Source organism: Calonectris borealis, chromosome 12, assembly GCF_964195595.1.
Source record: "Calonectris borealis chromosome 12, bCalBor7.hap1.2, whole genome shotgun sequence".
NCBI lineage: Eukaryota > Metazoa > Chordata > Aves > Procellariiformes > Procellariidae > Calonectris > Calonectris borealis.
Genome location: NC_134323.1, coordinates 12433258 through 12656755, shown reverse-complemented (window position 1 = coordinate 12656755; position 223498 = coordinate 12433258). Strand labels below are relative to the sequence as shown.

Genomic DNA, 223498 nt, shown 5'->3' with positions numbered 1-223498 from the left:
CGGGCTCCCCCTCCCCGGGCTCCCCCTCCCCGGGCTCCCCCTCCCCGGGCTCCCCCTCCCCGGGCTCCCGCCCAGCGCGCCGGGAGTTTGCGCTCGCGGCTTGGAAACCCCATCCCGGCCGTAGCCTGTGAACACCGGGGAATGTGAAAGCAGGTTTGGTGATTTGGGGTTTTCGGGTTTTTTGAGAGAGGCCCAAGCCACCTATTATTGAATGCTAAATTCTTGTGATCCTTAATAAGCAATTTCGAATCCAGTCATGCGGAGAGCTGCAAAAGTTTAGATGATGGTAACTGTTTAGTTTGTATTTCAACGGGGATTCCGTTTTACTCGGTTGGTAGAGTGTTGAGATAGTCGGATCTTGCCAAGCAACACTAAGCAATGCAACTGTTGATGAAATCTTGACTAAAGTGTGGAATTAATCCTGAAAAAGTACCCTTCTAGTACAAGTGAACACACACACAAAAAAAGATTTTGAGATTGCACTTGATTTGTACACATTAAGTAAAAATAACAAATGAGGCTTCCTGTTGGAGGCTTTGCCTGTTAAAACATGGTGCTGCCTCAGGCCCCCCTTTTTATATTTGCAGCCTAGAAAATTACATGCAACAAAAACTAACTTCTGGAAAGGGTACTTTAAAGCTTTTGTTGCAGCAATTGGACACTAATATGTTGCAAAGATTCAGCAAGTATTTTGTTCAGAATAGGGCTTTGAAACACAATAGCAAGCCAGATTTTTCTGGAAGGGCCTGCATGTTTCTAAATAGGAGCCCTACTAGAGTTCTGGAAACTTCGTGCCCAAGTTTAACTGACTGTAAAGTCATGGAGGACTCGAGTGCTCAGGGAGCTTTACTGTGATGTGCTTCTAGCATGTCCTGGACTAGTTGAAAGATTTTGGAACAAAGTTCTGCAGTTAATGACTGGATATTCATGGCCATATCAAGTCCATGGGAGACCACTGTTGAAAATCAGCACTGGTAACTCAGCTCAAAGTAAAGCTACTGTTAAAAATAACAAAAGATACCTATGTTCTGTTACAAGGAAGGAGAGAGAGAGTCTTCCTGACTGCTAGAGGTTGGTCTGTGGCTGCTTCTCAACCAGGGCAAAATAACATCTGTTGGAGGGGGTGGAGAGCCTAGTAACAATCTAGAAGATCAGCTGCAGTCTGTATTACATGGTTTTCCTGCTCCTGCCTCCCTACAGAAGGAGGTGCATCAGCTTCAGATATGGATGGGGCTTGGAAGAGGGAAAAAAGCTTTGGTGGAGATTGCAGGGAAGATCGGGACCCTGGCTGATGAAGAGAGAGGGGAAGGAAGAAAGGGTGTATCAGGGAGGCCTGCGATACTGACATAAGAGCACAGGGAAGGGGAAGAGGAATACCTGGAAATACAACCACCTGCCCCAAAAAGCCATGTGACTTTGCTTCTGGCCAACATCCTACTAAGTTCTCCCTCATCTGCCTCTCTCAAAACTATAGTTGAAGACTCCCATTTATAGATTTAGGGTTCCAAGGTTGTGTGGTGCAACAGGAAATAGAAATGGACGTTTCTTTGAGCTTGGGACACAGTAGATGAGCATTTCAGGAGAGAATTCAAGTGGAAAACTGTCGGAGTTTACTTTTAAGTTTCTGAAAGAGAGAAGTTGGCCAGAATGAATAAAAGAAAAGAAAAAAAAAGCTGAGAATAGAAAAGTATCCCCTTGAAAAACTTTTTAAGGGTTAAATTGGAATCTTCTTGATGTCAGATTTTCCGAAGCCTCTCCATCAAGTCCTGTCTAGGTGAGCACAGACAAATATTTACAATTACAATTAACTTCAAAACAAAAGCTCCTAAATTTCTATAAGCTACATATAAAAAAGAAATTCCATTGCAACTGAAATACATGAAACTAAATTTAGACATATTTCTAGAACAGCTGTTGGTTACTCTAGCCATCTTTGTGCTCTCCAATTCGTGGAATTTATCACTTCTAATTCATCCTTAAAATCAGCAGTTGAAAGAATATTTTTATAGCGTAAAGTGAATTTCAATTATATATGTAAAAATTTCTGTAAATTCATTTAAGAAGTTATCTCAAAATCTTATCTAAACCTGGTAGGTACCATTCTAATGTTAATTTTAAATTTACGGTAGTTAAATTGTATATTTGAATGCACTGAAAGTGTGTATTTGAAAGAAACCCATGTCATACTAGAAAAATAGTGCTCCTTTCTAAGTGCTTTCACTTTTTTAGATGACAAAAAGATACTTGGCTATGTGAACTGTTATTACTCCCTGCAGCTTAACGTGGCAGTGGTACTTCTATTATGTAGTGAGTTACTAATGAAAAATTTAGGCTGGAAACAGGGCACAGGGTTTAACAGTGTTGATAACTGAACAGCACCTTAACAAGTTTTGTGGTGGATTTTCTTTCACAGGTAATTTTAAAACCACGGTTGGAAGTTAACTTTCCTAATAGACATTCTCTATTTCAAACAAAAAATAATTCAAGAAAGATAGTATTTTAAGAGATCAGATGAGATGATCACAGTGGTCTCTCTGATTTTTTTATTCTATACATATTTAACTCCTAAAAATGAAAGAGCAACAAATATGTTCAGAAATATGTTTTCTGTGATGAAAAGCATGTACATATTTCAAAAAGATTTTTATAATAACAGAATTAATACAATAATTAACAAGAGATTCTGTACGTTACTAGAAGTCTCATTCCCTACGTAAAAGCGCAAGCCCAAAGCCAGTTTCATCAACAAGTTTATATACATTATTATGTACATCATCACTTCTTGACTTGAAACGAGTCCAATGTGAATCAGTATACATCATGTTTTATTAAATAAAATATTCTATTATACTTCCTTATTCTGTGTGTTTATACATATAAAATAGCTCAATTAAGAAGAGGTGAGTGGGAAGAAATATGAATTCAAGTTTTACAGATTACCCACCCACAAATGTACTTTAAAACTGTAATTAAAAGTAGGTAATTTTTTAAGTTTTAAAACCTGTCTTATAAATCATGACTTGCCATTTTCTCCTTCCGGTGGGAAGATCACTTTTTATCTTCTGAAGTTACAAAGCAATGAATTTTTCATCCCGGGTGGCTTTTATGGAGACACCCAGTTGAATGCTGTAGCGTTAGAAAAATGTATACTAAAACTTTTTGCATAGTCAGGAGTAGTTGCAGAATCATATGTTAACTTTCTATTCTCTTACAAAAACTGTGGAGATAGTGGTATGCAAATGAAGTCCAGGATCAGGGCAAATAAGTGAAGGCAGCATAGCATCTTCTCTAGTAAAATGAATAAAATGTGGGACTCTTAATGAAGTAATATTGGATAGATTCTGACATTTTTCCAACCCAAATGAATATTCTTTATTTTTGTGCAATAGCAAATTGAGTAATAGTCTACCGTGCTGTAATTAAACTTAAAGGTAGAAACATTTGTTAAAAGTCCAAATTTAATTCAGCTGTAGCATTCCATAAAAGCAATACTCATTTGCTAAGCAAATTTTTGATGTATAGATCTCCTGCGTACACTTAATACTGTTTTTCATAAGCACTACCGTGCTTTCACATTCACTTACTGCAGAGCCTCCCGTTTACACATCCTGACCACGCCTCTGGTCCTTCAGTACTTTTACTGGCCACTTTATTTAAGAAATATGCACTGGTTTAATTTCAAGAGACATTTAAACTTATCCTAATTAAACTGGTGCAACCTATTTTTAATGCATTTTAAAAGTGGTTTATTTTGATTCATCATAAATCTGCTCCTAAAGGTATAAACAATCAGGAAAAACTACCCTGAATAAAAATGTAACCTACATTGAGAGGAAACAGATGGTAAGAAACCAGTTATTAGCAGTTTAGTCTTGTGACTCAAGCAAGTCATACAATGTATGACTTAACAGATTGAGTCTGGGAATGGAGAAGAGTTGTGTGCACTGTGAGCCCTTCACTCGTTTCCATCAGTGCATTGTGCAATTGAAGGTGGGTTATTCACTGACGCACCTTTTTCAGTTTTGTGGAAAATCCTGAAAATCACAAAATGAAGAATGAGTCACCATTTCAGGCCACAGAGCAGCAGCTCAAATACATCCAAGTTTGCAGACATCCATGCTATTGCAGGCCAGCAGAGACAGATGGTGGAATCCAAGCTGCTTTCTGCTGGCAGCTTCACAAATCCACGGTGGTTATCACTTGCGTGCAAGAACAGATGCAATAAACTGTGGGCGATGGTTATTCACGGGAAAAATTATTTGTTTTGAAGGTCCCATCAAAGAAACTGCCCTGTCATTAGTCAAAGAAATGACGGGTTAGAACCACCCTCTTTCTCTTAAATGGTATTTCTGAATGCATGAGGCAAGCATTGATGGGAAAAGGGTGTACAGGAGGGCAATGGCAAAAGTGTTAGTAACAAAACAAACTACCTCAAATTTCCTGTGGGGATGCTGAGGGAATACAGTATGCCAGCGCAGCTGCTGTGATGATGCTAAGAATCTTATTTTTGATTTACAAGTCTCCTGTTAGCAGTGTCCACATTAGGAAATCGTATTGCTGCAACTATTCTTGTCTAGGTAAAGCAGTAACTTTAGACATAGATGTCTAAAACTCTAAAGCAGCCACAGGAGTGCAAATGTGAGTGCAGGTGCTCTGCATGCATCTTAGGATTTCGCACAGCTTCAACAGCACTTGAAGTTCCCTCCTTTGAAGGAACTGGTGTGCAAGGCGGATGAGCCACTACAGCCGACTGCACGCGTGCTTTCAGTTCTCCCCAAGCGTGGAGAAAGTTGCACTGGCTGCAACCATCCTCACAGGGTTCGAAGTGAAGGCGAAGAGCACAATTACAGCAACTTCGCCACCAAAGGATAACATGGTTGCGTGACTCCTCAATTCCCAACGTGCAAGCTCGCAGCCCTCTGTACCAGGGCCGCAGGCCTTCTCCGTGCCTCAAACCTCCCTGCCAGCAGTCCCTACAGACACAATTAACGGCAGGCTCTTACGCCCCCCCGCATCGCTAAGGCGCCTGCCTGGACACACCGTCGCCCCTCGGCTTCCCGGGGAGCAGCCTACCGCCCTCTTCCTAACGCCCCCGGCCCTCTCCCTCACGTAGCCGTCCCTCGCCCAGACCGGTCAGGCTGCCGGGCCACTCCCGGACCTCTGCCGGCCAGAGTCCGCGGGAGCGCTGCGGAGCTCACCGGGCCGCGGAGGAGACGGGCGCAGCCCCGCGGCCAGCCAGGACGCCGCGACACCCGCCGGCAGCGCGCTCTGCCGCTGCCCCCGCCCCCGCGGCGGGGGAGGAGGAAGCCGGCCCCTCCCAGAATGCCTCGCGCGCGGCAGAGGCCGGCGCGCCTGCGCGCTGCGCGGCCGGCTCCCAGCTCAGCGCAAGATGGCGGCCGGCGCCTCGGACCCCCTGGAAGAGATGCTGCTCTTCTCCGAGGAGGTGGACGAGAAGGCGGTCAGCGACCTGGTGGGCTCCTTGGAATCGCAGCTGGCCGGGGGCCGGGGCTCCGCCGAGGCGCCCCAGCCCAGGACCTCCGCCCCGTGCCAGCAGCAGCAGCCGCAGCAGCAGCACCAGGGGAGCCTAGCGGGGGGCAGCAGCCCCGTCCGGCAGCAGCAAGGGCATCCCGCGCCTCTTCCCGCTCCCGGGGCAGAGGAGCCGGCGGGGTGCCCCGGAGCCGCGGAGAGCCGAGCTCCTGCCCAGGGGCCGCTCCCGTCCCCGTCCCCCCCGGCGGCGGCAGCGGCGGCGGCGGCGGCAGCGGCGGCGGCAGGGAGGGGAGCGAGTGTAAACAGTAGTAGTGTGCAGCAATCACATGGAGCGGCTCTCCTCAGCAGCGGCGGCAGCAGCCCCGGCGCGCCCGCCGCCCCTGCCCCGCCGGAGCCCGCCGCCCCCCCGCCCGCCGGCGCCCCTGCCCAGCCTGTCAACAACCATGTGGTTGCCGGCGCCGCTGCCCGGGACGCGGGGAGCCCCAGCCCCGGCGGCAGCCCGCCCGCCGCCGACAGCGCGCCGCCGCAGCGCGCCGAGGCCGCGGCCGCCGCGGGGGGGAGCGGGACCCCGGCGGGGGGCGGCGGGCCGGCGGGAGCGGCGGAGGGCGCCGCCGCCGCCGCGACCGCGCCGCTCCCCGGCGAGGCGGCGCCCAACGGGGAGGGCGCCGGGGGCCGGCCGGCGGCAGTCCCACCAGTCAGCAGCCACGGCAGAGCCGACGCCGCCACAGCACAGACCAAGCCCGCGCACGGCCCGCTCCCCGCAGTAAACGCACTCAGTAACTCCGCCAGCCCCGCGCCCGCCGCTGCCGGCGCGGCCGCCCCGCCGGGACAGGGCTCGGTCGCCAACTGCGCCCCGCCGGCTGCCGCGGCCCCCGGCGCCGCGCCCAAGCCGGCGGTCAGCGCCGCGGGCGTCGCCAAGGCGGGAGCTGCGCTGCCCGTCGCCCCCGCGGCCCCCCAGGCCCTCTCGCCCAGGCCGGCGCTGGGCGCTGCCCCCAGGATCGTGGCCCCCCAGCTGATCGTGAGGCCGCCTCAGCAGACCACCATCCAGCTGCCCCCCGGCTTCACTATCCCGCCTGGTAAGTGGAAACGCAGCAGTCGCGGGCTCGCCGCTCTTGCTAACGCTTTTTTCTTGGCTGAGTTTTGTTTTCCGAAGTTGTCGTCTTGCCGCTGCTCGACGTGCTGGAAACAAAAGAAGAGTCACCTGTCTGAGGGCGACGTCTGACAAAGACCTGCCGTTAATGAGGATGTAATTGGTACGGGACGGGCGGTTGCTAATGCAAAGTAATTATGACTGTTGGTTGATGAGTTGTTTTGTCTTAGGAGGAGAGCGGCAGTCACGGTGAGTTATTTTGTAATGGTGTAGTGAGCAGTTGTGCACGAGATAAAAAGCTGGGCTGTTAGGATAGTTTTATGTATGTTTTGAAGGGCTCTATTTTCTGCTTTATTCTTGGTAGTCTTGAAAAGTTTTCCTTCTTCAAAGAGTGTCTTCTGCCATGAATCAGGTGGCAAGATACAGGCTAATTTGTGTAATTTAATCTTAAATGTTTCATTTCCACGAGTGTGACGGTGTCATTCTGCGCTGCATCTGGGCAGTGGATTTTATTTCTAACTGAAGTAACCGTTGCATCCTGTATGTTCTCCTTTTAGTTTCTTGACTTTCATTGCTAAAAATGTAAGTTCAGCAAGGTGGCTAACTAACCAAAACAGCATCCCTTCATCCTCGTAATTCCTACTCTAACTGTATATTGTTTCAGCTGAAATTTTGAAGGGTTCTGTGGTCCCCTACTTAGTTTTCATGTTGCGAAAAGTTGGTAACTTTGTGCCTTCTTGATTTACGAGATGATTTAACATTTGAACTAATTTCTTATTTTTTTGCTGTTAATATCAATAGCGTGGTAATATGTGGAGCTATTGATGTAGTCTGAAATAACTTACTTCTTCCACCACGTTTCTTAAAATATTTGATATTTATTAGCTAAGCGGAGCAAAAATGTGATGGTGTAGAAGCTTGCTTTTAAGTGGACTTTTGGTAGTTGTGTCTTTGGCCATAGTTTATGAAACTCCTGCTCCAAATTCTAATGCTCCAACCAGATAAAGCTCAGTGGTTTCATGAAGACCTAACTAACTTAAAACAGATAAGAGGCTGCTATTCAGACGGTATTAGTGCCTTTAGCCTTTGATTTCCTGTTGTTAATCTGTTTGATAACTAATATACACACATGATAACGTGTATTATAACTTTGCATACAGTTTCTGAAGTTTGTTGTATCAATACTTTGTTCTGCTGCTTAATTTTCAAACAGAAGAGGAAAACAGAGCCCTTAAAAGCAATCTGGTCCAAGGTTTAGAAAATGTTACGGAAATAATACTGTGGAAAGTTACAGGTTTACTTTATTACAAGATAGTTTGAAATCCATTAAATTTGCATAAGCATGAGGATAATATGTTCTAAGATGAAGGTATTTAGAAAATACAATGTTATTTTTGAGTTTTTACTCTTTAAATTACTGGATCATTTATAATTAATTTTGAAACTCCATATTGTAAACGTCTGTCTAAAGCAGAAATTTAGAATCAGTTTTTAAGAATAGGTTATTTTAGCATATAATACTTGTAAGTTGCGTATTTCATCTTTACGTGGCTGATGGTAAGGAAAAATTAATCTCATAATTTAACCAGATTCTAATTTGTACATATTGTTCAGTAAAAAATTTAAAGTGCTTCGAACTGAAGTAAAACATAACATTAATACGTGAACATTTATGCATCTATAGTGTAATTATGTCTGTAACTTTTATTGAAACTGTGTGGCATTTGTCCATTCCATTCAACTTTTTTTAATTCAGAATGAGTTTTAGAAAATTGGAAGATAAATTAACAAAACACCTATGAATCAGTGTAATGCAAATAGAGCGTGTATTTTTTAATGCATGGTAGGCATTATCCTATGAGGATTTTTATATAAGGTTCACAACACAATCAGAGAAGTGATACCTGTTTGGCTAGTTGGCAATGTACTTATTTTTGTGTGTCCAGATGGTTTAGGAAAGGCATATATCAAATACATCATATGCTTACAGAATTTTCTGCAAATATAAACCCTGAGGTTTGGTGCTTGAACGGCTAGTGAACCTAAAATGCTATCTTTTTAAAGAATTTTTATGTTTTTTTTTTGTTTTGTTTTGCTTTTTCTCCAACTCTTCTTTTAAAAATTACTCTCTGGGCTTGGAAAGAGAGTTAGGATCATGTCTTTTAGATGTGGTCCTTGCTGTAGCTCGCTATGCCTTTTACCTTGAAGCTTGATTTCCACAAGTCTTTAGTTTGTAGTGGCAGAAATTTGCCTTCTCTTTGTGCTTTTAGCAGTGACGGTTGGCTGGGAGCACCTAAGACTACGTGAGTGAGGGCTTTTATTGGTGCTGCAGTTCACTCACGTATTCATCCCAAGATTGGGATTTGTATTTCTATGTCAGACACTGAAAGAAAGACTTTCTTGGTATAAGGTACTTTTTGAAATTTATTGCTTGTTTGATAGAATATTGTTCGAATTTCTTTATCCTCATGATATGTTGCAAACCGTGTCCATTTACTGAGATGGGTTTTTTCCTGGGAGGCTAATAATTAGAAGTGGATGTAAGTTTTTACCTTCTTTATTTTCCCTTGAAAAGTTAATATATATGAAGCAATTTGCATATAGAGGTAAGTTGCAGAAATGACGTCTACTGACTTTACGAACAGAATAAAAATTGACTTCCTAGATCCTTATTTTTTGGTTCTCCAGTAGTTATAAGCAAGATGTTTTTCTGTTTATAGACCCATTGTATCCTATGTTGTATCCTATCGAGGTTAAATTATTAAAATGTATTCTGGAACTAACTTGAAAATTCCTGTAAAATAATCTGACTGCTTCTTACTTCTGCGAGAACTAGAGGAAGCACATCACATGCTTTGCAGTGATCAAATGTGAAGCTCCAGATGACCCAGGGACCAACTTAACTGTTGTCTCCCCTTTTCTATCCTGCTGATTGTGGAAAATTTAGGCCAGTTATGCTTAGGGCAAAACTTGATGCCACTGGCTGTGTTGTTTAGAAGGCCTCTATTTGTGAAATGTGTTACTAGAAAATAATCTGAAAGTATTATCATTTACTTCCAGAAAGTCTTAGAAAACACTCGCTAAGTACGCTGTTAATTTGAAAACAATTCCTTTGGTGTTTTCCTAAAATATCTGCACTTGTGTCATTTTGTGCTGAGGAGTAGTTGTGTTGGTTCTCTGGACATGATGATATTTTTTCTTGATGTCTAAACCACAGGTAGTGCCTCCCAAAATGGTGGTGGTTGGTGCCAAATAAATCCATGTGTTAATGCTTAACAATTACCTAAATCTCAAATACTGTGTACTCAGAAATGTGTCTGGCCTAATGTTTGCATGTACACATCGCCTAAAGCTGTTGTTCTAGTAAAGCTCTCGTGTCATTGTCCCTGGTACGTTCATACCGAATTCTGTTCTCAGTTACTAGATTGTTGTTATAGTTTACTTTTAATGAATATTTCTTTCTAATCTTATTCTGCTGACTCTGGCTACACTGCTGAAAGTTGCTGTACGCCTATACACTCAAGTGACCATTTTTTTCATCACTGTTATCCATAAACTGCAGTTACTTGAATTCCAAACTGAATTGGGTATTAGTTTTTGTCTGCTAGTAGGGGCTCCTTTTCATCTTCGAAATAAAATCTCATGTTAACACCAGAATAAAAAAAGAAGATACAGTATAAAGAAAAATGTACAGTGCTATACATTAATTTTATTCTGTATTCTGTAGTTAGATAGTTCTTTATATATTATTCTTTATATTATTCTTTATTCCATAGTTACTGTTACTTTGTTCTCATTAGGTATGGTCTTGGTGCGCACAGACGCTGGACAGCTTGTAATGGTGCCTCAGCAGGCTCTAGCACAGGCTCAAATGCAGGCTCAAGTACAAACGCAGGGACAAGGTCCTACCAGCATTTCACCTAGACTTTCAGTGCCCACAACTGGCCCTGTTTTTCGCCTATCAACAACTCAGGTGTGTCTGGCTTGATTTCACTTTACTTTTGTGCATTATGTTTTCCTCTGTCTTACACATTATTAGCTCGTATGTTTTTGCAAATGTGCTTTCCTCCCCTTTTTTGTTGTGAAAACAGGAAATACTTATTCAAATGCAGTTGATTTTCTGAGGCCTAGGCATTTTTTTTGTATTTCAGAAAAAATCTACTTTATAGAGTCCCTCAAGACCTTGATCAGACTGTGAGATCATTGCAGGCTAGAAGGCTCAGTCTTAACCAGAGCTTAGTTTGGACTCTATACCACTGGTTCAGTAAGCGCCCCTTGTTCCTCTGGATCAGAAGCATTGTGGTATCCCAGCATGCTGAATGAATGGATGCACAGGATAGCTAGATTTCACTAGAAATGAGAAAAGAAAAAGCCAAGCACATTCAATACAAGGATTTGCAATAGTTAGCTTTTCTAATATATTTTATTCAAAAGGAAGGTTTGATTCCTTTGATTTATCTCAGGGTGTGATCTGTCTATGCTTAAAGTTTTGTCTGTGTTATGACTACATTTCCTTTTTTATATGGATTGACAGGATAGTGTGCTTTCCTACCCCAAACTCTTCAGTGGAGTGTGTTTATTTCAACTCAGAAGGGATTTATTTTCAAGGGCGAAGGTGTATTGTTTTTTAAATTACTTGGTAGGCTACATTGGTTTAAAATTTTGTAGAGAGGCTGTTTAGCTTCGGGCCATTTGGGGCTAGAGCTGAACTATCTTACTAAAATGTAGAGGCAAACAGCTTTGGATGTTAATACAGGGCAGCTGTGCCATAATAATAATAACAGGCAGAGTTTAAAGTAATTTTGCCTAAGGTCTTTGTTTGCAGAAGTGAAAAATAATTCTGAGTGGAAAGAGGTGAAGGGGCTGTCTTTATAATTTTTTAATTGATTGTTGTATAGGTTGCTTGAAATAACTTAAACATGTATTTCCCTATGTTTAACATTTGATTACTGTCCCATTATATGCTTTGTGCATTACACCATATTTATAGTCTAAAAGATTATTAAGTTTAATTCAAAACTGTAAACGATAAACTTTTCAGAAGAGAAGGAAGCTGGAATAAAATGGGAGACTTGAAAATCAATTACTAACATGAGGCAATCTAAAACACAGAGTAGCCAACTAGAATGTAAGTTTTAGAAATGAGTGTCACTAGGAAGATAGTAGCTCAATGGAATGTATCTCAGGAAAGACATAAATAAAAGCCTGGAAACACTTGAAGAACGTCATGCTCTCAGAAGAGAGATAAGTGCAGTATTGGATGGAATTTGTAAAAGAACTCTTTGCAGAAAAGGCAGCTGTTTAATGTTTAAATTTGTGATATCTGGAAGGATAAGACGACTTGTAGAAGCCTTCAAAGATAAATGTATTTCAGGAAAAATAAACACAGATAAACCTGTGTTAATTTCGAGATTTTTTGACTAGTTTGACGACAACAAAAATCCAGACAAGTTCTTCTTTTCAGTTTGTACCTCTGTCTTTGGTTGTTTGGGGCTTTCTTTGTAAATAAGTACAATTAGTTCTTTAGTAGTGACTACAAGGGACTGTACAGCACACATTCTAGCAATGGATCCTGAGACAAGTGCATAGCATAAATGCAAAACAGAAATTGTGGAGTGGGACTGTACCAAGAATATGATCTCAGTCTGTTAGAATGGGTTTGTTTTAGCTGTTTCTGTTTCATGCTGTTAGTTTTCATGTAACTTTAACTGCTGTGACCAGCACACAGAATTAAAATTTAGTGTGGAAATATTAATAGCAAATTAAATATTAACAAATTGTCTGTAGTTTGAAAATATTTGAGGAATACACCTTTATTGTACATAGAATCTTAGGAAGCATACAACAATGTAGACCGACTGCTTGGCTGTGTGTGTTCAGTCTTTATTAGAAGACTAGAGTTTGGATCCCAAAGTCAACCTTAGGATGTGTGCACAGCAAATGTTGGGAGTTGATCATGTTGGCCTCAGGCAGCTGTTCTAGTTATAAGAAGCAGTTAAAGTTGCAGAAGGAGTATAATCTGACTTGCTGGGTTTATATAAAAATAAACCTGTGAGGATACTGCATGTTCATGTGTTTGTAGAGATACCTAAAATCTGAAGGAGTTCAGGTATTAGAAAGATGTAATTGTTTTTGTGCAGAGTGCTGCCTAGATAAATACTCCACTGCATCATAGATATTCCTTTACACTTGTTAGTGCTAATAAGCTGGTTGAGAATAGAGGAAATCAGCAAGGCCTTATGAGTGATAAATGTCTTGCAGGATGCAAAAGTTTGATTATTTTAGTGTGGCGGGATTAGAATCACGGTATTGTAGCTTGTCAGGATTCATCTCCTTTGACAGATCTTTGTGGTAGCTGCCCAAACTGTACTGCATCGTTTCTTTATTTGTTGTAATTAACAAGGATAAGAAATAATTAATATTGTCCTTGGGAAATGTACATTGCACTTACATGACTCTGCATGTGGTCTGCAGACTCTTCTTTCATTTTTACAGTGCTTATGTTTTATATATGAACCTTAGAGTGTTCTTTAAAAATGATGGTTGACAGCCTTTTAAAACCAAATTATAAAGGTTTAAATCCTAAAGGTTTATCATACCAGCACTAGACACTAGATTTCTATTTCATTACGTGGATGGTTTATAACCAGAGACTATTCGTTGGTTTTCTGGGGGAAATGTCCAATGACAAATATTATGCTAAGGTTTTAGAAGTGTCAGTTATTTGTTTGAGTAGTCATTATGGTTAATCAAGAAAAAGGATCAAGTTCTAAAATACAGGAAGTTGTGTTTACTGACAAAAAATGTTTTCAGTGAGTTTATAGTTAAACTTTTTTCTTTCAGAACTGAATTCTGATGTGTCAAAAAGCTAAATTCTGTCAATTAAATTTTTCGATAGAAATTTAAAATGTATGGAAAATAATGTCTTATATTTTTATGTCTATAAAGTATAATATTCAAGAGTCCTAGTCTCCACTGTGACTGAAACACAGAAAAATTGCGTGTGCCATTAGCTCAAGACAGACAGAATATAAACATTAATTGCTTGAGTCCTGTGAAATATTTTGCAAGATTGATGAACATTGCAGGCTATGCGGTTTTAACCTCTAGAACATCAAATACCTATCTCTCCAACATGTTAGTGGAATGATTGTTATTTTACTGTGCAGAACTCATTAAATTTACTATTACGTTTTTATTGAATTATTTTAAGATCACTTTATTTGGATGAAAATGCAAGGTGCTTTAAATATGTAGAATTTAGTGATGTACTTCAGTCACTGAGTTTGTGTTTTACTCTACTTTTACCTATGTAGAAAGTCTATGCAGGTGGAAATTTGCAGTCTACCATAAGCATTCTAGGAAATAGTATCCTACTACAAAGAACGTATGATCTGCCTCAGAAAAGCCATAGCTTTCACGGTTCGTAGGTATTATGGTTGCTTTTCTTCAGATTGTCCTAATTTTTAGCCAGTGTTGTGGTCACAAGTTACTCAGCTAAGTGGTTGTTTTCAGTGTTATAGTTAATTTGTATAATATACACTTTAAATAATTATTGTGTTAAGAAAGTGTGTTATGAGCTATGCACTTAGGTGTAAAACAGAGGTTATTAAATAACATGCCAAAGATAACGCAAAAGCTGGCAGTTACTTTTGACAACTCATTAAGAAGTGTTGAGAGTGATAACTGGAGAATATAAAATGAATTATGAATTACCTTTTTAAAAATTACAAGAAAGATCATCTGAAAAATAACTAAAGTGTTCATCTAAATTTGAAAGCTCTTTGAATTTCTCCCCTCGACAACTAAGTAATTTCTCGTTCACTCTCAGAAAAGGAGGAGGGGAAAATAAGGAAATGTTTTAGATGTTCTTAAATGAGATTGACTTGATCGATACATACAGAGCTGTCCAGATTCTAAACTGCTTCTGCAGCCCGGTAGTATAACAAGATTTTCTTCCCATATCCCAGGGCCATCATCTGATACATCTTCTCCCAGTTATTTGGGAGGAAAACGAATCAGGTTTCCCATGAAAATTCCTCTAACTTCAGTAGATGGGCTTAGATCCAGGACAGTGTGTGAGGAAGGAGCCACTTTTCTTTGGGAACAATGGAAGTTGCTGAAATAGAGAAAGCGTAGTCGGTTTTCCCATAGGTTTTAGTATATGGGCTTAAGATAATGCTTTCCTTGAAGACAGTGGCTTTATCCTTACATGTTGCTTTGCTGAAGGTTCAGAAGTCAAATATCTGTATGGAGTAGTATTTACCTTTGTAGGGAACTGATACAGCCATTCCTCTTCCCTTCCAAGTTAAAAAAAAAAAAAATTTTGCTTGCAGTGCCAAACACAAAAGTTCAGAAAGGTTAAGATACATAACTTGCCGTTCATCCTACATTAATCTCTTCTGTACATGTGCAGTGTATTACAGTCTTTGCATGATAAATACACAAAGATAAAAGCTTCAGCTAGGCAATCAAGGCAGACAATTGATGTTGCAAAGCAAACAAATCTGATGTTTCTTACATTTTGAGTGCTTGGCTTTGCTATTGAAGTTATTGTTTGACTTCTATTATTTGTAATACCTTTGTCTCATTTTTTGCAGCTTTTAGGAGTAGAGGATGTAAGCAAATGTAGTACAGCTTTGGGGACAATTTTGTGTTAGTTTCTTGGAAGAAGATAGGCAAATTCATTGTGAAAGGAAGACTTGGGTTCTTTTCTCGACTCTTAGGTGGGATAATCTTTGATTAAACATTTACTTATGCTCCTCTCAATTGCTGCTGTGTAAAATATGAATAAAATCTGCTTGTTTTCAATTCCTAGTGGAATTCTGGAAAACTGGCTAATCAGGATGAGCAAGTACCTTGTAGGAAGGGTCTCAATTCTGATCAGTTTAGTGCCAAGCTCAAAGACTCTGGAGCATGGGAATGTGTCCCAAAAGGATGTACAGCGTCTGAAGCACAGAGTCAGTAGTAGTGAAATGGATTCAGTCAGAAGAATCAGAATATGAAAGTAATAGAATAGTACAGAGAAAGCAATAATTGAGAGAAGTACCTGTAATAGGAAGATGTACTTGATATTTTAATGATCTTTTGCATTTAAAGTCTTTCTGGTTTCTGTAAGTAACATATTCAAGAAAAGCATGGATAGGTACAGTTGTACCATAAAATAGTTTTAGTTTAGGTCCAATTATAAGATTGTAGAGGACTGTAATGGGGGAATATTAACTACAGCTAACTACAGGTTTTTTAGGGAAAAAATATTGCAAATTATTCAGGTATATAAAACCAAAACATTTCTCAGATTGTGAGTATAAATTCATCTTCTTGGTGCAGCTACCAGAGGCTTGACTTTTTAAAATTGGTATCCTATGTTTTGCGTGGAAGTACTCAGTCTTATGGAAGATTTTAATAATCTTTTGATGCATTAAGAAGTGCAATTGTTGTACTCTGAATACATTTTCAGTGATAACATGCTTGTTTGAAAAAACATATTTAATGAAATACAAAAGATTTGGATGTTTAAAGCAAACGTTGAATTGAGCTAACTGTACATAATTTTCATTGAACAATTTTCTTTCTTCCTGGTTTTAGTTTCCTTTTAGTTTTTGATTGAGATTAATTTTAGCTGAATATTAAAAAGTGATTAATGTTGCCAAAATTTTATCTGCTATAGGAACTTAGTTAAGGTATAGGATTTTTAGGAAACAAGCTATAATTTGATGGAACTTCGGTTGATCTTAGAAAAATTTTGTTCTGGATTCTTGTATTACAAGCAGGTCAAATAAGCGTGGGTTTGCTTGCGTTACTGTATTCTTCAGAGTTAATAAGTGAATTCAGAAGTCTTTTTAAACTGATTATTTAGATTATATTCAATTTTTGCCTCCATATCTTGTTTTGAAGCTTATACTTGTGAATTTATGAAAAATAGGTAGGTGCTGCCATCTAGTTTTTCTTTGGTGAGTTTCTTTTGTTTATCTGCATTTTTCATTTGTACAGTTTATGGCTTTTCATGCTTTTGATGCAGATTTTGTTTGCTGGTTTCAGTATCTTAATACCCAGTTGGGTTTACATTCATAACCAAAAAGCAAAAAATAAGTTACTTATTTAAGTTATTTTTAATTAAAATTTTTTTATGTTACAAAATTCAAGTGCTGCTGTACACTAGGAGTGTAAAGTGAGTATCATACAGGAAAGACCAATGTTAGCCTGGCCCATAATATTTTATTACAGAGTATCTGTTATCGGAACTTACAAATCAGGTGAAATAGTATATATTGGAATTTTCATGAGACTGCTGCTGAAAATGGATTTGGTCTTAGAGTTTACTAATGTTTTTGTTTCAAGTTTGATTCAAAATGTGTTTTCCAATATTAAGTTGCTTTGAATATTTTTAGCGATCGGAAAAGGTAGTGTAAAGTTAGGTGTAAAGTTTGATGGTTTAGTCCAAATATTTAGGCACATAAGTGGGCTACTTAACAATTCTTCTGCTACCAATATGGTTACCAATCACTTGAGTTTTCTTTTCATTGCATAAGTAGTCCAATCAATGTATGTGGATGTGTTTTTAAGAAAATTACAATTCTTTTCTAGCTTTGTTTTTTTCTTGCTTTAGGCGTTTTTCTAACTTCTACTCTTCAGAATTTCAAGTTCATGATATAAACTTTACGGATTTGTTTTCTGTATTTTGACATTCACTTTCTATTAAGTTTCATTTTACCATCCTTTTTTAAAATGAAAAAAAAAAAGTATTTTGAAATTGTGAATAGTGCTGAATCAGCTGCTCTGGAAGTGGCTATATTTTTGCTATGAAATATGTTTGATGCAGACAACAGCAGCTTAGTCTTTGCCATCACCTGTGATGTTAAGAGCGGTTCTAAGCTTGGCTGACGTTTCACAAGCTGTTCTTGCTAAAGTGGAGCCTTTCAAATCTGAGATAGTTCTGATAATATGCTATGCCTGTGTTTTCAGCACTGTTTGTATTTTTACGTCATCTTTTGAGTTTTGGTAATTTTTTTCTTGTTTATTGAGCTCTTTTTTTTTTTTCTTTTTTTTTACTGTTTTTCCACACCCTTTCTGCTTTTCTGACAAATGCTTATTTTGCTTTTTGCAGAAATTTTAAGCAAATTGATAAATCTTTGTTGTTGCCTGAGGTGCATTAGCACTGTTATCAAATAAGCGATTCTGTACTAATTCTTTTGTATAGACAGTTTTGGGGCTTCTTGTGCAATATTCTGGAGAAGACATTTGTGTTAGCAGGGCAGGTGGGTTGAAGGGCCGGAGAAAGTAAAAAATGTGTGGTCTCGGCTATGCTTTAACCACAAAACCATTTTCCTTCCTTTCCTTCATGGTGAGTGAATCTTTTCTGTATAAGCAGATAGTAAGTTCTTACTACTTACAAATTCTACTGTTTACAGTTTCATAGCATTAACTTGAAAACTTCTTAGAAAATTAATAAAAAATTTCTGTAAAATTAAACATGCAAAGATCAGGAAATTCTATAAAGAAGGTTCCTGCTAATAGTGGCTCCCATGTGCATATGCATTATGCTGTGTGACTACATACTACTGTTATTTTTAATTTCTACAGTGTGTAGGCTGGACAGTCTTAATTAATGAAGAATTATGTAATAATTTTTTTCTCCACTGTTTAGTGGGTTGCTTCAGGCTGCTGCATATTATCTAAGCCCCCCTCTGAAGTGGGAATTAATAACCAAGCAGGTTTTTTTGTGAAGCTTATCCCTATAACAACTTTCTCAACAATGCATTAAGGGGATTATTAGCCTCTTTTTATAAGTAGAAAACGGAGCCTAATTGTCTCTATTTTAAATATTAAATTAAAAAATACTGGTTAATTTTTTGTGTTCAGTTTGACTTTATTGTCTTCAGTTGCAGCCGTGACCACTCCTGGTCACAAACCCCACATTTCAAGTTGTCCACTCATAAATATATGGTGTAAAAGTCTTGATTACAATAAATTATCTATATTTGCATGCAGCACAAGCACTCAGCAATTGAGGCAGGGGTAGAGTCTAATTGTAGGGCCAAAATTCAGCTGCTTTTTATCCACCAGATTCTTTGGGTGAATTATAGATGGACCAGCCACTTCACCAGAGAATGAGGAAGTACTCTGATAGTGGATTATATAGGTATTTGCTTACACCAACAAGATGCTGAGACTTCAGAGGTAGGGGTTTTGGACTTAGAACCCCTGGTTTCTGAAGGTTTTGTTTGGTGGCCCCAAGCTCCTCTTCCTGTCTTGTCTAATTGCTCCCAGTCCTGTGTCTTCCTCCCCTGTTGTTCTGTGAACCCAAAAGGGACGTCACGGATATGAGGAACACAGCAGCATCTCCCTGCTTTGGGTTCTCATGCTTGACTGCAGCGATGCTGTGGTGTCCCAGAACTGTGGTGGCAATGAAAGTTCTGCCTCTGTTGGCTGACTTGTTAGAGATTCTGCCTCCAGTCATTTTCTGCAATTGTGTGCAAACATCAATTTTTTGAAGGGTTAGTACTTTGACTCAATTTGGCTATATCTTTACCAGAGTGAAAAAATCAAATCCCTGAATACAAATTGCTCTGCAACTGACCTTTAAGTTGCATGTTGCAGATGAACCATAACCAAAGAATTGAGAGGCAGTCAATAAGCATATGAAGTTTCCTCATGAACTCTTCAGAAATCTGACAGAATTTTAAGTATCGGAAAACAGAGTTTGGCAGTGGGGAGTGTTATGATACCTTAATAGTAGGTTGTATAGATTCGTTAGTTACTCTAAAATGAGATACCAGATTTGACCTTTAGCCTATGCTTCTGCCAGTGTCTGCAATCCCACCTTAGTTTTCTCTTTTTTGAACACTGTCTTTTATTGTTTGAGGCATCAGGGCATCTTAGCATGGCCTAGTTTGTTTGTAAGAAGTCTTCTGGATTAATGATTAGAAATAAAATTGAGTTTTATTTCAGATTTTGCAAATTTAAATCTAAACTTAAAGGTCATATTCTGCTAAAATTGAGTTTTGCATAGTACCTAGCGAAGCCATGTGTTGGAAGACACAGAAAGAGGTGCCACGATGTGTATCATGATAAACTTGCCCCTGCTTTTGTGTTAACGTTTGTTCAAATGCTATTGGCATATTTTCTTTCTTCCTTTTGTGATTGATAGTGGCCAAGTTTATTGACAGGACTGATTATGAAATGATATATGCAACATGCTTATCAAAAGTAAGCTCTCTTACTTTGTAGCACAGAGACTGCGTTGCTGGTACCCTGAGTGTTCATCAGTAGGTGGTACTATAGTACAAAATACAAGTATACCACAAACCTGTTTCCAAGGATTTACATACATCAATGTACTAACTTGTGGCAGTTTAAGTTGTCTTGATTTTACAGAGCTGTGAATACACAATGCAATCCCTAAAATTGGTGTAGTACTGCCTTGGCAGTGGCAAATAATCCCTTGATATTTTGGCATATTTTCTCCATATTCAAGTGGCCTGTTTTTTCAAATGCAGCCTTTTATATTCTTTCGAATATGGAGGCAACTTGTTTGTGCACAGCAGGTACAATGCGATTCACTCCTGTTTACGCCTTGAGCTTTGCCTGTCTATTCATGTGTCCAGAGCTCGGGGGAGAAGGTCTACATAGGAAAGTTAAGATGCAGTTATTTAGGGAGTAGATTAACAGGACACAGAGTAATTCCACACTGACTTCTTCCGTGAACAATTATAATGTGGACTGACTGCCTTTGTGCAAGTGACTTATTGCACCCTGAAACTGGAGTCACTTGCATTATCTGCATGACATGTGCAGGTGTAATGAACCTTGGGACATCCCCCCTCCAAGCTGGCCAGGTGTGAGCCAGATCCGTTTTGAAATCATTATTGCCACAGTAGCACTGTGCTGTGCTCCACTTACAATTTCTAACCTCTGTGTGGGATGGGGGAGAGAATCGGAAAAGTGAGAAAACTCGTGGGTTGAGATAAAGGCAGTTTAATAGGTAAAGCAAAAGCCACACAAGGAATTCATTCACTCCTTCCCATCGGCAGGCAGGTGTTCAGCCATCTCCAGGAAAGCAGGGCTCCATCACGCCTAACGGTTACTTGGGAACACAAACACCATCACTCTGAATGTCCCTCCCCTTCCTCCTTTTTTCCCCAGCTTTATATGCTGAGCATGATGTCATATGGTATGGAATATCCCTTTGGTCAGTTGGGGTCAGCTGTCCCGGCTGTGTCCCCTCCCAGCTTCTTGTGCACCCCCAGCCTCCTCGCTGGTGGGGTGGGGTGAGGAGCAGAAAGCACTGTGTGTAAGCACTGCTCAGCAGTAACGAAAACATCCCTGTGTTATCAACACTGGTTTCAGCACAAATCCAAAGCATAGCCCCATACCAGCTACTGTGAAGGAAATTAACTCGATGCCAGCCAAAACCAGCACATATGTCTAATCAAAAATAATACAGTTGCATTTGAAAATGTATTCCTTTCTAAGTTTCTCTTGGTAATTTTGGAATTTAATAGCATCATAGACCAAACCTTAGCAGATTTTCTTTAAAGAACATCATAAGTTCTCTTAGATTGTTCCAGTAGGAGCTTGACACATCGGGTTATGATGTTTTTATATAATGTTGATCATTTTTGTTTTCTTTTTGCTGGATTTCTTATGAGATCTGTTTACAGCTTTCCTTTCATAGAAAACACAGCTATTTGTTTCTAAATAGTTTTTACCAGTTCTTCTTGAAGTATTTGGGTTGAGAGTCCTTATAGTGTCTTCTGGCAACTTGTAGCTGTCATTTGAAGATCATTTCCATGATACTTAAGCATTTCTCTAGGCCAGTTCCTTGTTATGTTTCTCCTCCAGTCATTTCATATTTTACTTTTTAACATTTGTGAGTTTTGGAACGATGTTAGTAACCTGTTGCGTTACTTTGTTTGCCGTTCTTTAGTAGTAAGGCTTTTTGTTCATACCCAACACATTAATAGATTTTACTGCCATTTTGTATCCAAGACTTCTGTAACTATTGATTTTTAAAACTGTGGGTGAATTTAGCCTTCATGTTGCATAGTTTGGTCCTGTGGTCTGGCACGGTAGAATGCTATGTGTGGAATGCATTGCATACTTAGTTGGATAATATGCTGTTATGATACTGAAATTTTATATTTTAATTATATGCAGTTTTGTTTTCAAGTACGTTCCTGTGATGAGTCGTGGGCATTTATTAGCTGAGAAAAATTCTTTACCTAGCAGTTTGAGCTATGTATTGGCAGATTTCTGGCTGCAGACCTTTCTTGGAACTGAGTAGCTGCCAGAAGTTTGCCTGGTTATCCACTCGCTTTGTAAATCCTCACCTCTGGAAGCACTTACTGACAAGAAGGGGGCAGGTAACACAGGCATGTTGTATTTTTAGGTTGGAAACACTGATTATAAGCAAATGAACAAGATACACAGTATTTATGTTTTTAAATGCAAACATTCATCAGGTAAACATAGTTTCATTCAACCAGTATTTTAAGGAAATCGAAGCAAGTGATCTTCTTTACAATGAAGAAGAGAGGTATGGTATTTAAAAACAGAAGAAGCTTATATGATCCTTCTTCCAAAAAACTAGACAATTCTACCTATTCATGATTATGCTGTTTATTGCCTCTAGGCTGTCTCAGTATGGAAGACATCCCTAGTCGAGATTTTAAAAATCTTGAAAGCTATCCAAACAAAAAAAAAGGTTTTGTTCAGATGTCAGGTAGATTTTTTTTTTCTTCCTTCCCTTTTTTTTCCCCAAGTACAGAAGATTGATATCCAGTAGATGATGTTGCTGGACTGATTGGTAAGGAATGCTTGGGGCTTTGAATGCCTGCCTGGGCCTCTGTTCCTTTTGGAGATCTCTTAAGTATACTGGATGTTCTTTGAAGAAGTATTTTATGTAGGTTTAATAGGCAATGTAAGAATCTAAAATAAACTGTTCTTTATAAAAATATTAATTATAAGACATATAACTTAAAATGTAAATCCAGGAAAATCAGTTTTATCTTCTGAGAAACAATATTGTCCATGATTTATTACTCCAGCCACTTAGAAAATTTGTCTTTTCTAAGTGTGTGTTTGAATGCAACTCTTAATAAATGCAAGTTATAAGAGACCAGTGGGGCCTCCATTTCTAATAACGAGTGGTTCTCTTGTTGTCATAATTGCTATATTGTGTGATCTATTTCTTCCATAATGGTATTTACATTCCTGTAGAATTAAATAACAACTTTCCTAGAGACATTTTTTTATTCCTAAATCTTGTCCTTTTATATGATGGTAAGAGATTTCAATCTCTCTCCATCAATTGAAGTAAATTACAAAAAACAATTAATAGGTTTGCTGCATGAGGCAACTTACTGAGTTGTAGAGTATGCTACTGAGTGAAAGGCTGTAAGCCAGTCATTTTCCTTTGTCTGCACTTAATATGCCAGTTGCTGTCTGGTTACGGAGTGTGCGTTCTATGACAAAGATTCTCAAAATGCTTAGACTTCATTTCTGTGGAAGCTAGTTTCTGTATAATTTAATCTGAAATTACTTTGAGAATATTTTTCTGTTCTCTGAATTTTCTCTCCATATTTATTTTCTTCAAGAAAAAGCACTAGAAAAGGCCAGTAAATACCAAAATGACCAATATCTGTTACTGGCAGTTATAAACACAAGTATTGATGAATACTGACATGTAAATATTACAGCTGAACTAATACATCAATGTAACATCAATCTTTTGCGGGTCACATCCTATTTTTTCTAATCTTTTCCACATATCTGTATGAGAAATAGCTTTTAGGAGAAATATTACAAACATATCGTTGAACATAAGAAAGCTCATTTTTGCATTATTTGTGAATATATATTTAAGAACATATTACTGGTTTTTTTTCCAACGTTAATAATCATTATTCATGTAATCACTATTATTAAAAAGTCTTGGAGATCAAGTTACTAAGGAGGAAAAAAAAATGCTTATTTTTGCTTTATTAGCAACCAACTTCTGTAGCCACATCTACTGTCCGCCTCGGACTTCCAGTGCAGGCCAAAGTTGTTCAGTCAACTGCTACACCTGTCAGTGCTACGTCTGCTGCGACTCTGCCAGGAGGCTCTATTCTTTCACATACCACAGTAAGTAGTAAGAATATAAAAAGTATAAGATGGGTGAAGAAAAGGATGTTTGTAATTACATGTTTTTTTGAAAGTGAATTTTAATGTTCATACGTTTGCTTTTATCACAAACATAATCCCAGAAATTAATAATGAGTGTGTAGTCAGACTGTGTTATGCAGGTGCTGAGTGATAGCCTAGATCTTATTTTCTGCTGTTTCCTAGATGATAAAAAATTTGGGGGTAGTATAGATTGAGTTTTAAGCTTTTTTTTTAAAGAAAAAACTTAAATCAGCTGGACTCATAAATACCGTGTCAGTGGCGGACACGCTGCACTACGTTTGTCCCCTGTCAAGAGCTGTGGTGTCTGCTGTGTGGTCACCAGTGCCGCAGGATCCACGGCATCACCTGTGGCATCGCAGTGCAGGTGCCTGGGTCAGCTTGTTCTGCATCTGTGCCCACAACAGAGCAAAGCTCTGCAGTCAAACTGGATTGGGAGGCCCTGGTAGCTTCTGCTCAGCGTGTTATGCTGCCTGGCTGAGCTCTCTAGCTTCTGCAGTCCCGTTTGCTGTGTCTGTCTGAGACTTTTTGGCCCTTGGAAGGGTGGCATATTAGGTCAGATAAAGTATGAGAGCTGAACTGGCTGGTGGGTAGGTGTGTACGTGGTGCTCTGTGCAGCCTTCTGATAAGCTTTCCAGCCTTCTAAGGTTGAGGAGTGGGTTGCGCGGTCTTTGTGTGTGGCCCAGCTAGGTCCAGGACAGTTGTGTTTGCTAGGGCTTTGCACTGGTGCAAAAGCGTATATGCTGCCGCTGGGTTCAAATTAGGTTGGGAAGCTGTGTTAGTGCATTTGTGTCATCTGTATCTGAGCTGTCACTGTAACTGTGGTATAGATGATTTTAAACCTGATGATATGATCACAGATCATTGGGAATTGACTTGTTTATATTAAGGGCCAAATTTACAGAAAGTTGAGTTACAGAAGTCACATCATCGTGGTGATCTTGAAGGGCTGGATAATAGCACTCATTTTTTAGCGATACATTTATTTTTGTAATAAAAAGAACTTTAAATGAGGACTTTCACTGTTCAGTAAAGGGTGACAAAATTAGGGTTATAATAAGTAAGTAAAGTCAATGGTTTTATTTTGTCAGTAAGGGTGTATTTGAAAAGAAACAAGTTTTTCTTGTCAGGCTTTCAAGAACTTTATGGTTGAGTAAAAGAATTAAAAGAAGATAATTACCTGTTTTTTTCAATATAAAATATTGATAGGTATCAGTAGCTACAACAAGTGCTCAAAATTTATTCAAGACAACAGTAGCAACTGGAACATCAGCTTCTCAACAACCTGCAGTAATTACTGGTGGACAAACTCAAGCTTCAGCACAAAACCAGGGTCAGCCTCGGCTGCCACTTCCACCTCATACAACAGCACAAGTACCAGCACAGCCCCAGGTCATACCAAGCTCTCCTGTACCTGGAACTACAGTTGTATCACAGGTGAGTTTTAAAATACTAGATACTTGGTTTTCTTAGTACTTTATGAACTTCTAAGGTCTATTCAGAAGCAGAAAGAACTTTTTCTTCATGCAAGCACACTTCCTGTGATGGAACAAATACTTTGCAAACAAGAAATCCTTCCCCTCATTTCAACTAAATGGGAATCAAATTCTGAGAGAGAGGAAGAACACTTGTGGTCAGCTTTCCCCATCTTCCCATGTATGTGTCAGTAATGAAAGAACTATTCTGTTTCTGTAGACAGAACAATCATGCCTTCAGTCTATGGACTTCATTATTATCATGTTCCCGGGCCTCAAAACTGTGGTTACACTGAAGTGTAACATTTCTGTTTCTCGGAGTAACTACACCATATAAAAATAATGTCTTGAAAAAATTAAAGCATCTGTTTTCCTACTGATGAAGAAAAGATTGATGTGATGATGTTTGAAGACTATTTCTGATTTGACTTTACTGCGGTAGCTGCTTTGTACAAAAAGATACTGAATCAATAATTTAACAAATTAAGGTAGCTTGGGGAACATTGTACATTGTGTATTGGGCATCTCAAAGGAGAATGCATCTCCAACAAATTGTTGTGTTATTTCTTATATTTAAGGTTATTTTTATCAAAACAGACTGTAAAGTATTAAATATATTTCTTTCATTGATTTTTTTTTGTTGTTGTTGTTAGTATTCGTGAGGTATGATGTTCAGTTACATAAAGAAGTGAAGAAAATGTCAGGTAACTTGCAGCAATAGTAAAATAGCTGCAGATGTATTTCAAATATGTCCTGTCTGAATTAGAACAATTTCATCATTTTCCCTATTTATAGTGATCAGAGCATGCATTGATCCTGATTGGAAAACAGCATGGATCTGATATTTTTCTTTGGCTTTTGCAGGAAATGCAAGAGAATGTGAAAAAATGCAAAAACTTTTTAGCTACCCTTATAAAACTTGCTTCTCACAATTCACCATCTCCAGAAACGTCCCGTAATGTGAAAGCTCTGGTTCAGGATTTGTTGGTAAATATTTAGTTATCTTTCATTTTTACAGTTATCTATTAAATTTGTTATTTACATATGCTGAAAACTATTGCTTTGATCTTAACTTTTTTTTTTTCCTGTAATGAAAGTGAAAGGATTTGGGGTGCATCAAAATACAAATATTCTGTACGTTACATATCTTCAAAAATCTGTTAAAGGTAGGCTTTCTCTTCGTTTCTGAAAGGGGAAACGCAACAAAGTATTTAATATGCATTCGTCAAAAACACTCTTGTTTTGATGGATAGTATTTTGGTAATTTATTTAGAAAAATAGAGTGAAATACAGGATTTTTCCTTGACTACTCATTAAGTTTCTTTTCCTCCAAACCATGGTCTTTTCTAAAACAGTAAGAAGCTCTTGAATGTTTTAACCACAGAATGAATACAGATATATGCCTCCACAACATGGTTTAGAGTTTCTAGGATTGAAGGAAAAGTATTTTGCTAAGCTGCTGAGTCCAAGCAGTTCTGCAGACAGATGCCCCTTCATGGAGCTTAACTGCAAGCGGATTTCAAGAGGCAAAGTTGTGTTTCAGCTAGACAGAGTCCTTGGGCCCGGAAGAAGTCTGATTTGCTGTAGTCTCCAGTGCAACAGACGTTTCAGTGAATTGTATAAATGCATTGCAGACAGACGTTACTGTGGAGCTGGACAAATGGTCAAGCTTCTTAAAAGAAATTAAATATAGTTTATGAAGAACTTGGATTTAAAAGTAGTTGATATATATGTCTTTGAAGTCATTGACAGAGAAACCTGTGTATTTTAGACAAGCCTAAGACTTTTTTCAAGTATGAGCCATTCAACAATAATATTCAGTGGTTCCAGTAAAAACTCGTTTTAACTTTTGAAAACTAAGAAAGATTAACTAAGTAAAGGTAACTACTTATAATATTTTAAACAAAGTAATGAGGCACATATATAATAAATATATTTATTGAAGGTTGTTTTGGTTTGTTTGTTTTTCTTCTTGTTCTGTATCAGTCAAGGAAAGCTAATGAATGTTTTTATTACAACCTGAGATTGTAACTAATGATACTTTAGAAGTGTTATGAAATACCCCTGGGTTATAGAGTTCTCCTGTATTAACTACTAAATAAACTACTGAATATATATTTCACATATTTCATATATATTTGTAAGTGTATGTTTTGTGAATATATACATATATATGCATACATATACATTTATATAGGTAAAAAATTTGTATATATACTTATATGTATACTTTTTATATATGCATATGCTTTACATATATAGTTTTACATACACGCATACACATATTCTAAGTTAAATTGAACCTTCAAAATTGGTTTTGGAATTAAGTAAAGATATTTTCTTATTACAAGAGGTGACAAATTTCATAATAGTTTGGAAGGTTACTTCAATAACCTATTTTTTTATTAATATTTTTAAAAAGAAATCACTATGTAAATGTTAGCAAGAGAATGGAATCCCAAAAAAGACTTGAGTGTGTGTTGGATCTCGTTGTGTCTTAAGTTGTGTATCCGCAGGGGAACTCTCAGAATACTGAGTGGCATGTTACGTATATAAACTAGCTCTTGACAGAAGGATTTTATAGATACAGAGGAGTTGAGGGACTTCAGCTTTGAAAGTTCTTTTTGATATGGTAGCCTATTTAGCTAGAGAGAGAGAGAGATTATCTGGAAAAAAAAAAACAACCAAACAACTGAACTGAGTTGTTGATGCTTTTTTTCTTCCCCCTGAAGGATGCAAAGATCGATCCAGAAGAATTTACAGGCCGCCTTCAATCGGAACTCAAATCATCTCCTCAGCCATATCTTGTACCTTTCCTTAAGGTAATGGAATATTGTTTAGATAAATTTATTTCGATGCAAATGTCAATATATTAAGTTTTAAAATATACTTTTTAAATGGAATTGGCTTCGCCTGTCTAGAGCAGGACTACTCAATTTTTACTTCGCGCTGCCAATTTGTGCGGCGATCTTCTTGGCTGGAAGTCATGTGCAGGCTCCATCTCTGTCAGGCCAGGCTGGTGCTGCTTACTGCTTTCGTGGTTGGGAGCTGTGGCTATGTGCTGCAGCTGACTGCTCCCTGACAGGTTGAGAGAATGGTAGGAAATAGGGTTTTCCTACAGGAGGGAGACCTCATGTGTTTGGGGCCTTGGTTTAGGTTTAAGAAAAATTTATTTGTTGTCCAGAGCTGATCTGGAGTTTACTGCTTGAGTAGCCCTGATCTAGAACATTGTAGTAATTATATTTATATAAAAAAAGCAGTTACTCCATAGTTTGGAAATCATCCGTTGTCTATTCTGTAGTGATCCTTTACTGTTATAGTGCATATACTTTCCCGTGGTAGTAGGTAATTTTTTGTGAAGAAGTAGAGCATTCGCATTTGGAAGAGTCACAAGTTATTTCCATAGAATGCTTAAAGTAATTTAATAAGCTTTTTCCATATTGTTTTTGTAATCTACATTTGAGTCATTGATAACTTTCAATGCATGTGTAACGGTGATTATGAAAAACTAAATCTGGGTAATGCTGTTGAAATAATTGATTAGCTGATCCTACTTGTAATCTGGAACTAATCTATAATAGAAGTTCTAATGTGATACCAAATGGATTTATTGTTGGGTCCTAAGTTAGTATACATGGGGGCAAATTTAACTTTTAATTGGTTCTTGTACATTAGCTACAATAGCTTCCATATGCAAGATTGTATACAAACATACAAAGCGTGTTTAATTATGCCCCAACAAAACCACAACTATAATTTTAAATGCATTTTTCTTCTAGTCCAAAACTTCAGTTTAGTGCAAATTTCCTCTCTTTCCTCTCTCTCTTCAACTTTTCAGAACTCTCTCCCTCTGCTTCTGTTTTTTTCAAATTATCATTAACCCTTGTTTGTGCCTTTTTCTGCTCTTTACTGCAGTCACTTCTAGCATCATGATAAGTTTTAACTTGTTTCCTTTCTTTGAAGTCCTTTCTTGGCAACAGGCATGAAGTTTTTAAATAAATATTAGGAGTTTAGAAAGAACTGTAGCTTGGGCTAAACACTGTTGCATTCTATAGCTGCCTGGGGGGAGCACTTCAAAAGAACACTACTACCACTTAAAAAGTAAAAAGTTTGTTCGTGAAGGTACACTATAGCCTTTTAGAACTGTATTTTTTGGTTGAACTGGTCTGAACATGAAGCATACAATAGTACACTTTTCTAATCCAGTCAGAATACATTAGATCAGTAATAATACAGTAAACAGCTATTGCTGTAGGGCATCAACAGTTAAATCATCTTGTTCTAGGTACTGGAGGCATGTCAGGAGAAGTAAATTGGTGCAGCTTACTTCTTCCAGCATGCAATGGGAATAGAGTTGTTCCTACGGTTCTGCCTTTTCTATTTCCATTTTTTGCCCTTCCAAAGACCTAAGCTTACAAGTTCTAGATAGTCTTCAGGAGGGGAGTGTTATATTTTACTGCTAACGGTGGAATTAGGGCACATCAAAATCTACAGGGTTGCTAAATCCAAATTGAAAGCTTATTAAAAATGTAAACTCAACTTTCCCTGTTACAAAATATGTTCAGTCTTACTTATTATTGATGAATAGGCAGAAAGTAAAATTGGGAAGAAAGCTGGATTCTGTTAATTATGTTTACAGCAAATTTCAAAATATTTTTTGTCAACCTGCTAAATTTGATATTTCATAAACTTTCTTCTGTTTTTAGAAAAGTCTACCTGCACTGAGACAATCTTTACTGAATAGTCAACATTCAGTTTTGCAAGGACAGCCGTCTCAGCAGTCACTTCAACAAACCAAGCTATCACAAGTTATACCTCAGTCTGCCTCTGGAAGCATTTCCTCTGTTGTCACAACGCAGGCAATAGGAATAAGGCAACCAAACAACATTTGCACAGTCTCTGTATCAAATACAGTGCAGCCTCCTCAGGTTAAGGTGGTACAGTCAAATCAGAGTTCTCAACTGGTAGGTACTGTAGTATAAAAGAGAATTTCTTAACAAACTGAATAGCAGTTTTCAATGTTATCTTTATTGCAGCTTGTTTGGGAAAATACTTTTTTGTTTGTTTGTATCATATTCTGTGATATATAATAATACCTCATTTTATGGCCGTTCACATGTATGTTCAACCATTAGTTTAGATAACATTATTAACATACCTTAAATTTAAGAAAGTAACGCTCTTGGCCTTTTTGTCTGGAATAGAGTGATTGTTATATGAGCACAGTGGAATTTGAGTTAATTACAAATGTAGAACAGAAAGCTTTTCAAGACTTAAAGGAAAGAGTATAATTTTTAGTATGTCATTAGGTATGCTGCTTTGCTTAGATTAGTCTGCATTAAAATTAACTCTATCTCATTTTAAACTCTTCTACACATAGTTATAAAATCTTGTAGAAGACTAGCTGTACTGTACCAGCATGTTTTGTTTAGAAGTAGTGCCATATTTTATTATTTACTGAAATATATCGTTGTGCATATTGGAGTATTATGTGCTTAGACTCATTAATTTCAAAGGCACTATCAATAGGGCAACTATACAGACAGTTACTCACTGAGAGTGTGGTGAATTTATCCCGCTGTTATATAGGATCTTGCATGTGTGTTTACAGTTTTAATTAAAATATGTTTAGGATTTTGCCAAGGCCTTGAATTTATACAGGCATTATCATCCTTCAGTCAAAGGTGTAAGAGTTTTTGTCTGTGGTTTCTGTGTATGTATGAGTGAAGTACTTGACTTAGGTTTCAAAATCAAATTTTCATGTTCCATAAGGTGTATCAAGTTGGTAAAAATTTATATTATCAAGATTCAGAAATGCACATACAATAATGTAAAACCTTACAGTGATCTATCCTTGCATTTATAGACTCTATAAAGGATATAAATAATTTGTAAGGTATGTGGAGAGAGAATATTTCTTTTGCTTTAATTTAAAGGTAGCAGTGCACAGTCTGAAAATGTCTGAACCATCTGAGCCGTGTCTTTTGAACCTTACAAATACTTTCTAGCAGTTAAATTACTAACTTTAAAATGAAATTAATATAATTTTGCCATCTTTTAGTGAGCATAGTTTTAATGTGTAAGAACATCTTAGATGCTAAGACTTCTGACTCTGGCTGTTGTAATACACACAAGACATTTGGATATTTTGCTCCTTAACTCAGCTGCTTTCTGTTCAGCCACTTGTATTTCTTTTTCTAAGATAGGTTTTCCCCACCCCTTCTGGACTGTTGTATTAATTAGAAAAGTGTTCCTCAAGACTTTTTGTGACTTCTTTTTGATTTGTCCATGTTTCGTAAGACTGAATTGACAGTAGCTTTGGTTCTTCAAGGTAGGGGAGCAGGAACTGGTTATAATTACAGGCAGTAGATGTAAAAATTACTTCCTGTCCTGGGGAGGGCAAATTTCTGACAGCAGCTGACAGGTACCTTACAAGTATAAACGTTCATGGCCAGTGAGTCTAGCCTTATCTCATGCCATAATCTTAGGACTAACCTTCTGCCAGGTAACATGGCTTTTTCCAGTGTTTTGCAACCCATTTTAAATACTCCTGTGCCGACTAGGCAGATTGCACCCTACCTTTTGAGAAACACTGATGTAGAACAAAAATGTGTCAGCAAGTCCACAGGAATTCTTACTCGTATGATTATAGTTCGTGTGGAATATTTTCTGAATGGGATAAAGCCAAATTTATGGGAGAGACACCACCTGTGTCTCTCTGTCACATGTCAATGCATACTCAAAGCAAGCAATTGTAATGTTAACCTGAGTAGAGGCTAACAATGTGAAGAGTTCCTCTGTCATCTTATTCAACATACCTACACAATATGAGGGAGCTGAAAACTGCTGAAGTCATATATTGTGGAGATTGATCTGATGGGCAAAAGAATTTGTTTTTCTGTCTGTAAGGAGGTCGTAGGTCTAGGACTGAATTTTCATCTTACTGGGTATATGAAATGACTGCTACATTTTCAAAAGGTAGCAAACTGCGCAGAGCAAAACTATGCTTAATACTTTTCCTTTTCTAGAAAATACTTGGGGAGAAGTGAATACATTAAAAATTATAATTTATTGGTTTCATTGCAAAACTGGCGTTCTGTATTTGCTTTCAATTTATCAGTAATTAGTTAATAGAACCAAACATTACATTAACCAAGCACTTCTTAATGGCCCTCAAATTAGTTCTATACAGACAAAAGCAGCATCAGACAGTAAGAGATACTGCATTAAAAAATCTTACATACCACAACAACCATCAACTCAGGGGCCAAGCAGACAACCCAGCAGCATCTCCATATCACACTAGTAATTGTTCGTAAGTATTGACTTTTTTGTGTGACAGTGATCGCACTCTTCACACTTTTTAGTGCTCCCCGAAATAAGAGCTCAGCAAAGAGCTGTTGGCCATCTTGCCTGGGACTTGTCCGGAAGAGGAAGATTACAGCTGGCTTGCCGAAGGGTGGCCAGCACTGATGGAGGAAGCTGGCTGAGCTCCAGATTTTCCAAGCCTGAAGCTCACTGGAGAGAGTTCCAGCTGGCTTTGCAAACTGTCCAGCTGCAGAAGGGCAAGCCTGTTTTGGAATATAGATACCAGCCAGTTTGCAGTAGTCTAGTTTCTTTTAAAATGTGGAGAATCTGTTAGCTGTTCCTTTCTTTTGACTTTTCTGTTTTACAAAGGCATCAGATGTGGTGATACTTCTTCCAGTTATATTGAGGTATCTTGCAACAAGGGAATTCTGTGTACGCTATTCAGCATGCAATGTAGATTGCGCAAAGGAGACTTCAGCATTAAAATATATAGTGTTAGTGGAGATGAAAGAGGAGACTATTTTATTTATCTGTTTTGTAAAGTATTGGAATCATGTTCCAAAACTATGAAAAAGCTATGGTCTAAAGAGCTAGATAGTACTGTTAGTACTGGTAACTGTTTCTAGCTAGGGAAAAGGGGAATAATCTTAAGCTAATATTTTATTGATGAGACACTAATGGGATAAGCCAGCAATCAATTTTTTTAATTGTTCTAAGTGCAATTTTCAAAGTTTGTCTAAATTGTCATTCTTAGGGGGCAGGAGCTCTATATAGCCTTATATATGCAGACATTACTTGTCTTGTTCTGGGTGTTACAGCAGATAAAATTTCTGTGAATAAGAGAGACGTTCTTTATTAAATGTGTTGAAGTTGTAAGTAGATTGATAAGTAATGGAGATCGATTAGCACTTTATATATTGTGTTGACACTGTGTCATAAAGAGAAAGTACTCCTGGAGGTTGAAGCCAATTATTAAATTTAAATGATAAAGAAACAGTAAGAAATTCAAAGTGATCCATCTTAATTAAAACAAATCTGATTATATACAAAGCAATATAAAGATTTGTGCAGGTCTAGGATTAGGAAAGATGTATAGAAATACATCTGGACCGTTGTTGCTGCAGTAAATTGTGCACAATGTCCAGAGGGGAGATTTCGCCATCTTCTAAGTAACATTAGAATAGTATTTGCTAAAACATTTACTAACACTTGTCCAGGGACTGTCATAGTGGTTGGAGGCTCCCAAAAGGTGAGATAGAGTAATGGAATTTGGAAACAAGATACAACAGAATAAGCATTATGTTATATGGGGATCTTCTGCTTTGCTTTTTAATTCTCTACTGAAGCTTTTTCTGGCATCAGTTTTCTGTTGTTGAATGATTGCAATTTGTACACATTTTAGTGACTCACAGGAAATAATTTTTTTTGTCCTGTGTGGAAGGCAGCTTAGAAATGGAAGAGTAAAAGATGGCGATTTGGGTAAAAGGAGTAGTTTCTGTCAGTGAACTAATAAAGATCTAGTTGCTGACTTGGAATTTGGTGTACAATAAAATTTAAATAGAGATGGCACTTGAGCAGTAGACTTCTGGGATCCATTAACAGGAACAAAGCCTATACTTCACAAATTGTATGCCTATTTGAAATACAGCCTAGTAGTTTTCTGAGTTGTTATCATGGACTTCATTTTCAGAATTTTGTGGGCTGCACCTTAGTAAAAGGAGGATATTGGCAATGAATGCTGTTTGGAAACCAGTAACAAAAGATGGCAGTTAAAGGACAGACTTGAAAGCAAAGACAGACTAAAAGAAAGACAGACAGACTAAAAGAAAAGCTTAAGAGAATTAAACACATGTAACTTGGATCAAACACCTACTAAAGGGGAGCATAAAAAACATTAACAAATATTTTAAGGGCTTAAGAATCAAAGTATATCGATGAATTATTTAGAGCAGTCTAAGATAGTATAAATATGAATAACAGGATATAATTAAGCAAAGTGGGATTTAAGCAGGATATAAGGCAAAATATCACTACAGTAAGACAGATTATTAGATGGTAGATCAGCCTTGAAAGGCAGTGTTGAAAAAGCCGTCATTGAAAACATTCAAAATTAGACCAGGTGAAATACTGTAGGAGGAATTGTATAATAAACTGGGGAGCAGGTGGGACAAGTGATCCAGTGGCTTTTGGTTTTATTTTTCTTCATTGCTTCTTTGAAAACATATACTCAATGGAACAATATTGTTGTCATATTAACATTAAAAATTACATGCTGAGTTTTAAAAAAGTCCTTTTTCATTTGGAAGGAAAATAATTGCTTATGCAAATTTTGAGGCACAGTTGAAAAATTGCAACTGGTACTATTACAGCATGGTAAACAATGGTAAATATGAATTCTAGGCCCATAGAAGCATGAACATTGTGACTTAATGCTGCCAGATTACATGATAGCTGAGGTTTGATATGACATTTATCTTCAGGAGTGAGTAGACTGATAAATCACAAGTGGCATAGCCACAAGTGAGTTAGCAAGTGTTTACTCATGAGTGAAGATAAATGTCATATCAGACCATAGCCATTCTGAATTTTGTACATTTACAAGTGGCTTGTTTCTTCCTTCCACAATACTTTTTTAAACTTAATTGAGAGAAAAAATGCTTGGTAAAGGCTATATTTTCCAAATTTTATTTTTATTTTCCATTCTTTGCAGAAGTGTCTCTTTCCTATGCTTTTGTTTTTATTGCTGTGTTTGATATGCTTAAGCTTTTGGATCAGATGCTTTTGTTGCAAAGTGTGATTTATGTAAATTGAGTCAGGCTGATTTTGCAGCCCTTGTTAAGTAAGGGACCCCATACATCTGCACCGGTAAAGGAGCATCTAGATTGTTGAGACTCGCAAAATCTTCGTCCTCAAAAACTTCACCAGTGAGTTCTAATCTAATTGTCCTAAAGGACTTTTCTTTTCAATGGTTTGTAGGTATTTTTGTTTAGTATCTCCTGTTTAGGTAAGAGAAAGCGAACGGAAGTTATCAGTCTTTCTACTTGTATACCTTTTATGTGCTTTGGCTGAATTCTTTCTCAGTCTGTATTTGTTAGTCATTTGTGTTGTTAATTATTGGTCTGTTCACATCTGTAATCTGTTCTTTGTCCTGCAATAACATCTACGGTAGAAGATTCACACCTATCATGGTATGATCATCACCTTTTGGCTTGAGGTTAGGACCAGAGAGCACTATTGCTTTATTCTCATATAGTTATTGAATCTAAGCTTTTTGAAGAAGGGCCTTAAGAAAAATGAGTATTTCAGCTGTCACCACTTCGTTATGCTGGTTATCAGTAGTATGACTGTTAAATATCCTTTTTTTCATCTTCGTATGTCTGCTTGTTTTGTGGAAGCACCTTTGTATAAACATCCCTTTTTACAGATGTGAAAATAAAGTGAACTTTAGAAATGGACAGAGTAGTGATCTGAAGCATTCGGGAAGTGAGAGAAGGAACTTATCTGGAGGAGCAGACAAATGGTGAATCAAAGTGAGCGTGACTAGTGGAGTGGAAAGATGACGGTTAAGAGGAGAATTGGGAAGATGAAATAAAAAGAAGAGGGAGAATACTTTATATTGTGAGAACTGTGCTTCTTATTTTGCAGAAAAATGTTATTTTATAGAAAAAAATTTAGGTAACTTTTCACATATTGCACTCGGAGAAGCAATGCCATGACTTTCCTGCTTCAGTGTGTTTCTTGAAGAGCTCCAAAGCGCAGCAGCCTAGGAGATGATTCTTCAACTTTTGACTGATAGATTGAAGAGGAATAAGCTGGTATATTGTACTTGCTTTCTTGGCACTGTCTGGATCATAATTTTGTTTGGTAATTTTGCTATTTTCCAAACTCATTATCAAATCCAGACAATGGCTAAATCATGTTAAATCTTTTCTGGTTTCTGTGCCTTTGTTGTTATTGTTCTGCTGTTGTGCTTGCTGTCTTTGGGGGTGGAAATAATGAAGATGGCTTCCCTTCTTTTTAGTGGAGATGGAATGATGAACGGTTTCTGTAAGCTTTGAAGACACTTATATTCCGTCTTGTTACCTTTTCTGACTCAGCACTTTTATAAGATCATTGATGATATGGTTATGGATGTAGTGGTTGGAAAGGACTTCTGGAGGTGTCTAGTCCAACCTCCTGCTTACAGGTTAGGATGTTGCCCGGGGCCTTGACCAGTCATGTTTTGAGTATCTTCAAGATGAGATTACACAGCCTTTCTGGGCAACGTGTTCCAGTGCTTGCCCACCCTCATGGTAAATTTTTTTTTTCCTTATATTAAATTGAAATTTCCCATATTCCAACTTGTGCCCATTGTGTCACATCCTTCTGCTCTGCACCTCTGAGAGAGTCTGGCTCTATCTTCTCTACATCTTCCCATTAGGTGGCTGCAGACAGCAATAAGATCTCCCCTTTTCTGAAGGCTGAAGTAATGTCTCTGAAAACCTCGGTATACTAAAACAACCACTTCTGTATCTTCTATATCAGTCTGGGTTAGTAAATTGGTGCTTACGAACTGATCATTTGGGATTCAGCATATGAATAGATAACATTATATGGGTTACACTCATTGTGTGTATTTTTAGGCTGTGAGAAATATGAAATAATTCGGTTAAGTTAGTCATCTCCCAGACTAGCTTGCTAGTACCTTGTTCATTGTCTACACTTTTCAGACCAAGTTAAGGACATAATAGTAATGTTTATGCTGTTAGGAAAATAGGCAAGAGGATTAGAACAGTTTGAATTATTTTAATTGATGAAGGGTGGTTTAGATTGTTTATAAATTTTAACACAGGGTCAATTACCTCTGATTCATGAGTTTTTACTATGTCCCCTGTTTGCCTGCAAAGAAGGTTACACATTCTGTTTCAGAAACAAATTGCTAATGTTCATTCCTTAATCACTTCCAGATGTGAAGATTACATCTGTGTTGCAATCTTAAAACTAAAGAAACTGGAATTTAAGTTAGTGTAAAATGTTGCTTTGAGTTCAGGTGCAGTTGTTCCTTTTAGAGCGTATGTGCTTGTTGCTGATGGGTTTCTGTATGGAATTTAAGATGATGATTTTGATCTGTGCATCTTGGAAAAGTTTATTTCTCAATCATTTTCTACACTTTCAGCACTTTTACATACGTTGAAGTCCTAGTACATTACTTGTTAAAGGACATTTTTTGAATGTATTTGGTAGTAAAGAAAACATTGCCATTATTCATGTCGTCTTAAATGGTTAAATACTGTCCTATCTTTAATGGTGTTAGTGGCTCATTTTTTAGGGCATTCACATGAAAATATTAATCAGGTGAAACAGAACTTGATTCTGAACTGTAGAAGTTGCTTGCTTCACAGAGAAAAAAAATCTAATCGCAGACGATTACTGTAATACCAGATAGTAATTCTACCCACAGGTCACACACATCTTTTTGGCCTGGCTTCTGGCCAGTTAAGGTATGGCTGCTTTTCTTCACTATTCGCTGAAAACTCATCCAATAAATTATTGTAAAAGTGGCAACATTCTTCTTCTTTTTCATACCAATGTAGTCTTTTTTTTCTGTGGGCTATTCTGTCTCTTTACTGATTAAAATACACTTGTACATGTTTCCTGTGCATCAAAATGCAGTCAAATTCAACTTTTTCCCTCATTTTCACTTATCACTTCTTTTCTCTCCTGTTTTTAAGCATGGCAGCTACTTTGTTCTTTCCCCTCTGAGTGTCACTATTTACTCACTGCCTGTCTTGACCAAATAAATTTACATCCATTTGCTCCATTTCTGTGCTTAGTAGAAATTTTCCTTCAGTGTCCATAGTTGAAGCTGAATCCTTAATCTTTTTTTCCCTTTTGTCTTTCTGCAAGGTAGCTATTGTTAACACTTTTACATCCACAGGTTTATTATGACTTTTCAACTTTTAATATTTTAGGATGTACAGAATGCAATTTCGAATCTTCAAAATGGCCCTATTTGTTTTTTCTCCAGACTACGTTACAGGTCTTGTTCCCTCATTACTCTTTTCTTGTTTGTAGTTTTCAACTCTCTCCCTTCCGATTTGGGAGCCCTGGTTCCTGCTGATGGAACAATTTCCTATTTGTTCCGTAGCCTCTTCATTCTCTACTTTTACGTCTCATTTGAAAATACTGTTTCTCCTTTCCTTTTCTTCATAGCATACTTTGAAGTCAGAGATTTCGCCATTCATTGTTCAGCTAAATAATATGGTTTTAGATACACTTTGTAAGAATAATGCTGACTGGTGCTGAATAAAGGTGCAGTGGTTCCCGTTCGCTTCATGTAGCGGTGTGTAGCATGGCGTTTTGCCTTCTAGGAGGGAATACTGCATCCTGTGGGTGTGAGACTGAGACGTGTAATTCAGAAACAGCAGACACATTATGCAATGGGAGTGACGTAGTTGTGACTGTGAGGAGCGCATGACTTCTGAAGTTGTCGTGCCTGAGTTGTGGTTGTAATCTTACTTGCAGCTATTTGCCCGTGTTTTGTTTTCAAAGTTTATTTATGGATTTTTTTTTCCAGCTCTACAGCATCCACATGTCTTTTTGAATCTTCTGTTCATTACATCTGTGCCTGCCTTGTCCCTGATCTCATGAACATACATTTTGCTGTTGTTTAGACATGATCCTTGCAGGTTTTTTCTTTTTGATTTGATTTGTTTATGGGTCAAATTCTAAGTTTCTAACCCAGTTTCAGTTTTGGGTAAGGTCTTCCGAACTTGGCTTAGTAGTAAGTGAAACCTTGAGAATATCCAATTAACATTTAAAAGATAAATAGTATATGATCACCACAAAACATTGTTTTCTTTTTTGTGTATATCTGACTTTGGAACCCATAATATTTTAGAATTGATTTTTAGTATATATTTTCTTTAAAAAGCGTAGATATACAGTGAAAGGCCTCATGGTTGTAGGTGGATACCACTAAAATTATTGCAGCATTTTCTTCTACAAAAATGCTTTTCTTCCTAGCAAAATTTCTGAAGACAAAACTCTAAACTTGAATATTTACCTTACTACTTTGAAATATATTTTTGATGAAAGTTGTGACATGACATTTGTGTCGAATATTATTTGATTTTTTTTAAAGCATAACGGCAAAATAGGTATATACACACACACACAACCACATACATTACATGAATATGACTTTTGTCACTAGCTGGTTGTGCTTTTAGAGATCCACATGCTTATATTAGTAATTACAGGTGTTAGTATATTTACGTTGTGTGTGTTTGTGTATAAAGAGTATAATATAAGTATACTTTTTTTTAATAATAGCAGATTATCCAGTCAACATCTGCTCAAACTGTGAAACGAAACCCTGCTTGCCAGACTACCCAGATTAGGATGCCAGTGGTAATAACTCAGACCATTAGACCACAAGGTATGGGTTTAAATGTTTTAGTGAGATTGTTACCTTTGTATGAATTTCATTGTGATTACAAACTAGTAGCATGGGAAAAACTTACAGTGTTGACATTGGCAGGCTTGACATTTATTTTTTACTTCATACTGGCTGAGGAATGCATGTTTTCACTATGCAGTTTCAAGGTATTTCAGACCAACACAGTGAAATGTTTTGAAACAACCTCAGGACTAAACTCTCACATGCTTAGCTCCTTACTCAGCAGTTTTTCATGGAAAGTTCTGAAAGAAGTCAGGAACTTGACTCTTACTGTCCTAAGCTCTAACTCTGAGCCAAGAAAGAAATTCTTCATTTTCTCCTGAAGCCTAGAGGATGCCTCAATTTAATCATTCTACTTTTAACTCTTACTCCTGAAGCGGAACATGATAGTCACTGTCTCTGCAGCTACAGAGGTCAAGGTAGGAGTCCCAGAGAAAATTCTCAACCCATGTGCTTTTTTTTTTTTTCTTCTCCTGCCAGTGTGTTTACTCTTTGGTGAGGTCAGAGGCTGACTGCAGCAACCTTATATGCCATGATTAGCCAAGGGAGCAAGAGGTGTGGTTTGTATATAACTTCCTCATCTGTCTGTGCACAGGTGGATTAATGTCTAGCTGATAGATCCCACTTTTAAAGAGGGTTCTTGAAGCCTTCTTACTTTCTAATAAATATCCATTTGTTTCTTTCCACCACTAGACCTGTTAGGCTCGGTTTTTATGTTTCCTGATTATGTGCGAGAGTATCTTTTTGGATGTGGGCATTTAGATGATTGAGGGTTTGTAATGGAATACAGAGCTTGTCATCTATAGGTGTTGAATCAGAAATCAAACTAGTTTAAATGCACATAAAACTAGTGCACTATTGCTGCCTATTTGACTTTATTGCTTGGTCTTTTCTGTTCTCCTTGGGAAAAGAAAGAATCAAAACCCCCAGTGATCACAGTTAATAGCAGTCGATGTTCTACTTGCTCTGTTTTCTTCAGAGAATCCAAAGGTTGAATGGACATGGAGACCAAGCTGTCACTGTAATCTTGTAGGCTGTTTTTCCAAGTTAGGAAGAAATACATTTACTTGTCATGAAAGGTGTATATTTATAGCACTGATACTCATGTCCTGAGTTTATTAACAGGGAAGGTATTTGGCATCTTACAGCATGAACTTTCACTTCTGACTAACGTGTCCGAGGGTGAAGGCTGATTTAATTTCTTTGCTTGTTCAGTCTCCAAGTGGTGAATGTCAACAGTGTGCCAAGAATTTGCATTATACTGGCATGTGTCTTTTAAACAGTGGATTCAGAATACGAATTTATTCATGATAGCCATTGATCAGCCAATGAAATGCAACTTAACTGGCAGTTTGGCTTAAGGAAGACAATGGTTCATAAAGGCCAATTCATGCAAAGCCCTGCCTTCAGGTGAGCTTATTCCTATTTACAAGCTTGTTTAAGCCCACCACTATATTGTTTTAATTACACAGACAAAGCAAACAGAAATTTAGAAAATATCCCATTGTAAAACCGCTCATCGTGCAGCCCACAGGGTTTTCCCGCTAGGGAAAAGTCTGCCTGTGTGCTTGCAGCTCAAACAAGTGCCACTATGGCATACTGTCAGATACCAGTTTATTTTGATCTTGATATATTGTTAAAACTTTCTACTATAAATACCAGTATAATGATATTTTATACTGGCCTAGGTATTCCTGTAGAAGGAGGTAAGATATTGGAATAAGGACATGGTCTATATAGAAAATTACAGTGGTGTAATTTTGTCGAGTGTGACTTTTTAAGGATAATTACACCACAACTGAGCTGACTTCAGAATGGTGCATTTTCCTTCTCAGATAGGAGTAAATCTCTTAGTGTAATGTATCTTTACATTAATATTAATGCATCCATGTAAACAGACTGTAAACAGACTACTTTTTAAAACAGTAGTATAGATAAAGTTGGCAGGCTTTAAGGACTTCTATATTAATGAGTTTACTTCCACACCAGGGGAAGTAACACTATAGTTATTGCATGAAAAATTCATGCTCCTTTATCAAAGCACTTATCAGTATAATAATCAGGTGACTTGCATCTTATGGATGGGGGAATTGAGTCAAAGAATAAAATAATTAGCCAGAGTATTCACTGCAGCTGCTTAACCTGTGCAGAAAAACAGCTAGGAATTTATAAGCTTCTAAATTGGGGCTTATTTCTCTGGATCATGCTACATAAAATTTGAAATGAGGACCCAGTGGTGAAAGACTCTGTATGTCATTACTAATCCCATGAAATACCTAAGCCCACAGGTGATTTTAATTTTCAAAATATGCCCTGCCTCATAATATAAATTGGTGTTTTAGCCTTATTTTGTGTCTGCTTAATCATGCATAGCTGTGATTTAAACCAGAAAACTTGTGTGTCATCCCAAAATTTATATTTACTTTGCCAGATCCATTTCAGTAGAATTACATATATATGGGGTGAAAGAAAGTGAGACTTAATTTTTCCGTATCCAGTGTAGACATACTGTTTTCCTGAGACGAAGAAGTTAACTACTCTGTTGCTCTACATTTCTGGGTTTTTTTTTTTTTGATCAAAAGTTATCATCTGTAGAAAACAAACCATTGATACTACTGCTAAAGGAATATAATATTAATTGTGGAGGAGTGCCACTGTTACCTTAATTTTGCCATTGCAATAATTTTCAAGTTTAACACGCTTTTAATCTCCCAGATGTTAATTGTAGAAAGTAGATACCTGCTGATTTTTATTATTGTATTATTTCTTTCCTTCCAGTTCACTTAGTAGAAAAGCTTTCCATTAGTTCATCTGAAATACATAAATGAATTGTCTGGTCCATGAACTAATGCTATCTGTGACATCTCACGGACCTTGAATATCCTGATGACAAAATATTTCTGTTCCTCAGGCTTGGAGCCTGAAGTCCTAAATCTTGTTTTGTATTTGCTAATGTTGAGAGTCCACACAACAGTTTGTTTGTACAGATTGAAGAACTGAACGAACACTGTCACATTAGTGTTTGCTTTAAGATCATAAGTAGAAGTTGATGAAGATTTCAGAATAATAAAAGTAATGCTGGACTCGTTCAAAGCTAACACTTTTGTTTTAGCAAAAAAGTATTCTTAAAAGGATTTGTTGGGATAGTTGTGTTTCATGTTTTTATAATTCATGAAAGAAAAATAATGTAACTCTACTAAGGTTCATAACATGCAATTGATATGCAATTGAGTCATAGATGTGCAGGAATAACTTTCATGTACTTCTCAAAGTCTCAAACACTACATGTATGTAACGCTCAATAAAATTAAGTGATATACAGGAAAAAGGTGAGATCTTTTATGTCAAGTAGACATACGAATTAACTATTTTCACATGCCAAAACACAGGTGGGATTAAAGGAAACACAAAATACAACCCCAGTAAACATGTGTTCAAGCCGTAAAGAAGGGCTTACTCCAAAAGTTTCATTTGTCAATGCTTTTTCACTTGCATACTGATACAATGTTTTTAATAATAATAATACAGGTCTGTTGATTTACTAATTAGCAACATAAATTTGTAATTATTTTTAGTTAGATTTTTCCAAATGTCAGAGAGGAATTAATATCTATTTTTTAATTTACTGTCACAAGAAGCTGAATGTCCACCACACTTCGGCTCATTTAGAAAGCCCAGTTTTACTTCTACATATAGACCTGTAAAGTCTAGATACAGATATGAATTACTTTTAAATCATCGTTTTCAAAATAAGAAAGTAAAAGACAACCTTTATGAGGGGGGGGTATGTAAAATTTTACAAAAGTGTTTTTTCTTTTACATACAATATAAAACATTAAAAAATATTTAAAATAATGTTTTCAACTCTGAAAATACATGTTTTTCACTGCAACAAAGAACAATGACTATATAAAAAAATGTAAAAAGCATAGTTAATACCCTGAGTGACTGTGACTTAAAGCATCTGTATTAAGAACATTTAAAATTCTGCTTCTTTATTCTGTGCAGATTATCTAGAAAAGTGGTTTACTGGCAATTGCAAACACACTTATAGCCATTATGTATATTATAACTAGTTATGGCCAATGGTTTTCAGTTTTGGAATCTTCAGTATTCTGTAAATATTGAACAAACTGTAATGTTAAATAAATTTTGTATTTTAAATTGTTCTTCTTCAGCAGTGTAATCTTTAAAAATAATAACTTCCTTTGTTTGCAATTTACAGACAGTTAAATTTAGTTCCTGGACAGAAGGTTCTTTGATGTAAATTGTCTAAGACAGCTCATAATAACATTGCTTGGTGTTTTTCAGGCACAGTAGGGAAGGCACCAACAATACAAGCCAGCAAAAGTCCTGGGGGCTTTGGTGTTCAGGTCTCTGCAAATCAGAAAAACAAGCTGAATGACCCTGGAGGTGGTTCTTTCAGGTAAAAAAATAAAAAAGAATAAAAAAAAAAATGCAGGGGGGTGGCTGGGGGGAGGAATCTTAAATATAAAATAGAATTTAGAATTGGCTTAACAGCAGAGGGCAGTGTTTTACAATAAACAATAATTCCTGCATTTTCTTACTGTGATTGGATGACAATTTTCCTACTTAGTTCTATTTTAAAAAAAGGGAGGGGGTCATATCTTGAGGATTTTTCTCTAAATGCACTTTTTAATGTTTAGTAAAGCCTTCAATTCTGTGGATTATAATAAAACTTACGGTAATGGAATTATGTGTATGAAGTTGTAAAAAAAATACATGGTTCATTTTATGTATCGGATTCTAACGTTCACATGAAATGTATCTTGCTGAAAAGATACTAATTGTGACGACAAGGCATCCTGTCAATAGGCTTCTGCAGCTAAGCTGCAGCTATCCCCTCATCAGCATAGAGAAAATACTGTATGGTTTTGGTAGTGGGTTTTGGATTTTTGTTGTGTGTGTGTGTAGGATTGTTGTTCTTGGTTTTAAAAAGAAGACATCGCTGTCTCTATTCTTAAGTAGCAGAGGTTGGGGCATTCTGTGGGTCCCTGAAGTAATCAGGTGCTGCGAAGGTTCAGCACAGTAGCATTGATGCATTGAGCTGCTATACCAGTTCTTTTGTACTTCAAACTTTTATTTTATATATATTTTGGATATTTTTACTCTTTGTAGTGAAAAGCTAATCCTATGTTTACTGCATTTTGCTTTTGCTACCATCATTTTAATTTTTTTTCCACTGATGAAACTACTTTTTTTTTGTTTGTTAAATGACAAAATATTCCTAGATTTTCATTTTCGTCCTCTGGAATTCTTATGTTGCTCTGACATCATCAAACCAGTAATTAATTTTCAGGCTTATGCTTTTGCAGGTGAAGTAAAAGAGAATTTGTAGCTCTTTGAAATATCTCTGCTTTGAGGCATGTCAGTATTGCAACTAATAGCGGTAGTACTTAGTATTAATCTAGAAGCAAATAATTCAATTTTTTATTTTCCAATGCTTTTGCCTCCCACTGAGTATTTAAATGATTTAAAATGTCTGTTGGGTTCAATTGTACTGTCTTAATAAGTATTTTTTATGTTTGTAAGCAACATGAGCATTTATTCTTCGTTAGTATAGCTTTCAATTTTACATACACCAAAAGGGACAGCATTTTTTTAACTGGATGTTGTAAACTGTGCCAGGATTGATTCTTGCATTCACTTAGTTTATACATAGAATATATTAGGTTAGCTGGAATTGTTAATTTTCCCTTGGGGAGAAGCAAATGCTTAAGGCACTGATTGATAAATCAATAAATCTTTAGTGAGTTTGGTAAATAAGCTGTCAAGGGTGTATGTCATTTTTCCTCTAGAGAACAAATTTTAGTCAGAATGAATGTGTTTGTTTCCTTGCATTGTTTTCTCCTTCAAAATAGTAAGACACAAAGCTGCATTTAAATAAGTCCATAAAATTGCAAGGATTTATTAAACAGCAGCAAAGATCAAGCTTTTTCTTGATATCTTAACAAAGAATTCAGTTGTTTGCATATTTGTATTTCAACCCCTAACCTCTCCTGAGGACAAATAGATGTCTGACTATTAAGCCTAAAGGCACAGAGCTGGAAATCTGTATTAATCCTCTGAATGCTGACTAGTTTTCCCCAACATTCCCAGCGTGTGTGAAGAATGTGTTTTTAGCCAGAAGGCAAACTGGCATCTAAAGCAAAGCAAGAATTTTGAAAAATAGTTGTGTTATGTATAAATTTATTTTGCCCTTAGTGTTTTATTATTGCATATTTGTTTCATTATTTTATATTCTGCTTTCTTTAAAATAACTTACTTGAGCTTTTCACTCTTGTGAGCAAAGTGTTGGTCACTAGAAATGGGAATGTGAACTTTGTTATTTTCAGTTTCTTCTTCTATTCTGGACTGTTGGAAATACAGGAAGGAATTACATAAAAGATGTAGCAATTAGGAATTTTGCAAATTACAGCTTAGCCTGTAATGTCAGCATTTATTAATGAACTGTAAGACTGCTTGCATGAGTTCACTGGATATTATAGTAGCTGTTCTATGACGCAGAGTTTTCAACCCAAGACTTCTGCAACGTGAAGTTGTTGTATTCATGAAATTTTATGTCACCTTTTTTGGTACTAAAATTTATTGTTGCTAAATTTTTCAGAGAGAACTATAGACAACTCCATTTAGTTGACTTTTCAACTATGTTTATACCTAAGGATGGAAATTTGAATTCCATTTTTTGTAATTTTTTGTTTGTTTGTTTTACAGTAGAGGTCCAGACTTATATTTGTACCATTTATAGTCCAGTTAGAAGTTTCTGTAGTTGGGAGAGATGAAGCAGAAGGCTCACTGAAGTCTGCTAGGGGCCTGCGTGTTTGGCTACAACTGCAGCATACGTCATCATCTAGTTTGGTAACCTCAGAGCTCTCACTAACATAATCTACCACTGATGACAGTGAAAGTAGAAGACTCTCAAAGTAATTATTACCCATAGTTCAGATTGTGGCCAGTATAAAGAACTAGTGGAAACATTTGTTCCCCCTGATATTGAGTCAGAATAATTTCAGTTGAAAGGGACCTTGGGAGGTCAACTAATCCCACTACTGACTCTAGCAAGTTTGGTTAGATCAGGGACTTGTCCAGTTCTACATATCTCCAAGGATGGAGATACATGTTTGTACTCTTGTATTATCCTACCACTTCCTAACTGTATTGGGTAAGGCTCAGTAGCATTGCATGTAAAATGAGGCAAGAAGTGGACAGAACCATTCCCTTAATGTGTGTGATAATTATATGCTTGCCATAGTGTACCAGGTAGCCAGAAGCTCCTTCCTTTTCACCTTTCTTGTTCTGAAACAGTATTTCGAAGTTGTATATAACTCTTGGAGCCTGTCTGTATCAGGTTTTATACAGCTAATGTGATGGGGTTTTTTTCAGAATCAGTTCTATGAAGTGACTGAGATCATTTGAAGCTTATCTCAGTATTCGTATTCTATGCTTCTGACTGGCAACATTTTAAAGTAGAGTCTACCTGGGAATAAAAAATTTGTTTTCAGACCTCTTTTGCCTACCCAAAAGAATCTGTTGCCTGTTATTTTATTTTTATTTTTAAAAATAAAAGTTTAATAACATAGTTCTGGCAAAATGCCTCAAAATGTATGATGTTACATCTAATAATATGCAAAGCAGCCTGTCCTTTAAGGAGAGATAGAAAGCTAATGTAGGTGTTAAATGGATAACTTCAACGTTTTCATCTCCAAATGGTATATGATGTAAAACCTTAAGCTTTAAGTTTCTTTGTTTTTCCCAATAAGTAGCTCAAGCTATAAGGTCATCGTGTATTTTTTCCATGTTTTTCAAAGTAAAGAAAAATGCTGACCACAAATGTGGTATGTTTTGTTATCCCTTTTGCTTATCAGTGAGAAGATCCAACATAGACCGTGAATGAATTATACGACAAAGCAGTATTAGGGAGAAATTTCAAATTGAAGCTTGAAAGTCAGAATAAGCATTATAATAAATGTGTGTGAATAGAATTTATGCCATTACAAAATGTAAATAGTAGTGGCTGTTACTGTAGTTTCAAGTCACCATTTATATCCAACGTATTGTTGTTGATCTCTCATCTTTTGATCCATGGAATTTGTAGGCTTGCTCAGAGTCTTGCATATGTAGGGATTTTGCCCTAACAACATGAAATTTCACTTTTGAGAGAGAGGGGAATCAATAGTATAATGTTGTCTCAGTTGCTTTATGTATTCTTATAGCTTATTTGGGAGCAGTTCAGTATTGCAGATTTGGACTTCATTGGCTCAACTCTTACAAAGTGCATGAGAAAGAAGAACAGTATGCAATTGTGAAGTTAAGATTTGTTCATAAAGAACATGCTACCAGATTTTCATAATGGCTTGTCTTAGTTTAAACAAAATCTTTGAAGCATGTTACAGACAACTGTGCAAATACTTTGTTTTTTCTTTCTTATTTTCAAATAAGTTTTTTTTTTTTGTAATTGCATGAGTGTTTTTAATGAAGAGGGGAGGGAGAGATGTTACAAGAGTTTGAATTTAGGAGGAAGAATTGAACTCTTAGACTACTTTAAGATGTAGCTTGCATTTGGAAAGAGTTTAAGAACCCATGCTGTCTTCTTAAAAATAGCATACATGTTGGAATGTTAGATTTATCCCATAAGACTCAGAATTTAATTCAGTAAAAACCAGAAATAATTACTGAAACAGTATAATTAGTATAAGCACAGTAATATATGCCAGGAAATCATGCTGGGATGAAAAGGGAAAGGTAGACAGTAATCATCAATCTAGACAACCACTGGATGGCATCTTTGTTCCATGGAATGACTTCTGAAAACTCACTCATCTGGACTTAAAAGTTGACTTTTATAGGAAATGGTTTGGCAGGAATGCCAGCCCTCTTTATATATAAACGTGTGTGTGTTTCAGTATCCAAACCCAAGCTCTTTTTCGAGATGAAGTTACTCAAAGTCAAAAAGGATATATTAATAGAGTTTTTCCCATTAGACTGAAAAAATTGTAGTCCCAACTATGATTAAAACATTTCATATCTATCTTCCATGTAACATTTAAAAAAACCAATAGATGTACTCACAGATAGTAGATTGCCAATGTAAGATGGAAGGAAATTATTCTGTCCAGGAGTTACCGTGATGGTCTTTGCTGTTGCATTGATTTTGATTATTTCATTGGTATCCTGGTTTGTGCCCAAATTAGTTGTCTATTTTTATTTCAGACAATATTTGTTTATTTATAATGTGGTCACAGATCTGTTCTCTAAATGAAAATTGAAATAGCTAAAATGCTAAGCAGAAAGAAGGTAAAAGATTGATTGTACTTTCTTCAGCTCTTAAGCAAAAGTAGAGATAAGTATAAACTTCTCTTAAAAATTGTGTTCTTGAAGTCAAGAGTGCTATCTTGATTTTTGTATGGATGATTGCTTGAGGGAGATGAAAGTACCTCAATCCTGGCAACCTGGTCTGGAAATTCGGGATTGAGACTGTATTACTTACTGCTAGCCAAATTGTGCATAACTGTGTGATAAATCCTTGCTAAAGCAAGTGGGATCATGGGGACTGTATATAGAGTATCCTGCTCAGTTAATATTTTATCAAGATCCTTTGAGTCCTTGTGCGCAGGTCCCCTTCGCAGGTGGTGGTGCCCAGGCACTGCTGGACCCCACAGGGCAGCAGCGCTGCCTTTGCACCCACAGAGATGTGAGGGTCCACTGGGAATCAATACTGGATTTTTTTTTTTTTAGCTGCACAAGCTGCTTAATGTTTTATAGTTTGGTCGGTTTTAGCTTTATTTGAAATTCTCAAGTCTGTTTTCCAGTAGCTTCCACTATCTTACATTATTTTGAGTTTTGTTATGATAACTACCTTTATATGAATTTGGTTTTGCCATGGTTTAAAAGGCCTGCTAGATTTGGGCCTTGGATTACCTTGGGTGATACTCATTCTATTTCAAGTGTTGAGGTTTTTAACCCCCAAAATCTTAGTTTTTCCCCTTTTGCAGTTTTTGTTGCTGTTTTTCACTTGTATCTTTTGAACTCGTCACTGAATATTTGAGTTGCTGTTAGTTGTTATGTGGCCAAGTACATTTATCAGCTGTGATATTTGGGGACAGTTTCACAACTGGTTGGACAAGGCCAAAGAGTAGTTCAGTCATCTATGCACTGAATGCATAGGAGCCCAGTTTCTTCATGGCAGCTCTTGTGACCCTCCTATGAGTATCACATACCTACCACGTGAAATGTAAAAATGCAAATCCTTTAGACTCAGCATGAAAACCATCAAGGCAGGAGATCAATTTTGAGACACTATCCTCAGGAATCTCATTCTAAGAGAAGAAATCAAGTGCTTAGCACTCGTGGAAAATAATAAAAGCTCATTTGTGTAGCGTTTTTCTGACGATCATTGTAAAATTTTCCATTTTCTGCCTCAAGTGTTCAGCACATTTCTCCAGGTTTATACAAGCAAAAATCCCTTCTTAACTTCTTCCCGCAAAAGAAAACAGAACCAATATCTAACAAGCCATCAAAGTCTTCCACCAAAATTGGCTGCTCTAGTGCAGATACAAGGAGAGTATGGGAGGACAGGGAGGACCTAGATTATGGATTTCTAGATTTTTCTCCTATTGTTCTCAGACCTTACTTGTAGCTTTTGTTTTTTACTGTAGGCGTTAGACTTGTTACAAGTGACAGAAAGTATTCTAGGGTGCATAGGATGACATCTATGTAATAATTTTTAAAAAAATCTTTTAAATTAAGCTTTTATTTGTTTGCTTTATGCAGTAGTAGAAGTCTGGACTTGGATGTACGTGGATCTTTTCCATATATATATTCTCAAAAGTTGTGTAATCGCTCCTAGAATATGCTGAAATACAGTGTTTGTGTCAGTAGAATCACAGAATCATAGAATCATTAAGGTTGGAAAAGACCTCTAAGATCATCGAGTCCAACTGTCAACCCAACACCACCATGCCCACTACACCATGTCCCTAAGCGCCTCATCTACACGTCTTTTAAATACTTCCAGGGATGGTGACTCAACCACTTCCCTGGGCAGCCTGTTCCAAGGCCTGACCACTCTTTCAGGAAAGAAATTTCTCCTAATGTCCAGTCTAAACCTCCCTTGGCGCAACTTGAGGCCATTTCCTCTCGTCCTGTCGCTTGTTCCTTGGGAGAAGAGACCAACACCCACCTCACTACAACCTCCCTTCAGGTAGTTGTAGAGCGCGATGAGGTCTCCCCTCAGCCTCCTCTTCTCCAGACTAAACAACCCCAGTTCCCTCAGCCGCTCCTCATCAGACTTGTGCTCCAGGCCCTTCACCAGCTTCGTTGCCCTCCTCTGGACACGCTCCAGCACCTCCATGTCCTTCTTGTAGTGAGGGGCCCAAAACTGAACACAGTATTCGAGGTGCGGCCTCACCAGTGCCGAGTACAGGGGCACGATCACCTCCTTGCTCCTGCTGGCCACACAATTTCTGATACAGGCCAGGATGCCATTGGCCTTCTTGGCCACCTGGGCACACTGCCGGCTCATGTTCAGCCGGCTGTAATAGCTCCTAAACAGAATGTGCTAAAATTAGATGGTTGTTTCCACAGTTGAGAGTCGTACTTCATAGAGATAGGAGGTAAAAGATACTTGGGAGATACAGGTGTGGAAACTCAAATTTGTTAGTCAGTACTTCCTCAAGCTGTTAGGAAGGGTATTGCAGGGCAAACAGTGGCCTGGGAAGTGCTGCCATCGTCTTCTCAAATGCAGCTCATTTTTCTAAAACTAGTTGACATGTTCAACTGATTTTTGTATGTTGCCAGAGAAAATACCAGCACATATTCAAACCACACTTGGAACCCAAACTTACCTGTGAATGCATCATGGTCAAAGAATCTTTCCTGACTATTGCTGAAAATGCTTTGGTGCCCATTTTGATAGGAACTTGTGAAACAGCGCAGGATTCCAAATTCATGGTTTTACCTTTAATATCTGTGGGGTTTTTAGTTATTTTATCATTTTACTCCTAGTTTTCAGCATAAAGAGAATAGCCAAATGCTCTGTCTTTAGTGGTGATCTTTGCCTTTAGTTTCCTGACCATCCTGGTTTCATTGGTATCACTGACTCTCAGATGAAGAAAAGATACCTCTGTCACACCTTCTGTTACAGACAAATTGTCCTGCTTCTAAAGTTTTCCTAATGTGATCAGAGAAATATTTAGTTATTTCTGAATCTCGTGGTTGTGCCTCAAGTTGGCCCAGCCACCAGGCATGTTGCACGATGATTACTTTTGAAGAAGCAGATAATATACAAAATGAATATGTCACATGCAGAATTATTTTCATTTGAGTTTTTTTTTTCATTATAGAGATGATGATGACATCAATGATGTTGCCTCTATGGCTGGCGTTAATCTTAATGAAGAAAGTGCCCGAATTATGGCTACCAACTCTGACTTGGTTGGAACCCAGATACAGTCCTGTAAAGATGAACCCTTTCTTGCTGCTATACCTCTACATAAACGCGTACTTGAAATGGGTGAGAAACATGTGCTTTCCTTTTGATAGTGTTTCATTTGGAGTTATGTGATTCTGAGTAACAGAATATGCTTAGCACTTAAGATTGTTTTTTTAAGCATATACATATGATTTATTACATAATTTTGTATTACTAAACTTTCAAGGTTTTTGTGATAAAAGTAACTTAGATATCTGAAGTTGGAAAAAAATAGTATACTGGTACTTTTATACTTCATGCTTTCCCCATGTTTTTTATATCCAAGGATCTCAAAGCTCTTTGCAAACATTAATTATTTCTCACAATCCCCTTTCATGTTTTACACATGAGAAGATTGAAACAGAGAGGTAAAGTAAGTAGTACAGGTCACAGAGGACACCTGTGAATAACATTTAACAGAATGTTGAAGTTATCTGTCAAGATTTTCTTTCCCCATACAAACCAGTTATTCAGTTCTTAACACCTGCATCTATTTAAGTTCATAGTGATTTTCTTATAGCATTTTTTCAAAAACGTGTATTTATTTATCCTGGCAAAAAGGTGTATTTATTTATTCTGCCATTTGAAAATAGAAGTTAAAAACTTTAGTAGAAAAAATAACTATTCAAAATCAGTGATGTTTTAAGGTTAGTATGCTCAGAATGTATTTTATATTACATACTTCATTAATATACTATGTATGTTCTAGTACCTAAATGTATCTTTTTCAACATAATTTTGGTAATATTTTCAGAGCCATCAGTGTCTTAATTTACTAAGCTCAAATTGTTTAGGGGCATAAATCATGTATTTCTTTTAGAGCTATGCTTACGTCACTAGTTAAATTTGTAAAATTTTTAGGGATCTAGTTCTCGTAATTGTAAAGATAAGGCCAAAATCTTGTTACAAATCAGTACAGTTAGGTTTTTAAGTCATGCGGATACTTCTGAAATGTTATTTGTGTTTATGTTCATTGAATTAATGGAAGCCTTTTTATATTGCAGTTGCAGGCAAAGTTCTTCATTGACTTATTGTCAAGCTTCACTCTTGTATTTTAATTAGTGCCCTTTTAAGTTCTCATTCAGAGAAATGAATTATTTTGCATGCTATAGTTATCATGTTGCGATGATGTGATGATGGCATTATGTGATGCAGTCTGGGAAAGCATGTGTGCAACGTTTTGTGAGATGGCTTGCCACTACCTGAGAGAGGAAGCCAGCAAGGTTTTAATGAAATTTGTTTGAGAAACTGTTGTGAGGGATGCTCACATAGTAGTTTATGCAGGTGTAAGAAAACAAAAAGGAAACAGACATAAAACTGTTAAAAAGAATGGGAAATCAGTAATGAATTTGCCGTATAAGCCTTAATGAACTGTCTGGGTGTAACAATTGCTGCACAACATGAAGCTGTAATTGGAAGTGCAGGACTTACAGGAATCTGTACATACTTTAAGAGCCACAGAACCCATCACACTATTCATCACTGCCTTTTGGGGTTTGCTCCTCTGAGGAACAAATCCCTATGGCTGTTTTTGAAGCTTTATTGGCTTTGATAATTGAAATGAAACTTTCAAAGCTTTTAAAAGCAGCTGCAGGGATTTACTTCTCAAAAGCAGTGAATCCAGAAGAGCGGCCACTCCTACTGATCTCCTGCAGCCACTTTTAGAGCTTTATTTTGGCTTTACATGAAGCCTTTTATAGTTTTGAAAGTGGCTGTGGGGTTCACTAGTGGCTACTATCTGGGATCTATGGCTCTTGAGGAGAGAATTCCTTCAGCTGATTTTGAAGTTTTAGAAGCTTGCTTTTCACTGTGTGTGGCCAGATTTGTTGTTTGCATAGGACCACACACAAATTTAGTAGTTTGTGCTACTGGGCACTTAAAATAACGACATTGTAAGTTCACGACAAAACTCAGTCTTACCATATGTTGCTGTGCCTAGACACACCAGGACTTAAGCAAAGGAGGCTGTGACCTTCTCAAGCACAGTAGGAGAAAGAAAGTATGTTATGCGAGTCCTCATTCTTCTGTTTTTGTTATGCCTGTTGACAAATGAGATAAAATAGATTGTTTCTTCTTATTTTTACCTGAACATGACTTAAACAGACCTTATTTTCTACCTTTAAATCTATTCATATTTAATGATCACTTTAGTTTTAGGGCACGTTTTTAATGTTTTAGTAAAAGAAAGATTTGTGTTATGTACAGTATTAGGAAACTGCTCTTCTCTCCTTTCTCAGAAGCTAGATCTTTCAAGTTTTCTGTAATATTAATCTCCTTCTCTCTTTTCTAAAAGAGTAAGAGCTCTGTCGAGCAACTCAGTTGTGTTCCCCAAAGGCTGTTTCAGAGATTGTGCTTCCATTCACCAGAGTCAGAATATAAACTGCTAAAGTGAGAGCAGATGCTTTTCAGTCTTCGGCAGTAACCACCAGCCAAATGCCTCAAAGTTATAGTGAAAGAGGTTTCTTAATATATTATACGTTCTTATCTCTACTGTAACTTGGCAGTGTTATCATCCAAAGTTTATTTTAAATCTGAATGACTAATATTATTATTGATCCTTTTAAATGGAAGAAGTAACTGAAAGGTAATTCATGCAAAGATATTCATCCACTTCCCACATGCTTCCTTATCCAATTTTGTATCTAGTCATCTTTGGCTGGTAATCATTGCCATTTGTTCATGTAGGAAGTCAGGGCTGTGACTGTTTCAAGTTCTTCCTTGATGCAAAATCAAGAGTGGGTATTTCTTAGCAGATAATGTATTTCTTTTGCTATTCCATTCAGGAGCATAAAACTTTAAACCCTGATCATTCTATGTGACAGCACAGCACAATGAAACATATGCAAAGAGTTGTAAGGCTTTTGTTTCTCTTTTTGGGAAGTTGAGAGGCAGAGGTTGATGTTCTTCATGCATTAAAACTTTCTCGGTCTCTTAAAACTTTCTAGGTCTTTAACTTTATTAGTAAAATGGGTAATATTTCTTAAAGGGCAAGATAAGCCAATTAGACCCTCATGAATAAATAATGCTGAAAAATCCTAGCTTTTTCATGTGGTTTTATGGGAAAGAAACAAGAAAAATAATAATTTGTAATTGTTTCACTTTTATTCATTCATAAGCTATTTCTTCGTGGGTAAGAATGCTGTATTAGGTTTTAGAAGCTAGTTTTTAACATTCTGAGCTTCCACTGTTTACCAGAAGGGGCAACACTTTAATGAATAAAACAATATGACTTAGCAGGTTGTTTTAAGCATGACAGTTTTCTCTGGTTTGTAACCATCTTGTGAAAATAGACACTCCTTGACTCAAGAATTACTTTATTACAGCATTGTTTCTGAGAGCAGATAAGAATTAGGCTGCACTTTATTTTCGATTTAATATTAGTGAAAGGTAGCAGGACATGGTGAAGGATGGGATAAAAGGTGACTCTTTTTATATTGCCTGATAACTAAATCCACGGAAAAAGGGAACAGATATGTTTTGTACTTTCCTGAGAAGTCTTCTGACTGAGAGTTGGTGGTCTCTAGAATCTCCACTAGCGGTTCCAAAAAAACTTTGCTTTATATTTTGTGATCAACAGGGCACGATATCCTCACAAGCTTAGAATCTGCAGCAGCTTACTAATTCCCACAGCTTTTGTTTTAATTCTAACTGATTTCTTCTACAACCAGATGATGCCATTTTGCTTTTACTTGGCTATCCCTAAAAAGTTACAGCTTGTGGAGAATTTTAACCGTAAATTAACTGTCTTAATGCAACAATAATGAAACATAGTTTGGCATACTTTATTCTTTGACTTAGATTGTTTCTTTCTGTCTTTCTCTTCACTTTCAGTGTTCTTCACCCAATTTTTCTACTTCAGTTTTTATTGTTACAGAGCAGTGGCTGAATAGAATAATTACAAATGTGACATTCTAAGAAATGTGGGACTGGTTTGGCCATATTGAATACATTTTAACTGTCCATTTTGTATTTTCAAATTATTTTTACTTAAATATGTATGATAAAAATGTATTGGAGAATCATCAATGATATTTTTATTTCACATTCATTCAGAATTATCTTTACATCTGCATTAAGAAATCAAGTTTTCTATAGCATGATTTTATGAAATACCGTATTTATGTCTGTTATCTAGCATTGTTATAAATTTCCTTTGGAAAAAGTCTATTACGTTGACAACATAGCATACACCTGCAATATTTCCTATCACAGAATTAGTAGTGGATTCTCTTGCGTCATCCAAATAGATTTTTAGACTAGAACACACATAGTGGTGCAGGCCAATTATGAAGCTTGAAAATGTGCTGATGAATCCAAATTCTCCTAGTCCAGTAGTTAAAAGGCCTACAGTCTTCCTTAAAACAGCTTCAGAGAAACTCGACTTGATAGAATCAAGCCACTGTCTCTGTCAGTGTAACAGTGGTAGGGTTAGGCTCAGCATAATTTATAGATTTACCTTTTTGTTATTTTACATGTAATATATTTTTAAATTCTGTCTGATGAAATACTGATCATTGTTCTGCCTTGATTGTTTCTTTTTTCAGTCACACTTGAATTGCATGTCTGCTATAAAAGTGCACGTTAAAACATAAGAAAATAGCTTATCTGTGTTTTCTGTATTCTGGAGTGTATTGAATCTACTATGTGGTATCATAGTGGCAGCCCAGTTATATGCATATGTATATATTTTAAATAAATAATTTGAATACTCTAGAGGGCATTTTATTTTGCTAAACCATCTAAAACCTGATTGGGATATCCTTCATGGAACCAGGCCAGTAGATTTCAGGGCCTCTATTTAAAGCATTTGTTACTAGTTTAATAAGGGAGTCGTTCTGTCATCCCCATTTAATCTGTTTGTTTGTCAACAGTTGTATTCATGTTTGAATGAGATGAAACTGTACTATTGATGATTGCTCTTTCATATACAGAGCAGTTCTAACATAAAAGTATACTTATTTCTCTGGTTGGTTTACTTTAGAGGGTTTTTATAGCTGCTTAGATTACAGTTGTTGTGGATTCTGAAATTCTGAGCTATCAGATTGACTGTAAACACAATTTTTTGTCTTCACTGCACTTTTTGTTGATGTGACTTAGTTGTTTTCATTGTTGACTTTTAACTTTTTATCCATGAGTTGATTTGTCTTCAGACTGAAATATTCCTTTTAATATCAGTTTTTCCACCAGCATCTTTCTGTCAGGATGACCTCCTTAAATACCTGTGGATATAACTCTTGATTGTGTTTGGAGGTAGTTCTAACATGTACTTGTTCTTACGTATAGCATTTTGAAGTCTTGCATTGTCCTAATGACATGCTTGGTCCACTTGAACTGTACCTAGAGTGGTGTTTTCTATGATTCTAGTTGCTTTTTCTCAGGAAAAAAAAAATCGTGTTAGGTATTGTATAATCCAAATTGCAAGTTATTGTGCATGCCAAATACGTTGACTTTCTCTAGTTCCTATAAACTTTGGTATATCACCTGCAGAGATGTGGTAGGTGTAGAGATGTATCTACATTCTGACATCTGGAATAGTTCTGTAACTTAGTGCAGAGTTAGGGTTTTTTTTTCGTTTGTATAAAACAAGCAATTTGCTAGAAATTTTATTTAGATTACGAGGTGTGCACTGCTCCCAGTCTTCTTATTAATGTCCATAGTTGTGATAATTTATTTTCTTATGTTGAGATTGGAGTTTATTGTACATCTTCAGTAGAGAATCTGGTTTTATATTCCAACTTAATCAATTGCTAATGTTACAATATTATAAGACAATTATGTGTTATTTACATGTATTATTTCCTTTACAAAAAAGGTGGGAATACATGCCCATCTTAGTATCAGCAGCAGTGTTGCCAAATAAACATAACCAGTAAGTATTTCAGCAGAATGTTAAACCGTATTGTTGTTCTTTCTTTAATAGGTCCATGATTAGACTTCCTGTTTCACAAGATGTCCCAACATGTGTTGGAATGGTAACTTCAGTACCACCTGAGAGCTTGGAGTCTGCCTTTCTGTGAAAGGTAGGGCAGCTTCTGTTCAATATTTTTTGTGTATTTCTAAGGTTTTCTTTTTATTAATCTTACTGGTTCTGCAGCACTACAGAATCTGAGTTATGCTTTTAGCAGTATCACCTCTAAGAGCCAGAACTGATGTTATTTCATCAAGCAGTAATTTCTCAAAATAAATGTAGATATGTTCAAACTATGCTTATTTATGAAGAAAATTAAGCTGTTTCTTCAGGCATCATTTTCGAAGGTTTTACTCCAATTGAACTGAGAGCATGACCGTACTATTTGCTCCCAGAAGTATTTGGAGAGTTCAAGTTTTGTTTTCACCATAATACCTTGCTTCTGTTTTATGAATGTAGTGGAATAGCCTTCTTTAAAAGGTCTTGCAATTTCTGGCAGGCAGTTCTGACCTTCAGGGTCTACCAAAATACATTGCCCAGCCTCAGAATAAATTTGTATCTGGGAACTGAATGGCTTAAATTTCTTGGTCTCTGCAAAGGAGAGTAAAATTGAGATCATCATTCTGTGGAGATGCATCCCCTACCAGCTTCATTTATAAAGTCCATCTCATAAAGAGATTTCTGGTAATAAATATTGGATGTAAAATAAGAACAATAAAAAGAAAACCTTAGAGAACCATTCAATATTGCAATAAAGCTGACTTACGTTATCCCTGTAGGCAAACTCCATGCTCTAGAGGTGGTACTAATGTCCCCAACTCTCAACACATGTTGGAACATCTTTGTGGAGGAGGAAGTCATTGATCAGTGAGCAGCATCTTCAAGGATCATTTAAGGGGGAAAAAGTAAAAGGTAATATTTTCTAAAATATGTTGAAATGATTGTTCATTACGTTTATTTGGCAATCCTGCTGCTCATACTAAGGTTGTAATGTTCTCATTTCTTAAAATTACTGAAAAACCTCATAAACTTCACTTTAGTCTTTGCTTCTCTCATGAGTTTGAATTGCATTTGTTAGCCTCCTTCATGTTGCTGAGTTTACTGCATACAGTCCAGATTCTGCTATAACTTATTGACAATTGGACACTTTTTTTCAGTGGTTATAATATGGAGAGTTTAGTCCGCAGTTTAACCAGTTTTCAGTGTCTAGTGTTAAATAAAATAAGTCGCAGCCAAATGTTGCAAAGTGTTGAACTGGTACAAAGACAAGTGGTAACGAAAGGGTATTTGTTTTCAAGGAAGTAGCTGCAACACTGGATGTTGTGCCAGATGAGGTACCACCATCTATTCTTGCACAATAATGTAGAAGTGCAACTTTAATATCAACTATCATAAACTACAGCTATTTTGACAAAATCAAATGACCATATGTGATCTGGATAAACTTTGTAGTGGTGATGCAAGGATTTGGTATTGATGAATGTGGCACAATGTCCTGATCTTGACAACTTTTCCGCTAATTCTGGACATACGCAGATGAAGGTGCTGACATTTTGAAATTCAGGTTATGGTCTTCGTTCTACCCTTCTGGTATCCTTTATAATTTTCTGTATTCTTTGTGCATATCCTTTCTGAGTGACATGCCCATCCCGCCTACTTAAGATGAGGCCTCATGTTGAGCTAGTCTGCCTCGTATCAGGCTTGTAGTGGACAACAGTGATACCTGTTCAGACATGTCACCAAGAAGACTTTTATACTGTCAGAGAGATGGCTTCTCCAGGAAAAAAAAAAATGCCAAAATGTCTGCATTGCTTACAGAAGTTGCTTTAAAAGAACAGAAGTGTATAGGCAAATTCTTATAGTTGGTATTCCATTTAATCCTTGTGTGGATGTGACTGAGAGTGTGTTCTGTTACTGCGAGGACTATGTAACAGGATGCTGGCATCTGTGCCTCCACATGTGTTTGTCATCTCTGACATTCTTACAATAGTTATTCTCCATCTCTGTCTCACCTGACATACTCATAATCATATACTTCTTGTATTTAAGCCTGAGGTCCTGTAATGGTTTAGTATCTTTTGATCTTGGGCTTAGCCCAAGAAGCACATTCTTCTAGCCTGCATGAAAACAGACAGGGGATAAATCCCCGACCAACAACTTCTTCATTGTTTTCTTAAGGATTCTTACTAGTGTTACTGCCATATTAGTTCTTTCTCATCTGGTCCCTTTAACAATCTCTTGATTTGATTCTGTAGTGAGTAACCAAATACAAAAGTGCATTGAACCATGTGCTATTATTCATAAAAATAGTGAACATATTTTCCAGTTCTCTACAGTCACTCTGTGTTTCTTCTTGAATGTTCCTGAATGTCTTTGGACATGCTTATTACGTTGTATTGTATTTATGTTTTGAGAAAACAAAGATGAAAAAAAAAAATCATGTAACTGTAATCTGTATATTCTCATTTGGCTTGCTGAGACCTGCACCTATTTCAGTTCTCATCCCCTCCTCTGTCTTCTACGTTTTCCTCACGCTGTTCAGTTGCTGCAGCACAGGTTACTAGGCTTATAGGGTAGGATCTGGATGTAGTTCTCAAAAACTCTCTGACCTTCAGTGCCTCCCTTTTAATAACGTCAGCATCCTCCCTTCTTTTAGGATATACACATGAAATTGCACAAAAGTAGTCTTAAAGAAGAATTATTGAAAGAGAAGGAATTAAACATCAAAATTAAGGATAATGTGTTTCCTTAGCACATTGAGATTTTTATTTCTTCTAAAAGAAATTAGGTAATATACATTTTAGTTACAGAAAAAAATAGGGAAAAGATTAATAGTAGTAGCTTCTTTTCCTTCAGAGTTTACATTCTTTCTGTCCTCTCTGATCAAGCTGTAAGGCTTCCTTGCTGTCTGAATACCAAGTATTCTCTTCTCCTAGATACATATGTTCATGTTCATGCTTCCATGATTTGTGGCAGCTCCTTCCATTTTCCAAGCCTCCACATACCTGTGCATAGTGTTTTTTGGTGACTAGCTTGGTTCTGTTAGAGACAAACCACTAAGGATAATAAAAAGACTCTTCAGGGATGATTAATAGCTACTACCTTTCAGCTGTTTAATTACCTAGCTTAGAGACAGAATTTTGGAAACTGGATTGTCTGGTTATATATATTTTAGGTCAGACCTTTTCTCAAATTAGTTCTTTCTTTTTGCCAAAAAGTATGAATTATGTGTGGGTTCCCAGACTTACCCGCCTGGTTGAGAATTCTTAGAGAACTGAAGGCTTTTTTTTGTCATTCTTACATGACTTTCATCAAAAAACACTAATCGTATAAGTAGAGTTAAGTAGGATTCTTGAGAAATTCTTTTTCTACTTGATGAATTTTTTTGTCCTGCCCCAAATCCCACCAACTTGCCTAAGAGCTTTGAATCAGCACAGAAAATAGGATCAGGCATTTTGGCCTGGGTTGCACATAGATTTTGCATGGATACAACTATTTGTCTGACTCTGTTGTGTTAAAATAATTATACCAATATGACCCCTAGAATGGAGCTATTTTTCTGGTTTTCCCTTTACAAGAATTAGGGATATCAAACGAAATTAGAAGATAAAAGTTCAAAACAAGCAAAAAGGGGTATTTTTTTTTGCCAGGTGAGTAGTTAAGTTGTGGAACTTTTTTTTTTTTTTTGGATGTTGCAGATTCAAAAAATTACTTGAAAAATTAATGGGGAAAAGCTTCCATCCTGACCTAATAGAGAGACAGATAAGATCCTCTAACTTAGGATGGTCATAGGCTGTATATTGTCGCATAGTTATCACTGCACACTTTTTTTTTTTTTTTTTTTTAAATAGTCTTCTGGCAGCATCTCCCACTACTGCTGTTAGAGAAAGGATGCCGGGCTATATTACCCAGTATAACTTTTCTTAACTTTTTATACAGTTATATAAATACATAACTATTTATTATAGTAGAGTTTGTACTGAATAAGTTAAATCCACTGTAGTACCTGAAACAAGCTTTATGAGTGGTTTTGTAGCAGTGCATTCACACTACAGAGCTTATGAGTCTTAGCTGAATCTTACTTTGCTAAAATAATTTGGTTGCCATTTACTTTGGAGGGAGCAGAAGGAGAAGAGAGTATTAAAATTTGTGTAACATTTATTCCTTTAGGTTACATTACAATTGTATGACTGGTTATCTTTTTTCTGCTGTGTCTTGCACTGAAATGGCTATGTATTTTGAGGATTTTAATCTGTAAGTTTGGGATTTATTAAATTATTTTTAAAAAGTAGCTGATGTTTCACAAAATGCTTCTTGGCGAATCATCTGAAGGTAGGTAGTTCTGAAGAAGTATAGAACAAGTACTACACCCAGCAAGCCTTGAGTTCTCAAGAAGACTGTCTGCTTTTATCCAGAAACCGGCTCATGAGATAATTTTTATCCTGTGAGAGGAGGAATGTTCTTTTACAAACAAGCTTACTGAAGTAATTAATGTAGGGTCTTCCGTTGTTTTGTAAATAACAATTACATGGTGATAAAAAGTAATTCTCTTTAACAAAGTCAGTTTATTAGATATGAAGGTGAACTGGAAGTATAGTGTGTTGAACAGTATCAGATAGTGGTTTACAAAATCTTTCCCATTCCAGCTCAGAGCTGTGGAATATATCTTGGCCATCTGCCCCTCACAGAGGAGTGCTGGTTTGTACCTGCTACAGGGAATCGTCTACCAAATCTCAAAGCACTTGGCACTGATTCTCTCTAGTTTGGCAGGAAACGCTCCCTAGCCTGTGGCTTCCCTAAACACACTCCAGGTTATAGGTTCCTCAGAGGCGCCTGCTCAAACGACTTCATTTGGATTGGCTGTTTTTGTGAAGGTAGCAACTAAAGTTTTTTGGTTTCTCCTTTCTTCATCCTGTCTTCCAGCACGAGACAGACTTAACAGTACAGCAAGTCAACGTTTATTAAATTACTGATGCATTTAGTTAGTAAGACTTAAAGTGAAGCTTTTATTTAAAGGACTGAAAACAGAAAATTGCAGCCAAAATTATCATACTGTTTCTTTTGCCTGGGATCACTAGGTTGTTTGCACTATCACTCTGTTTAACAAGCTTTTCCTTCAGTTTTTAATACTTAAAGTCTGTGTGGGGCTCTAGTAGCCCCGCCAAGACAACCCCAGGGTATTTTGTACCCAAACAACCTCCTCAATTTTTTCCTTTGTTATGTTCCATCCCCCATTCTCTAGCTTAATATTTAAGATTGGGGTTTCCCTTTGATAGCAATATGAATGCAGTATTGATGGATGACTTTGTCTGAGGACACTACTATATGGGAGGTGTACCCCATTCTTAAGTCCCACCTAATTAGATTGGGACAAGTAAGTTCAGTAATTGCCATTTATGGCTCCTCAGGATGCCAAGGGCTCTTAGTATTTCCCCTTTGTTTAGTCAGCCTGATACTTAAGTTCTGTTGCTCAGTTTAGAATTACTAATAATAGTATTAGACAAAACACCTATTGCTTTGTGTTGATTTCATGACCTGCTTTCTGTAGAGACCACACATGGTGTGTCTTAGGACATAAAAATATTGCTTGTCTAATTTTAGAAGGTGAACTGCTCCACCCTTTCCCCCCAATTTTTTCAGCTGTTAGTCTCCAGAAGTTCCTGTGAGTCTTGAACAGTGACTACGTAACTGATCATGTTGTATTTAATTACATGTAATTTTACGGAAATCAAGGCGTTTTAAATGTTTAACTGCTGACACCTACAGCAGAACTATAAAATCATTGGTTTCCCTTATGCTATTGAAATGGAGGAATGGAATTTATTAAAGAATTGCGTAGTTTGGAAGGCTGCAGAAATTCAAGTGGTAGTTTTTCCAATACCTTGCTTTTCCTGATAGGAAAGATTGCGGAGGGATGAGCCATGTAAAACTGTGGTGGTTTTGTTGGGATAAAAGAGGAAGGGGACTTGAGCCTAAAATTGTAGATGCAATCCAAGGCACAGCCTAGTACTTACTGTGCTGTGGGGATGAGGTAGGTAGGTATACATGACCAGATGCATCACTGTTGCATTATTCTAGATCTGATGCTGTTGAATGAGGTTAAATAAAAGTTTAAACAAATAATGTCCCAGATTCAAGGGGGATGGACTTTTGTGATTAGTTTCCATCTTGTAGTATGCAAGCTAGCTGTAACAGCAGAAGAGGCCTGGACCTAGGAAGTCTGGTTCCAGTGCATCTTGGGCCAATATTTCATGCACAGAATTTAAAGCTTAAGAAGTTGCTCCTCCTTTTAAGATGATAGCAGAGAGTGCTTTCTGCAGTTCTGGCTGACCTGTGATTAGGGTAAATAGAGAGTAATGATGCACTCTCCCAATGTTTCTGTTGAAGGACAAGACAAATTCAAGATCTAAATACATGCTGTTTAACTGTTTAAAACCAGTCCTTCAAGGTTTTTTCTGTTTTGAATGTAAATGTAAAGAGATTTTATACAGGCACTCAATAATTTATCACATCAATAATCAGAGAGAGACCTAATGTTTTACAAATAATTTTTTTTATCTTTGATCTCAATCCTGTCAGTCCTCTTAAAGTATAAATTATTAAAGTAACTTTTTGATTCTTTGAAAGCCTGTCTGCAAAGATAGTATTTTGCTTCTACTTCTCAAATAGGGCAGTACTCCTCTTACGATTTATTTCAGTTTGTTTGATCAATAAAATATAATTAAACTTTTAAAGTGCAGCAAAGCCAGTACCTTTCAGATAGCTAAGCAGATGATAGCACTCTTCAGAATTTTCACTTTTTGGGACCTGAAAGTTTTCAATGACAAGGTTTAGGTGCTTTTATATTTGTAAAAAAACAATCTTGTGCTAGTGACACATATGCCAATATCAGAATAATATTGCTGAACGTTTTTTCCCTCAAGGTTTTTGGAACTTATGTACAAGTTCTAACTTTATAGAAACTCTATTGCAATATCTCAAAGTTTTAAATAGAATGTAGTTTATTTGTAACAAAAATATTCTAACAGTTATACTTCCTTTGCATGCTGTCTCGTATGCTGTAGATCTTTATTAAATGCTGTTTGAACCATGGTTTGCTATTAAAGCTTCCAAACATGTAATTAAGAATTAATATGTAGGCAGGCTTTATTGTGTTGTTCTGTAAGTGCTTGGCAGATTAGAAATCTGCTTACTCTGGGGGTATTAATTTGTGATCCCTTATATTTTTCATATAGGATAGTGTGACTCAACTGACTACTGCTTTAGAGGCATTTGATGCCTCTGAGGATGTGTTGAAACTGAGTCCTGCCATGAAGAATTGAAGTGTTCATGCAATCAGTCATCAATTCTTGATGGTCTTGTACAGTTCTGATGTAGTAGAGATCTGGCAAGAATACTTGAATGAAGAACGTGACCTTAGTTATGTCTTCAAAAATATAAAAACTCGAATTCAAGTAGAGAGATTGGTTAAAACTATAGCTTGGAGGCATTGCTTTGCTCCAGCTCCATTTTTGTTGTTATCCTTGATGATGTTTTTATCATAGCTCTAGGAAAAGTTCAGAATTACATTGCTAAAGTAATTTTAAAGACTTGAAGCATATATTTGTTATCAAAAATGTCTAAATTTAACAAATGTATTATTTAAAAGCAAGCAACTTTTTTCAAATTACACATTTCTTGATGTTTTATTGTTAGGTGTGTGGCTCCTTATGGCTTTAAAGGCAGGATTTTGGTCACAAAACTACAAGTTAAGATGGCCACGTTATCAAACTTAAAGCACATTAAGAAGATCACCTAAAAGTCAGAAACAAGTTCAACTTTTTTTAACAAAAGACAGATGATAGCAGTCTGTTGATAGAAGTCAGTTAATTTTTTTGTGGAATCTTAATTTTCTCTTTGGGTTTTGTATTTCTGTACGTATGTAAGTGTATATATTGTGACTTATTATTGCAATGATCAGATGGCGCAATTAAGACCAGTATCCAGAATGCTAGGACCTAAATAAAAATTTCTGTAGATGAAGCCACTGTCCAGTGATTTGTTTACAAAGATGAATAATATATTGAGGATATTTGTGTTTTGTGATACAATTAAGTATGTATAGTATTACAAAATATATATATGTGTATATACACATTTCTTAAAACTATAAATTATACTTCTTTCCCCACATCATCATGAGCCTAGGGAATCTTGCAAAGGGAAGAGAAGCCTTTCTGTATTAAAACTGGGAAAAGTAATTATGCAGACTAGAAGAATATCTCAGGAATTTCCTATTTAAAGATCACTGTTATTTTCCTTTGATGGCAGTATGCTTTTTATAAATGAGACTGGATGAAACTCAGGAGGAGATGTTGCAGTGAAGAAAAAAAGACTAAGACTTTAGTATAGAAACATATGAAAATTAACAGTTTCCAGCCCTTTGCATAGATTCAGTTTCTACTGAATAGTAGAGTAGCAGAAAGCAAAAAAAGATGATCTCTAAACAGTGGTATTGGAAGTTTTCTTAGGTCAGCGGATCAATAAAGTGGTATGCATGACTGTTCATGAAAGTGTAACTAGGCCAGCCTTTCCAAGTGTAGATGAGATTGTTGTTTCAGGAGCACATTGGTAATTTTCCCATCCTTGCCCCAAGTACAATCCAAGTATTTAAGTAGTGTGCCAAATCTTCATGTAGTATACAGCTTTGGAATGCACCCTGCTTCTGACATCCTATGCTAACAGGATTTTGACTAATGTAATTTAGAGCAGGGAAGACGTGATGATGCTTCCACACATGATGAATGTTGTGCGTGACAAGTTGACTTTTAAAAAATTTATCTTTCTGCTTTTTTGTAGTCTGGTTTCTTGACGCTAACTCATTTTTTGGGAAATTTGTTTTGTATTCTTTCTTCCTTAGCCTGTTTTTCAAAGAAAACTAGCCTTAAGTGATTGAACAGTCTGTTTGCCTCTCTCCCTTCAGGTAACTTTTGAATCCATTGATAAATCAGCAGCTAGGTAGCCCCTCTGTGTGTCCCAGTTGAAGGGGAAATCAACCATGTTTTCCTTTTTTTTGCTCTTCTGTCTGGTTGGCTGCCAGTCAGCACTCTTACACAGACTGGCCAGGCTATCCTCAGGGTGAGCTGGCTGTGCCCAGCTAGCAAGCTGGACAAATACAGACTGGGAAACATGCCAGGGGGTGATCCTAGATGTATGAGGGAACTAAGGGTATTGTCCGATAATGAGCAATATGGGAGGAAGTTGGAGCTGTGCAGGAGGACAGGGATCACAGAATCGCTCAGGTTGAAAGAGAACTTGATTGGTCATCTAATCCAACCACTCGCTCAAAGCTGGGTCAACATTAAATTCAGACAAGGTTGCTTAGGGCGTTGTCTGGCTGAGTCTTGAAAACCTGGAAGGTGGGAGAGTCTACAACTTCTTTGTGCAAAGTGTTCCAGTACCTAATTATCTTCATAATGAAGAATTCTTCCCTATATCCAGTCAGAACCTCTGCTGTTTCAGTTTATTAATTTATTTCTCATTCTTCTTCCAGGCATCCTTAATAAAGAGTCTGGCTCCATCTTCTCAATAACCTCTCCCGTAAGCCTTCTTTTCTCCAGGATAAAGAACCCTCAGGTTCTCCTCATATAGGTCATAGGTCATATGCTCCAACCCATAACCATCTTGGTGACTTTTCTGTGGACTCAAGTTTTTCCAAGACTTTCTTGTACTGGGCGACCCAAAACTGACTGCAGTATTCTGGATGTGGGCTGAGTGCTGAGTGAAGAGGAATAATCGCTTCCCTTGATCTATTGGTTACTGTTGATCTACCATTTTGCTTGTTGATACCACCACTATGCTGTTAGTCTTCATTGTTGCCAGGATGCACTGCTGAATCCTGGTTAGCCTGCTGCCTACCCGACTCTTGTGTGCTTTCCATCAGTGCTGCTATCCTGGTAGGCAGTCCCCAGCCTGTGTCGTTGCAGATGGTTCGTCCATCCCCGGGGCAGTACTTTGCATTTGTCCTTCTGGAATTTTATGAAGTTCCTGCTGAACCGCTCATCAGGTCCTTCTGACTGGCAGCCTTTCGCTTTGCACCACTCAGTGTGGTGCCATCTGCAAACCGGATGAGGGTGCTTTGTCTCTCCCGCTCCAGGTCACTGAGAAAGATATGAAAAAGGGTAAGTCCCAGGACAGACTCCTGAGGGACTCGGTTTATAAGTGGCCTTCCAGGTAGTTTTCTGGGCTTGAGAATATTGTGTTGAGGGATTTCAGGAGTAGAAAGTTACTGGGATAGTGCAGAGGCTGACGAAGAGGATGTAAGACAAGAATCTTTAGGAACTAGACATCTCAGGGAATGGTCCTTTGATTATGGATGAATTTCTGAAGAGTTGGATAGGCAGAACAAGCCATATAATGGTTGAATTTACTTAGAACAAAAGTCTTTAAAATTAGGAAAACTTTTATTATAAAAAAACCAAGATGGTGATAGTTCTTTATTATGAAAGGATTGTGCGTGTTCAGGGAAGTGGGGTAGCTGTAGTTACACTGCTGAAATGCAAAGAATTATTATTTTAACAATTATTCATTCGTACCCTTACCTAGAATACTCGGCAGAATTTTCCATCTCAAACCTCTTTTGTGGGTACTAGTTAATTAAATTTCCCTTCTTAATTGCATTTTATCTTTCGGACTAGGGTTTTTTGATAGCCTTGCTTACGCATGTTTGCATAATAAAATGGTGCATGCTCAAATAGGTCTGGATATTGCAAGTCTGACTTGCACAAATAGCTCCTACCAATATGAATAGTCCTACTGACTTCAAGGACTTAATTTGCATGAGTAACAGTTGCAGCATTGGGATCTTAATGCGTATGTCTGCTTTCCATTATACGTTCAGCTTTCAGCAACTTCAGTGGAGTTCCATCTCTATTACAGAGGACAAATTGGGCGCCAAGAAAGATTTAATTTTTTTTAGCGGTAAAGCAAAAATCAGTTAAAAAGCATATATACATATTGCTAAAATCCTTAAGGTAACGTGTAGAATATGGAGTCAGTGATGGCTTAAGTTAGTTTAAGAGATAACGACTTCAAAGAATCATTAAAAAAATTAACATCAGAAATATATGACATAGAATTCAGCTCTGGGAAGTGTGGGAATGATGTACTGTAGTGATGTAATAAAATATACATTTAAATAGGCGCTGCGGATCAAAAAAAAAGGGGGAAGAGACGGGGCGAGGGAGAGCTGCAGGAAACGTAATCTTTTTCATACGGCTTAGCACGAAACCAGCTGCAACAGCCGTGTCCAGAGGCGGGATTCAGAGCAGCGCTCGGTGCGGGCTGTCTTCCTCCAGCGCCTCCCGACGCCCCGGTCCTTCGGCGGCGCGCGGGCGGGAGCGCGGGCTCGGCGGGCGGCGCGCGGGCCGCCGCAGTGCCCCCTGCCGGCGGTGGCGGCGGCCGGCCCGCCCGCGCCGTGATTGACCGGCCCCGGCCCGGCCCTGACAGAAGCCCAGGGTGATGCTGAACGCTGCCAGTTCGTCTCAGATCACATCATTAAAATAACAGAAGTGTACATCCATGTGAGACCACTGCTCACTTGCTCGTCTTCATTTTTTGGACGTGTGATGGTTTCTTGCTCTTGAATTTGGCCAGGAATGCCTCACAAAACACATAGTCATTCTTAAGCCTCTCAGGTTTGTATTTGCTGGGGGACCCCTCCCGCAAACGAAGATTACTTTTGTAATTAGCCATTCAGGAAACACTTTCCAAAATATTCTCAAACAAATTTCCTGTAGTGTTCTGCATACCCGTTAATTTATCACAGACAAACATACTCACAAACATTTTTAAAAGACGTGTGTTCATTCAGTGGAAAACTGATTCAGTGTAATCAGAGTATTTGCTCTTTTATGGCGGGTCAAATCCAATAATCCATACAAAATGCAACTACTGATTTTTTTTTTTATATATTAAAAATATATGTGTGTGTGTGCACACGTGGAGTTTTCTATCCAGAAAACTGTCCCACTGGGACTACTCATATATATGTCTTTATAGGACTATAGCTTAGATTAGTATGTATATCTGTATATCTACAAATCTATATTCAATACTTAGTAATTATTTTGATGAATTTAGGAATTCTTAAACATTACCCATATTCTTGTTTCTGTAGCTTAGGTGTTTTTTTAATATATCAATACATTAGGCTGTAGAGTGAGTGCTTTTTGTATAAACTCAGCACAAAGTATCAAATGTCCAGATAACTACGAATATGTCTTTTAGCAGTGTTTGGGGGACAACTGGTGTTTTTAAATAACTGTTGTTAATATGACTTTATTTCTTCATATTCAATTAATAGGTTTTTTTTCCCTAAAGAATTTTTATTATCAGTAGTATGCCAACAGTGTAGGCTAAAGTATGCAACAGTATGCTTTGGGCTGCAGCCTCATCTCATTGATACTGAAATTAATCTGCACTAATGCTTCTGAAGATAAAGGAATTGCTCTTTCTTGTGTAGAACAACTGAGAACTCAGATTGTCTCATACTCTGTTATGCTTTGTTTTAATATACTAGGATAAACTTCAGTAAAGTTCTTAAATGCTTTCTAAGTGGTAAAAAAAAAATGCTCTGATTTCTCTTTCAAACTTTACAGTGTAGTCACACCTCTTTTCAAGGGGTCATGAATGTATCACCAAAGCTACATAAATACACTGTTATGGATTTTTCTGTTCAGGAAAATGAAGTTATGGCTTTATGTTCTTTAGAGTTGTGGGGGGGTTTTTTGTGGGGGGTAAGCTAATTCTGTTTTGTTTTGTTTTTTGCTTTAGCTAAAAAACTAGGAATTACTGATGTTCCAGCTGAGGTGGTTACTTTTATTTCCCATGCAACACAAACCAGATTAAGAACAGTGATAGAAAAAGTAACAGTGATAACCCAGCACCGAATGGAATCGTACAAAGTAAGTGTGCAAAGAAAGGTATCGTATGTTACAGAACGATGCAGTGTGATGCCGTTTTTTCTTAGCACACGGTAGGTGTTTTGTGTTCATTCTGTGTGCAAAGCGTGTTTTAATCGCAGGTTTGTCTGCCTCAGCAAATAGAAAGTGGTGGGATGATAGCAGCGCTGGCCAGATCTGTCTTCCTCCTCTGTGATAGAATTTGTGTGTAGAATTATGTTTTCATCCTTCTGTGCTGAAGTGTCTGGCATGGAGCATCTGTTAAGCTATTTCTGCTCATGGATTGTGACTAAGACTGTTGATTCTTGATGTCTTCTTTTTCGACCAAGGTATCCATTGATTGGATCAAAATTGCTTCAATGTATAGGAATCTGTAGTAACTTTACATGTCCTTGGCTGTGAGAAATACTAGTATTTTACGAAAGCTACCAATTTGTCTTAAACCAGCAACTAAAGAATTCAGCTGTAAATTCTTCACTGTAATTAAACAATGATGTTCTCTTTAAAAAGATCATTTCAAGATAAAATGCTACTCTGATTCCATTGTATTCTTGAAGAAAATTGAAACAATTTAGATATCTTAAACCAGGGGGGAAATTTAAATAAGAATCTGCAAACCGGTTTGAAATTAAAATAAATCAAACATCTTTATTGATAAATATGAAGTATCTTTTTTGATAAAAGTAAGATGCTAATAGTTGTTAAACTGGTGTAAAAGCAAGATGGCAGTAACTGTAGTTGTGTGTTGTGTCTAAACTGTGTTTAGATTTCTTTAATGTATATATACATTCAGTAGCTCTGGTTTGGTTTTTTGCCTTTTTTTTGGTTGTGTTGGGTTTTTTTTTTTGTTGTTTTCCTTGAGTGAAAGCCTGATCAAACAGCTTTGGACTGTATCTTTGCCCACCTATTCCCCAAACCTGAGTCACAGTTGGACTAACTATATGTGCCATTTGCAAGAAAAATTATCTTTAGGATCTGTGACTAGAATCAACATTACTGTGGTAGAAAAATGGATTAAAAATAATAAAGGCCACTGTGCTTGTGTATTACCGACACTTACATCTTTCCTTGCAATTGATGGATATATTCTACTGTAATGGACTAAAAGTAAGATCTCCTTGTTTCTTTCCAATATTCTTCATCAGCCTCAGCAGTGTTAAATCCCGCCTTCCTTCTCCCTAGGATGGTGTCTGAGAAGAAAACGCTTTGCTTAGTCCGTGTTAAGCCAAAAATGCATTTAAAATAATATCTTAATAGATTCTTAGAAAAAAAAAAGTGTTGTCTCTTATTGAACTGTGGCATTTTCATTGTCTTCTGTATATTTCTTGGTTAATGGTTTTCTTTGATTTCATAGCATTGCAGTCAAAAAGGAAAATATTAAGCAGATAAATGAGATGGAAGTAATATGGATAACTTACTTTTCTGACTGACATTCTGAGTGTTCTGCATGCGGCTTGTATCATAAATTCGTATTGTTTGTTGGGTACTTGGAAGGCTTGCATGCTCTTAGTTGTCATAAAATTCTTCTATTTTAATTGTAATTAGAGGCTTATTTGCAACTGAATTTTTAGCTTTAATGCTTTTATAATGCTGCATCTTGATCATGTCTGTTACTAGTTCAAGATGAATACAGATACAGGAATTGCAGTTTATAACCAGGCTTATATCCTATATCTAGGATTGTTCAGTAATAAAGGGGTTTTTAATCAGTAAGTCTTTTGGTTTTATTTTTTTATCTCTTTGATGTCTCTGCTGATAAATCAATCCTTGTTTTTTTAATTTGTTTAGATATTAACTAAATAATCAGATTCTAGCTGCATTATTAACCATAGGCTGGCTTCATTCCCCTGAGCTTAAAAAAAAAAAAAGAGAGGTTTTTTTTTTCATAGTACAATGGAAAGATTTTACTGTATAACACCTATAGTCTTCTTTAAATGTATAGTCTTGATGAAAATGCATGTTTTTGTAAAACATTGTTCTTATTTTACAGGATGATGAATGGTACGAACAAGCTACAGATGTCCGATCACAGTTAAAGTTTTTTGAACAGTTGGAGCGTTTAGAAAAGCAAAGGAAAGACGAACAAGAGAGGGAAATCTTGCTAAAGGCTGCCAAGGTATCTGTTTTACTTTATTTTTTTAAACTACTTAACAATTCATAGTCTTCAAACAGTTATTTAATTTCATGAACTCTGTTTCATAAACACATTTTGTTTCTTATAACAAAAATCTACCGTTGTTGTGACATCACACCTTTAATTCATTAAGTTACGCTGTCTTATCTATGATGACTCCACACCTACCTGACTGGAATGCTCCTGTGTTTTCAAGATACAGCTCTGAATTTGATGAGTTCTTGGGGATGTAGGAAACAATGGCTAACATTTCAAAAATAACTTGGTGAAATAATTTTCACAATTGCCTTTGAAATTTAATAGATGCCAGGGTTTCTGTGCCATTTGAAAATCATAGCCTACACTTCTGGTATTTAAACACAATTGAGTAAATTGTTATGGATTTTTTTTGAGGCTTTTTACTTTATTTCTTGAGTTTTTTGAGGCTTTTTACTTCTTGAGTTTCTGGACTTTTTTTTTTTACAAAATAGTTTTGTTCATTTGTTTATTTCAATTTAAATACTATGTGTCCTAGTTGGTATTTTGGTCACCTCTCTATATAAACTGCATTATTTAATTGATTCATGCCTGTCTTCAGGTAACTGTCAGTTCTTCTGGATTTGTTCCTTTGTAACTTTAATTCCAAAGACTGAGTTTTCATACATGCAATAGAACAAACTAAGACAATATTGTTTCCAGAGCATACAGATATAGATAAATCTCCTGTTTATAACTGCAAATTTAATTATATTTTATATATACCATATCAAACTGCAAATAAGTTTATCCCTTAGTTATCTCAATTTTCATTTCATTTGCATTTTCATTGAATTATTTATTGTATATTCTGGAGAGATTATACAGAACAACTCAATGCTCAGTTGTAACATTTAGCCTCCTGATTTTGTGCCATTAATGTTCACAAATTGAGAGATTTTTTTTAACAAAAGTACCCTTGCTCATTTCAGAAATTTGTTTCTCAGTTTGGCTACTTTAATCTGTCCTGTTTTCACTCTTAATTTATAATTGTTCACATAGTTAAATATTCCACTAATTTCCACATAATGTATATACTCTTTAAATGTTTAGATGAAAACAGATTTACTGTTTTCATTCTTAATGCTTACTTTTTAAAAATAAATAAATGCCTTTTTTTTTAATCCTGTTTTCTCCATTCAGTGAATACATCTTGATGAATCATGTTTTCTTTTCTGTGTATCCTGCTGCTTGTTTGTTATGTTGTTGGTTTTTTTTTAAGGGACATTGAGGAAAATACAGTAGCTTGTAGTCCTTAGTTCAAAAACGTTTCCCTGAGTGCACAAAGCCTTACACAGGCTTATCTGAGGTTGGGTTAGATGACCTCCTGTTGTCCCTGCCAACCTGAATTTCTTCATGATTTGATGTTCTTTGGTTTTGGTGGGGTTTTTTTTGTTGTAGTCTTGAATAACATAAACTCCTGTGAAGTCAAAATTTAGGAAATAAATACACAATCAACAAGTTTGATTCCTACAGATTACAGAAAGAGCAAATTAAAGAATTCTACAACAAACAAATATAAAAAAGAGTCCTCTACTTGATTTGAAGAAATTATCTTCATGAAAATAATGAATGCATAAATCAACTTCACAACTAGAAAGTGATAGGATACAACTTGGCATAAATACATGATATACTAGAAAAATAGATGAAGGTATTAAAAAACCAAAACCAAACCACAAAGTAGCCATGGAAGAGCAATGCTGATTTATCAGTATTAATGTTTAGGAAGAGAAGTTGAAGATTCTGTGAACCTTTTGGGAGGTATTTATGCAATGTCGTGATTTAAGTGATTTAAGTGCAAATGCCGATTTGGAACTGGGCTTACATTCATAGCGTCTTTCCTTTGTGAAGCATTCAGCTGGCTCTCAACCATTCTGTTCTGATGGATTGATGACCTATTGCAAGACTTACGTAGGACATAGTTTAGCAAAATATGGTCAGATTACAACTTTTTATTCTACATAATAGATTGTTCATGATTTCCTTAACATCTAGGTTGCTGCTCAAATGCAAGACCACCGGTACATTAGCAGTGATCACTGTTGAGGTCTTTATTCTGAATTCCTACGTACTAATTCCTTACCCAGGATTTAGTTTTTTCTGGTCTTTTATGAACTTGCCTAGTTGTCTAAGGAGATCTAAGTCTTTGTGGAAAGGTTGCAGTAATTGTAATGACACAGTTATTAAATGGACACAGTTAAAATCTGCCCCAGCTGCCCTGATAACTAGTGATAAAGATCAGTAACCATTTCCTGTCTGTTTGTGGCCTGCTGATTGATATTGGTGTCTGCAAAGGGAGTAATGATTAAACTGGCTCTGGAGACTGAAATACCCACTATGCAAAGATGTTGTTTCTCCGATCATGGCATCTTTGTCATCTTGACAGTGTTGTGTCTTTAAAGAATAGAAAACTTGGGATTTTAAAATGAAATCTCTGCTTCTGCTTTTTTTCCTATAAATGCTTAAATATAAAAATCAGAAAATTTTTCTTTTATTTATAACTGCAGCTTCTTAATGTGCCCTTTAGACAAACAGAGTGATGTTTTATCTTGTACATGTTTTGTCATGTTATTTTGCAACATGCTTTTAAAGTTACTCAGCAGAATAATTTTATGAAGAGTTTCAAAGTTGCCTGCTAGTGGTACCTCATCTATTGTCTATTATGGAAGAGCGTAAACAGGTTTAACTTGCACAGTGAATATCCTATTTTAATTATTTACACTTTGGAGCCTTATTAACAGCCAAAGTCCAGGTTTTGACAAAGAATAAGATAATGAAGGAAATGTTTTGGGCATTGGAGTGGATGGTATTAAATAATCAACAACAAAATAATCAACTGAGAAGATGATGAAAAATGAAGGGAATAGATTGAAATGAAAGGGGAGTCAACATGAGTTTTTGGGAAGCCTTGAAACCAATTTGGTAATTCTGCATTAGAACTCAGTAAGGGGTAAGAAAAATATGTAAATGATGGTCAAAGAAAGTGTCGGGTTTGCAGGTTTTTGTTGTTGTTTTGGGTAGTGTGTTGGTTTCTTTAGGAGGAAATAAGAAAATATTTGACACTAGTGTTCTGATTGATCTGCAATCATAATTTCAGTTGTTACAGCAGGATGTAATTGCAGAATTTGTAAGCACCCAGATGGGGTTGGTTTTGCTTCAGGAAATGTTTTTGGGAGAATGAGAGAGAAAATCAGATGGAGAGATAGAAGAAAAAAAGTTAGGTTTCAAAAAATATTCTAAATTTTTTATTTTCTGAGAAAAGTCACTATCCAAGTTAAAAATGATTGTGAAGTTACAAGAGTATCTTTAAAGCAAAATAGAAGTATTATTTGGCTTGTTAAATAAGAGAATATTACAAAATCTTACATCCCATGCCTGGGAAATGCTTGAGAAATAGAAACTTCATACCACCAGCTTAGAAGAATAATGACTGATGTTCTCATTCCAGTGAGATATTTTGGGGGAAGACAAACTTGACAGGAAAGGAAGAATCGTAAGTTATGCTATAGTAGCAATGCGACATACAATTTCTTTTTAATTAAAAACCTAAAAATTGAGAACAAGACTATACTGTTTCAGGAGCTAGCTCAGTCTCTTGTACCTCAGGGATCTCTGCATCATGTTCCACAATGTATGCATACCAACCTAGAATATATGGCCCAAAGCATTTCTCTAGGTTACTTCCTGGTGATTCTTTTTATAATAGAAGTGTTTAAAGACATATTGGTTCCCAAAACTGTGAGATGCAGTCACCTCCTGCTGCTCGAACAGGTCCTGTTTCAAACATCCAGATAATATCATGTGTCAAATATAGAAGCTGTACAGGGAGAGACTGCAGCTGCCTTGATTGTCATTACTTTTGGTTATCTTGCTGATATGTGAATAATAAGGTAAAATAATAATGGCACAACGAGGGGCCATCTTCTATATAAACACATGTATAGAGTGCAGTCTCTTTAAAGGAAATATTTGGGAGAGTCAACTCTTTGCCCCCGTTTGTTTTCCCAGTAAGAACCCACTGGCTGTTGTTTCCACATGTGTGCAGAAGCAGAGGTCTTTTGAATCTGTCTTTGGTGACTGGTATGGGAAATCGCAAGAAGAGCTAAGGAAAGTCTTAAGACTGCAGAAAGGTCAAAAGCCAGACTAAAATCACTTGAGGAATTTACCTTTACATTTGACATGGTGTGTATTGTGTGGACTTTCTAAAACAAAACAAAGCGCAGGTCTTGCTATAGTAAAAGATGTGTTCCTTGCTGCTTTCATAGCTATTTCCAAAACCTGGAAAATGCAGCTTGTGTGTGTCAAATTGAATGAGGTTCTGGTTCTGGGCTAATAATGGAAATATTTCTGGCAGCAAGAGGAATAGGAGTTTGTAGTTGATTTTTTTGGTTGGTTTGTTTCTGAATTGTTTTTTGGAGAGAGTGGTGCTTTCTACAGTAATGGTACAGCTTGGGGTTGTCCTTGTTTTCAGAAAATCAATGAATAATACTTCTATGATATAATCTATAATAAAGTGGATCATGTTAAAATTACTGGTTTAATTCATCTGCTCAAACTGGCTAAATGCATGTTTATTATCAAATTAATTTTGAAAATTAATTTCCAATATATACATTCTATTAGTCTATTATTTTGAGTGTTCTGTATTTTTAGCACAAGTCTATCAAGGTTTGGGGTCTTAAATATGACTATCACAGGAGTAAGATCTAGTCTGTAAAAAGAATGATTACATAAGTAAATGGAAAATTATGTTTAGTGTTGTTTGCAAACTTAATTAGTATTTATGGATGATAGTGATTTTATAGTGCTATAGGCTGAAGGGCTTTTTTATTGGAGAGAGATTATTGAAATTTGGCAATGCAGATTTCCTTACACACATGTCCTGTCATTACTTGAAGGGGCTACCTCTTTGATCCAAAGATGAGTTCAGCTGTCATGCCAATTTAATCCTTTCCCTCTCTTCTAAGAGTACAGTGGATGTAATGCAGCTTTCTGTGAGATGAAGCACTATGTGAACGGAAACTTATAACTCACTTCTGATGAGGGGAGAGCAAAGAGAGAATTATTGTGTTGGATAATTTTCTGAATTTTTAGAGATTTGTTACTTCAATTTTAATGATTTTAAAATAAATCTTTTTTTAGACCTGTGCTCTTGCATTCCACCTCACTGTGGTTGTAGCTCTGAATAGAGTTTTACCCTTAGCTATGCTGCTTTTAGCTTTGTTAATAAAAAGTGAAAGTTAATGTGAAAGCAAAGTGTTTCATGTTGCCAATTTAATTTCTTTAATTAAAAGTGAAAGTTATAAGCTGGTACAGCCGTGGGTGACGTTCTAATGTCATCAATGGGGAAAAATGGGTTTAAAATTGAAACTGTTGGCACAGCAGTGGCTCTCAATAGTACAGCACCTACAGTTGTGACTCTTAACTTTATTGAATGAAAAAAGATGAATTTGAAGCATTAAAGACTCCCAGTATATGTATTGGGAAGGGGGAGTAGAATGGTAAGTGCCTTAAGTGGGATCAGATGTTTCTAAACACAGGAGATATGTATTTAGGAAGAGAAACTCTGTGAGACATTCTCTAACGCAGGTTTAACAAGCTGAGATTTCAAAATTATTACAAATTTAATAGAAAACTCTTTTTGTTAGTGGGACAAAATATAACAACAGTGCAGCTTTGACATTACAAATTACACCAAAATACTGAATAATGATCATAATTAAACAGAAGGACTGTTGGTCTGCCCATCTACATAGACACACAGAGTATTGTCTAATTTTAAAAATAATTGTTGCATATATTTAAGTATTACATGAGTTATAGATATCCTTATTATTTTAAAAATACTGTTGCTTTCTAATTTAAGACAATTCTATGAAATACAAAATCCCCTTCTTAAAACTATGCTGTTACATGTGTAATTAGATGTCTGTTTTTGTGGCATTCTTCCTTAACACAAGGGGAAAAGCTGAGGTTTGGAACATTAGGGAGTTTGGTAACATGTAAATGAAACCCCATATTTCTAATGTGTTTTGAATACACATTTAACATATGCTGCTTTTCATACTTTCAAAGTCTTAATATTTCCATAGACCTAATGTGATCTATGCAGTTTTCAGATAAATAAGATAGCAAGTTCTCTAACACAAAGCACTTTCATTCTTAACAATTAAAATATCAGGCTGTCTAGTCTAATAAAAGTAGTTTATGTTTTGGAGAAACGTTAACAGACCTGGTTTGGTGAATAAGTTCTCAGTAGGAGACAGCATTTAATGTATTTAAAAGTATGTTATCAGGTTAGGATCAGTCCTAGGTTTCTCTAAAATTACTATGGGAAGCTAGCTTGCTTCTAAAGGTGTTTATTCTTCAACATGAAAATATATTACGTAAATCCAGATTTCTTTATTTACAGATCTAGACATGAAGAATAGAGAGGGGAAGGGAAGGGAGTTGTGATAAACTCTTTGAAAAGTATTTGAGTTGGGGAGTTCTGTGATTGGCAGGTGTTTCCGAAGCTTTAGAGGAAGGAGGCATTGGTGCATTAAAAGATTTTGGAAAAACATGTTTCACAAAACAGGTGAGATGCAGCATATTAAGATTTGGATGTTAGAGGGAAAGGAGAAAGGAAGACAAAACCAAAATATGAGATGACTTTGAAGAAAAAATTTAAACTGGAATTAAAAAAACCTAGGAATGATTTGTCAGTAGCTTGACGAAAGTAAGTGTAAAATATCAAAATAATTGGTGAATAAAAATGGTGATATATAGACAAGCACTACAGGAGCTGAGCGGCCAAAATTGTTCAAACTCTTCAGAGGAAGGAAAAGATGTTCACATATGGAATGGAGTGTAAAGAGAAGCCAGTGACATTTTTAAAGCTTATCTAGGCACCTCTATTAAGCTTGACATTTTCGTTTGCTTATGTTTGCTTTAATCTGTGTTGCATTGGCATTGAAGAAGCCTTTTATAAGGGTTAACTTATAAGAGTAACTTATAATATAAGTTACATTAGATCGTAAAGTGAAGAATTAATAAAATAACCAATATTTATACTTTTCCTTTAACACATTTTAGCCTCCATATGCTGATGATTTTATTTCTGAAGCTTACTGATTTGCAAACTGACATGGTAGTCAGCAGGAAGGTATTTTAGCCTTAATATAAATCTATTTTTTAAAATAAACACTATTAAAATTTATCTGAACACAAGAAGAAAGAGAAAATGAGTTAAATTCCTTAATTTTATTAGTGTTACTTATACCAGTAATGACATATCCAATGTAAAGTTGGAATTCTGCTTGTTTGAAACAAGAGCTAGCCTGAGGTCTTTGAAAAGGCCATTTGTTGTGGGTTCAAGGAATAACCAGAAACTCATCGCGTTATTCTAAACGTAAAAGTAGTTCTACCTTCACCTTCAGTCTGGATTTAGATATCTGACATCACCTGGTATTTTAAATGTTCATTACTGAAAAAATTCCTGAATTTAATATCAGTCAGGAGTTGAGTACCTGTTTTCACCTCTGCAATAATTTTTATTATTTACTTATTGTGAATGAGCTGGAGGTTTACACAGAGTAGATCATGTGCTTTTTTGCCTGCTTTTGGGGTCTGCTTTTTCAGATTATCCTCAACTCCAGATCTACTTCTATTTGGTCAGTTTCTGAAAAGAAAGCCCCAACTTTTAAATGCTTTTTTTTTTTTTAAACTGTAGTACTTTCAGAGTTTTTCCTTCACTTATGGAGTCCAGGAAATTGCAATGTTAGTTTGCATCTATTGCTTTAATTTTTCTTATAATATCCCCAAACACAATTTAGATCTCTGGTATGTTTTCCAGGATTCTATCACTTTCTTATAGAAACTTGGTAACAATATTAGAAGTCTCAGATTGATTCTCTCAGGACACTCTGCTTTCTCCTTAAGCTGAAGTGCTTTTAACTTGTACTTTGCATTTGGCAAATGATTCCGCTTCATACAGTAGTATAACAACACTTTGTGTTTCTGTACTGCTTTCACTGCGAGACTCAGAAGGCAATAGAAGTTCATTGTACATTTATAAATTAATTATCAAAACCCCCATGAAAGGGCTAAATATGATTTTCCATACATCATACTGGAGAAACTGAGGCACACAATGTTTGAACTGTTATCACAAAATGACAGAGCAAGGATCTAATTCAGCTCAGTTCATAAATACTGACCGAAGTCCATCTTCTAGAGAAGCAACTCATTGAATGGGTTTTTTTGTTTGTTTGTTTTTAATAGGTATAAATATAATCAAGTTCCTCGTAATTGCTCTACTGAATAGACTCCCAGCTCTCTGGAAGATCCACATATTTCATTAAATGCCTTTTTGTTCTTTAAACATTAACCAGATCAGATTATCTACATTTTTCTTTTTGTCTGACCACAGCAGTTAGAAGGAATCTCAGTCTACGTTAAGTTGGAGTTTCTTTCTTGGTTGGCACAACTATAACATGGGAGTCTAATTTGGTCATTAGCTATCTACAGATTTTAATTTCTCATTACTTTACTCCAGGCACTATCCTGTCAAACTGCCTTTTATGCTAACAGGCACAAAATCACTAGTAGGTGGTGTTGGAAGATGAAGCTAATGTGCACAGTGGACGAATCAAGCACATCTTTTAAAAATCTCATTATTGTTTAATTTGGCCATGCTTTGTCGTCACTGTGTTTTATATGTGTGCTATATTAGCGGAAAAAATAATCCCGGGGCAGGGGGGGGAAAACCAAACAGGAAAAAGGATGGAGAATTCAGTGTCGTTGGTGCCCTGTCTGCCAAATCATAGTCAAGGCTCTCTCCAGGTATATCAACAATATTACATGTCCCCTTACCCTTAAAACCTATCTCCCTTTGGTTTTCTTCATGGATTTTTAACTTCTGAACAGAATATCTTATGAAAAATTCAAACAATGGGGAAAAAATCTGAGCATATGTAAGTTCGCAAGCTAATATTCTTTCAAGTTTCAGGTCTGTCTTCAGCATAGAAAGAGGCAGAGAAAGATAGGTGGGAGGGGGCATAGATATTCCTTTAGGAGTTGTCTAAATGATATCACTTTAAATCTCAAAGAAACACTGAAGTAAAAAAATTACATCTTTGAGGTATCGGGAACAACAGTTTTCCATGGATGTCGCAAGTTTTATTGCAGCTTCTTACAACTTTTTATGCAACTTTTTCTGAACACTGACCAGTCATGCAATTAGAAACGTATAATGCATATATTATCTACATCTCAAGTTTTGAACTCCATCAATTTGAGTATGCTTAATGAGCATAAATAAGAATTTAATAGTTTTAACATACGGTTGTAAAACAGTCTGTATCTGAAGAAATGTACTGTTATGGGTTGTTATTGCAATTAAACAGTTATTCTTAATGGGTTTTTAGAGCTATTGTTCCTGGTTTTGAAGGAAGATGTGAAAGTTGCCATTTGGCAATATTTCCTCCATTTTAAAAATTAAAACATTAATATTATTAGTAGTGCATGAAGGAGTTTAACTTATGTGTATTTCTATGCTGTACTCAAAGTAAGCTCATACGGATAGTAACATCTTTATTATGAAGATTTACTTTGGGAGAGTGACTTTACAACTGTTTTCTCCATATTCTCTATCAACAGCTGAATAAAAGCTTAGTTGCAAACAGTAAATTATTTTAAAATAAGTGACTGTAAGCAGTTTAAATTAAAAAGATTAGATAATGAGAAGGGTGTCACTTCCGCTCTGGGATGCTTGAATTTGTTTTTATTAAATAATTGAAATCTAAACCTGTATGGAAACTTTAGCATTGACAAAAACATGGTATTTTTTTTAAATTTGAATCTAGGGTAGATCTTATTTACAACTGAATATTTAACAGTCTTTTGGGTGAGGCCTAAGGGTTTGAAATTACACTTCTATGAATTTAAGCATCCCATCTTTGACACCTTGTATCCTGTTCCCCTTTCTTTGCTATTTTTTAACTTACTGCAACAGATGAGGGGTTCTTAAACCATCTGTTAACCTTTTTTCCCCATTTTTTTAAACATGTAGAGTCGCTCAAGGCAAGAAGACCCAGAGCAAGCTAGACTGAAACAAAAAGCAAAGGAGGTAAGCAGAGCTAGAGATCATTACACTTGACATTTCAAGGCCTGAACAGATTAATTTTTTATGCCTTGCTACTTGTATATCGTTAATAAAAATCTGACTAAAAACTTTTTAGGATGTATTTGTTGCTTTGCCTTTGATCTTAATGTTTGCAAACTAATACATTAATACATGTGAAGCCTAAGGAGATTTTATAAGAGAATATTTCCATACATTACATTTTCATTTCCATTTTAGGTAGCTGTAGCTTTTGTTGGGTTGTTGATGACAGCAGCATTAGATTTTGGTGGAAAATATATGCCTTTGTCTTTTTGTAAAATGTCACTTTCTTAGAAATGTGTTACTTAACAATTTTGTTCTGGTAACAGTCTTTCAAGTAATGTAATTGTCAGTCATTTTCTCTACAGTGTGGTTCAGTGGACTGTTTATTCATCAGTCTAAATTACAATAATCTAAAAATTATCAAATAATTTCAGATGAAGTTTTGATATGTTATTCTAAAAGTAACAATTTGTGAACTACTGAGTACCTTGATTTGCTGTAAAAGACAGTGGCTGTTCTCTGCTTAAGGCATCTCATGGCTTAGGATCGGGTTGTAACTTAAATCCATTAGAAAGACTAAAATATCTTATCAGTTGAAAGTCATTCCTATTTTAAAAAATTACCAACATCATTTGCAGCAAACTGATGCTGTTTTTTTTTTTAGCTAACTTCTTTGGATATATGCATTAGAAGGTAATAATTATACATTAGAAGGTAATATATACAGAAAAATGCATATAACAAGTTCTTTTGTATTGACCCGTTCTTCCTGTTTTGTTTCCCTGTTGGCAGTATTCTATAGTTCCGTTAGCTGTACAGATTTTATATATATAACAGTCAAAAAAATCTGCATACATGGTTGAGTTTTATTTGTCTTTTTTTTATTATGCGATTATGTAGTAAGATTTGCTGAAATGAGTTCTTGTAAACATTAGGCCATGCCTTAGTGTTTCCAGAGTTGGGTTTGTCAAGCAAGTATTCAAATGAAATAATTTGGCAGGAAAAGACACAGGATTTTAATACTACTTGAGTTTAGTATGTAGCCAGTATATGCAAAGGAAGAATCAGATTTGTGAAAATAATTGATGGCAGGCAAAACTTGCTGTTGAGCTGAGAACTAAAACTACCATGCTGCTGGAAGTGAAAGCAAGCTAGAAATAAATGCATTTCTTGCTGCCAAAATATTTGCATTCATTGTAATTCTTTTTTGGCCATTGGAAACTTGAGGACGCAAAAGCAAACAACAGGGCTAGTAAAAACACATTTTCTAGTAGTCGGAGTGAAATAGTGGTTCTCTTTATAGCTGTGATAGAAGACTTGCACTCTAGCCAGTGTTTTTGCTTTTGGTGTAGCTGCAGGAGTACTTCTCCCTTGTGTGAAAATTCGGATTGTCTGTATAAGCTGTGTTTCTTATCCACTAGAGGGAGTGACGCTGTGCTGACATGTGAATAAAAGAAAGTGTATGAAATGTATTCTGAGTAATGGTAATAGTGGCATTAGTAAAGAGGTAGCAAATATTTTGGTGGTAACCTAATTAAAAATGCTTAGATCAAACTGGTATGTGAATTTAAAGTAGTGGTGTTCCTGGATATGATAACATGTTTGAGTAAATGCAGACTGAATACTAGGTTTTCTGTTTGAGTGCTGCACCCTATTCTTTTGTACATTAGCCCTGCCTTTTTTCCCACCCTTCTAATGAAAGTGTATAATTTGCTGGCACCATGCCTCTCTCTGAAGTTGAATTTCATTCTACATATTTGAAACCATAAGAAATATAAGCATGTCTCTGTTTTTAGTAATTAGGGTTCTAAAGCTTTTTCTTCAACCAGTTTAGAGACTTTCACTTAAAATATTCAAATATATTTAATAAAAACATACTCTTTTGCATTAACTTTTGCAGAGAGGAGCAGGGAAGTGGAGCTGACAAGATTTTGGTTTAGTATTGTTCATTTTTTTTCTGCATTGGATACTGAATACATGCTGATTTTTCAAATTGTATAGGCACTGCCAAAATAAAAAAATAACCAATTTTATAGTATAAAAAGTCAGTTAGATAGAGTGTCTTTGGCATGGCTTTGTTATTGGAAATCAAAAGTTTTGAATCAACTCCTACAAAAATGTAAAAATTTCAAGACTTCACTGCTAGCTGGGCTGCTCTTAAATGTGCATATGACCTATAACTGAGAGAGAAATTGGGTTTCTTCCTGGTTTTGTGTAAGCTGATGAATATAATACTGTCAGCTTTGATAATAAGCTGGTTTTGAAGCTATGTTTCTGTGATTTCCATGTCTTGAATATTGCCTGAAGACCTTTGTTGCTCAGATATTCTTCTGGCCAGTAGTAAAGTGGCTACTAGGTAGTGTTTTAAAAAGCATGAAGAGGGCATCCAAGAAACCTGAAGCATTTTTAGCTTGTGTTACTTGTTTAATGATATGATTGTCAGATAGTTTGTTTTTTTCATATCAACAAAGCAGCTGATAATTTCATTATTATGTTCTGGAAACAGATAATGACTACGCAGCGTGCCTGCGTTTGAACAGTGATGCTACTGCATTGCTTCTGCTAACCAGGCAGTTTGGAACCGTCCTCTTCAAAACTGAGTGTGGTCAATACTATACCCTGGTTCCCTGCCAGATAGAAGTGGATGAATATCTAAAACAAATGTAACCAATATATGAAGTCTGATAAAGAGAATATAGCCCAAGATACTTAATGAAGACAAAAGTCAGACGGAGAAAATGAAATACCAAAGGAAGTAATATAAAGTCTTTAAGAAAGTCTTTTAAATCTTTAAGGAAAAACTTTTCAAAACATGGAAAGAACTCTAGAAAACATTGTCTTGGAATGCAAAATAAAGGTACCAACACAAGGATAATAGGATGAAGGGGGAGGAAAGAAGACTAGCAAAGGGTATTTGTTCCAACACATTCTCCTTTATGGATATTTTGGAGTCTTTCATTCTATAACGCTCTAGTTTTCTTCCTAATTTAAAAGAAACAAAAATTAGTTCAATTTCTTTCACAGAACTTCTACCGGTAAGAAGTCCCTTTCTTGCTTATTGGTGTCATCAAGAAAATGTACAGGGAGAACACAATGTTCTTTGAACACATTTAAAAATGAATTTGGTAAGGTGAAGATTATTTTATATTTTGTTCTGTAACTTCGTCTTACTTTATATATTAGCCAGTCTTCAAACCACTCTGCATATTGTTTAAACCAAACTGGCATGAATCAACTTCAAATTGTGTTTAAATACTTACCAAAACAAACACAAGGTCCATCTACATGTGGTCTTATTGCAGAGACTAGACGTAACAGTCAGGTTTCATTCACACACAGAATAGCACTGTTTTAGTTAAGTCAGTGCAAATCCATTCTTATTTCAGTTTGATTGACTTATTTTGCTTTAGCATTAACCTGGTTTAAATGGACTTGAGTGAAAGCAGTAGGATAATGTGCATCTGGGGGTTATATTGCTTAATACTCTCTGTTTACTTTCACACTTTTAAATTGGTGCAACTTTTTGTCAGTGGATGTTATATGATTGTTTCAATGGTAAACCTATTTAATAAACTAGTGAAAAATATTTTCCATTGAGACTATTTCAGGGAAAAACGCTGCTCTTCAGCTGTTACTTGTTACATTGTTTTGTAACATAAATTCTGAAATGTTTGACTTTCAGTACAACTTAATGTAAGAAATAGCATCATTTGTGAGCAGTGTCTACTTCATATTGCATGATTAAAGCTTTTAAAATCAAGTTTTAGAAAATACACTCTGATTTATGTAGTCTGTTGGAAGCATGGAAAGTCACAAATATAAATTAAACAAATTATGAGTTCTCTAATCTCCATTAAAAGGATTCATTAAATAGGACATAAAGCAGGCCATATAAATGATAGCAGGAATAGATCAAGATTAGGAGTAATTGAGTCAACATCTAGTAATTAATAATATAAATTATTTAAAAGAAAGACAGGGAAGGTAAGATCCTAAATGTCCTTTCTATCACAGATATTTTTCTATATATTTAGTGTCTGTTGGCTAAAAATCTTTTAATTTAAAAGCCAAGTAGCTGAGTTTGATCCTGAAAGATTAACTTGGTTAAAATCTTTGTGTCATCATAAACCAAGAATATTGCATAATAATAAAAACTTAAACCAGACACCATAAACGTCTGGGCATGTATCCAGGACCTAGATCAGTATAGATAACACTCAGTTGAATCTATTCTCAGATGTACTCATCAACCATGCAAGTGAAATCTCAGACCTGTTGATATTTATAATACAGAAGCCTTACCGATTTCAAGGGAAGACAGAAGACAGCACTTTACATATCTTTATCAGCACAGATAGCCCATCTTCCTAGGATTGGATGAAGTCCTTTAACAGCGATATGTATTTAAGCGGGTTGCTGTTGTGACTGTACACTGGCTAGGAGCTTCTGGAGTACCCAGTTCTTGCTTAAGTAGACTAGGGGCAGGTTTTTTCCATACTCCCAGAAGGAGTTGTATCCACTGCAGCATTGTGGTAACCTCTCTGCTTGGGTACGGTCACCCCCCATGTCTGCAATGTCTTCTGTAACAAGAGTCATACTCTGCTCAGTTTTAGATTTTGAACTGTACTTTTCTGAGTTATATGCACAAAATATGTTAGCAGATAGAGTTCTATAAGAAGCCATAGGATCCTTCTCTTACTTAAAAATCATAACGAAATATGTACATCATATGATGTATATCTTATGGGGCTGTAACACTGCCTTAGAAATTTTAAATCCCACATAAAAAGGTCACTTGTCTTAGTAGTATTACTGAAACTCCAGCATCATATATTTAACAATTAGCTTATTAAAACAATTTTAATCTAAATAATTTCTTGTCACCACATTAATATTTATTTATCAAGTCAGTAGGAGTGGTTTCTTTTAAAATGTTTAAATAATAGTTTACTGCAGTTATCCCCGTTTTCATAAGGCATTACTGAAAATTAAAAGCAAATGAAAAGGATTTTGTTTTGTTTGGTAAGTTCATTTACTCAGCTTTGTAGCAAAACCGAAGTCCTTAAAGATTGTGCTAATAATGCAGTATCTCTCGCGATGAGAAGTCTAAAGAAGTTTTCTATTTTATCAGGCCTGACATAAAAATATTGATTCAAAAGAAACTATCTTCTCTTAAAAAGGTTTCTTATAAAACATTCCACTGAGAAATGGAGCACTTGGACAGAAATAATTTTAAATTAAATTTCCACTTAGCTCTCTAACCCATCTGAGGGTCAGCAGGTAGAAAGAAGAAAAAGCTAGGAATATGATACCTGAAGTAATGATAGTGCAACATTTAGGCAATAGTGATTCCTCAGAACTGAGTTGTTTCATAAATAGTTTTCTGCATCAGGTTACCAGCACTATAGCTCTGATGCAGAGGGAATGCAAGCATTTTTGTCAATACATGTAGAAGGTTAGATAACAGAGTCACTTTGTTTACACTCTCCCTTTACCACAGGTCTATTGTTTGTACCCAGAAAAATGCTTCAGAAAAATGCTTAGACTATTCCAGTACTGTCTAAGCCCATGCAACACTGCCATGGATTTGGCTTTAGAGTACAAGATTTTCCTGAAGTTACAAAGTTGTGGCAGTGACTTCAGATGTTAGTATTAAACTTGCATCTCAGAGAGAAGTGGTCCTGTCTGTTATCAGTCAAAATCCTTTCATGAAAATCCTGCTGCATTATCAAGTGTACTGCTTTTATGTTAACTGTATTTTTTTCCTTTTGAGTAGATATTATTTTAGATGTACAGATACATTATGATAGCAGTCACAAATTTTGATAACTGGAGTTGGTTATGAACTCCAGGGAAGGACAGGAGAGGAATGGTATTATATTTCCATATGCAAATACTGCTGCTGAAGAAACAAGAAGATCTATAACCAGTAATAAATTAATTGCATATGAATCTCGGTGTGTTGATCTTCAAAATTTCATATTAGTTTAAAGAGAGTTGGTTTTGCCAAAAAATTTCCTGTGTTTCCAAGGGTAAGGTTAGCCTGCCATGAATTCTGCAAGTCCTGAAGAATTTCAGGCAGTAGTAGTCTTGCTGTTCAGCAGAACTTTTTGCATATCTCTCTGTAAAATTGAAGACCATGACACTTCCAACCTGTTTTTCTGTGCTTAGAGCACAAGTGATGGCAATAATTTGGCTGAAGATGAAGTGTGGTGTTACCCTGGCTGTACAGAGAGTCAAAAAAACTGGGTAACTGATGGAAAAATGCCAGGGGATCAAAGGAATGGCCATAGCATTTTCCAGCTGAGTCAAATTATTTTATTTCTGCTTAGGTAAAATGTATATTAATTAGAGTTGAGTCAAGGGATAGATTTTTTTTGTCTTTTCTCTAACCCAAGCTTGACCCAAGATTACTTCATTAGTCTAGCAGAAATCTAAATTAAATCTAATCCTGTCCAACATAATAAATTCCTTCAACAAAATCATATTGGTAGTTCCATAGTGATTCATAATTTTAGTGTCATACACTGTCTAGCTCTTGTTTAGTTAACATGAATGCTTATTTTTTGTGACTGATTGTAACTGTTGTTTTTAGCATTCTAAAAGCAAATGCTGTTTTACTGATATATGAGCTAAATACCTGGCCTTTCTTCAGTAACAAACTGTTTTTGCACTTGATATAATATAGAGTAAGAACACTCTTTTTATGTTTGTTTTATGCTTGTTATCTAGAAGACAAATTCTTAGAACTTTGTTTACGTCCTCACTACATTTACATACAAATTGAATGCATTGTGTGAGAAGGGTCATTAGTATCATATCATTGTGTAGTGCTACCTCACTAAGACACACGTCACTTTTGTGAGTCTTTGTATGTGGGGTGTTTATAGGTGCAGATAAATGAGTTTGCATACCTTGGAGAACGGGGGCTAATGCAAAAGAAAATGGGGTAGGAGAATATGACACGAAAGGAACAAGAAAGCAAGCTGTCTAGTCAAGCATTGTTCGTTGTTTAGCTGATGTCTCATGTCAGGGTAAAAGTGACTCTAGAAGAGTTATTTGAAAGATAGCAGCGCTCAAATTAACACAGCAGCAGTGTAATTTCCTTAGATTTTGTATGACAAATGTATTTGTACTGATGCAATCTGACATTTGAGACATTAGCAGCTATGTATGCCAATGAAATATAGTAATTGTCTTACCTTGCTACCAAACGGTTCCCATGTGGCTCTCTGAGAATTTGGCGACATTAAACAAGAGTTGTATACATTTGTACAAGTTGGCTTTTCTTTTCAGGATTCTTGCTTGCTTTCTCACCTTTCCCAATAAAATTTTAAGGAAGTGTGTACTCTAATTTTCAAATAAAACTAATGAGGAAGACTCAAGACTCATTTTCAAATTAGAGTTTAGCTCTGTTGTGAAATATATTTGGTTTGTGTTTGAATATTTCCAAAAGAGAGCAATTATGTTACGAATACTGCTCTGCCTAATGGATTTCATTTTTTAAAAAAGCTGAAAAAGGGGCAGGGGAGGAGGAATCCATCCCTGTTGTTTACAGTGTCTTCGGGATTGCATACACACCAATGGAGTCCTGCCTAATAAAAGATTGTTATAACAAGTAGTCTCTCAGTACAAAGCAACAGGACTACTTAAATACGAATTTCCAGAACTTGGGTTTAGAATGGTATAAGTTTTTTGTAAAGAATTTCTGAAGCTGAAAGTGACTTTGCTTTTCTGAATCTCACCAAAATACTCCAGCAGGAACTTTCTCTTGTAAAATGAATTCTCTGAAGGTGTTTTCTGACTTTTCCACCACAGGAAAGTAACATTAGAATTTTCAGCCTTTCAGATCCCCTGCAGTTTTCCTTCCATGTCTGAAGGAATAACCAGTGTTAGTGCTTTTGGATTTTGAGGCACTGCTAAACAAGTGGAGGATGGCAGCCCCCTTTTTCTAACCACTTTTGGGTGCCCAGACAACAGAGCTCAGTGAAGAGATAAGGGAACTGTTTTCTTCCACCTTTGTGGTGTGAGATTTGTGATAAGGATGGTTTGGCTTTGCCTCTCCTGAGTATTGACAATTACATCCAGAGGTTCCACAGGAGGCCGTGAGGAATGCATGCAATGGTACTTCCTTTTCTGAAAGATTTTTAAAATTCTTTTTATATATCTAAATATATACATGTATAGATATATATATATGAGATCAATTTCTGCAAGGAAGATGTTAAGACTGAATTTCCAGTTCTGCTCCTTTGTCACTCTTGCACAGCCACAGCCAGAAAAAAAAAAAAAAAGATACTTTCATTTGGAGCAAGCCGTGAATGTGGAAAAATCACATAACTGTTTTATCTGAACACTGCAACAGATTTACTTCCCTGCTGATCTGGCAAAATAATAGTGCTTTAGACTTTAGAATATGATTGCTTATTTAATAAGTAGAGGGCAGCAAATGTCAGCTGTGTCTGCTTGTCAGAAACTGAGGAGGTTGCTCGGACAACAATCTAAATTATTATTTAGATGTTTTGCTCCCTTAGTCAAGCCTGCCCTACAATATAGAAGCTTGCAAGGAGAGGTCAAGGTGTACTTAGGCTTCAGCCTGCAGGGCAAGTTTTCCCCCATCCTCTGTATGCACATTGGTTTCTTACTCCAAAATAAACCTGAATGAGGGCTTTAATTCTGCCGCTGAGCTAACATGTTTGTAAGCCCTGTTTGGCAGCCTCAGAGCGCCTGAGGCAGCACACAGCTGCCAGCTTTCATCTGCCCCCAGTTCCTCCAGGCGCTCCGCGTCACATGCTATAACCTAAGGGGATTGAGACGCACCTACTAAATCTTCTGTTCCTCTGCCCACTCAGTCTGGGTGCTGCACATTGCACCGGCAGCAGGCAGCTGGCCATCAGCAATCAGCTGCGTACCTCCTGCTGACAAATCTTCGGTCTCCTCTTTGTGCAAGACCCACATACAAAGATCTACCCGTGGTCCCCACATCTACTTCCCGGCCGTAGTCTGGAAGGGTATTTGCATGTTCTGTCATCTTACAATGGCAGGACCTCGTTTGAAATGCATACATGTCGTAGAACATGCTGCATTTCGTAAAATCTGTGATCTGTTTCTAGCCTGTTAGTGGAAGATGAACGAGTTCATGGGAGCAGAGTTAAAGCTAAAGTTGGAACCATAGTAGTAATAGTAATAGAGTAATTTAAAACTTCCTTGCCAGCACGTTTTTGAGAGAGTTGATATATGTGCGTGCAGTACTTTTGTGTATCTCCAAGTAATTTATAAGATACACAAGACATTAATTTTCACAGCTCTCTTGAAGAATATTTTATTTAGCAGATTGTAAAATCAGATAGAAAGAAATAATCTGATTCTGCAAATCTGCTTTGTAAAGGTATGCTGTAATTTTCCTGCAAGGTTCATCAGCATCTCCTGTCTGTTTGTGTTGGGATGTGACAATTTATATTTATGTACTTATGTGTGTATGTATTTATTGTGGAGTAATGTGAGCATTAGCTTTGTTGTCATTTTCAGGTAGTTTATTGTGGTAGGGTTTTAATACAGTTAACAGTCGGGTAAAAAGTGTCAGTTTTGACTTAGTAAATACTGAACATTTCTGTCTGTAGCTAGGTTATATGCATACTCTTCTCCTAACCTACAAGCCAGGTGGCTGGTCAGTGACGTGTAGAGGCCATGAAAGGTGTGTTAGCATCTATTTCCTATTTTTAGTTTAGTCTTGTCATTAAAAATACCTTTCTGTCAGCCTGTGAAAGAGTCTCCCAACAGTTACATCATCTTAGTTGAATAATGAGATACTGCTGAACATACCCCGAAAAAGTAGTTCCCCTTTAGTAATAGTAATTTTTTAAATAAATAAAATGTATTATTGCCATTCACAATGTAAACAGGATGGACGTTTTTCCCTCAAGTATGTGCTTACTAAAGGTAGATATGATTATCTCTAAAATGTAAACACTTGAAAGGTATTACTGTATTTTTAATGTTATTAGGCAGGTGAGTAATGATTTGTAAGACTTTTGTTTTCATTTAGTGTTGAAAATTGTTGCTGAATTGGTGGTTAACTTCTAGTTTTCCATGGAAATGGTCAGAAAGATGTGAATGGGATTTTCTGGAATGGGAAAGGATATTACATACTTGTGCTGATGAGTCTCTATACACTGAGGTGTTATAGCTTCCTTAAGACTGCTATCTCAGTATCTGTAGGATTGAAGCAAAGCGAATTGAAAAACAGTATGATGCAATTACAGTTCATAGGTTTATTGACTCTGCACAGCCATGTGAAAATCTAAATAAGCAATCTGAAAGTACAGAGTAGGCCTCCCTACACTTCTGTGTCCTTTCCCTTCACAACTAGTAAATCTATTTATATTCAGAACAGACATTTATATTGTTGAAACAGAAATAACACCATGTAGATTTCTCTTAATGTTCTTTTTTGACATACAATATCAGGTTTTTAAAGGGTTTTCACCCTATATGGCCAAAAGTCATATTCACATGTCAAGGTGCACGAAAATCTATTAATTTCCCAAAAAGTAAGAATAATTGGGGGGAAAAAAATTATCCTGGGAGAAGTGCTTATATCTGGCAAACATGTCAGACAAGTCAAGTAAGCTTTAGGAAGGTGTCAAATATACAAAACGGGAAATTAGACTGAACATAAAAACTGAACTCAGGCGTTAATTGTGTACAGGAAGACAGAAGAGAGGGAGAATATTCACTTTATAAGAAACATAATAGAAGTGAGATTGGTGAGAACAGAGCACATTTTTATGAGAAATAGGATAATTTTGTCTATTTATTTTCAAAATCCATGTTTAAATTCTGGAGAAGTTTGATATATGTTTTCATAAGTCTTAAGGCAGCTCAGCACTTTGTGGCTCTAATGGACATCTGCCAGCTCTGGAGAAGTGAGATAGGCTCCCCAGTATAGGGTACCTGTAGAATATATGGGAATATCTGCTATGTCTTACTATGACACGTAATAATTAAGAAGGTTACTGAATATACGTTGCTACTTCACTCTATATGCTGCTGCTTAATTAAGTAAAACACTTTCAGCTTCCTATTTTGAGGAAGAGTAAATTCAGTATTAAACAAAATTGTTCTCTATTTTAATAATGGTCTGTCATTAGCAGTTGCCAGTTTTTCCTTCTTAAGCAATATGTTCAGGGAATCCATTGTTTACTAGGGTGTGTCAGAAAACATAAATACGGGATGATTTTTTTCCCCTCTGAGAATATAAATTGTTTGCATCTTTTAGCTATTTTACTTTTTTAATGATCTAGGTGACTGTGAGATAGAATGATACAGACCTCCAGCTTGCATGGAAAACATCTAAAGAACATGCAGCTACACTAGCTAACCCTATAAACTTCTCTAATTTAGTCTCAGGTTGAAAACTTGCACCTTATTTTAGGATGCAGAAGTTGAACAGTGGTCTGGATTATACTAGAGATGTCACTTCTCAGAGGAGAAAGGTAACTTCAGGTCATGAGAGACTCTCTGGCACAGTTTTCTGAGACCAGTTGTTAATCCTAGTTTTGTCAAGGTTTAATCTCAGTAATTTACATAGAGACAAAATATACTTCATTACTGAGCTGAACTTCTGTGTGTGTTGTGTGCAGTCACGGTGCTCAGTAGGAGGTGTTGGGGTTTCAGTAATAGGTGATAGCATTCTGCTCTGTATTTTTTGATGTTTTGGATATAGAGCAATTGTAATGCATATTTAAGTATCTTGTACGTTGCTATCTAAAATGCATATGTTTCTTAAATTTGTCAATTGATGATTCTGTGAACATTACAATATATGATGTCTTCTGTGATCTGCTCAGCTGTACAAAAGAAAAAAAAAATCATAAATGTACATTTCATAAATATCCTCAGGTAATTTTAACTGAGGCATTAAAAATAATTCCTGAGCAAAAAATGCTCATCTGTCCATCTCTCTATGTGGAGAGATTATTTCTGGTTAGTACTGAAATTTGAAAAACAAACCCCCTAAATCTGATGGAAAAGGAAATGTCTGCCTTAGCAGGCATGCCAACATTCGGGAATGCTGAGAACATGTGGTAGACTATGTGGCAAATATGAGAATGATCTGACTGTTTTGTCTCAGGGATTTTTATTTTTGCCCTGTTTGCCTCTTAGTGCATTTTTGCTCCTGTCACTTTTAAAATGTGCATTCCTCATATTTAAAATACTGGAAATTGAATTCTTTTCTGTCACACCATTGTAACTCTGGAATAACTCTATTGACATCAGTAGCAGTATTCAAAACAAACAGAATTTGTCCCTCTGGTATTAGATACAATCTCGTATCAAAACATCTCCTGTGGACAATTATGATTTATTGTTATCAGCTACATTTAACATTTTTACTTAAATGCAAAATATTTTTGTAATTATATATAAAATAAGCTGCGTTTATGTATACCATTTATTTGAAAATCAACTAAAAATTTTGTGATTTTGCATTAATTTCTGATTTTGTATATTTAGCATATATTTCCCATCTCCTCGCTTTGATTTTGTTATTTAAGATGCAAAAGAAGAATTTAAAGCTTTTTAATGCACCAAATCTGTTTTCTTTTTGCAGTAGTTTCACATTTAATTACAGCTGTCTTTGATAATAAATTGTGCCAGAGTTTGTAATATATTTTATACAGCGAAGTCCTTTGGTGAGTTGGTTACTGAAACAATAAGCGTTTGTGACAGGTTGTTTGCTGAATACTTCCTCTGTGCATATGGCAGATCATAGTTCAGTTGTTAGCAGATTATCCATTGTGCCTGAATGTTAAAAGAGGATACTTTTCAGCCTGTGTTTAAAGCTCTTCTGCACTGCCCTAAGAATGGTTACGTGGAGTGGGATCTAAGAGAAGTTAGGGAAGTTCACGTATACTAAGAAGAGAAAAAAATGAACACAGAAGATAGCTTGTAGTGATTTTAGCTTTCTGCTCATGATCTCTGATAGTGTTTATTGTGAATCTTAAACTGCTTTGAAACAGTTAATCCGTTCTGTAATAGAACATTACTAAATATTCTTCAAATTTATAGCCAAAAAAGAACCTTTAAAGGCATGTAGAAACATTATTACTTCACGGCCAGTATTTTAATCCTATTTTTTTAAAACTGGATCAGAAAAGTAAGGTTTTTTTAGACATCAATATTTTGAACTCAGTTTTAGAACGTAAGGAAATTTTAGCCATTTAGAAGAGGAAAGACAGAAATACTTGTTTTCAAGATTGCGAGGAAGAGGAGCCTGTAATGAGGGGATAATCTGTAGCTTTCCTCACTTATTATAATGTGCCAAGGAATAGAGAGCAAAGAATATAGTGGAATTTTTCTGTGAAGAATTAGATTCTGCTGTTGGTGACACACAGACTTCTAATATGTTGAAGGATTGGTAAGATCTAAATCAAAGGTTCAATTTGCAATAAATTGAAAATTAATTAAACTCCCATGTGTTGTTTTGGAGATCGGGAGACTAATTTTGGGAAAAGCAGAAGGAAGAGTGAAAGATTAAAAATATTTTACTTGAAAAGGTGAATGTAAGGAGGTACATTTTAGATCATCTCATTTCCTTTTTAATGCAAATCTGATTCTTTGATTATTCACTTTTATTATTTATTTATTTATCCTTATACAAAAGTTACAAATCATTACATGGGAATGTAGGCATTTTTATAGTGCAAGTGCAACTATTGCACTCATTTCATCTATTGGTAAAAAAGGATTTCAAGAAAAAAAAATTTTGAATAGTATTAATTAAGGGATTCTTAAAGTGCTAAGCTTAATGTAACTGCAGTTCTTTAAAGCAGAAAAACAAGAAAGAAAACAAATAATGCCCCTTAAGCAGATGCTTATTCATGTAGGATAGCTACTCTTTGATTTTGGAGAGGTGGTGTGACTTGCAGTTGGAAACCTTGATTTATTGTGTTGTTATTTATATCTGCAATAAATGAGGAATAAGCATAAAACATGAAAAGGGAAATTAGATATTACGCTAGTTCTCTTACTTTTTCTATGTTATTTACATGAAATGTAATTTTTTTTTTTTTTAATGGTGTGTTGCTCTGCCTTTTGTTGACCATATCTGAACGCCAGGTCTGTCTGCTTGTTTCCATTGGCTTGTCATGTTCACTAATTAGGGAACTGCTGCATGATTCACCTTGTTAATTAGAGGGACTTGCACACAAAGGCCCTTCGGGCAGTGCGAAAGAAGAGCCTAGCACTAGTGCCCTGAGAAAGCTTCAGCCTGTGAAGTAATTCTTCTCATCTACCTTCTATTTTTTATTTGAAATGAATAAATCATTGAGATTTTCCTTGTGGAGTGAGAATGCAAGAATTCACATCTTTGTAAGATGTAAATTATATGTGATCAATAGAAGGGGATGACTACTGTATTGTACTTACAAGATTCCCTAATTTACTACTTGTCAGTGTATGAAAAATTGCTTGAAATATTTTGTCCCCACACTGTGGTATGTTGTTCCCTTGATCTGCAGGAGAAATGAGCAGTAGCGGTTTTGCTGTAGTTAAATCTAAAATAGAAAAGATGTAGATTATTTAAATTTCGAGCTTGTTTTGCATCCCCAGTGGAACTTCCATTTTGCAAGTGAACCCCCAGTACTACCCCCACAACTTTTAAGGAGGAGAAGAAGGTGGGCGTCTGGCTATTTTTGTTCCCGATACTGCTCTGCCTCAAATCTCACTTTTGAAAAGAGTAGCATACTCTTTATATTGTGCATTCTTTAGTTGAATATAGTTTCAGAATAAATTAAAATTGTTTTTGTCATGTCACTTAGACTTGATCAAACCACAATCCAGACTGCAAAAAAGGGTATTGTGTTAAAAGTGCACAACCAGTCTCTACACTACACATTTCCCATCTGTTTACAACACTTCAGAAATTAACTTCAGTGCCATTCTCTCTAACTATTTGATTAAAATGACTTATTACAGCCAAATCATTTTTAGTAGATTGCTACATTTGCCTCATTTCCTCAAATGAGGCTGGCAGTTTCAAGATGCAGATTTCCCATAAGAATGTTAGAGGACTGGTATCAAAATTGGGCATTTTCTTTTGGGATAATCTAGTTAATAAAGCCTCTTGCCAGAATTTCTGATTAACTGGTATTTTAAACACACTTAAAATTTCTACTATTCTTAAGTTTTGTGGTAGTGACATATAGGCAGAGAAATTTTACCACAAAATAGAAATATTTATTTTGAAAAAATGGGGAAAATGCTTCAGGCTGACTTGAGATTTTATGGTTTGCCATACTATTGCTCTTCACTTCCACGAAGCTGAGATCTTTCTACGTACCTCAGTCTTCAGTTGATTCTGTTGATATACTAACCAAGACCATACTTTCCCCGTGTTTTTGGTACAGTTCTGGTGTACTGGTTCTTAATTATTTCAGATTTCAAGTATGTGCCAGAGGTGGAATAGAAATAAAAATAACAAAAATAACAGAAGCCCATGCTATCAAAATTCAAGATGCACGGAGAAGAACATGCAGATAAAAATCTTGATCGGAGTCTCATAGTACTAACACAAAGTTGTAGCAGCCATGGAGAGTTTTCACTCTCCAAGTAGCTGTTGTATTACTCAGATACAATGAAATATTTTTTAAAGGGTATTTGCAAAAATGTTTATTTCAGGGATACTTCACAATCTGAAAAATAGAGCAGTTGATTCATGTTCTAGTACAACGTTTAACGCTGTTACAGTGGACGGCATAGCCTCTGGGACTGCATGCACTCCAGCTGCAAGCATGGGGAGCTGATAGAAAGCTTGGTTGTGAGGTTCATCTGACCCTCGTATTTTCCAGTGCATGGTTTTAAAAAAAGCAAAGCGTATTTCCTCACTTCTCTTAGTTGATTTAGCTCCCATTATCCCCGTGTTTCTGTCAGATCTCCCTAACTAAAGCCACAGCTCAACAAGTTTGCTGCTCTTTGTAACTCTAGACATGACTGTCGTTCATACAGGTTTTCACTGTGTTTTATATTCCCTAATGTTCATTAAAGCATCTGTTTTGGAGCCCTCGCATAGCGTCTCGCTTCAGGGGGAAAGGAGAACATCCTAGAAATCTTGGGAGGATAGTAAACCCCCACTTAAATTAACATGGGGCCTGGGAAAAGATCTTAACCAGTCTGTCTTGACAGTGCCCCAAGAGTGAGGATATTCTTCTGTTGTTTGCCCCTGAATTCAGGAGCCTATGAGTAAGCCATCAAGCTTTTTGGGTGGTATTCTTACCGGTCATATTTATATTGTATCAGTATGTCTCGTTTCCTTTAAAGAACAGTTTGAGAAGATTTGTAGTTGTCTATTGTTGGGTCGCTCCCAAATAAAATTAAGACTGATAACAAAAAATAAAATAACAGATCTTAGGGAAATTCTTTCAGAACTTTTTCTCATCTTACTACAGGTAAGTTACCAGCTCAAAAAGTTGCCAGCCCTAGTAATGCTGATCCTGCCAGTTGTCTGTGCCTCAAAAACTCTTTGCTCAAATGATCTGTCTTTGGCTCAGCAAATCTACCAAACACCATTATGGGACCTAACAAATATCAAGGCTTAAAATAGGGGTGTCTGCAGAGCCTGGAACTGGCGCAGCTGGGGCGAAGTTGTTTGAGGAACAGTATAACCAAAACCAGACAAAATGTGCTGGAGCTCCAACAACAGTTTTTGAGGGATGAAGAAATGTAATGATTAAGGTTACTGGAAGGACAAAAAACCCAATTGTTATAGAACTCTTTGAGGAATTTGAGGGATATCTTTCTAAAGTAAGTGATTATTATACATTGTATACTATAGATAGGAATATGTAGCTTAAGAGATGGTTGGAGAGTTGCAGAAATAAATGGTTTTAAGTTAAACTAAAATAGTGCATTGTCTTTGGAAAATCAAAAAGGCAACCAACCAAGAATATACAGAATTAACAAAAAGAGCATTAGTTGATTAAAGGGACTAGTGGGATAAGGAGAACTTGAAACTATTTCGGTAATAAAATAGTACTAGAGACAAAAAGTATGTTAAAAAATCACAAGACTTATTAAAATCACTCTCAAAATCCTTCATGCTTTTGTTTTTTTGTAAGCTATGAGTAATCTCTTAAGGAGACTTCCAAGAAAATTAAACCTACTACTATGAATATATATGAATCAGTTCAGACAATATGTGGTCTTAAGTAGTAAGGAGATAAAATTGTAGTTTTACTGATAATTATTTTAAAAATTGCATTTAACTAGGTAGCGTACATGACTTGAGAAAATTACAATTAAGGCTTTTCTTCAGGGAAAATTAAAAATGAAAGGCAGGATGCACCTGGCATTTTCTATATCAGAAGTTTGACATACATTGTGTTGAAAGTAATAGGGCAAATGTTAATGGAAAATTTGAGTAAACTTCTAAAACATAATGAAATTAGATGTAATAAACATAAATGTCTATTGTAAGAAAGACACTTGGTCAAAAGTACCCCAGTTAAGGTTCTAGAACTGTATTCCGATGCTCATTATTTTAAGAAACATTCAACTTGGGGGCTGAAATGTTCCCAGCTTAGTCTTTGCCCAGGGTGATTTTTTCAAACACTATGCAATAATTTTTGACTGTTGTTAAAAGTGTGTGGGAAAGAAAAAAAGGAAGGAAAAAAAAAAACACCAATGCACACACCACACACACCTTTTTCAGTAAAATAAAATCTTGATCTTGGAGCTTTTTACTGAGTTGTGGGAGAATGCTTGTGGAGAAGTAGCATCCAGCTTTGTATTGAAGAAAATTAGATATAATTTGGCAGAGCTGTGAATGTTTAAAAGTCTCACAGAATGTGTTCAGTGTATGTTTTGCTATTATACTTGGAAAACTTCTCTGGTATTGCGTTATTGCAGTGCCACTTTAAACTTTAGGTATTGTGGACCAGTTTCTTACCATCAGCGTGCTATTGCTGTAGGAGTTCTGCTGACCTTTAGAGACTTTGGTAATGCAAAAGAGAGGTGGGAGCATAGCATGGGCATTCTGAGACATTATCTGTTTTTCAAGACTCTCTCTCCGAAGTTCACTGATGTACCGATCCTTCTTGATCATTGTCCTGGACTTGTTGAGGTTACTGCTAGCATTTTTAACGAGTTTCATTTTTTAATTGCACCTTCTGTTGTGGACATCTTAGGACATGTGTAATGGTTCCACATTTCAGGCTGTTCTCAGCAAAAAAGATGTTTTTCCAGGGGGTGTAATCACTGTCTGAGACTGATAGATATATGTTGCAGAACCATCAATTAAGACAAGCTTTTCCCAGCATATGACCCTGTTATCAGGAATTAAACCATCCATCGCAAACAGAATTAGGAGGGATCTCCATTGATGCCTATTGGCTAGAAATCAATGCTTAAATCATTGTTTATATGATCTTGCTTTCATCAAACATTTCTGCCATTTAGCTCTCTCTGTTGCCAATTTCCTGTTTCGTGTTCATTCCTGGCTGTCATCGTTCTTGATTGCAGTTTACAGTCTGTCGATATTTATAGCTTCTGTTGTGCTGTAGCCTTTCTCTGTCCTCTTTTCTTCTTCTCAGGTGGTATTTCTGAACTATGTTAGGAATTGTAAGTAGCCAAAGTCTAGTTCTTCGTGGGCTGAGTCGGCTCTGTGACTACAGAAACTTACTTTTATAACTCAGCTTCTATTCCTTTATCAAATCCTATATTGACAGTATATAACGTACTTGACTACTTCCTCAAGCTCTTCCTTCTTCTTTATCTTCACAATTATCTCTGTCTCTCTGTCATCAGGTTATTTTTCTTCCAGGCCAAAACACATCCCTGATTTCCGCCTGTAGGTAAACACCTCCTTGACCTTTCTCTCTCACATGTGATGCCACTCCCTCTTCTCCCTTTTAGTTTTGAAGGTATTTATGTGTAGACTTGAATTGTTAGAGTTCCAGTCATCCTCTTAGTTTCTGATCATATTGAAGGAAACTTCTCTTAGTTGCAGTCCTTAGCAGCTACAGCTCAGGCCCTTTTTCCATCTACACCTCTGCTTTAAACAAAGCTAATTTCAGTTTGCTTTATGTTTTGCCCTCCATTTGGAGCACATTTCGTCTTCCTTTCCAGATGCTTTTTGCTCATGGGTTTGAACAACTCCTGTCTTTCTGATGAGTAGTGCAGTGCCTCATTTGCTGTTTGACATTGCCTTTTCCTGTGGATTCAGGTGAGCAAGTGAGATTCATTGGGATGTTTGGATAGCTGACGTTAACAAACCTATTTCTCATGGGAGATGCACTTTTGTGCTCACTGAGGAGGAAGAATTCTCTGTTGGTAGTACACATTACAGCCACTGCTAGGCCATTTAATGTTCTGGATTGGAGAAGGTGTTTGACTTGAGATCTGTGGGTGTTTATACCAAGTATCCAGCATTTGTTTTACAATTGTCTTTCCAGGCCAAATTCATACCTTGAACAAATCCATAGAATTTATTCCTCTAGCCATAACTTCTCACTTCTCAGTGACTGTTCTCATGATGGCTTGTAGTGCAGAAAAGGCTTAAAGAAAATGCTTGGTTTCTCTTGCAAAAATATTTACAATGCCATGAATAAGTAATTATGTCCAAAAATCAAGAACGTAAATCTAGATTTTAGGATCTCATGTTGATACTTCAGATAGACATATGGCTGTCTTCCTTGTGGCGTATGGCTTGTAGCACTTCTTTCTGAAATACCTAAACGTATCATAATAAAGAATGATCTAAGGAAAACAAACTAAAATTTTAGAACCTTTGGTGTTAGTTTTACTTTATTAAACTAATGAAGTAGTGTTCTTTCTGTGGTTTTAATGTTATGCCACCATCACAAAGAAGAAAATTTCATTCGTGAAATAATATTGGTGCTTAATTCTTATACTGTACTTTTCATCAAAGGGATTTCTTTAAGTTAAAGTTATCATTAAGTAATGAAATACCTCTCAGTAAGTAAATGGCATGCTAAAAATAAATTGGGATCAGATAAGGAGCAAGGAACAGCATCTCATTTGTAAGCATTTTTCTCATATAATATATTGGAATATTTGTCTGTGTTTTAGATAAATATTTTGACTTTCAAAAAGTTAATTGTTGTTGATTAGTGTGGTTCCAAATGAAGCATTGCTTCCTTCCCAGAGGGCAGAAATTTTAATATGCTATTGATAAATATATCCATATTAATTGTGATGAAGGCAAGTTAAAGAATGATATTGCATCAGCAGTCCAATATGAAAATGAGAGTGTGAATGAATGCAGCTATCAAACGCTTGCATCTTGTTGGTTGATGTAGTGAGTTAGATTCATTTCTGCTAAATCATGTTAATTAACAGGAAATTTATTTATTTTATCAGGATGTATAGTTATTAACAGGTGCTTCATTTGTTTGAATATTGAGAAATTACTAACTGGCTTAGAAGATAAACTATATTGTAATAACAGGCTGTTTTCTTACTTTAAAATATAATTGACATGTAAAGTAAGAAGCTTAAGTAGCTTTAGTTTCACAGGTACTTTTAAGAGTAATTTCAGAACATTGAAGATGGCTACATTTAATTCACGTTATTCTTAGTGCTGAGAATTCAGAGGGTGATGACTTTGGAACTACTGGTTGCAAAACTGGTTGCAAAGTCATTTCCACTTGATGTAGAGAATACGGTTCCAGAGTATATTGGGGCAAAGAGCCTCCACTGGTCAGGGTTGTGCATTTGGCATCTCGTGGTACAAGAGGTACAGCTTAAAAGTAATCTCTGTTGACACCAAAGCAGAGTAATTAAATCTACACTAATTACACAACTCCCACAAAACGGTTATTCCTAAACTTATTGCAAGATACCTGCAATAACCATATCAGGTTTTATGACTAGTTTTAAAATAGTTCATATCTTCATGGCATTCATTTTGAAAAGCTCCTGTTGAATCAGATGTTAGTAGCCACCTTGCATATGTAAATGTCTTTATGAAAGGTATAGTGTCCCCTTCCTTTAAACCGAAGTCAAGATACTTCTTTTTTTTTTTTAAAACAAAGTTTATGATTGGGAGTAACATGAGTAGGAGAGAGATTTGGTACAGATAATCTGATGTAGGGTATAAAAAAACAGAAGTATGTGATTTGGAGGTGGAAAGAAGAGAAAGTTGGAATGGGAGTATGAAGAAGGCAACAACGGTTGTTAGTCTGCTCTGGGATGTTAAATAACATCCAGGAAGCTTGTCAAATTTCTTCTTGCTCATAAATATCCATAAACTGCGAAGATGTTTTATTGTAAGCAAATTAATAGTTAATAGTGAGTGTGCAAAGATGTTCCCTTAAGCCAACTGGAGTACACTAAGCACTGCAAGATGAATGCCTCTGTTGGTAATCAGTATCAGGATCATAATTCTTTTGATTATTTTTAAATGTAATTTTATGATCCTCTGTCTTCAGATGAGCTTTTAAAAAAAAATCATCAGTGATAACTAATTTTTAAAAGAGTGATGAGAATTTGTGTAATATAGTATCAAGTATTTCAGCACTTCAGTCCTTATTTTATAAAACATCAGGATACTGTGATCTTACTGATGATGCATGTGTGTTTGATGTATTTGGTATGTTTTGACCAAAGTTCATTAAGGTTTACATAAGAAGGTTGTTCTTTTCTATTGTAGTATACCAAGTTGTGTACTGTAGAACCAATATCAGAAACTGTATTGTGTTTTTGTCTGGAGTTTTTGTACCTGGCAGCATATTCATTATTTGTGTTGAAGTAGTGTCTGTTAGTCCCACTGGAGCTAGCTGATAAGTAAGGCACGTAGTACAGCAGGATCCACATCAGGAGAGCTTATAGCCCAAATAGACAAGCGGGGTCAGAGGCACAGGGCAGTGAAGGGAAAGGTCTTGCCGGTATTCACCCAGTGTCAGGAGAACAGAGCCCAGCTCCTTGCTCCATGTGCTGAGCCAGGCTTCCTGTCGTGTGCTAAATTATAGGCAGTTGAAAATCTTGTGCGTTTGTTTTGGCAATCAGTGCTAGGCGAACACATTTGTCAAAAATTAGTGTGTGATGCCAGGAACTACGTTTAGCTCTTCTCACTGAATAAAAAAGAAAGGACAAAGAGGAATAAACAAGTGCAAACCCTTCTGCAGACTCTTGAATCTATTCCATGTTTGCTTGGTAAAACAGCACCAGACACTTCGCAGGTTTCGAACTGAGGGCAGGATTTGTCCCACTATGTGGAATTTAGAGAAATGATGTGTTTTGCTTTATAATTTGCATGTGCAAGATTAAAAAAATACTAAATTATAGTTCTTGGAGCAACTTTTCAGAGGCACTATATGCTTATGTTACATGTTGAAACAATCACTGTATATTGCAGTACAGGTAGTACAAAGAGCCAAGTAAGTATTAGCTTACTGTTGGTTTGAAAATGGTGACGTTGGATAAAATACTCATATAATAACGTTTGCATGATACCAGTTATCTATCAGACTATATTTCTGACCTGCATCTCCCAGGAAGCAAATACTCCAGTGCAAAATTTCCTGTTCTGTGAAGCCATCCACTTTACAACTTCGTCTGAGATTCTAAGCCAGTTGTCCCTCGCTTAAATATTCATCAGACTTCTGATAATTGTGATAACCCTTATAGGCTGGCAAGCATGGCAAATTAGCAAAAAGATGATTGATCTTTTTTTATATGCAGTTTTATCTTCAACCTTTCCTGGATATATGTTATACTATAGTAATAATTTCTTCTCTAAGGTATTTGCCAGTATCTGGATTTGCACATCTATTTACAGTTGCCTTGAAGCCTCATAATTACAATACAGCTGAAATGTCCATTTTCTTTCTCTGACTACAAATAGGGATCAATCGAATTTTAAATGACTGCTTACGGGCTAGCTTCCGATCATGACCTTTGTAAATGATTAGAGCTCACCACTGTTGCTATCTACCTTGAAAGGGTAAGCGGGCAGGTCTGTCTAACTGGCATTTAATCTGGAAGAGAGCCAAAGATATTTGAGCTAAAAACCTAATATGAGTTGGCAAAGAGAAGTATGTATAGACCTTTGCACTATTATTTAGATATTTTTCCACATTTCCTTTTTGTATTTAGGAAATTCTTTTAACCTGTAGATAAGTGGGATGTGTATTTGTAGGTAATTCTATATTGAAGTTATGATAATAACTGCAGTTGCAAAATATATAGCATAAAAATGTGAAAAAATGGGTTTTCAAACTCTAAATGTACTGAATTTTCTTTTTCTGAAGAACGTGAAAATATGGTTGCATGGCTAAATGAATAAACCTGAACAATGCACTAAATAGGATGCATGAAGCAGACCTGCTTTTTCTAGGCAGAAGTGAATGGAGAAAAGATAGCATACATTGGTACTTTTTTGTTTAAACTTCCTTTCCTTTTAACATTGACCAAGATAGTTCAGGCCCCGCTTGTATATGCAACTCCCATGTAATTAATGGCTGAGGCACTTATATCTACACTTGTCAGTTCCGTTTCATTTTAATGAAGAATTGTGCCTGTATCATACAATTTTTTTTATTACCACTACTGAATTTCTTGAGGTAGTGTTCTGTGCGTTTCTGTTGAAGTGGGAACAAATACGACATCAGTGAGATTAGAAAACAAACACCTCCTCTGAATTTATTGAAGGATTTTGCAAACCCAGAGTTTTGAAATTAAGAAGAATGATTACTAAGAGCTATGAATGCTTTTATCTAATTAAAATCATACGCTGCGTTACCTAATCAATTATTATTGTGTAGTATTGATGATCAGAATATTTATTAAAGTAGTATTATTCATGGGAATATGTCTCTTACCATTTACTCTCTAAAAGGATTATACAGTTTATAATGAATATACAACTTACCTCTTCATCATGTGGTGGCCAGAGTATTTTCTCTTATTTTCTGTAGCATGCTACACTGTTATATAATGCAGCTGGCAGGTTGTTTTCTTAGCCTCAAACTAGTTAAATGTGTTGTTACCTAAATCCTAATCCCAGAAAGCTGTTGTAAATTCAGTTTGTAGGGTTTTTGTGTTAGCAATGCCTTCTATTAACGTTTAGATAGAGGTGTTTTATGCATTTAGATATGATTTTTTTTGGAAGCAAATACCAAGTATATTTGAAATATTCAAAGTAAATCTAAGATGAAGAAAAATATCTGAGATATTTTTTGAGGATTTGAATTGGTATTTACATTCTTCATATCAATCTTAAACTGGAGATGTGTAGTTAGTGTATAGTACTTACTGGCTAAGGCAGTTTTCAAGGATAAGGATGGAGTTTTCAAAAACGATTGAGTTATTTGGAAGCAGAAATCCTGTGGAAAGTCAAGAGAACTTCTGTATCTTCTTTATTACTCTCTTGCAAGGTTGCATGCTTGAGCTGCTAAAATGGTATTTCTAGGAACAGCAAAGTACTGTTAGGGATTGCTCATGTGTGATTTTTACCTAATGCTCGCAAGTCTGAGAATAAGTTTTTGAAATGGCAACAGAATAAAAACTAAACAGAGTTTTTTCTCTCTCTAATAGATGCAGCAACAAGAACTTGCACAAATGAGGCAGAGGGATGCCAATCTAACTGCATTGGCAGCTATCGGTCCCCGGAAGAAACGGAAGCTTGATTCACCTGGACTGCTTACCATAGGAGGAGAGGTATATGTCTACACACAGAATAAGAGAATTGATTATTTCAAAACTTAGTAGGAATAACTAGAGATACTACATGCCAGTATTTTCAGTGAACTGTGTAACTTGGAAAAGGTGATAAAAATTACTAAATTAGAAGGACTTTGAGTCCGGTTTATCTTACTTTGTCACAGTTAAGATGACATCTTCTCTTAGTTTTATTTTTCAAGTGTTAACTTTAAACAGATACTTAAAGAATATTTTAAAAAGAAATTAAACCTAAAGTATAGGTCTCTTCCTGAAAATGCTCACTGCCTTTATACTGGTTTTCTCCTCTGCATAATCCAAAGGAAAACAGGAAAAAAAGTAGGGCATGAAGCAATATCCGGAAAAACGTCACTGTGGCATTGCTTAGTTTGGACCAAGAGCTTGTAGTAATACCAGTAAGTGTGTTTTTGTGACCAATATGTGTTAAAACTTTTTACAGAATAGCTGGTTGTCCCCCGCAACTGCAAAGATGAGTTTGTAATCATTCTAAATTGTATGTAAATTTAATAAGAATACTCTGCTCTGGAAGTAGAATCAGATTTGTTAGTGTGATTCTTCTGTTATCTTAAATGGAGAAGTAGCTATACTACACAATGCAGTGCAAAATCCTCAAAAGTGGGATATATATTAACTGAGGTGGAGAACTAGAGTAACATGGCTGCATTACCTTGGATAACTCTTAGAGAGTACTGTGTTGTTTAGTACAGATATAGTTGGGCTTCTTTTGTTTCTGCTAAATATGCCTACACAACAGGAGTCAAAGTAATTCTCCCTATTATATGTCTGTTCTGAGGAAAATGCAAACATTTTGTTTTGAATAACTGACTAACAGTTTTGGCTCAGACATTTGACTGTCTAAATGCCAGGCATTTCCAAAGGCCTTTTTGTTTCCCATTTTGGATAGCTTTTATCTGGCTTCTCTCTCTCTTTTCATGTGCTGAGATTAGTGCTAAGGAATGAGCTGAGCTAGGAATAGAAGTGGATCTTGTTTATATACTAAAGTTGACTTACGACTTCAGATACATAGGAGGTGCTCCCATTTTCTGGTCAAATTAGTTTCAGACTGAGTGAGTTTCCTGGGTTTTGTGTTGTCCTGTTACATTGCCTTCCTTTCGGTCTTCCTCCTTGTCTTACATTCAGTAAAGCATTCTGTTTGCGTCCGTATGCACCTGTAAGAAATCCTGCAGCAACAGGCCAAAAGAAGCTTTCATTAGAAGCTCAATTGGGTAGTGATAGCATTGGCTTTCACACAAGATTCATTTAAAAATAATTTGAACCTTCTAATAATACATGGATCACTTCAGATTTTAACAGATGTACAGTCCCCTCTTGTCTTTATTTGACCAAAGGAGTATTTTCAGGATTCTAAGTATCAGAATTTAATTTTTATTGTCTGTTTCCCCTTTTAAAAAACAATCCTTTTTTAAGCTTTTATAGTTTGATGAACCAAATTTTGGTCACCTTTGGTGAAACATTTTATTCAGAGCCGTATGCCTGAATGGATTTATGGTGAACAGCTTCTCTCTCTAGAAACTCCTCGTACACTGCTTCAAGGAAAGATAAAGGTCTGTAGCAAATTCCAAAGGTGTCGGGAGATTTTTGCCTCCTTTTGTTGCTCCCCTAGCCCAAATTTTGCTGAACTTCTGTGTTATTCAATTGACAAATTATCCGTGAAGTTTTTGCCGATACATGGATTTCCTGGAGTCATGAATTGTGTGGATCTTCTGCCAGTTCAGACTGAATTGCTCCCATCCCTCTCCTCCTAGCTTCTAACCATCCTGGTCAACTCACATCGGTGCTTGGCTGCAAACTGATTTCAAGGACTTGGATACTGTATCTGGATTATTCAATGTCTTTTCTGGGGATAGGATCTAAAGCACTGTAGAAGCTGTCATGCATGTTGGCTGCTAGAAACTCACTCGCTGTTATTCTTCTGACCTACTCATTAGGGCTGCGATGCAGAAATAAACTCAACTCCTGAAAAATGTTTCACTCTGAAAAGGTACTGGAAATTAGCATTGTTTGTCTAAGATTATCTGATTTCTCTTCTTTGGATTTCTGGAGATTATAAACAACATAGAAAACTGTCATAAAACTATGTCCTGTCTTACAGACATCCCCTTAGCCCAGTTCCACCTTCAGATGTCTGACTTCCACCATGGTCTCTGACCCTCTGATTTCTCTAAGCAATTTCTAAGCTGCTTAAGTCCCTGCTACTGATAATCTCTGTTTGCAAGGTCTGACTTGGCAAGAGCTTTCTTGGCCTGCCCTTTTGTTTTTGTCAAAACGTCCAGTTTTTGTCATTGAAGTTGCTGGTCTCCTCATTAATCTTTTTTGACATATATGTCTGCTTTTGTTGCAGCTGGGACACTGCAGTTTGCTGATCCAAAGAGATAATAATTTACAAATCATCTCATCCCTGCATGTTACCTTTTTTCCTTTTCTGAACTTACTCTTGTTTGATATTTTACTTAGTTTTATTGGCCATTTTTTTCAATGAGAATTATTGGATTTCAGTCCAACTTCTTTGTTCAACAGAAATACTAGCTCACAATTTCTTTTTGGAAATTGGATCTTTTTAATAATACCCTTTTGATCTGAGCAGGAGGTCAATTTAGGGAGTAGTGATGGTTATTTTGCTTAAGAGAAAAAGTTGATGGAAAAGCTTAGTGTTTCTGTGATCAAGTACTGTTTGTTGTATACAGAGAAACAGCCCTTACACAGCTTTTATAAATGTGAAAAAGCTTGTGCTCGTAATTGCAAGTATTTTTCCACCAGCACTTTGTTCAAGAGTGTTTTCTTTAAACTTGTTCGCTGTCTCACGTTGCCAGGGCTCATTTGGACTTCTTTGCTTCTTTTCAAGCCATAGCGAAATAGACTTTTTTTCGGATGGCAGGATTAGCTTAAGTTACCAAGACCCATCATTTGCCTCTTCTGTACTAGTATGGCTGGGGGTTTTGATTACTTGTGGAGATGGAAAATTAGCAGTTTTGGGGTGACGCTATTTTTCCATCATATACGTTCTTTGATTTGCTTCTCCATGCAGCCATATAAAAAATTCCTTTCCAAAAAATAGGAAAAAAGATTTTGTAGAGAAGTGAATGAGCAGGGGCAAGATGTCCTCAAATAACACTGTCACCAAACCTGTAACTAGTTTCAGACTGTGATTACACAGTAGCCTGAGCTAATCTGACTGTGATCTCTATCCCAATCCCGAGTAATGCATTCCTGCCCCTTCCCTTTCATTGGCTCTGGCTCTTGTCGTACCCTGTGCTAACCCGTTTCCATTTGATAATTTGGCAGAAAACTAACCTAACAACAATAAAAAGTGCATAGTTTCTGCTTAGTTGGGCCTAGAGCCCAGTGAGCCCTGGAGAAGGAACTTCCAACAAGGTAGAAGCAGCAAACTTGAGATCACCTGCTCTTCATTCGCTCTCTTTTTAGTACCTTTCTTGTCTTCTCGTATTTTAGATAATCTGCTAGAAACACAGCTTCCTCTGTAGCAGCCAGCAGCTCATCAGTAATTCAGCCTGCTTATTATTATAATGCAGTTTTGATCAAGAGTGAAAGAGAAGGGATAAAGAGAAATGAGATACCTTTGGAAGAATTCAGCTTCCCTGCCTTGCAGAGTTGGAAATATTGTATTTGCAGAATTTTATAGTTTTTAAAATTTATTTAATGATACTAGACAAGATTATTGGACAATACCTTTTAAATGTTACTGTTTTGGGGAATTTAGTGCATGGTTATCAAGTTAGGTATCTAACTCCTGAACCACATAATGCATTTAGCAGCAGTACTGCCTAATTCTTATTTGCTGTGTGGGTCTTGTTAATGCGTGTGTCGGTACACAGCAGTGGGTGGTGAAGGCAGGGCAGTGGATGACATACAGGAAAGGAAAGACAACAACCATTTAAGCTCTTTAGTTAGTATCCTTAAGCAGCTCTAATATCAGATTAAAAATAATAAATTTTGAGTTGCTTTTATTTACCTTAGGGATTTTTAATCTACTCAGTTCACATTTTCAAGCTTTTTTTCTTGAATTGTAAGGCTTTTAAGAAATAGGTATTTTCACATAATTGTAAGAATTAAAGCTTTAAGAAAAGCATTAACCATCATAGGACTAGGTCGGGTAGCTTTACAAGTTAAATATTTGAGTAGTGCTAAGGTGCCAAGAATGCAGAATTTGCATGTTTCAAAGTCCCTCATTTTTTACTATGGAATTAAAATGTAGAGGTTAAATTTAAGTATTTTTCTGTATTTAAGAATAATAATAATTAAATAATTTGGCTTTTCATCAAGACCTATGGCTAGTATCCCAAAATACATAAATATAGAGTATATGTTTGAAATATCTGAGGGTATAATTTGTTTAAATATCAAGTGAAAGCCCTCTCCTGGTACTTGCTGGCACAGATGGTTTTTGAATACTGAGCTTCCAAAGGCAGCCTCGGGGCTAGTTCAGTGAATCACAGCTTATTGAAGACAGTCATTTTAGGGATAAGAAAAAACCCTCTTTCTCACATAGTGGAAGACCAGTCATCTTAAGAATATTCAGCAAACTATCCCAAACACCATCTTCTACAATTTGCAGGACCATATGTTGGGCCAGTGCTCAAGGGAGATCTGATATTTTGTGTCTTCCAGTGTATTCCAACCATTATATTAGTCAAGAAAGATAATGTTCTTCCAGACCTGGAAAGTCCCAAAACAACTACAGTTAAAACAGTGATGTTTTATGTAGAGAAAAGCTAATTACTAAAGTGATTGTGAAATGTATTTCGGGTACAAGGCACCACATTTTTTAATTAAATCCATCTTTCAGATGGTATAATTTGAACATTTTAAAGCTATTTTCATGTTAAGCTTTTGTATAAAACATTATTAAGATTCTGGTTTCAGACCTGCAAATTTGTGTTATACTAGAGACTTCCAAATACAGACATAGAAAAGTTACTTAACATTCCTCTCTATCAGATCTTTCTACTACTAGTAATTCCTAATTTCTAAGTGGAAATGTAAGGATGAATTCATGATTATTTGGGGAGGCACTTGGATGCTATGACATAGTTGGAAAAAAGTGCTTTTGACTATAGCCTCTTTTTAGTTATCCAGGACGAAATGTGATTAATTTGTTTGCACGCATTACAGCTGGCATTCTCACTTCATGCTTGGGTTATCCATAGACATTTCAGCAACCCCTGAAATTATTCCTCAAATTCATTGTTAATATTTTAACAATATTAAGAAGAAATCAGGAGACTAGGTAATTTTCTCTTTGGAATGGGTCAGACATGATAAAAGAAGTATGACAGAGCTGTCTGTTGGAACACCTGGCCTTGTTTCCTTCCTTTCTTGCCTTTTTAAACAAAAAAAAATGTATAGTGTTTCTTGCAGAAGTCTTTGTTACAGAAGGGTTGTGCATTGGGCTATCTCCAAAGTGTCTACTCAGAGAGTATCATGCAGATTTAGAAGTTCATGTATCAGCCAACATAACTGTGAGGCATAACTGCTTCTGACAGATCTGAAAGAATTAGAACCAATGAATAGTCTTTTATTTTGGGGAAAAACACCAGTCAGTGGGATTGCCATGCTCTGAGCAAATCTTTAGGCTATTCCCTCACCTTTTTGGAACTAAAGTAATTTTATGGCATCCACTTTGAAAGATCCTTGGAATGACTTGTTCTACAACTCAAGTCTCGGCTTGGTCTTCATACTGTATAGTTGGCTCTTGATAAATTACTTTTTGTTTTAAGTGGTCAAGATATGTTTAGAAAGCACTGGAATCTAAAGATCCTTTACACTTGTTAAGCTTGAGTTATACGAAAGCAGATACAATAGACCAGAACACTTTTTGCAAGTGTTTATGGTCCAAGAAGTTAAAGCTTGCTTTTTGCGCTTTTAAACCTGTAGACTAACAGCAGAACAGGAGGAATTTTTATGATTTATTGTATCATTGCCTTTTCAAGCACTCTTTGCTCCATGTATCACTGACATGATAGAATGCAGTAGTTATCTCAGACCTGTTTTGGTGTAGGATGTCACTGCTGCTGACAGTTGTGATATCATTTGAGGTATCCCAAAACTATCAGTTAAATATATGGGTTTGAATTTTCAAGGAGACAGAATAAAGTTAAGGAGTCTGTCCTTATAATTGTTTTATGGAATTACATGCGTAGTACTTTAGGAATCTTTGAAAATCTCAAGTTTAGCTTTAGCTTCTCTGGCTTGCTTTACTTCCTGTTTTCAAAAGTCAAATAAATATTAAAATAATTCCCAAGAGATGTGTTAATATCTATTTGAAAATCAGTCTTCTGAAATACTATCTAGATGTTCTCGTAATTAATAATTGCACCTATTTTTCTCATTCTTAAATACATGAGATTTCAATTTAAAAATAAATTGCCACAATGATGAACTTCCATTTTTAAAAATTTAATTTCAGACTGTGTTTTAGCCATGACAAACACGTTCTTTTTTTTTAGAATTGTGGTTTTATTTTGTGAAACAAGATTTGTAAACATTACTCCAATGCATTTTACAGACTTAGCAGTAAAAAGTAGGAAGGTATTAAAGATGATGGATAATGCTATGTTTACATTGGTGATTAATAATTCTAATTTGGTGTGAATGTATAGAAATACATTTCTGTGGCTGTTGTAAACAGGCAGGAATACAGACACTGAGTCAGGAGGCAGTAGACATTTTGCATGGATCTCAGTTGACAGGAGGAAAAAGCCAGGCAGCAATGCAAGAAAATAGAAAGTGGCTCTGTGCCAGCAAAAACATTCTTTTTTACTAGTAGAGCAGGTTTGCATACTGTATGTATTCCTTTGATCTGTGTAACACAAAATATTCTGACAGAGGTTCAATGATATTAATCATTTTTCCTTATTGGCCAAAACAAATTTGATTTTTACTTCATTTGGAGATGGAAATGGTAGTTGATCCCACCTGACTGCATGATGTTGATCTAGCACACAGGAGACCATTAGAGTATTTCTTTCTCTGCTTTTTAAAGGCTTCTTACTGGAGTCTTAAATAGTGTTTTGTTGGCTTTTTTTTTAAAAAAAAATTAAAATCCTCCTCCTTGGTTAAAAAAGGAAAAAAATGTTTGGATTTTTAAAAAGAAAACAATTTTATCAATGTGGTAATATTAAATACAGTCTTTTTATTTATGGGTACTTTAAATATAGTGTGTGCAGCTTATTAGCATGGGAAATGAGAACTTGGCAAAATGACTTTTGAGTAGTTAATAGTTCATCCATTATTTGTCAATCCCTATAGAGGTCTGTTGCTGTTACTGTGAGAGAGTATTGTTTTTCTTCTTGCAAAAGGCAGCTATCTTGAGGATTTGTGGGGACAGAGGGTATTTGAGCTTGCTTTTTTTTTTGTTTGGGGGTTGGTTTTGGGTTGGGTTTTTCTGTATTTTCAATTTTCTTTTCCATTTGTCTCCCTGATTTTCAGACACTGAAAGATAAAATATATTTTGCAGCCTCTATTTTTCTGACACTTACAATTCCAAAATTTTTCTTTCTTCTGGCTAAATAAAACTGATAAGATTAAGAGAAAGAAAGTCTAAAAGGGTCTAGCTGAGGGTTTGTCAAAATTGACTTGAGTCTTTCCATTGACTTCAGAAGGTAAGGCCCAAGGTGCTATGACATTTTTAGATGTCAGTGAAAATAATTTTTAAAACCTGCCCAGAAAATTTCCAAGGTGTAACTTTTCAACATATACACAGAAAGATTTAGACCTGTATCTTAAAGCGGCGATGTTTCCCTTTGAATTGACCCTTCTCTGTAAGAGTCAGATGAATCATCAAATAGATTAATTTCCTTCTCTCTTCCATCCCATTCAATGCCAGATGAATTTTGTGGAATATTTTTTTTTTCTTTTTGGCTAAAAAATCCTTTACCGAAGCTGAGGTTTTGAAAAAGTCTAAAGAACTTGAAATTTATTAGGATGCCCGTTTTTTGATATTTCCAGCCTGATTATTTACAGGAGGTCAAGTAATACATTGGTTTTACAAAGAGTGACAATTAGGGTAACAGTAATTTAACATTTTAGTTTACCCTGAGCCTTTAGGCAAACAGGCTTGATCTTCCAGGGAATCCTGTTGCCAGCTTCTAATATAAACACCTTACCTAGAAGTACGGAATAGAACTTTTTGTTATTTTACCTGTTGTAGAACCAAACTGTTGTCCAAGTCCCCCTCCCAAACGACAGTATCTAAACTCTGCTTCTGTTAAGTCTTGACTATTTCAGAGAACCTCTTCTTACAAGGTAATTAAATCTATCTGGGAGACTCTTTTACATTTCATAATGTAAGACACAGAAAAAACAGTTTGGAATAATCAGACAAGCTCCTCTTTCTTGAAAATGTGAAGTTATCTGTACAAACTTTCCAAAATCTTGCAGGAGCTCTGTATTGATGCTCCTTAAATGGATCTTGCCACCACTATGCATTATGCTGCAGTTGAATGTTGCCTTACAATATTCTGTCGATAAGGAGAGGTTCTTGGATCAAAAAAAAAAAAAGAAAAGAAAAGAAAAAAGCCTGACACACAAACATTTCGTTCAGAACTTGCTGACTTATATCCAGTAAAAAATTATTCCTTCATTTTAAGTAGTTCTAATCGAAAAAAAGCTCGGTCTGTAAGAAAGAGGAATGAAGATAGGCCTTTCACGGTTTCCTTCTACCATATACAAGTCTTCCAAGCTTGTACTGTAAGTTTGAATGGTTTCTTTATCAGTTTGGGAGTATTTCACGTGTGCATATTATTCGTATGTATATGTATATGTGCACAAATTTTAGAGTCAGGTCCCTACTACAGGTTTCATAAGTGATGTCATTATGAAATGACACAATATCAGCAGTTTGTGGTGCAGGGAAATTTATTGTGATGAACTTTGCTGTTCAATGAACATGATGTATTTGTAGTCCCTATGATCTATTCTATATTGTAAGAGTATTTTGGGAAAATGCTTGTTGACCAGTCTCCTACTGCCCACATTCCTCTTTCAGAATTTGTCTAAAAATTTGCCAATGATAAAATTCAAAGGTGTGGCTCAAGTATTTAAACTTTGAGCTGAAAGTAGTCTTTCAGCTTTGGTAAAAACTGTTTACAAGTTTACATGAGCAGTGTGTGTTGCACATCCTTTCTTTGTAAGAGAGATAGTAAAATGGGTCCTGTTTAGCCACATTCACGAGAAGTTAAGCGTTTGAGCTCCAAACCTGCAAGGACATGTGCACATGCTTAACTTTAAGCACAGTGGTTAGTTTGTTTGAAGTTAGTAACATGCCTCGTGTAGAACGTTAATTACATGCAATAAGCTTTTGTTGGATCGCTGTGTATGTCAGTGTTCCTGTCAATCTCATCGTGTTTCCTACTGCATGAACCCGGGTTTGCTAATCCGTAGCTGATTCTGATGTAGGAAATGCTTTATTTCTCTTTCTTTCAATGGTAAAAACAGGGTTTTCTTTCTGGAAATTGGCATATTGCATGCTTTTGAAAAATCTCATGTTGTTTGACCACAAAAGTCTTTGGGACTGTCAGTGTGCGTTAAATGCAGGTTTATGAAGTTTGCCAATGTGTCTTGAATATTACAGGCTGTATTTTGCTTTCAAAGAAATAATATAGTAAAAATATCTGATAGTGGGATCTTCGTCCTGGTGTTCCTTTTGTTACATACTCTGTTCTAGTGAGTGACTAGGAAAAAAGGGGTTTTTGTTTTTGTTTTGCCTGGAGTCAAACAGGAGCATGCTGGTTAAAGGGATTCTGTGGGGGAGTTGGGCTAGAGAGGGCCTGAGGGAACTCGGAGAGACATCTACCACCAGCAGCTTGTCTGTGCTAGCTAATTATAGCTAGGGTACTGTTTACTTTAGTGGTATACTCCTTATTTATTAGTTACTTAGTTACTGCTTGCCTTCAAGTTACAGGCTTGCAGCCAGTTGCTGCAGGGGAGGTGCAATAGGAAGGGAAGGGCATCATGCAGTACTGCAGATCGCAGCTCCCCGACCTTGGCATTTTTTTTTAAACTTTTTTTTTTAAATATAGACAATGGGAGAGATGGTCAAAAAGAAAAGAAGACAAGTTAAAAAATGGGAACAACTTCAGGAAATTTTTTACAGTCTAGAGGGACTGTGGTAATAAAATTATCATGAGTGTCTCCATGACTTATCAATCAAACTAGGTTTTCTCCCTCCTTTTCCTCTTGTCTTTGGAGCAAAATCCCACTTTTTGGTCTATGTGAAGTTACATTGATTTGAATAAAATTACAATTTTTTTATACCTTTTTTAACTGGTACCAGTTTGTGGGAATCCAGATTTAGTTTCACGGGGCAGTTTCGCTGACTGGTAAGTTAGTTTCATATCAGCACTTTTCCAAGCATAAGTGAATCCACACACAAATATTTCACATAGTTAACTAAAACTAAGTTAAACTATTATAAAGATTGTGTATGGAAACCCTAGGTCATTTAAGAGTCCAAGTCCTTAAGAGTTGGACTCCTAGGCTGTTGAACCACCTTGGCAAATCTTACCCTAATTCACCCTCTCATTTTTATGATGAGCTTTGAGCAGGACTAGCTATCTGAAGAGACGTAGTGCAGTAGACCTATTTCCACTGCTAGTTTTGCTGTTGCTTTTGTTATTCTGTTTGTAGTAATCTTGGTATAATAATTATCTCAGCAAACAAAAGGACAAAGAACAGTAGTATTCTATGGCGAGGCAAATGAAGAGAATGATGAGATTTTCTGCAACTGTATTTGAGAAAGTAGAAGATATCATAAATAGTGATTTCTGTGCTTTACTAACATGGTAATAGTGTTGGCCCGTGCTGTAATTATCAATAAAAGAGATATTTCTCTAGTTTTTTTCAGCATGACAGTCTCTTGCAAAGCCAGGAGCATAACAAGAGCTGAACCTCTGTATGATGGACCAATTACTGAACAATGTAGAGGAAGTTCTGTTAGGAGAATGAGCATACTGTAAGATCCATAAAAAGGGTAAAGTTTCTACCTCCAAAGGAGAAGGTAGGGAATAAAAGGAGCACAACAGGTTAAACAGCCTTGGCCAAAGAAGTGAGTACCCCTAGGCAGACCAGCATCTCTAATCAGTGGTAGTGGTACTAGCTCTGAGGGGAGGGAAATTCAGGCTGGTGCTCTCATGTAACATTAAAAAGGACAAGCAGCCTGTCAGGGGAAACAGTCATTGGCGTGGGATTTCTTCTCTTGATCAAAAAGACAGCAGCACTGCAGCCTGCTTTATCTATAGGGGAGGTGTTGGCAGAGGGCATTTTTTTCCCAGGCTGTATCACTGGCCTGTGATACATTTTTCCCAAGCCATAAAAGAAGTCACCCACATTTCTCTCTTTAGCAAGGTTTTGTTAATCCCTCTTTTTCTTCTTTTTATTTGTTTTCATTTTTATGCTATTAGAATTTAAAAAAAAATTTAAGAAACATCTTTACAAAGCAGAAGGTGAGCTAAATCTGATGGACCTGGAAAATATGCCTGGTGCTTGTCTCCAAAGCCAAAATTAATTTTCTCATCTCTATAAGTAGTTCTTCATGAATAACGTAAAATGCAAGTTCAGTACATTGTTTCCCCTTCCCTCCTTTAATTGAGTTTCAAATTAGTTTTCTCAACCCTTTTTCCGCCCTGCCCCTGCCCCCCGGACAACACTGACAGCCATAAGACATCCTCAGCTATAGCTACAATGAGATGGGATGAATTTTATGCTGCTGTTGACTTAGCTTTTATCTTACTAAGTAACAGAACAAATCTCTAATGAAGAACTGCAGGTAGTGTTCCTAGCATTGTTTCAGCTATGCAGGTAGTCAAAGCAATAATAATTGTCAGTGATGTTAGGGAAAAAAACCAATCACGATTTCAAGTATTCTTTTCATTTCATAATATACCTTAAATAACTTAGAACCAATATGGAAGGGCTTCGAGAAGAAGAAAATTAAAATAGAAAGTAGGTTCTCCCTGTTTGAAGAAATTGTAAATAAAAATTGCATCTTTGGAAATATTTGACATCAGAGTGTCTCACTTCTTCATTGAGAATCCAGAAGAAGAATTATTTTATTTACTTCAATAAGTACTTTGAGTCTGAATCTTCCATTAGTTACTTCTTAGTATTGCGAAATGTTCATTCATTTGATGAGCTTACCTGTAATGGGACATGTTCTGTGGCTTTTCTTGGTTAAAAGGCAAGAAGAATTACAACAGGTGATCTGATTCCATGCCAGATCATAATTTTCGGTTTTGAGCATTTGTCAGTGTCCAAATCACTTGAGCAATAATACTTTTTTTTTAGAAAACTCTTAATGAAGATCTAACTAAAGTGTTTGGAGTAAAGTCTTAAAGTAACAGGTTAGAGTCAACTCTGTTTTATGTTGACTCTGGTCTCTACGTAACCAAATCTATAGATTGTGTATGTTCTGCATTTCAGTTTGACATCTGATCAGTTTGGAGCAATTAATGAAAGTTAAGAATGCTTAATGAACATTTTAATGCTTTTTGGTTGACATTCTTGATATGTGCTTCTTCCAAATGTCTTTAGAAGTCTCTACCTAGATGTAGTTTGTGGCCTATTAGTTGATGTTATTCACAGTATTTGTTTTAGCTATAGTGATTAATAAGTCAGTTTGACCTATTGGGGTTTCTTTTCTACAGTGCTGTATATAGAAAAATGTAATGTAATCCATAATTCAGCTTGTTCAGCCTATGTTGAGCAGTAAATCCTGGTTGGTCTGAAGTCAAATGCATTTTTTACACTAGCTCTACTGAGACACGAGGTTTTCTGGACTTCAGACAACTTTTTAAAAGTTATATATTGCCTTTTAAGCCATTTATCCTGGTGGTGATCAAGACCAATTACTTTTTAACATAATTTAATATATTTCTGTCCTTATTATTTAAGTATTACATACTGCTGTGGTAAATTTATTAAATTGTACTGAGTGCGTGGGAGAAAGCAATGTCGTGTTTCTTCTTGGAGAAAATGTTTCTCCAACTACAGATTCTACAAAATTAGATTTTCGCTTTTCTTATTTAAATGATGAATTTAACATAAGTCTTCTAATTTCAAAATAATTCTTTAACAAGTCCTTATCATCTCTAACTTACTTCTGAGTTATTTCATTATACTATATATTGAGAGTCATTGCTTTTTAAATTAAACGTGTAATCGTATAAACCTTAACAAAAATTATATCATTTTTTTAAGGCTTTCAGAGGTATATTTTTATCTCCAGCATTCAATTGGTATATCAGAGTAGCTCTTTTCTGAAGAATTCTGATTTGTACTGAATTTCTGATACAGTTTTCCTCCAGAAAAACAAAACAAAACAAAAACAAAAGCTACTAATTAATAGCTTTTTCTGCCCTCTCTGCTCTCTCCCTCTCAAGACAAAGCTACCTGACTTATGTCTGTTTAGAATGAGCATCACGTAAAACAGACAAATCAAGCTGTGTCAGATTAATCCTCCTTAAGCGGCTTACACTCCAGTTGCATAGAAAGACACCATAACATGGAGAAGTTGTTCAGAATTGACACCAAACTAGAGATTGCATATCAAAGAAAATGCTTTACCTACCTATTCTGAAGTCTACCCTTCAGTGTGAATTGTTCTTCTAGATCTGATAATAGAACACTTCTGGCTGGCTGTGCCGTATCATCTTGACATTTGGAATACAGATACATGAGAAGCATGTCATGTTAACAGAACACTACAACAGTCATACTTTGTCTCAATTGATGGGGGAATTGCAGCATACAGAGTAATTCATGTTGACAGTAAGAACTTGCAGATAGGCAGCCTAAAATGGTGAAATCATTATAGAAATTTCTTTAACTGGTTGAATGGCCATAGCAGATTGGTTGAGCCAGCCAAATTGAAGAGACTCTGAAGGAGATATCTTCTCTACTGCAATTTTTAAGATTAATTTATGGCTGCCTTATATATCTTTGGAATACATATATTTTTATCTTTGAATACAGAATATCAAAGTTAATACTAATCGATAAAATATTAAGTACATCTTTTAATCTCTATTGTTCAGACATAAAGGTATTCTTTTCATGATTAAATTTGAGGAAAAATATTGAGAAGAAGGCAACCATATAATTGAAAATAAAACTATTGAATTTTTATTTATATTTCATTCTCCTTAGAAGAATGTGTTAGCAATTTAATGAATAATATAGTTTTACATCTTGTTTTAATTAATTCACAAAATGTTTTCCAATTGCTTGTTATTCTATGTTTTTAAATCTCTTATCCATGACAAAAATCAGATTTTTGTCTACAGAAATTGGATTTAAAGATGAGAGTTTACAGGAGGAGTTGCCTTAAGTATTTAAACAATACTATTTATTAAAGACTCTACTTTCAAATTTTATTTCCTGTTAATTTTTTTTCTTTTGCAAGCTGGTACTATACTTTTCCCACTTACACTTTAAGAGTGTAAATTCTTTTGATGTGTATTAACTGCAGTGTTATTTTACTTAGTTAAGAGGGATGTGTCCATAAGTGCGGTGACATCCCTAGGTGAAGAACAAGAGGGATGGTATTTTGTCACTGCATTTTGTTCGCAGGTAAAGCCAGCTCCTTTTGCCTAAGTGCGACAGTCTAAGCTATCTTCCTGCAGTTTTTGTTCATACAGGACAATGGTGGCTTCGAATGAGAGAGGGAAGCCTGTTGTCTGGCAACATTTTTAATGCATTATTATTTTTCTCCGAAGCACCTGATTCCACAGTTAACCCTGTGTATTTATTATTAGAGGCAATTGGCTATGAGAGACCTGGGAGCACCTCTTGTTCTTGACTTTAACCAAACCCTAACCAATCACCTACGTTTATGTATTTTCTTGGAACTTAATTTCAACTAGTTTTAGTCATACCCTCTAGGATCTCCATAATACAATTCTGTAGGTACAGCAAATTCTTTAAATTGCCGTTAGCAGCAGAGCACACAGGCATGTTGCAGACTTCAAGCACGAGAGACCTAAGTCTGTAGAGAGAAATATGCTTTGAGTATTATCCATATAAAAAAAGAGGTATCCCAAACTTTGCATTTAAAAATATTTCTCTAAAGTGTCTCTTTCAGTATAAATGCTGATGTGCGTTGGCATTAAACGATTGTATAGAGAACGCTCTGTAGCCCAGTAGGATGGGAATTCTTCCGTTGTCAGTCTGGCTCTGCTTCTGTCTGTGGCTTGCTGTAGTTGACTTTATCTTAGGTGCTCTTATCTTGTTCATTGCTATTCATAAGCCATACTTGTGTGAAGTTGGGCCTTTATTCATAAGAAATATTTGCCAAGTTCCTTGTTCCTTTATGTAAAGGAATAATAAATACTATTTGAACATATATACCTTTGATTTGTTTTCATTCTCAGTTTAATTATGCAGCGTGTATTTTAGACACTTATGTCTGATTCTTGTCTTGTATTAATTTGCCTTTGCATGTTAACAAGCATGAGAAGAAAGCAAGCAAAAACAGTACTGCTTCCTAGGTATGGGGATGTTTCGGACCATCGGTGTTCTGGTGATAGGCCTGCTTTAGAAGAAGGTGATAGCCAGGTGGTTGTCAGCGTCTGGATAATTTAAGGAAATCCTCTCAAAAGATGTAGAAGATGAAAATTTGGCAAGTTCTCAGCCGTATGAGAAAAGAGGTCTCTGACACTTGACTCCTCTCTTCCCCATTTATTCCCAAACTCCTGTGTTTAATGTTTAGTTGGGGGAGAAAAAGGTTGATTGCATAGTGGAGTTAGGTTGTGGTAAGCAAGTGGAGAGCGTAAGATACAGTTTTCAGTATCTTCTGCTACCTTGTATAAATTCTGTCGACTAGAACTAAAATGTTCCGAACCTCTTCCTGTAGTTATTCAACAGTTCCAGTTGAGCTGACCTATGTGATAGGTAAGGGAGAAGTAATTACTAAGAATTCGCAAAGCGAATGAAAGGTGCGTAGATCTGGGATTGATATTCTGATACGCTGCTGCACAGGTACCGTTTAAGGTTACCATTTCTGATTGAAGTCTCTTTCCCCTTTGTATGAAAGCAGCATAATTAATCAGGCTGTAATGAATTCAGGTACTGCCAGTTTGTCACCCAAGAGAAGTTACCAGAGCAGGCTGAAATCCAATTGAAAATATGGTCGTGATTAGTATTTAGTATTTAAAGAACTGTTTTAACATGTGTAGTGTAACAGTAGACACCTTTTGGTGAGGTTGGGCAAGGTGTGTTGTATGGTTTGAAATATACCTCCAAAAATAAGTGCAAGATGATCCAAAATTCTTCTGCAAATTTAAAATGAAAACTCAAATCAAGAATCACCAAACAAAACAATGTTTTGGCTTGTGGTTTAAGTTGTTACTCTTAGTGATCTCTTACAAGCATTATTTGAACAAAGGTGATGTTTTGGGTGCTATGCACATTTGAAGTTATCTATATCATTATTGTTGGTGCTGTTTTCACATGTCAGTGCTATTGTAAGTCCTGTCTGTAGTTCAGTAGGAAAATTCCATGGGTGTTTTTGCTGCAAAAAAAAAAAAAAAAAAATCAGGTTTTAGGCATTGCTTTATTTGCTTAGGTGATTTTTAAAATGCTTTTTATTGGTATTATTGGGGGAGATGGTATTTTAGCAGTGACTGTTTTCTAGGGCTTCAGAAAGACAATCACAGTGCAAGTAACTACAGTAGTTGCCATCCGTATGACCTCTTAGGGAGGTCACCACCGTGAAGTTCTGACAGTGGAATGGTTCATGCAAGTGCACTCGCTTTAGACAAAATCAACTGGATAATTCTAAATAACGTAAATAGGTGGTGTGGGTTAGACAGTCTGATATTGCCTGGAGTGAATTAGGGAGCACTCATATGAGCTACTCTGCTGGCAGATCTTCAGGATAATAACTTCAGCAGGGGGCAGTGAGGAGCAGCTGGGGGGCATAAAGCCTTTGATCAGCACAGCTGGATCCAAAGCTAACATCTGTCTATAGTCTTAGACTCGACACTTTTGTTAATACTGTGAGCTGTATTTGCATTTGTTAGATTATTTTGGTAACAGTATTTTCCTGTCTCTAGTGTTCCATTTCTTTCCATAATCCCCCCTCACAGCAAAATCAGTATTGGCAATTCAGAAAAAATAGAACAATTATCTTCTTCATGTAACGCTTTAACAATTATTAACTTTTCTATACTTTTCTAGCAATGGTTATATGTGTAAGTCTCAGTAAAGAGCAGCTGTGAAATTAAAATACAGGCATTACAGAAGGAAGCTGTTTAGTTGCGCTGCAATTGCCATCAAAGAGCATGGATACATACTCACTCTTTCTCAGAACTGATGAGGAGGAGTCCGTGTGCCCATATACTCAGGATATTTCAGATTCCTCCAGTCATGAAGCTCCTCTGTGCCTGTAAGGAATTGAATGGCTGATGGGAGGACAGGAGGTTTGAATTTACAGGCCAATGCATGCTTGACCATAACTGAGTTGATTATAAACATCCTTACAATAATTTAATGACAATTTAAAGAGCACAGGGAGGAGAAGCTTAGATTAAAAAAAGCAGTGTTGTGAAGTAGCAGTCTTGGTATCTGTTAAGCTTCCCCTGCATACGCTTATTCATGTCTTTCCCTTTTCTTACATGTTCTCTATACGCTTCAGAGAAACAAATCTTGTAAACATTTGCTTATTTTTGGCATGGAATAATAAAGCAGACAAGTGTCACATGAATGATTGTGACACTTGTACAAATGTCTGTAAGCTCAAACAGGACAGGCAAATTATGTTTTGACCCATTAACTGTCTTGGGTAGGAAAAAAAAAATGCCAATTTATCTAAATACTTTAATTCAAGCAAGCACTTCAGACTTCAAAATTTGGCAGAATCATACCTTCTAAGGTTAATAGTTTGTCTGCATATTAAAAATCTGTTAAGATGCATTGTTCCATCCTCAGTTTACTGAAAAATTACAGCTTTGAGTGGATGACAGGGAGAGGAAAATCAAGCTTAGTGTTTTGATTCCTTTTCATACAGATACAGACCATCATTTTGCCATTCCTACTGTTTATCCATTTAACCGCAATACTGTGGAAAAGAGAATGGTGAGGGCTTTGGATATGTCCTTCTTTGGCATTATCAACAACTCAAATTTCCTTTCAGCTTCTCATACTGTTGTGTTAATGTGCTGGGGTGGTAGTAAGAAGTTTTCTGCAACATAGTAAATATATCTGTCTCTCCATAAATGAGTAAGTGGGGTAGCCTGGTTGTAGGGCTCAGATGTGATGCTGCACATAATTTATTTTATTATTTATTATTATTAATGTTGAAAATTTTTTAATTTGAAAGAGGTTTTTTAAAGAAACTGGACTGTATAAATTCTATCATGTTTCAAAATAATTCCAATTTATCGTTATTTCCTTTTTGGTGTAGGTGTTTATGTAGTTATATTACCGTGTTGGAGTCTGATGCCATGTGAGTTTTTCCAGCCAATTCCCAACAGTCTTATTCTAGAAGGATCATTCGGTACCTGTGTGTTGCAGTAGCTGAAGATCCTCATCTTTTGCCTTTGTTTCCCGTCTTCTTACTTAAATGTTCCTTACCTTAGCTTTCCTTACCTATTCTCCTCTTTCTTCAAATAAGGAAAAAAAATTAAATCAAAGCAAATTTTTTAATGCTGGAGTTCATTTCCCAGAATTGAGACCTCACTTGTGAAACATTTTTTGAAAATTGTATTAATGTTAATGAATTCTCTGTTACTTTATTTTGATTATATAGTTGATAATATGATAATACAACTCAAGAATTTAGGACAAAGAATAGAAGTTTTAAGTATTCATGTACTCTTAATTTGAGCATTCTAATGGATCCTCGAAGTGTAACCTTTTATTAAGGAGAATATTTTGGAACAAGATTAGCAGTCTGTAGCAAGTAATAAACAGGCTGAATGTACATTTGTGTAGACCTCTTTAGTATGAACGAGGAAATGAGGTTGGATCTGCTTAGCTAGGAGATAAAAAGCCCATCTAAGTTAAAAGTCATAATAGGAGTAAAAAAGTGAGGCACGGTTTTAGAATGAAATGAGAGTGAGGACTTGGCAGATTAGGTTTGCCTTAAGTCTATGATAGTTAAAATAACCCCGTTTAAAATTTTGAAACTGTAATTTACATGTTCCTTTATTATTATTCAGATTAATACTAAAAGGGCAGAAGTCATCCAAGGAACTTGCACATTAATTTTCTTCCCTTTCACTACTCTGCAAATTTGTTTCAAAATATTTTTCTAGTACCTTGAATTTTGTTGTTATTTTTTGTTTTGACAAGAAGTAACTCTTCTTTCTGACTGTCTATTAATGCTACTGAGAAATAAAGATGCTTTTACAAAATGCTTTTAAGCACAAAAGGAGATGGTTTTCAAGAGATTATTTTACATATTTACATATTTTACCTTAAGCATTTTGTAGTCACTGCCTACTGGTGAATGTATCAGATTTTTACACACACTTTCAAAATGAACCAGTTTTGCTTCTAAGCCATTGCAAAGGGAGGAAATGAATTCTAACTTTTTTCACTTCATTTTCACATCCTCACATTTCCTTATTTCACATGGTTTAAAACAAAATGCCTCCAGCATTATTTTTCCTTTCTCAAGAGCAAAGTGAATGTGACTTTTCTAAGGGGGTCACAGGATGCCTCTGAGGCCTGTGGGTGTTACTGGACTGCTGCCTGCTTTCAGCTTAACTGAAGGGCTTGTCATAGTTTTCATCTCCTAAGAAATTAGCCCTAGGTGCTGGCCAGAAGCAGGAGAAGGCAGCATTATGAGTCCCACGCTGGTTATTTCCCACTGACATCAAATCCTGAGGTTTTTAAATTAATCCCACACAAAGACAACCCTTCATTTTGGTGCCAGTTTGAAATTAGACTGCAATAATGACCTTTTAAAGATGTCTAGTTGTTAAGATAACCCCCTGTTGAAACCTGAAGATAGCCGTTGCACCCCGTGTTGATAAGACGTTACTGACGCTCTAGCAGATTTTGTAAAGGTGACTGGAAGTCGTGGCCAGTGACTTGACCTGTGCTGCCAACAGCAATGAAACCGATAGCTGACCAAGCCCGCCTTGCCTTATATCTCCCTAAATCTTGGTTCCAGAAGCAAACAAAGGGTCTTTATAAAGTTGCAGCAGGCAGATTAGTTACAAACTAGTAATAGAAGACTTGCACAAAAGAGAACTTACTTGGCCATCAGAAAAAGTTTATACTCGGCTCAGAGTGTGAATTAAAAGCATACCGTTTAATACTTCAACACTGGCTGACAACTGGTAAAGCTTGGAAAACCGAGTATTAACAGCAACTGTTAATATAAACAAGTAAGCGAAAGTGATTTTATATATATGCTACCCTCAAGTGTTACATCTGAAGTGAAAACTGGCCCAATAGAAAATGGGAAACGCAGAATAGATCTGGGTAATATACAGGAGATTTTTGTCTATTGGAATAAATAGAAATTTGTATTGGTCCTGAATTAAAATTACTCACCTAATTGTTCCTGCCTTTTCACCTTAGGGTTTTGCATCATAAACCTGTATGAATTTACCATGTGCAAAATTGTCTTTCATTACTAGTAATAAATAGGTATGAAGCTGGAGAGGATGTCTCTTTGTAGTCAAAATAGGTGTATGTAAACAAAGACAAGACACTGTATATCTATGAAAAATTATTTTGGTAACCATTACTCTTAGCAATCATTTTTCTACATTTAAATTATGAAAAAATATTATCATCATACTGTATTTCTGTTAAAATGATATCTGTGTCATTTTTTACTTGTAAAAATTGACTATGCTCAATTTTTCAGGGTTTTTAAATTTTTGCAATGCTTAAAGGCAGTTATGATTGTGTAGAGTATAACTTTGATTGCTGAGGCAAATTTGATTGTGATTTTAACTATACATAATATATGAAAATTTCAGCTGTTTAACCAGCATCAGTGGCATGTTTTCCTTTAAAAACTGTAGTAGGTCCTATAAAATGAGGACCTTTCAGCTGTTTGAATACTCTATCTTTGACTATTTACAGTTACTTTAGTTCTATTCATCAAAAATAGAAAATATGCATTAAACATTTTATTATTTGACGGTGTACTACACCATCTGCTGCCATAATGCACACAACTCTTACTTGTTTTGTGAAATGTACGTGAAATCTTAGTTTGAATCTGTAGATTTTGAAAACGTACAATATGCAGACGTGTAAGCATTCCTTTTTTAACCCTTAGCATTGTTAGAGATTTCAAGAGCTTCTTTACAGCATTTCACAAATGAAAGGCTTATCAATATACAGACATAAGAAAAATACCGTTTGTCTTGTATTTCTCTTTTGAGTATTAAAATTGTGGGATTACTTGCTTTATCAGTTTAAGGAGGTAGTAGAAAATTGAATCTCTCATTTTGTGATCATTTCTCTTCTTTAATACATTTCACCTAGTTTAGAAGTATGGATCAGAAACTCACAAGGAAAACTGATGCCCTTTCCTGCAGCTAAATTAACAGGAATCACGTGGAAAACAATCTGAGCCTTGTATGAAAAGGGGAGCCATTAAAATTAGCCCTAAGCTATGGACTGCACCCAATATCACTAGAACTGCACTCGCTGCAGATGTGGAGGCTGGCTCTCAGGCAAACTGAGCTGTGTTGTATAGCTACAATTAAAATCAACTCCTCTGCCAAAAAATAAAAGGGAGGAGGGTAGAAGGAGAACATCAAAGACAGATTGAAATGTGTAGTTAGTAATAAGAGTGGTCTCCTCTTGAACCAAGCCCTGCAGCGATTCATGGCCCCCTTGTTAATGAGAAATTTTGACCTCTGGTTTGTAAGTTAAACTTGTAATCCCAGCTAATGAAGTAAATCAATCCCAACTTCAGTCTGTTGTTCCCATTTTTCTTTGCACAGTGTGTCTGGGAGTTAGTATCCAGGTCTACAAATACGATTTGGGGGAAAAAAATTATTCTGCTGCTATGTAACTTCTCCTGTTTTGCAGATTCACTTAAACATATCTAAAGCAGACAGATTATTTTAACTGGTCTGCAAGCTTGTAAAATGTCCTATTAGTTTGGTGTTGTAGAGACATTTAAGTAATAGGCCTGAGTTACCATTTTAAAAGGAAAGCTGGATTTGTAACTATCCAAAAATATTCATCTCCTAAACAGATTTATGCTTTAGATATGTAGATCTGTTTGAAATTATTTGAGGAGCCTTATTTTAATTCTTGCGATATATTTAAGGGGGTAGCGATGATAGTTTTGTGTCAGAAAAAAAGGTCTCCCACTGCAATCTCAATTCTGAGAGAAAACAGGTTTGCTAGCAACAAAATGAATGCAAAGCTAAGATGCTAATTTTCATAATGGGTGGATCATCCTTTGAAATACATACTTCTACGTCTTGTAAGTCACTGAGTGACAAAAACCCGAGCCCCAAATCCAGCCCGAAAGCCCTGGTAAAGCCTCTCAGTTGATTCCATGTCACACCATGTTATTAAAGAATCTGTAAGAGATCAGCAAATGGTATAAAAGGAAGTTAAGTCTTTGTGGCAAAAATAAGGAGATGCCAGATTCATAATGTGATTCCTTAAAAGAAAACATAACCAGCTAGAGGAAAAAAAACCCACTTGCTTGTAGCTGCTTCACTTTCCTTCTGCGTTAGTAATTGGTATCACTATGGATCCTTCTAAATGATACAGGCCCTTTTTTGTTCTAATCTGTTTCTCTGCAAGGAGAGTTTTTACATTGTTTTATGGCTATTTAGTGCTACAGACACTGTTTTACAGGGGCAGAAGCTTCCGAACAAAACATGTTTTTCTAAATGAAGGGGTACACAAGCCCCCCTCTAACGGCAGGCGACTTGCTGCATCTTGACATGCATCTCCGCTCTCCCTGCAGCTGCGGCACGGAGTGGTGCAGTTTTGGCTCTCAAGTTTTTGGCTCTTAATGTTAGTTTTTCGTAGCCATATTTCTGCAATTTGGTCAACAAACCTTACAGCATACTACTAGCTTTCATAGACGTCACACATTTAGATTTCTGCCATGAAGAGGGAACAAGTGACCAAGTGCTGCTGTATTTTATGCAATTTTATTACAGAAAATAAAAGGTTTTTTACACCAGTGAAGTAGGAGTCTCTGGGGATTGACACAGTTCAGTAGTTGTTTTTTCTGTGATGACCCCAGAGGTGCTGTATTTTGGTTACCTCAGGGACTGAGCCTGGTCTGTTCTTTCCGGAAGTAGAAGCCGTATTATTTTTATGCCTTTTAAAAAAGGTGACTCCTGACTGGATTTAATTACTTGCTGCCAGAAAGCTGACGGTGATTTCCTCAGGGCAGGCAATTGTCAGAAGGCTGTTGGTGTACCCAGAAGGGATGCATTCCCCCAGGGTGGGGACACAAAGGCTCCTGCGGAGCTTCGGTGAATGACCTGTCATCAGCAGGTGACACCTGGCCCTTGTCTGCTCGCTCTCTTAACTGATGGAGACTGGGGAGCACTGAGAACGGTGAGGCTGAACCAAACTTGGAGAAAAGGCCTCTTTGTAACTAACAGAAGGCTATTTTGAAGCTGAGACTTGCAGTGATGGCCCCTGAGTAAGTTTCTTTCAGCCTTTCTCAGAAAAGCAAAGCACCTGAACTGATGGGTCTGGAAAAAGAGGTTGATGAACGGTAGCTTTTGCAGAGGAGGGTGAGATGCAAGAGGCTGTCTCCCAAGGAAAGGGAGGAAGAATGTAGTGAAAATTTTTATTACTTGGAGTTCCATTGTATCTAGAGGAACTCCATTTGGTTTATAAGTCATGCATTAAGTATCACATCTGATCTTCAAAGTATACATGAAGGGCTAGATGAAACTCTATACTATTTTTGTTGCTGATAATACTGTACAATCATTAACTTTACCTGTATTATTCTTTGAAGATGCTCACAACCCTCATCATGATTTGAAGCTGGGTGCTTAAACTGCTGCAAATCATCAGTACTTTATAAGCAAGAGTTTATAATAACCTACTTTTTGTCTCACTAAATTTAAAAGAAGCTTTGTTAATTTTGACAACAAGTGGAAAAACACAGCAGCGAATCTGTTCTCAAGTGATATACCTTGGTATATGGAGGATCCTGTTGCGAAGAACTTCGAAAATAATCATGGTTTATTAGCTGCACAGTCTTTTCCCCTTTGTTTCTATTCATTTAATTTAAAGTGAAACAACTCAGCATGCAAAACTAAAATTAGCTGCAAAAAAGGTGTAAGTGAATAAACAGGCAAATCCATTAGAGTCGATGGGTTATTGGATCCCTTGCCATTCCTCAGATGGCGGCCTATTAAAAGTGGTAATGTCTGCCTCCGGCATGGCCTTAAGGCAAGAAAGAAGGCCAAGACAGGCATATTTCACATGCATCAGACACAAGAATTAAATAGACCAATGTTCCCTAAAAGACTGAAGTACATCTCTTTCTGACGTTCATCTCGGGCAAAAATTCATTGATCTCAGTATGTCCCTTGGCAATTATAAAATATTAAATCCAAGTCACACTTTTCTAGTTGGCTTAATTTTTTCTCTATTCACAGCTTTCTATTTGATCAATTTTAACAAGTTAGGAATAGCATCTAATAATAAAATAAAAACTGCAGAGGGAAAAAGTTTGTTCATTTGACATTCTTGTATTTTTGTATTTAGTCTTTAGACCTGCCTGTCATTTTATTGTATTTTAAATAAATTTGCACACTAAATAGATGAAAAGAATATATATTTATACACACAAAACCCCCCTCCACTCTCTCCTTTGAATTAGCAGTTTCTTTTTAAAGCTGGATACTCATATGTGGCTATGGTATTGCAGTGAAATCTGTATTTTAAAGCTAAACCTGTGTGGTTAATCACCATCGTTTTTCCTAATGTCAGGCAGTAATTATTTCTGCTTCGTGTTTCTGTTATTGTATCAGGCTGGAAAATGTAATATTGGTGGAACTTTACTTCCGAATTACTACTTACATTAGCATTTTTTTTTTCTGTTTTAACCGAAATTTTGTTTTGTTTGTATAAATACCAGTCAAGTAGCAAATGAAAAATAACCTGTCAGAACCTGGATCTATTTTAACATAAATTTGGAGATTGTAACATACGGTACAGCAGAACGAATGTCTTTACTGGTGGTCTTTGCTGATGAGAGACTAATTTGGGGGAAATTTTTTCCATACAGGCAGTCTACCTGTTGTGTTAGCTTGTTCCCTTCCTGCTTAGCATTCTCATCTGGCTGGCACACTTACAAGCTTCCATTCTTTAAATAAGCTCATTCAGTGGCCAACAGCTATAAGCAATCTTGGCTGAAAAGATGTCAAGAAGAATGCTCAGTCTTGGTTTGCTTTCAAAAAATGACAATTTTTTTTATTTACTATCTGCAAAATTACCCCATGGAAAGGTGGGGGAGACTAACCAGTAGGTCTTAAATTTTCAGAAAAGTAAAGTTTAAGATTTTGCTTTACATTTTGGAAACAAGACCCTATTGTCATGTCACTACATGTTTATAAACTGCTTAATTTTTTTTTTAGTAAGAAAAGCTATTGTGTAAGTATTGATTAGATAGAAAAAAAGGAGTATGGCTGCTAGTGTAGCTCCATTAGCACCAATGGAGAGAAATCAGCTTGCCCTGGGTGCCCAGTTTTAAACATGGACAGATTAGATGTATATTTCTGTGCTTTCTCAATTGAATTTTTAACCTGGAAAACATTTACATTAACATTCAACCCAACGTGTGTGAGATTAGGTTTCCTATCTGTGTTTATAGTCCTTGGCACAGGTTTGGATCCACTTGCCGAGAGTTGCAGCTTCCTGGGTGGCCCCGGGAAGTGGACTGACTCACTCCAATGGCTGCGCTGAGATCCCTGGTTGTAAAATCAGGATATTAGTAGAGCTTATCATCCATCCTTTTCTTCTGTTTTTTTTTTTTTTATTTTGGTTGGATTTTTTTTTTGTTAGATTGCTAATTGTGCCTGTCCCTTGCTGTGTCTTTGTACAGCGTATATTGTAAGAGAGCTTATTTTCAGATGGGGCTTAAGGGTGGATATAGTTACTAATTGACCAGCATCCATCTATCCTGCCTGTGACTAACAAAGAGGTGTGGGTATAATGCAGTATTCAAGGAACACAGGAAAACTGTACTGGTGACCCACAATCCCACTAGCTGTAGAGATTTTTTTCTCTCTTTTTCCTAGAAATTGTGATCCAGACATTTAAAAGTCACTTCAAGAGCAATGTTATTCAGAAGCACATTGAGTCTTGAAAAAATGCAGATATGATTTTTCCTTTTTAAAATTAATTTTTTATTCTTCTGGAAGAGCCACAATTTAAAAAAGGTCTACAGTATAACTTAGACTAAAATGCTTGTGTGTATCTCACTCCCTCTCTATACATACATACATATAGACATATATAATATTTTCTGACTATGTATCTGGTTTACTATCAGCCATTTGATATAGCATTATAAGCTGTCTCAAACATGGCTGAGACTAATCTTAATGAAATTAGAACAGTTGTGTTCTGTGTTTGATGATTGTAAGTTGATGGGGTAAATTGGATCTTTCCAAGTTTCAGCATACTACATACTGTTAATATATTCTCTGTAATGGTGGTTTTGTTGAACAGCCAGCACACCAGCCAAAATTTGATTTCCATTTCTTACCTCATGGACTGACGCATAATATATTATTTATTAAAACCGTGATTCTAATTGAAGTTTTGTCTAAGTAAACATTAGTATATTGGATTCAGATGGTACTTTCGGTCAAAATACTGTTTCCTTTATTGAGTCCCTACTGCCATCAACTATACACTCTTAATCTCGTGCTATTTATCTCATCTGTCCTGAACATAACTCTCACCTGTTTGTCTTTGAATTTATAAATTGCAGAACTGGGTTTGCTCTTGAAATCCACTTAAAATTCTGTATTTCAACAAAATGAGTCAAAATAACATGATTTTAACTATACCGATTCTGAATGTTTCTGTGACTTCACATTATATGAAAAACTGTCCTTCTCCAGCTAGCAGTTTTATTTTATTCTGCAAAAATAAATATAGCCATTCTTAATTTATTTTAAAAAAAATCTTTAAACATGAATTAATGATAGTTTAATCAGTTTTCTGGCTGTTTACATGTTTTTTCCTAGTCAGTTCTGCATCATGATATACTTAACATTATGTTATGATGCTATGATCCAAAAGTAAAATTAATAGCTGTAAAAAGTGACAACATTCTGCTGTAAGGATGTGCAATATTGTTTATTAAAATGATCCTGTTTAAAGAACATTTTACTGAACTTCATTTTTCTTGAACTGCATACTAATTTTAAAGGTCAGTGTGGTTAGTTACCATAGTAGTGACCTAAAAATAACCTTTCTAGTGTACCTGTATATTTCTGATCTGTAGTGTTAGCATTCAGAAATGTTCTTTCCCTTAGAGTTTCAGCAGCTAAATAAGTTGCAACCCCTTCAGCTATACTCATAAAAATTTGCTTCCAGACAACATGGTCTGTTTATTGTGTAATAATCGAAATGGCACTAAATTGCAATGATTGCTGAACACTTAGGAATTGCATTAACCACTTAACTGCTAAACTATTTTCCATTTTCTTCCTCACTGTGAAGTATTATATTGATTTTCCTCTTAGTTAGAGCTGCTTACTCAACCTCTGAGATGAACAGAATATTTTAGTAGCCTCATACTCTGTCATATTTTGAGTCAATCAGCAGTGACCTTGGCTAAGAATTTTCTAGAGGTTTTTAAAAAAGCTATCAAGCAAAATAGCTTGCAGTGCAGAGCCTTGAATCTTTATAGAAAATAGAGGGAAACACAAAACATGTCTGCTAAGTGAGTTTAAAAAATTAGAAGGAGAGAATTTTTCTGTCTATAAGAGATGGGTCATTTCCTATTATCTTTCGTACACTGCTACTAAGACAAATTAGTTAATAGTTACAAGGCCTTATCCAGGGACTTAATTGTAGCCTGTTATGTGGCGTTAGGAGTGTAATTAAAAATCTAAATACAGTGATAGGTGAAGAATTTTAGTAGTGCCATTGTTTTCTATGGGGATGTTGATGACTTTCTGTTTTCTAACTATTCTTTGTTAATTGAGGTGAAACAGACAAACATTTGAGCAATATCAAACTTCAAAGCTCCATGATGATTGCTGGCTCTACTAGTTTTCTTACCAAATATTTTAGTTTAAAATTGATTTCCTTTTCCTCTCAAAGATTTATAGAGATAAATTCTAGTCCTGTTCGTTTCTGAGAAAACTTGTCAGAAAAAGCAGAAGGGTTTTTGGTTTGTGTTTTTGTGGGTTTTTTTTAAGCAAAACCTTTCTGAAATCTTGCTGCAAAAAAGGGGGAAAAAGGCTGATACAGGTAAGGAAGAGTTAAATAGAAATTGAGCGGGGATGCTGGGGGGCAGCAGTGCTGCAGAACATAGCAGTGTTCGTGCGAAGGCAAGTCATTTCCCGAAACACTGCAGACACATGGCCTGAGGCAGTCTAAAACCTTTGGAGACCAAAATGGCTCGCAGGAGTTAGAAGTAATAAGGTGTTTTTCCCTTCTTTCTCCTTCACTGAAATTCTGTAAGGTTGCTATGCATTACCAAGGAACAATGCCACTATTTTTGTGTTTTATATGGGTATTAAGATCCATTACAATTTGACATTTTTAAGATTGGTTATCCTGTAGTTTGGTGTTAAATTGAAGTTGTTTGTTTTGAATTTAATTCTTTCATTTTTCAAAGGAAAAAAGGCAGCACTGCTGTGCTGATAGCTTACTGAAGTATGCCAGGATTTGATGTTTGAATTGAATGTTTGCTATCCCAAAATATAGGCAAAATTATCTGTAAAAGAAGTCTTGTTTTTTGTATTTTTTTAATAATTTTTTAAGTTTGAAAGATGCTTTCTGGGTAGCTTTTCACAATCAGATTGTAGAAGATACTGCACATATAATATCTTTAAGGCATACTGTTTCTGGGATTATTTTTAACACTATGTTACACATCCAAGATGTATTGTGCTTAATGCAACCTGCTTATGATTATTATAACCCTATATGTTTGCAGCAGCTAAATAAACTCCACATCAAATAAATTACTGCAGCAGTGTTATTAGGCCAGCAGCAATGTTAAGGACATCTGTTAACTCTTTTTCAAACGCCCTGTCCTTACTCGTTTATTCTAAACATTTCTGTTGTTAATTACTACTTAAGTACATAAAGTAGTCATTCAGACATAGCTGTGAAGACCAGCTGAGGAGGATGAGGCAGGTTTAGGTCCCATTCTTAGCCTTGCTCTGAATGCCACAGTGAGGGGGGACCTGTAGCTTATTGTTTTAGGGTAAACACAGGTAAATCAGGACAGACCAATGGATAATTGACATATATTTCCATTGCTGTAGCTACAGCAATAGTCATTGCTCTAGCCGGGGAGACCTCATCTCAATCAGCAAGGCACAGTCTGAGCAACTTTCCCTACTTAGGCCCTAAAAGTCTAACTTGTTATTAGAGCTGGTGAAAAAAATTTGCAATGAAACTTTCTCTGTCAAAATATATTTTTGTCAAAGATAAAATGTTTAGCAAAAATACATCTGTTTCAAAAACATATTTGTCAAGAAGGTTTCTCAGCTCCAAGATGACATTTCTAGTGAGAAAGTGAGTCTATTGCCGAGTGGTTGCAGCCCAGATCTGGGAGATGAAAGATGAATAGTGCCTTAGCCACTGGGTTGACGAGTCTCTCTGCCACTCATGTTTGTTACAACGCAGAATGAAAACGTTGTTGAGAATTGAAATGTTTTCTGGCTTAGTCTTTGTTATGTGGTAAAATGTTACACGTTAGAACCCAATTCATAGTTCTTTTAAAAATAATTTCTTTCTATTTGAAATTCATGTGAGACCATAAGGTGTTTTGCTAGCTGGCACCAAGAGTGGCCCAGGTCTTGTCTTTATTTGTAATTTAGTGAGTTGCAGAGACTTGATCATGAAAACAAACCAGATGCTGTTTTTCAAAGGTTAGATGGAACTTAAGAACAACTCTGGTAAATTAAAACAAACAAGCAATAATAAAGGGACCTGCAGAAATTCTCTATAGACAGTGTCAGAAAGGTTTCTGTTTCTGTTGGGAAGTTTGCCAGAATAGTGTGAATGTACGTAGCTTTTCATCAGCATTGTAGGAAAAATAGATGCAAAGTAATAGATGCACACTCAGTAAGTGTGTTTCATTTTTTTTCATCTGAGCAATGTCTGATTTTCAAATTACAATCTTGCCTCTCAATGCGATTGAAAGCAAACCTGTAGTATATACTTACAGTATTGCCAATTCCAGTATTTTCTCTTGCTCATTACTACCGCAGTTCAGTTAATCACAAAGCACATGTGGCTTATTGCAGTGTGTAAGGCTGTGGAGGATCACAGCTCAGATAGAAACCTCTTGTTAAATGATTCACCTGCAAACAGACTGAGCGACCAAAGACGGGACTAGCTGCCTGCAAGTGTACAAGTTCCAGGTTGCAAGATGGCATCCTCTCCTTTGCCCTCGTTCTCCTTGGCGAGACCAAGACGCCCAAGCGGAGCTCTTGACCTCCAGTTGCAAAGCCCATAGTGAGATTCCCACACGTGCTCCCTAGAGTCTGTCAGATAAGATCATGGTTTGGCCAACTTTTATTTATGGGCCAATGAATTATGCAGCTGGGGTAATTAGATGTTTTTGTTTTGTGAATCAGGATTATGCTCCTGGGGTGTCGACCTAGGCAAGTCTTCGAAACTGCATAATAAAAGTCATTTTTATGCAGAGGTGGAAATATTTGAATGCAAAAGAGAATTGTGGGGGGCGAAGCTAATGTCCTCCTGTATTTGGAGAGGAAAAGTGAAGTGTAAACTCTAGTTGTTATCCATTAAAGCTTTTATTTCTCTTGCATTGTATTGGGAAGGAAGAGGCTGTTTTAGCATAAACTCCAAAAGAAAATAAATACTTCTCTCTTCCCTCAACTACAGCTATAAAATATAGATGGTTTTGTGTAGTTGGAAAACATGTGTGGAATTATATATGTATATTCAGGGAGTCTGAATATTTGTATAGTTACTGTATGCTATTTTTGTGGTAGGACCCTGATTAGAACTAAAATTCAATGTTCTTTAATTAAACCATAGTTTCCATGATATCTTCTGTTGGGTATTTTGAAAGACATTTGAGGTAGCAGGCTAGTATGTAGTTTTGACTTCTCTAACCTACATGCCTTATGTTTGTGCCTCAAGATAACATTGAATAACATATTTAAACTACTCATGTGTGAAACAGCAAAATTATATCTCATGAACTGATTTCTTCACACATTCAAAAAATCGAATTCCCCTTTTGTTCAGATACTAAACAGAAATCAGAAGGGAAACAATGTTTGTAGAAATTATACGGTATTTCAAAACGGAGACGATATGAATACCTTTAATGAGAAGGGATTATACTCATTTTAAAAGTTAAATCATTTTACAAAGGTATTCTTTTATAAATGTAGTTTTCATTATGTAGGCATTACAGTCTGGTTCAGTTGATAATGAGTCAGAGTTTACTGAGCTGTTATGATTTAATATTTTGAGTTGAATCTAGATATTGTAAAATAGTAATTGGTGATAACCATATTTGATTCTTTCTTCAATTTCATCATCCATAAGAACTAGTACTGTCAAGTGCTAATGCTTTATTTACATATAATAAAAACTAGAGGTGCGTATGTTCTTGTGGCTATCATTAGTATTTATTAAATATATATTTATGTTTTCTATATGTCTGTGTGTATGTAGTAGTTTTGGATGGGTATGTATAAATTATACCAAAGCCATGGTCTTTCATGGATTTTAATTACTGTGTAGCTATTCTTTGAGTTTTTGTAAACAAGGCAGACTTTAAATTTGAAAGCAGTCCGCCAGATGAGCTGTTCTGGCAATCCCTAGCATTAAAGCTTAGACTTTCAAACTCCAACATCTTTATGAAAATAGAACTTGATGACATGGGATGCAAGTCTTTAAAAGAAAAAAAAAACAAAACAAAACAAAACAATCCACAAAAACAACAACAAAAAATCCCAATAATAATAAAAGTTTCAAATGTCCTCTCTTGAATTACAGAATCTGTCCAGTTTTCCGAACTTTGGGGAGAACTTGTGTTTATTGCCATAAAATTAACATTTTACTTTTCAGTATGATGCTACTGTTTAGTTTTTATGGGTACACAGAGTAGCAAGATGGTGAGGTGTTATAATAATGTTGCTGTCTGTGCAAAAACCAAATTATACTCAGTCTGCTTCATAGTGTGAGTTGGTTAGACAGAGACTGAGTCAAGCGTTGTGGGGAACATTGCTAAAAACCTGAAGTTTGCTCTTGGAAAGTATTGAGTCCACTGTAGTTCCACTGAAGGTGATGCACTTTTCGAAATAAGAGCGTAATAGAAACAAAGTACTTTATAAATGAGTACGGCAGGATCTTGAGCAATATTTTTCAGAATAAAGAATGTTCTGTTTACTGATTTGTGTTATTAACTGAAAAAAAAAAAGCCTGTAATTTTGAAGGAATTGTTTGTTTAAGACCCTGACCAAATTAAGTCACCTGGGGAGCAGTGAAGGCTTCTGAAGAGCAGCATATAATCCACCCATCCATTTTGCTGCAACTTGATTTTAAAAGGGTAAGTAGAAGCCAAAATCTAAGAACTGCGGCATTTAGCGGGAAAAGCTGATATGGGATTGTCAAGGTTAGAGTTCAGATAGAACAGATGGTAAAATAGTTATAACCTACTGTACCATATGTTACTGCCACACATGTTCAGGTACTGCATTATATGTACTGTGTGGAAAGATCAGTGATCCTAACGCAGGTTTTTAGAAAGCCAAAAAAGCTCTTGAAAAATTGATTTCATTATTTCAGGCCAGGTTAGTGAGAAAGCCATAATTGGTTTAACTGCACAACAGAACTCACTATTCCAGAAAGGGATACAAAAAAATTGGGCATACCATGCAACTGTATCTTTTCTAATTCTCAAAAAACTAAAATGAAGCTTGTATTTCAGGAAGTCTGTTTCAGGCTCATTATACTTGAATTTCTGGGGAAAGTATTTAAAGAAAAAACAAATTCACAGCACTTGAATTCAGACCATTAAAAACAGGTTACGATTTGATTTATGATTTTTGTAACTTTTACTCAGGGACCAGATTTTCAAAAGAGCTCCCTATCTTATTAAGGTGCCAATGAAGTGATAAATTTCTCGTTGGAAACAACTGGAGCTTCACTGGGTTAGAGTACTTCAGAAAATCTGACGCCTGATCTATAATCTCTGCTCTCTGCTGTTATTACCCAGATGCTTTTTAAAGAATCTGATGTGATACCATGAAAATAGGAAGGTAGAAGACAAGAAAGAGAAAAAAGGGTTAATCAAGTCAGAAGTACTGGGAGAAGAAGTGGAATGGTAGCAAAGAAGAAAAATGAAGGCAGAGAGTTGTGATTTGGAGTGGTGCTAAAGAGCCTCTGGGCTTGAGATTCATCTCGCATTTTATAATGCTCATGTTGTGTTGTATCATAATGCACTTGCTCCTACCAGAGCTAGCTGTTTATCCTCTCTTATTGCCAATGGTAAAAACAGGCCAGTAGCATCATTCCATACTATTGGGTGCATTCTCAATTCCACGTCGTTTTTTCGCTTGCCTCTCTAATTAATTTAGTAATCCCCTTCAGTGTGTGTGCATGTGTACGTTGGCGTATGTCTGCTCAGTTGCCCTCTTCCATCATCTGTTCGAGTTCTCACGTTGCTGATGATTGGTTGTGCCAGCTCCCTTCCAAAGACAGTGAATATATTACACTCCACTGCCTTTTGTTTGACTTTGCCAAAAAAAATCCCATCACGAGCCTCCATTTTTGGCTAGTACTTTGGGAAAGGTTTTTCTTCTGTAGTTGCAACCCTCTTTTTTATGTAAAATTCATGTTTATTTTATTTTGGGAGTAATTAGATCTGAGAGACTTGTCAGTTTATGCATTGATCATTGTCAGCTTTCGGGACTTGTTAGTAATAGCTATTCAATATGTATCAGATGATTTATGGTATTAGGTGATTTTGTGTCTGTCTTAGACTTATATCCTATTATATATTATAATACCTGTTTTAATTAGAGTTGTTCGTAATGGAGCCTTTGATTTTGGCTATCTGGTTTTTAATTTATTTCAAATAGTAACTATGTATATTGCATTTTTTTCTAATAAAGGAAAGGTGGTGATAGTTGTGATACTTATTTGTTAATTCTTCTTTTCTTGAGGTAGTCTGAGTGGTATCCAAATTTATCAGGATCATAAAGATGAGAAGTTAGAGATAACAAAGAGTAGAGCTTTAACATTTGAAAAAAATGTTTTTGTACATCATCATGTCTCCTCCATGATCATCTGTAGACGGAAGAGATTTTTTTTTTTTTAGATATGGATATGGATTACTCAATCATTTTGTTACAGCAAGATACAGTTGGTTAAAGGATCATCTTGAAAGTTTTTGTGATGCATTTAATCTCACTTTATGAAAAGAGGTGGATCTGGGATAATTGCGAGAGTGTGAAAGGTTTAACTTTACAAAAACAAGTGTGTTTGTTTTTTTCCAAATGGCTTAGTTTGAAATTCAAGGTTTATTCTCTGTTGTTGGCTGTGTTGAATGTAAGTATCTTTAAAAGGTTGGTTGTTTGCTTTGTGATGAAATGGGTTGGAGGAAGATAAATTTGGGAATTGATGAAGTAAGAGGGGTTTACAGGTTTTTTAAAATGTTAGAGCGAAGTTTAAATTGTCAGTATAGTGTTTATAAATTAAACTGATCTGCTTTTTACTCAAGGCTTGGCTGTCTTATTTTATCAGATAATGGAGAGAAAGGAAGAACCTGGATTGACACTAAGAGGTTAGAGGACAGTATGATGTAGAGGTTTTTGTTGTTTTTTTTTTTTAAAAAAAAAAGATGGAAGTGTGTATGCTGAAGCAATTTGAAGTTTGGTGGCAGATTAGATTTCACTGCTCTCTGTCCTCCAGATAGCAGTGGTGGAGACATGCAGGTCACGAAGCGCGTCTGCTTTGAGTCCTGGAGAAGTGATCCTGGTGTGGAAGAGAGAGAAAGGCAAGGGACTTAGAAAAGGACTTGAGAAAGAGTACAGCGTGATAAACAGCACATGGTGACCATGACGTGCAAGGGACTGTCTTCGTAATGTAGAAGGGGAGACTAAAGAACATATTGAATGGGGGTTCTCATAAACTTACTGAGGTCTGTAGGAAAGAAAACCCACCTTGTTTCCTTTTCAGAGCCATTCTTCCGAGAGTTTTTGTGCCGATCTGATTTAAGTTTTTCAAATATTTTCTGAACAGACAAAACCACTAACCTAAAAAGAGTCAAGAGTGAGACTTAACTGTAAGAAACAGAAATGTTAAGAAATCAAGAAATGAGTGGCTAAATGATTCAGCGACTTCTCCCTGCTGAACTCTATCATCTCTCCCTAATGCCTGAAATGCACCAGACTTTAATTATATTCCATGATATTTGCGGTAATAGAAAGAGTGTTAGCCGTCTTCCACATTTCATTTACAAATGTTAAGGTCTTATTTCCTGTACACTGGACTGTATTCTGACAATGTGTTTATCCTCCAAGCTGAAGGTATTAGCATTTAGGGCTTAATTTTATTGCCACTCAATTCTGAGATAACCGCATTGCCTGCTTTGTTTTGTTTTATTTAATGGGCTGGGTGTACGAATTAGGGCCATATACTACCCTCAATCCACAGAGGAGCCTCTGGTAATTATAAGGAAAGGTTTATACCACTGTTCGTAGCAAATTTTACATGGGAATAAAATGTGCCAAGTACTGGTAGATCTGTGGCTATTTTTGCCCTTTGTTTGGCAAGTGGTGCATAAAGTCACTTGATTGGCACTTGCACAATTGCTGGGAGTGCGCAAGATGGCCCACAGTTGCAAACGTAATTATTTTAAAGTCTGGGTGTTATACATCATAATTAGGCTTAAGAACTGAAAGTCAGTTGAGATGAATGAGGGCAATTCACGCTCTCAAGAGTTGAGAAAGTGATTTTGCGTTTAGATTTTGCATTTGTAAGATTTTTTTCCCCCCCCCCCCACAAGCGTTAAGATTTAGATACTTTCTCTCTGTCTCCCGCTCTTCCCATGGGAGGACTGGCAATATATGAAACAGCTATATGATACCTGTGTCGCACCTTAAATAGGTGAGGTACAGCTAGTCATGATGCACTTCTTAGTGCTGATTTTTTCTTCATCAGAACCTGCTATGAATCAATCTAGTCCCCTACAGTTGTTCTGCTCAGCATGTCTTCAGTAAGAGATAGACCAACAATGCAACCTTTACTGGATAACAATGATGTATATTTTAATTAGACATTTAAACAATTAAATTTTACAGTTATATGTGTCTAGAGATTGATGAATGTTGGGAATATTTTAATTATTTTAAGTTTCTGATTAAAGGAAAGTTGCAATCATACAGGTTAGAAAAGCAGGGGCCACCCACTATGTAAAATTGAGATAGTTTTGAACTAATATCAAGGATTATCACCAGAAAGAGAAAATTCAGATGGGAATCAAATATAATTCAAGGAAAATGTGAATCCTGCAAGTTGGGCTGTAGGGCTTCTCTCAAAGTTGGTTTGACATTTCTTGGCTCTTGAGAGAGAATATAGGAATATATTCTATATTCCTATAGAATATAGAGCGTGATAAACGCTCTATATTCTATATATTCCTATAGAATATAGGAATATATTCTATCTTCTATATTCCTATATTCCTATTCCTATCATCTATATTCCTATAGAATATAGGATGCCACACAGAGAGAGAATATATAGAGAGAATATATTCTCTCTCTTGGAGAGAATATACTCCAGCATGACTGGGCTGGAGTAAGATGGGCAAGTCCTTTAAAAAAAAAAAAAAGAACAACAACAAAAAAACCCCATGCTAATATTGAAAGATGAGAAGGGAAAAGCACCACAATGCTTGAAAAATAACAATAAAAAAATTTGGCAGGATTAGTATTTCAAAGGGAGCAGCACTTGATTAAACATTTGGAAAGCATGGGAGGAGAAACATTCCAAACAAAATGAAAATACATGTGTATGATGGAAACAGGATAACTAGAATATTCCACTTATAATTACCACTGCAAGAATGCAGCCCAAACTTAGAGTTCTTCATCAGGTAAAATTGTCATTGCTTTTAAGTCCAAGAAAGGCAGTGAATTGTGGTAGGTATGAGATGTTTGTGGATAAAGATGTTGGCAAGATCTATAGCTACAGTGAAGAGGTCCATGAACAAAGTAAATGAAAAGACCCGGAGCCTGCACCACCGAGCAAATCGTGAGTGTGTTGCAAGAAGTCAGAGGATACAAGGCATCCATTTTTATCACATACCAAGGAGGAGTGAGGGATACAGAAAGATCTTTGGAAAGTTACAGGTCTTCGCAGAAACGCAGAGCTGTATCTCTGTGCAGGAAAAACTTGAGTTTTTCTTTCTCATATTAATGCAGTGATTATTTAGAGATCTGCATGGATAAATTGATTAAGAAGTTAAAATTAGTTGCAGTCTGGTTTCTTCCTGAGAATGACCTGTTGAGAACTGGGCAGTTGAACACTCATCTCCCTTGAGCAGGTAAATGTCATCGCCCATAGCTGCCTTACACTTTGTCTGCATTATTTGTTTCCATTGGGGCTGACTTCTCTTCTTCCCAAGTGGTTTCCCACTGACATGCCGCGTGGCCGGCTTTTTGCCCCTGCTCTCATTCAGTTTGTGGGGGGAATGCTCTCTTAGAGGGAGGAATGGGTGGTCAGGTTGGTAATAGATGCCATGTTCTCTCAACTGGAAGTTTTTGGTGTGATGCTGTTTTACAAAGCAGGTTTTCAATTATAATAGTACTTGCATATGTTACTTTAGCTTAACATAATAAAGGCAAAGAGCAAGTACATATAAAGCATTCTTCTTGTAATGGCAGCCCAGTTCTTTGGGTTGAAATAACATCATGTAATTATAAAGAAAAAATTTTCTTTCTGTATCCTTATGATTTACCTTCCTCTTACTATTTCTTAATATAAAAATTACTGCATGCTGTCTTTGAAATGTTGCAATTGTGTTGGTATTTGAAGTACTTGTAAATACTTGTGCAAATCAGTTTTTCTGATGTTTGTCTGCAGGGCGAGGTGTGTGTTTATGTGCCCAGGGGAAATGAGATGCATTTGCATCCAAGAGGGTGTAGCAACCTAACGCGTGCCAAAATGGAGATGTAGGAACAGTTGCACTAAAATAGTACAGGATAAAAATGTTTGCAAATGAAAATAACTAGCTTCCGAAGAAATAATGGTATCTAATCCTCCCTGTAAATGCTGCTGATCTGAAGGCCTAAATGCTAGCTTTTGGTGATGAATCTTTCTGAAGACACTTGTAAAGCCACCATATTGTGCATATGAAGATGCACAATCTTTTTGTAGATATAATTATATTTCATATAGTATTGTTAATCTTTGAGGTGCTGACAAACAGTTATTACTTGCTTTTCTGTACTTCAGGGGAATACTGATTTAAGGATGTTTCGGCTCTCATTTAAATCGGTGCAATCATTACTATTAGCCTCAGTAGGTGCTGAATTAAACCCTAAATTACGTGGGACAGCTAATCATATACATAATATTATACCTGTTTTTCATGTACAAAGTGCCTCTCAGCCAAAGATCTAATAGCACTTTATGCAAGTAAACATCACTGCTGCAGATCTCCAGAATATTTCTTATGATCCAAGACCTCTTATGAATAAGAGCAGACTAATAGATACCTTATCTTCGCACTCCTCTTGAGTGCATGGAAGGTGGAGAGACAAAATTCCTGGTATTTTTTTACTCCATAGATAGCTTGGCTTTGAATTGTTACTGTATGATTCCCACTTTCAGACTTTGGCTTGAAGTCTAAGTCTGCCACAAGGATGTGCCATGTAGCCTGGGAAGAAAACCAGCAGATCTTTTATCATTATTGCCTTGTCTCTCTGGGTCACAGAGAAGCAATAGCCGCAGTTCAAGACTATGTTCAAAGCAGAGATGTCAGGACTGGATTGTTTTCTGGTGAAGGAAGGATGGATAAAATATTAAATGCAGTCTTCTATTTGCCCTTATCTTTGTGTTTCCTGAGAAGAATATTGCACTGTATTTCCATGGTTCTATAATTCAAAGCTGAAGGTATACAGATTTGTGAAAAAAACTGATTTAATTGTTCAACAGTAGAAATCACTGGTATAAAAACCAGTGTAGATTTTATATTACATGTTCTTTCTTAAGTGAAAGCACTTCTGTCTCGAGCAAGGAACAGCACACTTTTGAGAATTACTTGGTTTAATTTTCATACGCCTGCTGCTGTAATTATTGTAATTTAATGCACAGAGACATTTTTACTTTCTGAGCAGTAGGGGATTTTGTCCATGAAAGTTTCAGACGAGGTGTGTCTGTCTCCCTGAGTCCTCTTTTCCAGTAGCCTTTAAACCTTTCAGGAAATACTGATCAAATCTGGTGATGGGGGCCAGCAGAAGAGGGACAGAGGTAGGAAGGAGCTCGAGATTTTAAGGTCCTACAACTTCCATGTGGACTGTTGGCTTGGGTACAGGGAAGAGAGACGTGCTGGTCTCACCAGCGAGGAAAGGCTGCTCTAAGAGCTCAGCAGGCTTTGGGGTGAGTTTGGCTTGGGGGCCTTATGTCTGCTGGGTGGCTGATGAGCACATGCAGCCTGGTGGGCCACGCCATGGGGTGATGCTTGCCTGGCTGGTAAGCACGGGAGGGAGAAGAGCCGACCATGGAGTAGTTCTGAGGCTGTTTTGAAAACGGTGAAGGTTTGGGAGGCGGGGGGAAGTTTGTGAGAGGTGGAGGGTAGTGCAGCAGACTGAGAATATTTCTGGAGGAGGTAAAAGGTGGCGAACGCTTTGTAGAGAAGCCGGGTTTATCTGTGGTAAGTATTCTTTAATATTCTCTATAATATTATCTGTGCACAGGACTATTTGTTTTATTTTCTACCCTATCACTGTGAGAGCGTGTTTCCTTGGCAGATTGTTGTATATTTACCTAGTGATCTACCAAGTCTTTGGTCAGTATTTTTATTTTGAACTGTTTTTTTCTGCTTTTCCAACAGCATGAGTTTTCTCATAGAGGACAATCATGAAAATAGCAAACAGGCTGAGATGGGTGGCCCAAATCTTGTGTCACATCTGACATAAATTCAGAATTGCTTCAAAATGAGCATACTGAACCAATAATTACTCTGATTCTTCTTCTTAAGCCATAATTTCAAGTTAGGTAGCTTCCAACAGTTGAAACAAGCTTGACAGTCCAACACTGTTATTTAAAATACTGTAAGCTATATATACATCAGCTGTCGTATCTGAAGTGCATTAAAGCCCATTAAAGACTGTGCCTGTTTCAGTGGGTCTTGGATTACGGGTTAACAGGGAGCATGGCACCATGGCGCTTTTGCAAATTCCCGCATTTGATTTTCCGTGAATTGATTTTCTCTTCAGTCCCAGCTGGGAGCAGGAGCTGGGGGGGGGTCTCAGGAAAGCCCCGTTGTAGCCCACCTCTCTGTAGCTCTGGGAGGAACGGGTGGAGCACAGAATAATTTGTTTGCTCTCTGCTGTCTTCCTTGCTGTCCTGTGGGATTTGCAGCTGCCAACTTCAAGGCAGTGAGCAGTCGCCTGGTGTGTTACAAGAAAGTAGGGTTGAAGCAGGAAGGGAGAAGAGGCAGTGGGGAAAAGGAGAGGACAAGGTGGAAGGGGATGAGAAGTTGCTATAACTCATGTATGTAAGCAATCTCAAAATGAAGAGGCAGAAGGAGTTCATATATAAATTAAATGGTTTTTTCTGGCCTGGAACATCTTAAATTTCCCTTCAATTATAAATAGAAGTTCACTGATACAAAAACTAGTACTGATGTATATTTGAGTGGGTGTGATTTGGTAATAGCTTGGGTGTGGCAGGCCAGGAAATAAAGGATGTAAACAATTTACAAGCGTTTATTTTTTTATTAGAGCTTTTATCTTTGTAACTCTTATTAGTTACCATAGATACAGACAACACAGGGCTTGTTTGGGTTAATGAAAAGTCTATCATGCTGATAAAAAATGTGATTCTTCCTGAGAAAAATCTGCATTACTTCAATTCCTTATTCTTGGCAATTAATTTTAACTATGCCTGCATTCATGTATATAATTAAAAAATTGTGGCATTTAGTAGTCTACTTTTTTTATATAGCATCTGCAGAATAATTTTGAGTACAATGCAGTACCAAACAAATTGGCCTTTAATTTAAATTAGAGATCATATTGACAAATATAAATTACTGTTCTGTCAGTTTACAGATGTGCTTCTGTACTTTCTAAAATAATTCTTATGATTTTTTCCACCTTGTAAATCAACTACAGAACATTATCAGGTAACTGATTGGCTCACAAGTGCGGTTATGAATGTGTCATGTTATGACGTTGCATTAAGTATATGCTCTTCCTGCGTAAAAGTTCAGTATCTCAAGTGATAAATGCAATGAATATGACTTACCACATCTTAATTCCAGCTACTCTGTCCAAATAGAAAGCAGTTATTTGCTGTAAATGTACCTCAGCTGACTCAAGAAATGGTTTTATATGAAGAAAAATTTTAAAAATTAAGTAGCTTTTCTATTAATATTTGGTAACTGTGTGCAGGATGGTTCTAGTCAGTATGCTACTGACAGTATTTTTTAATGAGTTTAAGGTGGCCACATTTCTTACAAATGTGTCTGTCACTGTTTGGGAACTGTAGTCAGGATGAATCTGAAATAAGTATTAGTTGGGGTGGGGGGAGAGATGCACCATGTGGGGAACAGAGAAGAAAGAAAAATACTTTTGAGTTAGCTTGATTTAAAATAAAAACATACACGGTGGTTCCTTGGAGAGCTGGAAATAGTGGCAACAGCCCTGGCAAAGTGGATGCATGGTCAAAGTGCAGGCGAGAGGCAGCTTAAGGTAGGATATCGTTCCAGACCTGTGGAAGATAAAGAGTACGAGTTTAAATGATGCTATTTCTTTTAGGAACGCAAAGTGTTTCGGCGTAAAGGCTGAATTCAGAGCCCCACTAAATAAATGGATTGTGCACTGGGGATGTGTCTGGCTTCAGCATGGATGAGCAACCCTTGCAGCTGCAGCACATGCTTTTCCTATGAGCAGTGAGGTTAGGTGGTGGATCAATTAATCTATTAACAAAAACTACTCCATACTGGAGAACAGAATCCCTCAGATCAAATGCTGATGGCGCTCGAAGGTTGTGGGCCTTTCCCTCTCTTGCCTGCAAGCTTAGCCACATTCATTTCACTACATTCAGCCTTTTGTGTTTGTGGTTACAAGAGAATAGGATTTGCCCCACTACTGTAATTTAATAATCAGATATAGGAGAAATAACTTGAATGGTATAGATCTGCAAGGAGCCTGACTGCTGGTACACAGAGAGAAAAACAACAGAGAAAACAGTGCTACGTCTCACTTGCAATATACCATATACATTTCCCCTACAATCTTTCAGTAGTAAAATTACGCTTAACTGTATTTTTAATGGCTACAAAATAAGATCCTAGAATAAGTATTTCCTGGGGAAAGAAAGGTAGGTTATTAAGAGCAGCAGTAAGTAAATTTGGGATTTTAAAAGTATTGAAAACTTTGCCAGCTGTTGTAGAGGTTTGAAAAATAATTTAAATCTTTTTAGAGATTAAAACCTATTTTTCTAAGTTTGAACAGTTTATTTTGTCAGAAATCAATTGGAATTAATAAAAACAACGGTCTCCTAAGGATGAAAAAAGGGTTGAATGTGTGCATGTATCAGGTCTCAGTTTTAAACTCAACAAAACTGCAGAGTCTGTAATTACGTCCTTTCAATTTCTAAATATTCAGATCACAGTGTTCTCAGTTTGTGAATTTTCCCTATATATAGAAAGCCAGGATGAAGTATTCAGTAATTCAGTAGCTTTTAACCAATTTTAAAAAAAAATATTTAACATCGCTTTAGAGAATAGTATACTAATGTTTGTCTTTGTCATCGCACAATGTCTGAGTCTTTGTGATTTTTCTATTTAATTTTTCCATCTCTCAGCTCTCGAGCAAGATTGTTCAGTATCTCCCCACGCTGAGCCTTTCTCCTCAGGAGGCCCAGAGGGGAGGATCAGGGTCCCCGTGGGACTGCAGCTGCAGAGGTTATTGCAGTAGCAACATCCCGATACGCCACTCACCTTTTTCCAGTCCTAGACCCAGGATGTGGAATAGGATGGTGCACACATTTGATACGCTAAAGATGGCTTTATCTGCTGCAAATAGTTTTGTCCTTAAAAGGCTCCTGAAATTAAACTGGTCAAATACATCTACGGTTAACATGACTGTAGCAGAATTAGTCGGACATATTTGTCCCGAGTGGTACATGAAGAAGGTCTAGCCTCACGTGTGTTTTCGCTTGAGTTCCTTTACTCAGGTTAACTCGGTGAGACTCAGAAGAACAGAAAAAAAAGAAAAAAATCTCATGTAATACTTCAGAATTAGGCTCATAATAATCCATTTAAGATGTTTAAAACAATCCAGCCGTTAGTAGTTGTAAACTGAGAGTGTGAGGAAACTCTTTACTGTTGCAGGACTTTTGACTTTGCTGTGTTTTCTTCGCAGGGCCTCGGTATGTCCGGTGGAAGTCAGGCTGGCTTGGGGACTCCTTCATCCAGGCAGTATGCACGACAGAAAATAACTCGCGTAAACCTCAGGGACTTCATCTTCTACATGGAACAGGAAAGAGAAACGAGCCATTCTCTCCTGCTCTATCGAGCTCTGCTTAAATAAAGCCAAGAATTGTACTGATTTCTCCATACAGAAGCTCAACTTGCATTGAAAAGCTGTCATTTTAATGTGCCTTCTATTTTTTTCAGAAGTCAATGTTCCAGTAATTTTGTTTTGTAAAATTGTCAGACACATGCAATAAATTCCCTTTATGTAACAAAAAAATTCTAAAAAACACAAAAAAAAATGTGCAAAAGGTTTTAAAATGTCAAATCCACAGATATAACCAACATCAAAGTCTTGCTCCATTTGGCCATTTCAGACAGGGCTGAAGTAGATGGCGTTGAAGTTAGGCAGATGGAGCGGCTGCTGCAATGGCTCACCTAAACCATCGCACGGCACGGAGGATGGGGACAGGTTCACAGGATTGGGACCTAACCATGGTGTTAACCTGTATGTTCACTTACGGTGCTGATTTTGTTTTCTTTTTAGTTTTACTGGCACTGTTTCCACTGACTAACCATGGTGATACCTGTTGTTATTTTAGATTAGTTATAATTGCAATTTTTTGCACAGCTAAGAGAATAGCCACTGCACACTCTCACAAATTTTATATATTTAGGATTTTTGCTTTTACCGCACAGCTCATTTCCTGAGCCATTTGCTGAACCAAATCCTAAGTGTATGAAATCTGTGCGTTTGGGTCCCAGCTGAGTTACCTTGACTGGCTTCCAGTTCTAAGTCTCTTCAACCTTTTGCACATTTGTAGCAGCTGGTTAGTAACGTGAATCAAAGTTGGGTTTTATTTTCTAAAAAATATCTTAATTTATTTATTGCAAAGAGTATGGTTTAATGGTGGGTTTAAAAGAGAGTATTGTTCAGTAAAGATTTTAGAGTATTCTATATGGATTTTTAAAGCCACTGTAAAGGAAGTTTTTGGGGGCCGGTTCCACTCGTAGAGAATGGCGAGAGCCGGGGTGAGCCCCGGCAGCCCGCTGCCGCCGCGCTCCGGGCAGCGCCGCAGGGACTGGCGATGCCTTTGCCTTGGACGATTGGACCCGAGGACTCCAGTCCGGAGAGGCTCATGAGCAAGCGCGTGACTTTAAGCATTGTGAGTAGTTTTAAGTACTTCAAGGTGGGATGAATGCTTTTTAAATGCTTTGCTGAATTGGAATTTAAGGGGCCCGCACCAACGCCAAGCGAAGTCAGTGTGAGCCTTTTAAATGGGTATCGGATAGGAATACTAAGCAGGCAGGTGGGCACGAGTTGTACTTCAAACAGAACAGTATTACCAGTAACCATGGAAGGGAGACATTTGCTTATTTATTTTTTCAATTGTTACTATGTTACGCTTGCCACTTTTTTGAGGCAATACTTTTTTTTTTGATGGGAAACCATAGCGAAAGCACAAATAGAACTATTTGTCCAATAGTTTTAAAAACAAAAGTTTTAATTATTTTTTAAGGTTTATGAAAAGCAGAAGAAAATTTATACTGCTGCTATTTAGCCAAAAGATTATTCATAAGGTATTTAAGGCCAGGAAGTGTAAAATTATGTTTTAAATGTATTGATAATTTGTACATATTGTTTATAAAGGCCTTGTGTTTATTAGAATTACGTTATTTTGATGATTTCTGTACATACTCGTAAATACCCCCAATTTGTGTGAAAACATACTCCCTTATTTGTACTTATTTTGTAAAGAAATAAAACAATTTACTAAAGTAACACATCGAGTGACATACAGTATTAATTTATCAAACATGAATTTCACATTGTCTTGTAGTTCTTACGCACTGTTCAGAAACATTTTGCATTAAAATATTAACAGAATACCCACAAAGAAATATTAAAACCAAATACTTCAATGTTTTGTTGTGCTGATTCTTATCCTTTGTCAAACATCTAATAAAATTGTCAACAAACCTCGATGCTATTAATACAGTGAATGAATGCACTCAACAGTTGTTTCCTCAAAAGCGCTTAGTCCAATAAGCACAACATAACATTCTCCCTTTTGCTTTCTTTCCGAGACTTGGGAGCACAGTGGTGTAACAGGGTTGTACAGAAAGTGCTAGCGAAGACTCGTGTTCAAGCCACAGTTTCAGTGCTCAGCAAGAGAGAATCGGAACAATTTTGTTCAATTGGATTAGGCGAAAAACCAGGCTACGTTTACTTCATAATAACGACATTTGCTGGCTGCGCACCACAGCTTTACTGGAGCTTCTGTGATATTTTAAAACCTGTTTTAGCGACGCTGAGCAATGTTCTTAATTAAGTTATGTTGCTATGGTTTAAGGCCAGAAGTAAAAATTCAAATCAGTTTTTGCTGATATTGCTGCCTAAAAATATAGGGAAATAAGTAAAAAAGATATAAATGAAACTGTAATAGACTTTAAATAAGTGACCTGAAGTTACTAACTAAAAGAACATGTCCTAGCTTAACTTTTTTTTTTTTAAAGGCATATTTCTTCTAACAAAGTGATTGTTTCCACATGTCTTCCTTGCCTTAGTGCTATTTTGCAGTCACTGTTGTGATGTCATGGCTCAAACTTTCCATCTCAAGTTCACATTTAACTCGGCTGGCGCAGCCTGGAACCCTTTACGATGCCACCTTAGCAAGCTGCCCTAAGTACCGGAGCTGCTTTATTGAGCTATAAAAAAAAATACGGTAAACACCAAACTGAAAAAAACCAAACCAACCAACCACAAATACTTCCAATGGCGTTCTACGTACATCTAAAAGCATCATCCCGCTTCCAGGCTTTGAGAGCTGCCTGCCCGCGCCTTCGGCGGGCGCTGGACGTGCTCGGCGCTCGGCGGGTACGCGGCGTCTGGTCCCACTTGCAGACGCTGACCTCGGGGGAGGCTTGGCCTGAGTACGGGTGGCAGAACGGGGCCCGTGTTTAAATGTAAACGTGAGGTGTTGGCCCTTCTCCCCTGGCTGAGAGGTAACGAACGGAGAGGATGCGCCGACAGACAAGCGCCCAGCCGCTGCTAGTGCCAACTCTCCCTGGCAGAAGTGTATATAGGTAAAAACACGAAGCTAAACGGATTTTTAAGGATTATTTGAACTTAAAGTGAACTCAATGTCTGAAAGTAATAAATAAAACACTTTTTTTTTCCTTTTTGTAAGACATGGCTACATCAAGCTGAACGGAGCAAAAGGCCGGAGAAGACGCAATCGAAAGTTCTCACCTCTTTCAAACAACATGGGAGATACAGTGAGTGTTCCACCCTACTTGCTTGTTTTTGATCATTTACTTTACAGAAATGTTTATGGCATGAAGTACTGTATAAGAAATGTGCATACACAAATACATGACAATTATACGTTAAGTTCTTTACAATATTAAATGTATAATATACAATTCTACAGATATCTTACATACAAAGGTGAATGTTGTGCCATATATTCAAATATGGCAATGCCTAGCAACTTTAGAATGTCGTACAAGTATAAAACCACAAAATAAAATAACTTTACAACTCTTTTAAAGTAGACAGATTTGCTCAACTGTTCTGCTAAGTTAGCAGGCCAATACGTATCGGCCAAGATTTCCAGAAGAGATTTCCGAGTTGAGTAACCAAGGTGAGAAAACCTGAGAGGTCTGATTTTCCACAGACAGGTATCCAGCCCTTTTCCAAAAATTAGACCCCTGCCTAGACTGTACCTTGGATATTCAGTACAGCTCATCGCTTTTTGTTAGTCTTAAAATGTGATTTTTTTATTTTGCCTGATTGTAATCATTTGGCATTAAAGAATTGTTGACCATTTAATACTCTGTCCCTTGTTCTATATGGCCGTATTTATGCATCTAAAGAGAGTTTAATTAAAATTCAGCATCTACAACAGTATTCTATAAATTAATGTGGGAGAAACTAAATTGTGATTAACACATGAATCATGCTAAACAGCAATAAACAGGATTTAGCAGAATGCTATTTATAACCTTGCACCTGCAAACATGGTGCTGTCTCCTGAGTTAGGAAGCCCTGCAAGTCAGAGCTGATACTGATTCATGGAAGGAGCAGTAACCTCCTGCAGACAGCGGGCTTCGTTAAAGAGAAAATTACACAGATAGAGGGCAGCTACAGAATCAGTATTTTAATAATAGTTTAAAATAACAGAGGAAAAACAATCTAAACAAAAGGTGGCCTGCTTTCATTGGACAATGGCAGTAGAGGATTTAACATCTTTTTGCAAAAATTGCAGACCCGTAAAGGGTAGGCTTGTCCAAAATTCTTAATGTTTCCTCCTAAATGGGGGCTTATCACGTGGTTAGTAAATGAGTAACAAGGGGTGGCAGAGCTTGCTTGGCAGAACCACGCTTCTTTGATGATGCAAAACTTAACAGTTTCCGAGTCAAAACAAGACTGGCTTTAAGAGAACTACAGCTCCACGTTAGGTATGTGACCCTTGGGTGATGGTGGATGGCATTTTATTTTGTGCTTCCAGATCCCTACTTTTACAAAGATTGCCATAATCGGCCTTGTCAATTTTTTTTGTCGCTTTTTTGTTTCGTTTGTGTGGTTTTTTTTAATACTGAGCACCAGTTGACTATAAATCTGTCCTTTTCTGATTCTGGATTCTGTCCACAGAGAGATATTTCAGTTGGAAATGTTGTATAAAAATAAGCCATTTGCTAGCATGAGTGAGTACAATCACGGAAGTGTAACGTAACGTATGGAGGTGTAAAGCACGTCTGATATGAAGGAGGTGCGGCAGTCAGGGAGGATACTCAGTGCAGTTTTTAGCGGACGATCTTCCTCTCGGAGGCGCCCACTTCCACGCGTCACAGCATCGGGGTATCGTTGGAAAGGCTGTCAGAACCGTTTCTCCTGCTGATCTATTCAAATTGCTTTAATTGGTCTTTCTGCAGAAGTCCAATCTAGGGTCAGGGGTTTATGAAGCTTTGTCTTTTTCACCACCACAGCTGTTCAGCCCGAAGTACACTGCCAGCAGGGCTGGTACGCTGAGCACGCTCAGGAATTTCATCGTGAAAAACGGACAACTGGTTTTTCAAATACATTTCATGGCTGGCTATGTGACAGGTAGTTTCAGAATACCACTAATTGGCAACATAAAGTCAAAATCTGTTTGCTAATACTGTTTTGCAAATCCTTAGTATTTCACATAAGGGACTATTAAACACTTCTACGGTTACAAAGGAGTACGGGTAGGGTCTAGTCCAGGGGCTCCTGTTTTATTCTGATTGTTGGGGTAGGTTGTGGTCGTCTGTCTTCGCGACACAGCACGTATTCACTGAACTGAGAGGAATCCACCCCACCGCCGCATGAAGCTGCCACGTTAAATCCCTTCTGAAATAATCTTTCGAGCACCTGCAATGTGGGGAAAAAATCAGGTTAATATTTAGCAAATTTTAGTGATAAAAACATTCAGGAGCACTGGATCTAACTGATGGATTTAGTCTTTCGAGTCCTCGTTGAATGAATATTATTCAGCTATAATTCTATAACTTATTCTTAAATGACTACACTGTGATTAAAGTCTCGCTCTCAGCAAACCTCTGTAGAAAACAAAAATTAATCAAACAAATAAGCACTCTGCAGAGCAGCTTAGTACATTATATAGTAAAATACTGGACTGTGGTGATATTGATGCTCTCTCACTGCTTATAGAAAGCAACATCAGGTTTAAGTCGTAATCAAAAGTGCCCATTATTCATTAGTAATATGAACAGTCTTACAGAAAGGGGCTGAAAACATTTCTCAGCTCTTCCTTGGCAGATGAAAGGTATTAGGAGTCTGAGTGACACTTCCAGCAGATCTTCACGGAAATCGCAGCTGTGATTTCCCCTCGCTGGAAGGGAGCGCTGCTTTTAGCAAAGCATGGCAGGGCCGGGATGCGGAGCCAAGACGTGGACAATAAGGAAATGTTCTGGCCCAAGAAAGAGGTTAATTTGTATTGCCCAAATATGTATTTTCTCTTTCTCCTTCTAAAGAAAAGTTGGTGCAATTTAGATGCATGAATTTAAGGAACCCAGAGGCAACTTTAATTTCTGAGACTGTCACACAGCACATTACCCTAGGATATACTGATCTTGGCAATAGGATAGGGGCCATGTTTTCACATGGGTGAGCATGTTGATATACAGTTTCCCAGCAGAGCAGGACACACACAGACTTTCCTCAGCATTAGGTGAGAGCGGATGCCAGATCCACCCTTGGCAGATCTGCAACGTAAGATCCACCGGAGGAGATGCCGTGCTGCCTCCCTCCCGCTGGCGGCTCTCCTGAGTCCTGGGCAGTAGCCTGGGAAAATGGTTCCTGTGTTTTTCTCTACTGAGAAATGCCATCAAGGGGCAGCAGCCTGTACTGTCCTGTATCACCCGGCCCAAGGTACCGCTTCCATTGCTACAGCACATGGGCCCACTGCGCTGGGAAGGGAACCTGATGATTTACTAAACCTCATGAACTTAGTAACACCAGCATCTTCCTGTAACAGCCGTCTGCCACCCACAACGACATGGACTAAGCTATTTAAAAACTTGTTCACTCAACCTATAGAAGTGTCTAAGCAACACACCCAACTTCAGACGGAGTCAACTTGTATGCTCTCACAGGTTTACGTTACAGAAAGAATTTGCTTTCTTTTTTGGTTTTACTAGCCCTGTGAAGCACTTCAGCCGTCACACCTACTGCAGTAGTACTTAAAAGTCTTATGTTTCGAGGCCCAAGCTGACTATGTTAAAGATCCGCACACCAGACCTCTGCCCTTGCCCTTGCACACAGACCCGCGCGAGGCCAAGGTGCATTTCTTAGTGCACGGCTGCTTCTGACTGAATGTTGGCGTTGCTTCCTCCAGAAACATCAGTTTGGAGCCTGTATTAAAGGTAACTGATTTCAAAAGCACAACTGTATCCAAGGTGGTATCGTAGTGCAATGCAAACCGTGGCAGCATTTGCTGGTTTTAATCCATGGGAACCCTCCTTTGAGGTTGCCTGTGTTAGCCATCTGCGTTTTAATCCGTGGTTTGGGTTTCTAGTGGTAACTAAAATCTTGTACTTGCTACTCTGGCTGCTAGGGACAGGGGAAGGAAAGGCGCTGCTCTCGCACAGCTTTGCCTAAGCCATGCAGAATCTGCTGGAAAGCAGCTTGCCCGAGGAGCTCTGCCTGGCCTTGGGACACAGGGACTTATGTTCTCAGAAAGTCGCATCTGCCAAACCTCACTGACTTTTGCCCTGATTTTTATATACTTCATACTGTAAGAAAGTTGTAGAATTGAAAGATCGAAAAAGCACCCCTGTGTATGGAAGAGAAATGAACCTGGAGAGATTAAAAGAAGTGGGGGGGAGAGTGGGTTATCAAAATATGAGAGAGAGGGGGGGAGAGAGAGAGAAAGCTTACAACTCTCTCATTTGTCTGGGCTGTACGCAGCCTGTAGGACAGAAATGGGGTGCAGACACTAACGCTTCTTCCTGCTCAAAGAGGAAGGCAAGAGGTTGAGAGGGAAGGAGGAGAAAGTCATCATCATCAGACAGCTGTTTCACAGGCTGGAGCGTATTTTGACTGGTTTGTGCGTCCCTGTTCCTAGACCTGGCAAGATGAAGAGAAGAGGCAACCCGGCTACAGGAAAGGAGGCTTCTTCCATTTAACTGGATAGCGAAACAGAGGATTGACAGGTAAGATTTCAGAGAGAGATGTGACTTCAAAATCCTTGCTAAAAACTTTTTAAAATCAATCTGCTTGTAAGACAAAACAAGCACGGGGGTGCCCTTGGCTTGCCTCGGTCCAAAGCTATGGAAGGCTGCTTGTTAACATAGGACTTTTCTTCACCGAGCCAGCTCTCTGCAAACACACAATCCAGGTAGACATTACACCTTAGAGCACCGCACGCAGAACAAAGCGATTCATTTTTGCTACCTACGCGCTCGAAGGACTAGACTGCAGGCTATAATCTGTTGTTAAAAACCTTGGTATCATCAATTTTCTCAGCAAGAAATAAAACAGGCCAAATCCTGTAAACAATGCAGAGAATGTTTAAATATTGTAGAGTTTTAAGTGTAACTTGGATGAGGTTGAGCTCAGGTCTATGGAGAAAAGCTCCTAAAGGCTTCCTCCATGTGCGCTGAGCACTGGTTTGTATGCGCCCGTGCGTGCACAAGACTAAACGGCATGTTGAACATGAACAGATTTAAATGCCATTTAGTGAATTTGGCTCTATGTGCATTACTTTTTCTGAAGGTAAGATACAGACAGAGGGAAACCAGTAAGCGTCTCTGAATCAAATCAGAGCTACTTTCCTGTAAATCTCCAAAGAGAATATGCCAAAAAGTAAATGAGTATCAGCTGTGATTCTCCTACGTATAGGAAGACACACACACAATATTAACTAGAGGATTTGTGCTCGGATTTAATATACTGTGTCTTCCAGTATTCCGAGCACATCTGATTTTGTCAGAAGGTTTTCCAAATAGAAACATGATACTTTCACTTACTGCATTTCATTTAAATTTTGCAGAATACTAACGAATACATTCTTAATTATGAAGACTCGATGTTCAACATATACAAGCATCACAGAAGTTTCTCTAAGGTAAGCTCATGTATCTCACCAGAACCTGTTGCGAGGAGTTGAAAAAACAGTGTCAGTCTTAAGAAAACTCTATACCTATATGTAATTACAAATGGGCATTAAATTAAGAGCTACTCTATTTTTTTGGCTGCCACTACCTACTCAATGTTGATGTTCTTTGTTTTATATGCAGAGTTCTTGACACAAAACATTTAATGAAAATATTTTCCAAAGATCCAAAGAATTTATAAGTATTTGCAGTTGTGGTACCAAATACATTCAGCAGGGCACAAAGAGACAAAAGTGATGTATCTTGGCAAACAGCAGGCAGACTTACCGCGTCCCTCTTTGAGATTCTTTGGAAACGATTCTGCTCTTCCAACCACTACCCCTTCTAACCCATCTCCCTTAACTCTGTGCACTTACTTCACTGTACTTCCAACTTCTGATGTAATACTGTTTTGCCAAAAAATCCTGGGAAGGGGAAGGGCAGTGCCTATGCGCTGACCAGAGTCCATCAGAGCCAATGATAATTAGCTGCTGATTTCATCAGCCTTTGGTCTCAGAAATGCATCATTTTCCAGAAAGTGTTTGAAAACACTTTCTATTAATTATATAGTAAAATGATGTAATTTAGTAAAATGATGTGATTTAATAATATTACTTAGACTGTAGACTCTTTTTTCACAACACAAACCTGCAAAGAGACTCTTTGATTCGGTCTGAAATTTGACTGAATTCAAAACACATTCAAATAATAGTAATAATTAGCATTCAGCTTTTACTACAAGCACACGTTTCCTACCAGTATGCCACTTGGGATAAAATAGAGCCAAGTGCTAAGCCATGTGGGCATCCAGCGCTTTGACTGGCTGCTTGCAGTGTTGAGCCTGGCAGTGGCTCACAGTGACCCTTTATTGTTTCAGTTATTCTAATTTCTTGCATGCATCTAACTGTATCGCATGGACAGCGTGGCTGAGACACGAACACGCTTCCCTATGCACTTACCTTAGCTAAACTGCAGCTGCTCCCCTCTCCACCCAGCACAGCGATGAATTCATCACAGTTCCCACTGCCAGCAAACGGAACTGCCTCTGACCCACCTCCAGCCTTCTATTTTTGGGGCAGCCCACTCTAAACCTTGCCAAACATGGAATTGCTAAGGAATGTGCAAAATTATACACAGGCATCGGACTGTTAAAGTTCAACCAAATAGAACACTTGGGAGTCTTTAACCAAGAATCGCCAAAACTAGCTGGGTTTAAATGGTTTCAGACAAAAGCGTCTTTTGGTGCACGGTGCGCCAGGGAATGCCGCCCCGAGGAGGGAGGTGTCAGTGTCAAATGCAGGTTGTTAAAACGACTCCATCCACCTTTACGTATCCTGGTAACTGCAGGTCTCCCAAAAATGTTGTCAACTGGCAGTGTGGGAGATGGAGGGCACCTCAGCTTGCTGTGCAGCTCTAGGTTCTTGCCCTCCCTTGCTATTACGCCTCCCTCCCCAGCCTGTCTGGCCAGCCTGTCCCATGGGCCAGCCCTTCGGTGGATATTTGCCCACAGGGAAGTTCATCAAGACCACTAAAGCATTCCCACAGCCCAGTCAGCACCTCTGCAGAGGACAGTAACTTTGGAAATATTCCCCTATAGGTTGATGTGGCTTTCCATAATACAAGTATTTGCAGCGTATTTTAAAGGTGTACATGCAAAAAACAAGAGCTCTGTTTTGCCCTTGTTAATTAAGGCAGAAGTTAACAGCATCATCAACACCGTTCCTTCTCCGTGGCCCAAGGACAGTTGCAACACGAAAGCTTTGGCCGCACTGGCGGTGATGCCTTGTGAAATGGCATTCCTTGCCCATAAGGCTGCTGCCTAAACACAAGCCACATATTTATTTCCGCTGCCATCCACCTATCTGTCCGGTTATCTTCTTTTGTTTCATATGTTTAATTTTAAACCTAATGTCAAAACTCCGAGTATAAAATGAAATACATTTTGTTTAAAATACTCTGGGCAATTTTTATAGAACATCCTTTTGAAAAAAAAAAAAGTGCAGAGATCAATTTTTTTAAGTCCATCCCGCAGGCACCATCATTTAATTATGAGTGAGACATAAATTATGCATTTACACATTGTTGCATTTTCTATAAAATGGTGTGGAGATTTTTTTTTGTAGTTTTTGGAACTCTCTCTTTCTTCCTGAGGGCACTTTGGAGGAAAAAAAAACCTGCTGTGGGCTATACATTGATGAAAAAATTAGCATTTATCAGTATAACACCATTATGAGACCAGCATGGCACTAACATACACAAAATCTAAATCTATTTTTCTGCTTAGACTTAGGAAAACCTGAAAGACTGTGATCTCACCAGGCAGAAAATGTCTCCTTGCAGTATAAGCACTGAAGGTAATTGGGCAGAAGCAAATAATTTGCATATAATTGAACAAGAAATAATAAAAAAAACACCCCAGCAAATAGATGAGCCAGCACCGAAAGGCCATTACCTGCACTGAATTCAACCGGCAGTATCCGTTCAAAGGAAACCTAATAACATGGGTAGGGTCCTGATTCCAGCCTGCGTTTACGGAGTTGCACATGACGTCCCCGGTCTCCGGGAAGATCTCTTCTATTAAAGCTTTCTCCCCGCTCAATGCAATTCTTTCCCCCAGATCTGGAGTCACTCTTACAACCAAGCAGTCACAAGGCTGGAAATGTTTCCTTTGTTCTTTCTCTTGTTTCCATCGCTCAAGTTCCTTAATCATTGGCTGCAGCTGGTAATACTTTGCTTCTTCATATAAAAGATTAAAGTCCTGGGAAAAAAAAAAAGAGAGGGAGAGAGAGAAACTAGAAATGCTTATAGTTCTCTTTTAAAAATGAGTATTGTTCCTGTTTGACCTACTTAGGCTTATGTATTGTCAGCAAGAGTGCAAAGGCAACAGGTATCCACATACTTTGTCTTCGTCTGACACCTACACAGAAAACCACATGGTGTTAGCGTTGAATCTATTTGAGCTGACCGTGAAGTTCCCATTGCACTGAATTATTCTTTCATTTATTATCCCACAAGCTCAATGCCAGAAGGATTTACTTTTGGATTAAGAAATCAAAATAACTGGCTGCAATAAGCAAAGCCTGCTGATGTAAGAGGAGATGTCCTGAGCCCTAATCTTCACTCTTGGCCTCAGATAGTCACTTCTGATCTTACAACAGAAGATCTCGGGCTTCATTGTCACCTCTTGCACACATGTTACGAGATGGAGATGTCAGTTCAGCTTCACTTCTCACCTGTCTTTGCCGAGTCTGAAATTCAGCTGCAGCAGCTCAGCTGTTCCCTGTGTTTCATGATTATTCATGTATTTAAAGTGTACTTTTGAGCCTGGTAAATTATACGGAGGTAATGACCATCCCACTGGCTGGGAGCTCAGCTGTGCACTCCAACAGCTTAAAAGAAACAGTTCTTCCCAGCCATTTGTCCATCACTTCACATGGGCTTTGGGCAATTCAAATTCCCAATTTGATCCAATTCCCAGTTCACTGATTGAGATGTCTTCTGCACATCCTCATGAATAACTTTTAATCAGATTTCCAACAGATCTTCCCACCTCAGCCTAAATGCATGACACTACGTTGAGGTAAAGGGTGTCAGCAGCCCCCCAGACCCGAGGAGGCAGCAGTGCCCACCAGACCAAGCCAGAGAAGAAAGGGAGGGGGAAGCACCCAGGGACGGTTTGCTTACACCGGCCCCACCGCCTCCTTCAGCCTCCTGAAGGGAAGAGAAGCAGCAAGAGCACAGCACCAGCTCCTCTCTCCAAAGACCTGCCGTTTGCTTTCCTGGCTCTTACGCCTGTTTACAGATGGAAATGCTGCACCACAGGTACGCTACGTGACTTTTGTGGAGTATGCTGTAGGTCAACACCTGGACATAAAGGCCAGTTCTCCACCACTGCAATGAAATGAAATGAAAAATCACAACAGTGAAATGACGGGAATCATTTAGGCTGGAAAGAAGGGCATGACAAGAAGTAATCAAGAAATGGGCACGAAAATTACATGAAAAATAGCGGCAGCGCTGCTGCTCCAGGACTTGGGGAAAAGGGGGAATCAAAGGCCAATGCATGTGCAGCACAAAAAGGTGCGACTTCATAGTGGCTTGGAATTAACCTGTAAAATCTGTTGCTGCAGGATATTATTGAACCAAAGCAGTTAGCGGTGTTCAAATTTGGCACCACAGACCCACTGCCGGTAGCGGAGAGGTGCTCCTGCACCCCAGGGCTGCCTACAGCCTGGAGATGTATGAATATTCACAGTGACACCAGCAAGGTTATCAGGTTACAAAAGGGACATCCCATCCTTTACATCTCTTTGATGTCTGTTAAGGCTGGGACAATATGTGCACCACTAAGGGAGGAAAAAAGGACGGTAGAAAGAGAGAAAAGAATGGTAAGAGCAAGTGGGAAGAAATGAGGGCAACAAACACACTCACGGGAAGGAGATGGAAGATACAAAACAACAGGAAGATTAAAGAAGAAGCCGACAGAAAGTATTTTCCCCCCCTCCCCAAAATCAGCACTCTGCTGAACCATTACTGCTTTTCTCTGTGTCGACCAGTGAAGCTCTCTGGTTACTGAGCATGGGATTGGTTTAAACCTATGGGGATTAGTGGCCTAAATTAAAAAACATCTGCCCCAAACTTTTTGAAATCTTCTTCATGCGGGACACAGGAACACCACAGTCCGCCACTTAACTGCAGTTATGACAGAGGTGCGGGCAGGGTCTGCTGGTCCCATGTATCTCTTTTTTGAGCAAAGGAAAACATGCAATGCTAAGGAAAAATGTAATCTAATGCTGTAGAGCGAACAGGAGCATCCAGTGCTTACTGAAGGCAATGGAAAGTCTCCCGCTGTTTTCAATAGGTCCTGAAAAACCAGTTTTAGAATACCTGTGTTCATGGTCACTATAAAATAACATATTATTTGTAAGGTCAATCAATTGAATATGTGCTAAGAAAACTCAACAGTAAAACCCAGAAGAGGTGGTACAGCCATATAAAAACCAGTCCTTCATTTCTGAAAGTAAAGAAAGGTACAGTGCTCCCGAGGCTGGATGCAAAGCCCATTACATTCATGAGAGTATTCTCGACTGACTTCACTGGGTTTTGGACTAGGCTGACAGTATCCTGAATCACAAGAGTTCAATGGTCCAGCACCCCCGGGCCAAAACAGTAATGCCATAAAGCACACAAAGCCAGGATCACATACCTCTACCTCCCCCACAGCCAGCTATTAGCCCACTGCATCTAATGCAGCTCTTTAGTGACTCCTGCTAGCCATCATTTGTCCTAAATAAACAAGATAAATTTTCTGTCCTAAATAAACAAGATATATTCTGATATCGTTTTGTGATAACACAACCAGTTTTCAGATGAAACGGCTCTTCCACTGCTGTTCCAAGAACGATATGGCCATGCTTCAGACGGCCATGTGGAAACCAGAGCTGTGCTGGAGCATCATGTGCTCAGTGGGATGCACCCAGTCATAAACTGCCTGGGTTAAGCCAAGGTGCTTGGGTTAGTTTTTAAAATAAGACTCTCATCTCCATGTCCATTCCACACTTGGGTTGAGCACAAATATGCTGGAAAGGGCTTTGCACCTGGAGGAAGGGGTTTGTAAGTTGGGAATCTGAGGCGTGCCGGTGCAAAGAAGCAACATGCACGTGCGGCGTTGGGGAGTCCGGGCACCTGCCTGTGACAGTGGCAGTAAAGGGAATTTGTTATGCTGTAACAAGTAGAGGGGATAAAAAAGCGTCTGCTGCTAGGAGCGGCAAGAGAAAATTCATAGTCGTCCACCAGTGACAGCGCTGGGAAGGCACAGCTTCCGTGCCCCCCCACTCCACCTACTGCACGCTGCCCCAGCCCAGCCGCCACCAGCACAGCCTGCCCCACCGCCCCGGCCTGCTCTGGCTCCTGCAACGGGAAATCTGGCATTTCTGCACTGAGTGACTTGGGCACCGCCACGGAATTTGACAATGTATTTAAGGAGGGAAGAGGATTTTGCAAAACCAGGAACAGAGAATGAATGGTTCACAGCATGGGGGTGCAGTTCTCTAAAGCCTGTGCTTGGGCAGGGTAATGGACTCGACACACTGCTAAGTACATGATCTTGTCATGCAGGTTTTACACACCGTTCAGAGTACTGTGCGGCTGCGACCGGACTGGAAGCGACGCCCAGCTCTGGGCTGTCTACACAGCATGCTCAGGATGCCCAGGTAATACTGACATAGGTATTTCCACCCTTGTACTGTAGATATAAAATCCTATCCTGATGATTTGCAGAAGTTTAACATGAAATACGAAGTAGAAGAATTCAACTCACAAGGGACCTCGCCAGGGAGGTGCCACAGGAGCTGCAAGAAAACATTTCCACGCTGCTCATTTTGATAATTTACCAAAGGCAGATGCAGATACGAATCTTGCTGGACCTATCCAGAAGAGGCACATTTTGCTGAACCAGGCACAGGAGTAGCTACAGGGTGTTAACTGCCTAGCACAGTTTCAAAGTGCACACGGTTTCATTGAAACTCAGCCTCAGAGCAGCCTGATACAACTTCTGTCCCAGGCATATGCTGATAAATGCATACAGATACTGCACCCTCTCTCTCACGGAGGCTCCAGCCCTGGCATCAGTGCAGTGTTGCTGAGCAGCAGGCAGCATCCCGCAGCAGATTTTGTACGGTATCCAGGAGTTCCTTGTACTGCAGGACTAATGATGCATCTCCCATTTCTTCTAAGGATTATTTCCGTACCTTCCCAACTTCTTAACAGCAGTGCACCTTGTGGCAGCACAGCCCAGAGTCAAGCACTATGTTTGGTAGCTAACGGAGCTGCTTGTGTTTAGCAAGGAAAATCGCTTTACTCCGAAGGTGATTCCCACCAGCCAAAGTCCTTGCTCATGAGCAGGGTGCCCCTTGCTAGACTGAAAGGGGAGATGGACAGTCTAGCCTCTGATTTCGCTGTAAAGTACCACAAAAAGCCTCCATGAGGTACCATGAGCCTTCAACTTCTTGTGGCTGTTGTAGGAATGAGTGGGGAAGTTCTGTTAGGTCACCTGGAAAAGGGATGCACACAGCCTTTCTCCATCCACAACTTCTGGACCACATTTAGATCTCATGGGAAAGGTAAACAGATCTTTCAAAGATGCAGCTTTTTGCCTTTCACAAAATAATTTTCTGCTCATGATTCAGTAGAAAAGCTTTTTTTCTGGTGGATTTCACATTGGCTAAATTCTGCAGTCACCTCTGACACGGGTGACATCTTCCTGGGGAGGAGATGGGAAGTGTGACTGCAAGGCCAGCTGTGCTGCTGTTTCGACATCAGTGCCAGTGGGTCAGTAAAGATCTGCTAACCACAGGCAGAGACAGCCAACAGAAACTGTAAAACCATGTCTCCCGTGAACCTGATGCTCTTCTCTCAGTACTTAAGAGGTCCTTTGTTTTTGTACTTAATGTCGACTCCTGAACAGGCTGAAATGGCTCTTTCTGCCCATTTTTCACATTATTCTTTGTTACATGAAACAACAAACTGTCATCCTGACTCAACGTTTCTTTTATATTTTAGTGTTGTGAAGATCTGACTCCTGGCTACGAGAGAAAGTTGCTCACTTCTGCAATGACAACTGCGCCATTTGCTACGGTCAGTTTGAGATGCAACCATACTAATTTTAAAACGATATTAATAAATTAGCGTGCCGGCCTTGCAATTCCGGTGCTACAGGTGACCTCTATAATCCATACGAAACTCAGATGTCCTGTGCATTTGTGCTCCTCCTCTCCTTAAGATGGAGTAATAATATACACATTGCCTATGTCTATTTTTGTTTGACGATCTTAAAGCAGGGAGTGAGTCTCAAATGAGCGTGATGAGTCCTGGTTTTGCGTGAAGTTGTGTATTGGTAGTGAAGGGGACAGATGCTGCACATAAATGTCCTGGTGAAACACCTCTGATGGCGGGGGCCGGGGATCAAGGCAGGGAATATTTGGGCTGCAGAGGAGGGGCAGCTCCTGCGCCAGCCACCCCCTAACCCAGCAGTGTGGCAGACCAGGGGGTGCTGGCTCCATGCTCTGCTCGAGGACATTTGTTGCTCAAGGTGTTGTGGACCCACGTTGAGGGACTCTGAACCGGTGCAGGAAGAGGGAGCTGCAAGCAGCTCCGGGCTGCTCGCCATCGCCTTGCTCAGCACAGGCTGGCTGCGAAGGAGAACCGAGCCAAAAAACTCACAGTAATTTCTCAGCATACTTCATGTGGCTTAAAATCCCCCAAACCCAGGAAAATTATATGTACTATTAGAGTGTTGCTTTCAGCAGGGAGACCTGTCGGATACTAAACACTTTCAAGTTCTGGCTTATTAGTAGTTGGAAGTGTAATTAATATTCACTGTAAACACACCAGTCAGACTTGATAATAAAGAATCACTAGCCTAGGAACACATACCCCACTTTCTCTGCACTTCAGTGTTAACTTAGTCTGAAAACAACACTTAAATAGCAAACACAATAACGCTGGTGCGGTACTAACATTCCAAACTTTCCAAAATAACCATCTGAGCAGCAATTCAAGTTGAAAAGCAACTTGGCTAAACCTTGAGGCTAATAAACTGCTTGATTAAATTAAGGGGTAAAAACTAATAAATATTCAAAACACTTGATAATGCTTTGTTTGACATAAAGAACATTTAATGCAAGTCTCACTGGAAAACCTGTCAGGTTTTATACCTTAAATAGAGTTTTGCATTTAGAAACACCGACTGATTCCATTTGCTGCCTTTGATTGTTGTCTTCTGTCACTTTAATCATGCTGGTAAAATTACACGATTTCTGTGAAGTCAAATCCGTTTACAATGCAGTTTTAATATAGCTTTGCAGCGCATTCTTCTACGCATTTTTATTTAGTTACTCCCTACCTAGCAATACTTTGCTTTGTTCTTGAGCCCTCATTAGCCTGGGGTTTGCTCTAAAGCTCTCCCAGGGAGGAACTAACTAAAATACAGTTAACCCTATGCAAAGAGATGGTCTGGAACAACGGACTGAGCCCGGGCACAGCGCCGGCTCTCCCGAGTCTCTCCCAGCCCTGCCAGCGGCTTGCTGTGCAGACAAGTCCTTGGCATCCACCAGTACTCTCACCTCCAGGCTCTTACTGAATCCTGCTGGTTTTGTTTCACAGCACCTCTGAAATCTGGATGCCGGTTGAGGCCATGATCAGCTCGAACGACATCTCTTCTACCCTCTCTTCTCACACCTTCTTGTCCCACCAGATTGTCCAAAACGCTGCCACTAAAGCATCTCTCTGGCATTTCACCTGTACCACTTCTCCATCTACCCCTTTTTACTTGATCCATCTTACAATCCACAGAACTGGTCTGGTCTTTAGCTTCACTCCTACCTGTGAGTTTTCTCTCCTTTCTCTGTAGAAAGCTTTTCTCGCATCCACCCCTTAGTGCTCTGGCTCTTGCCCTGCTTCATGGCACCCCAACCCGCAGGCCAGCCTCCCCGACCTACTCGCCGCTCCCCAGAAAGACCAGTGCTCAGGACAGCCCTTCTGGGCTGAAGCTCCAAAATCACCCATGAATGCCAAAACTTCTCCCTGCCTTGGGACTAGATCTGTGCTCCCATTCCACAGCGTGTCTGCTCAACATTAACTATAAACACTCCCATGACGGGGTCAAATACGATTATACTCGTAACTTAGGCAAGAATGGCTGAGGAGCGGTTTGCAGCATGAGGATCAGCTGTACTCCAAAGCTAAAGCCACCACAAATCTGGACTGACTCAGTAATGACTGGCCAAATTATCTTGCCTACCTAGTCCAACATGCAAAGTGAAATCTTACTGCACGGCGCGGGAACTTTCCTCTCCAGCAACGCTCCACGTCCTCTAACTCTGAGCAGATCCCCGTTGCCATCCCAATTTATTCATCATTTCATCCTGGAGTTAGTGCTTTTGTTGAATCTTGTCATCTACAGTTTGGACACTTTTGTCTTCTAATTTTCATACATAAGGATGACAATGTTGCAAGTTTCGTAAGTGCAAAGCCAAATAAACAAGGCTAGGAGGAGAGCGTTTAAACAATCAGGATTTGCAAAGCAACAACCAGCGCCATTATTTCATAGACAACATGTATTGCTCCTTAAAAAACCCTCAGTAAATTCCATCTCCCAAGAATATTTTGACATTCATAAATTGTGTAAAAGATTACTTCCTGAAATCAAAGTATCTGCATCGGTTATATCTAACACAAATCCTCATGGGCTTGTTTAAGGGTGTTTCTTTTTTGTACCAACAAGAAAAAGATTTATACAATTTAAGCCCTCTAAGTATCAAATTTAAAACATTTCTTTCAGATTCTGAGCATTAAACCCTGGTAAGTGCTAGTTGCTGATGTTGCTTCTTAATTGTTGTTACACCCTGATAAATAAGCTAAAAATGTGAGAAAATACAATTAGTTTAGAAAAACTGATTTAGCCGTAAGCTTCATCGTTTAACTTTTTATGGTATCCATGACAACCATTGGTCCATTTATTAAATTATAGCATCCCTGGTGTAATACACAAGTACTAAAAATCCTAACAATAAACAGCAACGTTTAGTTAAGTGTGTTTAGGTCAAGCACACAAACCAACCTGCACCAAAACAAATGACAGAATGGGAGGAAAGAATGGATTGCAGACTATAGCTTTCCTTACCTTAAAGTCATCTGGGAGCAGTAGCTTAGATGTCCTTAGGAAGCTTAATATATATCTGAAAATTTCACCATCTCGATCAATGAAATAATGTTGTTTTAAACTGTCCAAGACAATAGGCTCTGTGCCATTAAACAGACGACTTATTCTGAAAAAAGAAAAGAAAAAGAAATGGGCAAAAGAGACAAAATCTCATTACACCCTCAGGGCTTAAGAACATCCAGCCAATTTAGTTGCATCAATTCAATGTGCATAAGGTAACGCAGTATCTTAATTTGGTGACAAACAAGTGCACAAAAAGAGATGCCTTAGACACGTGTGTGCACCCGCACGCTCACACAGACGAAGCGCGTGTGCACGTGCAGACACGGGCGCACACACCAGCTGCCAGAGCCCTGCAGCTGCCCTAGGGCTAAGCTCGCACTGCCCCGAACCAGGGCTGCGAGTTAGGCCCAACAAGGAAAGTGCCTATGAAACGCTCACCCCACGGCTGGCAGAGTAATTTTGGTGAGAATGTGCGTCACCGGCTCCGTTATACACCCCTGTCCACCATGTCCTGCTAACGGAGAACCGAATGGTTACTTGGAGATGGGTTCCTGGCCATGAGCTTTTCCTCCAGCTTAGCTGTCACTTTGACCAAATGCCATCAAAGCCTTTCCGTGCTAGAGGAGCGGCTGCCCATACACCAAGACGAGCTGTATGGACGTGTCAGTGCTGGGTAAGTGACTATCCAACGCTGAATGTTTTGGCAAACCAGCAACTAATGGCCCTTGCAGCATCTGCAGCGCTGCCCGTGGGACCACAGTCCCACCACCAGTAGTCCTGGAGATCAGAGTCTGGCAGAAGAAAGCAACGTGGCAAATCTTTCGTGAGCAAAGAAAAGGAAGTGAGACCTATGAGACCGGGGGATCAGCTGGTTACAGGACCAAAATACCACATCAGCTACATCACTCCAGCTTTCTCCACGTCCTGAGGAGCATGCTCTGCAGAAAGCAAACCGGGCATCTGCTTGGCTGCCATTCCTCCCGCCTCTCCCCTCCAAACGCCTGGCTTCTCTCAGAACGCTTTGTCTTCCCATGAGAAATAACCCAGCTGAATATATGTTCTTGAAAGGAAAATCGCAGGAGACAGACAGCAACGACCTATTAAGTAATTGAGTCCATCTCTCTGACAGTGCAGCATTGTTCCCAACTGCACAGTGTCTCGTGTTTCAAAGTCAAGTCTTAAATAACCCTGCCAGTGAGGACTCCTCCATTTCCCAGAGAGACTATCCCGCAGCCTGCTGGATTTCACTGTCGAGCCGTCCCTTCGACTCAGCTATGCAATCCCCCCGTGTCCCTCGCTGTGACCAGAGCAGGGCTTTCCCCTGCCGTGGATAACGAGCTCACCAAACCCTGCCAAAGGCAACGGCCAGCACTGCTGGCGGATGCCGCAGCCGCAGCCTCTCTGCCTCCCTCCTTCCAGCATCACCACCCCACCCCAAGATTTCGGGCCCAGCAGCAGGATGTGAGAGACCTCAGCCTGGCCGGGGAAGGCGCGCGCCCACCCCGGCGATGGGAAGGGGCAGGTTTGCTCCCCCGCCGCCACCCGCAGTGCTGGTGCTTCCGGCTGCGCCCCACGCTGCTTGCTTTGGGTTGTGGTTCATGCAAGACGGTGAGATTTGCTCTCCACAGCTGCACCTCGGTCTGATCTTCTAACTTGCTAATTTAGTTGCAAATTTAATTAACGTGCTGTTTATTTCCAAATTAACTGTGGAGATATTAAATAAAACTGGACTTAGCAAGTTCCCACTGAATTCAGCTTTCTGCCCTCTTAAGCAAGCTCCAGGTTTTACTGCCTGCTCTCGTGCCTGTGTCAGCATTCAGCTAGTCTGAGTGAGTTATGAGAATAACCAAATGCTCCCCTAAACCCTAATTATAATACGTTTACTGTTTTTCCTCAAACTCTAGCTTTTCAACGGTATCAGAAAACACCATCGAGTTCATGCTGCAACATTTAATTTATATAATCCCAAGGTTCAGTAAGCCTCCAGTAATGCATTGTTTTCTTTTTCATTGTTATTTTAGGCCTATTTGCCTGAGACAGTTAAATATATTGCTTTGTACAGTGTTGAATTTTATTCCAGGAACTAGACAGTTAATTTGTTTCCTTAGACATGCACATGAGCCATGCTGGGTTAGACTGAAAGCAGAGGAAACACTGATAGAGCAGCTAAGGTTCAGTACAGTACATTTATTGAGTAAATTTGCGTGGCTATTGGAAGTTTTGAGATCTTACACCTAAGCAAGCTGGGCTGTGCCTTAAACCTCCTCCCCTTTGCTGCCCTTTCTCTGTGAAGTCTACAAAAGCAACACGCCGGCTGCTGTTCGGCTCTGCCGCGCGTATGGGGGAAGGTTTGCCAACAATGACAGGGCGCAGGGAAGACAGGGTACAAAATTTTAATGGGCCACTCTTTAATGTAGTGAAGCATTTTTTTGGTAATGAAAACAAAACATGAATTTCGAGGCCTTTGTGGAGTGCCCTGAGCTGTATTTCTTCACCAGCGAAATTACTGCTGGGGAAAGAAACTTGCAGAGTGTTGAAAGACTTAACTGCCACCCCAAAAACAGTGTGATGAATAGTTTAAGGATTTATTTGACGTTTTAGGGGGCTGCTATGTTCCAAGAACCAACTTCACTGCAGCATGTTGTAACGCTGCGTACGGAAAGCGCTCCTGCTTCTCCCGTCTCGCCACTATAAACCGTACCTGTAGAAAGTCCATCAGAAAACGCAACGCTGTGAGAGCACAAAGTGAACTCAATTGGCAGCTTCGAACGGAAAATTCGCCTGACGGGGCAGCTCCACAAGCCCCACCGGGACCCGACGTGCTCAGCGAATGGGTCTTGGGCGGCCAGAACAAAACGCTGCATGCAGAAGAGCGCAAGCAAAATGCGCACAGGCTGTCAGAGAGCCAGGAAGTCGGCAAGTGCAAGGGGATGGGAATGGTGTTGCACTGTGTAAACTTGTTGATGTTCAATCAGAAATTAGGTACCAGTCTGGCTGGCAGCCTCAGGAAGCTGCTCCCTCCAGCGCCCCGCCATGTGATGCAAGTTAAAGTCATGGGGAGCGGCTGCAGCTCTCAGATCGGGCAGTGGTCAGCCCGAAAATGGTTGTTTTTATGAGTGGTCATGATGCTCAGTATTGTACTGGTGGACAAGCTGGGTAATGGCATTTTCAGGAGGCACTTGCGCATGGCACGCGGGAATGGTGCTTCTAGTGATGTTTGTGAAGAGCTGGAAGGCACAGGAAAACAGAGATGAGGCAAAAAGAGCTGCACTTGGATCCTACAGCAATGGGTGAGTCTGAGCATTCCCACCTTTTGCAAGAGATGCTTCACTTAGTAATTTAAAAACACTCTTAAAATTTCTGTAAAAGATTTAATTTCCAGACAGTGAGCAAGCCAAGCCAGGACCAATCCAAGTAGTTGCAAGCCTGAGGATGGCAAACTTGCCTTTCTATTGCCTCCACCTCCTTGGCCCACTACGCTCATACCATCTTCCCAGTGCACGGCTCTTCCCAGCCGTCTGTTTCTCCTCCTCAGTTGCTCCTGCCCTCCCGGCAATGTGCTCTTCCACACTGCCCGGCCACCGCTCTGCAATGCTGCCCACCCCGACCCCCGCAGGGCTCCCGCTCCCGGCCATTGCTGGATCATGTCCCTGCGGAGCAGAGCCACGATGGGCCTGGCGTCAGGCTTTCAGCTTAGCGGGTCTCACTGGCACCTTGAGCCCCGGCTGGATGCTCTTCCCCACCCCTCCCAACATCCAGAACACAACCTGTTGATCCTATTTCTACAATTTCTTTGTGCTTCTGTTGTTTCTGCTAAAGGCTTTTACATTTTCAATAATGTTTCGCCAAAACGCCAAGGGGCGAGTTTCTAGCTTTGTACCGATTTTACTATGATATTAAGATCTCCTTTTATTAGATTAAAAACAAACAACGCAGCCAGCCAACCCACAAGGACAAGAGCGCCAGTAAATTCTTTTCTTAGTTTCTTGGGCAGGGGAGGAAGCCGCGTGCTGTGTGCAAGTACCTACAGACGGCTTCTGCTACCCACCCCACCCCCCCGTTAACACTTGCACCCCATTTTCCACCACACAAGGTCCCTGCAGCGCCTGTCGAGATGGGAGCACAGACAGGGCCCACAGGGCAGTGACTCCAGCCCCCAACCTCGCGGCACACCATCTCTTTCATAAACTCACCCAACTCCATCTTAGAAGCAGCCAGGGCTTTTTGCACCCCAGCTCCCTCTGAAGCACCCTCAGTCTTCCCGAGATCATCACTGAGAACAGCCGCGGCTCTGCACATCACACACCCACTGTTGGGGGGTTTAACAGCACACTGGGACAGGGGAGGTTTTTTTTGGGGGGTTGCTTTCTGGTTTGGGGCCAGGTTAGCCATTTTCTTGATAGCTCTCTTTTTTAAGCTCTTCATTAATAATTCTGGTTCCAGAGGCTTTAAGAGGAGCACCCAATATTGTAGGACCTGTGGGACAGCCAGCAGCTGGGGTTGCAGCAAGCACCAGCAGAGCCCTCCGGTCCCGAGCCCCAGCGCCGGGGGCACCGCTGCGGTCCCGTCCCCCGCGCACAGAGACACTGCGTAAGTAAAACTCTCTATCACAACATTGCACTAAAAGTATTAATTTAAGTAATTATGTGATTAATATTTAACTGTTCAATGATATTTTTGTCATTCATAATTTAGTTGTTTACATTTATTAAAAATTGATTCTGTAGACACTTTTTCTGCCCAATGTCAAATCAGCAGGGAGTGCACATTTCAGCAAACTGTCATTAAAATGTGTCTCTCTCCTAATTTTATGGGAGGAGAGGGGAAGAAGAGAGAAATGCCTGATCAAGGGTGCTGCAAGCATGCAGATCTGTGCTCCACTTGGTGCCCTCCGCCATACCTGCCACTCCTCCGTGCACCCTCCTGCTCCACTCAGTGCAAATGCACAGCGAAGCCGATGAGCTCTGCAGCTCTTCCTACGTTTTATATGGCGGCTGTCAGCTGTACTTGGCTCTTGGGCTTTGCTGGGGAGCTGGAGGAGGTAGAGGTTGTGGCAAATGCTGCAGAGAGGAGGAAGAGGGTTGTTTACAGCCGGGACACCGAGCATGACCTGAATCTGCCCCGCGGAATAGGTTAGCAAAGTGTCCCAGGTGTATGAGCAGAGTCCAGTCACTGCTGCTGAGCACAAACAGTGCTGCTTATCTCTTAAATATTTGCTCAAGGTGGGTAGGATAGATACTGTTATCTGCTTCGAAAAGAAAAAATGCTGTGAATTGGAGCAGAGGCGCTTGAGAGACCAGAGCGTCTTACACTGTGTCTGGCACTGCTGCCCACATAGCTATGTCTGTTATAAGTAAGTTTGTTACTTGTCCCATCACAAGAAAGTAACTGCTGGAAAAGATAAGCAGAAAGCCACTGCAGCGGCTGTGCCCTACCCAGTGCCAGCGTTCCAGGAGCCGGCTCTCTGCTGGCACTGCTGCATCCCAGCTGCAGCAGCACGGTCTGGGGTGGGCAGTGGATGCTGCTGGATCTTTACAGTAGTGGTTTTCGTATTTCCATTACTTTTACTGTAAAACTGATTGAGTTTGTGCACAAGTTCCCAGCAAAGCAAACTGTAATGGAGCAAGCACCTGCAGCTGCTTTCCCCAGGGAGGTATGTTAAAACACCCAACCCGTCCCAAAAGCAGGCAGGGCTGGCCAGAGGAGGACAGGGATAACCCAGCTGAGGAGCAAATGGGTGTCTTCTGCCTTCTGGCCTGACGGTAGTTATGAGGGAGAGACGTTAAAACGTTGTCTCTGCCAGGACACATGCTCACTCACGCCCTGTACAGCGAGGAACGTGGCTAAAGGTTGTATCTGGCTGCAGTAGGTTTTCTCATCTGCCTCAATTTAAAACTTCAGCTATAATTAGCGTGAAAGTCCATAAACAAAGCTCTGTTGTATGGTTATATCGTACCTTCACACCCTGCTACCTGACCGGTGATTTTAAGCCCTTCTCCAATTATGGGAAAATAGTGCTAAGGAGAGGCACCATCTACAGCGCAGGTCTGTGCACACACAACCGGGCTGTGGCAGGGTGCAGAAACCCTGCGCGGGCTTCGCCCTTACGGCTTTGCCACAGTTTCCATTTTAATCAAAGATAACATCTTGACCACCTCAGGTTGCTTCAGGCGTACACTTGGCTTGGAGGGTGTTTCAGCTGGGGAGAATTTTGTTTTAAGCATCTTTTAAATCTTTTATTTGTACAGTGATGGGAAAAAGTGTGTGGGGGGGAGAGTCTGAGTCTTAAATTGGGGGTATAAACTGCTGCTCTGCAAACTATGAAATCCAAGCAGCCACATGTGCTTTGGGACTAGTTCATGTGCCTGAAGACAGAGTGGTGCCCCAAAGGGGGTTTCTGGCATAAATAAGCCCAGATCAGGCACCGGCTTCCAGTCCCAAACGGGGTGCAGGCATCAAGCAGGCATCAAGCCTGCAGTGTTAGGCAGGTCACCGCTCCGCGCGTGCTCGAGCCACCCCGACCACCGATTCCTTCTCCCACCACTCCTACAAGACCAGGGTGAGCACCCATGTTTTGGCAGGGCAGTGTCCTACAGTGCCCGTACAGGCATCGCTCAGCCCCGGACCCTTCAATTCTGATGGCACAAGTAAGCAACCACAGATATTCAAGTACAAAACTGACCTGCGAGAACCAAATGGAGATACCATAGCCTGTAACCCCAAAACCCCTCTCTCAATTTTTAACAAGAGCATCAAGTAGTACGGGCCGATCTCAGCAGAGGAATGGAGGCGGTAACTCACAAGGTAACAGGTTTATCCATCTCCAATTCCTATAACCTTCTGTTCCTGCCTTCCAACGCTGATCCTGGAATGCCATAGGAGTTTTTTGAGCCATATGCTCACTTTGCAGTGCTTTTGAAGGATATTACACTCATTAACTATTAAGCACCTGAAGGAACTGCAGGATCTATTACCTAGATTTAATACTTCATATTTTGCTGTTCAGGCTAGAATATCTATTTTTGCAATAGATCAGAGCTAGTCTATATAGTATCAACATGTATTTTTAAAAGTCAATAATCCAGAAAGAACATTATCATCTACCATGCAGAATGATTCTTAGGAAGTTCTGGAAGGATTTTTTTTCTTCTTTTTGTAGCATCACTAAAAAGCAAAATTAGATATGTAATGAATTTTGTAGTTAAAACAAAGGCACGGACAATTATGTTTTCAGTTCTCTATTATTGTCAATTAAAGTCCACTGAAGCAACAGGTAATAAAATCCACTGAAGTGGAAATTACCTATTATTTTTGAAATACCACAAAGCATTCATGGTAAGGATAAGAGATCCTACAGCTCTTTCTCTTCCGCCTGTTGCTAACAGCTTATCTCCACACTTAAGACACTTTGGCGGGTGATTTCTATATATAATTTCATGGAAATATATATGTATTTTTAGATTTTGATACATGACACTTATTTTTTAATTTGTAGAGACAGTATTGACTACACATAAGTTAGCAGTTAAGACAAGAAACTGGAAACACTAATCCCGGGTAGAGAAGTCTTTTCCTGCATTAAAAAATTCTCTTGGTAGTCAAGAGCCACCCTGGTCCTGCATCCATGCAGCCAAGCATCCCATAGGTCTTGAGGGAGGAGGAGTGGCCAAACAATTACAACGAGCGACCAAGTGACTAAGGGAACTGAGGCTCCCATGAGCTTTCCTTTCCGGGCTTTTCATTCCCACCAGGTTTACAAGGGTATTAACCCTAAGCCCTTCACCTCACTGGGATACTGGGATTAGGCCCATCAGCACTAGCCACTCATCCCAAATTTATCAGCAGCGTGTTTGTTCCCCGGGGCCCTGCTTCTGCTACCCGTCTCATGGGGAGTCAACAGCTCAGGAGCAAAGCGCTGCTTAGCCATGAGTAACGGTGGCAGAATCCAGCCCTCCGTCAGACTAATGATTTTATTTTGCCTTATTAAAGTAGCGTTCGTATATTTTAGTGTGTTATTTTAACAGCTATAAAAAGACTTCACTAAACAAACAGTTTCTAGTATGTTAATTGCTGTATTACGAATCCTTTCATTGCATTCGGCGTATAACCACATTTATAGGCAGGATAAGTAGACACGTACAGAGAGAACGGCACTCATTCGCTACACACATCAGCATCCCACCACGTTTATTTAAGTCGTCAGTCACAAAATGCATTTGCTGTGCTTAGCAAGAAAAAAATGTAACTTTCAAATACAGGTACAATTTGCATTTTTCCATTAAAAGTTCCCTACGTGCCACTGACATGGCTTGTTCGTTCTTTGTAACAGGGACAATGACAAACAGCCTCCCCTAATTTTTTGATGCTTAACCATACTGTTTGCATTCATTTGGTCTGGCTGAGCTGCTTTGGAGTAACCATGACCAGAACAGAGGCCTTGGCCACGGCGGGTGTGCAGATGCACGGCAGCCCAACGCAAGTGGAGAGGCTGCAGTTACTGTAGTTCAAGACAGGCCAGTTTTGCCACCCCTATTCCTAACACGCAGTAACCACTTGGGGAGAGTGAGAAGGGCAGAGTCTGGCTGACTTGCATATTTTTAATAAAATTAACCAAATTTATTAACATGAACCCTCAAAACACAGAACTTGTTAGCAGTAGGAGCTAAATATTATCCTTTTGGTGAAATATGCTGAAGTCCAGGTAACTGCACAAAAAGTTCATACACTGTAGGTAATACCTATCTATTTGGGAATTCCTCTCTTAATTTTAAATTGTGGACTTACATTTGAAGTTAAAGAAGCATGTTAGCTGGATTTCCAGTAGTATCATTTTTTTCCAGTATAAAGTTCAGGTTACTTTTGCTCTTCTTGTGTCTTTTACTTCATTCTAACTGAAATTTTTTCTAAACAGTTGGTGAAGATTAAAAATATTAATACAAAAATATTAATACAAAAGATTAAAAATATTAATACAAATACTGCTAAAAGTATCCTATTTTTATTATGCCATTGTTGCTGCTGCTCTGATTTCAACCCTGCAAGGGTTCTTGGCCTTTCCTGTTTTCTCAACAGAGAATTTACACTAAATTTTGGCCATGAAAATCAATGCAGGAACAAAAATTCTTTAATTTAAAACAAATTCCTAAACTAGCATCTTAGTTTCCCAAAGGTCCCAATCCTGCAAGAACTGCATTTCAGTTCAAACTCTGTGGGAGTTGCGGGCACTCAACAGAATTAAGTTGTTAATACATGAGAAGATGCACAATTCAAATAAAACATTCCTGCCTATACAAGCCTTTTCTTGCTACTCCTTTAACCATCCCTTCCGCCTAAATCATGGTGCTATGAGGGCCCTGATGAGAACAGGGTTGCACCAAATGCCAGCTCTCTTTCACCTCACCTACTTGCTGTAACTTCAAGAAGAAGCTAACTTGATATTTTTACTACGATTTTCAAATCTGACTAGATCTGGACATTACTTCCATTAACATCACCCTTGTACAACAGGGCATGCTGGGAGGTTGGAAAACATGCAGATACTAGTTTTATTTTAATATAAATGGGCTAAATCCTCACTCATTGAAGTCAAGAGCGAAACTCCCAGTGGGACTCGGTGAAGGCAGGGAAAATTTCAAATGTAACTCATTTACCTTTCATGGTGCAAGTTTGGCCCTCCACATCTTTTGCATGTGTGGGTGCTGTGAAACCAGTACGTTTCAGTACACAGCAGGAGAAAGAGGCATGGATACTCAAGGGCTGCACAACCTTTTATAAAGTGTAAATGGTGACAGCTAACACATTCACTTTGGTACCTGCTGCTCGTGCAAACAGCTAGAATATTTAATCTGCTCAAGCCACAGCCCTTTACTTCTCATCCCAGATAAACGAAAGCTAAGCAGCTTTTTCCTACGATTCTTTTATTTATTTCCAGATCCACAGAAAAAAGGACTGCCCAGGACTCTGCAGCACCGCACTGTCTGGGATGAGCAGGAACACCAGGCGACCCTCGCCTGCCTCTGCTGCATCAGGACACTCTCCACTGCTGTGAATAGGAATGATACCAGCCTCTCTGGATAGTGATAAATTAGCTTTCTGCTTAAAAGAAACTGCCCACGCCGCTTGGGCAGTTGGTTGGGATGCTGAATCGCTAAACTGATACAGCTCTTCTGTTGTTGAGAATGATAATACGGAAAAAAACGGCTTATCTTACATTCTTCCTCTATTTGCTTTTCCTGCAGCCCATCCTTCTGCCCTCCAGTAAGTAAACTACACCAATTTTGCCCAGTCCCAAAATGCAAAACTGCTGCAATTATACTACTGTACACCTCTGGTACAGCTCACACCACTCACTCTGGCACAAAGACATTGCAGGGAGTTACATGCAGACTGTAACTGCTTATAATTCTGTACAAGCATGTATGTGATTGGGAAGTTGCATCCAGTTCTCTCTAGCCATACTTTTGTTACCACACTTAAAATGATGAATGAATGATGCTCCTGTTTATTCTTACATTTGTTTAACCTGTACCCAATATATTTTTCCTGGCTGTTCACTTAAAGAAACTGAACATGTCAAGAACTATTTGTTAAAAAGCTATTTTTAAAGGAAAACAGCCAGCAAAGCCCTTATATCCACACCATGTAGGAAGACTTGTGTAATAGTTTTTGCTGGTGAGCCCGAGCCGTTGGCAGATGAAAGGCAGAACCGAAGAGGAATTTCCAGTAGGTTTTTTGTTACTGCAGCTGGACAAGAGCAGGGACAGAGAGGAAGTGACCCACCAACACATCCACTAGGAAGAGCCCGGCTCTGCAGCCACGTTCCCAAAAAAAGCAGGAGCCCTTGTCTAGAGGCTACGGAGAGGGAACCCGCACCCAGGAAGGAGAGAGCAATACACCTGCTGCACAGTGAATGCTCGCCCTATGGAATTAAGCTTGGCAAAAACTCTGAAATAATAAGAAAACCATTAACTGTTGGACTCTGATGAGGTACTGAAAGCTGAACCTGGCTTTTTTAGTGACTGCAAGAGATTCATTCTTAAATACAATACTATGGTCATGGGTTTGATTCTGGTCCCACTGAAATCAAGGCCAAAACATCCTTTGATTTAATTGAAAGCAGAAGCAGGCCCCCGCTTTAACCCTCGCATCTGCAAACAGAATACAACTGGATGTGAACAGAAGAGGAAATATGTTTGGAACTGGTTACAAATCCATGCGTGATTTTTTTCCCCTCTGTAAAATTAAAAAGTGGTCATTGAATTTTTTTCCTTGTTCAACAGCAGTGTTAAGTACTACTGGCCCAAATTCAGCCCTCATTCCCTCCCAGACAACCCCAGCACAAGCAGAGGACCCAGTTTCTCTATTGTCATCTACTAGTTCCCATGGAGTTCCACTAGCCAAATTTGTCTGTGAAATTGTACGTAAGTTTTGCAACAGCAGAATTTAGGCAGCAGTCTCCTGGGAGGCACACCACATTCCCCAAACGCCAAAGCTGCAGCCTTTGGTGTAAATCGTACTGGTACAGCTTGTTGGCGTAACACCAAAGAGGTTAAAAAGAGTCCCTGGTTTTCATTGTCTGCTTTCTCAAGAGAGAGATTTGCTGCTGCAAAAGCTTCTACCAGATCTAAACGGATTACCTGCAGCACTGGTAGCATCTGCACTCCATTAGGAGCAAGGCGTAACGGGAGCCTGCCCTTTGGACTGGGATTCCTTCAGCGTTTCAGCTTTATGGTGCAAATCTCAGTTTCCAGTGCTTGCCAACTGATCCCTTCTGAGTCTGACCAAGAGTAACGGTGCAAATGCTGCATAATAGCTTCCCAGCATCCACGTGCAGGACTCCTTTCAGGTTTTGCTTTATGTGGTCCTCAGCAGATAAAAAAGCAGCAATTTTAGCCTTTGAACGCACACCATACTGCAGTAGAGTGAAATCAACACAGTACAGGTGAACACCAGAATACCTCTGCTCAGCCTATCTGTCCTGGTGCCCAGCTCTGACAGGCAAGCAGTTGTCACAGTGACTGCATCAATAAGGAACACAATCATGCACGCATTTGAAGCTAATAACCATCCTGCCTGGCAGAGTTGCAAAGTGAGAGCAAATCAGGTAAAAACAAAAAACAAACCCCTCTAAAATGTTTACAGGTGTCATTTCTTTTTTAAGCATCAAAAGATTGAAGTACATGCTAATCACAGCAGATGAAGTGAAGGAGTAGGCAGTTTGGTGGACAGAGCATGGAGATGAGAGTTTATAACTTCACAGTTTAATTCCAGCTCTGCAGCTTCTCCCAGCTGTCAAATTGGGTTAGGAGAGCCACCAACCTGGTGCAACTCTGTATCAAGGGAGTTATACCAGGGATGAGAGTGACTGACAATACTTACCTGTTTCAGTCACCAGATTACGCATTTAATATCAGTACAGCACAAGGGAACAAGCTGATGTGCTGCAAGGACTAGGTATACTCATCAATTTATTACATTTCATGTAACAGAGAAACTTGGCAAAGTCAATCTGGCTAACAGCAGCGTGGGGCACGACCTGTGTCAGCTACAGCCTGGCATCCTCCACACCATCTTGTTACTCTGGGCTCGAGAGATCTAGCCTCCCTTGTGCTTTCACATATGAATCCTGTGTTTGCATGCCTGCATATTTCTTCTATTTAAATATGCACTTTATTCTTAAAGGTTTTATTAATCCATGAATAGATTAATTCTGATTTAAGTTATACAGGTACAAATTTGGAGTAACTCCTTCAAAACCAGCAGAGTCATCTCTTTGGGAAGGCCATCTGACCAGGAAAGGTACGTGCATGCACCCGTAAGTGCACAATGCTTTGTCTTCATTTGCCTGTTGGTTTTACACCTTCAGATGTTTTTGAGACTCTGGATACCCAGCAGAAGCATTTTACTACAATGGTCAGGTTCTTGTAACTCCTCTCCACACATCACATCAGTATACATCCCTGGCGTAACTCCACAGAGGTCAACAGGGTTACACTAGGGATTATTTTGGCCAGGTTTATTATTAGGGCAGTTTTCTAAAAGAATAGGGCTTATTTTGTTTCCATTTAAGCTTATGGTAAAACTCTCATTGACTTCACTGGAAGAGAAATTTGGCCCAACGTACCAATATCCAAACCACCTCCATTTATTTCAGTGAAAGTAGGCAAGGAATTAATAAGGTCCAATGTATTTTTAAATCTTAGATTTCATAAATGATCACAAGCATGTAGGTCACAATATATACACAGAACGACACCTACGACAACCACCAGTGGGATCATTAAAATAATTAAGTTAGGCCTAGAGACAAATTCATTTCATAACATGTTCCTTACAAAACAGATACCCCCTTGCTCCATAATCTAGGGAGTCTGTTTTATAAACTTCCTAAGTAGTTCACGAAATATCCCCCTAAGCAGACCAGGTCTACTTGCCATTGCAGGGTCTTTATAAATCGAAAGTTTATAAATCAAAAGACAAACACCAGTGACGCGTATTCAAAGACCAAATACGAAGAGGTAACGCCTCATCTGCTCCACTGGTATGGTGGTTAGCTGTGACCTCAGGATATGATTTCCAGCACAAAGCTACCGAATCCGCATCTTTACATAACTCTCTCCATGCGATGAGGGAGCTGGATGCACAGCACATGAAGAAGCAATCAATAAAGGAGATTCCCCTTTGCTTTAAGTCTAAAATGACTACAACTGTGAATCTGAGCACAGGTGCAGTACTTTACACCATGCTCGTCAGCAGGAAAACAGCCTCCACTAGCAGCACATAAAAGGAGGAGACAGATTGCTTCCACAGCATCCTATGGGAGTGGTTTCTCAAAATATGCTGCTACTGCTTTTCATGCTACCGCCCTGAAAATGACTGCTGAAAAATACCTAAATTGTGCTGCTGGCGCCTAAGTGCCCTGTCAGGTGAGTGGTAAGCAAAAGAAACAATGAAAGAAATGACAAAGTACTTGACCAGCTGACCTCACAAGCTGCTATGGAGTGCTTAAACAAAACAAAAGTTGAATATTTGGTCTCCTTGTCTACTGGGTTATCTTTGTGAGTTTTAATAAACTAGACTAGTTTTCAACCTGTTGTAAGCGGGAAGGGTGGGAATTATTAATGTGCTAAGTGTAACTCAGCTACAGTCATGTTATCGTTGCAGGAGAAGAAAGGAAGAGCAGAAAAGGAGACAAGGTCAGTTGAGTTTTGCACCAAAGGTACTGGAGACACTGTTCAACATTCATCTTCTGGACTCCTCTTGGAGGCTGTAAGTGAATCCCTCCTGGCCACAGCCAGGCTGCACGAGCTGCAAGGAGAAGCCTCTTCTTCCTTTTGATTAGCTGAGCGAATAAGCTAGTATCTGGACAGGAATGTGCAATTTTCTCGAATTCAGGGCTTTTAAGCAGCCTGTGCCACGCGTAGAAACACCATCATTATTTTATTTCTGTAAGTCAGACGAGTGTGATGTGCTATCTTCTCCTCTCCATGACTAGCTTGGTCTGCCCCCTCCTAGATGCCATATTTATGCCATACTACCCAGGCTGTACATGTATACAGAGAAACAGTAATTTCTGAAGAAGTGTTCATCGGAAACTAGCTAGGCAGTATTTTCTTGTATGTTTCATCAAATATTCCAGGTAAACACACAAATAATTCATTCATCAATGTGGCCCAATATCAGCACCCAATTACAGTGAGATTTGTACTCCCAAAGGGTAAACTCTGCTTTCTTCTCCAGAGCCTGCGGGCAGTCCCCGGGCAGTGGCTGTGCTGGGCAAAGCTGCGGTTATGAAGTAAGGAGTAAACACTTTTATTACAGCAGCCGGCTCAGCCCTGTTGTGGCTCCCTATATGCCAGTTAGTAGGAGATCCTGGAGAGGTGGACACAGACAGGTCTGAAGAATCAGTTTCCATATAAATTCCTTACCTCCTGTCTCCCCAAGTCACTGGACTGAAGGGTTAGGGTTACAGGGACTATTCTCTTTTACCACCAAAGCTACCGCTCCAGCTGTGCAACAACAGCCCTGGGTAACGCAGGGACATCTGCTATCACGGTGTACTCCCATGGGCTCTGCCAGACACTGAATCCAGGATTTTTTCCCATTAATGAAAGCTAGAGACAGGGTATCTAACACTATCATTCCCAGCTGTAATTACATCCCTATTACAGATTATTTTTATTGCCTATAGCGGCCAAGCCAGGCACCCTTCCTCTGGCACAGGTCATGCCCTGGTGCTCACAGACCCGGGACTGGTGCAACTCCCGCTGTAGCTGCTGCGGCCAGTCTGTCTGCAAGAGGAAACGGTTCCTCACCTCCACCCACTGTGCTCTGCCCCACACGCTGCCCGGGAGCTGTGCTGGATGCATCCTAGCAGCAGCACATGTCTGCCCCTAGGAACTAATGCTTCACACCTTTCCCAGAGCTTATCAAAGTGGTGCATGGCCTTGTGTGACCTCAGCCACGCAGCACCCATACAAAACAGCAATACTTGGCTTTGCAGAGGAGAAAGGACTGGTTCATTTTACACTATCTGATTCAGCAGCCTGGGAACAAGAGTTCTTTCACTTGGTCCAGCTCTCACTCCAGTAAGTGCAACGCTCACAGGCTTGTACGCAGGCTGGGGGGAGACAGAGGATGGGAAGGGGAAAAGCCCTTTTTAAAGGATTTTTTTCCTTATGTGTTCTGCTGGTCAAAATTCCCTTGGAAACCAAAGAGAGATTTGCCCAGTCAACAACCAAATAAGAAAAACTCACAAGATTTATCTCTAAATTATAGGTGCATGAAATGAAACCAAAAATTATTTTAATATCCATGAAAATTCTTATGTTAATTCAGAAAAGGCACTGCATTTAACCAAAACCTCTGGTTTCTGCTCTTTTACTTGTTCTCATCTGCAGCATACATCTGATCGCCTTGAACAACAGCAGAGCCCCGGGGAGCCCTGGCAGGCTCAGCCTGCCCTGCAGAGCTGCCATGCTGGTGCTCGTGCACCGTGCCCATAACTTGCATCTCTGAGCATTTTTAACGTGCAGGAAAAACACTTGCTCCTGCCTCTTCAGGTGTTTTGCTTTAAAGTCTGTGTACAGTTTAAGTTCACAATACCCATTAAAATTAATGAGCTTTGCGCTGCAGCTCACGTGCAGGCGCATTTTGTAGCGCTTTGCCTGAATGTGGGCTGCTGGCTCCAACTCAGAAACTCTTTGTCTTTTGGGTAATACACAACAGTTCATAGCCCCAGAGCGTCAGAGCCTGGTGTCACCCCACAGGCAGGACACTCAACAACTCACCTCGGTGGGAAGAGTGGTACCTTACGAAGGGTGAAATGGGCCATGGCAGCATGCTTGCCTGCATCCCTCACTGTGCTTAGAAGAGTCATTTAGCAGGTGTGCAGGCACGAGAGAGGCACTGCAGGCACCATACAGATGTGGGGTGGGTAAGCAGCATGGAATGGCAGTGGCCTGGAGAGGTTTGGGAGACACCTAAGTCAGGATGGATGCTACCGATGCCGCAGTGGTGCAGGACTGCTGCGGCACGGGGCTGGCAGGAGGCTATGCTGGCCCAGGAGAGCTGACACCGCTTCTGCTCCAGACCAGGATCCTGCCCTTGAATGTGCTGTGCTTTCGCAGCCACCAACAATCTCTGGTTATGAGTAAATCTGATCTTCACTCTACTTAACCTGTGCAGAGTACAGGCCTTGTTTAAGGACCAATTTACACCCTAATTGCCAGCATGGGATAAGCGACAAAATTTGCTAATTGAACGTTGTTTTCATGCAATAACACATCAATAATACACAGATTTGATGGGAAATTAGCACATCAGTTATTCTAAGAGTGACACTGGACAGATCCTACATGTGCAAGAAATGTGAGACGTTCTCAGGTATGCTAAGTCTGGACAATTATATATCCTAAACATATCCGAATTAAGAATTTCCCTGCTCCCTCCCAAGACATGCAGAGCAGGAGCCAGTACAGAGGCCTTAGTGTAAAGGATGATGTGGAAAATGTGTCTTGTAGATCTCAGTAGCAGGTGTGTTTGAGCTTATGAAATCACTGTATCTGGTTATATGGTGTCAGCAATCATGTTCTGTCAGGGACAAGAGAGGGCTCCTAAAACTTGGAGAAAAGCATTTTCCTGAACTCAGTCCAGCCTGGTGTGACTGCAGGAAAAGGGGGAGAAGCACAAGATCTCAGATGTCAGTGCTGAGCTCCAGCAACCAGAGAGATGGAGGTGCTGGAGGAAAAGGTAGGGGAATTAAAAACCACAGATAACCTGAGTAGCTAGAATCAGATGGTCATGCTTGGTAGGAGAGCTTGTGTGAGGATGGGTCTATACAAGAATGACAGTTTGTTTTGACAAGTAACATTCAGAGGAGAAGACACGTGCTTAAGGGGACTCCTTTGTAAATCACCAAAAAAGTCCCTGGGTTCAGAGGAAAGTGAGGCAGGGATATGCCTCACTTGGAAAGGCACAGAGTATGGAAAACTCTACTATGTCCTGTAATAGCTAAGGTCACGTCATTGGTTTCTGAAACAGTTTATAATAAAGCCTGTGCTGGTTTTCTTTGGAGGACAGAGCCTCCAGAGAAGGGGGTGGTAAAGCCCAGGTGCCCCAAGAGCTGAGATCAGGACGTGCACTATGTTAGCACTGGCTCAGCATGCTTTGGGCCGTGGGGCCAAAAAGCTCTGTTTTCCTGAAGGGGAAAGGCTGGGAGCAGAAAGGTCCCAAACATGGTGTGCTACAAACTGTCAGGGGGAGGCTCCCTGGGGTCTGTGCACCCACACCATTCCCACCTAGACGCCACCACTTCAATTAAAATTATTCCTGCTCGCTTTTGTCACGTGACTAACCCACGGAAAGCATGAGCTTTTATATATACATTTACAACAAAAGAACATACTTATCTTTAATAGAGGGTTATACAACCAATACTAATTAACCAAGAATGTAAGGTAAATATATTTACCTTTTATAGCAGAACAACTCACAAAGAGCTCACAGCAAGTCTCTGAGTTAAAAACTTCCAGTGAAATCGAGAAGCTGGGGCTTGCTGTGGCATACAGGGATTTGGAACTACTTCTTTTCCACTTGAAGTCAATGAGACATCTGCCACTGAGTTCAGTGGGAGTAAGACTGGAGGATCTGGCAATGTCTTTGGGTATTCCTGACTGCGCATTAGGAGCTTGGACTTTTGGTGTGGGATTGTTTTTTAAATGTAACAATTGTCTCACTCCCTTGGATAAATACAATTTGCAACTCACTTTACAGATGTGCTGGAGCTTTTGCAGCCTTTACAATCTGTCATATAAATCATATTCAAGTGTCAATGTGTGAAGGGGCTACTTTAGAGGTCCTCTGGGTGAAAACATGAATAGAATTTCTAGAGGAAATGCTCTCAAAGATGCATAATTTGTCTACTTAGACAGTTACTTTAAAAATAAGATGTTGATGGCAAGTGTCACTAGACTGAATTCAACAGTTTTTTTTTTCTTTCTACCTGGAACTCACAACTACCAGAGTTGGGAGTTTTGGTGGGAGAACTTGCTGAAAATAAACTATTGAAACTGAGCCTCAGATCCAGGTAAGACAACATCAGCCTCCTTGTACCTCCAAAGCTTGTTAACTTTAATGGCAATTTTGGGTATGTGCCGAAAGCAGCCTCAAGTAAGCTATAGGAAGAGGGATTAATATTATTTCTGAGATAATTTCCATGACGACCATCATTATGCTGTTTTTGATCACAATTTGTTTTATGTTTCTCATTTCGCTTGCCTTTCACCCTCTGAAAGGCCAGCTTTCTTTCCTGGTGGTGTTTCATTCAAAAAGCCAATTGGAAAGGTGTGTAAGAGTAGTGCGTAAGGTGAGCGTGAGCGGTTTAGAAACCATCTTTGACAGTGGCTGTTTAACCCTCTTCTCCTTTGTCACATCAGTTGTGCGCTGCTCAAGTTTTCTTCTTTTTAGATGAGAGAATTTATGTAGCCCATAAAAATTTACTGGAAAGAGGGCGTCTACCTCCTTTAATGCCTAATCTGGCACCCTTTACTTATGCAAATCTAATCAATGGACAAATGCTCTTCTCACAGCAGCTGCACTAACACAAACAACATCAAAGACTCTGTCAAAGTTGCTCTGAAACAACCCTGGGATCACTGAAATGCAAGATTTGGCCTCAGACTTCACATCACCAGCCATTCACTCACGTGACAAGACTTCCAGAATCGGGTCCTTTCTCTCCCCGAATTAGAACCAGCCACATAACTTGGGAACAGCCAAGCAGAGCCAGCTGAGTGGGCTGAGCACAGTCAATCCCAACAAATTACAATAAGAAATGTATCACGCTGCCTGCTGTCAGGTGTAATTTATATCATACCAGAGGGGTGACTGGAGAGCAGGTATAGGCAGGAACTGGTCATACCTATACTTGCTCCTGCTGGGCCTGATCTGGCAAGCTGCTGGGAGCTCTTCCCTCCCATTGAAGTCAACGTGAACTGAGTTTGTTCAGGACTTAACAGGACTGGGCCTCCTCAAAATACTATGGAAGGATAAACACAATTTGATGATTTTTTTTTTCTGTTTTCCATTAGCATGTGATGTCTCTGTGTATGCATACCCTGATTGTATTTATACACTCGCTCACAATCTGTATGTGTCCTTAAACATACATGTACAGTATATACTACAAGCTAAAAGCCTACTTAGGATCTTGGAGCACAGAGAAAGAGCAATTGTAACACAAATAAACAGGAAGTTTATTCCTACAGCTTTCAATTTTAGTGAGCACAAACTATTTTATGTGACTGGAGCTAAGATTTAGCAAAGCATTTCAGCATATGCTTACATCTTTTGCTGAAATACAATCTACAAATTTGTTTGATTTCTTAGATTTGAAGCTTTTAAACTCACGCTCAAACCTAGAGTTTACTATGCTGTCCAAAATAATCCAGAAAGTTCTGTGTGCAGATGAGTATGGCCATGCCTCTATATGTGGCCATGCATGTTATCTCTGAGCATAAGCTAACAGTGCTCCGGCATTATTTCCAGATGTCTTGCTCAGAAAGGCTATCTCCTTCCTCCTGCACCTGTGAGAGACCCGGGATTCCTCTCCTAGCCAGACCTCTGCGAAGACAGTCTGTGCCTTACGGAAGATACACACCAGGGCAGCGAAGCACCGTCAGGAGCTCCAATCACCCCCACTGAAATAACTGCAAGTACTTCGCCTTAACCAGGAATGAGAGCAGGCCAGACTCAATGGGGGTAACCAACCAAGTCTACCTCTTAGCACTGCAGAAAAACAAAAAAAACCCACAAAAAAAAGGAAAAAATAATAAATTATTAAATAATAATCCAGCTTCATAATGTATGTAGCAATATGTCCTACTTGGGATGCTGGTGAAGGGTTATCTTTTGCTATAAAAATATATGTGATTTACAGGTCTCATCCTGTAAGCTCTTAGTCCAGTGAGAACTGAAGTTTGAGCAGCTGAAAAAGCATTCAGGCCTTATGAAATAACACAGCAATACAAACGAAAGACAGTACACAGCAAAACATCAGGCAGCACGTGAGCGCCAGTCAGTCACAGTTCTGTGCTTTCAGTTAAAACAAAGTACAAAATCTGAAGAAATATGCTTTTGCTATTTATCAAACAGAAAAAAAAAAGGTTTTAGATCAGTACTCTATTCTCTTTAAATAAAATCTGTGAATTTACGTATATTCTCCCAAAGCTTCCATAACTGAAGCTTTTACTAAGTAAGTCTGATATGGGGCATATTTTAAAAATACTGTCAACAGTGATATTTTAAAATGTGGAAACAGATGTGCTACTCTATTACAACTGCTGAGTCTTCTCTGTATTTTTTTATACCATGAAGCATTTGTCTGCTTCTCTGTTACAAATCTCTCCCCACTGAACAGATTTCTTCCTTATGATTAAAGTAGTACCACACAGACATCATTGAACAGATACTGTCCAGAAAAATCATATTGTTTTGGCCTGGCCATAAAATATAGGTATTTTAATAATTGTTTCTTTTCCATAGAGAATTTCAGCAGCTCCCTTTCCTTGGAATGAAATCACAGCCATATGCTTTATGACATCAGAGGCGTTTCAAGGTGTCTCCATAAATGTCATTTATTGCTTGGGAATGTGCCAAATCTGTGCAAAAAACCCTAGTTCTTTTAAAAGAAAAATCTTCAAATGAAACTAGAGCTTTACACTGGTTGTCATACCAAAAAAATAAACCTATCCCTTATGGAAATACTGGCCATGCAGGTAGCAAAACCTCTGGCAATGAAACCTGCTGTCCTGGGCTCTGGTTTGCTTTTGAGTCAATAGTGCCTTCTTTAACCAGGCTGCTGGGCACCCTGACACTGCACATCCACACCTTCTCTTGGTTACATAGGAGGCACTTACCCTTCTGAAAAATAAGCAGTCTGAATGACAAAAAGCTGAATTGGTTTAGCGACCATAACTGTGAATCAAAATCAGGTATGTCTTAACGTACTGCTCCAATGAATGTGCCTTAACCCTTAACACAGCGGTCCCTTCCACACTACCTTCATAGGCCTGATGCTGCCCAGGATCCCCCATCCTTCACGGTGCCCAGTACCCCACAGGACTGGGTGCCGGGCAAATCATAAAGAGACTCTATGTCATATACACAAATACACTCTCATGCCACATCTATTCATAATTTGGCATATCTGGAGTCTACTCTGAGATAATACTGGCCAGATCTAAGTCAGTCTTGCCAGACATGTCACCAACCTGTCCAGCACAAATCAGCCACCTTTAAGCATGCAAAGATTCAATCCAATCTGCAGCTGCGACCAGACAGAGCAGGCTGGCCGGCCACTGCCCACAGGAAATGACTGCTGACACTGAGGCACACTGAGGCTACCACTGAGGTTAGGATTTTGGCTGGCCGACAGAAGCATCCATTAGTCCCAGTGGAACAGAGCCGTTCTGTTTTCTTAAGGAAGAAAAAAAGGATTTTTTTCCCCCTAAATCTGAAAGAAAGAAGTTGCTTGGTGCAGTTGTAAATAATCTAGGGCAGCACACCAACAGGTGCTTCAAATGTATCGGCAGAGTGCAGAAGATGTTGAGTGAGAAAATGAATAACTCTCTAAATAATACATAAATTTTACAGGCTTTTTTTTCTGTAGCACCCCAGTGAAGTTACTGTATAAATCGGAAACTGAATTATTCATAACTGGTGAATATATAATAAATCGTATTTCGCATTGAAATATTCCTCACAGGTACGTGCCTCTTTCTATGCAATGAACCGAAATGGGCAGCGAGCCTGAAAACACCAAGGTCTTACCTGGAATCTGGGTACTTTGTCAAGGTAGCCAGGCTGCTGGTGTACATGTGTCCTCCTACATCGATGTGCACGGGAGCATTCGACTTGGTGAGTTGAGCTGGGAGAGGAATTCCTTGAGCAGCCAGAGGAGAAACCGGGGACCGTGTTAGAGACAGACGGGACATGCTTCTTCCCTCCTGCAAAGGGAAGGCAAAAAAGAACAGTTTCTCTTAAATGTAGCAGTGTGTTACCTTTCTTTCCAGTGTGATCACAGATCTAATCAGATCATTTTTGCATCTGCCTGATCACATATTCAGCTAACAAATTATTGCCACCACTGTAATTAAGTGTATTTGCATCATTTTCTTCAAAGTACCAGAGGGGAAGCGAAAGATGCTTATTAGCAATAAGAAATCAAGAAAAAAATTTTTCAAGGTGTCAGCCTCAAGGGGCATAAAACAAACTGCAAAATTCTAATTAAAGGTCGTGGGCTTATGTGTTAGATGTGAAATATCCCCTGACAAACGAATAACCAATTTGTGAATTGGGATTCAGGGGTTTTTGCAAGTTTGTCTCAGTAACGAGACACCTCTAAATTAGTGACTTCCTCAGTACCTAAGGCATTTAGTTTATACATGTAGTAAATTTCACATCAAACTAAGATCAATTTTCTGGTTTATTTTCAATAATTGTGAAATAAATGGATAATTTTCAGTTAAGCCTTAATATTAGACATAAAGAACTAATAAGCTTTCAAACTGAAAGCAATTAATACCTGGAAGCAGTGAAAACAGGAAGATATATAAACTGACCCATGCTTTCATGACAAGACACGTTAGAAATTACTGTACAATCTGGCATGTGAAATTACAAATTCAACAATCCACCTTATGTTTACTGCCCTAATAATATTTGAAAATGACTGAAATTTCTGACTTGAGTCTAAAAATCTTCAGCTGACGTACAAAGCAAAAAATACTGAAATGCCTTAAAAATTAACAGGACAACCATAGCAAAAGAAAATTCCTCAATTCTCTTCTGTAAGAAAAGCACAGCTTATTCTGCATGAAACATGTGTCTCAAAGCTGATTTCAGTTAAATCGGTATAGACGGCATACATGTCAAACGGAAAAAAACCCTTTTATAAAAGTTTAAGAAAATGTCCATCCATTCTTCCCCTTACGGGTGAAGCAACATATGCAAAACATTATAGTTGAAGACATTTCTGAATATAATCTAATTTTCTTGGTATTTTGTTCTGCAAGCATGCTACCAAGCATCCAGGCTCTTCCTTACATTTGACAAGCACTTTACATGCAGCATTGCAAAGTGAATTCCCATTTCTCCCACGTTACTTTGACAATGTTTCTTAGAAATCTAGAGCTGGTCTCGCCTTTCTCTTAGCAGTACTTTGCACAAGATGCCTGGCTACACCACTCAATGAACATACAATTAGCAACATTCTTTGTAAAGAAAAATTCTGAGCTATTTAGAAAGGGATTGAAAAATCTTAATACATCTGGACAGCTTCACAAAGTCATCACAACATCTCCATTTACTGTATTTCATCTTGCTTAGCTCCTAAGAATTTCCTGCATCTACAGCACAGAAATACATCACCCCATTATGAATCCACATCCTTTTCTCTTCGGAGGCTGGACGGACATCTGCACTGAACACGAAGCAAATACCAACTCTGTCCTAGGACTTCTGTGTCAGCCGATGCGAAATTGGGCATTAACATTTTTACTACAGCACCACCTTCAAGGAAAGCGATTGAATCCTTTCATGACTGAAGACGTTGCTTTCTTGTTTCCCACAAGAGCCTGTTGTGGGCAATCTTCAGTAAATATGTCATATAGCATGAATAAAAGAACTAACTTTTAAAAACAACTTAGTATGTAAGTACCTACAGTATTTTAGCGACCTGTTTACTAATCTGTGGGTGCCTCATCTGTCTGGCAACACATACAAAGGTTTTTTTTTCTTACCAAAGAGCACTGTAAACTCATGTTCACTCTCTACTCCTTCACTTAAATGAAAGGGTCAGAAGATCCAGGCTGAATGTCAACCCTGTCTTTGTTCAGACCCCAACTATTATCACTAATGATAAAGGTACAGACCTCGCACGGTACAGAGCTGCCTTAGAAATAAATCTCACGCAGTTTCACAAAACAAGTGCCTAATTAGGGCTCATCTGCACCCCTTGTTACAATTTCCAAATGAAATCAAAGGGACTTCCAGTCCTCTGTAAACGCATCTTACATTTAACCATTTGTCTTGAAATACAGACTTCAATTTTAAAATATGCACAGATAGCTAAAGATCAAGTGATCTGAATCTATTTGTGCATATTTAAACACTGCTGCTATCTTAGGATTTTGTTTAATGTTAGTATACCAGTAAATTCCTTGATCTGTAAAGAGTCTGAGATTCTCAGTGAGGCCATACTCACACAGTAGATATTTAATTTATACTATTCACTGGAGGGACCTTTTGAACAATCCTCTGCTTTTGGCATCTCTCAGCTAGAGCATGTGTTGAAAAAACACTTAATTATAGAAAATCACTGGAAAGCTAAAATAGTTCTCAAACTTTTATGGCTTTTCATACTTATTGAGGGTGCCACTGGCTTTTTGGGGGAGGGGACGAGAAGGGGGATTAAACACAGGCTTTTCCCCTGGTTGGAGAGGATGTGTATTAAAAAAATGAATCCTACATTTTTATTAAAGTTGTGGAATTCAATCATTTTCATATAAGCAAATTATCAAAGGGTGTAATTGTTAAGCACTACATAAAGGGCACTGAAAACACTGACTGCTCAAAAAAAATATTTCTTAAGGTATCCCCTATTTCTTAAGGTACCGTAACCCTATTTCTAATGACTCCTTTCTCTTCTTAATGTAAAACGCAGCTAAAATTCAACACACTAAGGTACTTATTTTATGCACAAAGCAAAATCCTAAATGTATTTATCCAGTGAAAGTCTTTATGCACGTATTTTCTAATACTGATGTGAAAATTAAAACCTTAAGGGTAAATATCGCAGAAACACTAAAAAACTTCATTTATTAAACCATGTAAAATAATCCTTGCTCTTTAGTTGCCTACAACAGGATACAGCATCCCAACTAGTGGCACAGGCAATAACCCTGCTCTAATAAGTAACACAGGAACCTGCTGAAGGCAAAATCAATAGAGCCTGATTCCCAAATTATCTGAATATTTAGTTTTTAAAACATTACACACCAAGATCTTTCAGAGCCAGCTTATCTTTTTCTGCCTTTCTAAGCTAACTGCGTAAGTACTGCTTGTAAAAACTATTTGCCCATGCAAAGTGAAATAATCACAATGCCATGCTCATTTACACACAAAATGATTTTGTGTCCCATTGTGCTCACAGTTGTTCAGCTCTCTAGGGGTGATTAAACTAGCTATGCTGCTACAGCTTGAGATGATTTCACTGAATCGTTTCTCCATGAAGTTGCTTCTTTGCTAAGCTGTTATTTTAACCATAAAAGGTAAACAGAAGGCAGTTGTAAGAGCTCCATTCAGCTCCGTGCCCAGGGCTATAACCCTAGGGCAGAGAATGCTGAAAGACTGCAGAATTTTCCAGGGTGTTGCCTTTCTTGCTCTAAAGCCTTCAGGAATACTGTTCATTTAATACACACTCTAGATGATACATTTCAGATCCTACTAAAAGAAAGACTTCAAAAGTGTAAGAACTTTTGGGCGGATGAAGCTTTCCCACCTCTGCACATAGCTCGGGGCCATGGTAACCAATACTGCTGTTGATGTTGGGAAAATACAGTAGAAATAAACTGCACAGAGCAGAGCAGACAGATAGGGACAAGGGAGGTGAAAGGTTGCAGGAAAGAAACAGGCAGCAGTCTGGAAGGGATAACGAGAAAAAAGGGAAAAGAATGAAAAAGGAGGCGGCTCTGAAGGAGGGACAAAGTTAAATCAAGGAGCAGGCACTTAAAAGACTACAGATGGGAAGCAAGACTAATTAAGGATGTAAAAGCGCTTTGTTTCTAAAGTTTATTGTTGCCAGGATAAAAATTAATTGAAACTAATGCTGTTATTCACTCGTGCAGTTTAATTCCTTCATGCACATTTAAGACGTGAAATGAAAACGGCAGGTTTAAGGACCTGCCATGAAGCAGCTCTCTCCCGGGGAGCCGGGGCGAAGGGAGGTCGGGGCCGCAGCCCGGCCGAGCGGGGTCCAGCCGGCCGCGGGACCCCCGACTCGGCTGTAACCAGAGCACCACCCGCTGCTGCTCCCCGGCTGGTCCCTTGATTGGATTCTCGGGGAAGCTGTTCTCCCTCCCCAGAAACCTTTCTTTCTTTACCAGCAGATCCACGAGAACACTAGGCATAGAATCACCCACGGCAGCCCCCCGACCGCCCCATCGCCAGCACTCCGGGGCAATAACCGGCTGCAGAAGTTACCCTGGCGCTCCCGTGACTTCATGGCAACGTCTGCCTTTCCCCAGGCTGCGTTTAGCGCAGCCGGAGGGGCACAACTCCAGACTTGGCAATTACCTTTGTCTCTATAAACAGGGACGGCGACCGCTCGGGTCTGCCTCCAGAGCCACTGGGAGACAACTGCTTACGCCGTGAAGCAAGCCTGAAGACAAAGCAGGGAAGGGGGGACTGCAAACCTCGGGCCCGATGGCTCCAAAATTAAAAGTCCGTAAACATTTGCACACACCTCCACGCTGCTCCACTGAACACTGGACCGAGTGACAGAGGAGATCGTGCCCAAAACTTTTACAGGGGAGGGGGGGAGTTCCCTCTGTAGCTCTGGTTACCGAAAAAAAAAAAAAAAAGAAAAAAAAAAAAAGAAAAGGCTTTCTCCTTCCTCCCCCCCCACCCCCCCCCCCGCAACCCGCCTATCTCTGGCAGTCTCCAGTCTATTTAGTGCAAGTTTCACGTCACCCAAATGCCTTTCCCTACTGATGGTCAGGGAAATCACCAGCAAGCAACGCACCCGGTCACTCAACTTCTGCCTTTTTCTTTTGAAGACACTGTATGCCCAAAGGTAAAATTCAACAAAAAAAAAAAAAAGGCACAACATGGCGTCCTTTACTTATTCCCACATAACAAGAAAGGAGATGTCTTAGATGAATGCAAGGAAAAAAAAAAGCCAACCCCGAATCCCCGATCCTGTACATTTTCCGTGCAGCCAATGGTGGTGAGCATTAGCCAGGCTAATGTATTAATTTTGCAGAAGTGTGCCACATCGCATGCAGGAACAGAAATGCAAACTATAGCCTAGAGTGGTTTGAAGTCTACCCCAAACCAAGCCTTCCACTCTCACTGGCGCCAGAGTTTCATTCACAGCCCGCCCGTGTTTTCCATACGCGGCGCTCCCCATTGTCGCCCGCCTTCCCTTTGTGCCGAGCCGCCCCGCCGCCAGCCCCCGCGCCCCGGCCCGCGCACCCCCGCGCCGCGCCGCGCCGCTGCACCCTGCCCGCCCGACCCCCGCGGCGCGGCGCGGCCGAGGCTCCGCGTGTACCATGCGAGAGCGCGGAGCGAGCCGCGCTGCCTCCGCCGCGCTGGGGCTTGGCCGTCTTCAGAGCCGGGGCCGGGGCGGCAGCGGGAGCGCGGGCACCCCGGGCCGCGGGGCTCCGCCGGCGCTGCCCATGCTGGAGCGGAGCAAAACAAAACATACACACACACGCGCGCACACACACGCACACGCACACACACAGCGCTATCAAAGCGGGGCGGCTGCAAACGGGTCCTGTAGCTTTAAAAAAACACCCCTCCGCCGCTTCTCCTCCGGAGCCAAGAGCCGAGTTAGTTTGAAGAAGAGGCACTTTCCAAAAAAAAAAAAGGGGGGGGGGGAGAGAGCGAGAGAAGGCGCGAGCGTGCCGCGCGGCGCGGTGCAGCGCGATGCAATGCGATGCGATGCAATGCAAAGCGCGGCGCGGCGCGCACGGCGCGCTCCGGCCCGGCACGGGCAGCCGCGGGAGCCGCCGCCGCCGCTTTCCTTACCTTGAGCACGGAAGAGATCTGCGAGCCCCGCTTTGGCTTTGGGCTCTGCTGGGTTTGTGTGTGGATGGGCTCAGCTTTTTGCTTTTATTACTATCTTTGCTCCGCAGATCCTGCTGTGATTATTATTATTTTTAAAGCCTCTCTCCTCTCTCTCCCCCTCTCCGTTTTTGCTGCTTCTTTTTCTCTTTATTTTGTGTGTGTGTGTGGATGTGTGTGTGTGTGAGGGGGGAAAAAAAAAAGCCTTTAAATGAAACTGCCGAGGCTGTTATGAGAAGAAAGGCAATAATCCCGTCTCTAAATAACAGAGGGAAGGGAGAAGAGGAGGAAAAAAAGCGAATTCTTGCTCAGGGCTTTGCAAACGCCTGCAGGGCAGAGGATTAGGCTACAATTAGCTCAGCCCTTTGCTCTCGCCCTAGCTAATTTTGCGATGAAAATTGGATATTTTTCCCTCCTTTTGGTGAAGGTCTCCAGATTTATCCCCCCCCCCCCCCCGACTAAAATAAAATACAACCCTTGAAAATGAAATAAGGCTGGGAAGGCGGCCGGCGCCCCAGCCCGCGCCCCCGGCGCCGCCGCCCGCAGAGCCCCTCCGCGCCGCGCGGCGCGGTCGGGGCGGGAGCCCCGCGCTGCCCCGCGGAACCCCGCGCAGCCCGGCCCGGCCCGGCCCTGCCGGGGGATAACGGTTCGGTGTTGGGGAGGATCAGGTCACTGTCACGTCCTTCAACAGACTTACTGAAAAGAAGGAGGAAAAGAGGGGGGGAAGGGGGGGAAAAAAGCTGATTTTAATCATTGTCATTTGGTCTGATGTAATATTTCCCCAGGCATTTTCAACTAGGCATAAATTTTCAGCTCCCAAATAAGTAACACAGGGCACGTTTCTCACATCTCTTGACTCCTCTGTTACAATTAGGGTAGCACCCACTCTGCACTTGTTGATAAACTAGATCAAGTTCAAAAATAAATAATAAAAAAAATAGCCCCGACCCCCCTCCTCCCCCGCAGCACCCAGCGCCGCCGGGGTGCGGACGGGGGGTCTCGGAGGCGGGGGGGGGGCCTGCAATTATTCCCATCCATCCATCCATCCTGCCTCCCCCTCCCTTTCACCCTTTGCTAATGTCTCGCATTGTAAACGCCAAATTTCCTGTAGGCCATTAAAACCAAATGACGTCTATCGACATGCATTGTGCTATTGCGGAGCGCCCTGGCAGCCCGCCCCCGGCCAAAAGCGCCATTTCAATTAGAGCGCGCGGCGCGATGGCGCGGGGGGCTCCGCGGGCGGCTCCGCGGGCGCGCACCACGCCCGCCCCGCGCGCCGGGGGGCGGGGGGGCGGGAGGGAACCCCCCCTCGAAAAAAAAAAGGGGGCGAAAAAAAAAAGCCCGCCCTCAACTTTCAGCCAAAGATGCGGTTCTGCCCATGCCTGCGCGTTTTTGCCAGCCCCCGCGGGGGATGCGCGCCCCGCTCCGCGCTGGTCCCCGCGGAAAAAGTTTGGCGGGGGAGTGCGGGTCCGCACGGCAGCCGGCGGGCTGCCCCGCCGTGCGGCCCCGGCGCTTGGCCGCCGTCTGCGCCCCGCGCTCGGGCGGGGGGGACCCGCCGCCTACCGCGCCCGCGGAGGGGCGCCGCGCGTCCCGGCGGCCGGCGAGCCGCGGCGACTCGTCGGGCTGCAGCGCCTACTAGCCGCCGAGCGCGGCCGCGCAGGGGGGTTATGCAACGCTGCGCGGCTGCCGGAAAGGTCAGGCCGCCGGCACGCAGGAGGGGGCCGCGCTCCCTGCCCGCGCCCGCGCTCCCCTCCGCGCCGCGGGGCCCGGGGCCGCCCCGCCCCGCCAGGAAGCAGGGGAGGAAGGCAGGCAGGACCCCCTAAAATTGAGGGTTTTTTTTTAAAAGTTCTCTTCCGTGGCAGGAATAAACAGAAACTTTTCTCCTAAGGGTAGCTTTTTTTTTTTTTTTTTTTGAGAGTACAAACTACAGGAGAAGAGGGAAATTTTCTCATTAAAGTTACATCCCTGCAGTTAGTTCAATTACTTGATATATGCAGAAGATGTTGTAAATTTAAAGATTTAAATAGCTTACAAAGATGCCGGAGGCTCCATCAGTTAATTTCCTTAATTTATGGATTTTTAGCTGAGCTTCTGAAATGAAAAGGAGAATGAGAACTAGGTCAGCAGAGAGATTTGCATCCAGAACAGACTAAAATTTGTTTTCCTTGACCATCCCATCAGCCCAGGTGTGATCCTTTGCGGGGGTCACCGTCCCCCTCTGACCTCCGGGCTGGGACTCTCTGTTTGCCGATGTGAGTGCAGCACAAAGGAGTGGATTTTATTCTAAAATAACCTCCGAACACAAGCGTGTCCCCAGACAGCTGCTTCACCTGATCATTGGACAAGGCTGTAGCCTAAGTAGTCTCATTTCCCTAGCACTCTGGTCAACAAGTGGATTCGGGGAGGATGAGCTCCACTGAGACTCGGTGACCTGTCACGCAGCCCAAGTGTCACTCAGCTTTTCTGTAGGGGTGCAGGGGGACTATTTGGGATGACTTGGCATCATAATTTTTACTTCCTCTGTGAATAACTAACTGCTAAATGAAAAATAAATATAAGAATCTCGAACAGCAATCAGAGCATCGTAAAAATAGGATGCTTCTGCACTGAGGCACAGTAAAGAGGAAAGAGAAGATCTAAAAATACTGCACTGAACAAAAAGTAGAAATTGTTTTCTGATTCATCCCAACACATCTGTGACAGGTACCATTTAATTGTGCTGCATGGAAATGGGATGCATGGCTAATAAAAATTTGTTTTGTTTGTTTGTTTGCAGATGAAAGCAAAGACACAGTAGCACTTGGGATGAAAAAGGCATGCTCATGGTACGTATGTGCGGGATTGTTTTTATGGTATCTAAGAAAAGGACAATGTACTTGAGAGCTTTGAGTTTTTTCTTGCCTGTATTAATGTTGAGGGTAATAAAGGTACATGTTACAGCTCTGTATGCACTCACTTGTTTCTTTCTTCTCACTCAAGTGTGTGAATGCTTTTCTGTTGTTGTGTTTCAATATGTATGAATATATACATGTGAATTAATACTTAAAAGATTGATATAAACCAAACAGTTTTAGGAAGCAACATTGCAGTATGATTAGTATTGGTGTTCATGATTTAACATTTCTTTTCCCACTAGATGAAGTTTCTAAGATTTGCAAGGTACGTGTCAAGGACGGGTATATAAATGGATTTTTATTTATTCACAACTCCAAGACTAATTGCTTCTCTTTGCCTGAAGGCCAAGAGATTGGTTTTAATATGACACTTCAAAAGTATTCATAGAACTACAGAGATACTAAGTGTCATTGTTTGAGAGAAATCTCACTATGCTACTTGTGACCCTGAAAACAAAATCTTCCACTGTATTTTGAATCCTAATGTTGTTTTTCAGAGTTTCACTTAAAGCTCAACTATTAAGAAGTGTACAAAGGAAAATATTAAATAGAATGTAGTGAACAAAAAAGAAGAAATACTGTTAGAACTGAATATAACTTATTTTCTCAACAACTCTATTATCCTCCCTACAAAGCAATACAAAATTTGTAATAGAAGATTCCTCAGTTCGGTTGCAGGATATTATAATTAAAAGTGATAAGTTATAACTTATCATAGGTGTTTTAAAAGTTCTTGGCCAAATGCCCAGCATGTGTTTATTAAGATACTAATTACTTCAAAATAAATACGTTGGATTTTTTTCTTACCAGCAGTTTTTTGTATTCTCTGCAGATGCTTAAAAATGGAGTTGGACAGAACCTTTCTGTAACCCGTTTTTTTATCTACTTATTCCATAGTTCGCTTCCATTTTTTTCAATAAACAGGTAAAAAATTTATTGACACTCTTAAGACAGTGTAAAAGAGAAGCCTGTAAATAATCCCAGCTCATTTTTCTCCATTTTTTTTGTGTTTTCCAAAAATAACAAAGTGTGTATATTTTACAGGACAGAAAATTACTAGATTGTGAAAAGATGCAGATTTGAAGGAATATAAATTTCCTATCAAAAAGATGTTCCAAATATATTTTGAAATGATCAGATTTGAAATTTATTGACTGTGTGAAAGAAAGTATCATGAATTGAAAAATAACGTCAACCTCTTCTACACCGTGCTATATGAATCAGAGTAACAACAACTTCCAGTCAGTATTGTTCTTGAAGGTCCTGTATGGATTTATGCTAGTAGGCCTCATGCTGTCTTAGTCCTTACTCTTTTCCTTACATTATGTGCCTTGTCTTGAGGTTTGAGCCTTACTTCAGGGCTTTTTATGTTACATATCTTAACCTGAGGCTTGATCCTGGCTTCCTGGCGATATCGATATTCCCACTGACTACAAAAAGTGCAGGAAGAAATACACGGACTGCCTGACCCTCCTCTCTAAAACACACCCTGCTCTACTGGGTGGTTTAAGATAAAGCAGTAAATAAGAGAAAAAATGGATCATTTCATGAAATGTTTAAAGCAGATAAATGAGAATTAGGGGTTTGTTCCTTTAAAATAAAAGAATTTATGTCTATATGTAGACTCTATACTCTTTCCAGTCACAGTTAAGACACCACTGTAGTCTAGATGGACTTTTATTTGGGGAAAGAAGATTTGAGTAAGAAATTGGTGCTTCAGAAGTAGTTGTTGGACTCCGGTGCACCTTCAGTCAGCAAAGCCTACATGACTTTGTTGCCTTCAGTGAGCTTTCATGGATATGACTGCGTTTAGCCCTGTGTCCTAGAACGCAGAGGCACTGGGGAGAAACACATCTGAATGCAGAGAGTAGGCAGCCGTGGATCCTGTGACTAGCACCATAGCGTCCGTCGCTGAAAATGAGATAGAAGCAGAAGGTGTGGAAGGCTGATGTTACAAACGCGTGGAGCCGCCGGAAAGGTTTGTTCTTGTGAGAGACCTGAAAATATTAAACACCTTGAAATCCCAACACTTGCTACAGTCAGTTGACATATAAGGAATAACAAAAGGGAAGAATTAAGGGTATCTCCCAGTTGAAGCAAGTTTTCAAGCCAGTTGCAGTGCCAATCATTCTGGAACAGGAACTTGACCCAGGGTTTGCTAATTAAGTCAAATAATTGCTTGTAATTTGTAGGCAGATAAGGGGTTTCCTGGGAGCAGTAAGCATGACCATGCAAAGAACAAAATCTGATCATTAGGAAATCACCAAGTCTTGTCACTCTTTTCCCTTGAATGCTCTTCTATTCTTTTCAAGAAACAGCTTGCTGCTGAGTGAGTTTACAAACCATTACTTTATTGACTAAATACAGATGGACTGTTTTTAAAACTATCCATTATCCAGCGCCTAACTCATGACAACAGCATGATACAAAGAAATAATCTACACTGGAAGGCCAAGATGAAATAGCTTGTCAGGAAATACAGTATAGGAAAGGTTTGCCCGTCTCTTCTGCTTCCAACTGTTATAAGCCAAAAATAGTTTCCAAAATGAAATTTACTTAATCAAGATGTCCCAAGTTAGCATTCAGCATGGTGTTTCTCAGTTTTATACATTGCCATTTTCTTGTGTGCTCTCATTCCTCTTCTTAAGCTGTTACAATACTGAGGAATATTTTTAACCTGTTTAAGTAATGTGCATGGCATTAGTTTTTAGCTACTTATTAAATAAATCTTATCCATATTATATATATCACGGAGAGGAAAAAACATTTTTATGGCTGAGTGTAATCCATTCATTGGTTTATTAGAGACACAAAGTACTCCGAAGAATGTCACAAATCCACATGGTGTCCCTGAGAGCTTGATTTTTGCATATGGATCGCTGACTTAGCTGAACGATGTATAAAATCCTGTGTAGCCAGGCAGCTCCCAAATGAATACACTTCTAAGAGAGGTTATATGCATTGCTTCTGCCAGCAAAGGTCTGGAATATGTTAAACTGCAAAAATATCACTTAACAGAATATAGAGAACGAAGAAAAGGGCCATAATGGCCCTTTTGTATTAAATAATTTACTGTTTTTAGGATCTTTGGGCACAAGCACATCTAGAATCATAGGTAAATTGCTCCTTATTTACGTAGCAGCGTTTCAGCGTGCTTTTTCTTTGGCAAATAACAGACTGAGGGGTCTGGATCATGCATGGCTGGGACAAAACCTGAGAGAGCAGCAGCTCAATAAAGCATCAGGACAATGACATGAAAATGGAAGAAAAAGAAAACGGAGCAAATTCTTGCAGATATGGAGGCCCTCTGTGATTCCAGAAAGGGACAGGGCAGTCAAAGAAAGACCAGGGAAAGTCTAACGTCAGTGGCAGGGAAGGGAATATTCTCAACCACTCCACTTTCAAATCTGCTCTAAATGAAAGGCGGTACAAGCTGTTGTGGCCCCCAGAAACAGGCTGAGTAGACAGATAAATTCTCCTGGGAGGCAAGGGAATGACTTCTTGGCTGCTAAAACAGAACCTGAATTTAACAGCACGTGAAGATGGAATTAAGCACACTTTTATGTTGCAAAATATCTAAATAATAGAAAAAAACCACAACTGGAAGGCGGAAACTAAAAAATTAATTTGAGGTTGTGATGTTCATCTGTTGGATGAAATGAATAGTGAATTGGAGTTTGTGCGACTGCGACTAACTTGCAGATTGAGACACACCACAGAACTAAACTCATTACTGCTAGCAGTATGAAAAGGGAGCAATAACAGTGTTGCGGTCTAGGATTTCTGCATCCTAACCCCCCAATGGTTATCCCTGCCCACCTGTGACACAGGCAGGCTCAGCTGGAGCGTTTCCACCACATGCCGTGGTGGGAATGTGCTCCCACCAAATGGGTGATGCAGAGCAGTGCTGCTCTTCCTGGCCTGCCGGGGAGGAGAGCTGAGCTGCAGCCTTGGAGCCATTGTTTTAACACAAAGAAGACGAGAGCTCTGAACCTGGCCAGCTGAGCAAGAGCCTATCCAAATCCCGCTATGCCAGAGACCCTTGGAAAGGAGGCAGTATGTCAGACATATGGTTGAAACATGCTGTGCTCCAGCCATCCTCAGCTAGCGTATGGTCTCCCGAGTATCACTGCCAGCTGGGCTCTAATTTACACTGGGCCTGAGAATGAGGGACCTTAGCAGTCTCCCTGATGCTCTTCTCCTTTGCTTCACTGATTTCAGATATGCAGATATTTGGAGCTTTTCATTTCCCCTGCCTGATATCCTCTCAGGCAGACACAGGGGCATATACTTCTTTACTTAAACAGTGTGTTTGGTTGAAAAAGCAGAGACCAATATTCTGTGAGAGTAAAATTTCAGAATCCCGACTCTGTAAAATTTTTAATATCCATGGTATCACCTCAGATATTGTGCAAGTATGTGAAGTTAATAAAACAAGCGTCCCCAAAAGTCTGATATAGAAACAGCATTGCCAAGTAGTAGAAATCATACCTACCTGTTCTAAGCTGTATTTTTGAGGATGCATGTGCTGCGGCATCGTTTTTCATGGATTTGCACTCTTAACTTCTTAAGCATTGGATTATTCCACATTTCTGCCATGGATTTATTCTCAGAAAGAGAAGAATGGGATGCCTTTTTTCTTGTTGGAATAAACTCCTTAAATAAGAGGCATATTTCTCATCATGAAGTACATATTGAATGATGCACGGAGAAGAGAGTAACCAAAGTCTTTGTTAAACCCTTGTTTAACTTTTAGTTCAAGTGTTTTATACAATGCCAAAGGTTTTGGTACCTTGTAGTCAGTCTTCAGTTTGAAAGGTTATTAAAGGAACTCACATTTGTATTTTTCTATCCAGCTTTTAGTTTGCAATTAACCTTTGAGATGTGGAACTTGTAGAAGGAATCTGTAAATAGATGAGTTCAATACAATTTGAAATAAAAATGATTTGATGCTACTGGATCCAGCATAGTGCCCTTCTTAAAATGGTTTGTAGCAGCAAACCTGTAGCAGCAGGTTATGTTTTGGCTCTTTTTGGAACATTACACTTATTCTGCTTTATGCAAAGGACTGTTGTGCATGTTTAATATTTTTGTGAATGTTATTCAGTTAAGCTTTCCGTTGTCAAGACATCCTCTTGGAAAAAAAGTGCAGGTAAGTTTTCAGATGTGATAGTCTTTGGTCAATAAAGGTATTCGAAAAGTCCTAGCGTCAGACAGTGTTTCACATTAATCCCTTATTTCTGAACGCACTGCATTATCTGTAACACAGAAGATCAGCCTTGGCTGCTCATCTGCTTGCTCAGAAGTGTCTCTCCTTGTAGAACCTCATCTTGGAGTTAGTTTTCTAGACCACCTCCTGTTCCTCACAAGATATTCCTGAGTTATGATGTAACCAAGGGACCTGCTGGCTGGCGACTGCCTTTCCCCTGAGGAACTGGTGATTTAATAGTAAAAGGGTAAATTAACTGAAAAAGTAGAAACGATCTTCAGTCAACAGGACAAAAAGGTATCCAAGGCCACATAATCCCATCCGCATCACCGCGACCCTCCAGTCTGCTCCTTTAGCTGCGTTTCTGTTCAATTCTTGCAACTTATTTCAGATGATACTGGCAATTTTTGGAGCAGCAATGCTTTTACGTGGCCCAACACACTGGGAACCTGTTTCTCACCCGGGCGACAGCGCTCACCCCGTGACTGCTTACAAGAGTCATGTCATCAGCTCTGGTGAGATAAGTGATAAGGGATGTGAGTAAGAATTACACTTGGGTCTGCACAAGGATCCCATATTGCTTCTGCATTTGCTGCTTTTCGGAGTTTCACTCTTCGGTCGCAGGCCTGAATTGAAATGCTCTGTGAGCCAGACATTTACTTGCTTTTCACAAGCATCTACATTCATATTCCTAGAACAGCGGCGGAGGGGGGACGTTTTGACTGTGAAAAGGGCAGTTCTTCCAAGCGGATTAAAGGTTCTTCTTTCATTCATCTGGGGAATGATAAAGCAGGTGACTGCTGCAGTGGCTTCCCCAGGGTCAGCAATGGGAGAGGCAGCGAAGCCGCTCTCCTTTCCTTTCCCCTTTTCTCCCTCCATTTGGTGGAACCAGTAGGAAATTGGTCTGGCTTCAGGGAAGGAGAGGGACTAGAGGCCACTCTTTGAGAACATCTCAGCCACAGTGTTCCTCCTTTGTCCCCTCTTTGGCCCACTATGCATATTTTGCCCTTCATTTCCCCAAACGAAGACCCCTGTCCGCATTGTTCTCCCGCTCGGCAGCTCTGCCATGGTAGAATAGCAAGTCCCTGTCTCTCTTGTTATGCTACATGAAACTAAAAATATCGACCCCACTGGAGTTACTTCTACATTAAAGATGTAAGTGAAATAAAAATCACTTTTGGAGCTTTTTATTTTTTATTTAATTTTTAATTAATCTTAATTAATTTGAATTTTGAAGCGATCTGAAAAATAGTTTTAAATGAATATATATATATATATCGGGTTTTTTTTTGGCATTTCCAGTGCTGAGAGCATGAATAATGCAGGACGACTGCTGTGGCTCCCCGTTTGTATTGCGGAAGTCAAGACTTTGTGCCCCCATGTCGGCCGGCCTGTGCAGTCGAGCTGGCCCCGGGGCAGCCGCGGGCCCCTTCTCCCCGTGGGTGCGTGGGAGAGCCCGCGGCGCCGGGCAGGGAAGGGCCGGGTGCGGCGAGCGGGGAGGCCGCGCTCGGGGGCCGGGGGAAGACGCCCGCGGCCTCCCGCGTCCCGCCGCGGCGCCTGGCTCCCGCCTCAGCCCTCCACACGGCCTTCCCGCCACCCGCCGTTGCCGTGGAAACCGGCGGCTGCTCCCGGGGGGGGCTGTGGGGGCTGGCAGGCGGGCAAGCGGCGCCCCAGGGCCCTGAGGGGACGGGTCTGGGGGATGGGGCCCGGCGCTTTGAGGGGGGTCCCTGTGGGGCTGCGCCTGTGGGGCTAAGATCCTAGCACTGTGGGGGGGCAGGCTGGGGGGAGCAGCCCCTGGGGCTGAGGGCTTGGCACTGTGGGGGACCCTCTGGGGTGGGGGTCTAGCACCATGGAGGGCCCAGTGGGGTGGCGCCTGGCACTGCAGAGGGGCCTGTGGGGCTGAGGGCCTGGCAGGAGGCCCTTGGGCCGCACAGGGGCTCTCCCCAGGTCTGGCCGGCAGAGCGGCATCAGCAGCGCAGGACAGGCGGGTGAGTGGAGGCAGGTGTGCCTGGGGGCGCGCTGGGTGTGCCGCTCACTTTGAGGTAACGACTCTTTGTGTGAGCAGGTGGAGGGGCTGCAGGCTGGGGCGCTGGTGCTAACTGTGACTCCCAGCAACCCGCAAGCGTGAGCGGCATGAGGTGTCTGGGGAGCTGCGTGGAGAGTGCGGTCCTCTGAGAGGTAGGAAGTGGTGTTGTTTCTAATTAATGCCTGTGTGGTAGCCTAATCTGCGTTACGGGGCTCTCATGAGTATTGTAGCAACAAAGGTATATTTTAGGGTTCAGTTAATTAAAAATTACTTATAAATCTGCCTAGGTCCTGTGTTGCACTTAACTAAACTCTGCTGTTGTGGCTGTACCACAGAAGAAATATACCATATTTATACAGTTACAGCAGTGGTTTGACTAACCTCCTGTAGAGCTCTTCCTCTGCTCATTTCAATCATTCCTCATTGGATACTAAATGCTTGCTCTCCTCCTTCTGCCAGCTGAACTAGTTGTAGTGGGGAGGGTAGGACTGATACCTGCTTTTAGTCCTCTCAGTAGAAGAGCACCTCCCCAGATCCTTGGGAAGAGTAACAGTGCTGATTCCTGCTGCCCTTGCTCTCAGGGAGTGAGCTACGCTGGTCTTGTAACTGCGCTTGGTTGTAGGGCAAAAGTTTGTAGCAGGCTTAAGGTCTTGGATACGCCTACGTGCTGGGATAAAGTTTTGTTAGGAGTCCTCAGGAGAAATGCTAAGATGATATGAATCAGCTTCTGATTTCATTTTATAGTAAGTTTTGTTTTTTTCTGGGGCTAATTTCAAGTACATATGGAAGTGTCTAATATGTGTTTTCTTTAGCTATATGGATATGTATTTTATATAAACTCAGTATCAGCGGGGCACTTAAATACGTTTGCAGTGAGGATGTGCCTGATTTCTTTGCAGTAGTGTGGTTCAAGCAAATAACTTGATTAAAAAGGCCTGATTTTTATATACAAGTATGTGTGTGTATATGTTTATTTTGGCCTTAATTCCTTTCTGAGGCTGATAATAAGGGAGAAGGTCTTTCCCAACAAGGTAAATTGAAAGGAAATAATCTAGGAGTTGGATTCAGTATGTATAGTGACTGAATAAATCTAGCCATCTAGATATCTGTAAGCTCTAGAGTTTCACGCTGCATTGCAAAGCATGGCAAGCTTTTCTCAACTGTTGGGTTTTTTCCTTTTTTTTTTTTTTTTTTCTTCAATACTGTGCCAACACTGCTAACACTCGGCTTCCCAGAAATAGATGTTTAATTCAAGTGTTTGAATCCTGAAATCATATTACAATTTCTTAAATTCTTTGTGGCCTGTACAAATTAACAGAGTAGTAAGTAAGATTCTGTTTGATGAAGATACATACTGCATTTCTAGGATAGAAAATACACAGTATAGGAAATTACTAGTCAATTCTAAGAAAATGCTGGAGTAAACTCCTTAAATCGGATAATAAGCACTTTAATATTTTGCTTTTATAAAAAAATGTTCCAAACAGTACTTTATCTGGAGTTTTTGTACTTTTCTTCTATAAATACAAAAAAACCCGATTTTCTTTGTTGAAGAACACAGCCAAAAATATCCGTTCCTAAGTACAAATACCTGGGAAAGCTTGCCAATCTGCAGCTGATGTTCGGAAGCAAAGCATGATCTTTCTTGAGCATTTTTGAGGAAGAGGATTACTTAATCATGCAAGATTACTTTCTATTATTTTGAGAACAGTTACTAATTGTTTAAAAAAAAACACTAAGAGTGCTTCTATCTCATTTCACAAATGTCTCTTATGAAGATTGTCTCCGATTGTGGAAGTTGATTTGTAGTCTTAGGAATTTAATTTCTTGGCCATCTACTTGTGTAGCTTAAAAAATCTTCAGTCTGAGGAAAGTACCGAAACTACTTGTCTTGGTATCTAGATCCTTGGTGTCTGTATGCTGCGTAGAATAATTTTGTGAAAAAGGCTGACAATATCCGGATAGAATAATTTTGTGAAAATGCTGATGATTTCAGGGACAACTGCCTGCCTCTGCATGGCTTGCAAGTGCTGATCCTCTTACAGATTTGATGACTCTTTTAACATGGGCAAAAGCAAGCAAACAAAAAACCCCTGATGGTATTTAACAGTGCAGTTAGCAGAACAGTGCTTGTAGTGTTCTAGGACTCCTACTTCTCATTACCTCCTTACTTGAAAAACATTGTATTGGTTCAAGAGCGTGTACAGGGCTGTAGTTAACTATGTTTATTGGGCAAATTGAATTGTCACAAGCTGCATACAAGAGTGTTTCATCCTTTGTGGAGCAACTGGGGAAGCAATAATTTTAGGACCAAAGCTCACTGGCGGCTCTGCTCAGAGCTGCTGCAATTAAAACATAGGAAGCTTTTAATAAGAATTAATTGGGGGAGCATGAAAGTGTACATGCCCATTTATTGGTGAGAATTATACATACTTGCTACATTTTATGCAAATAACAATTCTTAGCTCTTCTGTTCACGTGCTGTTATGAACCTAAGTCCACCCTGTAACTTAAAACTCTTCACTGTAATAGCTCCATTAAGAAATCAAGGGAGGAATTACTTAAGCAGGGAAGACCAAAGCCAATCTTGCATGGATATCTGGTGATCTAGTGGATATTTTCTTTCTCAAATTCAAAACTTGAATGAACCAAATTCTGGCCTCTGTTCATCTACAGTAAACTTGGTCATGCAATTTAATGTGGTTTTTTGTGGTCCTGATAGTTATGCTAATTAGAATGCTAACTTTGTGATATTTAATATTTACAGTGTTGATAGCAAAACGTAACAGCTATGGCTTTATTGTGTTGGAGATTTTTAGTATGTTATTTATAGATCTGAAACCTACAAGATATGATATAAAAGCCTTCAATATGAAAAATGTTACATTTCTGAGCAGACAGTGAGAAAATTGCCTTTTAGAGGTCAAAACTCCCAATGCCTCTGGCAACATGGCCTTGATGTCATTTGACAGGGTGGAAACACAGCCCTTCATGGGAATAAACAGCCAATACCTGCACGATTCATTTCGTTAGGAGGGTTCTCCCATTGTTGCTAGGCAATCTTTGCTAGGTGGAGTTAAAAAAAACAACAAAAAAACCCAAACAACAAAAACCCCCAAACCCAACCGCTGTCTCCTCAGAATACTAGTTCTTGTAGGTTGTCTTGTTATTGATACTGATTTTTATTCTGTTTTTGTGTTTTTTTTTTTTTTTTTAATTGAGTGGTAATTTCTCCTTTCTGCAGAATTAATAGGAGAAGCATCAACTGAGTCCCAGTAGATACCTTCCCCTCTTGAGAGGCAGGGAGGGGAAGAGGCGGGAAAGGGTTGTCACCTGGTTAGCGGAAGGTTTCTTTTCTGTCTTCCTCCCTCTGTACCTTCTTAGAGCTGTCTGTTTGGAAATGCTGAGCTGTGTTGTGATGTGCAATTCTTAGAGAAGAAACATGGCAGAGACCAGCAGACATTCATTTGAAATGATTTTCATTCACTGCATTCTGGAATGGACTTGAAAGCAGGTCTCAGAGGCAACTTGTATGTACCAGTTTGTCTTACATATTTATTTATGACAGACTTGAATCTTCAGGATGGTATTCTATCAAGTGACATACCCAGTCAGTGTGATGTGTGTCTAAAAATAGGTCATTGTCAAAGGACAGGAAAGGAATTGTATAAACTTATAAACTAAACCATTGCAGTCTAGTATGATAGCACAGTAGCACACTCTGAGGTAATGCTGTGTTCAAAATTACAGCTTTCCATGGATTATTTTTCTAGAATAATATATTAGCATTTCTCAAACTAGGAGAAGGCTGGTTGCAGACTCTAAAGATAGCTAATGCTAATGAGTTACTCCTGACACAGCAGTTTGAAAATAGTTCTCAAAGTGAAACAAACCAGAGGTCATCTCGGAAGATAGCAGGGTTGGACCAAACTTTGCTCTTATGCTTAAAATATCACTGATTTCAAATGAGTCATTTTTCATGTGTTAAATCATACCATAAAGCATTTATTTAATGCTGGGATTTAGGCATTTGGGTTTGAAAATAATGTTCCTGCTTTGTGCATTTATCCGATGTGAATGGAATTTTTTTTTCTCTAGAGTAAGTATTGACAGGCCTGAAAAATCAAACCACTAAGAAATGACCCTGTTTAAAAACAGGGCATCAGGAAAGGGATTTTTGTCACCTTAAATAATCTGTTGATGCATACAAATGTGTGGGTTTTGGACTACAACAGAGCAATGCAGTTTTTTCTGGTTGTGACAGTGCAAGCACTACTATATAAGTAAGGCCTGGAACTTAGCTACACAAGTAATGCATGTTTTGGTGTTTAACTGCAGTGTTGTTACTGCAAACCAAATAGTGGGACTAATATTTAATTAAGGAGAGATTGTGAAAGTGGTCAGTAAAGGAACAAGTACATCTGTGTAGAGGGTTATATTAATAGGGTTTGAAGTTAACAGGTAAAGGGGTAGGCAAGAAATAAAGGGGAAGTGTGACACCTGGTGGAAAGACAGTATCAGGAGCAATGATAAATGGGCTTATTTGACATGAAAATGCATTATGTGATGTTTGAAAACATGTATACCACTGCTGGAGATGAAACCGGGATGAGTGACTTATCTTGTGATCTCATAGTTCATATTATCCAAACCAGTAAATGTGGCAAGCCAATTATATTCCTAATAAATAATGATCTCTTTTTCTAAGATACCAAAGAAAGCTTATGTTGTTAAGTAGCTTCCCCAAACCCTTAATCTACACTAAAAATAAATTAATATGGTACAGGCTTAACTACCTTTGAAGATCCAAGTAATTTTTCAGAAAAATTAATCATAACTACTTAGATGACATATCCTAGCACTTTTTTTGAAGCTTGAGTTCTTTATTGAGACTTCTGTAGTACTAGTTCCAGGTATAAGTCACGCATTACCAGGACCGTGCTGCTGTGTAGCCCTGCTTGCTAGTCTGGAAGATACTAGTCTGATACTGACTTGGAATCGCACTCGCAGGAGCCTAGCATTAGATCCCCTGTTTGGTTTCTGTTCCTTTACAGCTGGTTGGATACTGTGAGCACGCTCTTCTGCAGGGTGCAGGAATACCGTAATACTGCATGCATGAGGGAGGAGAAAAAGGGGGAGAACTCTGTAGAAGAGGAGGGAGGGAAAAGCGGAGATACCTTTTGCTTGGTGTCAAATTGCTAGAGTTAGAACTTGCTGTACTTCAGCCAGTAGAACTTGCATGAAATCAGGGTGGGCTCAGACCTGCAGAGATCTTGCTTTATTATATTTATTTCCAAAGTGTTATAGTATGTTGTGGAAAAACAGTCTGCGATTAATTGGAAAACCTTTGTATTAAGGATGTTCAGGAAGCTCCTAGCTCAGCTGAGAGGCACAGAGGAAGGAAAATAAGAAAATTCATCTTAATCTTTCAGCTCTGCTTTAAAATGTCTGATTCTTCTAAGATTTCATTCCATATGGTATTGATCATCCCATGTCACTCTGAGATTTTTCTATGTTATGACTTTGCTACTGAGAGATTGCTTTATCCTAACCGTAGTACAAGTTCAATCACAATTCTGCTTTGTAGTTCAGGCTCATCCCCTTGTGCATAACTGCCCACCCCCCGGTCATGTGGGATTTTCCACTTCATCAAAAGGCAATAGGTCTTGAGCTTGTCTTGTTCTTTATGCATTTTTCTTCTATTTTTAATGTTAGCATATCACTTGCTAGAACAATATATTATAAAAGAGTTCTGTATTGCTATTGGCAGTGACTTTTTCTTGCTTTGGGGGCAGACTCCATCTGCAAGGTTTTGCCGGCTTGCTCAGAAATAATGCTTTTTGGAATTGGCCAGTTCGAGCAGGGAAACTAGTTAGTAAATATGTAAAACCACAGATCCAGCATTTCAGTCGTTCATTCCCAGCTGGAATGGAGCAACATTGAAATGGGATAGACCCATCTGAGGTGTCTGGCTTCTTGGTCAGCCACACCGAGCATTTAACATCCGCATGAGTGAGTAACCTGTTCCTTCAGGTCACCTTGATTGTTAGTCACAGATTGGGTGATATGTATGAACTGTGATGTTTTAGTACCATGATGAATAAAATACATTATTTACTTCACAGAGGGAACTGTTCTGCTGTGCTAGCAGAACTGAAATGCAGCTTCCATTAGTCAGAGGTTTTGCTAATCTAAATGGGTTTGAGTGGAAGAAGCCCTATGGTAAAGAGTTTGCTGGTACACTCTAGTGCAGTGCAGTTCAGTGTTGAACACTTCCTTCCCAATCTACCTCCTCCTCATCAATGTGGCAGTAATTACCCTTTTCTGTCTGTGTTTGCTGGGATAGATTGTGTAGGCACTCTCACACTCGTGGAACCACATCAATTAAAATCAGTTAAACTCCCAGTTACTGTACTGTCATACAAACCTGGATGTAGGCCAAGCTTCAGTTTCTTCATGAAATGGTTGGTTTACATTTTATTGGGTGGGAGGGAAACAAGCCTTATGCTCTCCTTCAGGGAACCTAGTTGTATTCGTCAATAGCTTTCTGAAGATTATTGTGGGGTGTGTAGATAGAGGAATGGTCCTGTTGAAAAGGGGCAGATGCTCTAGTTTAACTGTTTTGGAAATCTAAGTGAGAAACACAATTTTTAGTGAAGTTGAGGCCTGATTATTTTAAAAGATCTCTAGACCTAACCTAAAATCCAACAACAACAACAAAAACAAAAAAAACCCCAAACAAACAAAAACCAAACAAAAAAAACCCAACAAAAAACACCCGGAAGTTTTGATTGACCTGAGAGCAGGACTGACAAGTTTTGGTTCTCAGCTCTGTGTTGGTGAGGAGACAATTTTCCTTCTTACTAAAATATAACTGGTGATGGTACTGAGCTTGTGCTAGCACAAGGTGCTTTCTTAACTGCAAATGTGATTTCAGTCTGAAAATATCTTAATAAATTCACTAAATGGGCTTCCTTCTGTTGTATACTCTTACAATTATAAGCCCTTCATTTTTGCCCAGAGCATCTGCTTAGATATCATAAAATGAAAATAATCTTAATGTCACTAAATGAGAAAAAAACCAATGAACATACTGACTTGAGAGAAACAAAATGGGGGGGTGGGGTTTGAGGAGGGGAACAGTACAGAATGATATTTGCTGCACTCTTGTGGACACCAGGAGAAAAATGTCCTTTGTTTTTCTGAGAATAATTTAAAAATGTGTTTGTATCAACATTGCAGTTTCTTGGTAACAATTTCAAGTTTTGTTATGCAGATATGATATACAGCCTTTGAGAAAGCTGATAGCTTGCATTTGTGCATCTTAGTCTCCATTACTGGTGCTGTTGTCTGTGGGTGTATGGTAGCTGTTCTGGTAGTGTATGTTGGGGGAAGAGGAGGAAGGGTTCCTTGAGAACCTGTTGCAAAAAAAAAAAAAATTCCAATTGAAGCCAAAAGTTAGTGAAAGCAGGATATGAAACTTGCTTACGGAAATATACCACTGGATGCCACTGTTGCTTCATGGAATGTCATACTAAAATAACATCGGCTCTGCTTCTTTGAAAAATTCTGCTCTTCCTTCACTCATCTTCTTAGTTCTTTATGACTTTAATCTTTGTTCATATCAAAGGAAAGGAGAAATCATGCCCCACTTATTCTCTCCAGCAACATGGTGATACGGTTCCCATATCTAGAAGTGACAGCTTGTCATAGGAAAGAAAAGAGAATGACACAAAGTTTTGTCTCCTCCCCCCCCCCCCACCTTCTAAGGTAAAATCTTCCTGAAAAGAAGAAAGGTTCAGATGAAAGAGCAACCAATTTTCCTTGTAACTAAATTCCTTCTCTCTGGCTCTGAATCCTGTGTTAATCACAACTAGATTTGGATACTGAGCCTTTATTCCTGTTTTAATGTTATCCTAGAGAGCAGGGCAGGGGGTCACTTTTGCAAATGCCTATTTATTTCCTTTCCCAAGCGTTGGGCATTTTGTACTTGAAAGAATGTTTTTTGCTTGTTACAATTTTTTCCTCCTTGGGGGAAGCAAGGAGGGTGAAGGTCATCAGGTGAATTTTTGATGGCTGTTGCTTGTTTTCACAGGCTCATTTCTAATCACCTGATGAGCAACTCTGGGACTTTTCTCTAAGTCATACAGTGGTTTTTTTGTATTTTGTTTCTTTTGACTGAAGCGACCCCAAAAATTTAAATAATTTAATTAAATGAAAAGAAATCAAAATCCAAAAATCTGAAGCCTAATTTTCAGATGGTTTGGTTTTTGTATTTTGTGTGCATCTAATTCCTATGCTTTCCTATAGGAGAAGAAAAAAAAAAGTTGGAAAAAAAAAGACCTGAGAGACGAGCTTCTTCTAGTGTCATGGTGGTGTACGCAGCCTGCTAGCCTGGCTTCTTCAGAGGCAGGGACCACCTTCTGCTTAATTGGGTGAGCCCTATCCATGAAGTGCTAGCCTAATTAATGACAGTAGAAATGTGGAGAAAAGGCAAACACAATGGAAATGATCTGTTGAGAGGGCTCTGAAGGAAAAAGAAGCAATAACCATGTAGCCCTGAGAAAGCACGTTTATTCTCTCTGCAAGCTGGGCGGGAGAAGGCAGACAGCAGGGCTTCAGCCCGGAGGCCTCGTCAGTGCCATGGAAACGGCACAGGAGCACCACATCCCTCCGGCTCTCCAAGCCTTGTGGCTCTACTGCGGATTTAGAGGCAGCAGCATCCACGCAACCTACGTGGGGCTGCAGGAGGGGGAAGGTTAAAATGCATGTCTGTTCTGCTGCTTCACAACTGGTTTATAAGGCAAATTAAGAGAGAGGAGAAGGAACAAGTAAATGTACTAAGTTGATTGTCAAAGATGGTGTGGCAGCTGCAGCACAATCCCCTGTGCTGGATGTCGCACGGCCAGAATGCAGTTTAATTATGCTACTGTTCACTGATAACTCTCCTCTCTCTCCTGGAACCTGGGCTGAAGTTTTACCTGGATTCAATGTTGTAATTGAAGTTTTCCAGTGATCAGGACTGGATGCTAATATTACATCGTTGTAGGTACTGAAGGGAAGGCTGCCAGCAGAGCTGCTACCGTTGTTGTTGATGCCACATAAACTTGTAGCGGTGACCCAGATAACATTGTGACTGACACAGTAAGTTACAGTGTCAGGAGAAATAAATGTCTCCTGCAGCCCCTCACAGAGCTCCAGCTGTGCCATGGTACCTGCCCTTAAGCCCCATCTACCCAAGAAACCCACCCACTGCTGATGGGCTGTGGGACTGGCTGGGCTTTGCTCAATTATGAGCTAGTTGTATATGTGGGTTCAGAAAATACGCAGTGCTTGCAATTATTAGGAAATTATGGTAATTTAGTGTACTTATTAAAGGACCTCTCCAAAATGGTTTCCTGGGCTCTGCCATGTCTTTTGAAAATTCCTAGCAGTCATCTAAGTGTGACAGCTCTCTGGGGAACACTTTTATGCTCTCCCCCCTTATCCACCACCCTCTGCTCTGTTCCTATTTCTGGCCTAGACCTGGGAGAGGGCTAGCGTTTAAATTATCCCTCCTATAGCTCTGCAGTCGGCCATGTTTTCATCTCATCTCTGTCCTGAGTTTGAAATAAAAAATTCTCATTTATGTTATGCCATGCAAAGAGAAGGTTCTCCCTGTTCTTATTGGCTTGCACTAGGACTAGTTTCATTGCTGAAGAATACTAAGTGTCTATGCTGTGGCTTGATGTTGTGGGCTTGCTCAAACAATAAAATGTGAGGTACCGCAAGACGAAAGAAGCAGAAATCTCACTGGTATCTTTGGACAACACACTGAATAGAATATCACTACCTTTTGTGGTTTGCAGCTGTCGGAAAAAAACAGCTAAATGAAGTTTGACTTGCACGTGAAGACCTGGGCTTTTACATATAGTGTAAACTGGTGAAAAAGGAGTAAGATGGAACAGAGCAGGATTCAAGCCTGGGTTCTTGAGAGGTTATGGTGATGTTAGCTAGCTACTTAACATAGAGGGCAAAGCCAGAGAAGGATTAAAAAAGCATAGCATATAAATGAAATACTTAAGCTTCTGCTGCCTCTTTTTTCCCAGAGTTCATACTTGCTTCATCTCTTGTTCATTTTAGAGTGAATGGATGCAGAAGACCATTGCTGAACACTGTCCCCAGGCTTCCTCTTTACTGGCATGTATATATATGCAAAGATCAGGAATGGTTCCACAGTCTTGAGCTCCTTTTGAGTATTCTTTAAGTGTACAGAATTCGGTCGCTACTGCATCAGGAGCCTCTTGAAGATAACACTTACTGATTCGTAGATGTGACGTCTTTTGTTAACTGGAAACCTTAATACATATATACAGTAAACCCCAATGCTCGAAATGGCAAAGAAAGGTTCTGTATCTTTTACAAGGAGCAATAGACAAAGAGCAAATCTGTTCTGGAGCAGAGGTTGTGAGTGCTTCTCCATGCCACAGGTGGTGTCAGGGCTGTGCATATGGCTCTGTATGTGTGTTTATAGCCATGAATCATTACAAAGCAGAAACCAATTGTTTTTACCCCATGTAAGCCTCTGCTTGCTTATCTATTTGAAAGCAGCAACTCATTCTTTTTGCTTTATTTGTAACCTTCACAATTTAATGTTTCTATAAATCTTAAAGGTGACATCTTCACAATGTAGGTCTTCACTCTACAGTCCTTGTCTTTCATCCTGCTGCAGTACGTTAAAAATGCAAGCATAATTGTTTGCAGCCTCCTCTTCTATGGGGGTGGTCTTTGTCAATTTATCTGGTCTCTTAGGGGATGTTGCATCCTCTGGCTGATGGTATATGGAAAGTGCGTTGGTACAAAATTGTTGTGGTGCTGGACCTCTGTGGTTCAATTGGTGCTGGATCTCTGTGGTTCTTCACTGCAAGTGTTTTCAAACTCTCAGAGGAGATTTTTCAACAACTCCTAGCTCATAAGCAACAGCTTCCCCCGTGATAACCCTGCAGCCACTCATTTTGTTCCTTCAAGCTTCCGTCTCTGTGTTGCCAGCCTAGTCATTAGACCGATTATTATTTAAGCTGATTGTGAATTCTGGTTTGGACTCTTTGCTTTTGTAGTGAGTTAATTAGAGAAGGCATTTTCCCCATCAATTCGTGCTATTCATGGAAATGTTATCACTTACAGAAGATGCAGACTAGACATTTGTAGGTTCTTTTTTTAAAAAAGTGATTGAGTAAAAGTCCATGGGAAAGGTGAAGATCCTAGCTGACTTCTAGAAACCTTGTCCTGTTGGCCTGGCTACGTACTGGATGTTTAGGGATTTGTTGCTGGTGTTTTACAATGTGTTTATATTCCCCAAGGATGTGTTTTTTTGTTTTTATTTTTTCTTTCCTATTCTCCAATGTTGTGAAGTTAAGCTCATACTATCTCTATTCTAGATAGGACAATATTTAAACAGTGCATGAAAACATTCCTATATTATAAAATATTTTGAGACTAAAGTCTACAGGTGAATATGTGAGATCAGGGCAGCGGATAGTGGCAAGACTGTCATCATTGAGAAAGAATATTTTTATCTTTTGAAATAATGTAGTCATAGAAGTATAAATTTTAAAGCTGTCCAGCAACATTAGTTCTTTGATTAAAAGACACAAAAGATTAAATTCTTCATTCAGTTAGTGTGTAGGCTTTCCTGAACATTCTGGGAGCTGGAGCAAACTGAGGGTCAAGGGAAGAAGGCTGCCTGGCTGATCATTAATCTTAGTTTGCCTGTGGAATATAGCTGTGAAGAAGTTGTGGGGGGTGTGTGTGGTTTTTTGTTGTTTTTTTTTTTTCCTCCTCCCTAAACAAGAAAACTGTAGGTTTTGCTCAAGTCTGACTTTAGAGTAATTGAGGAGAAATAAGGAATGTTGAAGATTGGGTCTTTCAGGTGTGTGTTTGTGTTTTTTACAAGAAAACTTGGGAGGGAGGAAGGCTTGCTGTGATTCAAACCAGTTGAATTCCAAAAGAGGGAAAAGACTTGGAGAAACTGCCAATCTTTGTGCAGGTCTGAAAGCGTGTGTACTGGAGGAAGGGTTGTGACAGGGCCAGGTAATTCCTGGTAACTTCCATGTAGCTACTGCAGGTTACAAGTACCTCTGAACATGAAGGTGTCTGGATTTCAATGTAAGGAGCCCAAGAATGCTTCAAAATTTGTCACTAATTCTGTGCTTTCTGTGCTAGTGCCTTGTTCTGCTCCAGTTTTGTTGCTTGTACACCAGCTAGTTTTCTTGAGATTGGAAGAGTGATTGCAATTTTAAGTGAGAGCAGCACAAGAAATGTAGGTGGTGCTTAGAGAAAGGTAGGAAAGGTTTACTGTGTCCATTTCTACTGAATACTTTGTCAATCAATCTTCTTATTTATTAGGTAGGGTGTTGAGGGCATAAAACATCCTAAGGGTCTAGCTACATTATTTTTGGAATGAATTTTTTTTCATTATTTTCATTTTTTTTTCTTTTTTTTTCTTTTTTTTCATTTTTTCTTTTTTTTCCTTTTTTTTTCGTTTTTTTTTCATTATTTTTTCATTTTTTCTTTTTTCTTTTTTTTTTCTTTTTTTTTTTCATTACAAAATGAAAGTAAGTTGCATTACTATAATTTCATCTGAAGTACTTAATGATCTGAAATAAGAGAGAATGCAAAAGGGCCAAGTGTTGCCCTAAATATCAGCAGAGCTGCAGCTCTGTGTAGAGAAGTACACATTTTGAATTGGTAAAAAGGAGTTGTATTAATTATATGGCATGCCACACTACACATGAACACCATTAAAAAGTCAGCCTTTAAATCTTAAAACACTTCCAGTTCCTACTATACTCATTATTAACATCCATATTCTACATTAATGCTGCTGGCAAGAGGTGAAAGCCATCCAGGGTGAAAAGAAATTAGTTTCATTTTTCAGTAATTATGGTGAAAACCCTGTTCACTGGCTTTAGTCACCCTCTCAAGTTATTCTAGTGCTGCTGGTTAAAAAGATCCTGATCTATGGTATTTCGCTAATGATCAACAGTTTTAGAAATGACATTTTCCAGCAGCACAGCCTCTATTATTGGGACAATTTCTCCCTTTTGGGCAGCTGCCAGATCTTTCAAAACCACTGGGAAAGCTTATGAAGGGTAAGGTTTTTTTTCCTCTTTCTTCTTAAACTTGATATCACTATTGCTTCAGATACAAACTAATGTTTCCAGTTTTCAAAGGAAAAGGCCACCTCCTCCAAGACAGATATTTAAACAATCTGTGGCTGAAGGGAAACAAATAGTATCACAATTAGGTAAAGGAAGAGACATTGGAGAGTTATGGCAAGAATTAAGTGGAAATGACAGGACAGCATGCTAAGGTAGTAGCTGTCTTACAATGTTCTAAGTTCTGTATGGATAAATAAAATATCTTAATTTGTCAGGTGCATTTTCCTGTTCTTATTTCAGATGGGCCTTTTGTTTCTTAAGGTTGAATGACAGAAGAGTAAAAGATTGCAGTAGGAAGATGGTAATGCATTTT

At 38.7% G+C, this 223498-nt stretch overlaps 2 protein-coding genes across 7 annotated transcripts; one reads left to right on the top strand and one right to left on the bottom strand.

The window, feature by feature from the left end:
* Positions 1–5368: 5368 nt before the first annotated feature.
* Positions 5369–154512, top strand: LOC142087288 (transcription initiation factor TFIID subunit 4-like). Its single transcript, XM_075161381.1, has 15 exons — positions 5369–6563; positions 10378–10550; positions 23567–23704; positions 24953–25180; positions 26083–26205; positions 27951–28040; positions 29925–30182; positions 39841–39946; positions 44279–44393; positions 52330–52499; positions 71179–71309; positions 73297–73422; positions 83510–83566; positions 108161–108283; positions 152095–154512. Exons 1-15 carry the CDS (start codon positions 5390–5392, stop codon positions 152260–152262), a joined length of 3180 nt encoding a protein of 1059 aa, XP_075017482.1. The 5' UTR covers positions 5369–5389; the 3' UTR covers positions 152263–154512.
* KCTD15 (potassium channel tetramerization domain containing 15) lies at positions 153629–200071 on the bottom strand. 6 transcript variants are annotated; one of them, XM_075161382.1, is made up of 6 exons: positions 199340–199802; positions 198533–198624; positions 193840–194015; positions 171469–171613; positions 163240–163545; positions 153629–157542 (listed from the first exon to the last, which is right to left on the bottom strand). In XM_075161382.1, exons 1-6 carry the CDS (start codon positions 199491–199493, stop codon positions 157387–157389), a joined length of 1029 nt encoding a protein of 342 aa, XP_075017483.1. In that variant the 5' UTR covers positions 199494–199802; the 3' UTR covers positions 153629–157386. The 6 variants fall into 6 exon arrangements, with proteins under 6 accessions (XP_075017483.1, XP_075017487.1, XP_075017485.1 ...); XM_075161386.1 differs by lacking the exons at positions 198533–198624; positions 199340–199802 and adding an exon at positions 199822–200071; XM_075161384.1 differs by lacking the exon at positions 198533–198624 and having other exon boundaries at positions 199340–199828.
* Between the last annotated feature and the right edge of the window lie 23427 nt (positions 200072–223498).

Bases quoted from the DNA above. Each gene is read 5' to 3' on its own strand.
- LOC142087288 (XM_075161381.1), top strand. From the start codon at position 5,390: ATGGCGGCCGGCGCCTCGGACCCCCTGGAAGAGATGCTGCTCTTCTCC. The intron at 23,705-24,952 runs GTAAGTAGTAAG...AAATATTGATAG, and splicing joins CTATTCTTTCACATACCACA to GTATCAGTAGCTACAACAAG. The intron at 25,181-26,082 runs GTGAGTTTTAAA...TGGCTTTTGCAG, and splicing joins GAACTACAGTTGTATCACAG to GAAATGCAAGAGAATGTGAA.
- KCTD15 (XM_075161382.1), bottom strand. From the start codon at position 199,493: ATGTTTTGTTTTGCTCCGCTCCAGCATGGGCAGCGCCGGCGGAGCCCC. The intron at 198,625-199,339 runs GTACACGCGGAG...TTCGGTAACCAG, and splicing joins TCGCTCCGCGCTCTCGCATG to AGCTACAGAGGGAACTCCCC. The intron at 194,016-198,532 runs GTGTGTGCAAAT...TTCCCTTTGCAG, and splicing joins TTCAGTGGAGCAGCGTGGAG to GAGGGAAGAAGCATGTCCCG.